The sequence below is a fragment of the Falco cherrug genome, chromosome 2 (genome assembly GCF_023634085.1).
Source record: "Falco cherrug isolate bFalChe1 chromosome 2, bFalChe1.pri, whole genome shotgun sequence".
NCBI classification, from domain to species: Eukaryota; Metazoa; Chordata; class Aves; order Falconiformes; family Falconidae; genus Falco; species Falco cherrug.
Genome location: NC_073698.1, coordinates 41,170,446 through 41,458,803, shown reverse-complemented (window position 1 = coordinate 41,458,803; position 288,358 = coordinate 41,170,446). Strand labels below are relative to the sequence as shown.

The window sequence follows — 288,358 nt, the reverse complement described above, 5'->3', positions numbered from 1 at the left end:
CCTTATGGCTTAATTAAGATACTTCTTAGTCATCTGGATATGCAATTAGTCATCTCTGCAGATTTTCTGTAAAAGAGTTAACCACCCAGAATCTTTGAGTTTCTAGCATATAAAGGCTTGCAAATGTATCCACCTCATTAAAAGCAAAATTTCAGCAATATTTATAGACTTAACAAATTTCCAAGCTGTGCTTTATTTTCCCCTGGGATGAGCAATTGGTTATTGCATTCTCTGTCCCTAGAAGAAGCCTTGAGTAACCTAGGCTTTTCATTTTTTTTGCAGTTCTTAAGTGCTTTCTGCTTGAATGCTGACATAGTTTGGTAAAAAAAAAAAGAAACCTAAAATCCACTAGCATTGTAATTGTACTGTCTAGGTTTGTGAATTTTTTTGTCTTTCTCCAAGTAAAATACAAATTTCAGTTTTATTATATTGCATAAGAAGCAGCTTCTTCCATGATAAAGAAAACTAAGAAAAATATACTAAAGCAGGGAAGAACAAATGCAAAAGTTCTGTTTGTTGACTAAAATTACATTAAGTTCTGCAACATCTCTTGGTATTTTGCTTTACTTTGTTTGCTAAAGCTACTATTAGATACATTGAGTAAAATCATGTTAGAGTTGCTCCAGCATAAAAAGTCCTCATTTCACAGTTAAGGTCATATGAAGAAGTATTAAAGAGTCAATTAATTCCCATAGTCACAAAAATAACCTTTTTAGAAACAGAGATACATAGATATCTATAGTTGATAAAATTTGTGTCATTTCAACATAACTTAGGGTCACTACACCATTTTTCCTACTTTTCTGCCCTTCAAAGAAAGCATTATGCTCAGAAAATACTCTGCATCTATTTCTCATGAGGAAATAAAGACTTCTACAAGAGTTTCTTCCTTAATTTGTTTTGTGTTTGCAAGTGTATCCCAATTGCTATCTGGAGAACTAGGTTGTTTCTTAGATAATGGAAAACCATGTACAATTTAAATGTCCAGATTGTCTCACCAGATAACTCAGGTATGACACTAAAACCTAGATGTTATGTGACATATTTTAATATGATTTATGGACAACCACTTGTGACTTGCTGTAGTCTGAATTGTAATGTACTGATGTGCTGATAGGTGAATAGGAAGAAGAGTAAACAGTCACAGAATGGCATTGGGTATACAGACCATAAATTTCTGTCTTAATGATAGTGACCATTTGCTACCTATCCTTTATTAGGTAAAAACAGACATGGAAACTGTGTAACGTACTCTCCAGAAAACTACAATTCATCATGAAAATATTGATTATAGATATTTTGTTGGATTTCTGAAGGTGAAAGTTCCTTTCTTTCTTTTTTTCTTTTCGCCTCACTTGTGTTTATAGCTATTTACTATTGGGTAAATTAGTGAATTAGTGCTGTTTAGTTATGCAATAGCTTGATCTGGATTGTAATATCTCTTTCTGAAGTAAAATCTGCAAAATCTTTAAAAATATAAATAAATAGGTAAGAATAGTGGAACAATTTGAAGCTGAGTCTGCCAAAATCATATTCAACTCATATACAGAAGATTTTAATTATATTAAGTACCCTCAGAGAAAACAGAATGTAGTCTTTACACCACAACCCTCTCTGTGAATGCTAGAAGAGGAAAGTAGTTTACAATGTGCATTATATAAACAGGCGATCATGGCTGCCACAGTGCTGCACTCATCTTTGGCCAACCAAGGAACTTTGTGACATTGATTGTTACCAACAATGGCTTTTGAGTAGAATCAATTCACATAATTTTTCATTTTCTTCTAGTAAAACTTCTGGGAACATTTAGGGCCTATGTAAAATGTGCTGTGAGGTCATTAGATCATCTTCCAGCTCACATTTTTACTTTCACACCAGGCATAATCACTAGATGATAACTGCTTTGCTATTTTGAATTAACTGAGTCATCTAACTACCTGACAGAAAGATTTTTGACATGAGTGCTGGAAATTAGAGGATTTTCTCTCTCTTTCAACATTTCTTCCTAAAACTAAGGCCCTTTCTAGTTAAGTCTTTAGGGATTGCATATTCTCCCATGAGGCACTCACTTGATTTATGATAGATTTCTTCTGGACAAGGCATTATTAGACAATCTGGCCTAAGGTCAGACTGTAACAAGCATAATTAATTTACTGTAATGATTAACTTACTGTAGCCCTCAACTTACAATAACTACCTGAAAGATTAGACTTCTCATTTAAGCTATTTCAAGTCTCTCAGGAAATAGAAGTAAATAAACATTTAAAGAAAGTGACTTATTTCCTCTTAATATAGGTGCCTAAGTCAGATAACGCATCATCTAGTTGGCCTATCTTCCCCTGTTAACCAATTACAGCAGAAACCAAGAGAAATAGCTTAGTGTAAACACTGTGTAGCTTGCTGTAGAGTGCTATTTATATACTTCAGCATTGTGTCCCAACAAGATTCTTGTAACTGTGAACCTAAAAGAAAAGATGAAACTGGTCTTGATCTGAAACTCTTTATGCTTGGATAGAAATACTGCTTTAATTTAATTATGAAGTAACCTGCTATTTGTTTTCTGTAGTTCAGACAGTGGTTTTTGAATGACGTGGTTCTTCAGTGCAACAAACTTAACCCAGTAACACATATGTAATCAACACTTCCTAACCTGACAGATGACAAATTCTGGACACTCAACCCATGTAAACCAGTACTTTCTGGTTCCCTGGAAGATGCAGTGGCAATACAGTGAGGATTCTAAGATTCTTCTTATTCTTTAGCACAGATTTTTTTCTCCCTTATGTTTTCATAGAGACCAAAAATTACATTAATAATACAGATGCTAGATTTGGCATTTCAAGTATTTTGTCCCTGGCTTTTGTTAGCTGTTGGACTCATGTTGTTTTAAATAAGATCAGATGACGGAGAGAGTAAAATAAAAAGAACTTGAAATAATTTTACTAGCCCTCCGGACTTAAATTACAAATGACACTAAAGAGAGAGAAAATACCTATGTGAAAGGAGTATCTTAATTGTGACCTACTTGTTTATATTAGAGTTAATTAGGTCAGTGCAGCTGACCTAATTTTTTAATTAATAAATTGATTCCAAAGGAATACATGAAAATATTGTCAGACTTTCATAAAACAGACAGGATAATTACATTTTAGAGATTACAAAAACAGTTTGTAACCACAAATTTTTCATTTGAATAGCTAGGTTCCTACACACCAGTTTTAAGCTATACTGTAGTGTAGGTGGCACTTCTTATGGAGTATATATAAATATAAAACAGCAAGTATGCATTTTTTTCTCTCCCAAATTCTCAACTGTGTATTATTTGGGAAAAGTTTATGAGAATATACTTTTTTAAGACCTTTCCTATATATTTCCAAATAGAAAATACAGGTACTTTTTGCAATCAGAGGATATTATCAAAACTGTGGGTAAATTTCACAGAAGTTTTTTTCTGATAATGTCTTACAATTAGTATAGTTATTCCTTATACTCAGTTTCTCTGCTGTTATTTTAATTATTTTCCTTTCTATATTGCCTTAGAGAAGATTAAGTATTCCTAATAATTAAAAGACACTTTAATTGGTTTTGAATGTTATAAATAAATCAGCAAGGTTCTTCCCTGAAAAAAAAAAAATTATAGACCTGATGAACTGTTTTATATTCCCAAATGAATTATGAACTTATTTAGGTTATGTTACCATTAAGATTAAACATATTTTATTATACATCTTACAATTTGAAAATTACTTGTAAAGAAACTAACATAGGGGAAAAAAGTTTGGTAACGTGACTAAGAATGCTCATATTATACCATCACATCAGATCAATTTCTTTAGAGGAAATTTTGAAAAATAAGAATGGATAAGTAATTGGAAATAACCTTTTAATAGCATTAGATCTGAAGCCTGGCTTCACCGGGTCTGTCTGTGCTCAGTCTAGTAAGGCCAATTGTAACTTCTTACAAAATATGTAAAAGATGACACATTATTGTGTGGTCTTCTGCACAGGAGAAACCATGTAATTCTGATCCTGCAATGCCTCATACAGGCTGATCATCTGGGAACTCCAAGTTTACATGTTTTTCAGCCTGATCACTCAAATCCCATCACACACAACTTCTGTTGAAGTCCAGGAATTTTAAGTACAGAACCTAATAGTTAGATACGTATCAACTATTACATCCAGTTTAATGCTACTTAGAAATATCTCATTTCTGTACTTCCTAAGGTTTGTCCTGCACCTTGCCTCTGGAGAAAGAACTATCTTCAGAAAGCTGTAAGAGATGTAGCCTGCAATATTTCTGTAAGACAAACACAGTACAGAAATCAAAACTCTAAATTCACAGATGAATTAACACATCTTATTTTGGTACACTAACTGTGCTAATAACTGAGATATGTAATAAGGTAGGTATTTATTTGGTTAAAAAATATTTTTAAGAGTAAAGAGCAATGAATTCTAAGTATCATGGAGCATGTATAGTGCACAAAGCACTGGGTTGTGAGTCACAAGAGAAATGCTATGTCACAGGCTGGCTGTTATCATACAGAAAATGTCAAGGTCACTTCACCATTCTGTCCTTTGATTCCTTGATTATAAACTGGAACCTGTCTGTATAAATCAGACCCATATTTCTTTATTAATTTACTATACTACTTCTAAACTATTAGTGGTGGTGTTATTATTATTATCATTATTATCATCATCATTAATAATAATAATTCCTGGATATAAGATCATGAAATATTAAAATTAACTACACTACTATGATCAAAATAAATCTATTCTCAAAAGAAAATAACAGCAAGTGAACGAAATAAAGATTTATTTCCTTTATAAAAATAAGAAATTATCATATGGGTTTAATTATATACCTGTTGATATAAAAGCATCCACTGATACTGTAAACTGTTGTTTCTTGACCAGGATCCCAAATTAATGTGCAACTATTTCCCCACCTCAGGAAGTATTAATGGAGATTTAAAATTATTAACATACCAAAAGATCTTAGGTCTAGCCTGTGTCCATCAGTGCCTTCCCAGTTCTTCAGGATATCCTCCTGACACTCAAAAATGTCACTGTATAGTTAAAAGTTATAATGCATAGTAATGTGGCAACAGCCATATGGATTTTTAGACATATCCTATGAATGAAACCTAGTCAAAAGAACTGCTGAGATAAAATGAATAGTTTTCATGGGCAGTTCTATCTGAAAGAACTAGCCTTCTTTTTCGGCCCTGCTCTACTGGCTTAGATTTGCACAGGTGTGGTGGGTTGACCCTGGCTGGATGCCAGGTGCCCACCGAAGTGGCACTACCACTCCCCTCCTCAGCTGGGCAGGGGAGAGAAAATGTAATGAAAGGCTCGTGGGTGGAGAAAAAGGCAGGGAGAGATCACTCAGCGGTTACCGTCATGGGCAGGGCAGGCTCGACTCGGGGAAGAATTTATTTTAATTTATTACTATTCAAATCAGAGTAGGATAATGAGAAATAAAAAATAAATCTTAAAAACACCTTCCCCCTGCCCCTCCCTTCTTCCTGGGATTAACTTTACTTCTGATTTCTCTACCTTCTTCCCACACTGAGCTGCATAGGGGGACAGGGAGTGGGGCTGCGGTCAGTTCACCACATGTGCCTCTTCTGCTCCTTCCTCCTCAGGGGGAAGTTCCTCATGCTCTGCCCCTGCTCCAGCGTGGGTCCCCCACGGAGTCATAGGTCCTGCCAGCAAACCTGCTCAAGCACGGAACTCTCCAAGGGTCCACAGGCCCTGCCAGGAGCCTGCTCCAGTGTGAGCTTCCTACAGAGTCACAGCCTCCTTTAGGTGCATCCACCTCCTCCAGCATGGGGTCCTCCATGGGCTGCAGGTGGGGATCTGCTCCACCATGGGCCTCCCCGGGCTGAGGGGCACAGCCTGCTCAGCGTGGGCTTCACCATGGGCTGCAAAGGAATCTCTGCTCCGGGCCTGGAACCCGCCTACCCCTCCTGTACTGGTCTGGGTACCTGCAGGGCTGTGCCTCTCATATATTCTCACTCCTTGCTCTGGCTACAACGTGTTGTGCATTATTGGCGTTTTTTCCCCCTGTTAAATACATTATCCCAAAGGCATTTGCACTGTAGCTGATGGGCTCAGCCTTGCCCAGCAGCAGGTCCATCCTGGAGCCGGCTGGCACTGGCTCTGTCAGACACGGGGGAAGCTTCCAGCAGCTTCCCACAGAAGCCTCCCCTGTAGCCCTCTGCTACCAAAATCTTGCCACGCAAAACAAATACAAAAGGCGAACAAGCATGATATAGGCTTTTCTTTAGAATCCTACCAATTATTTTCAATCAGGTTTCTTCAAGTTAAGTATGTTCTTGGGGGAAGAAAAAACATGTGATGAGATGCTTGCTTTCATACATTTCACTATGCTTACTATTACCATTTTTCACTCTCCTCACCCTGACTTCTGACTACATTACTCCCCAGCTGCCCTTTTCATGAACTCTAAATTTTATTTATAATGCCTTAGTAACAGAAAACATCCCTAATCAATAACTAAATATGAAGTGGAGAGAGAATGAAATGTGAAAGGGTAAAACATAGAAGTAATGCTTAAAAAATCTCACTGAATATGTTGTCCTTCTAGCAATATGTTATCCTTCACTAGCTATCCATCCTGATGCTGTAACATTCTTAACTGTAGTATTTAACAATATTTTTTATTCTTTCTCGTCCCTTCCTTGCTAATTATCATAGCTTTTTCCTAAAAAAAATAATTTTAAAATTATTTTTATGCAATGTGCTCTCTTACACTTTGGAGACAATAAAGTTCCAAGTCTCCTTCTGCATGGTATATCAGCTCACACTATATGAAAACTCATGAAAATGTTTTCATTAATCCTGATAAAAACAAGAACTTCACTCTATCTGCCTGCATATACTGAATTAATCAAATTTTACTATTTGAAAAAAACTTAATAGGATGTAAATATGATGTGATAAGGTGCTATAACAAAGAATACTAACAAGAAAAGGGAGCGAGGGTTATTATGGGCATAATAATGAGTACTTTTTGATGGGGAAAAGTCTCGCAAAGTAGCCAAAGATGGTCTTCTAACCGTGAACCAAACCTCCAGAGGCTTGAAGCAGCTGACCCAATAAGGTGGTCAGTAAGTTGTAGCACATGTTGGGAAAAAGATGTACAGAGCACAGAGAAAGCAATCCTATTTCTAGATAGTTGTGAGATTCATTGGTATGGGGAAAGATTAGTAATTATTCAAAAAGTAACTAAATTGCAGCTAGTATTCACAGATGTTAAGCTTTTTTTTTATTATTATTTTTCCTTTCTTTTATATCCCATGAATCTTGGGTGAACCAGTATATTAGATTTTGTTTTGCAACACAGTGGTTTTGCCATTCAGTCAGCTACTAACATCAGTGTGAAAGAGTTCACAGGTGCCAATTCTGCTACATCTCTCATGTTAGTATTATCGGGAAATACAGGGCTCAGTGCAGAGAGCCAACCTACCAGCTCTGGAATGCTATAGTGTTATTCAAAGAGGAATGGATGCACATAAAACCCTTCCCAAAGCACTGTACTTTAAAGTTGCATTGTATAGGAACAGGGATATGCTAATGATAATGTCCTTGTTAGTACTACCTCAAATAGTACACTTGTCCCTGCCTTGCTGAACAGTAACTGCCAAAATCAATGCCCCTTTTCAGTCACTGACAAAAAAACTCTGCCTTGAGCCAGTCTGCAGAACAGTAGACCAAGGAGGTCAGCAGCAATAAGAAGCTTAAAAACAACAGTGAGGAATTGAGTTTCTCCTTGCGCTGTTCTGCAACTCTTTTCCTATGTCTCTGACACGATGAGCACATTTTAAAAATACATAGCTAATTTAGAAATCATGCCAAGACTCCAACTGACTCGTGTACCCCAAGTACCCCCTCTCACTAGTAAGAACATGAGTATCCTGATTCATGGAACAATATGTTATTGTCCTCTAACCAAAATCTTTACTATCCCCAATGAAAAGAATATGTAAAACACATGTAAGTCTATGTAAGAGTTCTAATTGCTGTATTCAGAAAAAATGTCAAAACAACAAGAAAAAAACACCAAACCAAAATCACCACTGTTTTTAAAGCGAAACTGCAGATTTATTACGGTATGCTTTACTTATTCTAGCATTCTTTTTGTACTTTACAGAGTAAAAATTATTAAGGATTACCTTATTCATGGAACAATATATACTACAAATGAAACATCAAAAGAACAGCTCTCTGTAGCAGATCATATTGTAATGCTTGCAAATACATTGCTACAGCCTAGGATTTTTGTACCTATATCTTCATTTTACAGGCAGGGTTGATAATGACTGTGCATATAATATATTTTATTTGGTTTTGTAGCAAGCCTTTGATCAAGTTTTACATGACAGGCCTCAGCTTAAAACTACAAGCTTCAGAGATCCAGATTAAGACAGAGAAAAGGATAAAGAACTAGTTAAAAAATAGACTAGTGATTATGTGGTGGGGAAAAAAACCTTCCTGCAGTTTTATATGGGTCAATGTTTGTATCTGAAAGTGTTAACATCTGCAGAATGTGTGAGGCAAGTAACAACACCTAACTAACTGCACATAAATGCAAGGATGACACAGAGTAAATGGAGAGTGGCAGATTTCCATGGGGGTGGTAGTGTGAGGGGAGCTGGGGCACATCTCCCTCAAGAAGCACAGCTGCCTTTTCACAGGGGTAATTTGGGTGGCACAGGCCCACTGCTGCACTCAGTGGTGCTAGCATGTGCATTGGGCATCCCCAGTTTATGACTATGAAAAGCTGTTACCTCCATATGAGCTTAAACCACTTGCTTTTGTGCTCACTTTCTCATGACCGGTATTAATGTGGCCACTAGTGCTGTCCCATATGCTTTGCTGTGGGGTGGGGAGGGAGATAAGGATATACTGTCACTAAATTGCCTCACCTGGGTAAATATCTTTCAGTGAGCTAGATAAAATCTCATAGTTTATGGCACAGAAGGAAAAAAAACCAACCCAACAATAAAATTATTCGAAGTCTAGAAAGCTTTCAAAATGCTTTTATTTGTCCTACAGAAATAAAACAGTTCTGAGTTTCTCATGTTTGTTGACGTGCACTGCTTCAGTGCAAATTGAGTTCATAAATCCAAATGTAGAAATGTAAATAAAAGAACAATTTTAAAAAGGTTTAGCTCTTTCACCTTTTATTGATTTCATTTGTGGGTACCTAGCTCTTAGGAAAACAAAAAATATTTTTAGGTACTTAAGCACTAATCAGAAAGCTTAACATAGCAACTTGAGCTTAAAAATTTGCACTATATCTCACATGTATACTGTAGTAAAACACCTAAGTTTGAACATTTCAGAAATGAAATACTTTTATGTTATCATTCTAGGGGAAAAAATGTAATTTAAAGATGTTTGGGTATGCAACTAGGCCTCAAGGCCTTACAGGAAAGCACATCCAAAGCTTAGGCAGAAGCTGTTTTCTTCCTGGATAATGGAATCAAAATTACCCAGTGGTAGCACCACAGTAGTGATTAGACAGAACAGTTGGGAAAGTGACTTGTATTTTTTAGTGGTTTTGGCTGAGATAGATATCTATGTAACTCTGCCTTCGCACCTCCTTTAGGACTACACTGTGTATTGACTATCATTCTGCCCTTTGAGTTTTACCCATTTGAAAGATTTGGGGAGTAGTGAGAAGGGAGAATTAGAGTTTTGATGTTCCTGATTTCAGGTAGAAAGAAATTTTTAAAATATTTGAAGTTTTGCAATGTTTGTTGTCTCACATCACTCTTGAAAACTTTTTCCTTCTCATAATTGGACTCTCCTCCATTACTCTCCTGGAATTAACAAAATCAAATTGAATAGAATTGAATCACTCAGGTTGTAAAAGACTTATAAGATCATCAAGTCCAACCATTAACCTAGCACTGCTAAGCCCACCACTAAACCATGTCCTGAACTGCCACATCTACATGTCTTTTAAATACCTCAAGGGATGGGGAATCAACCGCTTCTCTGGGCAGCCTGTTCCAGTGCTTGACAACTCTTTCCATGAAGACATTTTTCCTAATATCCAATCTAAACTTCCTCTAGTGCCACTTGAGGCTCTTTCCCCTTGTCCTACCACTTCTTACTTGGAAAAAGAGACTGACACCAACTTGGTACAACCTCCTTTCAGGCAGTTGTAGAGAGCAATAACGTCTCCCAGCAGCCTCCTTTTCTCCAGGCTAAACAACCCCAGTTCCCTCAGCTGCTCCTCATAAGACTGGTTCTCCAGACCCTTCGCTAGTTTGTTTGCCCTTCTTTGGACATGCTCCAGCACCTCAATGTCCTTCCTGTAGTGAGAGGTCCAAAACTGAACACAAGATTCGAGGCGTGGTCTCACCAGTGTCAAGTACAGGCAGACAATCACAATCACTTCCCTAGTACTGCTGGCCACACTATTTCTGATACAAGCCAGGATATCGTTGGCCTTCTTGGCCACCTGGACACACTGCTGGCTCATATTCAGCCATCTGTCAATCAACACCCTAGATCCTTTTCTCACTGGGTAGGTTTTCAACCACTCTTCCCCAAGCCTGTAACCCTGCCATGGGTTACATGCACTTACCCAAGTGCAGGACCTGGCACTTACCCTTATTGAACCTCAGTTGGCCTCAGCCTGTACAGATTCCTCTGCAGAGCCTTCCTACACTCAAGCATATCAAGACTCTTGCCCAGCTTGGTTTGCAACCTTACTGAGAGTGCGTTGGATCACCTTGTCCATATCATCGACAAAAATATTAATCAGGACTGGCCCCAATACTGAGCCCTGGGGAACACCATTTGTGATCGATTACCAGCCGGATGTAACTCCACTCACCCCCACTCTATGGGCCCAGCCACCCAGCCAGATTTTTACCCAGTGAAGAGTACACCCATCCAAGCCATGAGCAGGCAGTTTCTACAGGAGAATGCTGTGGGAAATGGTTGCCAATATATTTACAGAAACATTTTTTATTGTCTTTTACATCAGTAGCTAGATTAAGTCCTGTTTGGGCTTTGGCCCTGCTAATTTTCCCTTGCATAACCTCACAACATCCTTGTAGTCCTCCTTAGTTGCCTACCCCTTCTTCCACACGTCATAAGCTCTCCTTTTTTTCCTGAGCTCCAAGCAAAGCTCTCTGTTCAGCCAGGCCGGTCTTCTTCCCTGTCAGCTCATCTTTCGACACCTAGGGACAGCCTGCTCCTGCACCTTGAAGATTTCCTTCTTGAAGAACGTCCAGCCTTCCCGGACTCCTTTGCCCTTCAGGACTGCCTCCCAAGAGACTGTGTCAACCAGGCTCCCAAACAGGCCAAAGTCTGCCCTCCAGAAGTCCAAGGTGGCAATTCTGCTGACCTCCCTCCTTACTTCTCCAGGAATTGACAACCCTGCCATGCCACACCCTTGCTGATGCACCATGCCCTGTTTGCCCACCCTGTTGTGGAGCTCCTGGTCAGTAGCACTCCCAAAGGGCTGCTTCTGTATGTGTGAGCAGGGTTTGGCTGCATACTCCTGGCCCTGCTCAGGTTCTGTCAGCCGCTGTTGACTGAGCTGTATGCTCCTGGCCACTCTCTTGGGTCCCCCTGAGGTTCCAGCAGCTCAGGAAACTCCGCAGCACACCATCCTAGAGGACCCCACTGCCAAGCATAATGGCACCAGAGCTTGCTTGCCTCAAGGTTAGTACCTTCAGAGCTTTACATATATATATATATATATACATCTACTATTTAAAAAAAAAAAAAAAAGGCATGTTAACTTTATTTAAATTTTCCAACCCAACTAAATAATAAAGACAGGAATAAAGATTGACCACAAATCTTTGTAGGTGTCTACCAGTTTGTCATACAAAAATATGTCCATGCATGCTATGTAGCTCGTGCACAGTGTCTCACCAAGCCAAGATGGTGTGCAATCTGCTGCCAACAGATACGCTGTTCATGCACAGCAAACCTTATGTGCCCTGAAAATCATTACCTGTTGTGGTGGGTAGAGCTTGGCTGGCTGCCAGACACCCACCCAGGTGCTCTCTCACTACCCCCTCCTTAACAGAATAGGGGGAGAAAGTAAGATAAGGAAACTTGTGGGTCAAATTAAAGATGGGGAGATCACTTGCATCAGTTAGCATCATGGGCAAAATAGACCTGACTTGGGGAAAATTAATTTAATGTATTGCCAACTAAAACAGAGTCAAGTGGTGAGAAGCAAAGATAAAAAAAAGTAAAACAACACTCGTCACCCAGTCCCCCTTCTTCCCAGACTCAACTTCTTACTTCTCAGTTCCTCTACACCTACCTGGAAGAACACTGGGGGGATGGGAAATGGGGTTTGCAGTTCATAACACTTTGTTGTCTCTGCCACTCCATATTTGCAAAGCTCTACCTTTATTGTGTGCACAGACCATTTGTCTAATGAGCATGTGTGAAGTAAAACTGAATTGCTCCCAAGTGATAGATATGGCTGACACTGCTGAATGTTTAAAATTCTCAGATACTTCATGGACCAAGATTTGGAGTAGAAAAGAGAGACAAAACTGTGAAAGAATCAATCTTTCTGTTCAAAGTTCTGAGCAGCAGAGATCTTATTTCTGTATGAATAGTTCAAATCTGTCACACCTAAGTATTCCCTTTCTCTTCTGAGGTTTTTTTTGTCAGAGCACATTCAGTTCCTCTTCTTGGACACCACAAATGGTTCTTATCTCCAGATGCTTACTATTTTGTTCATTCAGCAAAGTGTGAATATTTTACACATTTTATTTTTTAATCCTATTATGCATGATTATTCATATAGTCCTTGTCTTAATCCAAACAACATCGTTTCATAGTGAGTTTTATTCACTAATTAATATTTCCTCTGTACACAATGAAAATTATTCTTTTCATTGCCTTTTAGTTGATATTCAATATTGCTGGTTGCTCATCAGTTCTAGCCTGTGAAAACAGATCATACTTAAAAACTTAGTTTACTTTTTCTTTATTGTTATCATATGTGTTCCTTATAACTAATTATCATCCAAAACTGCACTGTCCCACTGCATTTCTCAAATGCCTCTATGTAAATTTCTCTCTGCCTTACAATACTGGCACTTCATGAAGGGATGTATTACAATTTCTCTTGGATAAGTATCCCCAGTTCTACTGAGGTTAATTATTTTATGTAGGTTTTCTGAGGAATCGTTTCAGAGTATATTCTTTTGGATTTCTTTTAATCATAGAGCAGATGATTTCACCTCAGAGTTTCCATGTGATCAATGTCCTCAATGCTCTTAAAACTAAAGAAACAGCAATATACATAAAATGAAAATTATCTCACTTAGGCCCCAAGTCTACACTTATGTTATCGCACAAAAGCCTGAGGCATTTTAATCATTCATATCATGGCTGACATTGCCCATTCTGTTTTACAAAAAAGAGATTAAACTGCTGAATTCTTAATAGCACAGGCCACAGAGTAGTCTTATATTTTTAAACATACAGTAATTGGAGAAGGATCTTCTTCAAAAAATAAAATACTGGGAGAACATTGTTGAAGGTTTGATTAAACCTCTCCAAATCAGGAGAATAAATTGCATCTTTTATAAAAAATAGCAGAAATTATTAAACTTATTAGGGAAGCCTCCAAACTGAAACAAGATAATTGTAGTCACTTAGCCACTTGAGCTTTCTGGACAGAAGACCTCTGGGATATAATGTTAAAATTGCAGTGGTCAGAAATAATTGAGAAGCATAAAAAAGAAAACAGACAAAAATGGAGGGAGGAGAAGGAAAGAAGCAATCTAATCATCAGATTAAATGTAATTCTGAGAAAGGACTACAGAAATTGTAGGGAATAATCAGTGAAGGAAACATGTTTCAGTAAGCCAGGAAATTGTCTCTTGTAATTTTAATTTCACTTCTCATACTATTCAGCAAGTCAACATTTTGTATGGGTTTTTGGAAATACAGATATTACCCAAAGAAGGCATTGGATCCTCTCAACACATTCTCCTCCTAACTGTAATAACCTGTAATATCTCAAACCTTTTAGTGTCTCATGTAAAAAAGGATAATTTCACAATCAAAAATTTTAAATTATCAGGTGATGCATTATAATTGCTTTTGATCCTGTGCAGCTTTTATATGATAAAACTGTTTTGCAGTCTTCATTTGTTTTTTCATTGGAATTCCCTCCCCCCCCCCTTCAATATCTTCTGAAGTTAATCCAATGAACACTAACAAGTTAAGATTTACATTTGTTTAGGGACAGCAAAAAAGAGTTCTGAAGTACAGACACATATAAATAGCAGAAAGCATTTTCATTCCAACAAAATCAGTAATGAGGGACAACTAAAACTTCAAACCAAAGCACAAGAATTTTTTAGAAATTTGTCCAGTGATCTAAGCCTCTGCACCATGGCACTTCTCCTTCAGTCTTGCTTTCAGCCTAGAAGCCATTCAGGAGCTCTCAGAGTTACAGCAAGCTCTGTATTGTCTCCCCTGGATCCCTAGGAGAAGTCTTTCCCTCATTTTGAAGCGCAGTTATGCATCTGTTCCCTGTCTGAGATACCTATTATCTAGGAGAACTGCAGATTCTAACTTCAGGAGCTGTTACTTGGTGTCCTTTTTGGCCTCTGTCCCCCTGTCCTGAGCTGCGGGTGCCTCACCCTGGTGGGCAAATGCTTAGGTGGAGAAGGAGCAGGCAGAAAGCACCATGCTCTCCAGGTGCCTCCATCTGACCACAGTGCAAGACTGTTGAAGAAGCAGTATGTGAACACACCAGATATGCCTTGTTACAACCACATACTTCTATAGTTTCATGAATATATTGCTTGAACTCATGTTTGAAATTGAAGTTATGTGGAAAGCTTCAAAGAAACAGTTTCATCCATTGGCTTCAGGAGATGCAGTTATGCCACTGTGATCACGGCGTAAGAAAGCTATTTTGTGCTGACAAACCAGAGGTCAGATAGCTAATAAACAGTACATTACATTGAATCTTCCTTTTTTATGTTGTTGCAATTTCACTTTACCTAAATTATAAAGTCTTGAGGCCGAGGATGGATAGCACAGGACAATCGGTATTCACTGAAGTCTGTTTCAGTAAAAGGTCTCCTACATGCTAACACACAGAGAGTTGGGTTAGTGGGGGGAAATGTAGAGGCAGTTATTTTGTTTATCATACCCAGCCTAATTACAGATACATAATGAGGTGGCAGACTCACCAAGTGCCGAGTGTACCTGCAGAGAACAGAGCCCATTTTCAAAATTTGTCTCAGTTTAGTGATGCTGCAAGCAAGATGACAGAAATAGTAGCTTTGAGAAGAGAAGCACAAGACTGGAATGCTTTTCCTTTTAAAAAATAATTATGATAGCAAATATTTGAAAAAGAGAATATCCAAGCCTGAATGTTTTTTTAAGTATGTATTTGATAAGCATAAACAAGAACAAAAGACTTAATTCTGGTTACATGCATCTCTTACTAATTTTTTGCATTCAGGTTACAGAATACTTGAATTCCCACCAGTTAAAAACAAAATCTTGTTATGGACAAAAGGAACACATCATATATGCACAGCTGAGAATTTATTGTTATTCTCATTAAAGTCTTAACAGTGTAATAAAAAAACTATTACTCCAGTTACATTGATTTTAACACTTCTAGGTCATATCATATGCAGGTAGAATGACGTATACACAAACTCTGTAGTATCTACCTCTTTCTCTGGCATTATGCTCAGCCTTCTACTGCTCTTGTGTATCCTGTGGTCAATGGTTTTGGGTCCTGAGGGTTTAGGGTGGCAAGTCATTAGTATATCAAGTCCTTTGATGGAAGAAGTATGTTGCTAATATTAATAGTTTCTTCCGCCTCACTCTAGTATCCACTTGGGGGTCATTTTTATACATATATTACATTCTACAACATTCTCTCACCTGCGAGTCTACCACATATCTCAAATTACTGCGTATGGTGTGATTTACATACAATGGATACTTGCTCACTCTTTATTTTGTCACCCTTGTATTAGTTTTTTCCCAGCTGCCAAGGCTACATTCTTTTGAAGACCAGTAGCTGAACACTGGTGAATGGTTTAAAGACATTGGAGTCTGCTTTCACATTGTGCCTGTATTTTCCAGGCCTCTGCGATCACCTTGTGTCTCTATTCCTCCTTCTATTCTAGGTTTGCAGTCTGTCACAGACAACAGCAATACTATATTTACCAGGTTACGATGCTACAGATTTGCAATACATGAACGTCTTATCCAATTTCATATTGAGTAAAAATGTACTTGTCCACAAAAATAGTACAGTCCTCCTTTGTCTAAAAGAGAAACACTACACAGTTTTGACAGTGATTAAGTAATATATTGACATTTCCAATTTCAACATTTTTTTTCACCAGCTGACTCCGTTAGCTCAGTATTTTTTAAATGGAAATTTTAACATTGTTAATAGAGAATTAAAAGAACTTTTGTCAATGATGTCCCATATAATTGTCAAATAAGCCTCCCAAAACTGAATGCTATATTCTATTTCCTAATAAAAATCTTACTTTTAGTGATTTCATTTAGTTCCTCACAAGTGTAAATATCCTATGAAAAATGTTTTTACTTAAAGTCTGTAAGATCTATTACCCTTGTTATGCTTCCTCATTCTTAGATTTAATGTCACTTATTGTCAATATTTAAATAGGTATTAATTTTAAAATACACATTGTATTTCAAAAACCTCAGATTCAGTAGATGAACAACAAATATGGTATGTTTTCTTCAATACTTTTGTTTTATACTAATGTCCTTTTATCCATCATGACTGCTCTTCAAGAGACCCAAGCAGTGATGGGCTAACTATGATATTTTTTACTGAATGAATGAAGCCGCTCATACTACCTGCTGTTGTTAGACAATGACATTGAGCACCAGAGGGGCACTGTAAATTAACTGTTGTGTAAAAAGAAGTTAATTTAAGAAGTTTCAAGATAAAACAAAATAATCCTTCATATTTTCCAAATCACAAGCAATACTATTTCAGCTTTCAAAAATGGATGCAGTTTCAGAGAAATTTTTTAATCACTTTGTCATGGTGATAACAAAAATCTTCCAAGATTAAATTCCTTGATTCTGAATATTACAAAGCTTCTGAAATAAGAAAGTCAATGCTTATTAGACAAAGAGCTGACAGAAAAAAGAGGAAAAGCAAGAAACTAAAGATGAGGGAAACAACAGGAGGTTGCTTGTTGAGCCTAGCGACCTTATTTGCTGCTCTTAATATGCTAAAAATTGTGCTAGTCACAGAAAAAAAAGAGAAAAAAAGTCCTTTTAAATTCAATTTTTCAGCACAGCAGTTGGATGTTATTGGGGTTTTGTCTCCTGCATCTGTTTCCAACGTTTTTATTTTTTTCCCTTTAGGGTAATAATTTAAAATGCAACTTGTTGTAAGATAAAAAGGAAAAAAGAACCCCTTATTATACATCTAAGTTATTATTACTGACATGTATGCAAACTGCTAACTAGTGCTGTGTGCCCTTCATTCAGCTTGCATTATTTCCTTGACAAGCAGCACCAAAATTACTTAGGAAGACTGAAATACAGCCTTGAACTAGTCTCAGAGCTTATTAAATATTTAATAAGTAATAAGAATCCATCAAAGGATGGACTTTACCTTACCTGTGACAGCTGGAGGCAAGAATTGTTTTACAATTTGGCCTGAAAAGTGATTCTCTATGAAAATGACATGAGCATAAGAGGCAGGAAAGACAAAAAACTACTCTATTGCTAGCATTTAAATATAGAGTAATCTACAAATAGCTGACTTATTGGCTTTTACATTTATTATTATGGGGCCCCAGGAGCTAGGAGCTGTGACTGCAGACACAGTTATGTGCACTTATCTGTGTGTACGAGTTGAGTAACATGGAAGGCTTTGATCCACTTTCAGCTGAAATTTCATCTTTCCTGCTTCTGCTACCAACTGTTTAGACACCATAATATCTGAACAGTTTAAGTGCTGTTACTTGCTGAATCTACCGTCTTTTTGGTTAAAACCATTACCCCTTGTCCTATTGCAACAGGCCCTACTAAAAAGTCTGTCCCCAAAGGAGCCTGTGTTTCAGCAGATACGCTAAACTTGGAGTTTCTTTCCCATAATTCCCTATCTTGTATAAATCTCAATTATCGGTTCTGAGAGTTTATCACTTTTGTAGCATTGGAAACTGTTCCTTTAAATATTTTTGTCTGGAGGAGGTAAAAATTGAAGAAGAGATGAAAGTTCCCAATAAATTACCAACTCCAAAGTAGCCTAAAGTAAAGGAGTGAGTGGCTAAATACTGTATCTGTGCTGAAAAAATCCTGAAAATGCAGAAGATACCCAGGTGACTCAGTGCTTCACCCAGGGTCTCTGAGCAACAAGCACCGGTGCGGAACACAAGGAAAGCAACTTATGTCATATGATCACAGGTCCCATAGCATTTTTGTCCCATTCAATCAGACAAGGGCTACTATAATAAGCAAGAAATTTTAGAACTCTGGCATTCTGCATATAATTAAGCATGCCGATGACAGAGTTTCAAATAATAAATTAAAATAAAAGTAGTATTAAAATTTTTTTGAATGTTATAACTCTTAAGAGATGGTAGAAGCCATTTATCTCTGATAAGTGATAAAAGAATTCACCAAGTGCTACAAAAGGGTCTGAGAGATTCCTGAATTAAACTTACCCTTAACAAAGTAGGTAGGAATTCATCAAGCAAATTAAATTATAATCAATGATTAAATGTATAGAAAGTACACAAATACTCTGACAAGACTGAAAATTCTAATTTAATCCAAGAAAAGGCACTCAATATCAACTAAATGCACAGTTCAAAGCTCATGAACACCAACAGCACACCAATTTTATGAAAATAAGTACAGGTTAAGACAACGTACATTTTAAAAAATAGAGAGGAAAAAAACAAGAAAACTGTCAACTGGACCCGTTTTCAGACAGCTCCAGTGAGCACTATGAAGATAAAAGTACAACTGAAGCACCTCTAGCACAGATTAATTGTTTGAAGAAGCAGTGGAAAATTGAATATAGGTAAAAATATCACATTAAAGCAACCATAACATTTACTTATTTAAAATGAGACAAAGGTGCACACACCACTGTTATAGCAGAAGCAGAATTAACACTAAAATACAAGTAACAAAAGGGGAAATGTAAAATGCCAGACCTCTAATAATGTGCTTGTTACCACTAAATGTAGATATGAGAAACATGTACGAGCAGATAAAAATAAGAAAAGCTTTTATCAGCTAGGAGTAAAAACATGTTGTTGGACTAAAAATGCATCTAGCCAGATAAAACAAATATTTGATTTACATATTAAGTACTGTAAAGCTTATATTTTAAACACACATATTCCAGAATCGTGTTCCTTGCAGAAGGGACACGTCTCCAAAGAAGTACTAGTTAGAAAGGCAATCCAAATGCTGTGTTTCATAAGTCTGGTGGAGCCAGAGAATAACTAAATAACAGAGTGTATATCTGATGATACAAACCTCCCCAGTTGTTGGACACCCCACTTCAGATTAGACTAGAAATTCCAGCCTGCTTCTGCTTTGAATCCAGAACCTGGGACAGACCACTGTTCAGAACTAACACAGAACTCAGAAGACAAAATGCAGAAACCAATCATAGCCACTGATTTGAGCATTCAATGGAGTTTGGCCCCTGTGCCTAGTAACTTTTTATTAATTTTCTTAACTAGCCTATTTTTTTTTCCCTGAAGTGTATTAGAGAGAAACCAAAAAAATAGTTAACTGGAAGAGCTGAGGAGGGTGACAGTAACTTCAAACAAGGACTACAGTGGCCCTTTTTTTGCCACTACAGTTACAGCTAGAAAGGATTGTAAACCTTTGGCTTGCGGAAGGACTGAGCACAGCCTAGCCAGTAATGCATGCAGCAAAATCTTTGTTAAGAACCCTGAGAGCTCCAAAAATATCAATTACTACATATGGCTCCCACTGGACTTGAAGGCACTCTGCGCCTTTCACAATGTGTGATATTCATTGAGTTGACTACACACACACAAAAGTATAGGAGCAGTATGTTGTAGTTTTAGTGTCTAGGAATACAGATAACTTCCTAATGAAATAAGGAATATTTCACATCTTTGAAAGAGGTTTCCAGAAGTCTCTGTGGTATTTATAATGAAGGCAGAAAGATCCAATGTTCTCATGAACTCTCGCACCTTTTAAGTTGGAGAAGTGAATTTAGATATCTCCAAGGGTGCAAAAGGCTTAAGCAGCTCCTGGCACTGATGAAGAGAGTGCATACCAGGGATAAATTCAACTTGTCTTACAAGACCTAGATTGTTCTCAGACAGACATTTCCATAATTGATACCATTCCAATTGATAACTGGTTTAATATGGTCCTAAGAGGCCCAAAGAAATAAGAATTCCTCAACAATGCTTAGACTTCTATCTTTAAAAGTTTAACTGTTAATCTTTACAAGATGACGAAAAACTAATTTCTTGTGCTTCATCATGGATTATGCCTCATAGGATTTTTCCTTCTGCTAAACATGCATAATTGTTAGTGCTGTGTTAAAAAGCATTGCACATTTTCTGTGAAGTGTCATAATTAATATATTCCTTGGTAAAGCAGTGAATTTTTTACCTACCCAACAGTGAACAATGAGTTAAATAGAAACTATTGGCAAGTGCAAAGTACTTAGCAATGCCTCTGTGGGGTAAAAAATGTTCTCTCAGCCATTCTACCTCAGATGAGCATAAGCAATACCTAAGCTATGGAGACTGAGACCTAGACCACTGCTAAGATCTAGGCACATGATTTCTATTGATTTTAATGGGAGTTATGTACCTGAGTGTTTCTTGGCATTTGGCCTGCTCGGCACACCCACAATTACATAAAAAAGGTAGTGGAACATGGATGTTTCACATCCAAAACTTGTGTCCTAATAATTAAGACTGACCTAAAAAATAATTTTATGTCATTGCAAACTAAATCAACCATTTATATTTATACCTGTTTCTGCTGGAGAAACCAATATGTGAGACAGTTTGCAACAGAACTATCTACTGCGGTCTTCCTTCCATCACAGGAGAGCTACATACACATGACTATCTCATTGCAAGAAAACAAAAGCGACCATGATGAAGGTTGAACAGGCATTGTTTAAATCCGTTGCTTCTTCACTGTGCTCCCCTGGTGAAGGTGTTAGCAAAGGCAGCTGATAACATAAAGCTGTATCCACATAATTTTGGCAGTAAGATTTAAGCAGGGGGGGAGTCAGTATTTAGCTTCTATTCCATATACTGAATTTGGCAACAGTATGTCTGGGCTGAGCCCATCAGCAACAGTGCAAGTGCCTCTGGGATAAACATATTTAATAAGGGGGAAAAAAATCATGTACAACAGATTTCAACCAGAGTGAGGAGTAAGAACACATGAGAGGCACAGCCCTGCAGACACGAAGGTCAGTGCAGAAGGGGGGGATGAGGTGCTCCAGGTGCCAGAGCAGAGATTCCCCTGCAGCCTGTGGTGAAGACTATGGTGAAGCAGGCTGTGCCCTGCAGACTGTGAAGGTTAACGGTGGAGCAGGTATCCCCTTCCAGCCCGTGGAGGGGTGGATGCCTGAAGGTGGTGGCAATCCCATGAGATGCCCACACTGGAGCAGACTCCCGGCAGGACCTGTGGACTCGTGAAAAGAAGAGCCCAGGCTTGAGCAGATTTGTAACCCCAGGGGATTACAAATCCCCTTGCAACAGGATTTGTAACCCCACAGGAGATCCATGCTGGAGCAGTTCATGAAGAACTGTACCATGGGAAGGACCCATGTTGGAGACGTTTGTGGAGAACTCTATCCCATGGGAGGGACCCCACGCTGGAGCAGAGGAAGAGTGTGAGGAGCCTCCCCCTGAGGAGGAAGGAGCGGCAGAGACTGACCGCAGCCCCCATTCTCTGTCCCCCTGTGCCGCTCAGAGGAGGAGGTGGAGAAAATCGGGAGTAAAGTTAAGCCTGGGAAGAAGGGGGGGGGGGGGGGGGGGGGGGGGTAGGGGGAAGGCGGTTTTTAGTTTTGCTTTTATTTCTCGTTATCCTACTCTGATTTTGAAGGTAATAAATTAAAGTAATTTCACAGAGTCAAGTTTGTTTCGCCCATAATGGTAATTGCTGAGTGATCTCCCTGACCCACGAGATTTTTGTTCTGCTCTCTCTCCCCTGCCCAGCTGAGAAGGGGACGCGTAAGAGCAGCTTTGGTGGCTCCCGGTTTAACCCCAGCTGGCCGTTAAGCGCCAAGAAGCCGCTCGCTAGCGCCCCCCTCAGCCAGAGGGGTGGGGAAGAGAATCAGAAAGGAACGTAAAACTCGAGAGTTAGATAAGAACAATTTAACAATTGAAATTAAATAAAAATTAAAGAACAACAGTAGTGATAACAATAACAATTTTAATGAAAAGGAGGGGGAAGGGGAGAGGAATGAAATCCAAAGGGGAGACAAGATGACAAGTGATGCACAGTACAACTGCTCACCCCCTGCCGACGGATGCCCAGGCAGTCCCTGAGCCAGCCCCGTCCGCCGTCGACCCCCTCCTCCCCCACCAGTTTCCTGGGCTCCTCCAGCCCACTCCCTGAGAAACTGAAAAGTCCCCGACCACTGTTCCCAGCCAAATCCAAAGCACAGCACCACAGCAGGGCACTAGCCACCAAGAAGAAAATTAAGTCTATCCCAGCTGAAACCAGGGCAGGTGGGTACCTGGAGCCCAGCCAAAGGCAACCCACCACAAAGATGCATGTATGCATGTTGATATTCAGATTGCACATTGTTTGAGGAAGAAATATTTGATTTTAACAGAAGAATCAAGAAAATTTCCCTTCAAAGAGGCAAATTGCTCAGAGTTCATCTACACAAACTGCAATTAGCACAGATACATCAGTTTTAATTTATTGTGTTATTTTATGGTGATTCAAGTGCAGGGAACCATCTTTTTTCTTAATAACATAATATGATAAAATATTTTGCTCATGAAGGCATAAGGGTCTTATCCTGAACTGAACCACTGCTCAGAAGCAACAGAACTACAGTGAATGTTCAGGGGTTTTTCTTCCCTTTGAGCATATGTGAAAATCCAGGGACAGTCTAACTCGTAATTCTTGTCTAAGTAATTACCTCCTAAATAAGTTAATCAGCTTTCTTGCCTACTAAAAAGATGCATGAGTAAAAGGTAATTTTTGACAGTAACACCTTGACATGAGGAATAATGTAAAGCAACTGATGGAACAACGTATATAGCAATAAACCACTAAGAAGATTCACTTTCCAGTTCTTGCACGTGATTTTAGATCATCTGCAGTTTCATTTCTTCAGCTACACTTTTTTGGTACTACAAAAACTTCTAAAGTACAATTCCTACATCTGTGACAGCTAGTGATGTTATATGCTGCCTTTTGCTGCTAATTATCCAGCATCATTTTCCTGGTAATTTAAGACTATTTACCACTTCCTATTGAATCCCTGTTTCCAGCTACTTTTTTGTTGAGTTTGGGTGCTGCATAGCAGTAAAAACATTCAAAATGTTTACATGCAGTAAACTTTATGGGTGATTAGCTGAAAGACTGTGTTCCTATCACAAAAGAACTGATTGCCACTGTGCTGTACCTTGACTCTGACTCTGAGGGCCACCACTAAGCTGCAGCTGGCACGGCTGGCAGCAGCACACCCGCTAGGCAGAGCAAGCTAATGAGAATACCTCACACCAGCATGCTTTTCTTTATGGTAGATAACACAGCTCTTCAGCAGAGGAAAAGTCCTTGTCCCTATACACAAAGTCCAAACTCTGTATGGGTCTGCTACAAGCCTGTTCACTGTCTGCCCTAAAATGACAGCTGCAGTTAGCATGCAGCATTACATAGTGAAACTATTTATTTGCCTTCTAAACACTGTTTCTCAATCCTTTGGTTTTGTTTTTTTTTTTATAGAAGTCTACAATACAGGCATACAAATCAAAGCAAAAACTATACATCTCTCACTACTTACCTACATATGTACAAAATGTTATGAATATTCCCCTCCACTAGCAAGTATACAACTGATCACCACAGATTATGACAATGGTCAGTCAATATCTGCTCACCTTCTTGTGAGAAACGTAGAATGGTTAAAAATTAAGATGACCCTAGAAGCCTTACCCATGTCAGTTGTTCAGCTCTGAAGAGCCATACACTGGCAAAGTCATATCATGTAAAGTGCCACTGCCTTTGGAAAAAGTGTGTTTTTATAAAGAACCTGTATATTATGTATGGATATATTTTACAACACAAACACTTTATTAAATATGTATGAAATAACGTGTACAGATTTTTTAATTTTCTAACAACTGCTGCTTAGTATCTTATTCTCATAAGAAAACAGATATGGATCTCTAAGATCTCAGTTAACAAATGCTTGGGGTGGGATCATGTGATAAAAAAAAATTTTCCAATTTTTTATTCACATTAGGAAATCCTAGGTATTATCTACTTACATAAGTTTTGTGTATGTTCCTTATTGTATATAATGATTTCTTACCATTAGACCTGCATCTAGACTGTTATTAACTAACAAACCCTCCTCATACTGTCACTGAGAATTAACTAGCAGAATAATTTATAATCTTTATGGAAAATGAGACATTAGTACTTATATGTAGAAACTTCAAATTATAGCTCTAGTAACAGGGTAAATACAATGATTGTGTAAATAGAACTATCCAACATTTCTTTTTACATGATTCACCCTAATTAAGCCAGCATTCAGTATTCATTGCCTGGTATTTCACTTGCAGATTGATTAGAGCACTGTTTTCATGAACACTCTGGAATTTTGCCTGTATCAGCTTCAGATTTTTGTCTTTCTTTTATACTCTTTCAGCATTAGAAAGCTCCGAACAAACAGAAATGGCAACCTTATTGACAGAAGTCAAAGTTTCATAACCTCCAGGCTGCTTTACACACACCCTGCCCAAAATGTAAAGAGGTAGGGGGAAAGTACAGCTTTTAAAGATTCTTCTTAACATAGCTTAGCTGGCAATTATTGAATTCACAATGTCATTCTCTAAAGTGATACTCTAGCATAACTTTGATGCCCTTCAACTTCGTTGTTTAAATTCTGTACAAGTACTACAAAGCTGATTATTACTTAGTCAATAAATTAGATATTTATTTGAAAATAATATTTTATTTCCATGTATCTTTGAACTAACAGAACTTATTTGAAATTTAAAATCGTACATATTTGTAAGGCTTTTACCCCACAAAATAATTTCAGTTTTAATATTAAAGAAGAAGCTAGAAACTGGATAACTTGCAAATAGTTGCTACAAACCTCTATTGAAAGAAAAGATTTATTTTGTGTACCTTGGAGTTCACAGAGCTCTCTGTTGCCTTAGACGTTCTTCTCCCTAACCTTTTAGAATATTGACATACTAATAGTTTTGTACCACGTTTCAGGGTATTTCTTGTAAAGGTAACAACCTGGATTGAAGAAAACATAGTTCTTGTATGTTTAAGTGTTCTAAAGTTTTTTTGAATCATTGGGAAAATACCACTGTAGCTGGAATGTAACTGTTATTACACTTGCTTGTACTTAGCAAATTTTAGGACCTGCCATCACCAACATACAGACTGTACCTCACTGCACTTGACTAAACAGAAAAACTATCACAGTATTTCATGTCTCCTTGAAAAACTATGGAAGAAAACAGCAATGCAGCATTGATGATATAAAATTTGATAACCAGACAATGCTTACATCAAAGATTCAGGTTGGATGCAGATTTTGGAAGTTACTGAGTTAGACCAGTTATTTCAGTTACTTAATCATTTCAGTTCAACTACACAAGTAGCTAGTCAGAAAAATAATATTTAAATTATGTTTCAACCAAAGATTCTACACATTCATTAATATATCACACAGAGCTGTCATTCCCTGCCAAAGTTCTCTACCAGCATATTTTTATTAGTTTACTGAAACAGCGTCAATGGCTGTCTTAAGTGAGGGACTTGGGAAAGCTCCTCTGAGCCAATGCTACCTTATCCAGAGGAGGTCAACATTTTACAAATTCCTCTGTTCTTCATTCTCCTCTTTCTAACTCTGTAGATTACAGCAGAGGAGGCTTGGGCACACATAGGGAACAAAGTACCCTTGATCAAGTCCAGCTAGACAGGGAAGAATTTGTAGGGTATTCCTCACATAGCACCAGTACCTCCACATGAATTCAGCCAGTATAATACAGTGAAAAACAAAACAGACAAAGAGTCATAACACAGTGATTCCTATATCATAAAAAAGATGAAGTTAGGAACAGAAGCCTGCCAGCATTTTGAGAATACCTGAAGACCTCCACTAAAGTTAAACATTTGTAGAGATGCTTTCCAAACTAGAAATAAACTTTGATCCTGAAGGCTTTGGTGAAATACATGAAGTTTTATTGATCACTCAAGTTTTCCAACTCTTAGTAAGACAGTCCAAAAGGTTTGTTCATACCTGAAATGGAATTTTTAGAAGGTGTTTATGCTACGGTTAATTGACACTAAAAAAAAGGTATCTATTTATTTTGTAAACAGGGGTTGGCCTTGCCCTGGGTGAACCAAACTTTATTGAAAATGAAAATGAGTCATCTCTCTTATGCATTATAGAAAACCTTTTATTTCCCAAAGAGGAGAACGTAAGTTGCTTTAAACAAAACCAAGCATAGCTGGAGTAACTGGAATTGGAGGCTATGCACAATTGAAGCTGGAGCTAGTTCTGCTTGCATTAATTCTCAAAGTATGTGATGTAAGCTAAGAAAACAAAAGATGATTTCAAGTACTCCACACAGGGTTGCAAGGGTATAATAACAAAGCCATAAGTCAGGCTGTTTAAGATACTGCTTTATAGAACATGATACAAAACCCATACATGAACAGAGAAACTTAGTGTTTCAAAAGCTGAGGCTGGTACAAGGTATGCAGCTTTCAGCGGCTGTTTCACAGAGGCACTGTTTCATTGAGAACATGCCAATAACTTGCGATTCCTCCTGTTCATGAGCTTGAAAGTACACAGAAAGCACTGTTGAATAGCAGTTGTCAGTGAGAGAAAATGAAAATCTAAAACATTATTTTGCTGCATTTTAGTCCATCCAGTGGGTGCCCATAAAAAGTCTATGTCTGGGCCTTGTTCTGCTTTAATACTTCAGGCTGCTTCCCACTCACCTATGTTCTCTTCAGTGACAAGACTGCAGCTTTGCTTCCTCTATATTGATGACAGAACATATGGCCCCTGCTATGTAAGAGCCTATTAGCAAATGGTGTCAGGAAAAATCTGGGCTGTATGGAAATCAATAGCAAAGCTTTTCATTTATTATAATGAAGCTGGATTTCAAGTTGCAAACCAGAATTCTTACACTTTAGCTTATTACACTACTTTTCATCAGCGTTCAGGAGCTGAAAGGATTGATCTCATGACACCTTTTATTTATAATTTACTTATGATGGAAAATTCTTTAATTAAAAGCCCTTGTTTGGCAAAGACAGAATTGTGGGAACTTATTTATGAAATGAAATCTCTGTGTTTACTGTTCATATACACCCTGACTTACTGGAAAAGCAGTTAGGACTTCTCTGAGTATATTACTACATGTTTAAGAAATTCAAAATCAGGCCGAGGATATGCAGCTACAAATACTCTCTTGGTCCTGCTTGCTGTGAGCATGTGGAAGGGATATATAATAAACTGACAAGATTACAACCACCACTGCCATATACCTCTTCCCTTTATTTAGTATCCTAAAGTGTTTAATGCTCAGCGTCCCAAACGCTATTTCATTCTTTAGAATAAAAGTCACAAATTTTCACAGTTACTGTTTAATTGATGGTGTTAATTTCAACAGGGAAAAAAAATTCTGTGTATTTAAATGCACTTTAAATAATCTGATCTGTGTGATATAGGAACAGTAGAATACTACTGGAAAGCTAGTATTTAGGACTGTTTAGAAGCTGATTTGTTTGTTTCTTTCTTATCATATTCTAATATTTCACTGAAAATAAAAAAGAGGTAATTCTGAATTTAAATAGAAATATAAACTTTTGAAATTAACAGTCGAGAGTCCAAATACATTCAGTCCAGACCACCAAAACTGTCTTTCAAGTAATTTCATTTTTTACAATGCTATTATTTCATGCATTTATTAATGTATATATTAATAAATACTTTTGCTTAAAGTATAAAAATGTATATTAAAATACAAGCTACTCAGAATTCACTGGGTTTACTCCTTTATTGCTAGTGATAAATCATTATGAAACATTTTATATTCATAAATACATTTAAACCTAAGAATGTTCAATTAAAAATATTTGAACCAAATCTTTTTGAGAATTATTAGACAGAATAATGAAAGGAGCCAGTCTCGATGCTGGGCCTGATCCCGGACCAGGATATTTCCACTGATTTAGTGACAGATGCCAACACACACCCTGGGATGTCTTCTCAACTGATTCTGTCACCTACAACTTAGGTATCTGGTTTGAGTTGGCTACTCCAGACTCCCTCCATAGTCAACAGAAAAAAACCCAAAACTTTTAGGCTGTGATTCATGTGACCACAGGTGATGTAATTTCTGCCTAAGGACTCAAACTGTAAATTCCTTTGCCTATAGTCCACTGATTTCAGAGGAAGATATGCAAATTTTAAAGACAAACTTTGTTGGATCAGAGGAACCCTAGCCTCAGTACACCTTCCTTTATTCAAGCTATCAAAATGAATGTTGTTCAAGTGCCACAGGCCTTCACTGCCTCATTAAAAATAGCAATAGCCTGATTAAGGATAGCACTGAAGGGATGCAGCATGGCAGCAAATACCTTGCAGTAAATACTGCTCAAGACAGAGAGATTCCTATTTTCTAAAATACTGAAGTTAGGATAGACTCCCAGGTTCTCAGAGCATTAGCCACAGACACATCATGCAGTGCTGTATAACTGCTGCAGAAAGTATGTCTTTTACACAGTGCTTCCCTCTGCTTCAAGGTACACCAGGACAGGAAAGCCTGGCTGTTAGAGCACCTTGGAATAAATACAGATCCTCAAAGGAGGACACTCACATTTGAGAACAGCTTGGCTCATGTTTAAGGTAATTTCTGCCTCACTACTAGAAAGTCAGTGAAGAGCTAGAGAGGCATTATTTAGATTTTGCTCACTTTTTTTTTTTTTTGGGGGGGGGGGGGGAGGGGAGGGCAAGGAGGGGGGGAAGCAGGGCACCCATAACATTTAGATCTTGTTGAAAATGAGATTGATTTCAACGTACTAATAATAAACTAGGAAAACTGGGGAACTAAAATTTCAGTGTGACACACATTTCCAGCCAAATAGGTGCAAAGATCTTAAATACATCTTCTAATCTAACTGAAGATTTTATTTTAGCTTTCCACATTTACAGTAACAGGCACCTTTCACTCAAAGCCTAAGTAATCTTAGGCCTTAATAGCTTTTCACTGCAACATGAATCATACTTTCCTTTACTCATCCCCAGCAATGGAAACGTGAATTTGAATTATTGGAATAAGAAAATTATAGGTAATTTATGTCTGTAGTCTTGTTTCTATGATTTTGAAAGAAGATGGCCATAATTTGTAGCCCTGGTAACAGGGACTGCACATCCATTTCTTAAGGCTGACCAAACAAACCGCTTGTCCCTCTGGATTTTAGTTGGAGAGGCAAAAAAAAAAAAAAAAAAAAAAAAAGGAAAATGAGATTAACTCATCATTTGGGAATTTTCTTGTTATTGTTTAATTATTCAAGTAGCATTAGAGAATGAGATACTATAAAACGATTTCATTAATAACTGCTTCTGCTGGAGCTATTTTTAATTGTCTGAATTGTAAAGAAAAAAAATTCTTTAAATGTTTCTGGAATATTCAGATGCTAACACCAAAAATCACCATCTGTTTAAGAACACACCTGATTTCATCACATGCCTAACATCACTTATTCAAATTGTTACCCAAGAGCTGGTTAAACATTTATTTATACTTGTGGCAAATCCAGACAAAACATTGAGAGTAACTGCGTATGGCCTGGAAAAAATCCGATGAAGACCCCAATTTTTTTGTGAAACATGGATCACGACTTTCTGTTCCTAATGTAGTAAACAGAAATAAGAGTTGTTTAAAGATTACAGGAGGTGCTTAGTAACTTCTAGCATCTTGTCCTTGATTAGCATCAGTTTACAGCTGAAACATTGGTCTGTTAATTTAAATTGATTTGATGTGATGGAGCAGACTGTGTTCTAAATGCTTTTTCCTAAATCACACTCAATTAAATAAAAAGCTTGTGATGTGTTGATGTGATATTAGTGCCCACAAGCTGTTGGGCTTGTCTGTATTATATAAGTGCTTCTTTTTAAAAACAAAACGTCAATCTCTGTACTTATTTATGATATATCCTTTGAATACCACTGTTGAAAACGTATCTATCTGCTGAAACATTCCCATCCTAATGACCACATTCCATTATCCAACCTTTTTCCTCAAGCATGTTGTTCTCTGTGAATCTAGTGTACCTATTACCCATTACCTCCCTGCATACATCCAATTTCACAGCCATTTTGCACAAAGTAGTGAATTTCATCCTCAAAGTCCATTTACCACATATTTCTTCAGCTCATAAATAAAACATTCAGTTACCTAAGCAACTGTCACACCACTGAAATTTGCTACACAGAAGAAAACGCATGCACCTATGCACAACCCCCGATACTTTTTTCTTTCCTTTTTTTCCCCCAGGTAAACAAACAAACCCAAAACCTCTCCACTGATACACAGATTTGTCGAGACTATTTACTTGCATTTTATGCCAGGTCTGGGTTGAATCACTGAATCCCATACATTACTGCACCTCCTAATCCTAGTTAATGGCTGATCATAAATTCCAGAAAACTTAACTTTCTTTTACAAAATTCTTTAGCACAAAATCAATTTAGATCCTGTTTATGTAATGCAGGGGTCCCCAAACTTTTTAACCAGGGGGCCGGCGCGCGGATGAAGCGGCAGGCAGTCATCTGCGGCTGCTTGGCTTCCCCCCCCAACCCCCCGCGGGGGCGGGGGGGTTGGGGGGGGTCTGTAAATACCGGGCGCTGGATTAAGGAACCTGGGGGGCCGTAGTTTGAGGACCCCTGATGTAATGGAACACCGTACGGTGCTGCTGCTAACGCTGTAAAACCTGTATATCAGCCTCCTTGAAGCACAGCTGTCTAGAAAACTTTGACTTCTAAATTTTGACAAAAATTTCTGTGCTGCTCTGTAGTCCGATTTCACGATGGCAACATTCAGGTAGAATGCACAAGAAAAGGAAGAACCACTGGCTCAGCTACGCGATTTCATAAATAAGCATATACACTTTCGTATTTAAAAAATGAAGCACAAATCATCTAAACCTGAACATCCCAGGAAGTATTTACCTATCATGTTCCTTTAGCAACAATGTGTTCAGGACTTCGGCTGTGTCTTTTGAGACAAACAACTCTCCGACCTTGTAGAACTGCTCACGTGGCTGGTGGAGAAGGAACCTCCCTGTCTGCACAGAGAACTTTCCCCTTTTAAAACACCCAGCGACCTCTTTCAGCCCCCTGTGCTTATGCTGCAAATTTTCCAGCTCTGACATGAACGTGCATCCTTTCAGCTTCTGGGCAGACAGTTGTTCAAAGTCAATGGCCCAGCTGCTAGCAAGCCCATTGATTCACTGGTGTAGAGCCATTAAGTGTTAATGGCCCTTGATTGCTGTATCAAAGCTTCCCAGCTACAGTCTCCTCACCATGTGTCAACCTCCTGCTTTAAAATGAATGCTTTAAGCTGCACTTAATGTTACCTTCAAAATGAAGAGTAAAACACAACAGGGTATTAGAAAACACACATGGGAATTATGCATCGGCAGCGACATAACCCCAAACCCTCACCACTTTTCTTGCGAATTAAAAGAATGTCAATTAACTTTTTTCGTCAGTTAAAAGACCTTAAAAATCTAACAAAGAAAAAGTGAAGGGCAGAGTTTGAAAGACTACCGCAAATGTGAGACTGGAACAGAGAAGTGCATCTCTGAAAAAATGCATGGGTAATAGTGCTCTGGCTTCATAGCAAAACGGACAGTCTCTTACTAAGGCTGCGCTAAATGAAGGGCTGTAAGACTTCAGTATAGTCAATCATGTGATCGCACTATTCTAAGGAGTCGAGTTTTATATAAGATTTTTTAATGAGCTCATCTCGAGTCACTCTTTGGCACAGTGCATATGATTACTGATGATTTGCACACTAAATCGATGAGTAGATTCTCATAATAAATTACTGATTTATTTAATTCCAGTCAGGCATATAATTACTCACAATTCTGCAAAAACCCAGACTTGTTAAAATCCAGCTATGTATGTAATCACCAGTGCTTCTCAGATTAGTTTTAATCTGTTAACTAATAACATGCAGATTGATATTCCAACTCAAACAACCCTCTCTTCATTGAAAGTACAGACATATATCGAAACAGCAAACGGATTTTGTATTTCATCCTCTGGAGGCCAGATACTCTGCGGCTGTCACCAGGTGTAGCTCTATTAAAGGCAATGTCAATTTATACCAGCTGGTCCATGTGACTACATGTCTAGGTGAAAGTTAAGTTTTGTTATTTGTATACAGAGTTCTTTGTTCCACTTACTCGATTCTTCTTTAATGATAGAAAATTAGAGTCAGCTGCATAAGTTGTTCTAGTTTAAAAATAAAGCATACAGCCTAACGTTGTGTTGCCTTATCAAAAGAGCTACACTTCCCAACAATACCCAGAAAGGGACAGTCATTCCCCCATAAGAAGGAGTAGTTTTCAAGTGAGTTAAAAAGGCAAGTGAAAAGGAAAAAAAACTTTGCAGGGGAGAGCACAGGAAACTCTAGAAAGACAAAAACTCAAAAGGGGAAAAAATTAATGCAAAAAAAAGTTTCAGTAATGAGCAATTGCAGTTACAATGAGCTGCAATCTCAGATGTTTCCACACATGATTTTTTTTTCCTCTGTGTTTTCAAGAATGACATGAACATATACAATAGACCATCTATCCCAGTCCTATATATGAGTTCTGGTAGGTAGCTTCTTATTACTGCTTTGCAGTTGTTGTTTTCAAGCTGCTTTCATGTCTCGTTTTGATATGCAAATAACAGAGCCTCAAATGTTAAATCAGCTACCAAATAACATGACAATCTTATTTCATTCTACCTTTTTTCTGGTTTTACTTTTTTAAAGGCAAAAAAGCTCTTCCATTCAGATGAGAAACAGGGTTCCAAACTAGGCTATGTAAACTAATAGGATGATTCTGAGATTAAACCACACTACCCCCAACCCTCAAATTTTGATAAACAGCAAGGTTTTCACAAAGGCCTAAACAGAAAAGAAAAAAAAAATATATATATACAACCCAGTGATCTAAACTTGCTCTGAGACAAAGCCTTCCTCAGACCCTAGAAGAGCTAAGTCTTTTCAGTAGAATTTTTCTTCCCATTGCTTTTAAGGTATTATTTACATATACATGCAGAGATTTATGATAATGCATTTGCAAGTGTTGTGGCCAGCCAGGAAAAGTAAAGTAAATGCATCTGTTACCTATTCATATAAAGAAATGCCATAGGAGTGAATAACTGATAAGCAGAGAATCCCTATACCACAGTGTGAGAAACTACCCCTGATACAAAGACTGAGTGAGTGCAAGCTAAAAAGCTTTCACAGCACAGTATCAGCTGAAGTTGTGCTGCTGGGAGAATCTCTTGAAAAACACTCTCAGTATCACTCTCAATTAATAGTTCCACCAATGGAGGTAACAGAAATGACCAAGATCTGCTGGCACAGTCACAGGCCGATGTACCTGTGACTATATATATTCTATATGTGTATTCCCATGACTACATATATATATATATATATATATATATATACACCACCCAGGAAATTCCACAACAGTATGTGCAGAAAAATCATGTTCTCAGAGCTTGTTTATATTGCCCTTTCTCTTTTAAATGAGCACCAGAGAACACATTCTGTCCAAAAGAACTTCTATTTGAGTAACTAGGCAACAGAAGCAGACTAGTTATCAATTATGTCACAATTTGCCAGTAATCAGTGCCCATGACATCAAGGTTTCCTTCTTGTCCTTGAATAATTCACATACCACAGCATGTTAACAACTAGCAAACACTACAGGATTTCCTCTATAAACAGGTGAATATCTGCAGCGGCTCAGACAAAGTCAGAGGCAAAATTAAACAGGAAATAATTAGCCATGGTAGAACAATACTTACATAAACAAATCAAAACAAGCAAGGTCCAGCCACCTCTGAAAAGGATCCTGGGACATACTTGGCAGCACTCAGCAAACCAGCTGTCTGGACAGAAAAGGAAGACTAATACTTTATTCAGTTAAAATTAGCATATGAACTTCACGGGGCAGAAAGCAATTACTTGATTTGGAATTTGGCTCAGCAACGCCCCCATTATGTGACAGTATAGCTCTCCTGTGGCCACAAACAGGCAAACTTAGTCTTACAATTCACAGAGCTGTCCTGCGATTACGGTATCTGCTTATAATTTTTGTGGGTACTTTATAAACTATTCCAATGCTGAAACTGCAAAGCAACTTGAAGATCAGTACATTAAAATTTTATGAAAGTGTATCAAAAAGATTATTTTAAAAGTTCTTCTGGGAAATGTTTATTTGTACGTTCAACATTACAACATAAATTACTGTAAATGAGTTAAAGATTCTAAACAAAGAGCATACCAAATACTAAAAAATAATTCATTTTCCTGTATCATCACCTGTTCAAGAGGCATCTCTCCCATGAGTTTAAGTGTAGCTGACAACTAGTAAAATATTGTTTAACACAGGCCCACTTGTGCTCTTCTGCCAAAAATAAGCACTGACCTCAACTGAGCTTGCCAAATTTAGATTAGCAGTGTCCACAGTAGATACTGGACCTTACATATCATAACATTTATTAGAATTATTATAAAAATTAATATTTTTTATCAATTGCAGCTCAGAATATTTGCAGACTTCCCAGTGGAGGATCTAAAAAAGAAAAATCTGCTGCTGGACCACAACTCTGACAAGTACATACAAAGTGTTTTTCTGTTACTGTGCCGTATTGTCTACCATGCATAGGACAATATAATGTAGCCCATTGTGCCTGTAGCTTTCCTCAGCTTGCAGTTTATAATGTTCTTTGTGGTATTTATTATACAGCCTGCAGCCACTAACAGTTGCTGAACATGTTTTTGGAGTTCAGTATTTGAGCCTTTCTTGCTCTCTGACAGACATTGAAAATTACGTCTTCAGAGTAAGCTTATTTATTGAGAAGATGTAGATATACCTAGTGGTACATATGTAGCTTTTCTTGAGGTTTTCTTAGAAGCAGCATATCTATTTAAGAAACTATATGCACTTCTCAGCTGGAGGGACAATGTTGGTAGAGGAGGGGCAGTGAGATTCGTTGTACAGAGTTTGGCTTATAAAGTTTAACTCAGTGAGGTATCTAACCCAACACTGTAAAATTTTGAAATGGGCACAGGAAAATGATTCTGTGATTCTGTGAAATGTAATTAGATCTCTCTGATGTGAAAACTGGAAGAGTTATCATTTTATGTAAGCATATAATTAGTGCATGTATATTTCAAATAGAAAGTCTAAGGAGTACATACACTATCTGCAATATGCATTAATGACTGTAATATTCTAAATGGGTGTCCAGATATTACCAAGGGAGTAAATAAAACTGTAACAGGGATTTGTCATTTTTCACAGCATTCTAGTTAGGGAGTACAAATGTGGTTTGGTGACTGAGGAGCTGTCACTCATGGGAGTGGTTTTTAAATTTTATACTGTACTAGGACACATTTATTTTCTACTGCTTCACTGAACTGAGGTGAAGAATGATATATAGCTTTAAGGGATTGAGGCTATTTCTGAGTGTACAAACGTTAAGGAAATCAGAATAAAAATAAAACATTTAACGATGTAGTTGTGTGAGAGCAGTTAGGCCTGCACAGCAATATTTTTGCTAGCATTAATAGGTCAACACTAATGATACGTCCTCTGCTCCAGAATTAAGCACTCTGCTGTGGAAATATATGCTCCTCCCTGATAATCTTTTTTTCTTTCTTGAGTGTAGATTGTGTTCTTTGTTCAATGCACAGTAAATGGCTTTTGTCACTATAAATATGATATGATAATGATATTATAAACAAATATATATTTCTAAAGAGGTATGTAATAAAAATTATGATCACTCATCATGTGTCCAGAAGCAGAAATCAAGATAAGGGTAATTCAGTTTTCAGGTCCCATTTATTCATAAAAATACTGTTTCTTTCTTAAGCTCTTTTATACATTTCAGAAAACTTGGAATAGGTTTATTGGTAGAACTGTGGCTTTTAAATTATGAACAGCAACATTAATTCTGAAGAGTCCACATTTGTATGATTTATTCTATATGCATCCTCTTGGTGTAACTGCATGGGATTAAGTTTTCAGCTATACATTCTATTTATATAGAAACATTTGTAAATATATTGAGAGAGAAATTCTGGATCTCTAAAAGCAGACAGATGAGAAAATGACCTACAACTACCATCCACTGAGTTGGTAATCAAATCTATAGCATCATGTCTTGAAAGAGAATCACGGGATAGCATATTAAATACTTGACATTATTTTATTTTCTCCCAGAGAGAATATGACTTTCCTGTGCAAAACATTCAGACTGTAGTTTGTGTCCTGTGCTCTCAGCCCTTCAAATTGTTTAAGACTTTAAAATTTAATCAAGGGATTTCTTAATGGAGGCAAAGGAAGAGTAACATCAGAAATACATTTGACAAAAGGGTAACAAATTTCTACTTAATTATTTACAATGGCCCTATACTGCTACTTAGAGACACAAAGTAGTCAGACTCCTGAGCATCAGATCCAACAGTCTAGAAGGACAAGGGCATCAATTCGTCCTCACATCATGCAAACAGTTTTCAAGATTGCATCTTGTTGATCTTGATGAAATTATGAGTCTAGGATCTGATGCAGCATGCCAGTAATTTATGATCACAGGTCACTCCAAGCTGAATGTTTTCAGGGCACATCAAGCCTACTTGTCATTTGCATTCAACTCATTTTATCACCTAAGAGATGTTTTTCATTAGGCCACTGGGCAGACATTTCCAGATCTGGAAGGCCTGCATTTTAAAAAAAATGACCTCTTTCATCCATCACAACATTAAAACAAACATCAATGCTAAATGTAGTATTAAAGCAATTAACCTATTATCTTCAGGTCAGGTGCTTGCTATTTTGCCATTTGCAAAATGACAAACTCTCCCACTTGGCTGTTGATGTTTGGACTGGGCCAGCTGTCTGTTCTTTCTAAATGCTGTTTTAGTTGATTATGTGACCAAGAAGTACCCTTCTTTCTGCCATTTGGGATTACTCCTAGTTAATTCTATAGCTGAGCAATTTTCCCTATATTGCCTGTTCAAGGGGGGGCAGGGGGAGGCAGATTCTGCAGCTATTAGGCTGTGGTTTTCTCACTCTGCAGCCTTTTGGACAGGTTTTCTTTTCCAGAGGAATCTGTCTCACTCCTAATGTACTAGGTGGGAAAATAAATAAGTTATTTGATACTGTTATTTCTAATGTCATACCACTCACCAGGATCACAGGGTTCCTAAAAGAGTAGTAATGATTTAGAAGAGGAAGGCAACATTTCTTAAGATATTTCAAAATTAAAGGCTAAATGATGTAAGCATGCCGAAGTTTGTATAGATTTCATGAAGGAAGTTTAAATATTTGAGTAATTCTGATTATGAGGATGTGGAGAGGAGGTTGCAACAGGAATAGAATTTATTTGCACTAGCTTAGGCATCTTCAGTCTGTGTCATCCTAGGTTCCTCTGCAAACAGCTCCAAAAGGGAATTCATCCCACCCAATGATAGGCATCCAAGATAAATCAGAAAAAAAGCCTCCTGCGGGTTCCCACTTCTGTCTAACGATGATGGGGGAGACAGGATGATTCATTCAGATTTAGAGATAGAATTGATGTTTCTCTGACATTGCACGGGCCAAATCCTGTATCAGGCATATTTCTACTCTAGGTGCAGACTGCCAAGTGGGTCAAATCTTTGCTGTGGTGTACTTAGTGCACAGGTTCTGTGTATCACAATGCACTATCTGCCATGCTGCAGATGTCTTGCTTCTATTCTAGAGAATAACGATGGAAATGTTTACATGGTTGTATAAAAGCATTCTAACATGAGTAGAAAAAGGATTATCCCTATACTGCCCTGACAATGGTTTAAAACAGACTAGGTTCAAAGCAATTGACTGGAAACTATCTCTACTAATGATACCCAACACAGACTAACTTGCAGACTACCCTGCTTCCTTGCTCCATCTAGAGATTACAAGGTACCAGCCCAGTAAGATTTTGCTCTTAGTAGTCAATCTGGACATCAAGCATAAGACAGGTACATCAACAGCAAATTGATTTGAATCACTGTTTTGATTTCAGTAGGTGTATTTAGAGTCTCTGATCTCACTCTGCCCCAGACACTGAAACAGGGTAGTCCAAAAATGCACATGAAAACATGTTTACTGAACAACCTAAGTTGCAACTTGACCCTGTCTGGCCCCATATATGTACACTTTCATGAAGTTTTTGGGGGTAACTGGATGTGGTACATAGCTTGGACTTTGAAGTGGTATGGATGTAGCATTTCAAAAACAGCTCTTTTTCCTTTTTTTGTTGGTATACCATGTAGTACTTTGCGCAGCCTGTTGCTCTTATGCTTTGTCTGTTTTACCTCCTCGGTTTTCATGTTTCAGCTGCTATAATTAGACAAATATCTCTCTTTCTACTTTTTGCTACTCCATGTAATAAGGCAAACAGCTCCACCAAACTTTCTGTCATGTCATCCTGTCATCAAACACAACAGAGGAAAAAAGTATCACCTCTCCTTCTCTACTGCTACCAAAACTGTCATACAGACTTATAACCCAGGTCATATAATTTCCTCCAGAACATTTTCTGCAACATTCATAGGAGATGAAGGTGCAAAGAGCATCCCAGGGTGTACTGTCACCTACAGGAGGAATCCAAATTAAGTCTTTGAAAAGTGTAAGGTTTGTTCCTAGGTCATACCTTTTCTGAGTGAAAGACCAAGTATGCTTGGACAAAGAAGTTACTTCTAACCTCAAGCAAATGCAAATGCAAATAGCTATTACAAGAAAAAAAAAAAAACAAACCACATTTTCTCTGTGTTCTGTTTTCCTAAAATATATGCCTATCAAGTACAAATTAAACTAAGCATAAAAGCTTGACATTTAATGTTGAAACAGATAATAAGAGAACACAAGTGAAACCTTTCATGGGAGTGAGGAATCTGGTGAGTCATAGCACCTAGAAACATCCGTTGATTCTGTATGAGACTTAAAGGACAAATCACATGCAGATTATAAAAAGATAATTTTATAACAGATACAGCAACTTGGGTGCTGCAGTGCCATACATCTGTTTTATAGACTGCTGAATAATTTAGTAACGAATTTTAAAATTAGAATATGTTACAAAGGTCCATTAATATTGCATGAGCATCGTTGAATTACATGGTATCAAAATTACATCTGTTATATGGTATTTCTTCCAGTAATGGTCAACTATGTTTATACATATTCACTGCTTTTCTTAATTGTAAGTATTTCGGTGGTGTTCTGGAAAGGGAAATCAACAGATGTTATATAGTATATAACTCTGCCAGATGGTGAACACTCCTGTTTTAATAGCCTAAATCACCTTTTTTTTTTTTCTTTTGATCATCAATATTGAACCATCACTAGAAAACTCTGTTTTTTTCTTGCAACTATTAAGTTGGAAAAAACTTGTCCTAAGTTTTTCGGTGTGTTCTCAGAAAGATGACAAATACTGGAGCTTTAATCCTATAAATTTCCACTTGCTTATGGTACACATCTAATTTTCTGTGAAATTCCCCAGGGAAAGGTTCGGAAAGTGTAAAAACTATTGCTGCTGAAGAGAAATAGGTCCTATTTCTTTCTGTATCTGACTAAGTGACATCAGACAAAGACACAAGGCTTTCTGAAACAGTGAGTGGAGAATAAAACTTCCTCTTTGTTATTAGAATACAGGTGGTCTTATACAGTAAATTAGTTTCTACTAATATGATACACAGTGTTATTCTATAAGGATTATATTGGTCAGTCTTTATTGCTACTACTTAAACTGATTAAAAATATTTTCTTATATTCTTTTAGTGAATGTCATCTTCATAATATGACATAATTACTGGAACAGTATTTCAAGATGCTGGTAGACTCTTTAACTTGCATTTCAAAAGTAATAAAGTTTTTGCATTTGACCTTTTTGGTTCAGAAAGGTACGACTCTTGGAACAGTACTGTTGCAAACACCTGCCACTAACTACTTTCCTTACTGAAGCCTAATTACAGAGATTTAAATATCTGTTTTCCCAAATACAAACATATCCATTTTGATGCAATATTACTGTCAATCTCAGAACAGCTGTGAAATACTACAACACAGGTTGCTGTACTACTAATGAAGCAAAGAGCTTTATGTTTAAAATAAACAGTAAAAGTTACATTCAAGCCCAGATTTTTTGGTTGATACTAAGGTAGCTTCTATGTTTAGTCACCAGGTAACGACTTGGACCACCTCCTGCTTCTCCAAAGCTCACTGAATCAAGTTGACTTTGCAGGTTTCCAGCTAGGTACTTGGCACAGATGCACACAGGTTTTTTCTCCCATTCCTGCCTCAAAACACAAGGTCATATCTCCAGTCTTCCGTCCCTTGATGGGTACTCTCCAGCCGAAATCTGCTATGTAGCCATCTGTTTATTAACTGCCAGCATTCTGAAACATGCATCTGTAAAAAGAATCTAGATTTTTTTAGAGATACCTACTAGCACTTTAGAAAAAATATTTCCATTTTCTGCACCCCACTTCTTGACCACTCGTATCTTCTGCCTATTTTGACCTCCCATATTGAGCAAACATTGATCTTCTCCATTGCAATTCTTGAGTCAATAGTGAATGTTCCTCTGTTTCTTGTATTTTGCCTGTGCTCCAAAGTCCTTGCTGATATAATTATTGTGGTAATTTATCCAAGAGTTTGTAAAAACTGTTCTCTTTATCCTGTCTGTGACTTTAAGCATACTGAATATAAATCATCAAAGAATTGCAGTGCTAACAGAGGTGCAAATTTTGGAAACTGAACTGTCATCTTTAGGATATTGCAAAGATTTTTCACTGATATGAAGGGTAGAAGGAAAAACTGAACTACTTTACTTTCTTTGTGATATTAAAATCTCAGAGATTGAATTTGTCCCCATTATTAAACTTACAAGAGCTCCTTAGTCCATTTGTTCTTGATCTGATATATGTATGTGTATGTAAAAATATATACTCACACAGAGAACAGGTGACTGCAGGCAGCAAACACAGAGTATTTGTTCAGAGTTCAAATTCCTGGGCAGGTTCCTTCAGGTGTTACTGCCTGTTATCTGCAGTTTGCAGTATGTTGATTCACAGGTGCCACTCAGTTACCATCTTTGTCTGGAAGTAGATGTACACTATACATTTTGGCAGTGTCAAAAGCTGGAGGAAGAAAGATAGTGGTCTTTTAGAGGAAGGGAGTGGAAACTTCCTAGGCATGATTCTGGTGCAGACAGAAGCTTCAGCAGTAACTTGCAAGACTGTATAAAAAAAAAAATAATGAAGAAAAGTATGATCACAGCTCATTTGCTATCAAGTATATTGTGTCTTTTTAAAAAACATATAATTGGGAATCACGGCATACTGCTACTACCTGAAAGTCTCAAATTTTAAGCTAACAAGAGGGGAACTAACTTAAAAAATACATTATTAATATTATAAACAGATGTCTGGTTGATAGCAAGAAATAGGCAGCTGTTATAAGACAGGTATTTAAGATCAGCAACATTGCTAACTTGAGGGGTCAGACCATAAAAATAGCTGACTGGAAGAGTTAGACAATAAGCTACAGTGAATACACTATAAGCCATATTTATAGCTAATACAGCAAAATAAATATGATGACAGGTAAATTACTGACAATCCTATGTCTTACATAAGTGTGTTAGTGCATAGGTAAATTACCTGAGTAGGCTATTGAGCTTTGAGTCGTTGTAGTTAAATTTTGTTGAAGGGGAGAGAAGGTGGACGGTGCATGCCACACATACTGATAAAATCCATTCTTACATCCTTTCTTATTCAGGGCACTTGTAGATAATCCACAATTCAGTGGTAACCTGAGTGTGAACACTGCCTATACTACTGCTTAAATTATCATGTAGTCAAGTAAACAGATCATACAGCTATGTATCATATATATTATACAGTAATTAATATATAGCATTAAAAGCACCACAAATATGATACAAAAATTATCAAGAAATCAACACTTTTGCAACTCATACCAGTATTCAGTGGGTCTAAATTGTAAACATCAGGAACAAAACAAGAATTTCACACAGATTATTCACATAGCCAAGGCCTGCCATTCTCAAAAGCACCACTTGTGGACAGGGGTCTATGTAGTATAGAATATAACTAAAATAAAACATATGAGAGCACCAGGGAGAAATAAAAACGTCTTAAAACGTCTCTAAGCACAGATATTTTTTATATGCAAAAAGCACAGTAAATCTCTATTGAGCACTGCATAGAATGGCCTTATTTTTAACTCTTCTATGTTAAATTCTAAATGGAAAAGACATCAGTAATGTGTGTACTGTTGTTTATTTAGTACAGGTCCATGGCCTTCGTTACATTTAAAAGCATTATTTGCTGCTTTCTAGATTTGAATTAGTCTCTCAATCTTCCTCCAACAGAAATCTACCAGCTGTGACTATCAGTAATTCCTCTTTTTTGTCATAACAAAACATGTAGTGCCATATCCAGAGATAAATTAGTCCGGTGGGTTGAGAGATGGGAGTCAGCAAAATTAAAGAAGAAATGAATTACCTAAGAGCAGAACAACAAGGCTGAGAACAGACCCACGCTGAGAGTGCTGTCGCATGAATAGATGTACAATGTAATCATCATAACAAAAATGAACGCTGTACTTCCAGCTCAAGAGATTCCAAAATTTTCATCTAAACAATATAAATTAAAACTGCTGCTTCATAAAATTCTGGACTTTCTCTATTTTATGATAAGTTAAAGTAGCACTTTTTATTAAAATTATCTCAAATTTTAGCAGGCAGTTCATTCTTTTTGTTTCCATTAACTGAAATAGATATGTGCTTTGTATCCCTACAAGAAGAGGTATCCAGTTACAAAAAATAAATGTGCTGTATTTAGGGGAAACTGTATTTTACACGTGTCTTTGTTACCACCCCAGATCCGATGCAGCTTCAGAGGTTATGTCTTTACAGGTAGAACTCACCTCAGGAATTATTTCCATGACATAAAGATCTATACTGACTTACACTAACTGGTAATCTACTGTATTTTTTAATGGAAGGATCTCTGTTGGCATTGAAGAGAGCAGAAGGATCTGCAATTTTGTCAACAGAAAGGTAGTATGTTGATGTCATTGAGAGGGAGAAAGTAACAACAAAAAACCTCATGCATCGAGATAAAGATGGGGTGATACCTTACTAATTACCACCACTGGCAAAATAGACTTGGGGAAAATTAGATTTAATTGCCAACTAAAATAGAGCTGGGTGGTGAGAAACAGAGACACACACAAAAAAAATAAAAAATTAAAGCAACACCTTTCCCTTGCTAACCCTTTTTTTCCTGGCTCAGCTTCACGCCTTAGTTGCTGATGTGTGGATGAACCTGCTCTGGTGTGGTCTGCCGCAGGGCCCGCAGGGGTCTCTGCTCTGGTGCCTGGGGCACCCCTTCCCTTCCTTCTTTCTCTCACTGCGGTGTCTGCGGGGCTGCTTCCCTCATATTTTTTTCTTGCTTCTTACTGCCACACAGCATTTTTTGCCCATTCTGAAATACACTTTCCCGGCAGCAGCAGCGCGCTGGGCGTGAGCCTGGCCATGCCCTGCGGTGGGTGGGCCGCAGCCAGCTGTGACCGGCCCGGGGGGCAGCCCTGACCGCCTCATAGGGGCCCCTCAGCCCCCCCCCATGCACTGGTACACAGACATGGGCTGCAAGGAGGAAAAAAGGATTTTCATGTCTGAACTCTAGTAAATGTGTATCACTGACACTGTTGTTATCCACGCACAAAAAAAATGTTGTCCTGCAAAAGCAGACAAAGTTAATCGGGTCAGTTCATAACCTGGAGTCAGCAAATGAGCACTCGCTGCCTCAGCACAGTTAGGGCCATGTAAAACCCAACCTTTCAGAATGGCGCCTGCCTGAGCTCCTGTCAACAGCTGCGTTCGGCCTCTGTCCAACATGGATGCCACAATGCGCTGTACACATTACACCTACAAAGAAACAGAAGGGAGAGAAAAATGTCTCACAGGACTTTTGAACCAAAAGCTGTTGCTCAGTGTGGATGTGATCCCGCCTCAACCAGTCTTATAGCTCTACAGTATAGATATCTACACCTCAGCTGAACACATTTCTCACCCTTTACAATCAATGAGAGAAATGGGCACTCTTCAGGGAACACTTCATCTTACTGTTGAATAGACCCACTGGTTGGTTATTGCCATAAAAAACATTCTCTATTTACCTATAGCTGATTTGGATTCAGCCTATAAAAAATAAAAAGTACCGAAATATAAACCAGAAAATTAATGAAATCCAAGAAGCACAACGTCTTTGTGCTGCTCTGTTATAGGAAAAGTGCAATGTCTCAGTAAAACTGACTAACTAGCTAATTGAAAGTCTCATTTTGTTCAGCTGTTCACAAGCTACAAGCAGTAAATTAAACCCACTAGAAATGTTCAGTGACGACAATGACCATCACAGCCACCAGTCTGTAGATACTTAAACAGCAAAACACATGACCTCCATCATATGCACCCCAGAAGTTCCTAAACTTCCATAGGTTGCATCTTTCCTCAGTTCCACCTGCCTTAAAAATACACAAGAGAAAACAAAATAAAACAAAACAAAAAACAAAACAAACAAACAAACAAAAAAAACCCCAAACAAAACAAAAAAAGCACACCAAACATTTAAAGATTCAATTTAAAACAGGGAAAGGAGCAGCGTGCCCATCCATCCGTCAGTAACTCTTGAAAGACACTGTGAGAAAGAGATGCTCTGAGATACATACCTATGCTTCTCAGCTTGTTCAATGGCATAGTAAATGTCTCTTGGTCTAATCCAGCAGTAAGCAGCAATTCCCTTTGTGAGGCAGAGCTGTCTTGGGCACTGCATTGAGGAGTGGGGTCAACACAGCTTTCTTCCTAATCATGCCTCACCTGACTTGGGAGGACTAGGCACACCATGTATCATTTATCCCAGCTAGTTTCAGGTACCTAACTAAGCACTGATCCCATCAGCTCCTCACACAGTCAGTGGAGAACTGGCAGCTCTGGTCATAATTTAGCCATTTAAGTTAGGTGTCTAAATTTAGGTGAAGTTAATGCAAGCCTGATTACCTCCATAAAAATGATCTCCCAAGGCCAATCTTAAGGCATAAAGGTGTAGGAGGGAAGCTATTTAGTTCCATGGGCAAAGTTTTTGTCCAAGACGTTCAGATGTGTTACAAATGTGTGTGCACATGTATAAATATGGAGCTGGCACAGCTAAGAGAAGTGGTGGTGCCTTAGCCCAAAGCTGAAAAATAACTTTTAATAGGTGAATTAAGGACAGATTCTTATATTTTGTCATGTGTTACTTAATTGGAAACACAGGATAATTCAGCTGGCTTTAGTAAACTCAGTCCCCAAAGTACTTGGCTTTCATAGACTTTCAACACAAATGTGGGCAATGTTTGGGTACTCAACAAAATAGTGGCTTTTTCCTTGACATACAGTAAGTGACAATATCAGCATAGTGATAAACAGAGACCTGTCTTGGCTAGTATTTTTGCCCCTCATTTCTGAATAGTCTGTCAGGCAGTCTGTCTAAAGCTTTCTGATTTTCTGAAATAGATGGTATTATGGAACTGTGGTCGTCATTCCATGGCTAAGGTCATAAGTATCTTCCATTATAAGCTCAATTAGGGCCTTCCATCTAATTTTAACAGCAGACTGTTCTATTAGAAATTTCTCATGTGATATTCTGAAAGAAGATAATTTTTTTCCCCCAGAAAGTTTGAGGGTAATTGGACAAGGCATTTGTGAGATTTGAGAAGCTGTAAAATCAGTGGTAATTTGCATTTGTTACATTATCCTAATGTATTTCAGAGCAGTATATCCCCAAAACAGCATGTTGTAGAAACGGCAAATGTGGTTTATTCTCCTGTCTTCACCGAGGACTGAGGAGTTTATGAGCTTTACAGGACTAGACAGAACTGCCAGGGCTAGGGAAGAAGCAGAACTTAAAGGGTTCCCAGGAACTGGACTGCTGTTGGAGCTTTTGTTTGGCAGGTACTTAGCAAAAGCAGGCCTTTGGAGCATCTTCCTGCCTGAGAATACTTTAAAAGACAGAATTAGGAATAAATAGAAAATCAGATTAAGTTTTCTCATGCTAGAAATAATCAAATTCCCTTAAAAATCATTGCCACTGATTTTCAGATATGTCTTTCCGTTAGTCTAGAAATAAACCTGTATGAGAACATTATGCAAGAAATAAGAAATTTAAAAGTCAGGAAACTAATATTCTAAAGGAAAATTAATAAAACCTAAAAATCAGCAACTTCAGCATTCTTATGTAAAGTACCAACAGCTCACATTTCTTTCTCCTGCTCTTGACCACCATCATGCAGGTTTCAGGTATAGTTCAATACCATCTATTAACCTAGACTATTAGATCATGATCACCTACTAAGTAATAAAACACCACTGGAAAAACATAATGTTAAAATACAGCTACCATAAAGTACTGAGAAAATACTACAAATTTAAGCAAAAAGAAATCTGTTCATGCTATTCTAGCCCCCTTTCCCTGGCTTATGAAGTATTCTCTGTAAATTTCTTAGAATGTGTATGTGTGTGTATATATATATCCACACACACACATAAAATTACATAGGCTTATTGTTATTATCACAGGTAACTGATATACTTTCTAATGTAAATCTCATGCTTTCATTTCTCACATTTTACTTTGAGGAGGCTAAGAAACATAGATTTAGAGCAAGTGCCATATTGTGAGCCTGTAAAGTGGGCAACAAAACATAGCTATTACAAGTTGAAGACCAAATCACCCTCCAACTTGCATACAGATCAAAGGTTATAATATTATACGCACTATTCTTCATACTAATATTTTATATACCTTACTGCAAGATTTAATGTACTATATTTCACATACTTTTCAGTATTATTCATAGAACATATAATTGTGTCACAAAGCAGAGACTGATTATTAATCCAGCTAGTATGGAAGGCATAGAAAAGAAATTATTTCACCTAATTTCAGTCACCTAGAATTTAATGACCACATCCAAAGTAGTTGTCCCAAACTATCCCATGAAAACAGACAACACATCCAGAAGGTAATTAATGCCCTTTGAATAGTCAAAGATGAAATTCAATTGCCTCAAAATAGGGATTCTCTATTTCAAGAGTTGTAGGGTGCCTGAGACATCAAGATGGCGTTGGCAGACGTGACAAAAGAGACCCCTTTGGAGACCCCTTTGGAGCTGTTGCTGCAAGTGACACAAGGCATACCAAGATATTTAAAATGTCACTAGAGTAAATGTTTTGGGAACTCAATTCCACCCAGCTGTAACCCAGTTTAAACTAACTCATAGAATCATAAAGTAGTTTGGATTGGAAGGGACCTTAAAGATCATGTAGTTCCAACCCTCCTGCCATCAGCAGGGACATCTTCCACAGCTGTCTTGGTGACTTAAACTAGATAAGAGTATTGCCACCCACAGTCATAGATTTATAACATATATATATGTATATATAACATATATATAACATAAGCTTAATGGATGGATTTTCTTCTTCTTCTTCTTCTTCTTTTTTTTTAACTTTTTTTAATTATGTTACCTGGAGAACAGTTAGTACAAGTCTGCCAACCTACACTGCAGCTGCAATACAGTTATACTGTCACAGAGATATAATGAAGGTATAGTAAGTGACTTTTACACCAAGGAGAGCAAGCATAGACAGTTCTCTGAGTTCCTAAGTTGTGAAAATATCACTATTCAGCAAAATAATTAACCATGTTTTAGAAACACATTTTTTTTGTCTCATTGACTTTAAGCATACGCTTAAACTTGGCAATTACCAAGCTTTTTCTGAATGAGAGCTTAAAAGATGAAGGATAAACAGAAGAGAGATAAAAAGAGATCACTGGAAAAAAGTTGAAGATAAGAAAGCTAAAAATATTTTCTTCTCTCTAGAGTAATACATTTTCTTGGAAATACATAATGACCTAACTACAGTGATGCTCCTCTTGCAATGAAAATTTATTCTTAAATGATTTAGCAATGGCAGTGTATGATGAATAAATTATACATGGAGATTAAGTAAGGCAGCATTAGAGTGTCAATTGCAGCTTTTTTTTTTAAACAAAATTAAGTCAAGGATAGTTTAATGAGGGTTCTAATGTTTGAAAAAGCTGTGAACAATCTAATAGCTCCAATGCCTGAATCCAGTTTTACACAGATAATTTTACAGTTCTCCCCCATATTTAAAGTTGTCTTCTAAGCGATATTATTTTGTGCATCATATGGAGGGAGTCCTTAAAAGAATTTAAGCTGTTGTTTTTAAGATACAAATATGGAGGTCTAGTGTGCCTCCTGTAGTTGCAGGTTTTTGGAAAGTCTGTGGTACTTTGGAAAAACTTTACCAACCTACTCTTCCTCTTCATGTGCAAATGATGCCTTATCAATATTTGAATATAGTTATAGGTGCCTACACTGAATGGACTACAACAATCAGAACTAACCAGCTGATTTGGTCTACAAGTTTCTCGTGCCATGAGAGAACTTTGTGCAGAGATGTGAAGTCCTATTTACAATTACCATTCTAATTCAATAAACCACTTGACTCTTGTAGTTTAGTCATTTAAACACCAAATGGGTGATATACAAGCTTCCTTGGTAATCAGCTGATGGCAATCATGTTTTTCGTTAAGAGGATGCTCTGCATGCAAGTGTGAAAAACAGGAAAAAAATTTGCTTCTGTGTTCTTTAATGTTTTCCTAAATCAATATGGCATATTTTGTTCCATAGTATCACTCATCTTTCTTCAAACAATTCTAATTGCTATCTCCTATCAAAAGACTAACAAAAAGAACCCATCTTTAGATCAATTTTTAATGACAGATCCTTTTAATGATTGCTATTCACAGTACACAGATTTTATTTGCTAAGCTGACAGATGAGCTCTACTTTACCTTTAAAATCCTCTCCTGCAAACAAATCAAATGACACTGAATATCAGATAGAATAGTAAAGATAGCTTGAGAAACTGGGATTCTTTAAAATATTGTATATTTGATAGACATTAAAAAGATTATTAAAACACTTTCTTTTTGCTAATCAGCATGAGCAGCCTAATACATTTCATTTTAGTCTACACAGGTTTTTTGTCTGTACATTAAATGAAACTGAAGAAATGCAGGGCAGACAACTCTTTATTCAAAGAACTAATAAGCTTACTAAGCCATAAGCCCTGCCTCAAATGAGCTATTGTTTTTTACTTTTCTTACACATCTGGAAGGCACTAAGCAGTTTTTCCTATGAAGGGGACTTCTTTCCCTATGCAAAGTAAGAACTTGTATAGCATCTAAATAACAAGCCACTTTAAGTATAAGCTGAGGAGCTTGTGTAATAGAAGGGCTACAGGCAGGTTATATGTGGGTAAGAGCCCATGGTGACAATTCTGCCTCTCAAATTTCCTCTGACCGTAGGAATCCTGGACATGCATAGAGATTCCACTTTCTTTTTAAAGTAGCGTATCGTTGATAGTTTTGATCCTTTACTGTAAATCTTCACTTTGCAACAAGATGCTAGAAAGTGTTACGTGGTCTGTGATATACAAGGTCATATAAAGTAGATGTTCTGTAGATCCTGTGTGGGTCACTTGCCTACAATTCATAGGGTTTGAACTTTATTATTTCTAGGTCTTTCCACATCCTATGACCCCACTATTTAACCTCCAGATGATAGCAGATAAGATCAGTTCTAAAGGTTATATATTTCATTTCTAATTCCCAGAAAGTAGCTTTGTTCGAGTTCTCAGTCCTGTCATTGCACCTGCACCATGCTTTGGAAGAAAACCATAAATTCAAAGGTTTGAAGTTGCGATGAAGTGCTTGAACTAGAGCTGAATCTGAAGGAGAGAATCTGGCACTGATAATTAGGATGTGACATTCCATGACTGAAGAAGGATGAGAGGATAGCTGGCTATTGGTGCTGATTAAAAAGCATTTTTACAATCAGACACAGAACGATGCTGTTCTACATTTCATTGCTGAAGTCTGAACATGCCCTTGGTTAAATAAAAACCAACATTCCCATTTATTCCAGAGATTGTCAGACTAAGTTCCTGAGACGGCACTTGTCATACTCTTTAGATACAGGGCAAACCTTCTCAGCAGCACACATTTCCACTTAGTTTTCAGAAGACATTATATCTTACAGAAATTACAAATGAAAGTTGTTTCTGGTTTGCCTTCTGATACAGTTTAGTCTTAGAAACGATAATTGAGCCATAAATAGTAGAGAGCAGGTGAAAAGGAAGTGTCACAGCGCAAATACAAAGGCTACCTGGTACATGGTACCTTTCTATCTGCTAAGACACTTCTTGTGAAATACTGACTGCTGCCTCAAGGAAATTAGTATGAATTATAGTCATGGGGAGCAGAGGGAAAGAAAGATGTTAAACTTGTCTTTCTTGCTTTAAAGGTTATTTCTAATTTTTCATTTAATCTCCTTAATGAGATGCCTGTTGTTGCCCTAGACATACTTGCCTACTTCAACAGGTGACAAATTGAACCCCAGACTTCAAATATTAGAGGATAATAGCTAGTTACAGACTTTTTTGTAAGAATCATAAAGAAAAAACCCATCTACGAGCATTCAGAGAATCTATAACATTCAGAAAGGAGTGACACATACTTGAGTTTTAAATATTATTTTTTACATCTGATTTTCAGAATAAAAGCATATATGCTCCAACATAAACCATTACATGCATATGAAATAGATTTACCAGAGAATATATGAGGAAGTTAAGAAGTCAGTCTATTTACAGTTTGTGGGCTATGTTTTATAATCAGTGCTAGTACACAGTGCCAGTACTAAGTGTCAAGTAGCAAACATCTCTTTGAACCTGGGCTTTGCATGTCTTCTGCTGACTTTCAGCTCAGCATTGAGCTAAATCCCATGGGTGGTGTTATGAGAAATTCTTGCTTTTATCACAGAGCAGACAACAAGAGTCATTAAACTTTGATGACTTAAATGGGATAATGTTCAACAAAGAGATGCATGCAACCCAGAATATTTTTCTTTTAAGTCTGAGTGTGAAAGATAGCATGACTTGGTAACAGATTACCCTGTAAAAGCTTTGGTAACTTGTCTGAGAATTGCCTGAAAAAGTCAGATGACAATTAGAAAGGTTTGCTGAGGCTCTTCTTTCTAGCATGGGTGCACTCTGTAGTAAACCTCATAGTCCTTGTTCACCAGTTATCCATAGAAGGGGACCCAAAGAACAGCACAGGAGCTTTCTCTAGCCACGAACTTCCATTAACAACATCAAGGGAATGCACCCAGGTCTCTTTCCATTATGCATATGGAAACTCTTTTGGATTAGTCAGTTCACGTATGCTCTTGTATGACTGGAGTGAGACAGACTGGAAGGAGAAAGTCAGCTGCAGAAATACAAGGATATTTTATGGCCCACAGGAAATACTGTATGCCAGAAGAAACGCAAAGGAGAGTCTTGGGCTCTTTTACAAGCCTTTTCCCAAAACATAAGAATGCTCAGCAGTCATGAAAAAACGGAAAAAGTTTGCGTGTGCAGGTATTTATCATTTTGTGTGATCCGGTCTTTCATTATGAGAGCATGACACGTTTATATGTGCCTCTGAAGACTGACTGTAAACCCAGAATGTACTGTTAGTTTTTGTGGGAGAAGGTGTTTAAATGACAGTAGAGGCTGAGCAGAGGCAATGACACCAACCAATATTGCATCCTGCTTATTAGAAGCAGTAACAGAGAGAGACCTGTGCTCTGAAAGGATACCAGGGGTTGTATCTACACAGCTAAATGCACCCACCCCAGGGAGTAGTCCCTGCCTACAGACCAAGAGGTAGAGAATAGTGCTTCACACACACACACACACACACACACACACACACACCTCTCTCTCTTTCTCCCCAGGACAAAGGGCTCTGCTGCAGCTCATGAAAGTGATCTTTTTACATCATGAAAGTGAGGCCATGTATTGCATGCCCAGGGGCATGAAATTAGGGCATGTATGAGGTTGGGCTGGTACTGAAGGGAGGAAAAAAACCTACTTCACTCTTGTCTACCACACCTTTAAAAAAAAATAAAAATCTGGATATGTTTGGAGGTTAGGTGCTTGATGCATTATGAGCTTTGGCGTGAATTACCATTCGTGCAATCCTGAGCGGCAGGGGACCTGCTCACTGGAGGGAACTTGGAACTGAAACTGATTAACACCAGAGATGTATTCACAGCGGGCAATGAGGAAACATATTCAAGCTAAGAGAAGTTTAGGAGTACATATTCCCCTGTGTATCTGTGGAAAATGTACCTAGGATAGGTAATAGCTAATTATCCTTTCAATATGTACCCTTTTCTTTTGAATTCAGTCTTACTTAATACTAAATTTCTTTTCCATGATGATATAAGGCAAAGTTTAATCCCACCAGAGCAGGTACCAAGGTTTAGAGGGGAATAGGAATGCATGGAAATAGTGATTATTATAATTTATAATATTTTATGACAATGTACAAGAGCTTTCTGGATTTTTTATTCCTTCTTCCCCCCCCCCGCCCTTGTAAAGTTTCATGACATAGTAAATGTATTTCCTTTCTTTGCCTTGCTGCCTTATATCCAAAATTTCTCACTCCATGCATCCATTAAGCGTTTAGGTAGAAGATGACCTTCACAATTAAAAAATCTTTTGCTCTTTTTTTTAATGAATTACAGTCTCTACATATTAGTGATAAATAGAGATAGCCTCTTCTTAATGACAGTGCCCTGAGCAATACAAATTTCCTGTTTATGAGTAGACATCCTTGTTACTTCAATGCTTATCACTAAAATGAGATAATAAAAAAAAACTTTCTTTTTTAAGGATGACACACTCTTCTGGCACTGTACCCTCTGTTGGCACCATATGATCAGATCAAAATAAGAGTGACTTGGGGAAGTGTGGAAGAGCAAATGATTCGCAGTGAATAATTTAATAACATTTAGCCTCTTTTCCTTGTGTCAAGTGCCCACAAGTAGCTTAATACTTTCTTAACTGTATTCATAACCTGCGACTATTCACCACATATTTTCTCCCAATAACATGGATTGTAAATTGTTCTTTTGAACTATTTATTCAAATGGAATATTATTTTTCTTGGTATACAATTTTTTTCAGTGAACGGATAGATGCAAATGAATTCAGGTATCTCATGGAAATAGATTAAAAATTCATAATTTACTCTCTCAAATATTTGCTATGTGAGCAGTAAACTTATTTCTAGTAGCAAGTTTTCACTGGAATGCCTGAAAATATTGTCAGTAAAACTAGAAGGCATTTAATAGCTATATTCTGTTTGTTATGGTAGTCTCCTAGAATAGGAAACAAAATCAGCAAAAACTATTAACCCAATTCTCCCCCCACCCTCAAAAATCACCCCAAAGTAAAATCATGCCAATATTAAAAGAAACAGGTCTGATATTAATTTATCTCTTAAATCAGTTTCTTCTGGGTAGTCTTTAAAGTTTTGGGGTAAGTTCTGATGTCTCTATTTTCCCTCTCTTTCTCTAAAGCTCTCAGATATATACACTGAGCAACCTTATCTGTGAGAAGCTGTCTATAGCAGCATAGAGGTCAGGCTCACCCCTTGCCCAGGAGTCCTTGGAACAGTAGTTTTAGAAGTGTAATCTGGCCTTTTTTTTTTTACTGGCAAATGTGGCAGCCATTTGGCAGAGCTCTCATAAGCTCTCCTCCCTCTAATTTCAAAGTGCTTTACTACATGTTCCATGTTCTTTCTCTAAAAGCTAATTCAGCAGGAACGATCAAAACATATATTAAAGCCATTTACCTGTTCTGTGCTCCCTGCAATATTTCATGATGGTAACAAGGCTTTTCATAGAAGACTATTGAGGTGCTACAGTGTTTACTAGTATCTACTACTTATAAATTCTATTACACTTTTGCAGCATGCTGAACCCATTGATCACTCATTTGTATTGCACATGGACTCATTCAAGCATACACAAGGCTGAATTCCTCCAGCTGTTACTACTGTGCTTGACCATAAAGGAGAAATAGCTCATGCATGACCCCCCTTTTTGTAACTGATGTCTGTGGCATTATTTTCCTTTAGGATCACCTGTTAAGAGGACCCAAAGTTTATTTTACCCAAAATGCTAAATTCACTGTAAAGTTAGATATGGATATCTTGAACTGATGGACACAATGTTGGTAAAAAAGTGGGGGTTGAGACAGGTCATTCATTGAAATCTATTGTACAGAAGGCAGCTACTGCTGCTGCCACCTGATAAGCTGACAAAGGCTCTATTGCTCAGTTCCCTTTTTGTAGCTATATTCAGAACTTTTAAGTTGTTGGGACTTGGTTCTCCTTCCTTTCATGCCTTTTATTTTATCCTTATTGCTTCAATATCCTTTCTTGGAGATTTGCAGGCAGGTTATCAGTGCAGCAGAATTCTCGACATCTTTTTGTTCTTCTCTTACCCATATTCTCCCAAATTGGAAATGCCTGGTTTTAGGCCATCAGAACAAGTCTGGTGGTGCTAACCAGGATCATCCGAGAGTCCAGATCACCTGACGAGTCTGTAGGGATGGGGTACATCCAAGGTCAAGCTGGGAAGTCGTCAGCAAGCCAGGGTCAGGATCTGGTCTGGAGATAGAAAGAAGCATCAGACATAGCCCAGCAATTTCTGGGCAGGTCTACAGTAATGATGCAGGCCTGAGATCAGGCCAGAAAGTCAAGTCTGCAGCATGCTGTATTTACCCTTGTTTCACTAAACATTTTGTTCATTTGAGATTTACTGAAATTATAATCATCAGCACCTACACTAATCCAGTGAGAAATCCAAACAAATCTTACCATGTATCTAGCTATATCCTGTGGTAGCTACAATGAGAAAGAAATGTATGAATTTTCTCAAGAACTTGTATTTTTCATAACATACTCTTATTCACAAAGCAAATTCTGCAGGTCTGTTTCCCTGTTAGCAGCACAGTATTGCATTTGTTTTAAGTCTGTGTTTTGCCTGCTTCATAGCCATATTCTGTACTCTTTTCCCTAAGTATCTTTACTATTATCCTGCTGAACACCTATTTTGAAGGAAGGTCCCATCTTCCAGTATCTCTGTAGTGAGGGCATATTATTCTGCTTCTTGTGCTGTCCCCAAAGTCATTCCTTGTTGCAGTTACTGTGGTTTATAAACAACAGATGCTCCGTGCCCCTTGTCCATCTTAAACAATTGCTGTCGAGATGTAGCATCAGAATAGGCCACCTTGGCAACAAACAAACATAAAATCCCCCATTCCAAAGTCTGGACATGCTTTTCAGTGTTAACCGCTCTGGCTGGAGATGTGAACGTGTTTCCAGCTCTTCTGCCTTTTCTCTGGGTTTAAAGAAACAGAGTTCCCAGGACACTTGTAATTCTGGCAAAAGAATTAATTTAATGAATTATAGTCCAACTAAACACAATCATACATGTAGTTAGTGTGTAAGATCCATGCCCATACCAATACAAAAGAACAGTGGAAAGCAAAATATACCCTTTTACTATGGAGCTAACTTTCCTCTTTTTGTTCATCCCAGAATTGTTTTGTCCATGAACTGAAAAGAAAAAGTCCTCCAGTGTAAGAATAGCTGTTTTCCATCTTTCACCAGAGAAATTCAAGAGTCTGTATTTGGTAATTATAGGTCAAGCTTTAAAAAAACATGTGAAGGTAAATCAAATTCTCTTATCTAAGGTTACTGACTTGTCCTTACATTCTGCTGATACTGTGGAAATCAGTACTGTTTTAATCATTAATTTTTCCCAGGCTTTATGCTTGATGCTTTCTTTTCTCAGTGGAAATTTAGATATATGATTGCATATTTTTCTCTTAAAATCTATGTTCCAGTTATGTACTTTTCAGCATACAGTTTACAGACCCTTGCAAATTCAGGAAAGGTAGCTAAGGAAGAAAGCTGTATTGTCAGAGAGTTTAATTCTGGACTTTGTATTTTCATTGTGAAAGTATTCAGGGACTGGAAATCATTAAAAAATACTGACACTTTATTCCTTCAGTTACATCTATTAGTTCAAAGAATTCATTCAAAGGGTCCCATGACCTGTGTTAAGTCTGGCAAGATGATTAAGATGATCTTTTCTGGCCTTAGAAAGTATGAACCTATGAAATGACTTATATGTGATATACTGGAAAGTTATGCCAGTTTAAGCCTTGTGCAAAAAAACCCTGAGATTATTTTACATATGAACATTTTTATTTATTTATTTATTTATTTATTTCCCACACATGTGAATTTCCTTTAAAGCAGACAGGAGAAAGCTACTTTTCATGAGTTTGCACACCAAGGACCCTGAAGACAATACAGGATAAACAGGCTCCCAAATTACTTTTACTTACACTTTCTTCTTGCCTTCTGGCATAATGATTGCACCAATTTACAGTCCTTTATACATCACCAGAATGAAGGCAAGTAAAAAAGATTCCAAGTGAATTTAGTGGGAAGGGCTCTAATTTAGACAACGTTATGAATAATTTTTGGACTTTCCCCATAGAAATTAATGGTATAATGGAATGTCTATTAATTCACCTGTTCCATCCTCTACAGTACAATATATCTATGCTGGCCTTACATGGTCTTTCTTAGATGAGAAAGTAATGAGAAGCTGTCTTAGAAAGCACCTACTTGGACAATGATTTGGGAAAAAATTCTGACCACATAGGAAGGGAAATATATGACAGATTAATTTAGACATATTACTCAGAAGTAATTTGCCATTCAGGAATAAAATATACATAGCAATAGAAACCATTCTAATGTGTCTAAATTTGCTATACCATTCATAACAGAGATTGAACACAAAATTCAGCAATTTCCACCCATTTCTCATTTTCTAACAACCAGGTGCCACAGTGATTTCACTTACAGAATATTACTAAGACCTTTTAGCTTTTACAATATTTTAGAACATGTTATTTTATAAAGCAAGACGTGGTCACTGTGATCATCTATCCTCTGAAATGTGGACACTAGGACAAGACTGCACTTTACTAGCTACTCCAGTACTGATGAAGGTAGAGTGCAGTCCCAACACCAGCTCAGTATTGCCCTGCTTGTAAATGCAATATTCACACCAGTTCTTTTGGTTCAGGTGTCTTAATGGGAGCTTACATACAGCTGATGAACCCTCTGATAACTGAATTGGGTTTTGCCCAGACACATAGCCCTGGTGTATAATTTCTTATTTTCCATTTTATTCAGTGTGTGACTACATGTTTGTTCATACCAAAACACAAGTTTGTTTGCTTGTTTCTAGCTTAGAAGCATCCATATAACTTCCTAGCAATATATCATTCTTTTCATTTTTTAATATTTCCCAGTCTTTATCAGTATGTTTATTCCATATTGTAATAGCAATATGAAATAGATGAGTGCAAAAATCCAAGACCATATCTACACATAAGGTGACCAGGGGCAGATCTCTGTTCCCCAAAGCCAAGTTTAATGCTGACACTGCTTAAGTCTAGCCTCTTGTACAGCAGACAGGCTACATTCACCATCTGTGGTATCCCTCTGACCCCAAGGCATAACCACTATAACTACTTCAAGAAAAAATTCAGGTCAAGTATTTGAAGTAATGTGAGAACTCTTTTGCACAGCTGCTTGAGAAGGGAAATAGCCTTGTCAATAGCCACACCTGGTAGTGTCTTCTGGCCTTCCAAACATGCTAGTAAGTATTGGGCACTGTACTTTATTAATATATTGTAAAAACAAAAGCAATATCTACATCAGCCATGGTACATTATCCAAGAAAAAAACCTCTGTTTGCTAAGTAGTCTGGCATCTTCTCTTCAAAGAATATCTATTAAGATCAAGATTATCATTATATATATTTTTAATTGCAGCACAGTCAGCAACTATATCTATATGCTACTTCTAATTCCAGCCTACAGCTACTGCTTATTAGCAAGGAGATTTAAAAAACATTGACAATGTCTTTCAATGCTCAAAATATATCAGAAGTTTTAAAAACTCTCCTTTTTTTGCAGCAAATGAAGTGCACTGCTTAGAGAAAAGTAAACAAAGCTAAACATGTACTTGATATTGATTCAGTCTACACAACAGTTAGCAATATGGATGCAAATAAAGTGCTTGTCCTTTTATTATTATTAGTTAAAATTTACATCACTGGAATGCCCAAAGGCCTCAGTCAGAAGCAGAGGCCCATTACGCTAGACACTACACAGATACGCACCAGAACATTTTGTTCTAGTATCATCTTTCTCCTGCTGCACACTAAACTCATTGATGACTCATTGCTATTGCCCAGAGAGTCATTCAAGCATACAGAGGGTTGATTTCCTCCAGCTGCTCTGAAAAGTTTATAACCTAAGCAGCAAAGGAAGGAAGGGAAGAAAGCAAGCTTCTGGAATGGAAAATTTCATTTTGGAGGTTTTGCCTTGTGTTTCTTACAGCACAGATGTGTTGCAACACCCCTTCACTTTCTTGCTTCTCAGGTTCCCTTAGTTTCCCACTGCTCCACCATTCCACTCATTTTCTTAATCCTGTCTCCTTCCATTTGCTGCATTCTCCTTGCTTCTTCTCTATCACTTTCATGGTATATGCTTTTACCAGAACATCACCCTGTATCCTCCAAGCCTGGTAAGACACTAGGATCTATATAGGAGTTTCAATACATATTGTATTCACTGGCCAACAAAGACCTCTGTAATTATTAATTAAAGTAGTGCGTTCAATTTTTAAATTCAAAATGTTCCACTGTTTCCTTCCACAGAGTGATTTATTCTAATTATGAAAATTAATGTGTTGCTGTATTATATATGTTCAGTTCTACTTCAGTTCAACTGATTAGTATATATAATCAGCTCTCCACAGAAAAGCCTCTTTGCCAGTAAGTATTTCTGCTGGGTAACAGGAGCAAGCCCCTCCCAAATTCATCCTTGCCCTCAGCAGGTGCATCGTTCTGTCTCTCACAATTAAGCCTTAGTAGAGTTTGAAACTAGATTCAATCAACTGCTCTCTGATCCTGTGGATGGGTCTTAACTACACTGATAGACAAATGTTTTTCTCTTTTTGCCTGTTTTCTCACCTCTTAGAAGGAAAAATTGAAAGAAGTCAACTAAGTGTGTTGATGTTTAGGATTGAAATAGGAGCCGACTATTTAGCTAATTTCAAATCCAATTACCTCAAAAGAATAATTTGTATTATTTTAAAATTGAAAAGATGGAAAAATCAGGCTTTATATGGAAATCTTGTAGCAAAGTAAACTGCAAACTACTGTAGTATTAGCCTTACCATAAAAAAAGGCAAAAAACCTTAAATGCAAAAGTATTCCTTTGCATTTAAAATTTCATTTCTATTAAATATTATCAATAAATATTATCAATATAATTTTTATGTCTTATACATTATATAAATGCAGAAAAAATTAAGATAATTATTTCTTAGACTTAGTATTAAACTTCTGTACTTCCCAAAGTAATGAAGTGTTCCTGATAAAATTTAAAGGAACCAAAATCCAATATGTTTGCAGTCAGTCATTGTTAGGATTCAGAGTTAATAACCGTACCGCTACTTTATACCTCTTCAAAATTATCACAGTGATTTGTGCATACAGTGTCACAAAGCATTTATTTGCTGAAATGTTAATTAGTTTTATTGCTAGTAGTGTCTTTCTTTAGTAACTCTTGGGGCTAAAAGAAATGTATCTACATGGATTGCTGACCAGTACAGCTTAGACTAAACTTAGACTCCAAGATTCACTAAAAACAGTTAATAAGTATATTCATACTAAGTTTCTTTGGGAACTCTTGGCTAACATCAGGGAGCACTGAGGTCTACTGACAGTCATTACCGAGGTGATCTTTTGATTCATATTTTTGTAAAGAAGAAAAAACCATGTTAGTAATATCAAAACCAAGGATGATTGATTATGTACAATCTTCATGCAGCTGCTCCTATGGAAGACTGGTAATACTGTCCCAGTTACTATTACTGTGCTGCACTACTACAAGAAGTGAGAAGCATTGCAATATTCCCCCAAAGAAAACAATACGCTATTCCATACAAATACTACCCTTTTACAGATACTGCCTTTTGTCTGGGGCTCTTGCTTGAAAAATAGTTCTGGTAGGAGTCTTTAATTAGCTGTAGTTATTGAAAATCAAATAGAAACACTAGGTTAAGCTCTCACCTGGAAAATTGGGAGAAAATTATATTAACTGCCTGTGTTTGGGAAGTAATAATTCCTGATTCTTTATTAATAATTCTGGCTTTAAAAAGAACAGGAAATAGTGAATGCAAAAATTAACCTAGAAGTTAAGATAATGGGAGGGGAAGGTTTATCTGTAATGGACTGGTAAATAATAGAATAATGTTATTTGTGAAAGTTCCCACCTCAGGATGTTTTGACAACAGATATTGTCTCCTGATCATGAAGAGCTGTTGCTATTCAACCATTATCCATCAGCTATCCTTCCTTTTATCTCCAACAGCTTATTGTCTGGTATCGATAACCTGCATTTTGGACAAGACTACCTCTTGTCCTTCCAACACATGCAGTTCCAGCCAATCAAGCAAAATTATTATTGTTCTCTGTTTGGCAAGGTTTCCCATGGAAAGTTTTCTGGCTTCAAATGAAGCACTCCCAACTTATCTGAATATTGCCTTATAGTACTGCCATCTAACTCAGGTCTAAAGCCATTATAATATCAAGTGGGAGACTGTAAATAGACTCAAATGATCCATACATGCTCCAAACCAATGAGATAAACATTTCTCATTCCTTCTGGAATAAAGCTTTGGATCAAATCCCATCAAGTAGCTCTAGTGGTATCCATTACACAACTATATTCTATTGCCCAGTTCTTGATTTATCTTCAGTTTTGATGCAAGCAACAATTCTGGAATTCATTTCCCAGCCTTGATTTTTGTAATTAAATGTGAATGTGGTGGCCTGAGTGAGCACCAAAAGTGCCACAGAACATGTGCTGTGAACTGCACACACTCTCCATAAGTTCCTAACACTAAGTCATTTAGGTAGCACAACATGAGTGTTACGGCCATTCCAACTCTACAGTCAGGAACCTGTTATCTATTTCAGAGCAGTAATCTGAACTCTGTTCAGCTGGCACTTTTGGCAGTGGCACACATTTAATCAGAAGTTCTTGCTCCCTAGCTCTTGCCAACTATGGTAATACCATAACCCCTCACTGACAGTCTTGATGACCTTCCTTTATTGCCAGTCCAATTACACAAGGTAAAAACCAGGAATGACAAGAACATTGTGTAAGGTCACAAATTCAGATACTAGCAGTAAATCATAACTTCAAATGCCAGTAAAGCTAGATATAATGAATGCCACTGATAGCAGCTCTCAACATGAAAAAGTTATTTTAAGTGTTTTTTAAAACTGCCCAAGTATGGCTTTAGAAAGGCCCATGGGCTTATTCTGGTGATGCAAATAGTAGCAGCCTTTACAGCAAAGCGGTCAGATTCTATTCTGGTTTATGTCAAAGACTCAAAACAGTATTCCATGTTGACGCTGGGGACAAGGAAGGAAGAATCTGACCCTCAAACACTTGTGTTGAATGCAGGACAATGAGTTTCTTGTCAAAAACACTTGGTTTCAATTTGTGTGTAGTTTAGCCTATATTCTTATCATAGTTCCAGATGGTGGACATGAAAATATCACTTCTGAACTCCACTATGACTTACATCAGCTTTATTACAAAAGACGTGTAATTAATGTGGGTCTTTTTCATTATCAAAAAAGAGGCCCAGACAGAATTTCAATGTATCAATTCTGTATTTGGCTTGATCTTTATCACTGCTCTGTACTTTTATTGACACAATTCAACCGTACACTTATGAGTCAGTCTTACTTTGGCCTAGCATATATAAAAGAAGAAAGGTTCAAAGAGCATGAAGAAGCAAATGTAAGGCAGACTTATGCTGCTAGTATGGGTTAGACAAATTTTCTTAACTATTTTGGTATTCTTTTTGCCAAAAAAAGTTTTAATATGTTTTGCTGCTGAAAAGAGGAAAACAAGCTATAGATTGTTTTCTGTCACACTACTTTATGAGCCACAGAATTTGCCATGTGTCACATTTGTCAAATAATGCTTATTAATAAAGTTAATCTTCAGCTATTGGCTAATTCATCTGAAAATTCCTTACCACCCACACATGATACAGCCTTTTCATAAATGTGAGTCATCAAATTAAGGAAGTGTTTATGGCAATGTAAAATATTAATTAGTTATCAGTCTAAGAAGATTCCAGGAATGGATGTTGAAAATCCTTGTATTTTAACAAATGACAAAGAGATTAAGTCAAATAATTAACCTCCATATGACAAAAAATGTGATAGAGGAGAACAAGTCTTCAGTGTATCTGTTAAACACAGAGAAAGAGCATGCAAAAGCAAGCAAAAATCTAATGAGCAAAAAGAGACACAATTATTTCTATACAGAAATATATTTTACATTGCATGTCACTCGGGGTACTTCTAGCCTTCAGACTATGATTCACATTGCCTGGGCAGCATGTGCAAGTGCCACAGAAAATCCATTCCTTAGATTATAGTCTGAAATAAAATAAATCTTAAATTATGGTCATAGTTTACTAACCCATATTAAATAATATGACGTAGTGAATCTGCATTGCCTTCCATTTTGGGGACTTGCTTGTCCTTGGTTAAATAATGCCCTTGTAAAATTGCAAGGCAAAAATAAACTGTCTTCCTCTTAACTAAACAGAGATAGCCCTGTGATGTGAAATTACTGAAAAGATGTGATTTGGGGAAATTACAGTTCCTTGTTAGTATGTATTGTGCATGCCCTACAGCCTTCCCTAACCAGTAGCTCCCAATTTCATTTAAATTGTAATGATTTCCTTTAAGGACAATTATGTTGCATAAGAGCAATGCATGCATAATAATGCTGCTTTGGCATGGTTCAGTATAGAATGAGAGTAATAACTGTTTATTAATATGATAATTAACTGTTAATGCTTAGCAACCTAATTATATCTGTTAACTTACATTTTTGAGCCTAATTCTAGCAAAAAGAATTCTATTAAAAATAATAAAAAGCTATGAGCATGATACTAAGGGCACAGTTACAGTTTAAAGTGCTGGATTTTGACTTCACTTACATGAAACAGATTCTGAATTTCTGCACACTGTGAATAAAAGTGGCTCTAAGGGCTTCCTTGTTTTAATAGGAAATGGTTCTATGTTAGAATTCGAGGCTTATTTCAGGGAATGCATGAATGAACTACACATATCATAAAATATGAAAAAAGTAATAAAACTATGTGTGAGTACTCTATAGGGTTATTAGAGTTTAGAAAGGGAAAAACTCTTTAGCAATTTTCACCAAAGGTGATATCAGTGGACTGTATTACTACTTTTCCTTTGTTTGGTCTAGCAACAAGAACAGCCTTGATTTTGAACAAATACGTGGACAAGTATAGCCCTAGCAAGGTCTTGGCTAGGAGCAATGAAATTTCAATGGCATACCTCAAAAACATGGACTAATTGGTGATAGTCTGAAAGAGAAAAATAAGAATGATCAAATACCTAAATTGTAGAACCTATGACTGCATTTGTTTATGAATGCATTCATTATGTCTATGAATGCATTTGTTTAGCCTACAGAAGAAAAAAATGAGGAGGAACATGACATTCTGCAAGTCAGAAGTTAAGCAGAATTGAGCAAGAATTGAATTGAGTCGGTGAACTGAACATGAAGAATCATCTTTAACAAGAAAGAAATGTTGAGTCATTAGAATGTGTTTCTAATGATTAACATAGCAAACCCATGCAATATTTTTTTCTGAGAAGACTGTAAAGTCTCCATCATTGGAGGCCCTGAAGCTAGTTAAGCCATTGTCAGGAATTAAACAGACTGAGCTGACTCTCAAGCAAGAGGATGGCTCAGTCAGCTCCTGTAGACTCTTGAGCCCTGGGACTCTTTGGTAGTACTTTTTCTCCAGAGCAGCATAATGGGACTGACTATTACTTCAAATATACACAATTTAAGTATTGGCCTATGAACAGATTGTTTGCATTAATTTGTCCAATTGTTCTCTGAAGTACTATCACTGCACTTAAGATATCTATGCCATTTGATTGCCACTCTTACTATTAACTAGTCTTGCAACCTGTAAACCGAAAGCTGCCTTTTCACCTCTGTGGCTGCTAACATTTTGTTGTGTTCTCATTTCTTGAAACATTGTGATTGCAATTTCCTGTTCTACAGACTTTAGAACAAATGCTCAGGAAATAATTCACCTCAGAATATCTAGAAACACAAATAAGAATGAATCTAAGTGTCCCAAAGACAATGCCACATCATAGGCTTCTGTTCTTCAGATAGCTCATCCTGAAAACATTTGTTTAAGATGGAAGTGGAAATTTTCCACCTTACTTTCTTTCCTGCAGCATCTTCTTTTGCCCCATACTTTTGAGGACTTATTTTTCATGTTTGGTCTCACACTAAGCCTCAGCCCAGAATGTTTTTTTATTATAGTAAACAGTCTTTCTGAAAGCCTAACAATAAAACCCAGTAAGAATCTTCCCCCAGCCCTTTCCTCTGTTCATCACTTTCAAGTTAAAAAAGAATATAATGTAGAATAATTTTACTTGATCCTTTTGGTTTCCTTTGGCTAGGACTCTCATAGCTCTGAAACGGTTTGTATAACGTACCTCCTATCAGCTTCATTATAGTAATTGGTAATTTTGCTCTTCAGGATAAAGAATACAACTGGATTCAGTATTTCAGATAAGTCCTCCGTGCAGCATCCAAACATAAGTCATTGAAGGTTTTAATAATCAACAACAAGCATTTGAGTTTAATTTTGTTCCAGAATGAAGACTAACTGTCATTTGCAGAATGCAATGTCATACTAGCCAATGTCACTTACTTGGCAGATAGACACTTACTGAACCAGTGCGCTTTTTCCCTAGGAATGCACTGGCATGCCAAGGTCAACATGCTAGGGGTATGTTGCAGAAGATTAAGGATGGTAGGTAATACAGGGATTGATTCAGAATCCGCAGTTATGATCCAGAAGTTTTATATTAACTCACTAGACACTAAATTGGACTTTACAATATAGACGTTACAAATGCCAACAATTAAAATATATCTTAATAATGGTCATTTGAATCACAAAGATAATGGTAGGAGAACTGACTGACACAAAGTGTACTCTGAGATGTCCTATTAGTCCTATTCTACAGAGTTTCATTTGTAAGAAATGAAGGAAGCAAAAAAAGGAACACTGAAATTCGTGACCTTTCATTACAACTGGAATAAATCAACTCTAAAATAAAAGGGCATAACACTAGCACTCTGCATTCTCCATGTTGGGAAACCTCATCTATCTCTTACAAGAGAAATGGATTCTTGGCAAGCTGAGCTGGATGACAGTGTTCTGAATTGTTTGAGCCAGCTATTTCAGGCTGATTCATTAAGATCTATTAACACAAAATTTAAGATCCTTGACTTTACACTTTTTATTTCAGAATTAGAAATTCTGCTGCAGACAGATCAATTAAACCCTGTATTACTACCAAGCTGGTAAACTAAAAAGGACTTCTCTTTTCCTTTAACTCAATTATGGATGATGCAAGCAGATTAAACTGAGTACTAGAACTGTACTGCAATCAGAATTGGGAGATTCAATGATCAATGGACTTCTGTGCATCACCTTGCAAAACATACATATATAAACATGAAATAATTATGATTAGCATGATTCACAGTATGATCTGAGTGTTTATCCCCTTCAGGGGAATTGTACTTGTATCCCTTCAGTTCTCTGTAATGCAAAGAGATAAAGAAGATTACAGTTGCTTAGAGGAATCTAAAGCACTTACCAATGCAGTGCTGGTTACTGCTATACAACATGATGACCTGACCCTACTGGTCTCACCTCATCCCAGATACAGACACCTGGTGCTAACAGCATGGCTCACAGATCCTGATTTAAGCACCTTCACGATTGTTTTGCAAAGGGTAGATATGGCCTGCAAAAGACAATCTACAAAACGATTTTGCATTTGTTAAGGAGCCGTGTAAAATCAGTCAATAGAAAACACTTTATACCTATTTCTGGATGCAGACCTTTCTGCTCAGAGACAAGAAGCCTCTGTCAATCTAGGATCAGAGGCTAGGCCCATTTCTTAAAGTTTGGAGGCTTAACTGAGCAGGCTTATATTCATTAAAAAGTAGATGTCAGTGGTGCTGTCTGACTGTATACACTACCCTAGTGGCTAAGTACACTTGCCTAAATACTGAGGGACCTGTGCTGAGTTTCCAACTCACCCTGAGGAAATTCACATCTGCATTTCAGTTTGGGTGAGTTCCAGGTTTGGCTTGCATTCGTAGCTGGATGACTATATGAAAAGGAATGCAAGACTTATGGTGACAGGTGGAGAACAGGAGAGAAAGATGACTCAGCAGTCAGGTTTTGAGTGTCTGCTGCTTGGATGTAAAAGAAATTGGGTTCTGGTTGTTGTCAGTTTGCTCAGGAACAATGCTTTCCAATGAAAAGAAAGTTAGGCAAAAACACCACGAGACCTGCATAGATGAACAAGGAGCTCCTGGACAAACTCAAACACAAAAGGAAGTCCACAAGAGGTGGAAGCAAGGACAAGAGGACAGGTATCCTGGGAGGAATACAAATAAATTGCCCAAGCACCCAGGGACCAGATTAGGAAAGTTAAAGACCTGATAGAATTAAATCTGGCCAGGGACATGAAGGGCAACAAGAAAAGCTTCTATAGGTATGTTGGTAATAAAAGGAAGACTAGAGAAAACCTGGGCCCTTTCCAGAAGGAAACAGGAGACATGGTTATCCAGGACATGGAGAAGGCTGAGGTATTCAATGGCTTTTTTGCCTTGATCTTCACCAGCAAGTGCTCCAGCCACGCTGCGCAAGATGCAGAAGGCAAAGGCAGGGACTGGGAGAATGAACCGCCCGCTGTAGGAGAAGATCAGGTTTGCAACTAAGGAACCTGAAGGTGCACAAGTCCATGGGACCTGATGAGATGTATCCACAGGTCCTGAGGGAACTGGCAGATGAAGTGGCTAAGCCACCATTCATCATATTTGAGAAGTTGTGGCAGCGTGGTGAGGTTCTCACTGACTGGAAAAGGGGAAACACAACCCTCATTTTTAAAAGGGGAAATAAGGTAGTCCCAGGGAACTACAGGCCCTCTGTGCCTGGCAAGATCATGGAGCAGATCCTCCTGGAAACCATGCTAAGGCATATGGAAAATAAGGAGGTGATTGGTGACAGCCAGCATGGCTTCACTAGGGCCAAATAATGCCTGACAAATTTGGTGTCCTTCTATGACGGGTTTATAACATTGGTGGATGAGGGAAGGACAGAGTTGTAAAAAGCATTTGACGTTGTCCCATATGACATCCTTGTCTCTAAATCGGAAAGACATAGATTTGACAGCTGGACCACTCAGTAGGTAAGGAATCGGCTGGATGGTCATACTTAAAGAGTTCCAGTCAATGGCTTAATGTCTAAGGGTAGACCAGTGACAAGTGGCATTCCTCAGGATGAACCAGCGCTGTTTAACATCTTTGTTGGTGACAGGGACAGTGGGGCTGAATGCACCCTCAGCAAGTTTGCCAACAACACCAAGCTGCGTGGTACACTCAACAAGCTGGAGGGAAGGGATGCCATCCAGAGGGACCTTGACAGACTTGAGAGGTGGGCCCATGTGAACCTCATGAAGTTCAACAAGGCCAAGTGCAAGATCCTGCACCTGGGTCACGGCAACCCCAAGCATAAGTACAGGCTAGGTAGAGAATGGATTGAGAGCAGCCCTGAGGAGAAAGACTTGTGGTGTTGTGGATGAGAGGCTCAACATGACCCAGCAATGTGTGCTTACAGCCGAGAAAGCCAACAGTATCCTGGGCTGCATGAAAAGAAATATGACCAGCAGTCTGAGGGAAGTGATTCTCGCCCACTATGCTCTCACAAGACCCCATCTGGAATACTGCATTCAGCTCTGAGGTCCCAATGTAAGAAGGACATGGATCTGCTGAATCAAGTCCAGAGGAGGGCCACAAAGATGGTCAGACGGCTGGAACACCTCTCCTATGAAGACAGGCTGAGGGAGTTGGGATTGTTCAGCCTGGAGAAGAGAAGGCTCCAGGGAGACCTTATAGCAGCCTTCCAGCACCTCAAGGGGGCCTACAAGAAAGCTGGAGAGGGACTTTTTACAAGGCCATGTAGTGACAGGACAAGGAGGAATGGCTTTAAACCGAAAGAGGGTAGGTCCAGATATTAGATATTAGAAGAATTTCTTTACTGCAACGGTGGTGAGGCACTGGAACAGATTGCCAGAAAAGTTGTGGATGTCCTAGGTTGTGGATGTTCAAGGTCAGGTAGGATGGGGCTTTGAGCAACCTGATCTCACTGAAAGTGCCCCTGCCCACAGCAGGGGGTTTGGAACTAAGAGATCTTTATGGTCCCTTCCAACCCAAACCATTCTATGATTCTGATTTTCTAGTCCAGTTACCACGCAATGTTAAAATGCGTAAACAGTTCACGGCACAAGGATTCAAATGCAAGTCTGTTTTCAGCCATGTGTGCCATCCACTCATCTACAAAGCCCAGTTTCTAAATTATCTCCATCTGGTCCCAGGAATCTCACATCTTTTTGTACATTGGTGCAGGTGCAACAGTGGGAAACATCTCTGACAAGGCAAGCTGTTGTGGCTCTTACCTCACCTAAAAATTGGAGAAGTCTTTCAGGAGGAAGGCACGGGTTTAAATACTAAGCAGAGAACAAAACTGGCACCAGGTTTGTCCCTTCCTCCCTAAACTGCAAGCTGTTTGAATTTGGAGCTACCTGGCTGAGTAGTGCCATAAGGGACACCTTTCCTCTTTCCCTGTATTCCAGTGAAAGTATCCACAGCTAATACTCTCCAGGGAAGGTCTATACACAGGGTGTACTTCAGGAATGCTGTGAGCATGGCTGTGGGGCTGGGCTTTCCCAAGGTGCCCATCTACCACCAGCCCAGGTCATGATGGAGCACAGGTGTGTGCTGGTCACCTCACTCTCCAAGGGCCACCTCTCCTGTGCACGTGTGGGAGTCTATGAAACTTTACAGCTCAAAATTAAGGCATCAAACTACAGTGAACAAGTGATGTACTGTGTGCTTTGGGGATATATTTCCATATATGGTGGGGTTTTTTTGGTGCTTACTCTTCCTGGTTTGTACCACATCAGTAGTTTCTCAATCTCCAGACACACACACAAAAAAATAGATCCAAATGGATAAAAAATGGCTCTCCCATCCTTCAGTCTCATTCTACCAGTGGCCTAATGCTCTTCCTAGCAAAAATAAAAAAAAGATTTGATTATATTATCCACAGATCACTGGTCATGTAATATTTTGTAACATGTCTGCAAAGCCCCAGTGGAGCGATATAAATAACAAGGAGAAAGTAAAAATGAAAATCACTCAGCAGTTGATATAATCCTCTCCACGTTGTTTTGTATCATCGAAAATCTTTTCTTGTCTCTTGCCATTTTTTTCCTAAAAATTAGTAAAGTGGAGAAAGGTTGTGCTGTCATATGTCAGCCTCTCTAACAGACTCTTGCTCACTTTCAATTAGTGAATGACATTGGACCTCAAAAGTGATCCCAGACCATATTCTCTTTTAGTGTCACTTTATTGTTACTTATTGTGTTGCTAGAACCTGTATGCAGCAATTTGTAGAGTATGAAAGGCAAGGCTATATGGCATTCCTCAGATTAGCAAAACAAATACAATATCATATTCATAAATTAATACACAAATACAAAAAAAAAAGATATATAAGTCCCAGTGTAAAAGGGAGAAATAAAATCAACGTTACTTATTATTTATTTTTCTCATAAAGTTTTTCTGTCTTGGCAGTTTTCTTAGCGCACATATAAATACAGACATGATAAAACTTTTTTATGACTTAAAAAATGTAGGAATAAAGGCATTATGAAGAAGACTATAAGGTGATGACCTGAAGAGACTGGGCAATTTTTTGTGGGAAAGGTATACAGAAGTAAAAGGAAAGGTATTTGGAAAGGAAAGTAAAATTACTTAAAGACTCACAAAGCAATATCCTTGCAAGAGATTTAAGAAACCTGATTTTTTTCATAAATATGTTTATATATCTACATGAACTCCATGTAAACACCAAAAGTTAATACTATACCAATTTAATCATCCATTTCAGGCTGGTGAAGGATTTTAGAACAATAAAAGTAATATGTTCCTCAATTTTAGGAAGAACTATAACATAACAAGCCAGACAGAATAAGGAGAAGCATACAGCACTGAAAAAAAAGCTTTCATAGAAAAAGTATTTCCAGTCTGCAAAATAGCAGAGCAGACTGTAAAAAATGTTAATATCCATTTATAAATAAAAGTATTGAAGACTATGTGTGGCTATATTCAAAACCTTGAGATGTTAAAATATTCTCAGCATTTCATTGTCAATTTTCTACCATCGTTGTAAATTAGTTCTAAGTTATTTTTAAAAACACTGATATTATAGGTAACAGTGTGTGGAATAATTGTCTCCACAGCTGAAACTGACTTCATCATCATTCAATGTCACATCTGAGCCATAAATATTTGTACCATGTCACAGCTATTAAATGATGTCACAGCAACACATTAGCATTATACAACACTAAAGAGCTGAGGGTCATCAGTTTTGAGACTTTACATTTACAGCACAATTTTTTGGCCACTTGGAGCCATTTGATACTATATTCTCCTCCTGATCCATCCACAAATAACAGAGAAATACATTTGGTATTCGCACCTGAGTTAATCACATTCACTAGTCTTGCTATAAAATCAGTGGAGAAAACCAGAAACTTTTGGACCACCATTCATCTCTTTTTAAAGCATCTAAAATAGGCCAGAAGTATTGCACCTTGAAAGGTCTTATTTCCGTCCCTTGGTTAGAAAAGGAGCCCACAAAAGCTACATCATGTATAGATGTCTCCACTATAGATTTCTGAAGAGATTTAATTCCACTAATACATTTTAAATCTTTATTTTTCTGTATAAAATCCTGGTTACATGTGTCCAGAAGTACAGGTAATATTCTTGTGAGCACAAGTGATCACTCTGCTTGCTTCATCAGATTTCCCAAGATTCTGTCAAAGCAGCATGTAATATTTCAAATATATGTACACTGAATTGTCTGTAACATTTTGGGTCTCAGTCAAAACACTGTTGTCTTCAAGGTAATATTTTTTGAAGAGAATTAATTATTCATATACTTAGAAAATGTTACGATAAGGAAGAAGACCTTATGCCACTTAACTTCCGACATATAAAAGTTTTAAGACTGAGCCAGTCACCCTAACTTCTCTTGATAGTCACTGGAAAGAAAATGGCATCTCCAAAGGGCAACCCATCTGACCTATCCTAGATACCAATCTTAGGATGAGATGAATCATTCCCTTGAGATGCCTGTTTCTCTTCGTTGACTGTAAAGAGAGAATAGGGTGAGTTAGACAGATTTAATTTTTTTTAATGCCTAAACTAGGGCAAATTAATCTTACCTGAAGAGGAAAAAGGTTAGGCTGCTTTGTATAGAAAGCTCCTAAGAATCCAACAGGGGCCAAATTGAGCTCTGTTTAAAAAAGGGCAACAGCACAGGATTTGGTGAATTTCTTAATGTGTACTAGGCTGAATATATATACAGTATAATTGGACATGCAAGAAAACTCAGGAAAACAGTAAACAAAAAGGTTTCAAACAATGAAATAAAATATCTGTTCCAAAGCAGCCACATACTTCATATTTAATGATAAGAATCTTCTTAGGAGTTCAGACATTAAAAAAAATTGATAGGCTAAATTTACCTGCACTTATAGAGTGTCAAATTAACCCTTCTGATACTGGTGTCGTACCCATAGGAAAGATTAAAGTCAACACCATTCCTATATGTAGGGAACTTTCAATACAGAGGCACAGGCTTAAAGCCAAATGCAAAACTTGACCTACAGTGAATGCGTGTTTGGAAGCTAGTCAGGGTTGAGTGGAGAGAAATGTAAGTTTGAAAGAAACTGACTGGAATATAAGAGGAATAATAATTTATTGTTCAATAGATTAATAAGAACTATCCTATACCAATTACATGTATATTTAAAACTTGTAGTTGAAGTGGTTCCTAAAATATGGAAATTGCTTGTAAAGTAGGGAAATTTCTTTTGTCCTATCTTAAATTCCCATTGCTCTAACTTGCCAAATTCTGCATGAAATTATTTAAAGCTTTTTGTCAGGGTTTTGTGGTTGGTTTTGGTTTTTTTTTTGGGGGGGGGGGGGTAATACTAGCTTAAATTAGAAACATCACGCATTCATTCAAAGTGCAATGAAACAAAAGCATTCTAAAACTTTTTTTAACCATAAAAACAAAACAAAAAAACTCCTTACATGAAAATATTTTTAAATCTATTAGAAAGGATAATGCACAGAGGAAAAAGAAGGAAGATTTCTTACATTCTTCAGCTAGATATTGGATAAAGTCAGGTTGGATGGGGCTCTGAGCAACCTGATCTAGCGGAAGATGTGCCTGTTCATTGAAGGAGAGGTTAAACTAGATGACCTTTAAAGGTCCCTTCCAACCCAAACTATTCTATAATTCTATAAGTTAATATTTTTATAAATGTGCATGACTTTCTATGGAGAAAACCTATAGAATAGCTGCCCCGAAGTCAGTAGGAACATTTCCAAGAACTGTAAGGGTCAGACTTTCAAATGGTTCTGGGTGTATTGAGACTGTTTTCTACCTAGGCTATTGCACTATAGGTACTCTTTTTCCCTCACTTATTCTGTTCATTATGCTGACTTATTTGCACGATGCAAATAGTGTATCTGATGTTTTTCTGAAAAGCGACAGGACTTGCTTTGGTCAGGCATGGGGCATGGGGCAGGAAAGAAGGGACACGTGCATGAGCACTAGGGAGTGGGAGAGCATCAGGATAAATGACAGACCAGGCTGTGCAAACAGCAATTGAAATACAGGACCAGTGTCATGAATAGCCTGACATCTCAAAAACTTCAATAACATTTGATTTTAAAGTACATCTGACTACATTTAGAATCATGATATCAATGCACTATCAACAACCTACGCTGAGAATTTTTTTTTTAGCCTGTTTGATTTTACAACCACATTTCTCTGATGGAGTTCTTGGAAATCTCATTAAATATATTTTTTTAAACTGTATTAGATAGGAAAAACATTTACGCATTTTTTTCCCCCAGCAAAGTCAAGTTATCTAAGAATTTGTTTTTAAACCCTAGTGAACATACTTATGCTTACAAAATGTTACCCAGAGTATATGGCCTGATGCATTGACAAAGGATAGAAGGAAAAGACTTTATCAAAACCTTGAAGATATAGACTAAAAGAAAGACAGCATTACACTATGAGTCTGAGTTCATGAACACCCCAGGGACACTGGAACTATGCACAATGTGAAAGACATGATGCAAGATTCTGTTTTTTTACTCTGGAGTTTATCAAAAGTTATATCAATGAGACTAAGTGAGACTAGAAATAAAATTTTCCATAGCAACAGTCTTGTTTCGTAATGGTTCTTTTTAAGTGTCCACAGGGGACACTAGGAGGACACCAGGTCAGATAATCCACAAGTCTGATACAGTATAGTTAATTTAATGGTGGAATAAGGAAGGCAGATATATGATCCAAAAGGTAGGAACTGAGCATAGAATTCCCTCAGTCCAGTACTGCAGGAGCTGAACTGAATAAAATGGAGAAACATGAAAGGAAAGAAGGATAAAGGGTATGTTTAGAAAACATGTCAGTGTTAGATAGCTTAGCATTTAACTTTCAGCACAGCACAGATGGAGGCAAGTCCAGTCAGGAATACTTGCCTAAATGAAAACATGCACTTGCATGTAAAATGTGCTTTTTTTTTTTTTTTTTTTTTACACCAGATTTAATAAAAGAATTCAACAACAACATAACATTTCCATTTTGTAGATATCATGGACTTCATGAACCTTTCTTTCACTCTTTACCTACATACTGTATTAAACAGAATGAGCCACAGTCTTTCATAGTAGATAAGCACACAAAGGTCATAGACTTAGGCTCCATACCTGGCTGAACTACTCAGCAGAAAAGCAGCTGGACTGTGGAAACTGATCCTGTTAAATTCGACAGGTGTCCCCCAAAGTAAGTAGCTGGGAACTCCTTATTTCACTCAGACCAGTTTCTTTAATTTCATGCTTCCTGTGCACCACTGATTCCAACAGGCCTCAAAAACAACTTCCTATAATGGAGAAGGCTTAATGAGAAAATGAAGCCAATGTTCTGGATTAATGCCTTCCAAAGTCACAGGCTGTTAAGCAGGTGCCCAGAACAATTTTCAGACACGTTCTATAATCATCAAAAGGTCCTTAGTACCTCAGCAATGACCTCAAGCACAATTTTATTAATGTTTGTCATTAACTTATTGCTACTGCATTCAGGTTTTGAATTTTGAAAGTTGCTGCCAATCAGCCTTAGAATAAGCTTAAAAATCTTCCTACTTGTATGAATGTCAGTTAAACTGCTTATAATATTTGATGGCAGTTTTTGACTATGAAATTAGAACAACATTGGATGATGATGTACTAGTAAGCACAGGACAGAATTATGACAGTATTTGTTAATATAAAAGCCAGAGTATACTATCGAACAGAAAAATTGAGAGCAGGAGCTTAAGAAGAAAAGATTTAAAGTATATTCTTAATAAATGTACTTTCTTAAACGTAACACACATTTCTTATGATCACTATACAGGAAGTTATTCTCTAAAGAAATTTGAATATCTAAGAGCTGCTGGTTAAAGACTTGATGACACTGGAGAAAATCTGAGGATCAGGTGGAAAAAGAGTAAGGAGAGTAGTGCAAGAAGGGAAGGAATTGTGTATGAAGGTTAGAGCAGAAAATCAGGGGCAATTAGTCTGGAACACTGCAAAGAGGCCATTGTTCCTGGCTAGGATGTTTGCTGAGACTGCAAATCACATATTTATTTATTTCTGCTGAACTAGCCTTCTAAGTAATAAAGTGCTACAAGGGCACAGACCAAGAACAGTAACATAATTCATCTGAAATTAAGTCACAGCAACAGCTTATAGATAAATGGGTAAAGAGGTACATATTCTCCTGGCATAAATTGGATGTAACGTCACTGGAGTCAATGAAATTGTGTCATTTTACATCAAGAGAGAATTTGTTCTACAACAGAAGCAATAGTTTTGGCAGTTATGTCCCATCTTCAGTAACACCAAAGCTACAAAAAAAAATCCCATTTGCAGCTTCTTGTTCATCTGTCTAATAGTTCTGTCTAACATCTGGAAGGGTCCCCCAAGAATTACAAAAGAAATCAGTTTCCCTCCTAGTGACATCCAAAGACAAAGATATGCAATGAAATTCTGACTCTATTTACACCTGGAAGTCTCACTGAGCTCAACAGCACCATTTTATGACACACAGATTTGATACATTGTTTCTATTGTTCTTTGCCATTTAAATGTCTGAATATTTGTGTAGTAATAAATACAATATCTGCATAAACACAGATTCTTTGACACTTCAGCACTGCCATTTCTTCCATACGCAGTTTGATTAATAAAGGAATTATTAATCTGGGACAAATTGTCCAGACTGAACATTTAAACAATTTTATTCCTTAATGAAATTTCCATATTGTTTTTTTCTTCAGGCTTTTAGAAATTAAGTTGCAACTTAGACCAATGATAATTTTTTATTTCACAAATTGCAGAATTTTATAGGGACCCCCAAACACTTCAAAAATTAATTTATATACTTGTCTCTGCAGAGGTACTGCAATTCTTTCTTGCTCATATTTTGTTATGTATTTGTTTCTTTCATGTTATCATTTTTTGCTGCTGCTCATTCTGGTATTTTTCAGGTGAAGAAAGAAACTAAATCTCTTCAGGAAGACAGATGGATCTAAGAGCAGCATAAGCGTTACTAAGAATAGGCCTTTTATTCCAAAATATTTCTATATTTTTAATTCCTGTTTCTGACAGTTCATGGAATCCAACAGGAAAACAGAAATGCCTTTTACCAAAAGCGAAAGCTTTCTTCCAGAAGGTATTAGTCATTTCCTAAATATTGCTACATATTTCTTCGGAATCATTCAACAACCTACATGGACTTCCAAGAGTCTCGTACACTCTTTAACCCATCTTCAGTCTGCTTAAATGCAGATAAAGTAGGAAGAGAATAAGACATTGTTATTGCCAATGCTGCTTGGATCACAGTCAGCTACTTACGGTTATGACAAGCACCTTTTCATCTTTTTAGTAAACAAGAAGTCTAAAACTGAGGATGTGACAATGACAGGACACCACCTTACACTAGAAGCTTGTGGAATTTGGAAACTTTAAGAAAAAATGTAGCCTGCAGTGCTGAAGAATTCACAACAAATTTAGACTGTATGCTAGTGATCTGCCATAAACATGTTCTGGTGCTGGAAGCACTGTGTCTGTGTTACCGTCATACTAGGCTACACTGACAAAGGGACTTGTGCACTGAGCACTGACATCATGGCTTTACTGTGTTGCTCAGAAGCCTTGCTGGATTGCCACCTACATCTATAGGCAACTGAAGACTCTTTATTTGCTGTCCAATTATCTCCATAATAGAGGTCCTGATGCTACCACACTGCTTTGTGCCTATCTCCTGGTAAGGCTGGCAAATGGCTCATCTCACCAGGAACTTCCAGTATGTCAGCTCTCTTATGTGTTTTAACAGCGTCACATAAAACACTTTTGTCCAGTATCTTAGTAGTCTCCTAGGACAGAGACACTGAGAACTGAATCCTCACCTCTGACCTTGGCCTCCTTTGAGATGAATACTCTGTCACTATATTGAGAGTGGCTGGGACTTTTCTGTAGGCTTTCTTATTGTTCTGTTTTTATTTGTCAGGTTTAGGGTAGCAGTGTGTAAAAGAGGTGTCTCAGGTTCTTAAATAAGAGAATTCTTGTGTCAGCAAATGTCTTCTTGAGGGAGGGGTTGAGAACCCACCCTTCTCTATCCTCAGTATTTTCAAAGAGCTTGACTATTTCATGTGAATCCCTGTTCAGCTTGCAAGTTTCTATGACACCTCACTTTCCCCATGCACTGAAAAAGTAGAAAATATAGTTTGTCTGCAGAGCTCTCAGAAGCTGGTATTGCAATATTTAAATTTTTCTCTGGATCCTTATCAATCTCCCTGATGACCTGGGGAAGAAGGAAATCATGCTGCATTTATACCCAGCACAGCCTCTGAATTTCAGCACACTATACTATAATTACAGTTAGGTAAACAGATATGCAGCTTCAAGGTATACATTTCTGATGGCCTTACATCCACATGGAGAGGTAAGTGAAATGTCATAGCTGTGCAGGATATGCTTCCTCTTTATCAGTGACCATTACACAGTATTTGTAAATATTAAGACATTTTATTTCCAGTCCTTCTCTAGCTAATGGTTTTCAAAGTATTAGATTGAATTCACTGGCTTGAAATGCGATAAAACCAGTGGAGTTTCACTAGGAATGTGTTTGATTTAGTAAGAACAACTTTCATCTATGTTTCATTCATATCAAAGAATCCAAACTCCTTTATAAACAAAAGAATGAGTTCAGATACTAATGAAATGCAATCACCCATAGATGAAATGTAGCAGATTTCCTCTTTAGAGGAGTGGGGGGAAATGTATGTAACAGTTCAGCACCAGTAGTGGAAAAGAATCTCTAGATGAGAGAAAGGGGATTTTTTTACTACTCTGAACTAAGCAACACACATTGTGAAGTTTCAGGGTGAACTGCAGCCACAGTTATAGAAGAAAGGAAGGCTAAATTAGGCCCTTAACACATAAACAAATGCCTGAGAAAAATAACTTACAAAACCACTGATCACTGTCTTGGCTAGGTTGAGAGCTTTTTGATGAGCCACTTATTTGGGCAGGGACATGTGACTGTTATTAAAAGAGGTATATGCAAGGAAAGAAAAGGCATTCTCACAATGAAAGGGTTTAAGATGTCAATAAAGCACATGTTTATGGCAGTAACATTAAGCAGTTAACTGTGATTCACGGTTTTAAAAGCAGAAGTCATTTAGCTTGCTAATTACAATAACAGCTGCAAAATTGAAGAATTCTTCAACTATTTATGAGGTACAAAGACAAAGCCTGAAGATAAAGCATTAGAACATTTGAGATCTGACTGTTAAGGGTTTCCTATTACAACAGTCTCATCTGAGCCCAGCAGCCCCACCAAAGGCACTTTAGAAGCATCCTCAGTCTTTGCTGCTCAGTCCCTGTCTTGCTTTGCTGTTTTGGACACTGCTGGTTCTTCAGTTGATTGGTTTTGCACATTGGCCGGGTGTTCGGCATGTGAAAGGTCTTGACTGGATATTGTGAATTGAATCCTTATATGCCTGCAGAAAGTCTGATTCAATGAAATAGTAAGTCCTTTCACAGGATGACCAGGCCACAAACCACAGATGTCTAAACCACTTCATCTGAGTTGTAGCTTCTGACCCCTTCTTTTCTGCACGTACCACAACCATGAGATGTGGGCTGTAGCCTATGCAACAATTCCTGGTGTTCCATACTCAGGTCTTTTTCCTCCTGCTTTCTTTTCTGAAATTCACTCTTACTCTTCCATTTCCTCTACAGATGTGAATGTTTTCAATCAGAATGTATTATACTATATAACCTATTAGATAAACAGCTGGTTCTGTGGTGGGATATAAACGTCTAGTCACAACCCTACAAATACACCAGGGATGATATGCACACAGTTTATGCTTAACAGGACTTTGGACAATTCCCTGTATCTTTTAGCAGCAAAGGGGTTAGGTTTCTTTCTGAGAAAAGTATAAAAGGGTCATTAAACTGTGTTTTGAGGTACATCCAGATGGAAAAATCTAAGAAAACAGCTACATACACTGTGAAGGAACTTGAGGATGCTTTTACATAAAGCTGATCAGAGTTGATCTCAAAGGATTACAAGTTTTGAAAAGCAGTGCAGGCAAATTAAAGCCAAGGCACAATATCCATCAAAGTACTGTAACAAAGTATATAAACTGCCCTTTGGTAACTATCAAGCATTGGATGCCACTGCAATGGCACTGGCACTAAATACAATAAAATCCTGTAGTGGTCATCCACTGTCATGTGTTGGGCAGTCTCATGCTAAGTGGTACTGTGTGTGTGCTGTGGTATCCTTAGGAGAATGCAATTAACTCCCTGGAGCCTTCTTATTATTTCCCTTACGAAAAAGATTTCCAGGGGAGCATGTGATAGAAGCTGCTTTTACAACTGCCTGGACAATACCTGAGATTTTTCTCTTCTATGGAATAAGTAAGGGAAAGAGGCAGCTGGTGGACACTCCCTCTGTGCATGGGCAAGAGTACCTGGAAATCAGGTTTCACTCAATACATCACTTGTTGTATATCTGCCATCTTAGCGTGTTTTTCTTGACAGTCATTAACTCTTGCACCTCAAGACTAAAAACTAAAATTAAATCCACCATAGGAAACAGTCCTTGTCCTTTCATTTTGCATCCTCATTAGTTAAATATTTTGGGTAGGAAAGGCCCTTCTGATGGACTTCCTTTTCTGTCCTCCTCTTTGTTGCCCACCTACCAGCCTATCTATATGAATAAAATCCACATTAAATATGCAATGGTTAGCAGAGATGTACTGGAGAACTTGCCACTGAATAATGTCATTTAGCTAATTAAGTTAGACTGCTAATAAAGCTAATGAGAGAAACAATAGTTTTGGCAACAAGAGCTGGGAACTGCAGAGGAGAATGTGATTGCTGCTTGGATCATATGCACCTTCTAAGGTGCCATTTTAACGTACATAAAGCAAGCACTACTTGGTGGGAAAAGAGAGTGCTTTCCTTCAGAGCTGCATACATCAGTAGTAACTACAGAATTGGTATAAAAAAGACTGTTTAAGATTCTGGGTGTCTCTCACACCAAACTCTGTGTTCTCCAGAGAGTTCAGAAGCTCACAGTGTCTTCTGGAAATGTGTCACCTTCAGTTGCTATTGATCAGTAGCTACCTACTGTTGTGCTGGAGATTCAGCTCACCAGCAACAAAGTGTTGTCAGCACCAAGGGTGTTGCACAACAGTGCACAGAGCTTTTTGATGACTAAAGTAAAGAAAGAGATAACTTTGAATAAGGTCAGAAATTACTCAGTGATAGCATGTTTTCATGTTATCTGTGAAAGCATCACCATGGTTCACTTGACAAAGGTGAGAGACTTCTCCAAAACACTGAGAAACAATCATATAGGCTATCTTGGTTTTTAATACTGAAGAAAAGAGCTTCCTGCTCTTGTTTTTATCTTCATTTTTATCAAACTGAACTTGCATTATTTTACTTCAGTTTTATGTAATAATACATAGTGAAAAGTGGTTTATTTTTAATCTATCAGCAAAATATTTCCAAAAGGTGGTCTTTCTAAAGTATAAAAAATCAAAGTGTATAATAATTTCTATTAAAAAATGAAAATCATCTGAGAGAACTACACATTTAAGAAGTTAAACCTGTGCAAAAAAGAAATACAGTTATGACATATGGGATGCACAGAAGTCACCAAAATACATACATGCACATTGATTCAGTTTACAGTCTAGTCAACCTATGGACTTCCTGCCTAACTCTTTTCCTGGAAACCTGTGGGCTGTAAGAATTTGAAATATTTTCCCGCTTGAATTCAAGGTCCAAAGCTTGCTACAAGAAACTATTATTTTTTGGTGTACTCAGTTGAGAGAAAAACCTGTGCTGGCTGCATGTACCTGTTCTCTCTGCAGCCCCTGAGATCACGGCAAGGGTCTATTCAGTCCTCTGGCAGGCAGTAAGAAAGTCCTTTTGAGACCACCACTTACCATACTCAAGCAAAAGAAATCCTTCATGTTTGAATAATCATCTGATTTGGTTCCTTGAGGAATCCCTTACAAAGCTACACATTTCCACAGAAAGAGCAGTAAAGAAGGGGTATAGAAAAAAAAATTGAAGTCACGAGAGAAGACATCATTACTAGATATGCACAGTAAGATGATGCATAGATATTTTATCTCAGGCCAGAACTACAATGGAATAGATTATCTTATCCATCTGTGGTGGACTTTTCAGAAGGACGTATCACCATGGACCTGATTCTGTTTTGTCGTAAGTTTCTGCAGTTATTTCCCATATTTCCCATATTTCCCATAACATTCAACAACAAAATATTGTTCACACAGTCATTATCTAACTGGCTATACTTAACTTTGGGAGGGCCAAAGTTACTGAAAGGCAGTATTTTTCTTTCTTATCAGCCTCATTTTTGTGACCAATGACTGACTGACTTCCTTTTGCTTTTACATGGGTATTTGCACTTTTATTCACATTTCTAATTTTTCAATAGCAATTAGGAACAGTTGGATAAAATACGTTAATGTCACACTGTTAGTATATAATTAGTAAACGTGTTTGTGCTTGAGAGCATACATCTGTGGGAAACCAGGGAATGGGGGGTAAGGTTCTTAAAATCTAAGGCCCAGTCTTAAACATATGCTGTACGTTTACTGTAATGGGGGAAACACTGAGTTATTTTCAAAATCTGGAAAATTCTGCAGCCTATCACAGGACGCAATGTTTGGCAGGCTTAATAAAAAAGATGTGCCCTTCAGACTGCTCTCAGTTTGTCCTATCATGTCTTTTTCTATCTTCTGCCTTATAACATTTTCGATGCCTTGTAAACTGATAGGAATTCATTCCTCAATGGTCATACACAGAGGTTAATAAGCTCCCAGCAACAGCTGACTTGGCACTAGAGAAGAAATACTCTCCCCTACATCCAGTTCAGAAATGTTACCTTCATATCCCCTTCCCTGTTTTGGGAAACTGAACTGACACTAAGTCTTTTTCCACCTCAGTTCTTCTGGATGTAGACTGGCAATGCAGGAAGTTTTTCCTCTTGTCATGTAGTTTAGATGCTGTTCATTGTGCAAATTGCTGGTCAGTGTGATGTGACACTGAGTCAGCCAGAGCCATGAGGCAGGTGTACCACCATTATTCCTTATGTCAAACCACAAAATAGGGCTCTGAGTGTTAAAAATAATTGTTCATTAGGTCACAGGGTAGGACAAGGTAACTACTACAATAGAGAAAAAGAAGATTTTGCAGGGGAAACAGCTTAAACTGAAAAAAATATCTCCCCTGTACGCTGTGTCTGTCCTTCTTTCTGACCTTGTTCTCCAGCCAGCAGTTTTCACCGTGGATTGCAGCAGACTCCCTCTGACTGCCTCAGAAAGTTTCCTTTCCATCACCTCTGTGTCTGTGCTCTTTGCTTTCTTGCTGGCTCGCACGCCAGCTGCAGGCTCCCTGCCTGCTCCATCCTGCACTTGCCAAAGGTTTTCCAGCAAAGCCTCTGAACTCGCTCTCAGAGATAACACCATCTCCCTCTCCCTTCAGAGGGTGCAAAATCCAGGACAAAACAAATCAGCAGCTTTTGACCTTGCTGTCCGGCGCAGCCTTTCAACAAAACACACTGGCACGGAAACTGTGAATAAACAAATAACTCAGGCTGTTTAACTGTCAGATTGACAGGGTGGTGAACGGTAGGAAAGGCTAAAAGAATTTAAGAGATTATTGGAGGACAAGCAACTAATCCTATGTGTATTTCTCCCACATTTCTTACATCGTAAAATGTCATTTCACTCATGTAGCCAGGAAGCAGAGAACTTGCTTGTTTAAGAACAGATCAGTAAGGTACTGAGGATTTTTATTACTCACAAGGATTCCTTCTAAGGTGATAAAAGAACATAGTTATCTATACTGGCACAAACAGCAAGGTGTCTCTGCCTTGTAATATTAGAGCCAAAATATGACACTTTCTATGCCTTAAATTCCTCTTTCTTTTTATCCTCAGAAGACGTGTACAAATTCCACCATAAAATAAATAGACCTTTGCATCAAGTGTTGATAATGTTAGAGGTTAAAAATATCCTCTACCTCCTGCCTCATCCGTGCCCTGCCAACTCTATATATTTTCATGCACATGCAAGTTTATTCTATAACATGTTCCTAGCAAGAGTCTGCTGTTAAAACTGCTATGGATTATACCTGATAAAATGCTGAGATAAAATGGAATTACAAAAAGCTCTGAAATACACCTTGGACAGTTCATGATGCTGTGCTAGGAAATGTACCTCACAGGACACTAAGAAACCTGTAATCTAAAGCATGGCACCAATTAATCTATGAGGAAAACTAATATGCATGATGCCTGGGTTTTGTGTACTCAATGAGCATGTTCACATGGTGAGGCTTTTTATTATTTGAATGTGCTGCACCAGAAGGGAAAGGATAAAAAATACACTGTCACCAATTTGGAATGAGGTCTGTAGCAGTCAGCTGGAAAGGAAGAGGACTGACTATAAATGGGAGAAAAGGAGATGTCCAAATAGGCAAAGCTTTCTACAAAAAACCACCCGGAAGAATGAAGACAATTGCTATAGATTTTAATTTTTTGTTTTCCTACAGGTTTTTTCAATTATAATCCTCCAAAGATTTGGAGACAGTAATTACTATAAATGTTGAAATGTCCTTAATTTATCTTTTTTTTTACTTTCTTGCTCCTGGCAATTTAATCCAACATGAGCAACACTGAAGGATTTTTTACCCCTTTTCCATTCTTCCAGACCCTCAGTTCCTTAAACAGTCACGAAAGCACCAGAAGAATTATTAAGCCCTGTAATTTTTCTAGTCTGCCACTCTTCCAACACTAGGTTTTTAAAGCTAAAGTATTCCTTCTTTCACCATTCTGAAGCTTTCATAAGTGCAAAGTTACAAATATAAAAATAAACCCTAACATATCACTCAGTGCGTTGAACCAAACTGCAAAAATAGGGCAGGAAGAGAAAGTCTAAGAAAGGGAAATAAATAATAATAATAATAAACAAAAATTAAAATACTTTTTCCAAATCAACTGCTTTTAAAAATGAATGTATAGTTGTATTTTTTGCTTGTGTCCCTTCTTCTAGTTAGATCTTTACAGCACTGGAATAAACTGCAATATACCGTTTATTTATGTTTTTGGCTTTGCACAAATGTTTCTCTGCTTTTCAATAAATTCTGCTCATAACATGTAAATATCTGTGGCAAAGACCATCCCCCTGGAGTGATCCAGCATGCATTGCTAAGCAATATTTTTTGAGTTTACTTTGGTTTTGTACTTTTATTCTTTCTCGGAGTTCTTTCTGTCATTTGCTTTCTTACCGTATGAATGCAGAGGGAAGTTCCATGAGGGCCTCTTTCTGCAAATAATATGCACGCAGCTATGTAAAGACTTCAGATTTCAGATAGCCCATGCAGAAGATCATGGCATTTACTAACTATCTTTGAATCTTATGTTCAGAAGCAGAATCCCAGTGGAATGTGGGAATACAAATTGGGAGTATTTCCACTCTAGATTACCGTTACTCTCTAAGTGGATGGGTCTGCTGCAGGCTCAACTCCACAGCAGAAAATTATTAAACTTTCCACTTTTTTTCCTTCCTCTGCACTTTGTAGTTTTTTTGTAAAAGATATTGGAGTACAGACTACATGAAAGCTACAGAGCACTCCAGCGAGGTCCCTTAACTAGGTTATCAGCAGCGAGTTCTTGAAGACATGCTGGAGTACGTAGTTTTTGGCCAACTGCTGACACAGCCTCAGCTTGTCCGAGTCTCACTTAACTAAAGGTAGAACACACATACAACAGAGTTTCTCACATCATTGAAACACAAGTGTAAGCCTGAAGGTGTAAATGTGTATCTCAGTACTTAACATGTTCGAAAATTATTAATGGACATACATGCTCTAAACCTGCCAACCCAAACAGCTAAAATGCAAGCACTCTGATGTTCATAGGTCTGTGTTTGTGCAAAGTGTTCCTAATATAGAATACTCTGCCAAGAGCTAAAAATACAAAATCAAGGTTTTTTGCCTTTTCCCTAAAGAGGGGGGTGGGGGGTAGGGGACTGGCGAGGTACAAGCTACTTCTGAAACCACCATTTGAGAATGTGAAGCTGTTCAGCTCCTCAAACCATAACATGCCTTCCTGCCTTGCTCTTTTATTGAGATGCCAGTGGTTTTTGTTGTGCCTGCTTTTTTGTTGATGCCAGTGTTAGGTATGACACGGCAGCAGTTTCAAATGGGTTTACAACTGACCAGAAGCAGTCAGAAATGGTACATTTCCAGGTGTTTGTGAGAAAACACATCTCTACAGACAAGGAAATTTTATACTGGTATGATACCAGCAGCTCCAAGGCAACCTTGACATAAATTTTCAGCATATTCCTGCCATTGCTAGCTTTGCTATCCTATCAATTCAGTGTGATTATCTGCTCCAATACCAGGAATCCACATTTAATAGAGGGTTCCAGCAGCAATCCTTTGACACCATCAGCTAAAGCTTGTTCTCACTATCTTTTTTACCCTCATCTTTATTACTGTCTGCAAGAGAGCTTCCCAGTTCCATGAATTGGTATGTAAGGGCAGGTATTTGCTTCATAAACTCCTGCTGTTTCTCAACCGTTTGTCAGTGCAATGGAAGATTTTCAATACAGCATGTAATTATTACTGAGCAAGTAAAAACAGGAGCGAAAAGTGTTTGCTGTTGAAGTGTAGCAGAGAAAAATGTGATTTGTCAGGGTTGTTCCTTCCTGGAGTTTTTAAATTGCACCATGTCTTTCCCAAAAATGAATTCCTAAAAGACTATGGTATTTCTACCAGTGATCTCTTCTTGTGGGAATGGAAATGCCTGGCTGCCCTCCAGAAAAATAAACTCTCTATGAACAGAAACACCCCCCTGACATTGCATGTAACAGGCTAGCAGCACAGATGGTTATAGGACACTTAGCCATGGCAATAATTCATGGGCATCCCTACCCTTTTAAATAAAACTATTCATTTTTAATGAACTAATAAAACTAATTTTGGGCAAAAGTTACATCAAGAATTTTACTTTGAGTTTTCACACTCAGGGTAACCGTAGCTGTGTGATCTTCTCCACTGAGCACAGAAAACATTTTTGCAAGTGCTGAAGCTATTTGGTGGGGACAGTCTGAGACACTCTGACACCGCCTTTAGGACTGAACTATACCATCCTCTAAGGACACGGGAGGTCAAGGCATTAGGCCACTGACAACATGACAACTGTACACCTTCTGTGATACTCTCAAATATCAGCATGTATTAAATGTAAATATTCATATCAAACTAGCAGTTAAGTTTGAAAGTATGGCTGTATAACCACTAATCAAAATGCTTGTTTTAATTATATCAAACTTACATAGATGCTGCTATTTTTGTCTTTTTATTTCTTATTTTATATCCTCTCTCTTGAGGTTGCCTTTGTTTCTGTTTCATTCTTGGCCTTCCCGACTACAGCCCTTTCTTGTCAGAATACTTCCACATCTTTTGCTACCTAGTGCTGCCTATACGTCGATCATCTCTACAGCTAAATTGCATAAAGCAGTACTTCGCTACCAAAAAAAAAAAAATCTACTGCGAGGGATTGCATTTTCCTATTTGATGCTCCTATGGACCATTTCCATTTCCCCAGCTATCTCAGGATAGGAAGCCCAGCTGTTTGCTTTTTCCACTTCTTTCATTAGAGTTCACACTTCACCTCCAAATACACTGCTAGAGCAACTGTCTTTCTACACCAAAACCCTCTGGAGATGTATAAGCATTAGTAATCATGTTAGAGGTACTAACATGCAGAAACTTACCCTGTACTGTGTATGCTGCCTCTCGAGTTCTGCACAGGGAGCAGTCTCACAGTGCTCCTCTGTCTGAAAAATAAGAGTGGATGAAATAAGAAAGGTTCTGTGCAACTGCATGAACATGTTTGTTTTCTCCTTACAAATGCATTTACCAGGCAAACATCCAAATCCAGGGGCGTTCTGCCTGATGAAGCACCTGTCCCTGCAGGGCTGTGGTTGCTGTCTCTTCAGGAAGAAGCTCTGGATGCCGGTGCACTTCCCCCATCCCCTCCAGCTTTGTGCTTTGTAACAGGGTGTGCTATCAGCTCTGTGGTCTCTTCCTTATCTGAGAAAGCAAGGTCTTTTGATTGTGCAAATTGGTTTGAAATAGCATTTTTAATTATTTTAATTACTGTTACTACTGTTACTTGATCACAAAGAAGATTATAGTCCTATCATCCTTGTCACCAAACTTTATGAGAGTCAGTAGAATGGGAAAAGCATCACCTGATGGGCATCCCTTTTCCTTTAGCTTCATTCCTGCAAGTGTTTGCAACTTTTCTTGTCAGGCAATGATGCGCTGGATGCAGTAGTGTTTTTAATTACCTGAGTCACCATTCTAATATTATCATTACTCCCATAATATATACCCATATAAATGTAAGCTTATTGTTGAATGCAAGTGATGTCAACCTTCAAAATGCATGGTCATTTTAATTGTAACAGAATTATAAAAGGAAAATTGCTTTTTAGACAGTATTATCCTGTCAAAGATTTTAACTGTAACTAGTTAATTTGACAGCTTTACTGAAACTTTGTTATAATTAAATTCCTGTATCATGTAACTGTCTTGTTTGATTTTATTTCATATTAGAGTTTTTAATTCATTTAATTAACATTATAGCCTCATTAAGCAATGGTATGGTTTTAATGTAACTCATTTGTAAAACAGATATTAAGTTACTTCCTAATGGACCCATTGCACTCAAGTTCTATACAGATTGCACTCTTGCCTGACCCATGACTGAAATTAGACACAGCCTTAGATATTTAAATTCTTGCAGAATAGTATGAAACCGTGACAAGCAGAAGTGGGATAGCACATGGAATTTGTAAGTCCTTTGGCAAAACAGGGGTAGCAGAGAGTTGCAGGATGTGAAGATGTTTGTGGTCTGGACAAAATAAAATGCAACATCAGTTAAGGCAAACAATAACACCTTTCCTCACAACTTGTTATTTACATACAGTGTGTGTGGGGGGGGTTGGTTGTTTTATTAGGTTTGTGGGCTGTTTTGTTTTGTTTTGTTTTGTTTTTTTAAATAAGAAAGGTTTCATAAAGAGTTTAGCCCAGAAATTGAAAGAACCGAATTATAATAAAAGGGAGGGGAAGACTTGTGTAACTTATCATCTGCTGATGGGATGAGGTTTTGTTAATTATTGCTGCATCTAAGGTTGGAAAGAGTAATGTCAAGTAGCTGATGTAAGATGACATTCAAAACGTGCCTCTCCTTTCAAAGAGATAATTTCCTACCATAGGTCCCACACTATTGTTTGATGAATTAACAATTAGTATTCGCTATTATTAGTTAGGTTTTAAAATATTTTTTAAAATTTTTTTGTGCAATTTGAATTACATCATATTAAGTACAAATAACTAAAGGCAATTATTTAAATATGCGCTGGTCAAAACTATGTGATATTACAGATTATTTCCTTATTTGCTATTATCGCAATTTTACATAAAAGTTTGTGACCTTAACTGAATTAAATCAAAAACTCACAGTAATAGTGGATATTAGCTTAATTTTTTTAAATGTCTGCCATTAAACGAACAGCCTTAAGGCATCCAAATAATTTGTTGCGCCAGCATATTAGGCTTTCTGGTTTCCCAAAAGCAGAGTGCATTGTATTCAATAATACTTTTTTTTTTTTTTAAGAAGAAAAAGGAAAAGATAATTACTATGGCAACTCTCTAGCTTCATGCTTTCACTTTGCTTGTCAAAATCTTTGTAGAAGAGGTGTTTGTCGATGACATGCAGTACTTAAAAATATCCTCTAGATGGCACTGTTTACTACACTTAGAAGATGTGCTGGCGTTTCTAAGAAATAGCTGTACTTTGAACGAAATACATCAGACGAGTATTGTTCGAGCCTAAACCTGCTCTCTTGACGTCAGTGGCCAAGATTTCAACAGTTTCAGTGAAAACAAGAATAGCTTCTATATTTGTCTATAAAACTAAACAAAAAATCTTGCACTTTTCTTTCAACACAAATGACCACTCTTTAAAATACAGTTAAAACAGTTTTCATTGCATCCTAAGCTATAAAACATACTATACAAATGCTTCCTAATTACTGAAACTCCTTCTTAAATACACACACATACTTAATTACTCTGGATGTCTTTGTTTAAAAATGACACTGTATAAATATTAATTTTTTTCCCAACTATTCTTTGTTCCATGATCTACATTCATTGTAGCACAGCAAATTTGAGTTCATTAGATCAGTTACTGCTATTTAGATGTAAATGTCTTCAAGGAAGAGTAATTACTCTCTAATCCTGATTTTTCTTAAAGTCAGGATAATGAAGACATGCTCTGACATTTCCCTGATAAAAAAAACCAAAAACTAAAAAAAAAAACCCCCCCAAAAAAAACCAACAAAAAAACCCTGCAGAAACTCCCCTTGTGCCTCTGTATAACACAGTTTACAGTAGATACAATTTTGGAAATAATCTAGGTAATTTTTGTGGGACTTGAGCTAGTAAATTAGGTTAGGTTGAGCTCCAGGAAGTCATTTAGTGGCTGAAATGCCCATGCTCAAATTATCCGTCCCCCACAGGGGCACCTTGGTCACCTCTAGAACACACATGAAGAGTGAAAAATTCTAGAGTGCTCTGCTTCGAAAATGAACAAAGGGCCACTCCTTCCTTTAAACCAGTCAGAGAAGAAGGAACTGCAACTACCATGGTGATTCACCCACAAGCACATGTAGAGCATGTAGCTGTGGATGTTGTAGCAATATTTTGAACAACTTTTCGATTTGCACCTCCCTATAGATTCTCTTAAAGAACAAGACAGCCCTGTTTAGGAAACTGAAAGTAACTCTTAGTAGGAATGTTTTTTAATTACTTGTTACAGATCTCAGAAGTGATAAAGGAACCACCAAGAGCACTTGAATCACAGCCTGGAAATTCCTGACAGTTCTCCACAGAAGCAGGAGAGCCAAGAGGTTTATCTTAACCTGCAACTTGTTAGTAAGTCTGACCCAAGGGTCAGGCTTACTGACACTATGCAGGATTTTCTTCTGTGCCTGTTTGATGCAAGGGATATCAGCAGTTCATCAAGTAAGGAATGTAAGCCAAGGCTCTCTCCAGTCTTATCCACTATGCTTTGGAGTTGGTGCACATGCAGCCTGTCCCAGGATGACTTTAACCATATTATCAAAGTAAACAGCATCATCAGGAGACACAGTTAAGATGTTCTTTCAGAAATCAGGAATTGTGATTTTGAGTCTACAGAGGCAAAAACCGAGAAAGTTCCTTCTGGACTAAGAGAATATTAAAACCATTTAAACACAGATTTCATGGTTGTGCTTAAAAATAAGGTAGAACAAAATGTACTACGTTTTATACAAGGTTTGATTTTGTTGGCATGAACTATTTTATCCAGCCAGAAGAGTAAAAGCATCTTATTTATAGATCCTGATAGGGCTTGAGATACACATTGCTCAGACAGGCCAAGACCAAGAGGGTTTTGAACAGCCACAAAACTACAAGTTCAGCCTCTCAGAAATTTTAACTATGTAAATTGAAGCAAGCTGGGGAGAAACTTCCTCCAATTTGATGGCATTTAAGTTCAGATTTTCAGGATCACATCATGAGGCAGATGCCTATATTCTGTCCATAACTTACTTTAGGCAGCTAAGAATTTTTTAGATCTGTTTTTTGAGGCTTTGGGTTTTTTTAACCGCATATCTTCTTAGTGGTCTTACAGTATTATGAAAGATCTACTTCACATCAGAACAAGCAGTATCAGCGTTAATGAGAACAGAATTTGTGACAGTATACTTTAAATCAGAGCTGCCATAGGCTATATGGGAACACTGACATAATGATTTGTAATGCTAACGTAAAGAAAAAAAGTAATTAAAGAAAGAATTATGAAAATAAGCTTCATGTCTGTATGTTGTGGGGAGGAGCTGGGTTTTCAACATTTCCTCTTAATACTATCAAGATGTGCAGGTCCTGAACTTGAAATGAGTTCCAAGTACCTTAAAGCCCATGTTTAGGCACAGCAAATTGCTGACACAAGACCATTTCACTTCCCCTCGCGCCCCCCCCCCCCCCCCCCCCCCCCCCCCCCGCCATGTTTAAGGAAGTTGAAACATATAGCTTCTGAAAGAGAACCAGTTAGGTTCAACTTCATAGAAAATTAAAAGCTCACAACTCCACTGGTTCTCTCACAGTAGCATAGGTATGTGTACAGAGAAGGATTCCTGCTATACCATCTCTAAAAAATATGTATCTCTAGGGCTAGCAGAGACAGTGTCTTCATTCACTTAAATGTAATCATGTTAATAAGAATTTCATAGTTTCCAGATTAAAAAAAATCTTATTTCTGTCACTAATGAGCAGCATATTATCATGCTGAATATAACTGGCTACTCCCATTGTATATCCTCAAGACCTCTGGCACTCACGCTATAAGAAAAAAATCCTCTTCAATAAGACTCCCTACATTTCTCAGTGAAGAATCAGCTGAACAGTAACGTAAACCAAGCAAGAGCTGAAGTTCTTCTTTGAAATGACGGGTGTTCAGTACATGAAGTTTACTAAATTGAGCAGGAGTTTTGGGGGACTGACAGCAGCGCAGCAGTGGGGAAAAAAAGGCTTTGTAATTACTACTCCTCACTGGTATGATAATAGCATGGGCAGGGTGGATCTGGTTTTACAGTGACTGATGTACTTTGTAATGCCTGAAAGTAAAAGACCTCCCAATTACAGAAATGAGATAAACTTACTGGGTTTGTATTATGCCTTCATGTGTCTTCTCCTAGCATCACATGCATTTCATCTGAGAAAATCTGTAGGTTTCTTTTTTTATTGCATAAATTTACTGTCCTCAGTGACAAATAGTTACATAGGTATATACCATACAGAAAAGGAATGTCTAAATAGGACTCTGAATAAACTTGAGTTATGTTATCAAAAATATGCTATCTTGGAAACAATATCCTCTCCTCATCACAGGCCTGAGGTCTGCAAGCATGGATATAAGCTAATCAGCCAGAAGGCCTTCAGTCTATATAAGCTTTAAAAAGATAAAGGGGAAAGACAGAGATATGAAAGGGAATCTAAGCATTGATCCCTGTAAATCCATCTGAAAATAACAACTTTCTGGCCTATGTCAGAACAAACTTTGCCAGGGAAAAACTATCGCACTTCCAAGTGATTCCTAATATTGCATTTTTCTGACTCTAAGGTGTCCTTTCTGGGAGGGAGGATTTTCCTTGCTCACACAGCCTGAGTCTGCTCAAGCCCGATTACTGGGCAGAGGGAGGTGGGTGCCTTGTTAGGCTTTGCTGTGGACCACTGCGGCACCCTCTTGCCTCTGTTAGGACTAAAAGCAATCTAATCTACCTGTCTAGACAAGGCTTTGCTCTGGTCTGATCCCTCTCTTTGGTGTTGCTTGTGACATCCAGAAATTTGACAAGGAAAGCAATTATTGATCAGTCTGAGGTGTGTTTTGCTGTGATAATTGTCTAAGCATGACTGAGTGATGCCCCTGTAGATAGGTGCTTGCTTATTTCCTGAGGCAGGTTGTCCTCAGAGCGACAGAAACATTGATAAGAGGACAAAATGACTAACTTTGATGGAGTTTGTTTTGAAACATCTGCTGCTTGTCGACATGTGAGGCAGAAGCAGTGATTTATTAGTAATAAAAAGGAAAACCAATGAAACCTTCTGTCTTATTCTTGTCCTAAACTATTTTCTGACTATGAATGACTAGTATTTGCCCATGAAGAACTGCCCCATTATCTGTGTATTTTTAGTTTGCTTATGTTATGATTTACCACATACATCATAACAGATTATTAACTTTAAGACTTTGAGTAACTTCTGTCTATTAAAGAACCTGGCCAATAAAGTCACTGAATGGAATGGTGAACTGCTAAGAAGTGATATTGTAGTCATTTAGATTTTTTTTTCTCTTGTCTAGAGTCTAAATATTTTTAGGATATTGAACAGAATGTAAATGAATGTGAAGGTCTTTGGTGACATTTCCTATTCCCTGAATGCATACCAAACACAGACCTGTAATTTTCGCCCAGCGTTTTAATGAGAGTAATTTCATTTGGATCAATCCTTTCTTTCAGGCTCAGCTCTACATGGGCACTCTGCAGAATTCTGACTTCCATGTCAAGAGGAGCTCTGACAGGAATTGACCTCCAGAAAGTCAAAATTACATCAAAGTATTTTCCCAGAACATGGTGGCATGTACAAAGTCGGGGTACTGCTGCCCATAAGAGGAAGACACAGCTTCCCTTTTACAGCTGTCAAGCCCTGAAGGACAAAGGTTCTTTGAGAATCACAGCCGTGCCACTGGTGCATGGGAAAGCGATGTGGTTCAGGAATCTGTGTTCTTCCCTTCACTGCATATGCATGGTAAATAGATGTGCATAATCTGTTCAATGAAAGGGTATAGCTCCTGCAATATTTCTACCATCAGAATGCAAAACATACCACCCCCAAAAGATAAAACCTCAAAACCATACATCCTTCGTTTAACTGGAACATTAAGAACAGCAAAAGTGTTAGAAATAAGAAGACACGATCATAACAGCACAATGCTTTTAAACAGAATTTTGGCATCTGTCTGCGTGCCTATCTGTAATTTAAAGAATGAAGCTGTGTCTATGACAAATGAGTATCTTTTTCCCCAGAGGACACAGAGTTTAATCAAGCTTCACTACCTTAGTAACCTTTTGTAAATGGTGAGGCATAACTGACATGAGAGTAGAACTGAAAAACATAAGGTATTTAGGTTCAAATCTGGATGTAAAGATGTCAGTCTCACTAACGCAAGTTCGTGTGACTATATATTGATTTAAATTGAGCATTTTCTATTTTCTGTGCAAGCAAGGAGCAGGTCAGAAGTTGAAAGCAGAAAAATAAAGTGAATGCCTGAAGGAGGTCTCATTCCACGCTTTGAGTCTCATTCTGATCCTGTCAACACTGCATCAGCATAACTCCATCAATCAGATTTACATTACCATTTTGATGAAAATGAAAATGCTTTAGTAAAGCTTTCTTCAGACATTGTTTTGTCTGAAAACCTTTAGACTTCCTTTCTTTTCCTGTCTTTTTCTTTCTTCTGTTTTTTAAACAATAAAGCATCAATAAGACATCAGGTTATCTGCAGGTCTTGGAATATTTTCACCTTACACAAAAGCACGTTGGTTGGAATCTGCTTCTGTATTCTGATTCATCAGCTACTTCCATTGTAACAAATAACATGAGGGTAGCAAAGAATAAAACATTTTTTTTCTTTTTGTGCCACATGCAATTACATCTCTTTTAAGTGATTCAGTAATTGCATTTTAAACGGCACTTGTTTATTATTCTCATTTTGCCATATTGAAATTGATTTTTATTGTTTTACTAAATAATTACCAAAGCCCTGTGAGGGAGGAAAAAAAAACCCCACACTTTCTAGGAAACAATTCTAGTCTGTACATTAATCTGTACCTTTAAATAAACAGCAATAATTAATGGGAGTTCAGCACCTTGCTGTATTGTACAGTGACAGGGATTAAACACTGGCACTGCAAAATGCCAGTTTTTGGCTTGTGCGTTTGTAGACCCTTCAGAGCCATGAACTGACATTTGCAATCTTTGCCAGTCAAAAAAAAAAAAAAAGGCAAATTCAGTTAAATTTAGTTCTGCCATTCAAATGGAATGAAGTTCATCACCTGTCCCTTTTGTGATTTGATTATCCAGGGACTGAGTTTATTTTCCTGAAGACAGACACATTAAAAGGGCCCGATTCTGCAACTATTGCCCCATCTCAGCGGCTCGATTGACTTAAATTATTCATCACTACCTGACTTAGCTATTGCTGTGTATTTAATAGTACAAATTAACAGTTCTGGACTCTTTGCTTAAGTGTTTTTCCTTTCCTAGAGCTCCCACAACCACTCTGACAAACAATTAAACACATTTTGAAATTATCAAAATTAGTATATTAAATAAATTATGATCTATAATTCAACTACCTGCCTTTTTTAAAACCTGTAGTTATGTATGGTTTACATTACCCAAAATACTGTTATTGACTTTGTTTGAACTACTCATGTAAATAGATTCCAGGTTCAATCCCTATACCCAAGAAGAGAAGGAAATTCTGAAGCAAGGTCCTAAAATCCAAACCATTAGGTGTATAAACTCTGGACAAAAGCAGCATGCTTGTAAGGAGAAATGTGCTTGTAAGAATATGCAGGAAACACGGGCTCCACAATCCTCTCCGCATGCTGCTCCCACCTTTGTGGCATTTTCACCTCTTGTCTTCACAGACTTCCCAAAGTTTTGGGGGTTAGGAGCACAGCAGATGATAAGCACCACTTTTTTGGCCCAGTAGTTCTTGTAGGAAGTGGATTTGGATTTCCTGTGTTTACCGTGAGACCGAACTGTAGCAGAAGCCCGAGTCAAGGACAAAGCAACACCAGGGCTAGTCTGGGCAAAGCAAATGCATGCCTTGTGAAGGTGGACTACTCCACAGACTAAATACTGCCCATAACAGGGCAAGTCCTCACTCACCCGCCACACTGAACTCCAACCTCTTCTCTTTCTGAAACACCCTGAAAGAGATCGGTGGAACTGGCAATTTGGCCTTGAATTTCCGATTGGAGATGGGACCAAGGATGTATTTGCTAATGATTTAAGCAACATTTAAGAAACCAGGCCCCCGGGGATAATTATGAGGTTTGTTAAATAGCTAGCACATAACCTGCTATTTGGACACCCAAGTGAATATTTATAATGCGTTTTTTCACTGTGCTGGACTGAAGAGGACATGCTACAGGTGCACCATAGGTTAGGAGGTTCCAGTGTTGCAGTGCAATGGCATGAAGTAAAAGAGCTCGTTCATTAGCATATGAATCAGCTCTCCGTAGAAAGTGGTAGAACTGCAGGAGAGGAAAAGCCATTTTGCTTTAATAATAACAGTCTGTAAGAGGCAATCCCAGGTACAAAATGATCAAGTGACCAGAGCCAGTTCAGTGAAGAATGATAGCATTTTATGCTCAACACTTCGAGATTAAAGTCTTTAGTTAGCTAAGCATAATGTGAATCAGTTTCATGTATAATGCATTGTGTGAGCCTGTAGCCAGTATGATACAATGTAAGCAATTCCATTTAGTGCAATTTGACTATAGCTAGTACAGAATAATTGGAGTCAGTTTCTAGCAAGCTAGAATTTGAGTCAAATATGATATGGAAAAGAATTTGATACATAATAATATGGAGGCGAAGATAACACGCAATGATGTGGATGAATAGTTAATACACTGTAATACAGAAGTCATTTTAATAGGTTATGATGTGATTAGAAGTCCAGTGTTCTTATACGCAGACAAAAGCCTAATACATCACGGTAAAGAAAAGAGACTATTAAAGAACAGTACAAATAATGGTACATAGCTGCATTTGAGGGGAGTGTTAACATAAAATACTGCAGTTTTCTCAAATATAAGAGTGAACGAATAAACATTTACTGGAGGATAAAACATGGCTACTCAAGTGAACATCTCAGAGCAGTTCCTCACATCTCAGGGGCAGCATAACACTGCGTTGGGCGATTCCAGCTCCTGCTTGGGAAATCAGCACTTTCTATTCATTTTCTCCCATTATTAGAAGCAGTTGTGACGGGTCTAGCCCCTTTGGTACTCTGGGCCTCAATTTTACAATCTGTTGTGCAAATACTACAGTCTGAAGACCTGTCTCTGCTGTGAGTTTAATAACGTATACTTAGTTAAAGAACTACAGTGTTTTAAAGCAAGCATGGAGACATTAGCATGATAAACCTGCATGTAAAGAACTTTGGCTTTCTAAAATAACTCCAGAAAACAGAGAAAATATGCTGTTACTGTGTTGGGTTTAAATCCAACAGCCACTAGTTCATTGAAATTTTACTTTTGGGGTTTTTTTTCTCTTCCTAACTTTTCATGAGGCTAACCCTGTGTACATGAGAAGAGCTCATTTATGAGCATGTGCTAATCAGTTCTGACTACAAGTTAAAGTCATCCCTGAGCAAACAGAAAACTATGCAGCTTAGCAATAAAGTTAAATAATTATTAGCAGGCTATGTGATGTGACTACAATGTGACATTGAAATGACTATGGTGTGATTAGAATAAGAATGTTATATGTCTGTGATGTTACTAGAATGAGGCTATAAAACGTCTGTGATGCCATACTGCTGTGATACGACTAGTGTCAGAAAAAACGTGTGCATTATTAACGCATATATAAACATGCCGTATTTCAGAAGCAGACTGCGTTACACAGGATGCTAGTAGTTCTAATTATCTGCTTTATTAATGGCTGTTCTGCTTTGTATTTTAAAAGACAAAAGAATTGCATACTTAACTCATTCACAGAATTCATTTTTTAAGTGGTTTGGCAGCAAGGTTGCTCTTTCATGTCACTTGCTTGACTTTCAATGCTGGGGCTCTAGCCATCCTTCCTGTATTACATAATGAACATTTTTCTTAAACTATTATTAGATTCAGTTCCGTTTGCTACCATTACTTGATGTCATCAAAACCAGGATCAATTTTTTTTTTTTCTGTGTGTATCTGTTAACAGCGGTCTTTCGGACACAAATACAAAGCACAGCAAAACTAAAGAGTGTTTAATCTTTACACATCACGGGATTATAGGATGCGCAATGTCCGCGTACAGTGCCTGCATCCATATGACTAGCAAGGATATGTACATTTATCAGTATGTACCACACAACACTAAGCCATGCAAATTACTGACCTCTGACAGATCCAAGCAGCTTCCACCATTAGTTAACAGTGTGTCGTATGTGCAGGTGCATATGGAAGTCTAAAGGTAGGAGCCTGCATCTGAAAACGTAAAATCTTCCAGGTAGAAACTCACATCTTTAGCTGGCCAGTGCTATGAACTGAAAATGTGTAAATTATCTAGATGTAGTACCGCATATACAAAAAGTCAAATGCTGATGTCATCTTTGCTTTCTGTGTGCATACATATTTGAAAGGCTTAACCAAAACCAGCAGCCAGTGTGGCCACATACCTGGGCATACTAAATCGGATCGGTACTGTGTCATATGGCTTGCAAGTTCAAGCTGAGAAAAGCTAGCAATAAAGGCACAGTCAAATGAAGGCTCATTCATGCTCCAGAAAACGTTGAAAAAGGCACTACATATAATGCACTATATATAATGCACTATAATCATCTTCTTGTCACACTTTTGAGGTCACTCATATCGCCATACACTGGCACTTTATTACACCATCTTCCAGGCATGTGATGCTGCTTTGTGGCTAGCTGGATAATCTACCCGTGTCATTTACGGGGAAGGTGCAACGATCACTTTTATTATTTATCAAACCACAGAGAGGAATGTTTTCCAGTTCAATGTTTAAGCAGACAAACCCCAAACCAGCAGATCAGCTCTCCCCCTCCTTCGGCAACTATCTCGGCTGACCCTTCGGGAAGGGGAAGGAGAAAGGTGTGCAGGCATAAATGGGAGCCGAGACAGGGCTGGAGTCTGAGCAGCGTGAATTATAGATGAAAAGGCATGTATTAAATATAAAGCCGAACCGCGCTGAGGGCCGGGGCAGGGTGTTTCCTCCGGCACCGCGCGGCGCCGGGCAGCAGCCCGTGCCAGGCCGCGCACGCTGCGCACCCTGCGCGGCCACCAGCGCTGCGCGCCGGGGCTCCCCGCACCCCCGCGCCAGGGGCGCGCTCGCAGGCACCCCCCGCGCACACAAACAAAAGAAACCCCCGACCCCCCCCCCCCCCCCCCAACGCGAGCCCACAGCACATGCTCATTTCTCCAGGGCACCCCGAGGCCACTCGCAAGCCCGATGCCCCTCTCTGCCCGCCTCCGCGCCCCCCGCCGCGCCCCCCCGCTGGGCTGCCCCCCCCCCGCTCCGGGGCGCTGCGCCCCCGACCGCGGAGCCCCCGCCGCGCCGCCCGCTGCGCCAGCCCCCGCGCCCCCCGCCCCCCTTCGCCTCGCCGCGGCCCCGCGCGTCCCCCCCCCCACCCCCCCGCGCGGCGCGGAGCCGCTGCGCCGCCCGCCGCCCCCGCCCCCCGGCCGGCCCGCGGAGCGACGTGCCCGGCGGCCAATGCCAGCGCCGCGCTCCGCCATCCACCGCCCCCGCCGGCGCGGGCCAATGCGGTGCGGCGGGAGGGGGGGCCTAGCGCCGCGCACACCCTCCCTCTGGGCTTATTGAGAGTTATATCAAGAATTTCAGTTCAGAGAGAGAGAGAAGGAGGGAGCGTGTGTGAGGGAGAGAGGCTGGGAGGGAGGAGGGAAAGCGCCGTCGCTTCCTCCCGTCACTAAAGCAATAACCCATTAGGATTTTTTTTTTTTTTTTTTTTATTTTTTTTTTTACGGGCAACTATCAACCCAGAGCTAAAGAAGGAGAGAGAAGCATCGCCAGACCAACTCTTGTCATTTCCAGTAAGAAGTTGCAGACTTCATGTAGCTGCCTCTGCTCTGCTGAGAGAGGGATGGAAATTGTGTGCAGTGCAGAGTGGAAAATACCCCCGGTCTAAAGAAGTGCACCGGCTTTTTTCTTGCTGTTTGTTTGGGTTGTTGCGTGCACATTAAACACCCAAAGGATCGCCGCTTAATAGAAATGAAACGTGGAGAGGATGACTAACGACAGAACTGTGAATTTGTTCACTGGAGTTGCTAATTTGCCACCCTGAAGCAACACATATCTCAAGGAGGAAGCATTTAGCTGCTGCTGATTTCTCCAAAACTGGTGGTTTACCAGATGCATTGTGCTGTATCTGCTGGAACAGATCATTGCTTAGCTGCAGCAGATCGTCAAAGGTAGACAACCAACGTAAGTGCAAAGTTACCCATACACTGTGATGCATTTCATTTAAAGGGGGAGAAAGAAGGAAAGAAAGAAAAAAGCCAACACACAGTATGTTTGTCTAGGCAAAGAATAAGAATTGGTGTTTTGGATTCAGTTGGTGTTGGTAGCAAAGGCTCACCTACTCACTGTCTCTGCATCCCTACCTGCATCACTCTGCTGGAAGTAATCACGGGCATCAGCTACCGTGCAGCTTAATGCAGATAAGATTAGTGCTTGGGGGCTGCCCGGTTCTGCCAAACTGTAGGTGCTGCTGGCAGCCTTGCACCAGGGTAATTCGTGGTTAGCAGAGCATGCAAACAGAAGTGTCTGTCGGGTTTTCTTTTTTTTTTTTTTTTTTTTTTTTTTTTTTTTTTTTTACACCTGCATTATTAGTCTGCAGTATTTATGTGTGGCAGCTGCTAATAACATCCTGAAGGGAGATCAGTATCAATGGGGAAAGGCTGCACCTTTTTTCCTCCCCTCGTCATCAGAAAATTTATTCCCCCCGCCCCCCTCCCCAATCTGTAAACATGCTGGCTGCTCCTAAGTTGCATTTGGAATTTCCAGCCTCCTGATTTAGGCAGTGTTTAAAAACAAACAAAGTTTAAGGTTATTACACAGAAGAAGAAGTATCCAACATCTGGAGAGGAAACATTGAGCTGAGAGTCTAGGAAACTGTAAGTCCTGTTATTGTCTCATCAGTTAACAGGGATGTGAAGTAGCCAGTGACGACTGCTGCAGCAGCAGCATGTCTGGGTGGTTATTTCCCAGTACGATAGCTATAGAGAGGGATGCAAGGCACAAGGAGCAGAGAAAAATCTGGTTAGTAACAGCTAAAAAACATGTACGGAAGCAAACAACAAATTACATTTGGCAGCTGACATAGCAGTTAGAATCCAGAAGTAGTGCGGGAAGATTTTTCACTTGCACCAAATGACTGGGTGGAGGAGGGTAGAGGGGGAATGCATGTTATGGATTACACAGTGTACCAAGAAATTTTTCAGAAAGTACGTGTTGAAACGGTAGCTACCCTTAATCCTGCAAATACTTATTTCCATTCTCACTCTGTGCAAATGCAGCTGAAAAGATATTGGTGCATTTGTCCGGAGGGATTGCTTGTAAAGGGGAGCAGTAGGAATTTGTACTGCTGCATGTGTGCATTGCAAAACCAAGTAGTAGTTGGAGATCGTGGATTTGTCATGCCTAAAAAAAACCAATAATGCTGTTCTGTATCATTGTGTTGACAGTGCTGTCTCCAAATAAGAAATGAGATGTAATGCATCCTGCAGTCCATGCATGCCTCCTCTTGCAAATTGCGCATCATTCCTCTCTGGAAACCTTTAAATCCTAAAATCCAGGAAAAGAGCCTAAAAACATTATCATGAACCTAAGGGATTTTTACCTGTTGGCCGCTTTGATTGCCTGTTTAAGGCTGGATTCTGCTATAGCTCAAGAACTTATTTACACTATTAGAGAGGAGCTGCCTGAAAACATACCCATAGGGAACATACCAAAGGACCTGAACATTTCTCATATCAATGCTGCCACGGGGACCAGTGCCAGCCTTGTCTACAGACTGGTGTCTAAAGCAGGGGATGCCCCTCTGGTCAAAGTCTCCAGTAACACCGGGGAAATCTTTACGACATCTAACAGAATAGACAGAGAAAAACTCTGTGCTGGAGCTTCCTATGCAGAAGAAAACGAGTGTTTCTTTGAACTTGAAGTGGTGATTCTCCCCAATGACTTTTTTAGGCTGATCAAAATAAAAATCATTGTAAAGGATACTAATGACAATGCACCTATGTTTCCATCCCCTGTCATCAATATCTCCATCCCAGAAAACACTCTGATCAACAGTCGCTTTCCAATCCCATCAGCAACAGATCCTGACACAGGTTTCAACGGCGTTCAGCACTACGAGTTGCTAAACGGGCAGAGTGTCTTTGGACTGGATATTGTAGAAACTCCAGAAGGAGAGAAATGGCCTCAGCTGATAGTGCAGCAGAACTTGGACAGAGAGCAAAAGGACACCTACGTGATGAAAATTAAAGTGGAGGATGGAGGTACCCCCCAGAAATCCAGCACAGCCATCCTGCAAGTCACAGTAAGTGATGTCAATGATAACAGGCCAGTATTTAAAGAGAGTCAAGTAGAGGTTCATATACCAGAGAATGCCCCCGTAGGCACTTCTGTAATTCAGCTTCATGCTACGGATGCAGATATAGGAAGCAATGCAGAAATCAGATATATTTTTGGTGCCCAGGTCGCCCCTGCAACCAAAAGATTTTTTGCTTTAAACAACACCACAGGGCTGATTACAGTTCAGAGGTCCTTAGATCGAGAAGAGACTGCTATTCACAAAGTGACAGTGCTGGCTAGTGATGGTAGCTCTACACCAGCCCGGGCAACTGTTACCATCAATGTCACTGATGTAAACGATAACCCTCCTAACATAGACCTCAGGTACATAATAAGTCCCATCAATGGCACAGTGTACTTATCTGAGAAAGATCCCATCAATACAAAGATTGCCCTAATTACAGTTTCAGATAAGGACACTGATGTGAACGGCAAAGTGATCTGTTTCATTGAGAGAGAGGTCCCCTTCCACTTGAAGGCGGTTTACGACAACCAGTATTTGTTAGAGACCTCTTCCTTGTTGGACTATGAGGGCACCAAAGAATTCAGCTTTAAAATTGTTGCTTCTGATTCTGGCAAGCCCAGTTTGAACCAGACTGCCCTGGTAAGAGTTAAACTGGAGGATGAAAATGACAACCCTCCGATTTTCAGCCAGCCTGTAATTGAGCTGTCAGTTTCTGAAAACAACCGACATGGTCTATACTTAACAACTATTAGTGCCACAGATGAAGACAGTGGGAAAAATGCAGACATTGTTTATCAGCTTGGCCCTAATGCCTCCTTTTTCGATCTGGATCGAAAGACAGGAGTTTTGACAGCCTCCAGAGTTTTTGACAGAGAAGAGCAGGAACGTTTCATTTTCACTGTTACAGCCCGAGACAATGGCACCCCTCCTTTGCAGAGTCAAGCAGCTGTAATTGTTACTGTGTTGGATGAAAATGACAACAGTCCCAAATTTACTCATAATCACTTCCAGTTTTTCGTATCTGAGAACTTACCAAAGTATAGCACGGTGGGGGTGATCACAGTGACCGATGCGGATGCTGGGGAAAATAAAGCAGTGACCCTTTCCATCCTGAATGACAATGAAAACTTTGTGCTGGATCCGTACTCTGGAGTTATAAAGTCCAATGTTTCTTTTGATCGAGAACAGCAGAGCTCCTACACCTTTGATGTTAAGGCAGTGGATGGAGGGCAACCTCCTCGCTCTTCAACAGCGAAAGTAACCATAAACGTCATGGATGTTAATGATAACAGCCCTGTTGTCATCTACCCACCTTCTAATACTTCTTTTAAGCTAGTGCCACTCTCAGCAATTCCAGGATCGGTGGTAGCCGAAGTCTTTGCTGTCGATATAGACACTGGCATGAATGCCGAGCTGAAGTACACGATTGTAAGCGGAAATAACAAGGGTTTGTTTCGGATTGATCCGGTGACAGGTAATATTACTCTGGAAGAAAAACCAACTCCTAATGATGTGGGGCTGCATCGCTTAGTTGTCAACATAAGTGATTTGGGTTATCCTAAATCCCTGCATACTCTTGTGCTTGTATTTTTGTATGTAAACGATACTGCTGGAAATGCCTCTTATATTTATGACTTGATACGCAGGACTATGGAAACACCTTTGGACCGGAACATAGGGGACAGTAGCCAACCCTACCAAAATGAGGACTATCTCACGATCATGATCGCTATTGTGGCAGGTGCCATGGTTGTCATAGTGGTGATATTTGTCACGGTTCTCGTTCGCTGTCGACATGCGTCCAGATTCAAAGCCGCCCAGAGGAGCAAGCAAGGTGCTGAGTGGATGTCTCCCAATCAGGAGAACAAGCAAAACAAGAAAAAGAAAAGGAAGAAAAGGAAATCTCCGAAGAGCTCTCTTTTGAACTTTGTGACCATTGAGGAGTCCAAACCTGATGATGCAGTTCATGAACCTATCAACGGGACAATAAGCCTTCCAGCGGAGCTGGAGGAGCAAAGTATAGGAAGATTTGACTGGGGCACAGCACCACCAACAACCTTTAAGCCTAACAGTCCTGATCTTGCCAAGCATTACAAATCTGCCTCTCCGCAGTCTGCTTTTCATCTCAAACCTGACACTCCAGTTTCAGTGAAAAAGCACCATGTGATTCAGGAACTCCCGTTGGACAACACCTTTGTTGGTGGTTGTGACACCCTTTCCAAACGCTCTTCCACTAGTTCAGATCACTTCAGTGCCTCAGAGTGCAGTTCCCAAGGAGGCTTCAAGACAAAGGGCCCCTTACACACCAGACAGGTAAACGAGCACTTTTACTGGTCTATAAGTACTGCATACAAGTGCCCGATCAACCAGTATTAAAAGTGCCACTATATTGTGGGGTTTTTTGTTTCAGTCTGATTTAGTTACATTACGGGGGGAACAAAAAAAAAAAAAGCCAAAACCTAAAACAAAAAGAAATAAAAAAAACCACTTGGCCCCTTTATCATTTACCTGGGGCTTAATCATGCATTTGTGAAATGCCACCGATACTTTGAGTTTTGAATAATACTGATTGTTAAAGGACTGTTACACGTCTGTGCAAGTGCATATACATGTGCATAAAGAAAACTGAAAAAAAGAAAAACTTTTTTTTTTCTCCCCAGTATTTCTTCAAATACAAAAGTTATTGAAGAACAAAACCTCTTTCCTTATATGCTAAATTTCAGTCAGAAAATCTGACTGTTTCAAGATTGAAGGGATATGTACATTCAGTTTGAAATTTCAAAGTGAGTTGGCTTGAATTTCTTTTACGGTTCAAGCTGATTTGGAACATTGCTAAGTTAGTGTTACTAAAGGGGTTAATTTTATTCCCTAACAAAGACAGCCAAATTTCCAAGCTACTCCATCTGTGAAGCACGTGGTTTGTTGATAGGATATAAATAAGCCATACGGAAGTCTTCCTCTGTTTTGAGTTTAAAATTACGTTATTGTAATAGATGAAAGTTGGTATTGCATAGAAAGTTTGTTGCATACTTTAAAAAATGGCCAAAGCATACTTTTGAAAGGAATGCGTTCTCTGAATACATCTGAATTATGCAGAAAAAAAAAAAAAGTCATCCCATTGTAAATATTTTCTCATCTTAGTACTGCATAAGTGATCTGTCATAACTCATTTTAAACTGTGAAATACGCCATATGAAGAGGGATTAGGAGGCTGAGAATCTCATATTTCAACCAAATCCAGCATTAGTTTTTCTTAGGTCTAATAATTCCTTGCTAATAAAGATTTAAATGCGGCGCTGTCTAATTTATTTTATTGGTGCTTTTCTTCTGCCGCCGCCGCGGCGTGGCACCCGGCGCCGGCGCAGCCTGTAGGTGGCACTACGGTACCGTGGCGCCTGCGCTGGCCCGCCGCCAGCCCTGCAGCAGCTCGGGGAAGCGGGGGGGAGGGAAGGCTCGAGCTGATCCTACAGCCAAAGAACCTTTTATTTAAGGATAGTTGCACTGGAGTGGTCAGTAGTTAAGTTTTGTGTGTTTGCAAGGCAGCTTCCTTGGCGCTTCGCTTTCGCTGCACCGACTCGGTAGGTGTTAGGAGTCGCGTTTGTATTCCCGCTGGCGCTGTGCTCTCTGAGTGATGGTTATTTGTCTGAATTTATTAGGGATATGAATCCCAGAGAATCAAGTGAGACACATTTAGGCTTGTCTTTGCAAAAAGATTTTGACAGTAGCCAAGTTTAGGATAAAGTCGTCCTCCTGCTCTTGCATTAGCCTTATCTGAGAGGAATGTGATGTTCCCAGAACTGTGTCTTGACTTTGGGTGTCTGTAAGGTGTCACACTAACAAGATGCTAAGAATAAAACAAGCGCTTTTGAGGCAGTTCTGCTAAAGTAACTGCTTTAAAACAACTCATACCTACAACCGGACACTGAAAACGTCTCAGAAGACTCACACAAAACTTTAACCTTTCTAAAGACTTTAAAGAAAGGTATACTCCCAGAGCTGTCTTCAGGCTGTTACGCAGCACCATACAGATACTGTCAGCAGAAGTTAAAAAAAGAAGCAATGTGGAAAAAACCCCAACAAATTTTTAGAATGAGTTCTGCATGATCTGTGGTTACTCGGCAGAAGTTTTCTCCCCAGTTTTAGTTACAAAACGTAACACCCCCAACCCACACATTCCTTTTCTGTTCTGAGATTTTGTTAATCTAATTTAAATTAGCTTTCCAAACTCAATTAGGAAACTCAGACTTAATCCCCCACAGTATCTAGAGGCAGTTAAGACCCCCCAAAATTATTTACCCAACAGAATGTGCAAGCTCTGCACAGTGACATTGAACACAGGAAAAAGAAACCGCCCCCCCACCCCCCCAACCCAAACAAAACCTACTGGTAGTATTAGTATTTTCAGTTACCTGTGTTCATGACATTGAATACACTGGTTTTGGTTTATTGATAATATCAGTCATTATACCTGTATATGGATCTGATTCAAATCCCACTGAAGTCTTATTTTACCCTTTTTGAAGTCAGGAGGTGCTTGTATCGTATGATTTGGATTTCTCCCTGCAAAAGCTGTAATATTATATGTAATTTAATATATAACTCTTTCTTACGTAGGCAGTTGTCTGTACTGAGTTTGTGTATTTTTATTCTGTGATGAAGGAGACAGTGTCTTTCTTTTTTTTCCCCAATAAGGTTACAGGACATACATAACCTTTTTATGTCCCCTTGTCACTTTTGGCTGGAGGAGTCATCATTAGCAGCATTCCTATTATTCTATCTGTAAGTCCTGAGATGAGGATGCGTTTTAGCTCGTATTCATTGGCACAGGGGTTAAATAACTTTCATAGGTCTTTTTTTAGATTTGTGATAGAGTATGGCTTTTAAGCAAAGCATTCAGACTTAAAAATCTTATTGAATAGTAGTGTGTGCTAATGCTACAGTATCTGAAAAACATTCTTTTAAATTCCTTTAGGAAGAAATACTTAGTTCTGTGCCACAATACCGTTTTCTTGAGGTTTAGCGTAATTAATTTTTCGGTTTCTAATGTTAGAAGTTGTATTAAGTCGCCTACATATTCGACAATTTTTTTTATGTGGTTTGCAAAGGTTGCGGGAATTGTGGAGGATGTTACATTAGGAAAAGAAGACATGTAGGATGAATATAGATCTAAGAAATACTAGCATCCTCCATTTTTACTTACAGTTTCTTTCAGTCCAAGGTAAATACACATGCAAATTATCGTGTGGATACATTAATATTAATAGAGCGCTGAGACCTGGAGTCCACACTTGGACTTCATTCGAGCAAAATCCCGTTGCTTTTAATGGGAGCTTGGCCCTAGAAATCTGTTAGAACTGGGTCCTAACTCAGAAGGCTTTTAGAATTCAAAAATAGATTGTTCAATACAATTTTCTTAATATTTCTTTGCTGGGCCATTTCTGTGCAATCGTCAATAAATTTAGTGGAAATTCTGTGGTTAAGTCTTCTCATGTCCCTTTGAATTGCACAAGCTGATGTTTCAGAAGGACCCAGTATGAAAACCAAAGCCTCCTTCAAGTGCCTATCTTGCAGTAAACCTGGTGGATGCTCTGAAAAGAGCATTTTTGAATACTTGAACTTGGGATTGTTCTAAATGCTAATTCACATAATTAGGAGTATGGAAATGATGTTGCACACCACCAGCTTATATAGCTAAGCTTCCAAAATCAGTGTTCTGACTCATAAAGAATACTGAAATCTATGCAGGCTTCTCAATCAGTGTTCTTTTCAGTATTTGATTGAACTTTAAAATGCACTTCAAATTAGTAAGTCATTACACCAAACAGCTACATAGAAATACAGTAGAAGACGACGTGTTGTATTATTCTATGTGAAAGGCCTCTTATAAAAACCAAACAAACAGAAAAAACTCCTACTCAATGTCATTAAATTAACAATAGATTAAATAATAAAAGAAATTAGGGCCAATTTACCGTGGTTATCCCAGTTTTAAATTATAACAACTTCATTTAATCAGATTTGAAGTACAGCAGTGACAAATTACACAGGTTTAAAATATGTATCAGTATGGGTTATGAGCAAAACCTTCAGCCTTCATTCCTAATCAAGTAGCATTTAGGCACATGCTTAACTTTCATTTAAAGTGGTGAGACTGAAGCAGATCCTTAAAGTCCAAATGATTTCAAATGTTGTCTTCAAGAAAGACAGCCGTAAGCACACTCTAAGCACTTTTCTGAATCAAGATGATAATTGAAAAATTTTGGAAATGTTCACAGTTCTACCAGATTCAGAAAAACTCAATATTTGTTAACACTGTCCTTTTGTTTCTGTGCTCTCGTGGCAGAAATTAAGGATCTGGGGCTTGACTGACACATTAAATGCATTCCGTACTACGGTATATTTTTAATCATACAGTCAATAACATAAGCTCTGTGGAGCTTGCTTTACTCCTTTTTCAGTCAATGGACTTCTTGCCTGATCAAGGAATGAGTAGCCAGGCTCCCACTGATCAATACACATCACTTAAGCTTTCTGTGGGAAATGTAATTGATGTTATCTTACTCTAGAGTGTTTAAAATTGTAACTTTGGGTTTTATGTAAGAGAAAAGAAAAGCTGAAAACATTAATGACTCTTAATTTGATATGCTGAGAGTGGCAATTTCAAGGTGCATAAGTTGATGGAAATCTGCATTGGAACAGCAGTGCAGAGTCTACGTCACCTGCGCATATTAAAATTCTGTAACCATAGCATTCCATAATTCTGTCTGTGGTATTATTTTCAGTGGCCTTATTTTACTGCTTAGTATAAAAAAGTACACTTCCATTTTTATTTTTTTTTTATGCTTAATTTGTTTTATGTCTTTGCATGGGTATTCTTCTTGGATGAGGACTAGTCATCTGGAAAAATGTCTGCATGTAAAATTCAGTTGTTTTCTAGTTATGTGTATTTATATATCTATACTGAAAATATTAGAAATGGTAAAAATGTACAGTGTATTTTTTCTATCCTGGTGTAACTGGAAAATAGGTTAACAGATTTTGCTTAACTGTCTAAAGAAATTCATCTTTGAGCTGAGACCAAGCATGGAAAATTTCAGCTGAAAAGAAGAATTTTTCAGAAAGTTAAGAGCATGTGAAAACGTGGGGTTATAATGGAAATCTGAACATAACCCTAAGCTATAATACCATTTTGTATAGTGACAGTAGAAATGCTAAACTAGCGAAGGGAACATTTTGTGTATACAGATACAGACAGTAAAAGCTTAGCAAGCTTCCTTTCTCTTTAAATGTTTCCCATGCAAAAGATTTTTCTCAGGATCACTAGAGTCTCATCTGTCCTAAATGTGCAAAGCCAAAATTTCACAAATGCTAATAAATTTGTGCCACATATGGGAGTGAGAACTGGATCTTGAGAATTTAATGCTATTGAAATTTTGTGATAATGTTCTTTTGTATATATGAACAAGGGAGGATTTTTTTAGTTTCCATTTCAGATTTTCACTTCCAAAGAGACTCGCACAGCAAAACCATATCAGCCACACTTTATTGACAGCAATTTTATTGTAGCTAGAGGCTTACAGTAAGCTGTTTATTGCTGTTCCCTAACTCGGTTGACAGCAATTGGGGAATTAATTTTCTTGCCCCTGATGTGTTTTCTTGGGTATAAACAACAGATGTTAAAGATATGAAAACTGTGACCCATTTATATTCAGCAAGTCTTTACGGGCATAGTCTACCTGTCTGAAGTGCAGGTTTCAAGTCTTAAGTAAGATTGCTTCATCAGTGCTAGGGTTCATACTTACACAATAGAACTGCTCATCTATACATATTCTTTACGAGGGCAGATACATAATACCTGAGGGACCAATCCTCATCTAGGTAAATTCAGTTCAAGAATAGCTGAGTTCAAGTTTCATTTATTTCAGGAGATGCTGTATTTTCTTACTCTACCATTTAATTGCACTGAATATACAGAATATAACTGACAAAATGGACATAGCGTGTTGTGAAAGATCTAACAGGAGTTACAGGTGATACCTCAATTTTTGATGTTACTTCTCCCACAAAATATCATGGTGGTCTGTAAAATCTACACTCGGAAGTTTCCTCAGTTGCTACTCAAGTACAGCTGTCTCACATATATTCTGTAATGTCCATGTCTTCACTGAAGGAAAACCACACAAAATCATTTATTACTTTCCTCTTCTTTTATTACTGCTTTGACTTACCATCCTGTGGTGGAACATATGTAAAATTATTTATCCCAATAGACCAATGTGGGCATTTAATCAGTTCATTTCTCATTTACATGAGATAAAATTCCATTGACTGGAAATATATTTCCCAGGCTGTAGATAAGAAATGAATGGATGCTATCATATTTTACTGAAGTATGGGGGGAGGGCAGCATCTTTTGTTTGTTTCCATTGGCGTCTTTCAGTAAGACATTTGCAGCATGAGGGACTTCAGCATCTTTCCTAACTGAGATTTTAAGTGCTTGTCTAGACGCAAAATGCATATCATCTTGACTGTTCCTTTAAAATTAAAATACAATAAAAAAAGTTCCTTCTAATACAGTTGCAATTGTTTAGTTGTAATGGATTGTGTTCCAGTGAGCTATAAGCTTTCTCTGGAAACAAAAATAGCCATTACTGACAGAAGACACCTTAAATTGCCATTACTGCACTATTACATTGGTCATGCAATTATGAAAAGTTCAAATAATAAATAAAATTGTTTGATAAAGCAACATTGTTGTAGCCATACAAAACCATGTGTAGATTATTCCTAGGACCTACGGATGCAGGGAAGCATTGGGGCCACTGTAATTTTGATATTAAGTTTGTATTGATCTTACTGGGGGAAAAAAAAGGACTTTAAAATCTTGGGAAGATTTGGCCTGCATTCTCAATTTAGTTTTCAGGTTTTGTATGTACCATCAATTATGTGTGAAAGTACAGGGAAGGTGGTTAAAAATCTGATTTGTAGTCATATTAAGGTGTCTAAATTGTACCAGTCTCAAAAGTTACCCATTATTTGTTTGTTCTTGTTTCTTTTGCAGCTAGTGAGTTGTGAGGGAGATTTGGTTTAAATTTGTTTAATTTTTTTTTCTTATTTGTCTTAAAGTCTTGGCATGGGTTGTCCTGCATCTTCTGTTGTATAGAGGGAAAAGTGAGTAATTCAGAATTTCTCAGGATTTGCTGGTGTGTAGTGTCTGTAGTTTCTTATGAGCTGATATAAGTTTGCCATTTCTTTTGTAAAATGCCACACTAAATTTTTTGAGCACAAATATTGGTATTATTACTTGAATGTTGTTTTGGAATATGCACACTTCTTGCTACAAGAGGAATATATGGAGCCCTTTCTTAGAGTAACAATTCAAAATTTGAAGCTGAATCCAAACTGGGGAAAATCTGCTGATTTACAACATCTGCAGCTCTTCTTGGTGTTAACTGCACAGATTTCTTGATGAAAAAGTTCTTGATGTTAACTTCTTTACAAAAGCAATGGGATGATATTGAGATTATATTTCCAAAATCTAAAAAATATGTAAAATTATTGGGAGTCAAGTGAGTAAAAAACATTTTAGTTTGAGCTGAATTTGATAAAATGTGGAGGATCATCTGTCACATTTTTCTTCCTTCCTTTGTTTCCTCCCCCCAGGTTCACAGAAACAAGTTCTAGGGAGCATTTTAAAATAGCAGCCTCTCACAACTCCAGAAAATTAAATTGGATATTCTCACTGGCTGATAACTGAAAGAGGCTAGCTATTGATATTGATTTGTAAAACAGTTATTAGCCTCAAATTGATATTTGTCCATTCTCCTTCATTCCTTTCAGGCAAATAAAGTGTTAATACAACTTCTTTTATTTGTAATTTTGCAGGATATTCTTAGTACCTCCTAGACTTCCATGTGTTGCTAGTAAGAAAATTCTGTGATTTGTTTTTTAATTGTATAAAATTGTTAAATATCTGCCTGTACAATATTTTTGATCAAATAAGCTACTGTAGCTTATGCCTTATATGGTCATATAGCCTTTAAAACACCAGAAAAAGTAAGAGGAAGACCATCTTTCCTTTGTGAGTATTTTTAGCCATTGTTACAGCCTCTTGTTGATTGATAGCTAGCATTTACATCTCTTCAATGGCTAAACCTGATAGGTGCGGAATTCTGTCTCATAATCTGTGCTCCTTCAAAACACTTAAGGTTATGGAGGCAATTGTGTTTCTGATGTAAAGACATCTGTAGGATACATATGTTTCTATATATGACATATATATACGGTTATTATAGGGAGTGTTCACTTGGATTCCTTAAGGGAAATAAAGGACTTGCTACTGAACTTCATGGTGGAATACTTCTGCCACTGAGGTTCACGTGAGTCTCTATCTTCTCCCATCAGTACATTTTGGAAGAAAGTTTTAAAAGAAGTTTGGTTTTACAGGAAGAGGTCCAGGACCTCAGAAAAGGGTGCAGACTCGTGAATTTTGGTTTAAGACAATACTCTTTTCTATGTAGAGTAAGAGGCAGAGCCTGAAGGGGAGTGATGTTTAACCCCTGGTTTTAGTAGCTTTCCATTCAGAGGGGCAGTTTTTGGGAATACTGTTGTTATGCCAGTTCCTCTCCTTTCAACATATAGCGAATATATCTGAACATTATAGCCGCTTCAGATGCCCAACTTCTGACTGTGGATCTAGCCTGATTTCTGTAAATGACATTATCAAAAAAGCATAATTTGTATAATTTTCAACAGTATACTTAACCGGTAGCACCTATGCACACAGTACCTGATTTTGCTTCTGTTGACGTTGTGGTAAGATTCACTTTGTCTACCTTCTAATTGTATGTCAAATCTAATCTGCTTTACTGGGTTCATGACTTACACTACACTAAAGAAAGAATTCTCTGATTAAACTGGTTGCCAAAGCTGATGGATACTGTTGGGTGAGATGCATCCCACACCAGTGAAGAGTATGATCCAGTGGAGTGTGATGCAATCTGATCCATACTCTTCACTTTACCAGTGAAAAGCGTGATCCAGTCCAGTTTTCTCACTGAAATGGAAAGAAGGGTTTTAAGGGTATGTATTTCTTTAAATAAAGGTATTATTTGAATAGTGTATATGTGCACAAAAAATGTATAATGTACACAACTGACTTTGGGAAAGTATTCTTTAAATTATGTCTCACATTCAAAGGCTTCCAAACCAACTTACTGACCTTTTATTAAATTGTTATCTGGCCATTCATACAGCTGTCTATTTTAGTAAGATGGTGCAATGAAGCACCAGTTATTTTGTTTTGGTGCTGTTCTGGGTATTTCTGTTTTTCCTCAGTGCTGCATATTCTCTGATACCTCGTTCTGTGAATGTGAGTAGAGAAAAAGGAAGTTATAAACTTTTGATCTCTACCCTACCCTTGGTCATATCTAGCCATTTGCATTATAGTGTAAAAATGCTTCTTTTACCACTCTGCTTTAGGTATGTGTCTATAGCGGTATGAATTTTCAGCTACTTGTCAGATTGTTTCACTTTCGCCATTTCAAAAATATAGGTCAAAATACCAGTGAAGTGCTAGTGTTACCAGTAAAAGAATTTGGAATTGCCTTCAGTTTGTGACAGCAGTACCCTGAAACATGGATCACATTGAAGTCTGCAGCATCCACAGCAGCAGGAGGTAGACTGTGCACCAATAGCAAAGCCCTAGTCATCTCCCGTATTTTTAACAACTGCCAGATAAATAAAAAAAAGAAATGAAATCTGCATCTGTCTAAGGACAGTAAACCTTGCCTGTTGAAATTTAATCTCTCCCCTGTACAGGAGATGGACTTTCCTATTTGAGATTTCATCAGTTTCGTTTCACAAAGCTGTTACACCTGTCAAACATTTCAGTTTGAAATGAATGCCTGATATTTTTTGCCTTTATATGCTACAAGAGCACCAGGTTGTCAATCAGCAGAAATACAAAATGAGATGAGATAGGTGATCCACTACTATGATTGGCATTTTCTTTTTATTTTACAACCTCTTTTTTCCCTCAAACGGCAGTGACTTAAAGATGGCAATACTTGTCTATACTGTGGAGACAGATGAGAAACATGGATATAGCGAAGGGAAGCTGCCCTTGGTTTGCCCCAGTCCTGTTTGTCTTGACTTCTGATGGCCATCCTTCTGAAAGTACTGGTACAGTCCAGGTGGCCAATGAAGCTGTAGGTGACTATTGCTATGAATTGTGTGAATATCAATCTCGTGTGAATGAGATGAAAATACACTTGCTTTGGTCTTTCTTAATTTTTGCTATAGAATTAATTCATTGCAACAAATCTCTTGCAGTCCGTAATGTTTAACTAGTAAAGCAGGACCACTTCTGGGTGGGATGTATAGGTTTTCAAAGTGCCTCCAGGCCAAGGGGTGGTCCAGAACCATAGCAAGTGTTTTGAATCTTGTAATATTTTTGGTTTTTTAATCTGCTTCCATGATGATGAATCAGAACGTTTGTTTCTTAATGTGGTTTTTCAAATTCTGGACTAAGAAATTGTCAAAACGGTAGGTGCTTTTCAATAATTTAAGAAACTGATGCACTTCTGTGGTTCTGTGATGTGTCTATTAATAGCATCCCTGCTGATCATCCCCAGATTTCAGTATTACTCAGCTTTGCTCAAATTTAGGCTTTGGTCTTCTTCTGTGCTTTTAACTGTTGATTAAGAAATCTTCTAATCCATCACAGAGTACCAAGAAACTAATGGCTTGTGGAGTATTTTAGTCTTCAAGCTTCCACTATAAATGATACCAAAATAGTGTTGATTGGCTATGCTTGAATACATCTCTTTCTTTTATGAGATACTGTCACTGTCCTTTCTTGTTTCTCCTTTTAATCTTCTCCTCTGTTCTCTGAGCTCACTTCTTTTCGTACAACATATGTATGCACATATTAGAAACATGAGATTTATTGTCAAATGAATACTATCACAGGAAAGAAGTGGCACATGTTGTTGCGATCTGTTGTAGCACACCTAACTCGTAACCACTCATTGCTCTAGGTAAGGATTTCTAATGAACCAACTAGCTTCATTAAGTTTCAAAGATTTGAAGCATTTGGAAGCATATCTGGATAGAACCATAATATGGGAAGTAAAACACTTTCTAAACTAGATAGATAGTTGCTTTGACTTGTTCCAGTAGATTTAATAGAATCTAATCAGAATGATTTATAGTTATTAATACAAATCAGAGGAGAAAATCCATTCCTGCATTATGTATCACACATTTTTCCTCTGTAGCTTGGTGGCTTACTAGATTTGGATTGCAAAACTGAGCTGAAGGTTTGGCAGAGGAGAAACTAGGGCCTAACTTCGTAACTGTGGATTTGCAAAGGTGTTAGCTAGGACAGCTCTGTCTGGTTATAATTGGAACGGAGGGAGTAAGTTGCATGCCCTAAATTGCATGTCAAAATCTGAAGTATGTTTAATTTAGTGGACTTGTGAGTACTAGAAGCAGGTATAGGATGAACACATGCGGCTGGTTTTGTAGTATAATGCACCTGTATTTTAATATGGACCAAATCCTTGTAATTTCCTTGTAATTGATATTACATAGGCATCCTAGATGTGCATTAGGGAGGAGTGAAACTAGTTTCGTACGGTATAATGGCTGGCATGAATCATTTCCCTTCAGAACAGTCAACATCTGTATTATAGACACACATAACAAACCCCACTGTATTATCTTCACCTACAGCTGCTGGAGTACCGGACAATATTGTGGTATGAGCTAGCCTGCTGGATTTCACCAGCTATTTTTGTAGCCGTCCTGTATCTGTCGTAGTTAAAACAAGAAGACAAAATAATTCTTTAATATATGTTTTGCTTGCTTGCTTTTTTTTATGACTGTTCATACTTTTCTCACAGATGGCATAATGCATTCACAATGTGTAATAGGTGTGGTATCTTGCTGAGACTTATGATAGAAAATTGATTCTGAAAACAATAGTAAAAAAATGTAAATCACAAAGCAGAACAGTGGAGATTGCAACTCAATAACTGGATAGTGCTTCTTGAATGCAGCAATTTGAAAGGGAGATTGGGATGAGAGATGAAAACGTTAATGTATCTTTACATTTCAAAATGGTTAAAAGCTTAGTGTGGATGTCTGGACTTGTAGGAAAACTTACTCTTTTAATAAGAAAGCTGGCAGTGCTGCTGTGATATACAGAATGTCAGTGATCCTTGAGTCTGCTTGTTTAAAGCAGCATGCTGAGCACTTTTCAGCAGAGTGGTTTCATGCAATGCCTACTAAGACGCTTTATAGATGGTGCAGATCAGCTCCAGACAAAGTACTTCTTGTTGCCATTTATGATTTTCATCTGTCATAAAATATGCCACAGAAGTAACTCCCGATTTCAGAGCATTCATTCTTTGGATCAGTGGTGACCACATGAAAAAACATTCTGCATTCACTCTCTTGCATTTGGTATTTTTTAACATTTTCATGTCCTAGTGCTAAATACAAGCCTAGTTTGTATTCAGTATTGTTGAAGTTCATTTCGGGAAGCCTCTAGCTATTGAAAGTGTTATATCTTACTTCCTGCTGTCCTCGGTAAAGATAGTTGGGGGTCAGGAGAGCCCTCTGCACTGTGTGCTGCTGCTTGCTCATGACATTTGAAGGCTGATAGGGATGCTGTGATAGCACCTTCAATTAAAGACACAGGCAACAAGCATAAAAAAGAGAATCCTCAAGACTGCCTAACATTATGCCATTGCCTCGATTAGAATAAAACCAGCATGAGAATAAATTGGCTATGTTAGCTTAATTGTGATCTTCACCTAAGTGCTGCCTATGAGACCTTAGACGTAGCAGAAAACCCTGGCTGAAATATCAAGGGGCTTTTTTTGATATTGCTTCGATTTTTCATATTTATGTTAGAAAACAGTAAGTCAAATCTATTCCAGTTTTAAAGCCTTAAGCTTTTGCTGCCTGTTTGGGGTTTTCATTACTTTTACATGTATACAGTTACACAGATAATGAGAAACCTGCAAAACCTGCATATCACTGCATGTAACCGCTCTGCAACTATTTACCACCTCATTAGTTTTTTCAACAGCAAAGATAAGTTAGCATTCTGTCATGAAATTTGAACTGCCACCGCATCCAGCTGAAGCTTATAAGCCATGGCATAGTAACTTCGCAAAGTGCATTAACACTTGCACCAGAAGATGCAATCTTGTAAATACAAAAATTTCACATGACTTTTTATATATGTGAAGCCAGTTTATTTGACATTTTCTCCTGTAAATTTTGCTGCTCTTAGAAATCTTTTAAAATACAAAGGGAGAAATTTAGGTTTTTTTGTTATTCTGCACAACTCAATTGACTGAGGTAGACTTGATCTCATGTATGTTTGGACTGTGTTGTACACTCACTACTCTTTAAACATGGTGTGCCTTTTTCTCATTTTTGTTAAGGCTCATCTTCTCTGGAAAAAAAGGTGCATTTTACATCAAGATTGCTGTTGTGAGGTATCTGTCTAAATGTGAAATCCTTGTGGAGACAAGAAGCAGGTATTTCATACCTTGATGTAGCTGGTTGAGGTCAGCCTCGAACAATACACCTGGGGTTGATCACAACTGGCTATGTACAGGTGAAACTACAATACCTTTTCATTAGCAGGATTTTACACTGTATTACCTACTTCAGTGTAAAATCATGTTACACTATCTTGCAATGTCAGGATGCCTCTGAGGATATGGATTACATGCATACTTATTCTAGGTCCTTCTATGTTTCAAAAGTGATGCAAAATGAATCTCTGCCCTACTGTCTGGCAAAACTTTACAGTCTGGTTCTGTGGCTGAATTAATGTCCTTGTTGGACTTTCACATATATCCTTGGTAATTCTAGCAGTGATGTCCCTAAAAGTTCCTGCCAGGATTTCATTACTGTCTGGTATAATTCCAATGCATTTTCATACCTTCTTCAATATTGGTGCTACCGTTTTGCATTACGCACAATTGCATCAATGCCTGCAGCTGCACACGATGGTTATAACTCAGTCATCCCCCCCAAAAAGGAGTAATATGAAGCATCAAAATCAAAACATTAATTCAACATAGGCCATTAAGTCATGACGGTACAGATGTGCCTGTATTCGATTTTTACTTAAGTAAACCACAGTATTTTATAGGAAGCATGGTCAGAATAAAGCATTTCATCCACAGGTTACTCCATGTTGGCAATAAGTGAGTAGAATAGGAACAAATGCCAGCTCATTTGCAAGTGAGGTGAGCAGGCCTGAGCATGAGTTGCCTTCTCCAGTTTTTTTGTGTTGTAATTTAAGTCTGCCTGCTCCTAAAAATGCACTTCTCAGCGTATGTCTCCACCTTTGTTAAAGTGTCTCCTGAAAATGTCCATAGGTTTGGGTTGCTGTCAGCCGAAGGGTTACCATCCCTTTAAAACCAGATTTAAGATTTGCTGTTTATTTTAGGTAAGGAACCTGGATAAACAGTTGGCTTATACCTCTTAAAATGCTCCTTTACTGTTGTCTCATCTCCTTCATTTTTGATCTAAACTGAATTACTTTTGTGCTTTCTACTTCTGAACTTTCTAGGTAAGTTGTTTGCCTCATATCCTGCACAGATGCTCCACCCATCTAACGTTCCTCTCATTTTCAATATACTTTTTTTTCCCCCTACATATTTTCGCCCACAAACCTACCTGCAAGACCACATATTTGGTTCACAGTCAGTAGTTACTCAGTGGGAGGCATTTCCCATTCACATGTGATACATGCTGGCTGCTGCTTCCAATTATGCCATATGCTGGAGAGCTGAGCTGTTGAAGTATTGGAGTCAATGTTATAATCAAACCAGTTAAGAAAGTAGCAGTGTTGTCTTGTAAAGGGTTCTGGACAATGTCTGATTTCTGCCATAAGCAAAATGCTGACAAGTCCTGCTTTGTTTCGCTGCTTTTTCAGGTGGCAAAGAACTAGACATACATTCATTATATTGTAAAATCACAACCTTCGAGATCTTGCTGAATCTGCCCTACAGCTATTTATCACATGATTGCAGGGAATGAAAATAACATTTTTCCTTCTACTAGGAATATGTTGCTAACCTTGAGGCAAGACAGTGCATAATTTTATGTGTGCCTAGTCTTGCTGTTATATATAGACTGTTTTGAGATGAATCAGTGTTATCATTTCCCAGAATTTAGCACTAGTGTTTTACCAGAGCCAAGGAGATTTCATGTACTAGGCTCTTGGCTGCAAAAGTGACCAAGGATCCCAAGTCTGAGTCACATTTACACTAATGACATTTTATAGTCATGGAAAGAGGCCAAGAAGATGCTAGTATTATTTACTCCCAAGTTAATTTTTTTGTGTTGAGGTTAGAGCTGCACATAGTAATCTCTGTGTAAAGGCTATCTGAGCTCAGTCCTGATTTCACATCCATTAATTTTATATTTGTGAAATTACAGCTATTTCAGTGATGGTTTTGCTTGTAATCAAGAGTTGAATCTGTCTCCTCATGTCTATGCGGTAATCCCTCTTCCTCCCACAAGCAACAGTCTGCAGGAGACTCAGAGATCTCTAAGACTTTTTTCTTTCCTGTGATACCCATCCTTCTCTTGAAGCTTCTTGAATAATTTCTGTTTTTTAAAATTAAACATTAATTCACTTTAAATAGCAAGAATTAGGGAGGCTAGAGCTCAGTGCCTCTCCACAATTACTGGTTTAACCATTAAATTGCCCGTCTGATGCTCTATGTAGCTGCCTTACTATAGCTGTGTACCTAATATGTAGCTCTGACTCCTTGGTTTCCTTTGTTCATAGGGTGACCTGCAGCAAGTGGTTTTAAGCACATTGAAATTATTTCTGATATTGCATGGACACTTTCTGTCATGGCCCACTTTTGAGCTACTTATGCGCATGGACAGCATTTTTTAGGTATTGTCTAAAAGTAAACATTTCCAGAATGCGATTTCCAAGCTATGTAAACTCAGTTTCAGTTTTTAATACTGTGATACTGTAACATATTAAGAACAGCAGGACAGCATGAAATTTATAGAAATAAATTGAGGCATATACTGATGAAAACAGCTGAATACACAAATCAGGCTACATCCACTGTTTTAAGTAATAACATACTTCTGAGTGTAGTTGTTAGCACTGTGTGTGCCTGTAACAGGCATTTGTACAGTTATAAAATAGATGTCATTATTTTGCAAGTACAGAGACAAAAGAATCATGTTTCTTGTCCACGGTTCTGTGCTATTTTGAGGTAGTTTAATGCAATGGTGAGATGCATTATACCTAATCCAAACCCAACAGAGCTTCGCACTATGCTGCTCCAACTTGCTGTGTGAATTTTTTTTAGGGGATTCCCAGTTGATTAAAGCTTAATAAAAACAAACATCAGAAAGGGAGAAGTTTGGTTTTACTCTCTTCCAGATTAGGGTAGCTGTCTTAAAATACAGGTATGAAAGCAGCTGTCTTTTTTTGAAGACTTAGCTGAGGCAAAAATATTGTGAAAAATTCTGCAGAACATACTTGGGCAAAATGCCCATTTGTTTTATTGAGAATTTTGCCTGATTAAGACCTGTTTTCCCCTTATCTCAGAGTTTCTTGAACAAATGGTGTTGACTCTGATCCAGTAAAGTAGAGCAAGCTTCTTAACTGGCACATTAAATAAAAGCTCAGCTGGGAAAGGAATGCAGTATTTTGTCTTTGCATTTCAATTGAGTTGAAACTTCTTATTTTAAGCTTAGGCTGTGAGAATCACCTCCAAGCAATGTAACATCATTTACAAAGTCAGGTGATAGATGCTTGGACTGAATACAAGTTTATGATGGGATACATCTTTCCTGTTAATAAAACCAAACCCAAATAAATGCAGTGTTCAGACTTCCTCATTCATTTCTTTCAAGCAACTCCATTCTGACTTCAGTACTCCTGCTGTTGTGAGTTGAGGATTTTTTTTTATTTTTTTATTTTTTTTAGCACCAACAGTGTATTATGCTAATCTGCATGCCGGGCAAAAGCCCAGTTGAGAGTCTAAAGGAAGTTTCACTTTTGACCACATCCCTGTTTTGAGCCAAGATTGCTAATGTAGAAAGGCTTGCTACCTCTAGAGGTGTGCAGAGGGTCTTGTACCTCTTCCTTAAAACTCTGGTGTACTCTTTACCTCTCCTTTTTCTTCCTTTTCTCTGGGGAAATGACTCATATTTTTACCAGCGTAATAACAAAGAGATCCACACTTTTTATTTCTAAAACAAACAAGTATTTTTTTTTTCCCACTTGTACTGAGGCTTCAGTCTCAGCCAAATATTTGAAAAGATATCACCAACTGGTCTGCAACTCTTTAAGCAATTACCATTGAATACAAACACTATGGTTCAAAATGAAATAAATACAAAAAATTTCAGCAAGGAAAATCTAGCACAAATCATAAGTAACTGATGCAAGTACTAACATACTTTTTTAATGTTAATACATAAAAATTGCAAAAGTACATTGTCAGTAATCCTGTGAGTGATTTAGTGCATTGTCTTATCACATGGTGAATGAAGGGAGGCTGCATGTAACACTGAATGCTTGTAACCTGTTTCACTATTCCAAGGAATACTGAAAATATTCAGTTTAATATACAGAAGTATTCGTTAAGAAGCTTACCAAAACAATATGGTGGGCTTAGACTAGGATCATACCAGAAGGTCCATCTCTCAGTTCTCTGAATCATAGGAAGAAACAGATTGTGTGACATGGAAAGTGAGAAATAATGTAATCTAACCAATCTGCACTTTAACAGAGTCATTGTGGGCTCGCTGAGGTTTCTCAGTTGATGTAGATATTTGACACAATACTGAAGAACTGACCATTTTAATTGTGACTATGTTTTCCTGGAAAGCAAGTGTCTGGGTAGGTTCAACGGAGTCTTTATCTGTGGGCTAGTTACATAGTGCTCTTCAGGGTGAACCAGCTGGTTGCATCAGTACTTACAGCAGCCCTCGTTTGGGGAACTGCAGTATTTAAGAAAGCCCAGGGGGAAAAAAGGTACTTGCTTCCTGCACTGTTTTTATTGCTTCCCCTGAAGCCTTCTGTTCATGATTCCTGTTGATCTTTGAAGTTTTTTTTCTGAGGCTTGGGAACTGTCGCTTTTTAGAAACCTATTGATGAAAGTTTTGTGACTCCTGCTTTTTTTGCTGAGTCTGCGGACTTAGTTTTTCCATTTCTTTAAGGTGCTTTGGCTTCCCTTCCTATTGTCTAACCAAAGTTACAAGGGTATTCATAACTTTTTCTTCTCTCTTGCCCTTACTGCAGGCTTACTGGTTTTCACCTTTAATTTATTTCACAGGAGAATGTGCAAACGCTCCAGCAGAGTAACCATAATTTTTTATGGAGTCATAGGTCTGTTGCATGTTACTAGCTTGTGCTGTCTTAATAAAAGTTTGTATTAACTATGTAGGCTTAATTAGCATATTTGGGTTTGGAATCTTAAACTATAAAGCTTTCCTGTTTCCCAAAACAATCCATTTAATTCTGTATCAATGAGAAATATTTAAAACAGAATGGGCAAACATACTTATATGGGATATAATGTTGCATAGCTCCTTACAATAAAATATTTTTAAAATATTTTTTATATAGTTTATATAAATTTTAAGTGAGTTTAGAATAAATATCGTTATTGCTATTTCACTAGAGGGCAAACTGAGGTATAGAGAAAAAACATCTTAAAGTTAACACTCATTTTCAAAGCCAAGAGTAGAATGTGGATTAAAGACTATGTACATTAGATGCAGTGGCCCTTATGCAGAATACTTGTTGAATTAGATATAAGATTTTAATGTTTTCATGGAGGATAATGTAACAGATTTAGAAAGCTGAGAATGCCAATAAAACATCAGCAGTTATTTGCACAGTATTGTCAGGGACAGCTATTCTGGAGACAATTCAGTGATTCAGAGCTATTTGATTAATCAAATGAAGTCTCTGTTGTAGCAATGCAAAGAGGTTATGTCTGCTGGCAATCTGATTTGAAATCAAATGTTTATGGATTAATGAACACAAGACAATTGCTTCTAAGCCTCTTTTCAAGCAAAATCTTAGGTCTTTAGAAATGTGGATAAGTAGGGAATTATTAGCCAGGTCTGACAGCACAAGTGAAAATTTATCCCCTCAAACATGCACTCTTTACAATTAAAGGAAATCCAAGCAATTAAAAGCAGCCAAAATAAAGCAAAGACCAGAGCTTACAAATTGTGTTTGTTATTTTACTAACATATGGTAATGTAAGCAAATTGTAATCATAGTTACATTACATTCTAATTGAATGATAAACTTAACAGAGCTGTGTCGTTTCATATCAACTGAGGATCTATCCCACAATCTGCTTTTTAAAAAGCAGTCCTGGCCTCATCTTCACATGGCCCTTGTGCTTTAATGTATTGAAAAAAAATAATCATTCTTTCTGTCTTAGCAGTTGTTGTTCATTACATTGTCTTTGAAAACTGTGAACAATGTGCATATTACAAAAAGAAATGTATAATCCATTTGAGCATAAAGGAAAGTTCTGCTTTTATAGGAAATGACTCAGAAATAGTTCAGGTACAATTTTGCGTTCCCTTTGGTCTCTTTCTTTTCTGAGAAGGCTCTCTGCTTTGGTTTGATACTAAATTAGTTATAACTAAATGCCACCTTCGTTTCTGCCCCCACTGAGCTTAACAGTTAATTTTCCAAGATAGAATAAAGAAATCCTTGCTTTCATATTTTATCCCATCCCCATGGTGCAGCAGACCAATAAGAAGCATATAGTTCTTACCGAGTTAAAGAGAATGGGAACACTTCTCTGAAGAAAATTGGCTGGCTTTCATGCACTACATAAAAAATCATCAATTAAAAATGGAAACAGCTGGAAATGAACATCTTCCTTTTATTGAAGTTGAACATTAAACTGCTCCCTGATTTGACTTTCCCTCTATTTCTTTTAAGATGATCATCATTATTTTGATTTGCTAAGGTAACAGCAATAGCATTACCTGCTTGGGCTTGTTTATTGGAAAACCTGACTGTATGTAACAGCTGATCTACATACAAGTAGCTGCACTAGCTTCTGTGCACAAGGTAACTGAATCCTAAGTTTACAGGGGGATGAAATTTTTATCAGAACAGTTTAGGGTTAGCAAAAGACTTCCATTAAAATCTGTGGAAATTTTACCATTGATACCAAGTGCTTTTGAAAAGCCCACCCTTTTGCCTCATGTTAAACTCATGAGGATCACAGAACTAGATCCTAACGGTGCTGTCATCTACTTCACCTGAAAGGTGATCTAATTTGGAGGTTAGAATATGTTAAATGGAAATATTAGTGATAACAATAGTTAATCTGGAAAAAAAAAAATAGCAGGACATCAGTCACACTGTCTTAAAACTGTAACAGATGCTGTTTTGTGGAAGGAGAAACTCCATGAACTGGCCACTTTGTTCAAGTTTCATACTATATCATCATCTCAAATTACGATTCTTTTAGTGTGTAATAGTGACTCATTTTTTAGCTGCTTGCTTTAGTTCTGTTTTATTTGTTTCTTTGTTTATTTTAGTTACATTAGTTTAGTTGGGCCAAAAGTAATTCAAGCAAGGAGAATATGATGTCACTCATCATGTCATTTCTTACTATGCATGTGCATGTGTAGATATGTGTACAGATATATACATGTGCTTGTATGTACAGGATCGTGTATACTTACAGAAATATACTGAGGATTCTACCTTAAAGCAAAGACGCAACACTGGCCAAAGGTACATTGCTCTTGTTGCCTCAAGAATATGCGCTGCTGTATAGTTAATAGCTAAAGAGTCATAGGAAGGAAGTTCAAAGTCCATTTCAACACTTCCAGAAAGATCAACATTACTTCTTTTATGACTAACCTAAAACTGCTTTACATTTTCAAGTTGAGAAGTCAACCAAGTCCTCAGATAGTGCTGGACAATCTCATTGTTTATGAAAACAGCTGAGGATCTAATTTAATGACATTTGAAGGTTCATTTTACAGGATAAAAACTGTAAGAGTATCCCACTGTTTTGAACAGTGTTGCAAGGACACATGGCTGGTATTACCGGTAGATCACTTCTGATTGTATTTAGAATTAAAAATGTTGAGAATTGACAGTGAAATCTCAACTATTTTTAGAACTAGTCATAGAAAATAATTCCAGTTTGCCTTTCAGTACAGAATGTGTTAAATTTGGGTTAGGCTTCAGTAGTCCCATCAAGCTTAGATATGATTCTTCTGCACAGAATTTTCCATATGTTATGCTCTGTGTACATCAAAACAAAACTAGCTCAATGATCTGGAGGCAGTGTACACTGCACCCATGGGTGAGTAAGACTGATTCATGCAGCAGTATGCTAAGAAGCATAAGTGGTGTGTGGTGGGCATGTAGATAATGTAATCGCACTCGTGGCTGCCGTTCTAGTGGAAAGGATAACATCTTGCTGGATTTCTGAAGGATGAGATAGTAGTGAAAGTACAGTACTTCCAAAAGGCACGTCAGATCTGGGGAATAAAATGTTACAACTTTAAACATCTGAGATAACTAAGAAGAAGTTTGTTTTTATATTTCCTCTATTTTGTGGCTGAAACAGCTTTGGCTGTTTCATATTTTTTTGTGATTTATTTGCTTGTTTATTTATCTATTTATTCTATTTCAGAATTAAAATATCTAAATATTTAGTCAGTTTTTTCTTAATTAAAGATTTTCATTAGACATGTCACTGAATACAAACCTTTGTACAACTAGTAACCAAACAAGCTTTTCTGTAAAGGCTTCACTAAATAATCAATCACAAATCCTGGCTCTGGGAGCTTGTAGCTGTTGCTTTTTCATGTCAGTAGAATTAAACCAAGGTTTACAGGTTTAAATTAATCAAGCTGATGAAAGGCCGGGTTTTGTTTGTTTGTTTGTTTTCCTAAAAAAAGAGATTAATTTGACTTCTGTCTATATGAGAAAAAAGATAGATATACACATACCTGCTGTCGGGTGGATACCCTGTGGCTTTGTGTGTGCATTAGTGTGTGTGCCTGTGTGCCTGTGCGTATGTATGAGAGAGAGAAAATTCAGAGAAACAGATTACTTTGCAGTGTAAAAATGTTGAATTAAAATGAGAAACACTGGTGTTTATAGAGAATCTCGTATTTAACGAGAACAGCCCTGGAAAGGAATGCTTTCAGTAATCTCTCTTTAACCGACTGAAGTGGAAGAAAGCCAAGTTGTTCAGTTGCACAATAGGTTGCAATCATGTGGGAGAGTTCCCAGTTGGGAGCTGAAAACTGAAAACCTGACATGCATAAGTGAATGAAGCTACCCTATATGATGTGTTGATTTAAGATTTTTTTTCCCCCTCCTTAAAAATACAGCTGGGTTTCTGCCTTTGTCTGAGTACTGAAGAGGCAACACTGTGAGACACAAGATTAGTTTAAAATTGACATTTTGGATGTCAGTGATAATTTGTCCTGATGTTATGGCTACTGGTTGCGACTGTGACAAGCACGCTTGAACCAAGCAGGCGCTGTAATAGCCAAATTTAATAGACGACCATTGTAATTTTCTGTCTTGTGGACAGCCGAGACTTTCCAATGTTCCTTCATCACAACAATCAAGGATTACTAAATAACAAGTCCACAGGATTGGGGGAGGATTGAAAGGATTAATGGAGTATGACAAAATTGCACCTGAGGGGGAAAATCTGTAGCAGTTTTTGTATGGTGATGTGGTACATCAGGCAAACTGGCAATTGCTACTGATCTTTACACATGCATGTCTTCAAATAAAGTGTGTGAAAGTCAAGCAGACGCAACTATGTGGCTAAGACTGTCATAAACATTTATGTCATCAGCCACATAAATCACTTAATGCTATCATTTTAAGTATTTTGATGATCAACTATATTAAGCATCAGTGAATTGTAGGCACTGTACTAAATCATTTTTTTCTCTGCTATAACCTCTTATCCTGCTAAACTAAATCCTAAAAAAGATTAAAAATGTAGGGTTAGTCCAACCCTTCTCTTCAAAGATAATTAAGGAATACAGTTCCTGTTTAGGAAGAATGTTTCCAGTTTTGGAACTTTAAAAAAATAAACAAACTGGTTTGCCATCTGCATTCATGTGCTAACCTGATGTTAAACCCCCTCCATCCCTTTGATAAACATCCATTTCAAAACAATAACGTTAGCCCCAAGTTCTTACGGGATATTACTGGGTTTTTTAAATGAACTGTTTAGCACTATGAAACATCAACAGTTTGTTAACAGATACTGGGTTGCTTTTCACACTGGTTTAAACCAAGAATCCAACCACTGATGGCAGTGGATTTACATGAAATAGAAACAAGGAGAAGCAAGAGGAGAGCTATCCAGCTTTATTTTTGAAACTCTTCTTTGGAAAGGAACTTATCTATTAAACATTTTTTATTTCTCTCTCAGAAAAATCTGGACTTGGGAGTATTTTTTTGACTTAAGTGGAAGTTTTAGATTTATGTTGTGTTCATGGTAGCTGAACTTAGCCTTTGCAGCAAGATACTTTCTTACCAGTTTGATATAAACACTTAATCATTAGGGAAAATAGCAACTGGTGCAAATGTTTAAACTTTTGTCTATGTAGATCTACACGAGAGAAAAAATGAAAGAAAATTCGCAAACACATTTAAAAGTTGCTGTCTAAGGTCATCTGTCATGTATTGTGAATTGTTTAAGGAAATACTTCTTTGCGAGCATTGACTGAAGGTCATGTTGTTATTTAGACTTTTGACGAGTGGAACAGTAAACGATTCATTAATTCCATTAGCCATCCTTTCTGCACACTGGGAAAAGCAAATGTAATTGTCAAGTATTCCTACTATATACTTAAGCTGTCAAGGATCCTGGAAGGCTTCAGCTGTCCTCTTCGAAGATATCAAAGGAAGGGGTGGGCAATTTTGTGTCTTTAAAACAGAAATAGGGAAAAAATGTGCCACATAATTTAAGCTAAAATAGTTATTTTTAACCTAAAGTGACATTTTAATACAGAAACACTGGACAGGTTTCTGACTGGGAAAGCTTCTGATTATTATTTTTTTTAAAAAAAGAAGTTTTAAAGTACAGCCTGTCAGCATACCATTGGTGTTGTCTCTGAACCTGTCTTGTCTCCAGGAGCCATGCCAGCGACTGCTCATTTCCCTTTCCTTTGGGTTCCCGAGGCGATCCATAGGTCTCACTCTGTGTGCTGCTGCAATGTGGTGGGCAGGCAAGTGTAGTATGACTGAGGTCGGTGAGCATGCTGCACTCTTTTTGCATGAATATTAGGCAAAATCAGGGCACATATTTTTATAGCTTTTCACCATGAAGTTTCCAGTGGGTTAGTGGACAGCAAAAGTGAAAAACGTCAGGTAGATCTGCAAAGTTCTTAGCATTTCTTCCTGTTGTTAACAGGGGTGACCACTGAAAGCCTAGTCTACCACATTTAGCAAGAAAAAGCAAGGAAAGGTTCCAGGATTAGTAGTCCAGCCAAAAGTGGATTACATTTGAATTAGAGTGTCTGCCCCCTGAGTGGTCACTGCTATTAGGTAGCGTTTTACAGAGAGAGAGCAAACTTTTTCTCCATAGAAGAGAAGTTGTATTGAAAAGACAGGGAGGCTCTTTGGTGCAAGAGGCTTCATTTCAACTATGGTGAAGAAGTCCAGGAAAAGTAGGTAAGCAAATTCATGTAGGGTGTGTTTATGTCCACCCTACCCATGTGCTTAAAAGAAATAGCATGCTCTCTTCTACAGATCTTAATGTCCCAGACATACTTGGTGGTAGTGAAAAACCCACAGCTGGTTATTACACGTTTCAGCAGATTCCTTTTATTTTGGCAATAATGAATGCAAAGCTGTCTTGTCCTTTGCAACACTTTGAGCTGATTGGATAACACATTGCAGAGTGGTTGGACACAAATCATGTAACCCTGCTGTGCTCTGTTTGAAAGGAAAGCACAAGTTTTAATTCATTATTGGCTAACATTTTCTGGTATGCTTTTCCCACAGTTTTGAGTGACAGTCCCACACCCACAATACATGGTTTGTTTAATTGTGGTGCTGAAAACTTGACTTTCTCTTTAAAGAGGTAATTCTACATCTTGATTGTAAAATAATAAATAGTTTGCTGCTCAGTTTTCCATCCTGAAAAAGGAAACACATTTTGCATACTTCTGAAGACATAACTTTGTCACTGTGTGATTGTTTTTCTCTAAAACGTGAAAAACTGTGGAAAAGGAGGTCCACCTGTTGGGAAAAGTTTTGCTATGTGTGTGATATAATGTAATGAGTAATCATAAATGTAAAACACTTAATGTGATGATTTCCTATATAATGATTATGCAGTAGTTAGTAGCCACAGTATACTATATTACTCCTGTTATGTATTTTGGAGGTGGATGCTATGGATTCATAATATGTTTTAACTTGTATAAGTAGTACCAGTCCATCTGAGGGATAGTCTTCCCCCAGGTTGAAAATTATGAATTTACAGTGTTGATTTTTTGAATCTTATGAGCCACTACAGAGTGGAAAATATTTAAGGATAGCAGTGTATGTACTTCTGTATGTTACTGAGTGTTAAAATAAGCAATCAGTTGATTGTTAAATTAATATATATATAATGCATTATATTTATGCAAAAATAGCTGCAAAAATCAGGTGAAGTGTTTCACTTTGACTGTAGTAATAGGCACCATTGCTATGTATTTATCTATGCATAGTTTAGGAGAGAAGAAGAAGCTGTGAATGATTCTGTAATATTTTCTTCATTGTAGTGGCCATTGAGTTGAATAAGATTTCACTGCTATGTATAGTAATGAATCTTAAAAACTATCATTTCTAATCAGCGTTGGACAGTGCAAACAAACAGGTGTCCTTTAAAAAATGGACCTTTGTACGCTTTGAGTAAAGAACTACCTAAAAAGGATATAAAGTAGTTGTACATTCAAAATGTATTAAATTCCATTTTTCCTTTGCTATATTTTGTAAAACATTTTCATTGTAAACAGTATGCCTCTCATACATGTCAAATCAAAACTATTTTAAAAATATATACCTAATGTAATTGGAAGCTTATTGCACTCTCATGCAATGTATATATTGTGACTTCAAAAAGTCTGTACGGAACTTTGCTTAAACTACTAGTATGTGGATTTCTTTCAAATTTATTTTTAATTAATGATATTAAGGATAAGATCCTTTCTAAATGTACTTTAAAATTCACAATAAAGATTCAGAAGTTGTTTTGTACAATGTTGAGGCTTTGTGTTGAATTTTCTTGTTGAAATCTTTTCAAACTGGTACCTTGACTAGGTTCCACATTCCTCAAGTATGTGTTTAACATCATCATGATTTAAATCAGGTGTGTGCCATATCACAAAATACGGTATCTCCATTTACTTAAGAGCTGTCTTCATTAAATTAGGGATTGCTGCTCTGCTGAACACAGCATTTCCTGGCACTTCTGTAATTTCTACTGGAGATTCAATCTGGGTTCAATAAACTCTCTGTATTAGACTTGAAGGGTGAGATAAGCAGGTGAATGGTCTAGAGAACAGTTCTTATGGGAGCAGCTGAGGGAACTGGGGCTCTTTAGCCTGGAGAAAAGGATGCTGAGGGGAGACCTTACCGCTCTCTACAATTAACTGACAGAAGTTCATAGGCAGGTGGGTGGTGGTCTCTTCTCCTAAGTAACAAGCAATAGGACAAGAGAAAAAGGCCTCAAGTTGCACCAGGGGAGGTTTAGGTTGGATATTGGGAAAAATTTCTTCATAGAAGGGGTTGCCAAATGTTGTAACAGGAGTCCCCATCCCTGGAGGTATTTAAAAGACATGTAGCTGTGGCACTTTGGGACATGGTTTAGTGGTGGACTTGGCAGTGCTAGGTTAATGATTGGACGATGATCTTAAAGGCCTTTTCTAACCTAAACACTTCTATGATTCTATAAAATGTATACTGTATTTTGTGTATCAGTTCAATCCAGGAGGCAATATAGAATGAGTTGGATCAAATAGTGGGGTAAACATAGAGAAAACCATGTGCTTATCTTAGAATATCTAAAAAACTGGTTTGTAACTCCCAATGGAAACAAAAAATAAATATGACATTATTGGGGAAAGATGCAGTGGTACAGTATACAGTCAAATCTATTGCAAGCTTTCATTTTTATTTTCTATGTCTTTTGTTTTTAATGTTATTTTTTATTAGATGATTCAGTAGTTATTAAGGTAAAAATGTTGGTGGCCTCAGTGGGGAACCTGCCTGAATAAAGACTTAATTAAGCTCTGTAGAGCTTGTAATAATGACTTTTTTATATCTGTCCTTCCTCATCTGGAAAAAAACTGACAATTATTTTGCTCAGAAATAGATGTTTCTGTTTAGCTTTGTGTAGCAGTGACTGAAAAGGTTAAGCAAGAGAACGGTATAATTTTTCTTTTGAGGATAAAATAGTCTATTTCCCGTGAAATTTACTACTTCTTAGCGGTTTACTTAACCAGAAGAGGATTAGGCTTTTAATTTTATGGATGAAATTTTAAAAAACATTTAACGTTGTCCCACTGATGTCACTATGAAATTGCTAGTGGCACAATTTTAGGTCATTGGTGTACATGTTTGACAATCCTATATGGCATACCTGTTTTAACATGGGATTGTAATTTTTCAAGATGCTTTCACTGGTGCTGTAGATCTGCATATCTGAAAGCATATATAGATTGATAGTTCCCATTCAGAAATCCCAATATAGGTCCTTAACTATGGCTAGCTAGAGTTTTGCACATTCAAAATGTAATTCTGATGTCAAGTAAATCTGATTTGAGAATTAGCTAGAAATCTATATGTCTTTCAAAATCCCCTATTTAACTTGTCTGTTTAAATAAGTAAGACTTTTCCCAAAATTATTTCCCACTGCAAAGCTTCAACTAAGGTCCAAGGTAAAATTAGAGCAAATTATCTTAATGGCAGATAATACTCAGCTGAATACTCAAGAAATGCCTTAAATTTAATGGTGCTATTCCTACAGAAAATCACATCTTTCTTTTCAAATGACTCCTTCGTAAAAGACTAAAGAATAGTTCTGGATTGTCTTCAGAAAAGAATCTGAAATTCAGGCTCTACAGAGAGCCCTCAGATCTCTAAAGACATAGTTTCACCATACACAGCTATTTTTTTTCAGTCTTTAGTAACATTTATCTCATTAAAGTTCTGCTATAGGGCTAACTCAACACTCAATTATGGTCAAGCACTGGTACTCCAAACGAGAGAACCATTTTCACTTTTAATTCTGGAAATGGGAATGGATGTTCAAGTACTCTTATGTGAGGAAACACTGATGACCAAACAGAGGTAGGCTCATGTACTTTCCTTGCAAATATAGCCAGAGACCAGAAATAGTACAACATGATTGCACGACAGAATAAACAAAACACTCACTGTCATCAGGAATGAAAGTCGATGCGTTGTCTGTTGGCTGGTTTGATGCTAGTCATCGCCTGCTCAGCTGTCTGGTATCTGAGACCCATAATTGTCTCTTGATTTTGTGTCTTTTTGCTAAGGTTCACATCTTTGTCTTCTCCATTATGAATTATGAATCTTTCTATTGCAATACTACTGCCAAAGTTAAGTGATTAGCCTAATTTAGAATCAGATTGTGTAACCCAGGCTCACATTAACTTGCAGCTAAATCTGCAAAGGGCCCCGTTAGATGCAATGTCGCAGTGTGCTTGTAAGTGCTCACTGGCATGCCAGGGGTTGTGCCATCCAGTGCGGAATAGGATTCCCCTGTGCAGAACCTGACTTTAGCCAAGGTTGAAGGCCCCTGTGTTCATTTTTAAATAATCTTATCTGAGTGACAGAGAAATGATCCCAGGTGTCCATAAGCAGAAGTCCCATCCTGAGTTTCATTTTATAAAATTTTATAATGCTGCAATACGTTGGTAAAATGGTGGTAATAACAAAGGTGTCATCAAACTAGGTTATGGTAACTCTCCTGAAGTAGGACAGACTTCTTATATCAGGGGTTTTTTTAAGAGCTACATGTGAGACTGATGAGCAATGCCATTTATTCATATGGAATACCATGCACCAACATAAACCTTGTCTAGGTTAATAACAGCCAGATTCTGGGGAGAAAAAAAAAAAAGGATAGGTGGGAGCCAGCTGGAGAAGGTTTGGTGGGGAGCAGGATGAACTAAAGTCACTGATATCCATCACTGGTACTCAATGATAAATATCACTGATAGCCATCATCAAAGGAAAAAAGAAAACACAGTTTATTATGAACCCAGGGGAACAATTTACTTTAGTTTTTGAACACAGAAAAACTCAAAACCAATACCCTACAGTAAGAGTAAGTAAAATTAAATCTTATTTTGATCTTATGAACATCACATTTTTTTTATTTGTTGCAGTTTTTTATATTCCATGAAGTTAGAAGTTAGCAGTTAACAGTTATTTAACAGTCAGACTCAGTTATTTCTGTATGCATTTCTGTATTTATTTAAATTTTATTTTCTTAATGGAAGAAATTATTTTGCTGATGAGTTTCAGGAAACGCTCAAGTATTTTTACTTTGCAGCTTTCTTGAAGAAAGAGGGTATCTTCCAACAGCCAGTGTCTAAATATCTGATAAGAGTCTGCTTTGTAAGAAATGCAGTAAAATGTTTTTGTCTTTGAAAAAAGCTTTCCCTAGATTTTTGATGGGGAGTAGATTTGCTGGAGCAACTTGTTCAATTTCATTCTTGCATATTCACTTTGCCTTTAATACAAAATGTTTTCTTGCTTGCAACATGAACCAGGATCTTGTCACAGCATTGCAAAAGGAAAATACATAGTGGGCTTGGCATTCCCTGACAATATGCTTTCATTAAAACTTCAAAATTTAAATGTATGGGGAAACGCATGTCATATCTCATCACAGAGCTTCACAGCTATTGCATTCATTGCCACTAGTATGTGGCAGAGTTCTTTTTATAGCTTGTTTCCCTTGTAAATTTAACTATAGTCAGGGAGTTATATTTGGGAGTGAATGTTTTGCCAACCTTAGCTAATCAATAGGAGTCTTACCTCCATCTCCATTAGCAGTTTAAATTAGTAACCAATGGTTAACATATTTTTAACATTGCAATTTTTCTCCCCCCAAGTTCCTTCTCAAACTTCTTCGCAGCACTATTTTCAGGTCACTACTCAATATCTTATCAGAAGGAGCGGATGGATAAGAATTCAGATACATGAGAAACGTTAAATGGCAATTGCTCAGTACTGCTTTGATTATTGCCAGAAATATGTTAATTAAGAACAGTGGAGAACGTAATCCTTTTCTGAACCCAAATGGCTATGACTGTTTCTAGAGCTGGGAGGCATGGGGCATGCTTTAACCAGTTACAAAGCTATTTAGATGGACCAGGAAATATAATGCAGAACGATTATACCAGTGAATCCGGTTCCAGGAGTGTCACATCATCCTTCCTTTTGCTGTTAGTTTCTTATTTTAGTGTCAAATATTTGAAACACAATCTATCATTTGGAACATATGTTAATTACAAAATAACATAAGAGCTCATTTTGCTGTCAGAAACATTACTTTTTCAGTCTGATAGTACAGAGCTATATGCCTGACAATAGCATTGTTAGTGGTTTGGAAAGTTTATTTTCTCCAGCCTCTTCAAAGTAGCCTTTCCAAAAGCATGTTCACAGATCACAGAGACAAGTCTCGTTTCATGCCAGAAAGTCCTAGGATATTTTTTCTTTACAAACAGGAATGTCACTGCTCTGTCCTTCGTGGGAGATAGTGGTAGAAAGGGCTGGAGCTGTGTGTGCATCAGTGACAGGACTAAGAGACTTCATTTTACAACCAATACACTTGGTATTTATCTCCATGTGTACTTTTACACCATGGTTGTAGAACAATTATTTTTACGATTGATATTTTCTTTTTATAGAAGTCTCTGATAGGAGACTTGCAGCTCTGTGGTGGCATACCTGCATCCACAGGGGTACAGTCAGAAAGCTTCAACAGTGTTAAGTCTCCGTGCTTCTTTGTGGTTTTATGCTTTATTTTTAAAAGTATTTTGACATGGCTTTTTTGTGAGTTGGATTTGTTGTGGGGTTTTTTTTCTTCTTTTTCTCTTCTCTTACGGCAGCCCATTCTTTCCAGACTTGTAAAATTATTGATTTTTTTTCCTAATTAATATTTTTTCTTAGTCTCTTTTTCTCATATAGCTGTTTTTCAGGATGACACAGTATTAGAGGCAAATCTTGACATCACCTAGTTATACCTTTACAAATGGAAATAGTATATTATTGTTCCAATCCAAATCACTATACAAATACCATTGTAAACATCTTTGCTCTAAACCATGACAAGAAATTAGGTAGTCTGTCTTTGTAGGTGTGACAAGAATGTCAAGCTACAGTAAAAATACATGGGAAACCAGCATTATTTAAGAGAAAAAATAATTGTCTCATATCCAAAAATAGTTGGTCACCAAAAGCAAATATTTCACCTTAGGTAAAGGCTTCAAGCCTTCTTTAAAAAGAGCTATTTTATGGATTCTAAGAAAAAAGTGACATAATAACCATTAACAATTTTTAATTATCAAAATAATACAAACTTCACTAAGAAATATTTTTTAAATCCACTTAATTTTTTTTTTCTCTAAGGAACTGGTGACACAAAATGCTATGTAAGAGGAATAATTTCTGAGTAATAAATGCTGTACTCCTGTATTATCAGCTGCCTGCTTCTGCAATTATCTTGGATTAAATTCATCTGACTGGCTGATCTAATCACCTAGACACCCTTTATAGTTAGTGGAGAGAAACAAACAATTTGGTACTTTGATTGATCTCATTTCATTCTGAAGTAGGTGCCCAAAATCAGTCCTGTGAATTTAACTCAAAGTATTAAGTAGCTCACATGTAGACATGAACCTTGTAGAGATCTGAAGCTAAACAAGGGCAGTTTTTTCAGACCCCCTATTTAAGTGTTCTGTCTAAATATTTCCAGCCTCAATATTTCTGTGCTCAAGGCTGAGACATCAATGTATAGAATAAGTCATTTCTTGCAATGTGCTTCATTTAGAAATGTGTAAAGAACAGAATTAAGTGGAGCTGAGTGTTTTCAGTGATGGCAGGCTGAAGCCTTGGTAGGCATTGTGATAGCAGTACCTTAACAAAAAGCATAAATTATGAGCATTTTGGTTATTCTTTAACAGTAATGTAAAGTAATATATGTGGTTTTATACCAGTTGACCAATTAATGACAAGCGATTTATATATTGGTCATTATCTCCTTTGAAGCAGGTAAAGGAGTTAATTCTTAGGACATTTCTGAGAGCAAGCCCTCTAACCACCAACTGCTTTGACCTATTTTTAGGTGGGTGTGGGTGTGGAAAAACATTAAAATTAAATTTTATGCTGAAAAGTGCCTCTTTTACCTTTGTCACCTGCAATCATTTTCTTGCAGCTACCTCTATCTGACTTGTGTCTAGCTTACTCTATAAATTGGTGTTTTTCGAACAGCTAGCCCAGAAAACTCAAATCTGGATAGGCTAGAATTCTTCCTTTCTTATGCATCATCACCAATTATATATGAGTCAGACTAAATTGCTCTATCAGGTTAATGTGTTATTCTCTGAGGAATTTGTGTCTGTAAGGTTTTCCTCTCAGATTTGTTTTTGTTTACTTTTTTCTGAATGGGCAGGATTTGCTTCATTATTAAACCCTAGATATTATGACTGGGATGGAAGAAGCTTTATTGAAATATTTCTGGAATTTTCTTCCAAATTTCACCGTACTGGAACGTCAAACCAGATGGAATGGATTCTTAGCTGTGAACTTCACTGGCAATGCAGTCAGTCCTGTCCAAGCTCCATCTCCACAACACCTTAAGACACTTAACACCTTAGGTCTAGCTGGGTTTCTTTAGGTGTCAAGGATGCTAGGGACAAGGCTACCTTGGTTGCTGTGTTCTCAGTGTTACAGCTTTGAGTCCACTTCTTCCATTCTTTTTGTGTCCAGAGTGAAGAGGAGGATTTTAGCTTTCAAAGAGAGCAATGATAACCATAACGATAAAAAAAATGAAAAAAGGAAGAGGAAAAAAATTCAAGCATAAATCCTGAAAGAGAGATCAACAAGCCTATGGATATGTAATTTCAAAGACCTATAGATTTTCAATAAATGTACTAGGAAAATATTTATTTCACAGCAGGATATGATCAACAAGCTGGAATTCATAAAAGACTGAGCTCTCAATCCATTCTTTTTTTCCAGCTGTTCTGCCTTTGGGAGCAGTGGAGCAGTCTGGAAAAGACTGCAGCAGATGAATGCAGAGACTCCTTTAGGAACATAGCAATGAGCACAGTATATCCGCATTTCTCTACTGACGATATGCAGTAGGTGATCTTTTTCAAAACTCTGTTACTCACACAGTATTAAAAAGAAATACAAAAGCTTAGCATACTCATGGGGCTTGCGAGTCAGATTATTTCTCCCAGTGAGTTGGCATCCACAAGTTAAGAACTGTATTCTGGATGTTAGCTTTGTTGGTATAATAAAGAGAAATATATAAAACTAGATCCATTACCATGGAAATAGTGAAAGGTCATTTCCATGGCAACCATGGGAAGCTCTCATACTATAATTTTGAGGAAGCCTGTCTTTGAAGCTACAAAGCATTTATATGACAAACCTTATTTTAAATTAAATTAAATCTATATATGTAAAGTGGTAGACATTTTGAAAATTCTAACATACTACAGCCATTTGCTGGAAAGGGAATAAATATCAAAGCCAGACATGTTACTCATTTTGGCTATGGGGAAGCTGTTTGGTATCTTTTTGATATCTCATATTGTAAATAGCTAATCTTTTTTACTGAGAACAGTAATCTTTTAGGATTCAGGACTGAGGTTTCTTTTTTCCATGGCTTCCTTTCCTGTCTAAGCCCAATGCCAGAACTTCAGCCTCAGAAGAATGCTTTCTAGTGTATATATATGTATATCTTTAACTTGAGAGCTTATTCAGGCACAGTGATTAGACAATTTGCAAGGGTCTACCTTTATGAAGAAGTTCTATAAAATTAATACAAAAAGCAGGGTTCTGTAAAAATATCTGTGAGATCCTGTGCAGGCATCTTTACCCCATTTTTTTGTTCCTTAACATCTATCACACAATCATCTTAGATTTTTCTTTAAACAGTCCCGTAGGTAGTCCTTTTTAGAAGTCTTGATTAATATTTCATAACAACTAAATAGACAATCAGCCTATAGATGCCGAAAAACAATCTTATCTGAAAAAATAATCTGCCAGTGTGGTTTTTTCTCAATAAGAGAGAATTTACTGTTTTTATAGTGCAAATATGGAGAGGTAGATGGAAAAAGAACACTAAGGTATTTAAAGGTGTTTTTGATGATACTGGAACACACATACACCGGCCTTCAGTGTGGATTTCCAAGCAAATATGAAGTTTGCCTGCAAAATCTTTGGAAGTTTGCTAAACTAGCTCTAAAAAGTAATTTAACTTTAGGGTCATCAAAGCACTGGAGGGGAAGAATACTGACTTATGATAATTTACATAAAATCATAATGAAGATTGGAGCCAGACTACTTTCTTTTTCTCTTATCTCATCAAAATCACTGAAGCAAAAGTCAGGGCATCTACTTTTACATACCTGCTTTAGATTTGAAACAGCAGTAAGCTTTCAGACATCCTACTCCCCAGGGTTGCCTATGAAGTCAATGGGAAGTTAGTGATATCTGAGGTTAGGCAGACTCTGAACTACAGGTCCTGCCCACAGAAGTATTTAGGAGTCTGTGCCCCATTAAAATCATTGGAGTGCAGTCACTTAAATGTCTTCTGCAGTCTGACTGTGCAGTTGCTTCATTACAGAGGCAGCAGCCTGTTGCAGCCTGGGAGGGCTGTCTGATTCACCCTTCAGAAATAACAGTGCTAAGGCTGGGGCTGCACTTCTCTAGAAGAGGCTCTGGATACTGTCCATACTGTCTTTCCTGTCAGGATTTCAAAATGCTTTTGAAACATTAAAACTTTTATCTTTCTTAGTTTGAGGGAACTAGAGATCAAAAATGTTAAGGCCAGCATTTCTAAGTTTCCACTAACTTGATGCAAGTTTTATCAGTACTCTTTCTGAAAAAACTTGGGCCTGGCTTCAGTCTGAGAGTCTAGGAGTCTAGGACAGGGAGTTCTTGCTGAAAATAGTATCCACTAGCATCTGCATTAACTGCAAATCAATTTAAGTTGTTTACCAGAAAGTTTTTTAGATTCACATGTAGGAAGGAAGGAGTGATGTACTGATCTGATGCACAGGTCACTATGAACAAGATTTTCCTGATTTGACATCCTGACCTTCGAGATGCAGCTAAACCAAAAGAGATAAATGAAAACATTGTGAGTTTTCTACATTATTCGTCACGTCAAGGGGACAGCCTTGGCTGGAGTCACTATACAGTTTGTCACAAACTATAGTGCAGCCATGCACTTCAGACTTCGAAATTGGAGATTATTCAGTCAAAACATTTGCATATTTTTAAGGTAGTATTCAGTGAGGCAACTGTAATGCAAGGTCTTGCCAAGACCCATCTGGTGTCATTAAATACTCTAAATGCATAGAACACTGTTTGTAGGGTTTTTGGTTTTTTTGGGTTTTTTGGGGGTTTTTTTTGTCATTGTATGCACGTATGTAATGCTCTCCATCTGGGAAAGCAAATGCTTGAACTCACTGAAGGCATGTATTTAATTTATATTATTTAAGTTCAGTTATACTTTTTTTTTTTTTTTTTGATATCTCATTTTTTTGGCCAGTCCCAGCTTGGCTGATGAAGAGGTGTGGACCCTGTTATGTAGAAAGTCCACTTTGCTCCTAGATCGACTGAAGGAGTTCGCTAAACATTGGAACGATGGTTTTTTTTTATTCTTCCTCACTAGTGCTAATCTCCTCTGATGAACAAAGATCAGATCTTGATAGCAGATGATGACCACTACAATCTCTCTGTTGAGTGATGTTTAAGTTGGGATCTTTCAAAAAGTTCTACTCACATCCCATATTTATTCACTTGTCTTAGTTTCATGTATGATATAGAAGTCTCCTTGATTTTTTTAGCTATTTGAGGTGTCACTACAGTCCTGTGGCATTTATCAGAAAGTGTCCTGCTCTACAGATTTTCTGGAAATCAAACCAAAATATTTTAAGAATTAAGTCAACAGCAAGTAAAAATTAGTCGTATCTTTTCTATCCCATATCTTTTGTCTTAAGTCTCACTTCTCCAGTCTTCCCGACTGGGAAGTTTTGTTCAAAGTTATAATTTTTTTGGCAGGAACGTTCTACACAACATTCAACAGAAAGTACATCTATACTTCTTAATTAATTTGTTTTATTTAACTTTTTGCTGTGGCCAAGGAACTCTAGTTATCTAGTATGTTTTCTTCACATTTGGCCAGATCCAGATCAAAGTCAAAGGAAGACTCAGAGAAGTTTCAATGGGCTTTAGAAGAAACTGGTTTCATTTGTATACAGCTAGAAATATCAAAAAATCGTATTTGTAAGCGTTTCCAATGACATGAATCAGTCCTAAGGCAAGTATTGCAGTTACAGAATTTCAGTTCATATGTGCTGCATATAAAAAATAACTTTGAAGTCAGTTGGGATGGAGGAGGTGGGAAGAGACACACCAAGGAGTGTTCATATAGGATCCCCTTTGTGTCATCCCATAAGCTAGCTTTTAAATATGCAGATGACTTTGTTATTTGGCTACTTTCAACGATCCCCACTCCGCACACACTCCCCCCTGGTTTTTTTCCCCCGGCTAGGTTTTCAGAAGACTAAATTTAGTAGAGTGAGTCACTAGCCAGAAATGGTCAGTTGGCCCGAGCCTTCCCTGACTTTTACTATTTTCATTGGTGTAAAGAAATTGCTTTAAATAGCATTCTTCCATATTTTCCAACCATTAAAATAAGGAATGAAACAGGCCCAGACACATTTGGTCTTACTTTATGGGCCCAGTCCAAACCTTCTGCAGATTTTCTCAGTGACAATACTAATACCATGATGTACTTTTCACCTTTGATATTTGGAAGTACTAGATCAGTTCCTTTGCCTATTAATTTTTAAAGGATATGATTAATAAATGCATAAAAATGGGTCTGTATTTCTAAACTAATCTTTTTCATCAAAGGAAGTAGGATATGTCATTTGATACTATTATAACTGACAGTATTTAATTGACATTTTTGAGATTAAAAGAAAAGAAAAATAGTTTTAAATTATTAAAATGGGTCAAATGGTAATTTGGTGTTTTGAGCTCAAGAACAAGAACCAGAACAGTATTTCTTTGTATATTTCCTGCTCTTGATGATTTGAAAGTGGGAAATTGGAAAATATAAGTTTGATTTCTTTGGAGGATATTTATCTGCTGAAAGGTCAAACAAAAGGTTATCCTTGGATGACATTTTTGAGTATTATAAGAAAAGAGGGATGATAAAGATTGTAGAAAGAGATGTAAGGAGTGAAGAAGCTTTATAAAAAGCATCAAAAGAGAAATTCATAATTTCAAATTTTCAGGAGAATATATGCTAAAATGTCAGAAGAATGTTCATTTTAATTATCAATTGATCAGTAAAAGAGATTAAATACACCATCACCCATTATAGTTACTGATTTAATGTTTTGATTAGAGATGCTGTTTATATAGACAATAACTTCAACAGCATACTATCACAGCCAGATCCCATGTGCCTTGCACTCGCCATTTGCAGAACATCTTAAAGCACTGGCACCAATTCTACCGGCAATCACTTTTAGCAAATTAAAGAAACTTGTGCCATATATGTGTTTCAAGATCAAGCCCCAAGCTGAGAAGTAACTCTAGGAAACCAGAGACAGAATTTTGGGTATGTCAGGTGGGAAACAAAACTGTAGGAAGATGCAGCTGGCAGAGAATTTTTAACTAAAAGGTGTCCTCAGTCTGTATGTATCATATGAATGTCAAAAGTGCTGTAATTGAAGTAGACATCAGAGAAGACTGGACTTGAAACACAGACGTTTGTCAATATTTTTCAGTGGAAGGCATAATGAAAACAAAGCAAAAAACCCTGGTGGTCATACCAATAGAAATTAAATCTAGCCTCATCCACTCTAATTTAATATGTATCAATCATTCATATTTTTTCTGTAAGCAATAATAAATACACATAAGGTGCATCTGAAATGTAATGGGTGTGATAACTGATATACTCTTCACAAACACCCAAAGAATCTTAAGCAATTCCCTTCAGCTCAAAATGTGACACTGGTCTACTTAGGGGTACGCTGGGTGCAGAAGGGCAGAAGTGGGAGTGACCAACAGTAGAGGCATCCATTCATCCTGGGCTCATGAAAAGCCCTCTGTCAGTGGCAGAAAATCAAGCTGCCTGGTAAGCACTGGCTGAGGTCAAGAAGAAGGGTACTTGTTTCTCGTCAGCTCTCGTATCCTCCCAGGGCACAGGGAAGGACTGAAGCCAGTGATTATTAGTGCATGCAGTTACTGAAAGTAGGCAGACAAACATTTACCTTTACACAATTCTCCTCCGACATATAGCACTGCCCAAAGGTCTGACTCAAGTACAAACACATATGCAAATGAAAAATCTACCAGATTTCAAAGTTATCTGTTAGTGGACAGTCATAGCATTGTCTGTGAAGATACAGTTCTTGCTTGTCTACATTAATGACACTGCTAGTGCTAAAGGAAGTGATATTAAGTGTAAGACCATAATATAATCAATAATGATGCAAGATCTAAGGCCCACTTCTTCCATCACTGAAAAATCTGCTGAAGTTAATAAACCAGAACCAAAGTAACGGGGGTTGTTACAAGATCCTAAGAATAAAAGTCTGCCAAAGACACTTTCAGGTCTTTTATAAGTCACAAGCATTTGCTATGCATGAACTATATAGCACAGGACTTCTTTAATGTTTGTTATACCTTAATCCTTCCTTTAATATTTAATAAACCAAATAAGTTTTGCAGAGTATCCCCTAATCTTAGTCTTCATTTCCACTTTGAGAGTTTTTTTGGAAATACTTTTTATTTTTTAAATTCCTGTAATAATCTATTCGTTTACGAGGTTTTACAGTCATGGCATTACTGGCAAAGTGATTAAACAAGTAGGAAATTTAGTAATCCCAATCTTATTTTTATATTATATATCGTTATGTAATATATATTTATAGTGAATATACTATTATGTGAAATATATGTTACATACATATAAGAATATATATAATATATAACATGTAATATATATTATACATATAATAATGTATATCATATATGTAACATATATAATAACCTTGTATAGAACACCTTTTTAAAATCTGTGTGGGAGTGTGTGCATGTATCCTGTAATTTAAGTAAGATGATATATTTGGTGTGGCTTACAATTTCCCTATAAGGGTAAGTAATTTACCTACCTTTTTGTTACAGAAATGTTTTACATAGTTTTATACGACTTACTATCATAAGGTTCAAGCTCATCTCAATGCCATTAGAGTTTTTGTTGTGCAGGAATTATCTCTGTCTTATAAATACTGAAAACTTAAAAAAACCCCCTTTTTTGCTGTTTTTATTTTCAAAATGATAATAGAAATTTTGTGAGTGATTGCTGTGGGAGCTGGCATACTGGTGTAACAGCACATCTATCTAGATCATCCAAGTGGCATTCAGAATCACAGACTGGTCAGGATTGGAAGAGACCTCTGGAAATCATCTAGTCCAACCCACTGCTAAAGCACGTTTGCCTGAAGCAGGTTGCATAGAATCTGGGCAGATTTTGAATGTCTCCAGACAAGGATACTCCATAACCTCTCTGGGCAGCCTGTTCCAGAGCTCTGTCATTCTCAAAGTAAAGAAGTTTTTCATCATACTCAGCTGGAACTGCCTGTGCTGCAGCTTGTGCCCATTGCCCCTTGTCCTGTTGCTGGGCACTACTGAAAAGAGCCTTGGCCCCATCTTCTTGACACTCACCCTTAAGACATTTGTAGACACTGGTAAGTTCCCTTCTTAGTCTTCTCTCCAAGCTAAACAGGTCCAGCTCTCTCAGCCTTTCCTGATAAGGAAGATGCTCCTATCCCCTCATCATCTTTGTGGCCCTCTGTGGGGCCCACTCCAGTAGTTCCCTGTCTCTCTGGAACTGGGGAGCCCAGAATTGGGCCCAGCACACCAGACGCAGGCTCACCAGGGCAGAGTAGGGGGGGGAGGATCACCTCCCTTGGTCTGCTGGTCATGCTTCTCCTAATGCACCCCAGGATCCCATTGGCCTTCTTGTCCACTCCTCCCAGTTCTGCATCATCAGCAAACTTACTGAGGGTACACTCTGTCCCTTCAACCAAGTAATTTATGAATGAGTCAAAAAAGGGCTGGACCCAGTGCTGACCTTTGTGGAACACCGCTGGCTACAGGCCTCTAACTAGACTCTGCACAGTTGATCACAACTCTCTGAGCTCTGCCATTTAGCCAGTTCTCAATCCACCTCACGGTCCACTCACCTAACCCACACTGCCTGAGCTTACCTGTGAGTGTGTAATGGGAGACAGTGTCAAAAGCCTTGCTGAAGTCAATGTAGAGAACACCCACCACTCTCCCCTCATCCACCAACCAGTAATTCCATCATAGAAGGCTATCAGGTTGGTCAGGCATGATTTCCCCTTGGTGAATCCATGCTGACTACTCCTGATAACCTTATTTTTTTCCACATGCTTCAAGGTGACCTCCAGGATGAGCTGTTCCGTCATCTTTCCAAGGATGGAGGTGAGGCTGACCGGCCTGCAGTTTCCTGGGTCCTCCTTGCCCTTTTTGAAGACTGGAGGGACAGTTTTCAAGATGTTGCAGATCTCAGGCACCTCTCCTGTCCTCTATAACCTTTCAAAGATGATGGAGAGTGGTTAAGTAATAACAACTGCAAGCTCCCTCAGCCCTCAGGGTACATCCCAATGGGGCCCATGGATTTCTGTGTGTCAAGTTTGCTTAAGGGATCTCTAACCCTATCCTCCTTGACCAGGGGAAAGTCTTCCTTTCTCCAGACTTCTCTTGCCTCTAGCATCTGGGCAACTGCATGGCTGGCCTTGGCAGTAAAGATGGAAGTAAAGAAGGCATTCAGTAACTCCGCCTTCTCTGTGTCCTTTGTCACCAGGGCACCCACCTCATTCAGCAGCGGGCCCACATTTTCCCTAGTCATCCTTTTCCTAGTGATGTACTTGAAGAAGCCCGTCTTGTTGCCCTTGACTTCCCTCACCAGATTTAATTCCAAACAGATCTTAGCCTTCCTTGTCACATCTCTGCATGTTCTGACAACATCCCTATATTCTTCCCAAGTGGCCTGTCCCTTTTTCCACATTCTGTAAACTTCCTTCTTCTGCTTGAGTATTGCCAGAAGCTCGTTGCTCACCCTTGCAGGTCTTTTGCCCTCCTTTGCTTGATTTCTACACATGGGTATGCACCTATCTTGAGCTTGGAGGAAGTGATGCTTGAATATTGGCCAGTTCTCTTGGACCCCCCTACCTTCTAGGGACCTAAGCCATGGGATTCCTCAAAGCAGACTCTTGAAGAGGCCAAAGTTAGCTCTCTGGAAGTCCAGGGATGCAATCCTACTTGTTGCATTGCTTCCTCCATGCAGGATCCTGAACTCAGTCCCTGAAGCCAAGGCTGCCCCCAGTCTTCACATCTGCAACCAGTCCTTTGCCTGTGAGTACAACGTCTAGCAACGCACTTTGCCTTGTTGGCTTCTCCACCACCTGCATCAAAAAGTTATCATTAATGGTCTGCAGGAACCTCCTGGAGGTCTGTGTGTGCCTAGCTGTGTTGGCTTTCCAGCAGATATGAGGGTGGCTGAAGTCCCCCATGAGAACCAGGGCCTGTGATCATGAGGCTACCTCCAGTTGTCAGTAGAAGGCCTCATTGACTTCCTCTTCCTGATCAGGTGGCTCATAGTAAACACCCACAGCAGTGTCCCCCATGTTGGCCTGCCCCTTAATCTTTACCCATAAGCTCTCAACTCATTCTGCATCCACCCCTGGGAAAAACTCAACACATTCCAGTTGCTCCCTCACATAAAGAGCAACTCTACCACCCTGCCTTGCTGGCCTGTCTTTCCTAAAAAGTACATAGCCATCCCTGACAGTGTTCCAGTCATGCAAGCTATCCCACCATGTCTCTGTAACTGCAATGAGATCAAGGCCCTGTGACCACACACAGATCTCTAATTCTTCCTGTCTATTCCCCACGCTGCGTACGTTGGTGTACAGGCATTTGGGAGAGGTAATCAAGCACGCAGGTTTCCCAGGAGGGGTGCAAGAAGATCCACTGTAGTCATACACACCCTTGAGGTGTCTGGCCTTCTGGTACGCGTCTTGGGATGCAGCTAAAGAGCATTTGTCACAGCTCAGGCTGGCCTTTCTTATTCCCCACTTGGATGCAATGGCATAAGTATTGCCACTTTGGACCTCTCCCAGAGTTTGTTGGATCTGTGTCCAATCCAAACTACACAGTGCAATCAGATAGTTATAACTAACTACACTGGAATCACTAACTTTGTGGAGCATTGAGCTGGTAAGTGTACCAAAAGCTAACATATCTTTGTAAATAAGCATTAGAATTACTGTGTTTGGGATATTTTATATCCTTCTTGATACTGGTTTTCATTTCCATCACTCCAAGTCGCACGCAAATATTTTAGAGAGATAAGATTGCTGGTAATATGATCAGAAAAATTACTCTGAAAAGCTTGTAAAGTCCTGTACTTCCTCTCAATGACTTTCCTGTCAGTGCAGATAGGAAGTCAAAGATGGATTTTCTAATTGCCAGATGTGTGAGTACAGTATCTGAAAATCCATGTTTCTGACTTTCACATTTAGCTTACTAATAAAAATTCTGCAGTTCAGATTTAGATAAATCATTTTGCTGATGCATAAGGTAGAACAGGAATTCAGTTCATTTTTAAATGAGGTGTAATTCTGATAGTAGTAAAAACTTGGTATTTAGTGTTAAAGGAGATTTGCATGAGTTTTAGAATAGCTGGGCAGATAGATCCTTATGAGGGCGAAGGACAAGAATTGATCAGTGATTTTCCTGAGTTTACTTTTAAATACTGAATGTGAAAGACCTGACCATAAGCCTGCTGAATAGAAGATCCTCTGTAATTTCAGCAGGCTTTGAATGTTGGGCTGATTACAGAATATAAAGCACTTCTATCTCAGTTCTTGTAAATACATCTATGAGAGTTTCTGAGGTTCTGCATGTACAGTATGTATCATGATAATACCCGGGTGAGGCCAGACCCTTTGAACCTGTCCTCCATCGTGCTTATTCTGATTATGCAGGTGTGAGGTCCAGTTGCCACCTAGTCTTGCCTTTTTCAACTTTAGAAACATCTTCATCACATTTTCAACTTAATATATTCCAATTTCATTATTCTGTGAGAAAATACTTTTTGAAATCTAAATTTGCTAAATAACGCACAAGTTTTGGTTTTTTTTTTTCATGCCCTTAAGGAAAGGAACTTTGAATTGAGTGTACAAGGAAGGTATGAAAGGCAAAATGTCCTTATAAATCAACCTTTATGCTTCAAAACCCGTTTGATGGAATCAAACACTTCTTTGAAATAAAGCTCAAATATGCATTTGATACAATGATTTTTAACGGCTAGAGTCCATGGGTGTCATGAGACATCCCATTTCCCATTTCTTGGCCATTTGTAACAGCCGATGCCGTGTAAGTCAAATCCATCAGAGGACATCTTTCAGCAGATTTCCACGCACCACCATTGCGGAGCTCCCTAAGGGCTCTGGAGAGACACGAGAAGAGATGTTTATTATGGGCTTCGTTTATTGAAGAAAACAGCTCTCGCATTTAGTGGGAGGATCACAGAGGCGCAGTGAAGCTCAGAGAAGTCCCTCAGCTCTAGATTTTAAATCTCCCAAGCTTGCTTGTTCTTTTATTTCTCTGTCATTGTGCACAGAACAGCATGACCACTGTTTGCCTCCTGAGACACAGCTGCCGGCGGGGGATAAGCGAGAGGCCCAGCGCAGCAGAGGGGAGGGGATGGTGTTTATACAGACTCAGCCTGCTGGAAGTTTATGCAGGAGGAATTGCTATTAAAGACATAAAAAAATGTTGAAAGGGAGGATTGCTTGGCATCTAATGGGGAGCTTTCTTAACCTCCACCTCACTGTCTTTCTGCCTCACAGAGTCTTTCTGCCTCCACCTCCCTCCAGCTCCACTGAAATATTTTTAGCTGAAGCTTTGCTGATCAGGTGGCCAGTGCTGGGGAATCTGGTGAAGTGTTAAAATAGGCCAGGGCCATGCCCCAGTGGGCAGCTGATAATCTTTCTTCTCAGCACAAGCAGTGGGGGCTCATCACTGCTCTGTGGCCATCACTACCCCCTTCAGTAGTGTCACCTCAGAGCTGTTTCTCCACCGGTGCCCAGGCTCCTCTGAAAACACAAAAAATAAGCCCCCAAGCCCTTCCTTCATCCCTGATGTTTGCTACGGGTTTTGCAGCAATTGCTAATGTGCAGCTGACCGACCACACACTTCAGTTTCTTGGGAGCAGCACAGCTTTGAATACACATCCCAGGAGGCTGGGTGGCACACACCAAGTCAGCCTTCGGAAGGGTATAATTCACTTCTCCTTAGTTACTCAGCAACTTCAATGGACTCTTATTATCCCTCCTGGACAACTGGCAGTGTAAATAAACAGCAATCCTCCTTGCATCCCTGCGACACCCTGATTGCTGCTGTGGGTGTACAAAGAAGGGAGACAACCTGTCATGTGATCTCACGGATGCTTCAGCTGCAGCTTGGCCTTTTGCTTCTTTGGATTAACAAATATTACGTGTATAATATGTTTGTAGTTTTTCTTTAATATGCTGTTTTATGTAAGCATGTGAAATTTTACTCAGAGATTATATCACCTGAAAGACAAGGTGGGGTGGTGTTCCAGGTGGGGTTCATCTCACTGAACCCTAATGTTCTACAACTTAGATATTACATCTGAGCTTCATATATAGCTCTAAGGAAACAGAGAATAGGGTGTTGCAAGCCATTTGCCATTTTTAACAGCACTAAGATGACCTAAAATTCCTCATTTGCTCCACTCACCAAAGCATGCTAATGCTGTGGCATACTAATATTTCTTGCAGGATCAGATTATTTGGATTTAATATGTCTGATCAGAGAAGGAGCTGATTCAGTGTAACACATGTATGTCATAACGTATTCTCCCAGGGAATGTTAATTGCTTGTATTAAAAAAAATTGTAAAGTTTGTTGTTTTTTTTTTTAAAAAAGGTGTTTGTAATTTAGAGCAGCTATGTTATATGAATGCATTTTCCTTTATGGCATGCATGATTTTTAAAACTATGCTACTACAGTGTTTTTATAATCAGGCACAAGCTTTGCCTCAAATTGAATCATGTTTTTGTCTCTCTGTATTTATTTCTTTTCAAGCGTATTTGTCTCTTACATACCTGAGTGTGTATTTTATTTGCCTATGGTTTCTTTCTGTTTTATCTGCCAGTCTAATCTGCCTAACCTATTTTAGGCTTTTATAGTGGGCTTATCACTACAGTATCTAGGCATTAAATGCTTCAATGCATTTCTGAAGGCTTTCATTTTACTTCAATGCCTTTGAACACACTTAGGAAGTGTTATTAATTAGAACCAGCAGCACAGTACAACTTCAGGTACTAATTAGACATTGCCCTTCCATAGATGCTTTATAAGTTCCACCCCCAACCCCCCACCCCACCCTGGAGATTTTAGCTAACAGTAATTTTGAGATGGAGAAAACCATTGTATATGCTTTTGTCAATCTTTACTGTGTACACATTAGATATGACATGGTTAGATTATGCTTTTTTTGTAGAAAGCAAACATAACTCTTAAAGTTCTACGCCAATTATATATATTTAGGTAAATTCTGCCTTTGGACCCCTTCACGGGAAATTTAATGAAGACAATGAACTTTAAAAGGAGTCACCCAGTGGCAGTTTAATTCTAACATTCTGTTTCCTCTCATGTCTGGTAGGGTTTAAATGTTTTATTTGTTTGGTTGGTTGGTTTTTTTATCTCTTTTATGTCATAGAAACAACTTGCCCGGAATATTTTAAACAACAATTCCTTCTTCATAACAGTATAACTGTATTTCCTTTTATGTGAGTGTGACAAATTGTTTCATGCATCTGGTATTGTATTAGTGTTCCTAGCATGAGCAAGAGTTTAAATTTCTTTTAAACTTAAAAGAGTTTAAGTTTCTTGTGAGCAAGAATTTAAATACATTAAATAGCTCAGAAAATATCTTACTGTTTATTGGGAGCTAGGCTATCACTAGGAACTAACAGAAGCTGTCCTTACTTCACTGGAAAGCAAAACTTTCTTTGCAGTGCTACAACAGTTGGGGCTACAGAGCTTGGGATGCACCTTTTGCCACCCAGGGGCTGTATGAGTTATGGGCAGTGTAATGCGTTAGGCAAGGCTGCCTTGCCCTCGATCTCACCACTTGAGCTACATCTGCATGCGCATCCTTGCCCAAGTTCAGTGTCAAGGCTGTTACTAGTGATCCACCCGCTGTAATAGTGCTTCACTGACCTTCACACAAGGCAAGGAATGGATAATGCTTTCTGCTGGTAGTTGTTTGGATACAAAAAAGAAGTCAAATATGAGAGACTTAAGTTACGTACATAAATGCCTTCCTTGGCATTTTTTTAATGTAGTGGAAGTACTTGCAGGACACTTCAACAGATCATCTGCACTTAAGAAAATAAATTGACTTAATGTTATAAACTCAGTGGGGAAAAATACAATACATGCTAAATGTGAGCTGCTTCAAGTCTTGATTCTGTGCTAATGGGTTTGAAGAGTAACTCCTCTGTCTTTTGTGCTGTAAATTTTGAACTGCACCTTTTAACTTTGAAATTGTTACAATGGGCATGAAAATTGGATGTTAGATAGAATAAATGTGAGGCTATTTATGATGTGAGGCTAAGATAGATTTGCTTGACTTAAACAATAATGTTTTATTTGCACCGCATTAATCTTTATACCAGAACTCTATTTCTGCCTTGCGTATTTCTTTTCTAGTATTAGCACTCAATATTGTTTCCTCCAAATGATTCTGGAAAAACCTGAGCCAGCTTGCTACATTTGGACAACATTCAGTTGCTTATGACCCATTTTTATGACCTTTTTCTTTCAAATAGGCCCTATACTTCATGTACCTCATAAAGTCAAACAAATGTGAGTATATTCTGTGATTAAAATTGCAGCTAGTATAGTTTAGCCTCTTGACACAAGTTTAAAATGAACAAGTCTTTCAAATTATTTTACTTTCCATTACTTAAGGTGCTGAAAAGGAACAAGTAGATGGGCTCAGTTTATTCTTTTGCATGAATCAACACTACAGTGAGGGATATCGCCAGTGTTTAAACTGAAGCAAAAAAATCCTTCCTAACAATAGCATTTGTTGGTCTTAAAAATCACAGGAGATTCTTCCCACTATGTTTACTACAAAGAGATAAGGAAGGAGCTCCCAAGACTTAGATTTTGGCTAGAAATTCAGCACCAGCATTTGTCAGAAATGGACCCACAGTGTTTGCAGAGGTGTGACCAAATGGTACTCATTGTTAAAACTATGTTTAAAATTGCATCTGTATAATACCTGAAATTAATTTATGAATCTCTAAGGAAAGTGATAGTGCACTTGATGAACACAGTGCTGGAGCAACATGCCAGTTCTAAAGACTGCTGTCTCCAGAAAGGTTTATCTCAGCAGACTGACTTCCCTACCTGAAAATAAAAGCATCATAGAAAGGCAGTGCAGTGATTTATGAAATATAACAGGAACCGAATCCCACATCTCAGGAATCTCCACATAACCTCTGCATGTCTACAGCTATCCCTGAAGTCATGATGCTGAATCCTAAAGAGCTAGGAAAGAAAGCAAGCTTTTGTCAGAAGTAGAGCCTTTGCAGTTCTTCAGGAATGAAGCTTTTGTTCAGCTCAGTGCAATGAGTTGCAGCTCAGCAGAACTTTTTGTACTTTTTTTTTGGCTGACATTGGACTGCAGCTGTGGTACAGATACCTTTTCAATGGATCTTTGCTGAACAAAATGAACAGTTGAGACAGGGCAAATATTTTTATGAGGTCCTTGGGGAAGTAAGATCCTTGGAGTAAAAAGAGTGATGATCATGAATTCACATAGTAATTTGACATTCACAGGTCACCTGAAATCTGAACTTTAAACTAAAGGACATATAGGTCACATTTAGTACATGGAATGCCATGACCACAGCATCTCTCTTCCTTACTTCCAGTACAGCGTACCATGTACACAGCAATCTAAGTGAATCATAGCTCCTTAGAGAGTCAGATTCCTGTGAAATAGCAACGCTTCTCTTAAATCGTATTACAGTGAGTTCTGCCAGCAGACCATCCACTCTACACTGCCATTCATACACAGAGACTTATATGAAGAAGTGATTTGAAAGTGTGAACTGGCTATGTATCAGCCACAGTACAATGCACTGTGTGGGCTTCCAGTTGTGCCATTTGACACTGGAGCATCTGATACTTCTGATCCTCAGAATACATGCTAACACACAAAGAAATGCTATTTGCGTCAATGTGTACATTTAATGCATTTTTGTGCGTATACACACTTTTCTGATAAAAATCAACTTGTAGTTATGGTTAAAGAATGGATAGAAATTAGCTATGTAAAATGAATAAATCATCACATTATATAAACCATTAACACAGAAATACCTGACACATTGTCAGAAGAATACAGCTGTATGTATATTTTAAACATGCAGAAACTTCTCTCACTTCACTGAAAAGTGGTATTGGCTGACGACAGGCATGCAATATAGTCTGGGGCAAATTAATTCTCTGGGGGTGAAAATTATCTTTCTAACTGGAAAGAAAGTTTTCTTTCTTAAAACTGATTGTTTTATTTATTCAGTTTAGTAGAGCAAGTCTTTATTGTGCAAATTGCATGCAAGTTGTTTGTTCTGCCCTTTTTTATTCCACAAAGATTTTTCTCATTTTTATACCAGAAAAGACTTTTATAAAGAAAAAAAAACAATAAGAAAACTAATTGTCTATTTAATCTGCTCCACCACAGTAGAATAGCCTTTCTTGAGTTGAACTTTTAGTTTATGTAGAAAGTAAAAAAAAATAAATTTTAAGAAAACCATCTCAATTTTTAAAATGTATAATGTAAAAAATAGTTTTAAAGCTCAATCCACATCCATCTAATCATTGCAGGGTTGCCTTCCTTCAAGTGTGGATGAAATTCCTTATATATTAATGCCAATAGGTTAGAAATACATAGGTTCAATGCCCTGTGCTTTGTCCAGAGCAAGTGACTTACACGAATCCTTTTTCCACGTATTTCTAGGGCTTCCTCAGTGAGGATGACAGGGCTAAGCATCCTATCTGAAACATGAGTTGTTAGCCTCTCCATTCTGACTACTTTGCTCCTGTGCATGGTAGTCCTTTTAAACAGATATTTGCAAACTTTGAGATGAACACAACTGAAGAAGATTCCCTTTCTTCCCTGTGTATTAAATACAGGAAATTCCTAGTAACATAATGTTTTCTCTCTCTGTAAGCCTAGCTGACCACTGGTGTAATAGGTTCTTGATTACTTATAAAAAAGGAAACTTTCATTGTCTTTGGGTTTTTTTCTTTAAAAATTGTTTAAAAGACTTTTTTGGGGTTGTGATGACAGGAAGAATATACGATATTTTTCAAAGGAGTCTCACTGGAACTCTAAAACTTTCTGGTGTCAATTGATTTAAAAAAACCCTAGCCCGTTCTCTGTTTATCTTGTACAATGTATAGAAGAAACAGCTTAAGCATCATTCCTACTGTCATACCTGCTTCCAGCCCACCATCCACATAACTCCTTAGCATGAGAATTTAATGGCCAGAACTCTTGAATGAAAAGCAGTAGCTATTTGACTTCTGCTGTCTCTCTCAGACATTCTCCAGATAATGTAGTATTGCTTGGTTGACATCATCCTAAAAATGCACCTTGGACGGATTTTTTCTATAAAATGATAGTTTCCTGTGCAGTCTGCTCCATCCTGGATCCAGTTCAGTACGGAGGAAGGTAATGTATCATTCTATAGACTGATTTCATAAGATGTCACAGGTTGGCTCCTGCAAAGTCAGAATTAGTGCAGTGTCTGCAAATACTAGCACCTGGGAGCGATGGCCTTGCAGTGATCTCATGTCTAGTGAATTAGGTTTTTCCCCATTCTGGAGCTCTCCAAAGCCCACTCATCTTCCAGTCCTCTCTCCAAAACCCCAAGCCTCCAAAGACAGTATCCTGTCGAAGCTGTGTTACCAAAATGGACCCAGTGGCATCATGCCATTACGTCTTGATGAATATGAGGTCTCATCTACTGCTCCAGACCATCACTGTGAGGTCTCTGCTTCCTAAGAGGGAAATACTGTCCTACAAAATGCCCAGGTTCTCTCTGTCCTCTGATCAGCCTAGATAGGAGGGAGCATGACAGCAACAAACCTGACTCTCTTCATGTCTGATAAGGTGTGTCATCCTCACTTGTGGGTAAAGGGAAGAGAGGACACACTGTTATGTGACTGACAGTGATTATGAAAGATCTGTAAGATCCTTCTCTACAGATTTTCCTGCTGTCCAGTGGGAATTAGAAATGGTTGCTCACAGCGCCTTTCCTTATGCAGCGACAGAGCCATCAAACATTTTGTTTCCCAACAATTTTGGCTTGTATCAAATGCGAAGCTGGCTCAGAAACAGTTTGTGAAAGAGAGAAAAGTAAGACTCTTAGCTCCAGTAAGTGCCTGAACACTCTTTCTCATTAACTTGGCATGGGTATGATGGTATTTCAACTTGACATTGACATGAACATTTCAATGGCTGGACAGTAAGCTCTCAGATAAAGCCGTTGTCTGACTAGGAAACAAGGCTCTTTTACAGGGCAGTCTCTTTATAGCAATTATAGTAAAAATTAACCTTTCAGAAGTTAAGTTTCTGTTGGAGGAGCCAAAACAAGGATTGAAAGCAAAGATTAATTTCCCAGCAACGATCTGAGCTGTTTCCTTTTCATATGAAAATAAAACTCAGACAGGTTTTTATGAGAGGTATTTAGATGCACATGAAAATACCAGTCTTTTAATTTTCCTAATTAGGCTCTGCTTCCAGATATGAACACTACCGGTCTTACACGTGAAAACAACCCTTTCCCAAACTTTGGAAAATTTGAAGCAAAATAAAGAAGAAAACCACACAGAAAATAATGTGGTTCTTTTTTATTTTTTTTTTTTATTTTTTTTTTTTTTTAATATGGCAAGCTTCTATATTTAGGAATAAACTTTGACAAGAGTTGCCTCATATGCTTGGTATTTTTTGGCATGCACTTTGAATATAGTACTTTTTCCGAGTACATTGCAGAAAAACATAGCTTTGATATGCTTTAGGATGTCTGTTCTGTGGTTCTGTGTATATTTATTAGTTTTACATTAGTTGCTAGTGTGTGTTTTTTCAAAATGTAAATGAAAATCTTTTAATCTGTCTCTACTTCTTCCTGTTCTTTGTTTTCTTCCCTTTGGTTATAAGCATTTTGTATCAGCCTTCTGAATCTATGTTACTATTACTAGAGCAGTGCCATAACGTGGTATCTGGAAGTTCAGTAGAGGCATTATGTATTAATATGATTCTTAAATCCCATGTTCTACTTTAAGAAAAGTCTGGGTGAATAAAGGCTCTGTAATGGCTTGTAACTAATGTGTGAAAGACTTGCCCAGTACTGTCAGACAGTGATATCCACAGTGAGAGTCCATATTTAGTTTATCAGTTTGCAAACTTTTGTTCTGCTTTTTTCATTTGAAGGTTTATTTTCAATAGCTGTACATTCATCCACTTATTTAGGTTTCAGTCGTCTTCTCTCTGAATGTATAATCTTAAACCATTTATTAATCTGAAGATTAATCTGCTTGTAAAGAGTACCTTTCCCCCAATTAGCATCAAGAAAGCCTTATTTTTTGCTGCTTTAGATGAATGCAAATTGTTTTGGTTTGTACGTGATGGCAAAGTAGGACTTCTGCCAGTTCCCTTGATTGTTTTAGAGAAATTCCAGACAGCTAGAAAGTAGTAGCTCCTTAATGCATGTAAGTCTCCTCTTGATGGTGCATTAATAGCTGTCATCAGAAGCATCATATAAAAATGTTGGTGTCAGCAGTGCTATGCCTAATGGCAGTCTCCTTGTGAACAGACTACGGAGAAAGTGAAAAAAGACAGAGGATTGTTTTAGACCCTGGTCCTTTATTTAGAGGAAAAGAGGGGTGAGACTGTCACTTTAAATAATAGTTTCTACTTCAGGAGATAGTTTGCTGGTTATTGTCTCTTCATGTTATGCCAAAGTTGATTTTTGTGTACTGGAGACAATAAATGTAATGTGGGAGCCTGATACATATTCATAATTTCGCTCTAAGGCTAAAGTGCTTTCCTTGTAAATTCATCTAGCTACAGATATTGTGAGCACCAAAAGCAATTACTTCACCCCATCAATTTGGTCTAAAAAAGAATACCATTAAAATCCTTGTTCTATATTTATTGTTCTAACAGGGAACAAGAACATTCTGCTGAGATACCAGTGCAAGAACCAAAATTAGGATGCTTTTTATTCAATTATATTTGACAAAGCTGGACACCTTTTTTGCAATTTGTAATGTAATAAATTTATGTACCTATCAAAAACAATTCATAGAGCTCTCCAGTGTTACAAAAATTTAGAAAAAGAACAGTATGCTTTCCATTTGCCAAGGAAAGCATGAAACTCAGGATAGAATGCTAATTTTTCAAGTTAGTGGTTCTGTTATCTGTTTTTCCACTACAAAACACCTAGAAACAAGAATCCATTGACTGGGTTCTGTACAGAGATCAAAAAGATGTGTCCTTCCCCCAACACTTCCATATAACACAGAATTAAAACTGTATAAAATCAAAGGGACAGTGGAAAACAGAAACATGAGGAGTTATTTTATGGTAAAGGACAACTGCAAGAGAAAATTTTAAAAAGAAGGATGAGCTAGCTTTCTAAGTGGGTAGCGAGGAGGCATTTCACCAAACTTGATATACACATAGAGGGAGATTTTTCTGAAAGTGGGTAAAAGACAGAAGGGCTCATGGGTTAATCAGAGACAGAGGTCAAACTCTCTGTATGGAAGAAAAATTGACAGAAAGGTGGAAGGTCATCCGTGAAAGTTCTTGAACATTAAAAAAAAAGTTATAATTTCTATGGCAAAGTAAATGATACAGATGAGACAACCTTTAAAAGGAGCAAAAAGCATGGAATGTGATGAAAGCATCAGACCAAGTCAATTATCTTTTGCATAAGAATTTTGAATGACTTCTAGTGTGTCAAGATTGCAGTTGTTGATGCAAGGGGGGACTGTGAAGATGTGAGATGGGGAGAGGCTATAAGCTAATTTTTCCTGTGTGCTTTGGGAAATACGATATACAGACGCCGGCCTGGAACTGTCCTAATTCATGGAGCTGCCTACACTAACAACATAGTGATCACTGATTCACTATGCAGTCAATGGACAGAGGCACCTCCAAAGCATCATCCATCCTAAACCAGGCAGGCAAAACAAATCAGGTCAATCATCTTTCAGGGTTTCCTGTTTCTTTTGCTATACAAGGCAGTTTAGTGACTACCCCGACTTATAACATAAACATCTTGTCATAACATTATGTAAGATGAATCTTACCAGTAGTTGGATCATTAATGTAGATTTTTACTGTAGTACTGCCAAAAGGCTACAGACTACATTAAACTCTTGTTGTGCAGGTGCTGTAAAATAACGTCCTTTATACAAAGAGTCATATTTTTCTGTTTGTGCATCATGCATCTTACTTGGAGATTTCTAAAGCAGGAGTCTTGTGGACCAGAGGCAGAAGCTTTATAAGGTGAACTACAAAGAGCTTTTGAAATATTTCTAAGTGGGCCCAATTGTGTCCAGAGATGTTCAGAGGTCTTGTTTCTTCTCCATTTAATGGTATGAATTTCAGGAACATTTTCTGTTTGGGAATGTCAATAATATGAACTGCTGCAAATCAAACTACATTAACTATATTTTTATAACCTATCAGATGAAATACACAACTAAAATTATGTATTTACTATGAAAAAAATGCTAGTGAAAAAGAAAATTATTTTTAAAACTAATTTAACTGGGTTTTTTTAACAAGTACTGTCAGTTTAGAACTGGTGCATACAGACTTAATATCTACAGTTGTCTTTTGTAAAAATGTGCTCTAAACAGTCTGAGTGTCCATGAGTGAGTACTTGTAGCTATAGAATAATTTAATACATGTGGGAAGAACATATTTCAAAGCATATAGAAGGACTGACTCCTATTTTTGCACAGATTTCCAGATTTTATTCTTTCCTGCCTCAAAGCAAAAAGGTTTGCTCAGGGAAATTAGAACTTTCATATTTATTTGTTTTATTTTTAAAAAATTAACCTCAGGACAAAGTACTTCCCTATGCAGCACTGGACTTATGGGCTCACTTACTACTGTGTAGGAAAAAGACTTTATCACCTAGATCTGCATCTCAAGAAAGGACTCTCCAGAAGCTGAGTTACTGCATGATGGTGAGAAATGGATGTACCATCTTGGTCGCATCAGAAATGTGGTTAGAAGTTGTTGTTGCACTTGTCGCTGCACTATCTCAGGGTGACAGTTTGAATTTAGCTGTCGTGGCTGTCTTCTGTGAGACAGGAACTTGTCCTTCCCTCTGGGCTGGCAAACATGCTCATTTGGCCAAGGTGACATAAGAAATTTGTTGCTATAGTAGAAAATGAATACATGCCTCCTTGAGCCTATTCAGTTACTTATCAAATAAGATCATTAAAGCCCACATCCCCATCCCCACCCCCATTTTATTTGTTTTTCATTAGGACAGGTGTCTCAGTAGTGTGCATACAGAAAATCTTTGGACTCTGCTGAAGCTGGGATTGTATGTCACAAAATTCCTAGAACCCAGTAGAGAAGATATAATTTAATGAGATTGGTTAATTGAAGGAGGAATGTTTTAACTTGGTATGATACCTATGTAAAGGAAGTTTTGCCTAACTACCAAGGAACTGGAAAGAGGAACAGGACCTCCACATGGGAAACCCTTATAGTTAATCCAGGGAGCAGACATCTTCAACTTTTTGTTATGTTTTTGGTTTGGTTTTGGTTTGTTCTTTTTCTATTTGAAGTTCTCAGCTTGTTTTGTATGTGAGTTTTAAAAACATAATTTCAAATCCTGGTTGGCTTCTCTGTTCCTAACAAAGCTTCACACACATTACCATCTCAATATGCTCTGTCTGGACACCTATTACAAGGTCTCCTTCACATGGTAGGATGCATTGTCCACTACACAAGGGCTTTTTTTCTTCAAACGCTTTTGTTTGGTTGGTTTTTTTTAAGTAAATTTTTGTCGGTGTGAACGGGATCTGCCTATGTCAAGGTGGGAATGAAAACTAAATTTTATTCTGGATGTCCATCTGAAGCAGGTAATTTGAAGTTTGGATTCTGTTAATCAGCAGTAATGGACATCCACTAGTATTCAGGAAATATTTTGGATGTTAAATTCTGTTGCTTTAGTTACATCTGTACTAACAAAAACTCCTATAGAAGTTTCACAAGAAAAACTACTAATGGTAAATTTAAGATGGGGAGGCTTTCAGTTCAGTGTTTCTAATAAATTCAATAATATAGGAACTTAAAAGAAATTAGGTCTTTTCTGTGAAGACGCTGTAGTGCAAATAGGATAGTTACAAAGAGCTACAGCAGCCATTGCCAAAAGCCCTTTAAAATAAGATTACATTATCTCATTGTTGTGCCATTTTCAGTTGGTGAATTGTGATTTTGTTTTATAAGGCCCATTTAATATACAAATTTCAATGGAACTTGAAGGAGTGAGGTAATAGCTGTGATGATCTAAGATTACAAGTGTTTGGATAAACACAGATGATAGTTGTAATAGATCTGAGTTGTCACCTGAGATTATATAACCTGATTTATCATTTCACTGAAGAATTGCAGGTAACAGTTTACAATATATTTTCATACATGGTCTTGTCATTGTTTCCTTTAGTAAATTATGCTCCTCTATATAATAGAAAAAAGAGTTTTGGTTTGTCCTAAGGACATGTAAGATTTATGGAAAAGTTATTTTCTAGGTAGAAGAACTGATATTATTTGCTCATTCGCTTTAATACAGGGAGGGGCAGTTACCATCTTCATGTACTTATTTATATTGAATGCATATTTTTTTTCTCCTTCATGTTCTGGAGTTGCTAGAGTAACTGCATTTGTGAAAACTTGCAGGTAATTTAATTTCCATTTGCCAAAGTTAATAAAACCACTCTAAGAAAATTGCTTCTTTGTCAACATATTCTAATGATTACAGTGACTAGACAGGTCATGTCTCTTAGCTTCTGGAATCAGAGGGAGACAAGAAAGGATTCTGGTAAAAAAATATAGTTTGTGCATAAGTGGTTTTGAGTAAGTATTTTTACATGGATTTCTCAGCGAACTTGTCCAAACTTTACTATTAGAATTTAATGGCTAGTTTAGGAAAGATTTTCCATTTCAGTGGTCATGAGTCAGATATATAGCTGTTTTCTCTGCTCGAAGCAGCAACTTGTTTGACGTAGATCTTTTTTTCTGAATGCGTGATCACAGAGCGCTGCCGGCAAATGAACACGCAGTCACTTCCCATCCTCCTGTTGTGCATAGAGCAGTGCAAAGGTTGCACCTTGTTTTCCTCCTTCACTCAGGCCTGTAGCCTTTTTGTCAAGGGCACTGAAGTACGTCCAATTTTTATTTTCTAATGCAGTCTCCTGCTGACTGAAATCTAGGTCAAAACCTTGTGACCTTACTCCACGTGCATTCTTTCTGCTCCTCGGCAGCAGTGCTGTTTGATGGCTGCACCGCGAGCTTGTAGATCAGCTGCTGAGAGGCATGTGGCACCAAACAGTTTTGGCTGCGTGTGAAACTGTTGTTATAAACGTTTCTTATGTAAGAGCTGAAGAGTCATTGTACTACCTGTTTAGAAACATCATATTCCTCCACGAGTGCTGAGGCATTTCAGTAGTGATCCAGCAGTGTCTACTAGAAGAAGAAAATAGCTTTCTGGGGTCACAGCAAAGGTCCTGCTTCTGGAAGTGAGTGTCAAAGGAATGGTGTGATGGCAGGGAGATCACAGAGGTGACCTTCTGAGGTGGGAGGTTATTTATTTCTTGCTGCTCCATTCAGAGCAGTTAGCAGTTAGTACAGGTAGGAATCAGACTTGCTTCATTTCATAGCAGGGGCAGAGGGAGTTAACGTGAAGTAATGGGAAGCAGAACATGAATCAAGGGGAGAAATATAGCTTGAGTATCAGAGAAACTACTTAGTGGTAAGCTGTATTACAGAATCAGGCAGCTTCCCAAGGAGAGGTGATGGATTTGTATTGCTTGTGGCATTTAAAAGTAAGCAGCGCTCAGCACATGAAATACGTTAAGGGAGATCGCACCATCTCTAGCAGAATGACAGATTAGATGAACATCTCTAGATACAAATGTGTCACTACTGAGAAAAAGAGTGAAATGATTTCCAGAAAAGCTTAAATAAACACAACAGAAACAGAAAAAAAAAAAGAAACATTAACTTCTCTTTGAGATTGTTAAAAAAAGTTTCAGCTTCTTTTTCCTGTTTGTCTTGCAGAAATTAACCTTCTTTCTGTGAACCATAGTTCTGCATGTATGGCTTAACTTTTGTAATGCTTGTTCAGAGTTATAAAGGTCATACAATAATAGGTATCCAAGTCCATGCCACAAGACACGTACTTAATATATATATGCATTTTTAGAGCACTAGGTGACTGAAAATATCTTGCATAATTTTATTTTACAAAACTGAATTAGTATGTACTGTATTCTAGCTAATGCCAAACAGTGTCTTACACCAACTCTAGCTCCATGGCAGCAGCATACTGTTCAATCTAAATAAGCATTTTGTAATCTGGGCTTTCATTGTAACCAGTTGAATGCATCTGCCTTGTGTCTTTTAATGAATACTATGTCCAGAATGTCATAAACCCTCTAGTGGAATTAAAATCTCCGTAGTCTGAAGCATTTACTTTCAAAAATATTTAACATGCAGCTGCCTGCTAACATAGATAGCAAATCTCCATGTGAAGCTATCAAATAGAAATAAAGCACTTAAAAACTTGAGACATCATACAGTTTTGCCATTGAAGACCATTTAAAGCTTTAGGCACTGAGGTAACAATTTTTGTAAGAGGGAAGAAAGATATTTAGGTATTCAGAAGAAGATGAAGTCAGAGAGTGCTGTGCCAGGTGTTTCAGCTGTAGGAAAGCTTAAAGCATGGAAGGAGCAATGTAGCAGCAAAGCAGACCTGCTGAATAATTCATCACTGTCTTACACATTCCTGCTGCTGTACCATTATTTAGGAAAGAATATTATATTGTTATTGATTACAGCACTTGCTGACACGTTTCATTTGCTGGGAGGTGTGTGTGCATGCTTTTGTATTTCCGACACTTACACCATCACCAGAGAAACTTATATATGAGCTTGATTAAAATTTAAGAGTCTGGATGTTATACACACACACGCACGCACACGCATACTCAGCATTTATCCCTAACACTCCCAGTTTGGGGAGGGAGAGCTTGCTTCATGTGTCAGGGGAACAATCTTCCCACAGACGATGTTTCTGAAGTGAAGAAAAACATTTCTTAACGGAGTGCAAGTGGCTTTGCCTTTACCATAACACTGCTGGGAAAGCGACTCCTTTGTTATACTGACATGCCACCCTGCAAGTGCCATGGGAGCACGTGGGAAAGGACCCAGCAGCATCCTCTGCCACGAGAGCCAGCTCCACTGTGCTGTGATCACGGACAGCCCCATTTATACAAGCCAAACCCCAACAGTGCCCTTTCCCTAGCCTGCTGCAGTGGCTGATACAAGTAAAATTTCACCTGTAGTTGACTAAAGGCCAGAGGAACTTGATGGCTGTTGCAGCTAGTACATGTTATTTGAACAATGAAATGAAATCCTTTTCCTTACATGTTTGAAAACAAATCTAGATCTATCTATGCATGCATATCTGTATGTAGAAAATTTAATATCTACATAGAATATAGATAGGAGTGTATACAAATATATGCCAGTATTTAAGCTTTCAGATTTATACTGGAGCATTGCAAGATGTTTCATTTTTAGACTTCTGAAACACTACAGGATATTTTCCTGATTTAAGGAAAGGGGAAGGGAAGAAACAAACCAGATATATTTTGCCAATTTTTTTTTTTTTTAAAGGGAAATCTAGTATAGATGAAAAAGGCATTGTGACAAAATCTAGATGTCTAGTATGGAGAAGATCCCATGTGGCTGTGGTGAGCTTTCTCTCAAATTTTGAGCTGGTAGGGGATGCTGTGCCAAATTCTGAACAGCACTGAAGGTTGACAGAGAATAAATGGCTTGTATGCTAGAGGAAACCCTTTCCTTACCTCTCTTTGAGTATCCAAATCCATAAATAGCAAAAAACCCACTACAAGCAGAACATAGGGTACCCAGAATGCTTTACTAAAAGTATAACCAGTTTTTTTCCCATTTTGAGAATCAACTTGGTGGAAATGAAATTAATTTTATACCAGGATTAATCCACAATAAGATACTGATCTGTTGAAGCAAATGGCTGCCCTTTCAATAATTTCAAAAGACTTAGGGCTCACTCCTAATGGCCAGTTTTGTTAGATGGCAAACAGTGATTAGATTCATAAATATTTGCTACATAAGTATTTGCTTCTTCTCAGATTTTAGAAGAGCCTGTTCACATTTAGGAGGTCCAGAGGCTTAGTAGATTACATGATTCCCTAACCCATCAGTCATATGTACACAGCGTATCCCTGTTTGATGTATGTAAACTGATTTTGCATAGCTTGGATGTTTCTAACTCTCTAAATACTAAATAAGGATTGCTCAGTAGAATATTCAGTAATATAACCTGCAAGTGTTAGTTGCAGTTTTGTTGTTGGTTTTGTTTTCCTCTCTCTCTCTTTCCTTCTTTGCCAGGAGAATTACGATGGACAGTTAATATTTTGTTTTGTAAATTTTTTATTTTACTCCTTAAAACTTAGATGGCAAGACTGAAGGGAAGCAGTGTGTTTAGAGGAGAAGATTTTAAATGAATTTCTCATGGTTTGTGTTTGCAGTGACTCTGGATATTGGATCAATATCTGAATAGAAATTTGTGAACATAATTTTACAACACCATTCTTCAAAATGCTTGGCCTTTACTAAGGTGAAAAAGGATGAATGCTGCAGATTTAGAAATAGGTGCTTCAAGGCTTGGATGATTTTGCATCAAAGACATCTCTTACTTTCACTGTTTAGTTATTGTGATTTACCTAGAAGAAATCCATACATAGATTTAGTCAGTGTTTTGTTTCTTGGTAGCTAGTTAAAATGAAAAGCAATAAATCTCTGAAACTTACCAAGAATGTTAAAAGGTACAACTTAATCATTATTTATTGTCTAAAGCTTTTGATATGTTTTATTTACTTTCAAGATGTGCCAAAAAAAAAAGAGAGAGAAAGAAATGCAATGTATCTTTTACAAAATGTTCAGTAAAACTCACAATAATATAGTAGTGATTAGTGCAGAGCAATGCTTACAGCAATCATATAGTGCCAGCAATTATACTTCGGATCTACTACAAAAACAAGCTGTTCCTGATGTGCTCCTCAAAAGTAGGACAAAATGTTCTCCATTAGTCTGTTACTACTTAACATCTTTCTCTGCGTCACGTCTCAATTTTTTCTCTCATGCCATCTGCAGAAAAACATGTCTCTCAGCCTTCTAGATCCTGAGATGGCAATATTCAGAGCTGTAAGGGGAAATAGGACATGTGAGAAAAGAACCTTGCCATGGTGGTATTGTCGCAGCTTTTAAAAATATATAGATAAAGAACAAAGTTGCCAGCACTGATTTTTTATCTTCAGTAAAAGCAGTTGTATCATTATTCACATAAAAAGTTAAACATAAATTCATATATAAAATAAAAATATAATTCATATTCTGTGATTTTAATCTGTCTTTGCTGCCAAATTATATGAATGTTTAAACCTTTAATCTTGACCTTGGTTGGTAAGTTTTAGGGAAATGTGAGAACGGAATGCATTTTGGGCCAGCTGAAAGGATCTTTTCTTTCTCTAGAAATTAAAATATTCTATAAATAATTACATGTAAGAATGCACTCATTGTGAAACACATTCTTGTACATGTATGTGTCGTGTATTCCACAGAGAGGTGTCCCACTAGGTAGGGAGGTTTGCAGACCAATCTCATAACCTGAGTACGTGCCCGTGCCAGCACATCCTTTGCAGCAGAATGCTGATGAGATGAGCCTGGACCCAGGTGTCCTGCCGGACTGATGCTGTGCTGCTGAGCATCCCACCAGCCCTGGCTGCCTCCAGGGGCTGCCTTGTATGTTTTCAGCTGCTTTTATGGCAGGTAAAGAAAGAGCAGGAGCGTGCTTCTGCTGCAGGGCAGCACTGGGACCTCTCGGGGCTGGTTGGTGGTGAACATGTGGTGGGAGCAGTGCAGGAAGGGCTTGAGCAATACACCTAAATTCATTGGGCTTTTCAGAAAGAGGAGCACTTGTGACCTAGTGATGCAGTGAATGGTGGCATTTTTCTATAACATACATTGCTTCCTGACACGCTAATGCCGTCTTATGCCCTCAAATGTAATGCTGCTCAGTTACACTGAACAATTTGGCTCAAGAAGCTAAATGTATTATTCTACCTATGAGAAACAGGGCTGGTTTGAAGAAGATTAGAGGCCAGTGGAGCTCAAAACTGTACTCTAATACACTGACAAACTTGAAGCTTCACAGTGAATCCAAACTGTTGTGACTGTAAGGAAGCACCTATGGACAAAGAGGAAAGGCAGCTAGAAAACTTTGAATGTCTTTGCTGAGGTGATAGAGGGCAAAAAATAATGGGAGATGCAACTAAGGAGCTTATGACAGGCTGAAATATGGTATGATGTGAAGTTAAGTCAGGGAAAACTGGTGGAGCTGAGCATTAAAGGGACATCCACTCACCACATGTGCATGTCATGTGGCAAATCCCTGAGACTTTTAGCATGTACAGTGTTCTTCTCCCTTGGCACTTTTTCTACTTCAAACATGCTCCCTTTCTTGCTCCCATGTGCCCTCAGTTTTCTTTTTACGGTGAGTTTCTTCTTTTTCTTAACAGTGAATATTTGATTAACAGCTGCTCAAGTACTATCCACATTCTTCTCCAGGTAGCAACAAGTTTTTTTGTCTTTTTTGTGTATCTTTCACACTGGCTTTTTATCCTGGGAGTTTTTATCAATGTTGCATTTTTGCAGCTCTCACTGGCATCACCATTTTCTTTTTTACTCTTTCATTTTCTTTCCATTCTATATTTCATTCAGTACTGAGAAGGGAGATTGACAGGTATTTTATGCTCAGAATTAAAGGGTTGGAAACAAAGGGTTTTGCGGAAGTAGATAGAATTATTTATCCTTGTAAAAAATCTCAGTGATCTTTTAAAATTAATTGAAATATCTTCAGTGCTGGAAGCCCAAATATCACAAGGTTGTGAAAGAGCTTAGCCTAAAGCAGACTGATGCCAATAGAAGGATCACAAGTGACTTACAGTCGATTGGTATTAGAGCTGATTGGAATCAGTGACACTTCTGTGAAAAAGATGTCCCTCTCCCTGGGATTAACTAGCCTTAATTTATCTTTATAGTGTGAACATAGCTGATGTTGCCATAGGATATGATTGCCTATCATATTCTGAAATGTACTGTGTCATGTACTATGCTATATTATGTATCATGGTTTTAAAGATTTTTCTGTTTTCCGTTTTACAGTTAAGAACTGAGGCATGCATTGCTTCTATGGCTTGCTGAGGGTAACATGTGGAAGTCTGTTTCAGAGCAAGGATTTGAATTTCAATCTTGTGAGTCAGTGCTTTAGCACTCAAGCAATTGCTACTCTCTGACACCTCTCTGGTAATCAAAGACCAAAAAGTGAAGAAGGCTGAAATGCCTATGGTATATCAATCTTTATGTTGAACAAGAAAGAGAGGGAAAGAATTATCATAAAAAAAAAAACAAACAAAAACAAACAAACAAACAAAAAAAACCCAAACAAAAAACCCCAAAAAAACAAACCCCAAAAAACCTTCTAAAATGTTCTTATTCTATTGAAACTGGGCCACTTGTGCACTCAGGGATTCAAGATTCATGGATTTAGGACAGCAAACACGAAGGTGCTTGGTTGTATATCCTAGTGGCTGAACAACTCCCTAGAGATACAAGAGTCTTACAGGTCTGCTCATTGCACTGCTCAGACATTTTATATTAGAAAGTTGTTAGCTTAAGAAAAAGAAAGGAAGAATAATGGAAATTAATTTCCCTCCCCTCCCCCTGAAATGCAAGGTTTATTTTGCTTTATTCCTGTGGAAAGTAGATCTCTAAGACTGCTTAAATGAGAGGTTCCAGGCATTCTCAGAACAAATACCTAGAACATGGTGTGGTATGTAGTTACAGCACACATAAGCCTGACCAATTCAGACATTTTTCATCCTTTATGCAAACATTTTATTTTACATTTTTTTTAAAAAATGTTATTTGTGCTTGCTGGGTATAAAGAGGTACAATTAATGTGTATTTGAACGACAGCTGTCTGCAATTTACCGTGTTACTGTGCCTCTGAACATGATGGATAATGGGTGCAGAGAGAAAATATGGTCAACAATAATATTGTCTCTTTAATTAATTTCACATCCATACAAGTACAAATGGACATGTGTCCTCATGGACATGATTCCCACATAAGAACTGTGGAGCTAGAGAGGAAAAATGTTGCAGCTCTAAATTCCACTATCTTATAATAAAGCAGACATGAAAATTTGGAGCCCTAACAAATGTGTACACCAGCCTTACTTAAGAGCTTAGTGTTACAGAAAAAAGAGTTTAAAGCTATTGGTATCTTTAGGAAAGCTTTTTTGACAGCAACTATCTGGAAAGGTATGTGTCAGGAAGCTGAGACACCATCATATACAAACTTTACTGAGAAGACAGTTGATTTTCTGATTAAAACATGTGGTAGTAGTTGGGGGGTGGGGGTGGGGGGGTGGGGTGTCTTCTCCTTTCCGCTGTGAATTGCAGTGTTGGAATACTTCTAGAATAAAATAGAATCAGTTGTTTGCCCCTTCCCTTCCCACCCCACCCCACCCCACCCCGCCCTGCCCTCCCTTTCCCTTCCCTTCCCTTCCCTTCCCTTCCCTTCCCTTCCCTTCCCTTCCCTTCCCTTCCCTTCCCTTCCCTTCCCTTCCCTTCCCTTCCCTTCCCTTCCCTTCCCTTCCCTTCCCTTCCCTTCCCTTCCCTTCCCTTCCCTTCCCTTCCCTTCCCTTCCCTTCCCTTCCCCTGTTATCTTCGTGTCCATGTATATCTGTAAGGTATTTTGCTGTGGTTGCTCCTTTAACAAATTCCAGCAAATATTCCTTCACCAGTAATCTTGACAAGTTTTATTGCTACACTTCAATTTCTTCCTCCACTAAGGGGTAGAATAATGACAGTCATCTTGCTCTCAAAAATAAATAAGGTAAATGCCATTTCTTTCCTCATTCTTCCTTTGACAATATGCAGTTCTCTGTTTTCACTGTGAAAAAATGCTGCTTTTTGGAGAATGGCCCTGTTTTGGAACATTTCATAAACAATGTAGTATCATGGATTTTATAGATTTGGACAAGGACAGCATCATCTTGACTGACACAGTGAGGATTTAAGCAATTAGTTGAGTAGATGTGCCTACATTTACATGCATCTGTAATTGTAAAGAGCCACACCAGATGCAAAACATTGATTAATGTTAAATGTCTATTTCAAGACTCGTAAATAGAATCATAGAACCACAGAATCATTTGGAAAAGAACTTTAAGATCATTGAGTCTAACCATTAACCTAGCACTGCCAAGTCCATCACCAAACCATGTCCCAAAGGGCCACATCTACATGTCTTTTAAATACCTCCACGGATAGGAACTCCACCACTGGCCTGTTCCAATGCTTGGTAACCCTTTCAATGAAGAAATTTTTCCTAATATCCAAACTAAACCTCACCTGGCACAACTTGAGGCCATTTCCTCTCATCCTATCATCTCATCTTATTGTTACTTGGGAAAAGACACAAACACCCACCTTGCTGCAACCTCCTTTCAGGTAGTTGTAGAGAGTGATAAAAACAAATAAAAGAGCTAAAGCCTCTTTAGCTCTGAGGACAAGCAGTATGTCATAGCTCACATCCATGCAGCTAGACTGTCTTTCCCAAAATCAAGATGACCACTGTCTGGCTTTTAGGGAACTGTCCCCGTTCCAAGGTAATCCCTGAACCCTGGAACACCACAGTGTTGTCTATGACAGCAATAGTTGCCTTAAAACTGACAAGGACAGTGCTGCTAAACATACTGAAGGTGCCTGCCTAGTTTATGAAGCTGGATGAATGCTTCATTTTGTTTGGTTCAAGGACAGCATGAGAAGGCACACTGCACACTGAGAAATTAGCTGCACACGTTATTGTAGTTTTCTGCCTGCTACACTGAATCTCAGCAGTATCGTATTTCCATAGTAGTTGATTTTTTGGGATTATAAACCCAGAGGATGATAAACCCCAGGGATTATAAATCCCAGGGGATGATGAACCCCTGAGATATTAATCATGGACATCCAGAAGTCAAAGTCTGTGGATGCTAACCCAACGGGGGACCAAGCCCAAAAGGGACACTTGGTTATGGGGTAGAAACAAGCATGACTGACTCTAGGATACCATGTGTGTTCAAAAAGTTGTTTTGAGAAAACATGGTCATATGCAGAGGAATTAAAGCCAATATGCTTAATATGCACTGTCTGATCATTCTGCTTGTATTCACAGGTCTAGTTACAGTAGTCACTGTTAAAAAACAGAACTTTTTTTCTTTAGCCAAGCATGTGCATGCAACCTGCATTCATTGACTTGGTAGAAGGCTTCACTGAGTGAAAAACAGTGAATAGCAATAGGTAGCTATCTATCTATGTTCTGTATACAATTCTTTAGTTTTGAAAGGGGAAAGTATTATTCAGTTTCAGAAATTGAGATGTTTTGAGTCATCTAATTGTATTATTTTGCAGAGTGCTATTTCTTTTTCAGGGGTGACCCCTATTTCTTAGTTTTACCATCTTATGTTATAAACGACACCAGTATTAGCAAGAATGCCCCTGACTCTTAATTTTTTCCCGCACTGAGGAAAAATTGCTGATATTCCTGAATATTTTTTATATTCCTGAAAGATATTGCTGAATATTCCTATGTACTCAATGGCTGCTTCTAAAATATCAGTGTCTACTAAAATCCTTATTTATTTTTTGTGCATAAGCACATATGCATGTTGATATAGAACCACACCATATACTTCCCTCCTTCCTTCCTGCCTGCCTTTCTTGCTTTCTTCCTTCAGACATAACTGTTTGCAGATTGCTCTCCTGTTTTGCCATACAGCAGGGACATCGATCATTTTGAAGCTCAAGATATTTTTCATGAAAATGCTCAGGCCTTTTCATATTGAAAGAAGCCTGATTAAGTCAGAGATTTGAAAACTTCTTTTACCTGTCCGTGGAGTCTATGAATTTGACTGCCCTTATGTTGTCACTGTAAAATAAAAACAAAAATACATATGTTTGTGAAAAAGACATTCTTTCAGTTTTGCTCTTTTATCAATAAAGCAGCTTGAATGGCACATTATCATGGCCTCAGATACTGAGGATACACAGCCGTGAGAACTATATCATTAATTTCATCATCTCAGAGAAAACCAGGCCTGGAATTAATTTTTCCATTTCGGTATTGAAGCAGAGAATTCGGTTGGGGCTGGCCTTAGCATCTGCTTGGAGCCCCCCCAAAACCACTCAGGACTTCATCTTTGAAGCTAGCTGAGGAATGACACTCCCAGTCTAAAGAAAGCAGTGTTTATTCCTTTTGTGTATTTGGTGTGCTCACTTTTCTTTGAAATGTGACAAAGTCTGATGAGGCAGGCTCAGGAGCTTTATAAGCTTTACAGCGCGGTATGGCTATTAAGTTTATCTAAGATCATATTTACATAAGCAGGCTTGTTTTTATCCAGAAAACATTTTACATTCATATGCTGGTTGAAAAGACACCTGTAAAGGTGGCATGATACTCTGGCCATACTGTAAGTCACCTAACTCAATCCTCATGTGTAGTTCCTAGAAATACTTCCATTATTGATCTCTACATGTCTGTCTTCTTTTCTGACTGAACTCCTCCTAAAGTGAGATGCTTTTCCAAAGTAGCATAAAGTCCCTCAGAAAAATAGTTATGGAACCTTTAAAATGAAGTCAAAACAGGAACCTGTTTTCCCCATTGCTATTGTACATTATAACCCCCCTCTTCTGTCTTTGTTGTGTTTCCAGACTAGAAGCTCCTGGGGTGAAAAAGCTGCTTTTGTTGTTGCTGTTGCAGTCTGTGAAAAAAAAAAAATAAGAAAAAAAAAAAAAGCGCAAGCTTACAGTGAGCAATTATAAGTAATAATATCCACTGGTTTGGGAAAAAAACCACCACTGTGATTCCAGATTTGGGCAGATTAGTATTATGCTAGATTGAAATCCTTCCAATCATTTAATTTGTGGGGTGACACAAGATTTAATAAAAAGTCTTATCCTTATAGCACTGAAGCCAGTTCACACCCTCAATGACTGCTGTGTGAACAGGATCAGATTTTACACATGCAATAAGGTACAACTCCTGTGGTGCTTTTTTAAAAAAGAAAAAAGTTTACCTATCTGATAAAACCAAAATTGAATTAATTCTGGTTTTCTCTGAGACAGTAGGGTGATAAATCACAACTGTTACTGAAAGTCCATTTAAATGCCAATGACTACCAGTGCTTTAATATTTCAGTTATCACAGAATTTCAAGGTTCGTAAAGAAGCAAAGGCTACATGCTGCTGTCCTTGAGTCAATGAGAACTTTTCATTGATTTTGAGGGAAGCAAGACAAAGGCCCAAGTGCGATATCTTGGATTGTACATTCTGGTTATCAATGATAAATATTGACTTCTTTCATGGCAGGTACTAAAGATTGGTTTTCCCCATTTTACAAGTGACAAAAATCAAAGCTGAGAGGTTAAATGCCTTGTGTTGAGCCACAGGTAAAGAACTAAGAGGCTCAGGGAGCTCTTGACAGTCAACTCTGAACTGAATCTTCTAGAAATTTGGCAGATACAGCAGGCAGCAGACAAGAAAGGAGGCATGTACTGACCGAAGGGCCAGGGAAATGCACAGAGATTCTTAATTGTATCAAGAGAAGCATGGGCAAAAAACAAAGCCCAAGAAAAATTTCCATGAGTTGAAACTGCAGAATGTGCTGTTCCTAATGGAGGAGTGGTGGAGCCCATTCACAGTCAGGACTTGAGGGGTGTGGGACCCTGGGGATCCTGATCTTCACATTTGCTACTTGATGAGGTTTGACAAGGTCGTGCATTGCTTTGCTGGCACAGCGGGAAGTAAAATTGCAATGTGCAGATACAGAAGCACCAGGTGAGCTTGCCTGTCTGGTATACTGTGTTGAGGGAAGCTGGGATTGATTTAGCCATGTTTCTCTGGATGACAAAGTAGAAGAAGGAGCTGAGTGGCAGGCTAGTGGCCCTTTTAACCTCAGAACATGAAACCTTTTGCACTGATCAGCTTTTCCAGAAGGAGTCCCGATGAAAATGTCTTTAGTATTAAATGATGTAACTAGCAGAACGCACAGCACAAGGAAGAGGATTTTGTTAGCCTTTTCCCTGGAAGAGTTTTGCTGTCTGGAGTTTCTGCAGAAGGGAAAAGAGGAGGAAAATAGCAGCTATAGGAGATGCAATTTGCACAATCCAAATTGATCTGTTACATTTCAGATGTCTGCTTTTTTTTTATAGGGTTCTAGTTTACAGTAAAAATTATCTATCATGTTAAGATAGGGGGTTAAGGATTACTTATACAGAGCTAGAAAGAAAATAATGTGTTTGCCTTGTATTCTCCATGACATATAGCATCCCTGTTACCTAGGAGAGGAAGGTATATATGATAGGTACAGAAATTATAAGAAGATGAAGCAAATGTCTATAATTGGTCCCTAACTGTGAAAACAGGTGCTTCAAACAAGAAAAATGATCTTGTTGGGCAGTGTTTTTGCATCTTCATTAATAGAGAAAAGAAAAAAAAACAACACCCCAAACCAGAAATTATATATTTGCAAATAAAAAAAATTAAAATTTGCAATAAAATAGTCTGAATGTACAGTCATCAGCCATAAAGAGGTGTGATAGGTATTTCATATATATGTGTATATGTATATATCTCTATCCATGTATAACTATTTATAAATTCTTAGTATCACTGAGAGCTACTGGGCTGCTGAGGACTTACGTTAAAAAGATAGACTTGCATTTAAATGCTGATCTCAACTTTCCACTAGGGACCACTAAAAAGTCTTTCAGTAGAAAAGGCTGGGATCAGCAAAACACAAAATCATTATAGCTGCAGACTTTCTAGACCTGCTTTGTATTAAGCTTTTGAAAGGGACATTTGTTTAAGGATAAGATAGTTTTATCTTGCCTCGAATGCTTAATCTTCTTCTATAGCAGAACCCCGGTGTTCTCACAGCAAGGTCACTGAACAAGGACTGAGGGACATACCTGTCCACCCCCTCCCAAACTGGCACCCAACACGTCCTGCTGCAGTCTGTCTCTTAAAGGATGCCTACACTAGGAAATCTGGAAGTCTTTGTCTTGATTCCATCATTGCTTACATCATCATTTATCAAAGCAGACCTGTCTTTAAGGTGTAACATGGATTTAACACAGGTGAGGGGTCAGCCAGGTGAAAATTTACCTGGGTGAGGGCTTTAGGGGATATGCCAGCTTTTTCCTTCTTCCCTTCCCTTACTACAAGCAATGTGAAGGTAATACTTCCACTGTCATGGAGTGAGGATGACTTTTTCAGCTTGTCAGGGTCTTTTTGAATTCTATCATAAATTTGGTCATGCTGTCACTTTCCTGTGGTAGCTGATTGAGGGGCTAGCATGAAGTGACCTGCAGCACCAGGGTGACCTGCTATTAAATATCCGAGTAGATAGATCCTGAGAAGAAGGAATATCTCCCCACTCTAGATTCAGTTATGGGACAAAATAAAGTACCCACTTATATGGTAGATATTAGATATTTTTTTATTTGCACAATCTGAAGCATCATTGAGGAATTACATGGGAGCACAAAAGGGATCCCATACCAATGTAATCCTCTGAAAATCTGGATGAAGAACTGTAGATCATCTGGGCTTCACCTGTGAGTTGATTTATCCTCCAGCCCCACATCGGTCATTGGGATGATTTGCAGACCTAGGCAGTCCCTATAGTCTGCAATTTAGGGAGGAAAATGCTATGAAGAGACCGTCGGTAGGATGAATTGCATTAGGGTTTTCAGAAAAAAAAAAACATTCAGAAAAGCTATACTATGAAAGTGAATACTGTTTCAAGTAACCTTTTTTTCCCCCTTGCATGTATTTTTGGAATTAAAGAAACCCTTTATCCTGACTTCTTGCTGCACATCTCTTTCACCCGGCAACAGATGACTTCTTATTCTTTTCTCACTTGTTCATGATTCTTGAAGAGGCAGCATATTCCAGGGCACTTTTTTAAACACCCCTTCAGTATCTTTTTATGCTACTACTTGCCTTAGGTATTAAGTTCTTTAAAACAAGGATTTTCTCTGGGTCACTTACCAAATTCACCCATCCAATACTCAAAAAAATTTAGGTAAAAACCATAGCAATCACTGTGACTTCGTAAGCAAGCTGATTCTTGCTCCATTCTTCTGAAGTAAGAACAAATGGACTTGCTTGTAGTAAAAACTGTGGATAAGAATGGCAAATATAATAAAGGGGCTGCTAAAAAACTGGTTGCGTGTACAGGGTAAATGCAGACCTCAAAAACAGAATCAGTTATCTCATAATAGACTTAAACAAAGTCTTTGATTTGATCATATACAAAACAAGACCAGGAATTCAACATGTTGAGAGGGACAGATCTGAACTTAAGTTCAGTTGCCTGTTTAATATCTGCATGTAGTAAAACCAGAAGCACAGATGTTGATTGTTTAAGCTATTCAGTGGTACGTGCCATGTATCTGAGTCTATAATTTGGCATCTGGGATATAGAAACTGTTCTCACTAGAAGATTTGCTTATAATCCAATGATAAATGGCATAAGAAGTATCTTTTCCTAGAAAGGAAGGGTGCTCAAGGAAACAGGCTTTGAAATCTTTATTCTCTTCCCCTTTTTTACAGTAACTATGAGTCCACTGAAGTATTCATATCCCTGATGAATGCTGAACAGGAACACTGTGACAGAAAGTGCACTGCTTGGTAGTCCAAATGCGTAGAGTTAGATCACATCTCATGAGCTGCTGAATTTTAGCTATGTGTAGGTGGAATGTAACAAAACAATGTCCGCATAGTTTGTGCACTAGTGTATAATTAGTGAAGTACTTAAGCTTTCCTTTTCATTTTTGATCTTTTACGTGTGATAGGTAATGTGCTGTGCATAAAAATGACACAAGGTTCTCTCTACAATTCTTTCAGAATATTTCCATTTATAGAGACGTCAGAGAGCTTTTTTTTTGTTATAATTCTGAGGAACATGAATGTCTGAGAATCTGAACTGATTAACATCTCATACATGCAAATCTAACACAAAAGAATCTATTTACAGCTTGATTTCACAGCAGATTGCTACCATATTAGCAAACACCTTTAAGTAGTTTGAAAAAGTGATGATTTGTTATTTCCTTTGGGCTGTGTATTTCGCACATTTATATGACTGCTTTTTTCTTTCTCTTAATGATCTCCCCATCATCACAACCATCACCACCACCACCAAAAGAAAAAAAAAAAAAGCCTCTAACAGTTGCTCCCCATGTTGATGGATGATATACACAAAAATCATTCAAGGTCTGGCATAGAAACCAACTACTTCAGTCTATCTGTGGTTGTCTTTAAGTTTTTAAAGATAGCAGGAAGACAACCCATAGAATCTTAATTCAAATTAGAATTTCAATGTGAAAATGACTGAATATGACTAGACTGTAACCCAATATATCAGAATGAATTGGTAAAGAAAACTGTTTTGAAAAGATTTTTTAAACAAATTTCTGTTTAGCTGTCTTTGCTATTGCTATACATATATTATCAATTTAATATTGGATCAATTCAATTTCTGCTGTATAGATAAAAATTCATGAGCATTAATTAGCTTACAAACAACAATGAAAGGAAAGCTGAATAAGCATTGAGACTATTTTACATTTCATGCCTAGGAGTGGTTATTTTAGGTCAAAGATATTGTGAAGGAGAGAGCAAGCAAGGACAAACAAGAAAGCTTGGTCATTGCTCCTATGTTGTGCCTGTTCTAAATTTGGCTGTTTTCAGGGAATTCAATCCTAACACATTCAAAAGCAGTGCTGAATGAACAAAAGCATATCTGGGAAAAGGGGACCAGATTCTTAGTTGATATGAGTTATCATGGCTGCACTGACATCAGTTAAGCTACTGGCTGCAATATACAGTGCTCTACAAAAACCAAACACACACACATATATACATATATCTTTGTGCTAAGAGATTTATATTAATGGAGAACAGGAGGAGGGAATCAGATAAATGTTTGCATTTGTAATGGGCACAGAGAAGAAACCTACTCAAAAGTTACACAAAAATATTTTTATAGTTAAATATAGCCTTAGAAATGGGAAAATAAAGACTGCTAAATGTTTCATAATAAAGTTGCAACTTAGTAGATATTTCACAGTGAAGTAGGAGGAAGATTAGCTACAGAACTCCACTCGTAATTTCTGTGAGCTGCTTCTGAGCTGTCCAAAACATATTGTTTTGGACAGCACACAATATGGTGTAAGTATACCCTAGCTAAAACCAATGCCTCTCACTGAAGAGTGTGCTTACACTTACTGATACAAAAATGGCACTACAAAGAAAAAGCAAAAAAAAAAAGGAAGAAAAATATGTATAATGAAAAACAAGTCATCATCATCCTTCAGATGATTGGCATGATCTGTATTTCCTTGTGTATCACCTCTATGCCATTGACACAGTTGTGGTTTGATGGTTGATACTGAGGATGCTCAAATGACCAAACAACATGGTTGCAATACTGTAGTGTTAGGTGCTGTGAGTATAACATGATGCACGACTGAAATGCATACAACAGAAGTGCTGTGATTTTGAAGTTCTAGCACTGGTTCCTATCCTAAGTAAATGCAATGCATTGGCATTGCAGTGGCTGGATACTTGCTGTTTTATTGGTCTGCCATACCATTTAGGAACCTTAGTCTTGGAGATGGATTCTGTTGCATTAGATGTTACCCAAGTGCTGTTAACACCTGAAGTACTGTATGTATGTTCTGGGCTCCCCAGCACAAGAGAGGCATGGAGTTGTCTGTGTGAAAGGCCACAAAGATGATGAGGGGATTGGCATATCTGTCCTGTGAGGAAAGGCTGAGAAAGCTGGAACTGCTCAGCTTGGAGAAAAGAAGGCTCAGTGGGGGTCATACTAATGTGTAGAGGGTGCAAAGAAGAGGGATACAGGCTCTTTTCAGTGGTGCCATGACAGAAGAGGCAGTGAGCACGAACTGAAACACAGGAAGTTCCTCCTGAACATGAGGAAACACTTTTTCACTGTGAGGATGGCCAAGCACTGGCACAGGTTGCCTTGGGAGGTTGGGAGTCTCCCTCCTTGGAGATGCTCAAGCACTGTCTGGATATGGTCCTGGGGAACCAGCTCTAGGTGTCCCTGCTTCAGCAGGGGGGGTTGGACTAAATGACCTCCAGATGTCCCTTCCAACCTCAACCATTCTGTGATTCTGTGACACAGGGCTTCTAACTGCTGAATGGTTCAGAGCATGCTTTATGGTGCTGTACTTTTGCCATACTATGAAACGTGAGGGCTATTTTAGGCATCCATCTAAATTTATCTATTAGAAGACTTCTTAAAACTCAAGGAAAATAAGTGATTATCCTATGTTAATGCCAACATTAGTCTTACAACACTTTATGTGCAGTGGAAATTATACTTGTGCAAATAGAATTGTGAAGGATATAGCCATGCTAATTAACATGCTAATTCCTCTTATGGTAGAATAAACAATCCAGGTAAAAATTAAAGCTAAATTAGAGACTTCACATGAATGAAAAACATTGCAAAACGGGGAGGAGCCAGTGTTTCTAAGGGTGTGAAACAGAACGGAAACTGAAGCTAGCCTGTGCTTGGATTTGAACCTTATAATTCCTCTTTAAGAGGTCTATTTCCAAATGTAATAAGAAAATACAAAAACATTGTGTGCTGGGAAATATTGGTTGTATGTAGTATGTGTGGGATTTTATCCTCACTCCCCCCACCCCACCCCCTATACGTCTACCCATGAAGTACCTTAAATTACAGAGTATTAAGAGTAGGATGGAAAGAGCAATCAGAAGGAGAAAAGCTTTTGTAAGAGGCTGACATCACAGCTTTTTCAGGTATCTCTTTAAGAGATTGAATATGGAAGGGAAGACCAGGTGTTCATCTGAAATAAGGTCACCAACGAATAGAATACCAGACACAGTTTTACTAAAATTGGGTCTGACTCATTTTGTAACAGTATGAAACATTTTTTCTCAAAAGGACCAGTTCTCAAAAGGATTTTTCTCTGAAGAGCTGGTTGGTCAGTCTGCTTTTAGAACATCATATGAAGGGACGAGGATTTGAGAAGCGCTGTCATTAAGCCATTCAAGTTTTCATTATAAAACCTTTGCTCTTCCTGTCTTCATGAGAGTAGTGAAGGTTTGCTAGCATGATAAAATGATGCTCAAGTATTTTTTCATTTCAGTTCTATTATATTCTGTTCTGCCACCCTTCAATCCATTGTATGCCTACAGAGCATTATAAATGTATCAGAATATAGTTTGCGGTTTATCATTGTTAAAATGCAATGCAGCTGTGATTAGTACAATAAATATTGAAAGCACCAAAACCCAGTAAATAACACCAAATCTTTAACAAAATTCCAAATGAAAGCTTTCTACTTGTTTACAAAATGCAACCCTGTGTTTATCGTCATACACAAGCACAATGCTAAACAATTTTTAACATGAACAGACCTTAATGATCAGAGCTTTAACAAAGAAGGATATATTAAGCTGCCTTTTAAAAGATAATTTCTTCTCTGTGCCTTTCTGAAAAGTATGGCTATTAATCAGTCAGACATTGTGAGTAACCCAACATTGAATTAAGTCAGAGAACAGAGAAAATACACCAGAGTACAGGAGGTAAAGGAGTTTGGACACCTTGCAGTACACAGAAAATTGATTAGGAGGGTTCGGGGTTTCCAACTAAGTAAACAGTTTCCTGTGTGGTCCTCTCTCTGAATTCTTATCACTTTTATCTGCTGATGCCCTTTGCCAGCCTATCATTCTTAATCCTTGTTCTCAATAAAGTACTTCAAGATGTTTAGATTAATTTTCTTAATTTATTCTAGCCCAGTTATGCCCAAATATCTGTTTCTCCTGTTGACTTGGCCCATTATTTATCTTTTATGCTCTATTTGAATTTTTTACATTGCTCTTTTCTTTCAGAAGAATTGACTGATGTTTATTTAGCAGAGCAAAAGCTATTAGAACATTTCAAAGCAAGGTAGTTAGCCTTTTTTTTGGTCTATTTTGGCAATATCAGATGATGTGTTAAACAGCTTTTGAAAAATCTTGGTGATATGCCTGGTATCACCTTTACTGACATTATTTCTATCGCGTCTTGTTTTATTACTTGTTTCAAAATGGAAAAAAGACCTCCTTTAAAGAACTTCAAAACTGGAACAGTAGAGATGGAAGGGGACCCATAACTCTGCATTACTATTCTGCAAATCCTAATGTTAAAAAAAGCGGCCTAGTCTAGTGGAAGGTGTCCCTGCCCATGGCAGGGTGGTGGGAACTAGATGATCTTTAAGGTCCCTTCCAGCCCAAACCATTCTATGATTCTGTGAAAATACTAACTCCTTTGACATCTTGAATTTTTTTGTGTTTCAGTTTTACATTGATTTACATTTCATCCTGAATTTTTACTTTTATTTAAAGTGTGTAAATTAGCAACTCATATGTTTACATCCATTAATATTCTCAGTTCTGTTGCTGCAAGTTCAGTTACTGACAAATTATAGAGGAGATCATCCCAAGTATGAGGTCTTTTACTTCTGATTAGAAAATGCAGCTGTATGGTTCACACTCATCTCATTTGAGATTAATATCTGTTTACTGTGCTAGGACATTTTCTTGCTCACATGTTGAAGAAATCTGTTGAGTTTATGCTAAAGTCATGGTGATGAGATTTCTGATGATACCCATATACAAGATTAATTTACCTTAAAAAATAGTAGGGACTGTTCTTATTAAGGATGACAGTCAATTTCTAGCTATTGAAATACCTAAAATGTTCAATCTTAATTAAAATTTTTAAACTATTACTACCTCAACTGATAATTAGTAAAATTCTTTATCAATTCTGTTATCTATGTGAACCAACAAATGGCAAACCAACAATTCATTACTTGTCTTTTAAAATACAAAAATGGGAAAATGGGATGATATCACATTTGACTCTATTTGCATTTGCCTTTGAGAAGGTTGACTCACAGAATGAAACTAGATTTGTCAAAAATCTTTTTGTCTGTTACGGATTTCACTTAGGATATAAAAATAATTCCACTTGAAACAAGAGTAAAATCCTAATCAATTGCAGTAATTTTAAGGTTGCTTTGGCTTTAGAAGTGACCAGTAATTTATCCTGGTTGCCTACAGAAAAAAAATCCTAGAACCATGAATGTAAATGCTCCTAATTCATTTACATTGTGATGACAACTTAATCAGAAGTAATCTTGTAGTTCATATTATTTACTTCACATACCTGTTTTGTACTTTGACATTTCCCTTAAATCTCTTTGGTTTTAGGAGTGGATCCTTGTGGCCTAGACATTTTCCTAACAATCTCAAGGAGTTTTATTATGAACTTGCTATAAAATTTCAAGCATGCGTTAACTTCTTTAATTCTTCTATTTATCTTTGCCTGTTTATTTTTGTCAGTCATGTCTTCAGCCTGGATTCTCTGTCAAGTCCATGGACTTTGGAACCTGTCAGAAGATAGGGTCTGTTCAATCAGAAAAAGCACTCAGCTGTATGCCAAAAGCTGCGGTTATTATTTAGAATTAACAATGTTGCAAATGCAGAGCTTTTTTTTTTTCAGTACTTATTTTGGTTCTGTTTGAGGGCGTTAGGCCAAAAACAGGAACAATACAAAAAGCTGTAATTCTGTTGATGTCAGTGTATTCAGTCCTCTAACTCTGAGGCTAGATTGGCCCGTTGCCCATGTATTGTAACTTTCGGAGGATCTGATCCCAGACCAATGGACATAGAAAGCATCTGCCTGTCAGTCTTTTTCAATTACTTGAGAGTCAGTATGGTATATTCCTCTATAGCTGTAATTATAGTTCTCAAGGGATAGTCAAGATACAGAGCTTTCCTTTCAGACAATGCTCACTGCCTCAGGGGGGAACAATAAACATGCAGATATTCTTAGACAGCCACTGCCACTCACAATAGCTGTTCCTAGATGTATAGGATCATAATACTGAGGAATTATATGGTTTGTTGTAAGGATTTTTTAATGTAGTTGCCAGCAGCCTCAAACAGCAAACTAGTTCAAAGACTGTATTAATTTATTAAGCTTAATCTAGGCTAGTATCAACAGCCCACTGAAATGGTAGAGAGTTGCATAATAATTTCACAAATATGCATACATTGCACAATTAATTTCAAAGTTAGCCTTATCTGCCTGTCATTTCTCTTTAAATAAAGGATTTAGATTGGTAGCTCTAGACTGAAAAAATTTAGATTGGTAGGTCTACACTGAAGGTGAGAGATGGAGTCTGCTGGGGCTTCCCTTCTCCTGGGTCAGAACTTACACGTATAATAGGAGGAGCATAGGCAAAGCCACTGAAATGCTGATGTTGTCCAGTGCCTTCCTACATTCTCCCTTAGCATCTGCCAAATTTGCTCATAATTTACTAGAAGCAAATGCTGGAATATCTTAGCACAAAGAATCATGGGCTCTGGCCACATCAAATACAGCTGAGTGCAGAAACAAAAGACTCGGGTATTAATGGAATGCCTTTGCTATAGAATGTTCTCATGTGGGCAAGGTGGGCCTGGATGCACAGTCTTGGGTGCCAGTCTGTCAGTTCACTGGCTACTGCAGATAAGACCTTGGTACCCGAATGAGCTGCCCTCTCCCTCTCCCTCTGCATGTGACAGTATGACCTGGCTACAGGAATCAGAGATAGAATGGAAATGGTCTGTCACTCTTTGTCATAGGCAACTGCTGTTCAGAATGGAGAAAAAAGGTTTTTAAAGTGGAGGCAAAAGTGCATGCCTATTATAAATGTCATTTATTTAAATACCAGGATCACTGAAAGGGTATTTTATTCATTTTCTTGCTTCTGAAAAATTAAAGGAATATGTCTGAGAGTTTCACCTCAATGATTGCAGTACAGAAAGTGAGGAAACGGAGGTCAGCTTTCAGTTGTCATTTTTCCCATTACATTATGCATCAGCAAATGAAGCTTTCTGTGATTTACCATTTGTGTTGTTTATTGCTTTCATCCTGTTTTGGAAAATCCATTTTTTTCAAAATTAGATTTAAAACCCCGGAATCCTTAATTCTGTCAGAATGTAGGGAAACTAGCAGAATTCATAATGAAATCATGATTCCTGGTTCTGAAGGTACCTTGAGTACCATTGCTAAGCCATTCTTTCAGGTGGTATAAAGGTTATTGGTGCAACAGATTATCCAGTACATTTTGTTTAAGGTCTTTTTTCTTTTAATAAGGATAAGAGTCTGAGGGGCTGATTACTTGCATTGTCTTAGATGGAAATTACTAAATGGATGACAACATTTTTCAGTTGTGTTTCAATAGGTTTGGACTACTTTCACTCACAGGAGCCTACACCTTTTCCATTCACAGAATTCCCACGGAAGCAGTGATCCTAGTAACTTTAACTCCTTAAAAATAGTTGAATGACTGTTTTCAGGTTTGTCACCAGATTTTACTGTGATCGGCCAAACTTCTGTGTGACCAGAGTGAAGGAAAAGTGAAAAATTGCTTGCACCTCATCTTCGGAGCAGTACATCTTCCTCCTCGTGTGACTTTATGTGTATGTCTCTGTGTTCAGGGCAGAAACGGTTTGAGGATGAATGCATGCTGGCAAAGGAAAGAGAAGATTGTCTGGAGTCCCCATGGGGCCTACATTTATAAAAATGATGACAAAAATGAGGAGACATGTGAAAAAAAATTCAGGTATTTTTAGGGATATGTAATTACTCACTCCTCATGTAGGTATCTATGAATGAAAAGGTGGAAGATTAGGTTTTGAATATTCAGTAACTGCAATTCTTCCCCTGTAAACTCTCATCTGTGGCTTGTCCACTGTTCTTCTGCTGGGGCAAAAGAAGAAAGGGAAGGAGAGTAAGTTAGAGGTCTGCTGTGAAAAAAGTAATGAGCATAATATAATTCTCCAGATCTAGGTATGCAGTGCTGCGTTAAACAACCTTGTTTGAAAGATGAGCTTTGGAACAAGTGAGGTTATCGCAGTCCACAGCTGAACACCAAGGGGCTCTTGAAAGATATATAAATACCTACCATCAAAATTCATCTGCCTTCTCTAAACACAGAAGATAAAATTAACTGAGTCCTACCTATCAGAAACATAGTGGATGGATTTAAGGTTAATTATTCTTAATTTGTGACACATTTTTAACTGCTGAGGACAGGTTTTTAGTTAATAAGAGCATAATAACTTTGTTTCCTGATATCTCATCGCCACATCAGGTAATTCACTAGAGGATACATGTATGTGCTGTGGAAAAGAAACTAGGCTTATTATACTAATTGTTTATGAATTGGTCAGAGTAACCAGATGAACATCTCATGAGACTGAGAGTTGCTTTACTTATTATTTGACTGTATGTGCTGGCAAGGTTCAGGAGCCTTATTGATTGTACATAGTTTAAGTCTCATTTCAGGGCTAAAACCTTAAATTCACTTGACTTCTATCAGGGAGAGATGAATGCTGTCTGACAGTAAAACTGAGGGACAAAGAGAAATTTCTCTGAATAACTTTCCAAAGTATTTATGAACTCCCATGGAACTAAAATACATAGAACTTGCACTAAATGCATCCTTTATTTTTGAATGCCAATTTAAAATATATAGTAAGAAAAATGAAAAAATAATCTTTTCAGATCAACAGAATTCTTAAACTTTGGTAGATGTTAGTTTTAATTATGAGCTTCTTAAAATGTTTTTAATAACTTCAAATGTTAAAATTAAATATCAAAATTTTATCATGAAGCCATGTCATTTAGGTAACACCAGAACTAAAAGTAGTTGTCTAGTCCCTTGACTTTATAGGGAAGTTTGAGTTTGCATGTCTTCTTCATGGATTACTGAATATTTCAGTGTTGGAAAGCTGTATTTTTCCCCACCTCTCTCCTCTCTGAACTGTCCTTTTGGGCCAGATTTAGTAAGTGTGCCTGATTAACTTCCCTCACTTTGGTACAAATAAAATAAACTGCTGGAGCCTTTCTTTCCCCAAGTTGATAGCTGTGTAACTGCATGCCTTCTCCTCATATTTATCTGATCAGAAAATACCCTCTTCATATGCTTATCTTCTCTAATGTATTTTTGTTTTGTCTTATGTCTTAAGCCATATATCTGCTTTCTTTCTCAGAAACCATCTCACAGAGAGAACTAGTTTCTTTAAAGGTTGCTCCTTTCAAGGTGACCCACTGCAGACAAACTCAGTGACTTTAATTTGTCTGTACCTTCCTCGGGCAAAGCAGAGATCACAATTCAGTAGTCTGCTGGCAAGAAAAACACACAGTGACAACCTCAAGCACTCCAGACTTCTCAGAGAGCACTCAGTGTATAAAAATAACCAAGTTCATATTTATTTTGTTTGCCTTTTGATTTTAGAACATTTTCAGTCCACCTAAGTGGTATTTTCAAACTCCTCCCTGCAACTAGGCAGTTGCATGTATTTTTTATTTACAAGCCACATGTCCTGGTTCCTTCCAAATGTTCATGTGTTCTTAAGACCAAGAGCCAAAAAGCACAGAAGAGGCTACAAAATTTGTGATAAATCCTGAAAGCTGATCCAAACCAGATTTGAAATATGCAGCTTCCCTTGGCCTGACTATTCCTTCCCTTTATTGAGGAGGGAGAAAAAAAGAGGGGGGCATATGTGCAGTTCTTTACTCAGTCATTTTATTCTCACTTCTGCTCCAGCAAAGGTGAGACAAAGGATAGTTTACCACAACAAATAATCTGTTGCTACAACAAGAAGCTTCACTTAGTTCAATCAGGCTCATATACAAAACAGAAATTGAAGTTTCCCTGTGCAGTTATTGTTTATCCTCATTGTATGAGTCTTTTTCTCCCCTTTATGTGACTCTGGAATTGAGCCTGCAATAAATAAAGTCAGCGTGAGTGAGGACAGTGTTATAGAGGACCACAATATCCTTATTTTAAATGGAAGAAAATTCTAGAAAAAAAGACTTTTTACTGTCCCATTGCAGGTACAACTGAAGCTGAGAGAATTGCACTAATGCTACCTCTGCCATTGCAGAATGGGTGATGGGTGTGGGGGACCAACACTACAGAAGATGCTCTTTAGGTAGTGGAGGCTATGAAAGCCAGCTTGCATAACAGGATGGAACTGTGGACATTTCAAGGTGTGCAGCCCTGTAGTGTTTTAAGATCAAATACTGTGAACAGTAGGACCCAAAAGCTTTTCTCCGTATAAAGGAGCTTTCTGCTGTGCCAAACAACTTTTACATTTTCATTATTACCTGAAGTGTAGCAATGAACGGACCCGATCCAAGTAAATTACTCATGCATCAGCTGCTTGCATGTATGTTACTTACATGGAACAAGTTAGAGGTTCCAGCAGCTTCATAATCAATGCAGCAGCTCACTGAAGAAGACATACTCTGTGCAGACAGATTTTGTAATTTAATCTGTCAGTTCCATAGCTGCCAGATATGGTATATCACATAATATCTCTTTATATTATGGTGCTTTGCTATAATCCTGAATTTCATTGAATTTCATTGAAAGCAATAGAACCGTGCTCTTTTACTTTCAATATGAATTTGACCCATTGATCTAATTTGGTCCACTCTATTTCATCAGCCACTTCATGTACCAACTTCCTGAGGCAAAACATTTCCATAGAGGTGCCTGCACACTAATTATGGAAACTTAATAAAAAAAAACCCCAACAACCTCACCACCACCACCACAAACCCCACACAATATAGAATTTTACCTACGTAAAAAACCACAAGATGAAATCATTAGAGCAGTTAAGGAGGCTGATATGACACATTTTCTCTTTCGCCTCTGTGTGGAAAGGATACATTTTCAGGGCAGAGTCTGTGGCCTTGAACGCAGTATTTAAAACATTGAAGTATACAGTTAGGGTATTACATGCTTTAAATAAACCTGAACTGAAAAAATTTAAAAAGGATATTTATAGGTATCAAATTAAAAAATTGTAATTTAATCCAAATTTAAAAGTAAAGAAAAATAATTGTGAATACCTAAACATGCACACACAGAGATAATAATTTCCTGTGTTTAAAAAAAAAATCGTTGGAAGCTTGGGCTTTGCAGAACAACTTAGAGTTTCTAAGTTTGAAACTTTTTTTACTTATAGTAGCAAAGTGGTGCATCCATAGCTACTGTGTTGGTCTCATATGGCACAGTAATTGGGGATATATAGAAAACAGATGGAAGAGATTTGATAAACTAATATACTAAGACTGCTTTGTTTCCAAGATTTCTTTGTAAATCTGTGGTTGAAAAATATTTTATACATCATATTACTTTGAGTGAAAAAGAGATGCTAAAGATGCCAGGAAGAGAAAAATAATGCAGCTTTGTTTCTTTTTAAAAAAATGTTGTATAACAAACCAGAACCCTCTTAGGTTCCCAAGTGTGTCTCTGTGTGTTGACTCTATGTTGGGGGTGTTTTATCTGTGATGTTGGTAAGTTAATGGCAAACATCATAAAAACTGTATAAAATAAAAAAATAATAATAAAAAAAAATTGTTGGCAGAGGATATGCAGTCACCCAGAGCAACAGACAGCATTGTTCCAGGAGAAGTGACAAAGTTTCTCCTGGTATATACTGATTTGTCACTTCCCTTGGGAAATAAATACGTCAATGCATTTTCTGCCTTATGTGTAATAAAATACCCTTCCAGTCACAGAAATAAATAAATGCTCCTCTCCTCCTTCCCTCTCTAGATAATAAGCAAAACTTAAAGTCAAACTCACTTTTTGTCTCCCAATAATCTGTCAAATAAGAAGCAGTGTCCTATAATTCAATTCAGTTAAAAATTACTCTCCATTCTTTTATTCAGGAATGTCAAATCTAAGTTTATGGAAGAAGGAATCTGAGTGAGGGTGGTTTTTATGTGGGTACACTTTATTTTGGTTTTAATGCAAAGTAATGAAAAGTCAGGCACAGCAAATCTGAAGTCAGTGCAGTGTGACCTGTACATGTGGATTGGCACCACTGCACAGTGCGCACAGTATGCAAGGTCCATGCAACAGGGTGCAGTCACACATTAGCAAATGGTGTATTCATTGAGTACTCACTGCACAGAGTGCTCCTCAAGTGTCCAGCAAAGCTACAAATTCCGTTTTATGTTCCGACATTATCCTCTGTAGTGGAAACTGCTGTAGAGCTGGACTGACAGTGCCCTTTGCTTGGTCTAGGCCATCTGTCTCTTGGACTTTATTATTCCTGGCATGGAGGAAATTAAGCAAAGATGGTTTGTGACTCTCGGTATTGCCACATTGAGTTTCCATCTGTTTTATTCCTGTACAAGAACACATATTAGTGCTACCCCAATGAATATACGTAGCTGTGAGTTCAGCCTGATTCTTCAGGTGTGCTTTATGGGAAGTGTCCTGCTGGGCTTGAATGCTTTAGGTGACCTCAGCTAGATCATTTCCATATTGCTCTGTTTAAGGACACTTTTGGTGGAATTTGATGCATGCAAGTTGAGTAAAACACAGAAATTTTTTTTATTATTTTTCATTTCTGGGGTGTTTTGCAGTCATTGGCAGTGCTAAAAAAAGTATGTAATAAAAATTGGTCTCAAAAATTGTATTCTTTATAAAACATTTATTATGAAGGATCAATCTGAACTTCCAAAGCCTGAAAACCATTTTTTAAAAGATGATCCTGTATTCTGTTATCAGAAAAGTGTAACTAGCAGCCATTTTAGTTTATGCTTAATTTTAAAAAAAATAATTAAAAAAAAAAGGCTTGAAGGGGAAAGAACTGTTCTGTTTAGTGCCAAACGTTTATTCTTATCTTTCTTTTTGAGTTATTCTTTTTTGTGTGAGTTACTTTGGCTCCTTTTTTGGAAATTTAATTCGGTTAATTTGTGCAAGTAAAATAGGGAAAAATAATTATATCTATTTTATTCAGGTAAATTTTGCCTTCCCAATTATGACTTGTTATTTGACAGTGTCTTAGTTCAGGGCGTCACATCTTGAAAGTTCTACAGTCATTTTAGACCTTTGAAATTTCTTCATGAATACTTAATTCTGCATTTGTAGAAGAGTCTGTGCTGGAGAGATCTGTAGTACTGTTCAATCTGTTGCCACTAGCTCTTAGTGCAGATTGTGCAAGGCTGCGGAATAAATCAGTATTATTTTGTCCACTGGAATGTTACCCCTTCAGACCCTTGCACAGAGCATACAAAATAGCACCAGATGCAGACAGTGATATATGTTCCAGGGTGGTTCTCCCAATTATCATCATGAACCTCTCTTGCCTGCATTGATGTTTTGTGAGAAGAACAGGGAACAGCACTGGTTCCTGAATGTGTGTGATGGATGGCATTTATTTTCATTTCTTTGTTCCTCTAAAAAGGGAGTGACTGGGTAGGAGGGAGGTAGCTTTATTTCCTTGTGTAAGGGAGATCCCAGAGCACAGGGGAGAGAGTGTGTGGCAGCTGAGCAGGAGCCTGTAACAGGGAGCTGGTGAGAAGTGCAGGGAGCAGATGTGCTGCGCAAGTGCAGAGGTGGTGGAAAGAAAATTTTTGAGGGACCTAGAGGGTACTGCACAGTGTGCTGCAACCCAGATTGAGTCATTTGGTCTGAAACCAAGCCTGGAGAGAAGGAATTGCTTTCAAATATGTGATTTGGGATACATTGAAGGGAATGTTGTTTACAATCCTGTTTACAGTTTCTGTTGTTTTACATAGCCGATTGTGAGTTTACTCCATTGAAAAATATCTGATCTACTGTTAGTTCAAATACAAACTTTTGATTAAGAACATGTTGGAGTTTTCTAGGTATTCCTTATACTGAAAGGAAGTACCATTTCAATATGAGTAAAGGGAGTACTTTGAAGTTCTGGCTGCCTTTGGCTCTTGTCACAACAGATTGAATTTTTCAGATCAGAAATGCATATTTATTTTTTTAAACAACATCTCTGAATTACTTGCTCTAAAAATGGATTCTGTAATCATTGAGCTATCAGGGTTGGGCAGATGTACATCAAGAATGGCAGAGTCACTGCCCTAGATTTCTTTTTTCCTTTTCTCCCCTCCGCCTTTTGCTTTTAACTATTTAGACTTTTCCCAAAAGAGAAAAGACCCCACCAAAACAGAAACCTAGTTAGCATGCAAGGTGTTACTTTTAATGCCTGTTACAAGTACTGTCTTGAAGACCCTAATCTGCTTCTTGAAACTGTAAAAATAAGCAGTAAGAATCAAAAATAAAGTATTAATTTTTTTTCCCATAATTTCCAACAGAATTAACTTGTTTGAGCTACCCAGGTATAGCATCCTTAACGTACTGAATGCTATGCTGTTTAGACAAACCAGAACCTGTAATAAAAACAATTCAAATAGACAGGACACTTAACTACTTTACTCTTAAGTGTAAATTGATATGTGAACTGAACTCAGTGGTGTTTTCCCACTGAGCTCAGTTGTGCTGGAATAGATAAAATGTTACTGGTTTGTGCACACATCTTAAAAGTGAGAGTGTTTGACACATGCTACAGCAATTCTGGCAAACATTCCTTCTCATCCTTTTCTTTACATTTAAATTTCCTGAGGGTCCCAACTAATAAAGTTTGTCAGAAAAGCAGTCTATCGGCATCCCTAAAGGACTTTCATTAGAAGGGAGGCCAACTTCTTCCCTGTTTCTGATTCTCAGTTTATTTGCCACAATATCTGGATTGGATTTTAAACATTTATTTTCTTTCAGGATTTCTGTAATAATAAATTCCTTGCCAGTCAACTCCATTTTCTAAATTTCATACTGAGGTAGCCTCTCTACAATGATGTCCTTTTTTTCAGGGGAAAAGTTAGAGAACTTTGCAGTCACAAATCTTCTCCTGCCTTGCAACCAAACATCTAACTTCTTTGCCAGAACACCTGAAAGACACAGCAATCAATATATTTACACAAAATACTGGGTGTACATACCTATAAATTAGCAGTTAATCAGCAGAGCTCAAGCATAACCTTGGGGTTGGCTCTGTAACAATGTCTTGCTTAAAACCTCTCAGTGATTAAAAAATAATAAATACTTAGTTCTTACTTTGATATTTGTCTGAGTAGATTTAAAAGCTTTTTAGAAGAGGTAACCTCGACTAACCATGTTTTACAGATGGGAAGAGAAGGACGCAGTCCCCCTAACTTCACTGAACAAACCAACAACAAAGTTACAATTAGAAATTCAGGCCTCCAGACTGCCTGTCAGGGCTGTCAATGCTACGTCACACTTACAGGCAATAATATAAAATGAAATTTGTCCCCGTGCCTATTCTGGATGGACTATTATTATTAGCATTGTGTATTTACATGCTTGTGTCCTTTGACATTTACACATCGGTATCACTGTTCGTAGTAGGTGCATAATGTAACATCAGCAACACTAAACCAAATGCGAAGTGGCTAGAAATTAATGGGGTCTATGCCAAAGACATTTGGGTGGCAGACTTTGGCTCTTGTTCTTGCTTCGTTAACCATTGAAAGAGGGGGAAAAAACCAGTGTGGAAGAAGGCAGAAAATTGGCAGTAATTGATGAGGAAAAAGAGCAATTGCCAGAAATTCTGGAGGAGCGTGAGTAGACCTCTGGGAGTAAGAGAGGAGAAGTCAAAAGTTTAAGTGGTCACAGGGAGAGGGGAGGTACACTGACACTGCAGCATTCTTTGAGTACAAGAGGGAGGACGTCAGAATGGAACAGTGGCATGGACACTGGTTTAAATCAAACTAACTAAAAGCTAAATGCAGCAGCTAGTATTTTCCTAATAAGGCTATGTGATTTTCCTTACTAATTTTAATGCGAACCAGAGTAGGTCCCATGGTAAAGGTTTTCCATGCAAATTTTAAATAAATCAATGTTAAATTTAAGTTCAGTTATGATAATTTTTCTGTACAGAGCAAGAAGAGTGCACATCAGGGCATTTCCGCCCCAAAACCAGGTGGTGAGGAAGTGGCCGGTAGCAGATGGGACAAGGCAGTGGATTTTAATCTTGTAGTAGACTGGAGTTTCAATGTGACTTGAACAAGTCAGATTCAGATTATCAGGCGCAACACAGCATGCAGCCGATTGTGGGCAGCCTGCTGGGCTGCATCTCTCGAGAAGAAAATGAAGCACTCTGCAGTGGATGGGAAAGATGATTTACTATGGGAGGCTTACTGTATTTAGTTTAGGTTCTGTTTAACCTCCAGGACCTTTGTGAAGAGAAGAGACAGAAAGTAAGGAGTAAAAAAAAAATGATGGGAAAGGAAGAATAACTGAATCAAAAGTGGATACAGGAGAAAATGACTAGGACATGAGACAGGATGAAGTGGAGGAAGGATGGCACAAGGGAGAGAGGGGACCATCTTGCGTTAGGGGAGAGACATGGAAGAAGTTTCCTTTTAGAAGTTTTCCATCTAGCAGTATCTAAAGCCCACAATAAAGATTTTGTTGTTCATACTACTTTTAGTAGTATGTACTAAAACATACATATTTTTAGCATCTGGGCTTGAGCCTGCCCTGCTGGACGGTGCCCATCTGGTGAGTAGCAGGGTGAAGATGGGTGCCCCCCAGCACCTTGTCTCTCCTCTGTGCAGGGTGGTTTGCTCAGGGCTGCAGGCACAGCACTGGGGGGAGGCAGCCATGGGCAGCACAGGGCTGTGAACCCCGCGGGGGCTGGGGCCCAGGCTGAGCTCTATGCTGGAGTGACAGCAGGTCAGGGCTCTTGAAGCAATGGGATACAAGGGCAGTTCCCAGAGGTACCACTCAGAAGTGGAAAGGAAGCAGAAATGGCTGCTAGGTGAGTGGCTCTGCTCTGTCCTTTCTCCCAGCTCAGTTGTCATATTTTTAACTATCTTCATTATTTTGTTCCTTTCCTCTGCATTAAGCTTTTTTTCCTTTTTTTTTTTTCTTTTTTTCTTTTTTTCCTTCTTAAATTCTGCTTTTTGAGACAAGGAAAAAACATAGACTATTTAAGGTCACTGTATTTACAAGCTTGATTTTCATTACTGTTCTCTCTTTTAGTCCCCTGCATTCTTCAGGCCTTAATAATGTTGTTGGGCTTTTTGACTACTGTTATACATGGAACAAATGGTTTTATTGAACTGTCCAAAATACTTTCCACATCTTTTTGTCTGAATAGGTGCACTTAATTTAGAACTCATTTGTACATAGGAGCAATTCACATTATTTCATCCAGTGTGTATTGCCTCTTGCCTACACTGAATTTTATCTGTTGAGTTTCTTAAATGCACAACTTTGTTTAGCTTTTCTGAAGTTCTCTCCAGCCTTCTCTAATCTTGACTAACCCACGTCACTTTGACTGTGAGTTTTAAAGGTTCCGTTAATACTTTAAATGGTTTTTAATTTTTTGTTTTGTTTTGGGATTGGCAAGGTAGTATCAGAGGTACACTGAGAATACCTTTGTTCAGCAGAGTTACAGTAATTGCTTCTGTCTCTTGCAGTTTGAAGAAAGTGAAATAAAGTGAAAATACCCATTCATAACAGGAAAATGTAAAGTCAAATAGGCACAAAGTTTTTAATATTTAATTTTCCACATTATAAAGCAGACTCTTCTTCTCCGCCTTCCCATAAATGCAGAAATGGATAGGATTAATTAAACATTAAACCATTATTCTTCTTAAAAGAAAAGTCCTTGCTGGTCATGTTTGATATAATATATTCCCAAGGTGATCTTTCCCCCATACGAAGCTTCCTCATCATTGGTTTAAAAAATAATTAATAAAAAAATAAATATTTTGTTATCATATTGCTCTTATCTTTTTACTGTAGGAGAAAAGGGCATTATTTGCTAAATCTTCCTTTAATTAAATAATTGACTGGAGGACTGATTCCATAATGGGAATGTTATGTGACATTCAGTGCAGGCAGTGATTTAGAAATGAGACATAGAGTCTGTGGAAGGAAAAAGGTTTCTAGGTCCTTGGGCTCTAAGGAAGAAGCATATTTACTTTCTAGACTGTTTGCCTTCTAGAAAAGGAGGAGGAGCAGAGAGTGAAACCAACAGAATAGGGCCACTAGCATTTTTAGCTAATGAGATGCAGTGTCAAGAGGGTGCTATTTCTATCTGTGAGATATGGCTATAGGCTGACAGAATAAGAAAACAAGAAACATATGAAGTAAACTCAAAAAAGCAAAAATATGCCATCCAGGAAGAAAATAAACCGGAGAATTCCTCTTTTTTTTGGTATAAAAGTAACTCATGCTTGCTTAAATTACTTCAGGATTGCGTTTTGTGATCATGAGCATACAAACATAACTATTGCATTGGTTGTGTACTGTATTCTTTAATTTTTCTCTATTACTAGCTTTGTTACTTTGCAGAGTGTGCTTAAGCTAAATGGGTAGTTCTGGTCTGCATTTTAACCATAATAGCACTGAATAAAAATGATGGTTACTGACATATTGACACAGATGAATAGAGAAAAGTCTTTATAGACCTACAAAATTAGGGGGTAGGTGGGTGGTGAGAGAAGATATGTCCATGTAATACATTTCCTGATGCAATACTTGTAAATAATGAATTGTCAGGAAGTCTCCAGACTTAAGGAGAAACAAAACTTTAAGAAACAGTCTAAGAATTTCCCTACTCTCTTGATTGCTCCATGGAAGCTCAGACGACTTCTACTGGTCCTTTAACTCAGATTTTACCTACTCTCTTTGAGCAATAACTCTGCAATTTATAGCACTTCATTTTAATCTCCCAATGGTATATTTACTATCTTAGATCATATGTTAAAAGCACAGCGAGCCACAGAGGAGGAAAAGGGAGACCTATTGCTGCTCAGATGTGTAGTACCTTCTTTCAGGCCTCATCCACTACTACCTTTTAAAATGAAACCAAAAGAAGAGTGGACAAATGATACAAACTTGGGGTGCACATGTCAGTGGGAGAGGAAATGAAAAGGAGAGAGTGGTCCAATCACTGCTGTGACTACAAGAATTCAGTGTAAGGTAGGGTCTTTCTAGCTCCCGACTGCCGTAACTTTGATTAACCTTGCAGTGTTTCAGCACAGGGTCATGCTATCCCGTTGACACTTTTCCTTTGAGATGTCAGTCACATTTCAATAACTTTCCAGTGTGGGCTTGTAAGTCCTGTCTCTTCATTGACTTTGAATGAGGCAGGTTGCTTATGAATGCAGCTTGAAGTGTCACTCAGATATTCTTGCATTGTGTTATCTTTGATTGACTTGTCTGGAGTGGTGGAAAATTCAGGGTATCTAACTGTCCCTGTTTTGACAGTGAGAACCCTCCATTTTTTAATTTTTATTTTTAATTCCTGAGGCTCTTTCGCCCTTCTGATGATAATGGGATTTGGTACTGCCTTTTTCTTTAAAGTTTTAACAAGCCCAGGAGAGTCCTATGCTGCAGATGTAGCATCTTAGCATTTCTGACTGGAGTTTAGGTTCTCACAGCATGAAAAGCATAAACTCCACTAATGGAAGATAATGTGTTAATGATAGCAGGGAAAGAACTGGTAGGAAAGGGCATAAAAGTAATTCCTATTGGTTTAGTCTTCAAGATAGCTTTTAGTTTATGTCTGGATTGTGTAATTCCTAATGGTTAGGCCCAAGGCCATTTAAAAAGGGCCAGCAAGAAGGAAAGAAAAGCATTTCTAGTTTTTCAGTGTTTATTGTTAGCAACATACACTGTAGCTGTTTTTGTGGAAGTTTCACTATATAGTAGAAGGCTGTGTCCCAGAGCAGTGATTGTTCCAAGGCTGTGTTATTCAATAAACTGATTTATAACATATGACTGCAGTTATAATCCAAGAGTTTCTTCATTTATTTTAAACAAAATAAATATTTCTGTGCTGTAACCACTTGAGGTTTATAATCTCATTTTCAGGAGTGCCCTGGCTCACATAAACAGACTTACCCCCTTCCAGTGCTAACAGAAAATGCAGAGTCTGTGGTGGAGGAGGGTAAAAGTCTGTAATATAAAATAGTTCGTATCTGTTTCATAGTGCTTCATAAATCTGGTTCCCAGGCAGTAGAGGGAAATGAATAAGAAGCGTTTTTGTTTTTTTCAAGCTACTGCTACAGCTTGTTTGCTCAGCTGAACAGAAAGAAGTGTATAAAATCAGCTAGTACTAGAAACTAGATGTAAAACAATAGCAAACAAAAAACTTTAACAACCATAATCTGTTGTCAGTGAAAGGCAAAGATACTAAATTCACAATGGTGCTTATTTTTCTAATGTAAGTGGTAGTGGAAGCTGTCATGCTGAGGTGTGAAAAAGGAAGCAAGGACTGTATCCTGAGCATTGCCATGTCAAACTCTTGCACGCATGTCCATATCCAAGGCTGAACTTTGGCTAGATCTGTAGCCACCCCTGTAGTGCACAGGGAGAGTGCTGTGTCTGAGGTGGTATCCACAGACTTTACTATGATGAGGAGAGAGCTATTTAAGCAAGCCAATAGCAGGGAGAAGGTGGTGTCTTTCAGCAGCAGGAATGAAAAATACCCATCTAAGCTCATAGTCCGATGGCTACGGCACTTTACTTGGCAATAGGAGTTGGAATACTCTTGAAAGACAATTGACCTGTTATACTCTCATATGTTACATCAGTGCTTGCACTACTGTGTAATTGGGACCAATGATTCTTGGTGCAGCCAGGTTTTATTTTTTAAGTAGTACTTACAGTGGCACTCTGTATAGACCTCAATCTGCTACACGTGCTTGAGGGTGCCTGTAAGATGAACATCTCAGAAACAGGAGGCCGAAAAACGTCTAGTTTCTTATTCATCCTGATGGGGCTTAAGTCTGCTCTGGCTGTGAAATTGTTAAGTTCTGTTGAAACTGAGACTCTTCCCAGTGTCTTCAGAAGCAGGACCTTAAATGTGTGAAAATCTTCGGTATATGAAGTGTAGTGGGGTGATCTTGGCCAGATGCCCACCCAGGGGCTCTCACTCCCCCTCCTCGGCAGGACAGAGGGAAAATCAGACACAAAAGCCCACAGGTCAAAGTAAAGACAGGGAGATCACTTACCAGTTACCATCATGGGCAAAACAGACTTGACTGGGAGAAAATGTATTTGATTTATTGCCAATTTACATAGAGTTGGATGGTGAAAATCAAAGACAAATCAAAACACCTTCCCCCCACCACTGAGTGGTGCAGGAGGATGGGAAATGGCAGGTAGGGGTCAGTCCGTAACAGCTCTGCTCTGCCGCTCCTTCCTCCTCGCATATTTCCCCTGCTCCAGCAGCGGTCGATTGCATGGCCTGCAGTCCCTCAGGATACACTTGCTGTGGCATGGGACCCTCCGCATGTATCTGCTCAGACGTGGTCTCCTCCACGGGCTGTCGGGAGCGCCTGGGGCGCCTCCTCGCCCTCCTTGCTCTCTCACTTCAGTGTCTTCAGGGCTGGCTTACCCTTTATTCCTGCCACTGCCTGTGCAGCATTTTGACCTTTCTGAAACCTCTTTCCCCGGGGCGGCACCGCGCTGGCCGGGGGCCTGGCAGTGCTCTGTGGTGGGTGGGCTAGAACCAGCTGGAACCGGCTGTGGCCGGCCCGGGGCAGCCCCGCCGTCTCACGGAAGCCCTGCAGCTGCCGGTGTGGAAGCCCTGTGGCGTACAGCAGTGCACCCAGGTAAGCCGCCTGAGAAAGGCAGGTGGGTTCTCACATACTGTAGAAACTGTTTTTCAAGATTGTTTTGTCTTAACGACCTATGAAAGATTTTCCAAGTTCTGTTTTGACCTCAGGAGAATCCCAGACCGGATTCGTAAGAAATAAGGAGACGCTATTTTAATTAACTTGCCTTTAACTTAGTAGGTGGTGTCAGACTAACCATTTAACAATTTTACCCAGAAGTTCTTCTTCCCTTTCTTTATATATTTTCTCTAATAATTAACACCAAAACTCTATGTCTTAATGTTTGCAGAAGCTTTGAGAACATGGGCAGGAAAGAGTAAGTTCAGATTTGTCCAATATATGGTGCTTTGATTGGAAATGTCACCTTCTCCTAATACGTATCACAAGCAGATGTTATGTTTTATTATGTGTCACTTAACGGTACCAAGATTAACCTTAATTTGCTTTCCCTATGGCTTACACACAGAGAAAAGGCAAACCGATCTATGAAAATGTAACAGGTATATATATATATATAGGCATTAGGCCATCAACAGGCTTGGAATCATGATTTTTAAATGAAAAGCAAATAGATGGATTCACAAATACCTAGATGCCCTCACTAGCGTATTCTTTATGATTTCATTTCTGTGAGTAGTTACATGTTTTTCTTAATACGCTGATACCTCTTTAAATGTTTTGGGAAATAATGTTAGCATGTTTTCCGTGCAAGTAGTTTCTTTTGATTTCTATGTGTTTATTTTTGTATAACATATTGCATATCACATAAATGCAAAAAAATGTGTACATATGTGTATGTGTATATTTGATGTGTGTATAATGTGTGTTAATATAATTTTCAGTAGCAACATTATGGCCACTCCCATGATAGAAGCTAATATGCTCAAGAAGAGACATTTCTGAATCATACTGATCCTCCATGTGATACAGACTTAATTCTTCATTCACCTGTCTTGAAATGTAGCAGAGCAATAGAAAAAAAAGAAAAAAAAATATTCCCCAGTGGACAGCCATGAGCAAGAAGACAGAAAGCAGTGACATGACTTGAGATACTGCACTGGGGCCTTTGTCTAACTGCTGAGGCCCATGTATTATCACAACGAATGCCTGTGGAAAGTCTTTTTGTTATCTTTTTGAAAGAGGTGTTAGCAATTTTCTAATATTTCTGTCTCATTCGTGCTTTATTATTCGATGCCTACTGAACTGTTTCTCCTGACCTAAGTGCCTGTATTTTTATGCAGTTACTGAACAGATTTAAGATGTGTAAGCAGGCAGGATCTCTCTGTACACCTGTGAAGGTGCATAACTTCTCTTCATTGCCAAGTTAAGTTGCTCATAAAAGCAATTTAACATACTTCAAGAAGGTGGATTTGCCAGATACTCATAATGTAGGTGTAAATAAGGTGTTAAGTTAGGCTGAGTGCTAAGGATCCCATTTAAGTAGTGTAGTCAAATATGTAGTGAGTACTAAGTGTACTAAGTAGAGGAAAAAATGAGGGGAGGAACCATATATTTATATTGATCATTGAGTGTGAGCATAAATTTGCATTTTTATTAATTAGTTGGAATTTTATAAAACTCCACCTTTTTAGAATTTCACCAGGAGATGCAGCTTATTTCAGGATGAATAGAAGAAAGATGTTAGAAGGTGTCTGTGTCTGTTGCCAGCACTTTTTGCTCTTTGCAGCTCTGTACTTTCTAGCAGTCTGACTGAATCTATGTCCTACGTGCTAGGTGTCTGTGTTTAAGCCATTCTTGCCTGGAGATCATCTTCAAGTCTGGCAGACTTGGTATCATCAAGAAGTCTGATATTTTGCCAGCAGGGCTCTATTGAGGCTTGCAGGGTAGCGCTGTAGCTGCAGACTGCAGGGTTGTATCACACACAAGCAGTGGAAGGGTGATAGGCATTTCTGGGATAATGACAACAAATACTTCCTAATCACTTTGGAATATTTTTTTATTTATTTTTGGTGTAGTGATTCTACCTGACTGTATGCGAGTGCTCTTTGGCCACTGGATGTCATCTCTGAGTTGATGAATCTGGAGCATTAGCCTACTTTTCCACCACTTCTCATTTGTTCCTTCTGAATGCAGCAATGATGTACTAGAGAAATCCTACTATTAGGTTAAGTTTTTCGTAGTTTAATTCCACTTTGTTGTATAGGTCATATAACTTGTGCGTTAATGTCTCCCTGGGTGAGTGGGAAACACGCACTGTTTTAATTCCCATCAAGAAAAATAGCTTCAGCCAGTTCAGAATATGTGTCCTAACCTGCTAACAGCAGCACCTATTTGTGCATGGTGCCAGATTTGTTAGGTGTGATCCAGGAATGCTTACTACTGAAACTGGTCTAGCAAGCCTCCTTCATGGATTTGGGCGAACTGGAGAAGGAGGAACTCAGTCCTGAGAAGGCAAGGGAATGGATTTCATGCCTAGATCAGACATATGACTGAAGCCTCATGGTCATTGCACATCCTCCGAGCCTCGATAGCAGACTGTGTGAGTACTCTTGGCTAATGTTAATTGAAGTGTAGTTAGACATGATCAGTTGATGTAGCTCAGCTCATGTGTGGTATGTCTGTATACTGAGGTCACTTGAGAGTATGAGTAACCGAACTTATATAAGCAAAAAATACTGATGTAAAATAGAAGGAAGAGGGGTTTTTTTTAGGTTAGATGTATAGAAAAGCTTTTCAGTGACAAAGATGGTTAAGCAGCAGAACCATTTTGTGATATTGCTATCACTGCAGATCTGAAAGACATGAAAATGTTAAACATAGTAAGAATTGTTTTCTTATGGGCAGAAGTGCCTTTGAGCACTAGGACTGAAAGGCCCACAAAAGAATTTGCCTGCTCTAAGCCATTTAGCAAAAGTGATCTGATAATCCCATGGTGGAAGAGAGAACCTAATTGTGGTTTCCCAAGCCCTGCCTTTCATTTAACAGAATCTTTGGTCTGCAGCTTTCCTTTACAGTCTTTTAGATCTTTTTTCAATCTGTCTGATAGTATTGGTATTTCAATCCCATATACACATACTTTTTTCTGACTTTTATTTGTTACTTAGATGTTTTCCATCCAAATTCTGAGCTGGGATGGTTTTGCTAAAATTGTAGTTGTTGGAAGAACTGCGGGGACAAGATATAAGTTTTGATACAATATTTTGATTGAGTTTCTTCCTCTAATCTTAAGAGGAAATAACATTATTTGCCTTCGATGTTTAAAAATTGTTCACGACTTTAAGCAGCTGCTATCATTCTTGCCTCTGTATGCACGTGTGCCTCTGGAGAGAATAGCTGTGAGGAGTACCTTTTTCTGGAACGTCCCGAGGATGATTCTGGCTGGAGTTTCAGTGTCATAGTTGTGCCTGGCTTCATTCTCACCATGCATTTACCCTGGGGCAAATACAGTTTTAATTTCAATAGCATTTGCTTTTTATTAATTTTACTTCATTTTATATTTTCACTTTTAATTTCATTTGGGCTTTCTTTTCCTCCTGAAAAAGTTGTGTAGAAACTGGAAAATAAATTAAAAAGAATCACTGACACACTAGGAGACACACAGCTCAATAACTTATTAAGGTTTAGGGATGCTTATTACATATATTCTCAATTTTCATTCACAACATGTGAAGTGCAAACTCCATCTCTCTTTTGACTGTGCACTGTTGGTACAATGGATTACATTTTTTCCTTGCGCAGGATATATTGTCTATTGAGATCCATGAAAATAAACACAATAAAAATTCCAATGAAATGTTATTGTATTGAATAAGTGGTTGCTTTTAAAGTCTCGCTATTTCAGCTGCATTAATTGTACAAGCTACAGAGTTTAATATTTTCTGAGGAAAAAAATTAGGAGCTTGTTTGAATTATTCATGTTTTGAAAATGGCCTGTTAAGACAGCTATTTTCATAACTCATTTTTACTGCAAGTTTAGCACATACCAAAACTTCCACTGAATTGAGAAATTAGGATAGTTATGATTTTACCTATGTATTTTCATGCTTTCATTTAAAGAAATAGCTTCCTTAATGTTAATATGCTGCACATTGCCATGGATGGGGTACTACAGACCTATGAAATCATATAATGATTTTCTTAGTTCATCAGGCTGTAAGATTTTGTCCTTCTTAACATTAACAGGATAGCTTTCCAACTAAAAGATTTTTAACCTGCCTTTCTCTCCAGTGCAGGGAAAACCTATGCCCCCACATAAATGATAGTTTCATAATACATGATGAGGAAACTAGTAGCAAAACCAATGGTATTAAGCCTGAGATACTTTTTCTGGTTTTGGTCTGTAGAAGGGGAGAGTCAGAAACTGAAAGCTGTCTCAATATCCCTCCTTGGACCACATGGAAATAATTTGATAAAGGTTCTCAAGCAACTTGGGAGCCAAGAGGGAGTATTAACTGAGGGGCAGCATTTTTCTGTTTGGGGACCCAAGTTGCCTGATGCATGCAGATTAGCCTGGATCTTCATTCATGCTTCTTACAGTCTGAATCCAAACACTTAGCAAGTGTTAGCAGCTGGAACCCTAATAGCTTCCTTGGAAGAATGACACTAGATCCATATTTATTCAACACCTTTTCAGGAAACTCATTTATGTAATCAAAAAGGATAGTTTACTTCCAGCTTGCTGCTGCTCTATTGCAGCAGCAATGTTTTTGTTCCTGGGTACAGCCAAATCAATAATTTCTTGATATATGCCAGGTTATATTGCTCTTTCCTGACCAAATAAACTGATTTAAATATGTTGCTTGTACTACACTTGGATACTGACCCTAGTAAATTGTGGTGACATCCAGAAAATTACTCATTAGGAAGAGGTATTTAGAATAAATGAGCTGTAGATTGAAATAGCAAATGTGCTATAAATCTCATTTTTTAATGTGTTTGATTTAATTTACAGTCCTGGTTCTAGTCCATCTTTATCTGGATATTGCTTTCTTCTTAAAAGGATTTTCAATAAAATACACATCCACCTAGCAGGATATTCTGAGTATGTGCTTACCTTTGACAGATCATTGGGCTTTAAATGAAAGTTAAAAGAGCATGTTTGCCCTAATAAAGGTGGTTTTTAAAACAAAAGAAAAGAAAACCACAAATTTCTAATGAAAAACTGCTAAACATTAACAATAAAAAAAAAAAAGAAAAAAGAAAAAAAGAAAATCATGTGCCATATGGCAATTATGCCAAAAGATTGAATTTATTACCAAATAAAACTGTTGGCTTGTGCATTTCACAGTTTCCTCCATTCCCAACCAGTGTGTTTTTAGAGGCTTTCTGTAGGGTTAGTTGCCCAGACTTCTGCAAAAACAACAGTTTGTCCTTATTGCAGGAGGTGTTAGGAAATCAAATCCAACTGGAGCACCGAATGAAATTACAGACTGGTTTTGTCCCAGCTGCATGACACATGCAAAGAGCTGATTTTTCAGTTCAGACATTTAAAGAAATGAATACAGAATTCTATTTGTTCTCCTACTGAATGAGTTATCCTTATTGTGTTTTTCATACTTCTATGTGCTGTCTAATATTGCAGCAAAGTCACTGTTTGTTTTTACCTCAGTGAAGATGTTTTTACATGTCATGTTTTCTTATTAGTAATCTTTTAAGGAGGGAAAAAAAAAAAAGTAACAACCTGTGTAAAACTTGAGTTTAGTTTACTGAATGATATTTGTGTGTGACAGACTTACTGTACCAGTGATAGCCATAATGATTTATAACAGCTTCACATGTGACATGTTCCATTGTTGCTGTTGTTTTATTGAATGACATTTTTTCTACAAAAATCCTGTGGGATTTCAGAGCAATTCAGTCACTGGCATTACAGAAAATTCCTGTGAAATTTCTTCTAATGTTGCCTGGTCTCACAGAGCCTGCCAATGAATACTTGCATCTCAACAGGATTTTGAATCTTTAAAAATATGTGTTTAATATCTGAACTTTTGTGCCATCAATTTCCTTTATAATCTACAGTTTTAATCAGGTCACGTTATGGAAAGTATTTCCCTTCTTTCTCCCCCTCCGACCTACTGCAGCTGTTCATCTATTAAAGTGGATGTTTGCATTATCACCTCAGATAAGATTTGGAGTTGTGAGGGTGAGATGCAGTTAGCATTCATTTAGCATGCATATTCAGATGACATGCATGTAGTTTGCATGCAAATTTTATTTTTTTGTTGTGCAGGGACCTACTGAATGAACTTCCTTGGTGTGTTCAGCAGTGCTTAGTGCATTCAAAAATCTGTTGACAAAAAGAGGGTGAAGGGATAAATTTGAAGACGTGAGATCCCCTCACTTCCCCTTGGGCACGCAGTGTGACTTTCACAACTAAGTTGGCAGAGATCCTTGAGACATGAAAGGGAATTCTTCAGCAAGGACAATGGTGTTTTTATTTGGCAGTAGGAAAAGATGCAAGGGAACACAATTAAGCTCCGTACTCTTGTGCTGAATGGCTTAATTCAGCTATGTTCATTCACCGATATTTCATTCCTGTTCCTGTGATTGGCGTGGGGAGGAGTATGGAGGGGGGTGGGGGGGTGGGAACCAGGCCACAGAAGCTCTCTTCACAAGGACAACTTACTTATCTATAACCTGTCAAATTTGCCAACAGCTAATGTCAGTGTAGTAAACCCTTTCTGAACGTACTTGCGCAGTTTGTTCTTCAGATTGGTTTGTGAACAGATTCATCCTTGAATCTCTCCCCTCTCTCAGGCCTCTCCTAATTTGCCATCTTTGGCATTTAATGTCAAGGAAATAGTATAATGTGAATTTGTGAAAAAGATTTTCAGCAAGTTCATGCTGATACAGAATTTCCCTGAGAGGCAACATTAATAATGGGTTGGCACAACATATTTGCTGGAGTGGGTTTGATGCCTTGATTGAGTTTCCGTGGTGCGTTTGTTGTTGCTTTGGGGAACGCGCGGATATTGGGTTCAACAGACCATAGAATTTTGAATTAACCTCTCTTTTTCTCTTCATGAATATAATGGCTTCAGAATCTGTTTTTGCTTTGGCCTTTTATTTAAGAGAAGAGAAGCTCCAGTTGTAAAAAAAATCTGCCATTTTTAAAAGCATTGTGAGAAAAAAATAAATATATATAAGGAAACATAGATTCATAAGAATCTCTTAGGCAACTTTCCCTCAAGAGTTTCTTACACTGATTCTCTATAAAACAGTCATTTTAACCGTAAAGTGCGAAAGATAAAAAACCATTAGCACTAAGTTCACATACAGCAGATTCAGTTACACTGTTGTTTGGGAGAAGCCGATGATGATTTTCAAGAGTCCTGTTAAACCCTGTCAGGGGTCTCATCTTAGTTAATTTCTCTTTTCCTGGGAGCTGTAATTGAATAATGTAATTTTACAAGATGAAGACTGAAAAAAATACAGATTTTTTTTTTTTAAATTCTCTGTTGCTGTGCTCAGAGTATGTTCTGCTTGCTTTTTCAGTCAAGGAATTTGCTTTGAGGGTCTCAAAACACCAGAGTAACCATCTGATCTTTGCGTTATTTCTAAAGCCTAAGAAGTTTCTTTTGTGTGTGTGTGTGTGTTTGAGAGATCTACACAGTTGGATGGGGGAGAAGGTAGCTGCTAATAGAAGGCAGTAGTTAGAGGCTATATCTGCATTGCGGGGTGAAAAAATACGCTTAGATTTAACATAAGGGAAAGTTGGTATAATATCTAATAATAAGGCAATTTGTAATCTGAAGTACAGGGCGAGTATGCAATTTGTGTTATTTAAAAATTACATTACTGTCAAAGTACATAACCTTTTTTTGCATACTATTTTTACTCCTTAGATTGTTATATTACAAAGAGGTTAAACATTAAATTTATTCTTTAACTTCGGTATTTCACCATGTTTACTCTCTAAGCCCTGTTTGCTTATCAGGACACGTGTTCAAGTTCTTTTAATTTATTAGCTGTTTACTTTAGCTCAGTCTCACAGTATTTTGGTGGTTCCTCTCACAAGCAAATGTTTATATCCAAGCCTTTAATTCAAAAGAAAAAAAGTTGCCTGTGATAATATTATTATTTACGTTTTTGGTTTTATCTTAAAGAAAATATGATATGAACAGTTTTTCAAGTTTACAAGTTTAACCCTACCTTTAACAGCAAGGCAGTGGCATATTCCTGAAATGTTCTTTCTACCAAAGTACTGGCTGTGGCTACAAAGAATGAATAAAAGGTGTTTCATACTTTAGTGATTTGTTTCCTTGAGATCCTCATTCAAAGTTGTGGGGGGGGGGTTTAGAAAGTGTGTTAAGAGTTAGCTGAAATTATGCTGACCATAGCTTAGCTCTTAGGAAAATGGTGTTTAAGACTTTTAACATGTCTTCCCCCCAGCCCCGAGAGAAACACCCAAAAGTGGCAGTTTCCTCTCTTTGTTTATAAAATGCTACAGCAAGTATTAAAAGTATATTTTCGTTGGTTATTGTATGCACCAGGATTTTTTCCAAATGTTCTTGTTCTCACTATTTTAGCTCCACTTCTGGTTAACAGCAAGCAAAGCAAGAAACAGAGAAAGAGATCTTTGCAGCAAGACAAGCTTGTAATGTAGCAAGTAGTGTAACCATAGGGTGAAGCTGGGGGAGTAGGGTGTGCTGTTCTGTTACCAACTGGCTTAACATTCCTGCTCTTTTTGCTCTTGCCTTTGCCCCTAAAAGCTCCACAGGCAAATCAGAACTGATTGCTGAATGGACCTGATTTTCCGAATGGTCAGCACCTGTTAACTCTGGGTAGGAGAGAAAGATCCGAGTATCCCAGCAATCCTGTAAAAAGATAAGAAACATTTACTTAATACTGTCTTTTCCATTATTTTTATCTCTACTGGTCTCAACTTTAATAGTGACAAAGGAAAATTCTAGGAAAAATTGTCATGATGTTGCCAAGCCCACACAACTGCACTTGATTTGGTAATCCCATTTCTTGCATGACAGAAAATGTGGGCAGTTTTGGTATCTGAAGATAACACTGCTTTTTTACATGCAAATAGAAGACACTTAGCTTGTCACCATATGGAACAAAAGTAATTGCTAAGGATGAAAGGCAAAGCAAGACAGTTAGCATGCTTGTTGTTTTGTCAAGAAGCAACCTTCTTATATCTGAGAATGCTGTAATTCAGGTTTCATGATGAGGGTTTTTGGGAATGCACCAGAAGTAGTGATTTGAAAGATTTATTGATTTATTGCAGTGATAAATGCAATGGAAACCTGTTTGGAGGCTTGCTGTATACTCAGTTGCTTTTTGTAACTGATTCATTATCAGTTATTTGACGAGGAGGAGTTCAGTATAACATTATATTGATGTGGATCACTGCAGAACAAAATATGTTGAATTTCATAGGCTTGCCTATACAGCAGAGCTGATCATCACTGTATCTTAAATATCAGGTATTTTCTTTGATAGGTTTGCCACCTGTTGAACAAGTAGTAGTCTTTTGGCATGGTAAAGTTATAATGATAAGTAACTTGCAGATATGTTGAAACAAAGTGATTGCTCCTGGTTTCCCATCCTCACTCATGGGATTTAATCAAGGATACAAGAGGGGCTATCCTCATTTTTGTAAGACTATTAAAAAGTGAATGTCTTTTAGAGCATATTTTCACATGTTCTCTGATTTAGATTCAGCAAGACCCAGTATTCCTTCACTTGTTTTCTTCAGGGAAGCTTCAGCTCTTAAAGTCCTAAGGAAAATGGTCTCAACAAAAGCTATAGCAGAAGAATTTGTAACTATCCACAAAGAACAGTTTGGCAGTCTGCTGTCCTCACATGGTTCATAATGGGTGCTTTGATGCAACTCTGAGAATTAGCGCCACTGTTAAATGCTTTGCTACCACAGGTTCTTCGATCCTGAAAAAAAAAATCCTAATATGACCTGAAACTCTCTTTTTTTCTGGGTTGAAGTCTATTCATTTTCCCCTACTCAGGAAATAGCCTGGCATTTTCTCCACCCTCTGTGGTCATTGTTTCCTCTTCATGACTCAGTGTATTGGATAGGAAATCCGGACTCCAGTGTGTGTCCTTACCTATTTCAAAAGTCCCTGTGTCACATTCATAGGATTTTAGTTAGGCTTTCTGAATTAACCTTTCAAATTTTGGGGTAATCAGAATTTAAGCTATGAGTTTAGGCATAACTATGCTTTTTGACTCTGTTTCCCTTTCCTTCCCACAAAATTTTTCTTAAATGTAAGGTTTGCATAATATTCCCTTGTGAATGTTTCATGTATGTAAAAACAAAATTAAAAATTGCAAGACAGAAAATTATTTTTTTTGAGCCTTTCTTATCAAGAGACTATTTTACTAAATTTTATGGAGCATATTCAAAAAACATTGTCTGCTAATTATGAAATGACTGAAATATTTTAAAATTAGTTACTGTATATTTAAACTAAAAATTCAGTATGTGTTTATAATCTTTAATAAAAAATACAAAACTTGATTGGAACCCCCCCCCAACCCAGAAATTTTCTTGTATGCAGTTAATATTCTGAAATGGCATGCTGTACCATCAAGTATCAGTCTACTTCAACCCACCTGTATGCCTATATATGTATTACTTCTGCAGTTATTATAATACTGGAGTTATGATGAGAAATCAAAGCTAGAGAGATTAGGTTACTCACACAAAAAAGGGTTATTTTGTAGTTGACCTAGGTGATGTGACTTACTAGTTGCCAACAGAGCTACAGTATGTTTTTTGATTGACTTGCATGAGAGCATCAGCAACTTGTCCAAGGGTTTTTTGTTTCCCTTTTGTATTTCAAAGACAGCAGCCTTACTTGCCTTACTTAAGATTTGTGTGATGACTTCAGCTGAATTTTTCTGCATTTAGTCAAAGCCTTTAAATTTCTTAATGGTGTGGTTTATAGTATGCTAATTTAGTTAATTTTGCTGCACAAGATAATACACTGATTTAGAAATGCATGCAGTAGTCCAGTTTTGAGTTGAAGGAGACTCTTTCTTGGTTTGTTTCTGTAGGCACGTATTGTCTGCTCTGACCTGTAATTCATGTAATAAATCATTTTTAACGCTGGCACAGGTGTCCTTTTGAGTTTAAGTATGCTTTCCGATCATATTGTCTGCTGTAATTTTTTTCTGATGTATGGCTCATTATCACATCATTCTGTGTGTGCAGGTATTTTTATACCAGCAGCTTTTGTAGCCATTTCTAGTTTCATAGCTGAATTTCCTATGCTCATTTTTGAGTGTCGTATTCAAACTGTATGCATGAGCTTTAAAGTACCATATTTGAATCACTCTTGCAATTTTTCAGTGAAATTTGAATCTGTCTGAACCTGATTTATTCTGCAGTGCGAAAAAAATGGTTTGATCAAGTAATGGTTGAGAAAGTAGCAAAAAATTCCAGAGTTCTCTATAATTTCATATATAGATAGCTACCTATGGCATTGCAGTGGTGAGGGTTTGACTCTGCAGAAATGATTTATGGTAGTTCTTAAACATACAGGCAGTATTTCTGGCATGCTGTGTGTGTAAAGGACTATAGGACTTTCTGTAAAAAAAGTAAATGCTTTTTTCTCCAATTCAAACTGAAAAAAACCCAGGAAAAGTAATAGGTTGATGATCCAGTCCCTTCCAAAGCAAAAGTCAACTATACCTAGGTTATTCCTCACAGATATTTGTTTATTAAAGACACTGAACTGTGAGAAATCCAAAGCTCACTTAGCAATCTGAGTGTTTCAGTAATCTTTCATACTGTTCGAAAGGTTTTCAGCATCTTCCTACAATTTAATTTCACTAATTCTTTATCATGGACAAGACATTGCTCTTTAGAGCTACCTTTTATACATTAAATGATTGCTGTCATCTTTATTTTCAGCCTCCTCTTCTTCACCTTTAACAGTCTCCGGTTGTTAAATCTCAGATCTTTCCTTTTTAGTCAGACTCATGATAATTCTCCTTTGGATTTTTTTCCTGTTGGTTTATATCTCTTTGAGCTGCCCAAAACAGGTCAGAAACAATCCATCTTCGTTTTTTCCAAAACTGGAGCAAAGCAGAAGATTGATCTTCTATATTCTGCAGGCAGTTTTCAGTTTTACATATCCAAGGATGTGTGACTTGGAACAGAAGGACACTTCTGATTTATTTCCATATTTGATCTCCAGATCCTTCCCTGAAAAACCTCTACCATCCAGTCGTTCTGTGTCTTGTATTTGTACAGATTTGTTCCTGCCTTTTAAAATTTTACCTTCTAACTGACCTTCCAATACACTGGCAGGCCTGGTTATGTGTGTTCTTTAAATGCAGTAAGCACTCTCTTTATCATTCACATCATTATTAAACTTTAAACGGGCCTGCTAAAGAAAAAAAAGGTAAAAGAAATCAATTTTTGTAATAGCTTAGCCATGATTACACTATATGTACAGTTACCTAATGAGTTTTGCACTCACACTATATTAGTACCACTTAGACAAGCTTTCACCTTTTTTCTTTTTTTATATGTTTGAAAATTTTCTGAGCCAAGAGCTACATAAGTGACCTTATTTGCATCTCACCTCTCCCCATGGTCTGTTACCATTTTGTGGAGACATTTAATTCTGTTGACATTTGTTCTTAAAGGATTGACTATTTCTTAATTAATTGCTTTTGCCTGTTCCTTACCTCCTTTTCATATTTCCAGTTACATAAAAATAGTGGTGTTCATTTGTTCCACAACTTTTCTGAGTCTCAATAGCTGACAGAGAGATTTGTTATTCCTAAGCTTATGCTTCCTTTTTGTTGAGTATTGCGTTTTCATTTTTTCCATTTTCTTGATATGTCACATGCCCTTCACAGACTGCTTTTCTGATGGCAACATGGTCTGAGATAGCTTTACCTGTTCTCTCTATGACCTGGGAGGAAGTTCATCAGGCACATCTGTTCTGAAAACTAATTTACTTAAGTACTCGCTAACCTTTCCTGTCTGTATTTTTAATTGAAATCATTCCTTTGTTGTTTGTATTAATTATGCTAGTCACCTCCTCATTGTTGACCTTTTTCATTAAAACTAATGCAAAAAAGACATTAAACGCTTTTGCCTTCACAGTGTCATCTGTCAGTAACTTTTTTGCTCTATTGGATAGCAGAACAATATTTTCCTTTGTCCTCCTTTTAGTCAGTTTGAATAGATTCAGTTTGATTAGTGCAGGATGTGGATATTTTAATTATGTTTTATCCTCCCAGCAAGTCAGTTTAAATTGCCATGGAAGGGATTTACTTTTTTCATTGGCCTTCTGGTGTTCGTGTTCATGCCAAAAGTCAAGTTCTGGTATTCCTGGAAAGTTTTATACAAGTAAATACACATTATTAAAAAAAAAAAAAAAAAAAAGCATTCAAACCAAGACGAGGAAAAGTTGAACTCCAGAGACGTGACAGTTTTGTTTGCTGTGTGACACATTCAGCCTATCATTATTCATACACAATGAAACTGAACACTATAGCCATCAGAAATCACTTTGCAATGACCAGTCAGAGGATTTGATGATGTGAACATTCCTGATTCTCCAGTCTTCTATACAGGATCTTTTATATGCTGGAATGTGTTTTAACATATCTACGTAAAGAACTTTGGAATGGTTCAAAGCTGTGCTGGGGGATGTTTGGACTGGACGTTAGGAAGCACTTCTTCACTGAGAGGGTTGTCAGACACTGGAAGAGGTTTCCTAGAGAGGTGGTATATTCCCCAAGCCTGTCAGTGTTTAAGAGGCGTTTGGACAGTGCCCTTATTCATATGTTTTAACGTTGGTCAGTCCCAAAATGGTCAGGCAGTTGGACTAGGTGATCGTTGTAGGCCCCTTCCAGCTGAACAATTCTATCCTATTCTACCCTACCCTATTCTGTTCTGTCCTCTCAGCATGTATACTGGCCACAGTGAAGGTCTTCTACAATTGAATTATATTCTTAATAAGCAGTACATTACTGCAAATAAGTTTCTCGGTTTGTCACTTGAGCAGCATGATCTCAGAATTATTTTTACATGAAAATCTCACTAGTAATATTAAAAATAATAATAAAAAATGGGTGATATCTGTGACAACACTTTCTGTAACACTTCAGCAGCATCTGTTTGACCTTCAAGAAACACCTGTTCCTTATGGCACCATAACATTACTACAAGATTGCAGGAGCGGTCTGGAAATTAAGACCATGCGTGGCAATCAGTTAGCTGAGGGGAATGTGCTCGAGCTTGTAAGTCACGAACCCTGGGAGGACAAGGAGTGTGAATAGACACAACAATTAACAGAGCATAGGGGAGTGGTGGACGGATGGCGCCAAGGATGGCGCCAAGGAGAGGTAACACCTTGCTGTTGATTGATGGTAGTTAACCACCAATCAGGGATTGCCTAGTATGCAATGCTTAGCTCAAAAGAACCAATCTGTTCAAAATGCACGATTTCTGAAAGTATATAAACTCGTGCTTCTGTACAATAAATGGACATTTGCTTGCATCAAGCTGTGTCCCATCTCTTCATTTGCTGCACAAGATGGCTAAAGATGTCTTAAAGCAATTAAGTAGGCACAATTTGTGAATTTCACAAAGTGAGTCCTTAAAAGATATCTCTACCACCTGAAGCAGAATGAGATTTTACCATTGTATGTGCAATTTGCAGGCTGCGTAGGAGCCGAAGAATGGAAAAGTTGACAAGAGAATACACTCGTGGATCCTTTTGTCTTCAGATGGGACAAGAGTGTTGAACATGATAATATGGACTCTGTAACCATTCATACTTACTATTAGTCACTGAAAGAGGAGCTTCCTGGCTAGAGGAGACTGAGATTTACAGTGCTGAAAATGCATTAGATCAGCCCTGGGGAACTTAAAGGAAAAGACTCCACAGCTAGAGGAGAGATTTGTCTTTTGGTGTGTGTGTGTATAGGAGGGAAATGACTGTGGAAGAACATACTTAAGAGTTAAGCTGAATCTTTCAATTTACAGTATATGTTCTTCAGAATTAATATATCAAGAGGCTTTTATTGGATATGTAAGTTAAAGAGCACAGAGCATCAGGTACCCATGTAAAATCCTCTGCTGTAGGAGATTTCAGGATGCTTTGTTGCAAGTAGACAACTTGGAAGGAAAACTTGCCCTTTGTTATAATACAGATTGTCAATGATGCCAGGGCTGCTAAGGTACCATAAGCACTTACAGGCAGTTTACTAAAGCTGTGATAACTAAAATTCATGTCAAAGAGACCTAAATTATTTGTCAGATATTAACAGCCTAAAATGTAGCTACAATATTTTCTAACAAATAGAAAGTAAGATTATATTTTACAGTGACACTACATTTAGTCTGGGGCGGGGGGATTAATTCAGCAATATCTTAATAGCATAATGTTATTGCCACCAGGGTAGTGCTTTCTTTATAATTTTATTTTGTTGGGTGAATCCCTTGCTTGCTGTTGTTTGGTTAGGTATGTCAGGTGCTAATTTCCTGTAGGCAGCACAGCAAGTGAAACGAGTGAAATGTTGTTATACCCTTGGGCACCTAAACTCCATGCTGTTTGGTAGCATCATCAGACAGGTAATTCCAAGGGTAGATGATACTAAGTTATCACAGCCCCAGGTATCACAAGGATGAAATAAGCCTCCCCAAGCTAATCCTGAAAGAGTTGTTATGCTAGAGTATTTATGTTGTAGCCTTCATCATTCTTTTCATCAAATAACTGTTTTGAAAAGTTCACAATTACAGGCAAACAAAACAACACCCAACCAACTAATAACAAAATAAACTCCAGTTTATTTCATTTTATGACTGTGCACTTTAGAAAACATACTGGTAATCCCTTCCATTGTTGTCATATTTACAACATTCTTTCACCATCTTCCAGAAAATTTATAACCTTTCCACTAAATCTAAGAGTTGAGTGGAGGCATCAGTCTCATCAGCCTCATGATAACTGGAAAGAATCTACCCTACCTAAGCAAGGTCTTGGATTTAATTGTTTATTTTGGGGGCAGTGTAGCATGAGAAGTCTTTCTGCAAATCCTCCATTCTTCTTAAACTTCGCTTGTGTCTTTATTAGGTTGTGTTTCATTACCAATAAAACTCTTTTGCATTTACTTGTTGATTAAATTGCAGGTTTGTGCAAATGCTAAGTAAAGTTTAGCTAATGCTGAAACGTGCTGCAGACAGTGTGCATTTGGGTCAGTGTAATTCCTGCTATAGAACTTGATGCTAAAATTATTTGTCAATCAAAATGTAAGGTTTTCAAGGCGTAAGTAACTATCCAGTATATATCGGAGCACAAGTATAGACATTATTCTCTGACTATAATACACACTAATTTTAATAACCAGTTTTCCTCCATAATAATATTTTTTCCTATTTTATTGTATCTATTCAGTTTATCAACCTTAAGCTCTAGGTAATAATAATAATAATAATGACAATAACAACTACAATAATAATAATTTTGTATGCACAAATGTATTGAGTGACCTCAAAACCACATAAAATTTAAATTTTTCACTTTTTAAAAGGGAATAATTGAAGATAAGAGTAAAAAAAAAATGAAACTTCTGTTTGGATTTACACAGTAATTTGTTCTTGATAATGCAGCGTCAAGGACAATTGTTAGGGCCAAATTATTACAAAGATGAAATAAATCCTACCATTTCTTTGGTCCTTTTTGGTCAGGTTAAGTAAGAGGTAGCTTAGTGGTTTAGCAGGACTCTGGAAATTGGGAGGAATCAGTCTCCATAGTATCAGGTCCACAACATTTGTTCAGTAATTTTGAAAAGGACTGAAATGATTGCATCCTTGTCCACCTACACTCCTAGGTTCTGTTCACCTAACACCCATCCCCACAGCAGTTGTGTCACAGTAGAATTTTTAAAACTTAGCACAGTTTGTTCCCTTTGCTTCTGGAGACTTTTGCATTTCTTTAGTCTTGGTTCGGTACTGTCACTTTCCAAGGTAATTCTGAGTAAGAAATAAAATACACCAAACTGTATGTAAAGTTACAGTAGATAGATATTGAACATGCGGTGTGTGTAATTACCAGTGCATAGGTCATCGTCTTAAGAAGATTTTAGTCATGGGCTATGATTTTGTCAAATAAACTTCAACACTTTGGTGAAGCATTAAGACCAGCTACTTGCATTGAGAAATCTTTCCTTTTATTGATTTTATTTTTCTTGGAGAAAAGCAGCAATAAAAATGGATTCTAGAATAAATTTAATTTGTGGGTTTTTTTTACTCTACTGCTTAAAAGCATTAATTTTTAACTGTTACAAAGCTGGTCTTCTTACCCGTATTACTGGAACAGAGCACTGTGCTGTTAAATTGCAGTTAAATCTCTGGTATAACTATTTTTACGGAGGTAAAAAGACAGCTGAATTGGAAACTAGAGAATATTTTTCTTTCTGTGTTGATACAGAGGACTCGTTAAATCTCATATCAGGCTTGCAAGCACTGTGGAAGGACAGACATTTCAGAGAACTTCAACCTCTTTTAGGAACTTTGGAAGTTAATGAGCCATCCCATAGTTATTATTTTGTGTTTTATCAGGGGTTTGCTCTGGGCTTTTATTTGATTTTCAGATTGTAGTGTGATCTCTGGATGACATCAGCTCTAGAAATGCTGTGTTTTCCAGTAATGGTTGGGTATACCAAAATCTTTTAATGTGATTTGAGTCTTTTAAGATCTTCCAAGTGTCCCAACAGCATTAGACATTTCAGACAAGAATCAATAGAGCTTCATGGAGTTCTTCAGAGACTCAAGGACACTTTGGCCATGGTGAATTCTGTAGCACTAGGATCTGCCAGGTGTACTGGGACCTCGAAATATCCTGGTATGTAGCGGTAGCATCAATAATGCTTCATCTCCTTCAGAGCTCCCAGGCTACCTTTGGTCCCATGCTTGTCTCAGAAGTACCCTGTTTGAGGTGTTTTGATGTCAGGATGACATGCAACCAGTTAGTGTGAGGAGGAGGAGGACATAGCTGCCTCCACTTCTTCCCCCTTGACTCTGGCAGCAGGGAGGGTCCAGTGGGGGAGCACTGCCTCAAATCTAGAGAAGCAAATGGAGAACAGGAAGAAAGGGAAGAAAATGGCAAAAAAAACCCTGTTAGGACATTACTGAAGGATCAGAATTTTTGTGTTGTTTTAGGTCACTCACTGATGCTACTTTCCTGTTTTGTTCTCCCTATGAGACAGTCAGAAATGCTTAAACAAACACACACCACCACCCCACACCACCCCCCCAAAAAACCCCAAACCAACCCAAAAAACCACCAAAACAAAACAAACTAGCTTCTTTTCTACTTAATATTATAAGGCTATGAGAATATTGGTCTAACAAAAGCTTCTCTTAAAGAAGTGTATCAGAAGACATTCAAGCATCTGGCAAACATGAACCCACTCTCTCTAAGGCTAACCAAAAACACTTCAGTGTGGCTTGTTTTATCCAGCCTGTTCATGTAGACCCATAAAGTACAGCAGTAGCATCACTATTGGAAATGATGATTTGCCTGACCCGTGTTACATGTTTGAACTAGCAGGTCTATGTCAGAGAAGTTCATTCATGGGTTAAACCAAGTCTTCTAGACATAACACTTAGAAGTCAGTAGCAATCTCTCCATCTTCTTTGAGCTTTTGATCAGAAACTCGGGGTCGATTTTCTTCGGCTAGAAGCATCCTTTTGGAGAATTTCAAACAAAACTGAAAACTATTGCTCTTAACACATTCTCTCTCCTACCTTGCAAAGGCCTGGCCTTTATTCAGAGACTTGTATTCAAGTTTCCCATTTTACCTTTTTTGATTACTTAAATAAAACCAGAAAAACTAAACAACCATGGTTTTTTCTAAAAATATATTTATCCTTTGAGGTAAAATGAGTACTGGAGTTCATTATCCTTTCGACCTAAGTAAGAAGTTAAAGAGTGAGAGTCAGTAGAGTGAACGCTTTTTTTTTTTGTATGGAGAAGGGTGTTAAGGAGGTGAGGAACTAAAAAGACATTTGTTTTATAGCAGTCAGTCCTTCTTGTGCTGACATGCAGTGTTTTTCCACTCCAGATGACATGGTTAGACATCTTCTGACACCCCGGGGGATGTAAATCAGAGACTGAGGATTTTGGACTTTTGACTCTCTGGAGAAATGTACCCAGTATTTTAATTTAATTTAATTTAGCTTTCTCAACTGTATGTTGGCTTATATATAGATGCATGCAGATTTCAATATACACATATATATCCCCTTTCAAATTTTCAGAAGAAAAAATCTTTAGCTTGTTATCATTTTCCTATACATTTTCCAGAGGTGTACTAGGAACAGCCTGCTGTACAGCTGTTCATCTCCAGCTGAACAGGTTCATAGGGAATGAAGAGCTTAGAGCAATTTGTAGGCAACGAAGCAAAAAGAAAAATCCACAAAGAAGCAGCTGATGTGAGCAGCTTTTAAAAAGATTGAAAGAAAAGGGAAAGAATAGGGAGTCGAATGTAGAACAGAGAGAGAACATCATTTTGGAAGAAATCCGAATTACGGTTTTTCAAAACCAAGGAGAAGCTACAGTGCTTACTTTATAAGCCATACTTCCATCATTTCATACTTTTTACTGCTTGCTGAACAATATCTATGCTTAGAATATGCAGACGTTAAGCCAGCTCTTTACCTTTGTTGCACAAATAGCTAGGAGCTTGAGACTGGCAGCCAAAGTTTTGTGTTACGGCTTTGTCCCTGACATACACCTAGGCCTCAGTCAGGAAAGTGTTTAGGATATGTTAAATTTTAAGCACACAGCTGAATCCCACTACTTGCAGTAATACCTTTCTGGAACAAAACCTGCATGTCAGACTCTGCAAACTAATCTTGCAGTGCCTGTTTTCCTATTTGTAAGATGAGAACAACAGTACCTAGTTTCTATGTGTGTTTTGTAGCTTAATTCAGGGCATTTATATACTACTCCAAGCAAGACTCTTAAGATGGCAGAATTGTGGTTTATTGCTATATTTCATTAGCATTAACAGGAATTATTATGTGTGTGTAGTTCAGAGATACAAATATCTACATTTTCATGGCATTACACAGTATTGAAAATTTTAAAGGGAAGACTGTCAGTATTAATTGTCATGAAGTCAATATGACAGTCACGTTCAGCTCCTTAGCTCACATCAAATCACATAGGGATTACTTCAAGAGATCCTTCAGTGCTTTTTTTTTTTTTTTCTTCCTTTAGTTATTTATTCTTTTACAAAGTGAGTGTGAAATACTGACAGTCAAAACCTATGTGTCAGTATACACAGTTTACTTTCCAGAGGGCCCTATCAACTAAGGAAAGAAGGGATGAGGTGAGAAAACCTATGAAAAAGGTGTAAGAGCAACTGTTAGAGTATAGATATTTTTATTTAGGTATTTTTATTTAGGTATTTTTATTTAGGTATTTTTATTTAGGTATTTTTATTTAGGTATTTTTATTTAGGTATTTTTATTTAGGTATTTTTATTTAGGTATTTTTATTTAGGTATTTTTATTTAGGTATTTTTATTTAGGTATTTTTATTTAGGTATTTTTATTTAGGTATTTTTATTTAGGTATTTTTATTTAGGTATTTTTATTTAGGTATTTTTATTTAGGTATTTTTATTTAGGTATTTTTATTTAGGTATTTTTATTTAGGTATTTTTATTTAGGTATTTTTATTTAGGTATTTTTATTTAGGTATTTTTATTTAGGTATTTTTATTTAGGTATTTTTATTTAGGTATTTTTATTTAGGTATTTTTATTTAGGTATTTTTATTTAGGTATTTTTATTTAGGTATTTTTATTTAGGTATTTTTATTTAGGTATTTTTATTTAGGTATTTTTATTTAGGTATTTTTATTTAGGTATTTTTATTTAGGTATTTTTATTTAGGTATTTTTATTTAGACATTTTCACATGGACTTTTTTCAGAAGGAAAATAAATACTTAATGATGTACAGATAATCTGTTGATAAATCATTAAAGAACAAAAAACCCCAAAAAAAACTGTATGAGAAAGGATGAAGAAAAACACTTTAAAATGTGGTGGCTGCTGTATTTTTTAAAACATGTTAGTGATTTTGAATTCCCCATAAGAGTGTGTTTGATATTCCTGAGATCTGTAATAGATGTGATGCAGTGTCATGGCACAGAGGGACCCATTATTATATTTCAGTGGTTCATTTATTACCTGAGGGTGAGCACAGACAGTAAAACAAGGTATCAAGCATACTTTTAACCTGTAGTCTTAGAAGAAGCTAAATGAAGGGTTTAAGTGTATTTTAAGTTATTATCCTTAGAACCATCTCTATCCCTCTCTGCAACTGGTGAACATGAGTGTTGCCCAGTTTGCAGTGTCAGCCCCTTATATTGCTTTTCACTTAGACCTGTTGTTTTCACCACAGGTCTCTTCATGCTTTTTCCTCTGTTTTGTGTGGCAAGCTACAGGTTGTGTCAGATAACTTCAACATGATTCCTGCTTAGGGGAAAAAATGTTTAAAAAAAGAGAAATATTTCACTTTTGAGTGACAGTAAAAATGCACAAGACTGGCATATTTTTTTGAAACATACACAGGTCATAGATCAGACAGAAGAGTGTGGCACTCATGCTTAGAAAGAGGAATAGACTGTTCTTAAATACTGGAGGATAAAAAGCTAGAGAAAATGGCAGAATATTCCTCTATTGCAGAAATATTATGGGTGTATGTTCATACTTGCAGTGCTGCTAAAGCTTGTTCCTAACTGAGCTTCAGATATAAACTGTTTGTGGAGGTCAGACAGAGGGTAAACCAGGCTAAATAGTGTCTCTGCTTTAGAGAAGGCATGCAGACTCTGGGCCAGGAAAGCAGGGGAATTAATTTTACTATAAATTTGGGATGGAATCAGAACTTTGTATTTTCTCCCACTTCCCCGTCTGCATCCCCAGCCACACATAGTCTCCAGTCATCAAATAATGAGAAAAGCAATGATAGAAGCTGGGGGAGCAGGGACCAACCACAGTGCTGGTAGCCTTCCCTCTCTTCCTTGAGAAATCTGTGTTTCACAGTAAGATATTAATGTGAGGCTGTTAGTATTTCTTTATATATATATATATGTATATATATAAAGAGACAATAATGTGGAGAAAAATAATACAGAAGACATTTTTTTAGCAGCTTTAAGGTTTAAGGAAGCAGCTCCAGAAGTCCAAGGACGTCTCTTCTGTGTTGGGCAAAGAAATATATGAGATCCTTAATGACATTGATGTTAGAAAGGACTGAAGGTGCTCATAGCACTAAGCAAAGTAATAATAAATGTTTTACTACTGTTAACTGCTTAATTCAAATTCATATTAATATTCTAGTATTCAGAATCATTATTGTGTTTTCCTTGTCTGACAGTTGTTTCAGGGTGGTGAAGGATGGAAAGCACTGAACTCTGTCCTCACCGAAGCTAATGTCATTAAATGTCCTAGCCTTTACCCCATACATATAATTCTGCCTGTAGTTTTGTTTGAGTAAAGCCAGCTCAGCAGCAAAGACAATTATTTTGAGATAATTTTTATGTTACACCTCTTTATTTTACTACTGAGGGTTATCTGTGTTTAGTGATTCCATCTTGGGAGTCCACCTCATTTCTTAGTTGCAATGAACTTTGTGTTTATAATTTTTCATCAGTTTCCAAGCAGTCAAGTCTGTAGTATCGATGTATTTATCATCAATTTACGTGACCCGAACATAAGTCTTTACTGTACTGCACCCCCCGACTCTCCCTTTTAAGCTCTGCTGTAATGTATTTTGTTGAAATCCAGGGGAAGTATTAGGTTCATTGCTCTTCAGACAGATACGAGGTTTTACGATTTTAGGCTTCTATTGTAAGTATACCAGTTTGCACTCTATATCATTGTATACTGTTTTTTCCCGTTAGTAGTTTGAATACATCTAATATCTGTTGATTATATCCTTGTGTCAGCGTTTCATCCTTAATACTAAAATAGTAATACAGTATATTTAGTTTTTCTTAATGTTTTTCAACCGTAGATCTGAGACTACTTCACAAAGGAGTTAAATATTGTTCACCACAGTTTACATATTGTGAAAGTGAGTTATAGGTCCCTACCCTAATGATTTGCCCCAAATTAAACTAAGAAAGGTAAGATAGAACTGGAGATAGAGGCCAGATTTCCTAATACTCATTACCCTCTTCTGCTTCCAAAACATTAAGGTTGTGATGTTCTCATGCAGATAAAGCAGAAACACTCCTTAAATGTATGAGAAGCTATTTAAACCACATCCTATTCCTTAATTTTGTCCCTCAGTAGGATACAGTATCCTTCCTTATTTCTAAGGAAATTAACTGCGGGTTTTTTTTTTTTAAAAAAAAAGGAAAAAAAAAAAAGATTATATTTGGATTTGTCCAAAGATTAACACGATCAGTTTAAATTAAATTAATTCAAATAAATCTTTATATTCAAAATACCTCTACTGGAGAATAACCAGTGTTTTATTTTTCTTTTGAGTCTGCCTTTTGCTGCTTTAATGGAGTAAAGATGAACTGGAATAAAAACTTTGCTATGCAGGACTATCTGAGAATGTTCCTTGTGTGTTGTCTAATTAGCATTTTACAACACAGAAAAAAAAAAGGCATTTTAAAATCAGCTGCAAAAACATACACACCTCTTTTTGGTGTGGCAGTGCTTCTTAAAACAGTTTTAAATGATTAGTCCTTTAAAAACAAGACCATTTCATTTAAAAAAAAAAAGCGCCAGTCAGTTTACCAGTGACATTTAAATGGATTAGTGCCATGTTCTCTCTGTGATACATTCTGGTAGTCAAAGTTTAACAAGAAAATACATACCAATCCGTGTTTGAAACAAAATGAGTTTTTGGTAATAATTTACTGAAACTACATTTAGTTCACTAAAAGCTTATTTATATGGAGACTTTCAGGAAAATTAATCTGTAAGAAAAGAATTTAAAGTGGATTAGTTAAACCTAATTAAGTCTCTGTATAGATGTTCATTCAGAATAAAAATTGCCTTGATTTGGTTTAACTTAACTCCTTTCCAAATGAATTACGACAACCAGAGATTTAATGTAGTTTAAATAATCTACTTTAAAAATTAAATGCAGAATAATTCTGCTGCATGTCTCTGTGTAGACAGGGTCTCTGGGAGGAATCTGTCTGTCTGACCCTTTCTCAGATGTTAACATAGGTGTAGACATTAACTGAATTTAAAAGGTAGTCCAAAGTCTTGCAAAAGGTATTAAGTCACTCTGATTTCGGAAATGATCTCTTACGAAACAACAGGATACAGACAAATAAGCTGTTTAACAGGTATGAACTTGTGATAGGAGGGAAGGAATATTTTCTGATGGTACCTGTTCCTAGTAACTGTGAGAAAGGCTAGACTTCAGCTTTCAGGTTAACTTTTGGTGAGGTGAACATGACCCCCTCCCCTGAGAAGGAACCAACTGGATAGGGTCATCCTCTGTCGGGTGATAGGAAGTTGGTACTTGCCTGATTAACTGTCATCTGTTCAAAACATGATGGTTTCTTTATTCTGAGATTCCTGTTTGGATACATCCTGTTAATAATCGTGAATTACCAATAAGGTATTTATATGGTTCTTTGACTGTGTGTTTTTTAAAAAGCTGGCATTTCTTTCAAAATTTTAGAGTATCACCACATACCACAGTTACTGAGTGACAAATGACTTAGGCAGACATAAGGCTGGACAGATTCCTAAAGAAAAATAACACCCATCTCTGACATAGCTATGCTGTGCTTGAATGAACATGAAAGCTTGGAGGAACATAGAGGCATGGTCAAAATGAATTTTGGAAAGAGCTCTCCCATGAATAAAGGTCTTGGTGTTTAAAAATGAAGTGTCTTACAGGTAGGAGAGACTGACTCTTGGAGCACTGTATGTAACTAATTATTTTTTCTCTGCCAGTTGTGCAAGGTGTTGCATGATTCCAGTACTTTCAGTTATAATGGATTGAATTTTTTCACAAGGGACTTGGGAACCAGCTTTATTTGAGGCTAAAGTATTTTGATAAGTGGTAGATTATCTCCCCATACTGAAAGCAACAGAAAGGATGATGATTCTGTAAGACCTCAACTTGATAAATTTTCCAGTACATTGAGGATATTGTCGGAACCACTGTGAACTGAAAAAAATGGGGGGGAAGTTATTGAAACTTAAGACTGACAGTTCTGTGTGTACAGTAAGTAAACAATGAGTCCAGATACAGGTGATTTCATTTTCAAAACATCAGCAGTACTATTGTTCTCTTGAATTGATTTTTACATGGCACAGTTTAAAAGCTGGGTTTGTTTCTCTTTGCTTGCTTAGTAACAAACATCAGTGGAGAGCAAACTTACAATCACTGTAACAAGAGCTGTCACAGAAATGCTCAACACTACTATACACACTGATTGTACTATTGGATTTTGAAAAAAAAGAGGAAGGAAAAACAAAATATGGAATAGTAATAGAAGGAAACAACAGAACGATTTTGAGAACTGAGAACTACCTGGTAATATCCTTCACCTTTATGTGAAATAAGCCACAGAACTGTAATGAAAGCCATTACTGGTGCATAAATGTACTTTTTCACACATATGAATCAAGTCTGGAGAAACAGAAAAAAACTGTAAGTGAGAAAAAGGAAGTTAAACTGTGCAGCTGCAGAACTACAGATTCACAGTTGACCCTTTCAGAAAAGGATCCGCCCTGCTGAGGGTCCCTGGCAGGATGAAACAGCAAAATCTGCCCTGCAGAGATACCTCCTCTCTCACCCAGGTGCAAGTCCCTACCTTCTGCTCTGTCTGACTTCTGTGAACTGTTGCTGCTTGCCATATCCACAGAAAACAAACCATACGGAAACAAAGTAATTTTCTTCTGGCTGAGCAAGCTAAATGTGCTCTTTGGGGGATCAGCTGAACACTGGTACCTGCAGGTGATGAGGAGTAGGACAATGTGCCCTGAGTGAAGGGGGGTAAAAGGCAGTTTAAACTTCTTTCAAGTACACCTGAACGTTGAGTTCAGGTACAAATATGGAAATGTTTGTTTTCTGTACAGGTACATATTTTTATTGTTCTTACACAATCATGCAATACATCTGAAGTGATATATCTGCTTACTTCACGTGCATAACTTTGGAGTTGAAAATCTTGGTTTTTGTGGTATTGTTTTTCCTTTTTTTAGTTCAGTATCTATGGTAGATACTGCTTTGCTAAATATTTTCAGAAGCCTCTGAATTATTAAGGCATAAATTAGATGATTTAAGAGCAGAATGTTGTTTATAAAAGTGCACTTGTCAGTGTTGGGGAGGTAAAAAGAAATAATCCTACCATGACAGTAGTCCCTCGGAAAGACCTTACCTTCCTGATACCATCCGTGTTTCTTGTGGTTCAGAACACTTGTTAAGCTGAAGAGAGGGAAGAGAAGTGCGTGACATTTAGACTTGATGTAACATGAACCATTTCTTATCTCTCCCCTCAGTCCCTCTCCTCTGCCTCCCTTCTGTCTCCATTTACAACTTCACTATCCCTTCTGCCTCCTGGGACCATAACCTTAGTGTAATCTTTGTTCTTTTTGCTTCCTTCTGCATGTCTAAGACAAACTGTTTCTTTTCTGTTTCTTTTTTTGTTTGTTTGTTTTTGTTTTAGTTAAAAAAAAAATCCACGTTGCTTTCAATGTTTTTTCTGCCAGAAGCCCTTTTCCTTCTATTTTTTCAGGCTACATCTTCTCCTGTCTCATCTCTCTGCCTCACAATTCCCAGATCAGCCAGCCCACAGGGTTAAAATCCCAGGTGACACTACCAATTTTGCCTGCTATTTGGAGGGGGAGCATGTCATAAAGTGGGCATGGTCCTATTGGCTTGTAGAACTGAACCCCTTTCTTTCTTTTCTTTTTCTCAAAAGATAGCCTGAGAGATAATGATGCCAGAATGCACCATTCTTCCAACCTGAACTGGATTTCAGTAAGCCTGGAAAACATCTCTGTATCATTATGAACTTCTCAAATATTCACTAGCCATTTTAATCACACTTGTGAGATTATTTCATGATTTTCATGTTAATTAGACATTTGGCAGTGCAGGTTTTCATTTTTCAAATTATGAGTGAGCCAAAAGTTCTTTGTTAGGATTTTCCTAGAAGCATTGCTGTCGTGGAAGAGCAGTCCAACTTGCACTTTACCCTGTTTAGATTTACAAAGTAAGTATGTTTGTGCCTAAATCCCATGGAGATCTGGTCTGGATAGGTGTTCTGCAAGGAAGCTTAACACACAGACAACACTGAGTTTAGCCACAAGTAGTCATGACCATGGCCGCTTTCATTCACAACACATTTAGAATGTAAAGTGGTGCTTTTCTTTTCGAGCATTTGCCCAGGAAGTAACAGACTTAGGAGGATCTGAATGATGCTGACTTGTTTATGGGTTTCACCCTAAATTCTGTTGCTTCACTTCTTCAGAAGAATAGGAACAACAGTATTTGCATATTTTGCAGAGTGTTTCGAGATCTCCCATTGAACTGTTTAAAAATACGTATGGATTTTAAAAGAAGCTTTGAAGTGTCCATGATTTTGCATTAATAGTTCTGTATTAATAATTTTGAGGTCCAAATTAATGCTGTTATAAATGGCACCACTTAGATATGCCTTGTATGTTCCTAACTGTGCAATCACCAAGCAAATGCAGTAGTTAGACGTCTTACGGCAATTCTATGTGGGAGAACAACTAAGAGTATGAAGTTAATGCAGCTAAATTAAGGACCATTAAGACCCTATATGGAAACTCTTAATAAGAAGTGGAGTGCTTAAGGGAGGATTAAACTACAAAAAATAAAGGCATTTTAATTCAGAATGAGAGCATCTACATATAGTTTAATGTGTTTTAATTTCTCTGCATTAACTTCATAGTTTTAGTTGATTCGTTTTAACCTTCCCAGCTGTAGGCAGTCCCAAGTGATACTTTTTCACAGAGTGTATCTTCGGAAACTGCCTTCTTAAAATTATGTATCCTTCTATCCCACTCCTTGCAAGTAACCCAAGAAGATTCTTGTTTAAAAAATAAATAAAAATAATAGTAATATGCATTCTGTCATCAACTGATTATGGCAACAGGCATGGCCATCAGAGTAAGAAACTACTTTACCATATTGAAAGAATATATAAGCTAAAAATAAATTCATGTTTTACAATTAGAGGTTAAAATCTTAAGGGGAATTCAAAAGTTCATGAATGAAGGACACAATGGAAAATTGCAGAGAACAGCAGAAGAAATACCAAGACAGTAAAAGTCATCATGTCCTGGCCACTGAAACTGAATGGCTGAGTTCAAACCTGATGATTAGGACTGAAGTGAGAAATACAGATGTTTCTGTGTTTGGCTCAGCCCATGGTAAAGAAGTACATGATGCTGTGCTATGCCAAACGTGGGATTCGTCCTGTTAATCCATGGAATTTGTTTGCAAAATAGTATCTTCTTTATTACTGTAGTGTCTCCTCTAGCTTTGCTGTTGTTGGAGAGATTCAGTTTGGCTGCTTGGTTATTATTTTATTGTCCCTTACCAAAAATATCAACTCTAAGTAAAGAAATATATAAAACTGCCAGATAAACCATCCCACATCTTATACTCTATAATTAACATAGGAATTCTGCAACATTTTCAGCATTGAGAAGGCTGCATCATGGACATGAACATCAATACTTTTGTCTACTGGAATCAACAGTTTGGGTTAGAAATTAGATTTTTGGTCCTATTTATGGCACACTACTTCAATGGCTTCCAAATATTTAGATTTCCAATTTTTGCCCCATGGCGTTATTTATAGAAGTTCATGGAAGTGAACAGAACTGTGGCCATGTCCACTGGCAGAGTAGCTGGTTCCGGTTACATTCTTCACTGATGTTCATGCTATGCTGATTGTAACACTTAAGCAAATGGAAAGACAGCTATAAGGATGATAGAATACAGTGAGGAACAGGGGCATCAATATGTCACATAGGAAGGAAGCAGAATATTTTATAGTTCTAAAAGTTACCACATCTGTGAAGGACAGAAGTCCTGCTGGTTGTTATTGCTGGTTTGAGATTTTAAAGGACCTTGCTAACGTCACTTAATGTATTAGAATATTATTGATTTTTTAAAATAATAGCCTATACAATTAAGAAGATTAGAAAATTCAAATCTGTAGTTACTGGAGAGGTTTCTTACCATGCAGTATTGATATAGTTGATGCTAAGTAGATTTATTTTTGTAACTCGGTCATTATTATTTTCTTACATTTAATTAGGTATTAACAGTAAAGAGTAGGGAGCAGTATTTGAAAACAGCATTTCAGTTTAGAGTCACATAACTAAACTTCAGTGCATATCTTCAGGAAGGTGTCCTGCTACAGGGAGAGAACAACAGTCTTCATAGATATGATGCCAAATCCTGTGCTTTATCATGAGTTAGTGGACTGCCAGTCCTGGGGCTAGTGCTTTTTCTTGTTCACCCGTGCATTTTGTTGTTAAGAGTGTGTAGACTTGCATTCTCCATTTAAAGAAATCAGTGCTTCCTTACACCCACACAACCCCCCCCCCCTTTTTTTTTCCCACTGTCAACCATTTTTCTTGTCAGTTTGTTTTCCCCATTGCTGGGTGAAGAGATTATGAGAAATAAACCAGTGAGGCACATCAAACCTTCTAAGAAGGCCAGGGCAGTAATTCAGTGGCTGAGTTTTCCCAGTCTATTCTCTTTCAAGTGGCTTGTTTAAAAACAAGCAACAGAAATGAAACCTTACAGTGTCCCTTGTTGATATTTAACAGAACTATAGAAAGACCTTTTGCCTTAATAATGCCAGTGACATGCATTTTGTTTCTCTTTCTAATTATTTATTTATAGTTGACATGAAAATGCTTCCCACTTGACATCGCTAACTGCACAAAACCTAGTTGCGTATTGCTTTTGTGAGACTTTCATTATTATAGCATGATTAAAGTAGTACATTAATTATGCATCCTGCTATAAAACTGGATACAGCAGAGAAATAAATACATATTAATAATACATTAGTTATTCATCTGTATACTTGTCATTTGAATGAGATGTAAACTACTACATCTTCAGTTCATGACGACCACCACTCATCTGCTTTTTAAATCCACTTACATCTCACTACTGTGGAAGGACAAGCTTTTGTTAAAGGTCATCTTGTGCTACAAATGACTAGTCCGAAGATCAAGTGGGCCAAACATCTGTATTACAAAGCTGAAAGTTTACCTGACTGTGAGATATGGTGGCAGCATAATAAAGCAGATTGGCCACTAGGCTGGGCTGTGTACAGTCAAATCTTAATCATTAAAAGTTGTAAAGTGTGTGGTCATTACAAGTGAGATGCCTTCCTGAAGCAACAAGAGTGATTCTCACTTTTTATTCATGGGTTTCCTTGTATGGCTGGAAAGGAAACTTTTATACTAAAGGGAAGCCGGCAACAGTTTGCTGAATTGATGAAAAATATTGTAGACGTGGGTATTGAAGAAACAGTATGTCTTGTGAAGTACATCATGTGATTGGATTGCCTTAACAGAAGATTGTAAGGTTATGTGTGGATAGCTCAAATGTGAGGATGGTACAGCTATTTAAGTAGTAGCAGAAGGGGTTCCTAAATCTCTCACATGAAGCAGTAATTTATCTAAAGGACAGAGCCAACAGATCAATTAAAATTGCACTGAAGTAACTGCAGAGAACTTTTACTCAAAGAAAACGTTTGCTTTCTTTTTGGCTCAAGATAAAATAAAAATTAGTTTATTTAATGTAAAAGCTGCGTGGCAAGATTTGCATTAGGAAATTAAATGTGCCTGGTACTGTTGATGCCGGTGAGGTCAACTGTCATGGAGTGACCCATGTTCATATTATTAAAATTTGCTAGTCTACAAATGAAGGTCAGTGCAGACAAATTGCCTGTGGAGAATACTGTTAACTCCTAAAGCTTGCCTGAAATACAATTTGGAAGAGGCCTAGCTGACCAGGAATAAAACTATGCCAGGGAGTATTAGTGTAATTTAACAGGTGGTTGAATTTCAGTCCCTTGGTACATTTGCTATCACTGATTATTTTCCTGGTAGTGGTAGTGTCATTGAGTGAATTCCCAGAAGATGGAGTTGTCCAAAGATATATTTTAATTAAAAATTTTAGTTCCATCATTAAATGGCATATGTATGACTTCTCTATTGCTTAGAGTTTTTAGATATAGTTTCATTATTAGGCCAGTACATGTGAAGGGGAAGTTAGATATTTCTGCTGAGGCTAAGTCAAAAACAGGCATAAAATCCTTAAACTATCAGCTACATTATTGTTGTGTTTTCACATTGTCTTTAGTATTGAACAACAACAAATAGAAAGCGTGGGTGTGCAGTTTTAGAACCTGTTTGATTATCTTCATGTAAGTCAAGACAGGTTCATGTTAGTAATACAATAAAACAACAACATAATAATATGTAGCTCTGACTTGGGATTTGCACCAAGAGATTTAGAAGCATATGAACAAGAAAGTAAATATTATTTTATGGACTGTTAAAGTGAGACCCAGTCAAGTAGAGTGTCATGACCAGAATCACATTTTAGGTCATGGGCAGCATCGGGAATAGGATGTAGATCTCTTGAATGCCATGCTAAAGTTCTGTTCATTGTTGCAGCACCAATGGTTCGGCACATAGATTTAATTTTTTCCCCAGATAAATTCTGTAGAAGGTTCTGAGTCATGTAACATGAACAAGTCACCTTTAAAGGGTAGTGATTCAGAGCAATATGTGAAAGTCTATCAAGCTGAAATGGCTTTCTCTCTTCCTGTCTCTCCTTTCTTGTATTTTCATATCTTCCTAGTTTTCTCTAGGAAGATCTAGAAGATCACCCAGGCAAGAAACCTGTCTGCCAAAGACAGATTTACCTGTACATAAACCCTTCCTGATAAATATTTTATATGCCTTTTTTAAAAAACTTCCAGTGGTGGAAAATAACAGTGTTTTTATACGTAATCTTTTCAGTCTACCTGTCAGTCCTTTGTTATCCTTTACTCTTGGAAAGTTGTTTTTTTTCATAGTATTTAACCTATATTTCCTTTACTTTGAGTCCATAGTGTCCTCACTGGCTCTGTTTTCCAAATCCATTGCCTTCCCTTTTGTCACACCTGTTGATATATTTGAAAATTACGGATCTTAAGTATGCAAAAACTTGACTATTGAGTATACCAAAGAGTGGATCTATTTCTTCTTTCACCACTATTTGCAAACCTTTCTAAAAACACTCTCTTGGTTACCATCTAGACCCATCTAGTATGAGAGATGAAAACACATGAATACTAGTGAACACCAGCTTGCAAGTAAGGAAGAAGCAAACCAAAAAAAACCAACACCTTGATGTTGTAACCATTCAGCTGGTGTACTGTTTAATTTCCTTAATTTTAAAACAATTTTGCACAATTATATATTCACTCTTTGCTTTGTTTTGTAAAAACCCTGGAGTGATCTCTGTGAGAGGAAATTAAATGATCTAGCTGGCTGCTGAATGCTTTGGCTGCTTTAGGGCACTTTGATAGAAGTGGTTTTGCATTAGCTGGTGTCATGTCGTCCAGTCTCCTGTCCCCCCCATCCCTCCCGTGCCCCCCCCCCCCCCATGTCCCCCTCCTTCATTATTCTCTCTCTCTCTCTCTCTCTCTCTCTCTCTCTCCCCCTCTCTCTTTTTTAAGGGCAAGTCATAAATAATTCTACTCCAAAAACATGACACTGTAACATTCTATAAGAATCATGTCCTGCTGTTTGCTAACCTTGTATAGCAACAGTGCATTCATTAAATTAGTTTAGAGGGATGTTTTGGCAGTGCTGTATATTCATAAATGCATGCAAGTAATTCTGTTTAAAGCACTAGGTTTTCTTAACTTCTCCAAATATGCTAATGGTGTTGTAGCTGACAGAGCACAAAAAATCAGTATCAGAAGAGTTATCCCTTAATTCCCTCACTGCTACATATATGCTTTCCTTTTGTATTTGTACAAAAAAACCCCAAAGTTTGTATTTGCAATTAGAGCCCCTCCCAGTTTTTCTGTAAGTTGTTGATGATACTGCAGTCATCTGTCAAGGTTGGTGAGCTGTAGACAAAAAAAAAAAACCTCTGACACTCCTGGGGAGTGGGGGAGAGTAAGCTGGAGCCATTTCCGTGGGGCTTTGTAACACTCTTTTAGTTCCAGGAATCTGTAAATTTCCCTCAATTAGACCGTTTCTCTGGAGCTATCACCAAGAATTGCTCTTTATATGTACAGACATTTTAAGGTATGGGGAAATGAGCAGTAGAAAACAGTATGTGTCTCAAGCAAACTTGAAATCTTTGTAATTCCAAATAGAAACTGTTCCAGTTGTATCTGAAGATAGTGCAACTTCAATAAGTCTTTTCAAAATCCACTTTGAAGGGAAGTTCTGTGGCATCTCTGCCATTTTCTCAGATGACTGTGCTAAAAGGAACAGTCTGCAAAGTAATTTGTAGGATCTGGATAGGCTAATTAGAAATTCTTTGTGAAGCTAGAGAAAGGTGAACTGGAGTTTCACTGGCTTTCCTACCTTACGCATTTTTCTGAATTTATACGATACATGTTTTGTGATACAGAGCAGCAACATGAGCTTCAGGAGTTAAAGGTTAGGTTGTGGTCATATATGGGATACGAACTTAAGGAGCATGGTTTCCTGAGGATTTGAGTGGTTCTTGCTCTCCCTCCCTGCCTTGGCAGCCTGTTAGCTTGCTTTCTCAATAACATCTGTGGTTTCTAGGTTTTATGTGGCTGGTAGGGCCACTGATTTTTTTGGCTGGACATCATCATTAGATGTACACACATACTTGCAGACACACATGCACTGTCTGTCTCTGGCTAGCAACCATAGAAGAGATGTCCAGTTGGTCTAATAATAAAATAAAAATGCTATAAAAGTGATGCTGCTGCTTTGTGGTTTCTTCATACTAATGCTTTGACAGTACGCCAAGGCACTGCAATGTGGGCTCAAGATACAAACGAAGTCTGGAGTGAAAAATGAAGGGCCGGGGGGGTGGAAATTATTTCAGTAACACTGAAGTGAACTGAATATTATTCTGAGATGTGCTAGCAGCTGAGAAAGGAAACAAGTGTAATATTCCCCTTCCGTTTTCCGTTCTTGCTTGTTATCTTTCGTGTTTGCTTGGAACGCCTTTTTATGAGCGAGATATGCTCTGATAAAGAAAGCAGTGATACATGAAGTAGCACTGTGACAAAGTACAAAGCAATCATTGCCCTCACTTAGCCTCACTACACTTTCACACCATTAACCGTGTAATAAGACTTACACTTAGGATCTCACCTTCATGCTTTCTGCGGTAGTGCCATGCTTGAAGAGTGACAGACCCTGCTAAAGCACAACAAGATATTAGGTGATTCTCATAATATCACTCTAAACAAATACATCTTATTATTTCCGATTGTGTAGGAAGGTTAAATGACTTGTTTCAGCTCAAAACAGGAAGTCAGTGATTAAGATTGGGAATTCATATAGAGTTATTTGGTACATGTTTATTTGAAATACCATAACATTAACAACCATGAAAAATATCTGTGCATATTTGGCGATTGAGGCAAATTACCGGACTGTTAACTAATTTTAGAATTATTTACATAAGCAATTCACTTATCTGTATAAAAATGTCAGTTCTCTTTCTGCTAATATTGAGATTTCTTTTTCTGGTTCCTTCTTTTCATTCCTTTTGGTCTGTTTTTTAATCCTCAAAGTTCTTTCATCCCTTTAGCCAGGATCTGCTCCTAAGTACTTTGCTTTCAACAAGAGACTGTCTTTTTGTAGCAGACAGCCAGTTCCAGTTGGTGGGATTGTAAACAGAAAGTACCCATGACAACTGATTCATCCCCCACAGAGAACACACATAATACCTAGGAAATGTCTGCACTTAGAAAGAGTGGATCCTGTCCTCAGCTCAGGTTTGCAACACAAAGTGCCAGAAACAGCTGCCAAGAGAATTAATTTTGGCTTAAACTTTATGAATAAACTAATGTATGGTGAGGCATGTAGTCTCCATTGATGTTGCTGCCTGTGTTCTTCCTATCTAAAGAACAGAGAAGCAAGCTTCAGTCTGCAATGTGTAATCATTTTCCGTAATACCTGATTTAATAGGAGTAATTTCTACCTACACCGTGTCTTCCTTTTGAGACGCTCACACTACAACCATAAATTAATTAAGCTTTGTACTCCCTCTGTGCAGCATAGGTAGACTCAGGAATAGAGTGGTTTAAGGTTATACTACTGTGCCAGTTGGGAGATACCAGAAATCTAGTTTTCTTACTTTCTATGTGCTCTGGGGCAGACTCAATGGGTGCTATAAATGCAAGGACTGAAAAAGACCACGAGGAACGAGGTATTGATAGTACCACTAGGCTTACAGCTTGAGACAAGGAGCCCCGCCTGGAAGAGCTGGAGTGCATGTGGCAGTGAAGCGAGGGCTGATTCCTTATGAAAAGATGTATGCTAGAACCTTCTGAGGTACACAGCCTTTCCAGTGGTCCTTGAAGAGGCTGTCACAGTGGCCTGTACAGTTCTGCCTTGTTGCCCTAATTCAAAGTAAATTAGTGATGCATCTTCCTTACAGTGATTTTCTTAAGATCAAGGTGGTGGCTCTGTGCAGATGTGGATTTCCCGCTGGGGCTGACAGGGTAAGATCATTTCCATTTGGCATCACCTGCTATGGCTTATACTCCTGAGGTATGTGACAGCCATAAATGCTTAGGTTGGTCAGACTTAGTACTGTGTATACCTGCTGGTATGGGACACAGAACAGCCAGCTGAGCTTAGGAATCCTGTCTCCCAGTTTTGTTACTATTAAAAGTTGTCTGATAAATACACCCCCCCTTGAAGCCCTATATTTTTATGTGCAGTAACTTTTCGTTTTGTTTTCCAGAGTAGCAACTCTGCACTGTATAAATTATTACCTCAGGCACTAGGACACTGTTGGTAAGAAAGGGAAAAGAAAGACTATAAATGGGTGTGAGAAAGAAAGGGTTTCTGCATTTTAAGAGTAATGGCTAGAAGACAATTAAGGCCTAGCTTTTAAATCATAGGTCTGGGCCAATGTATATTGGGACTGCAAATTGGAAATGTTGCATTATTTTTAAGTGGCTGAATAGCTGCTGCAGCATCTATAACAATTGTGACTTCTCTAAAGCGGCATAACTTACTGCAGTGAAAAAAAGGAATGAAATTTAGTCTACCTAAAGAGAATATATCTTGACATTTACCCACCATTAAGTATACATTCTAATCCCATGCTATCCATACGCTTTGGTTTACAAACAAATGACTCAATTAATGTCTCTTAAAGCCTTCTGGGAGGGAGAGTGGAGGACATGCACTGCTTGAGCAATGGTTGCTGAAGGCACTTTGATTACTTAAGCTTGGAATAGGCATAATATCCCAGCGTGGGGGATCCTTATGCCTGGCAGCACTTTCTCTTCTCCTTCTGGAAAGTGTTGCATGCCTCTGCAGTAACTCAGGCTGTTTACTAATCCCCAGGGGAAGGCTGTGGTGGTGCTGCTGCCCAAGGAGATACATGCTCCTCCAGTCACCCACTACCTAGGGAAACATGAGGTGGTCTCCTTCCTTTTGTGCTTACCTGGTAACCCACTACAAATATCTCTTTCCTCTAGAGTGTAAGGGGGCAGCAGATTTATTTTTTTTTAATAAAAACTTGATAAAATAATTTGATGGTTTTAGTCGTTAAAAGTCATCAGGGGTTTAATTCCTGAGAATTGCATTGATCCACAGCCAGTGTTTCAGAGCTGGAAGATACCGATTTGTGAGCCATCGAAATGGGTTCCAATCCTACATTCTCCCACTTCTCCCAGTGATCTTCTGTTTTTGTGAGGCTTTTTTATTTTTCTAAGTTTGACAGGCAGCAGAAAGCTGTTTGTCATTGTTTTCAAAAGTGTCTTCTCTACTCGTGGCAGGTTTGATGTTCCAGTTGGTCAGTTATATGTTGCTGGGCTCTGTCTGTCCTCTTACTACCTCCAGATAGCAGAAGGAACATCCAAAGATGGGAAAACCTCTCTTAAAAGCTCTGATGTGCATCTAGCACAGAGTTATCCAGGATTAGCAGAGTCCCATTAATCAGTATGGGTCAGGTGAGGTCTAAATTCTGTTTGCAATTCAGTCTAGCCAGAACTTCATAGCAGACATAAGGAGAGAAAAAATGGAGTCATTCTACCATCAGAGTCAGTTTGCCCATCCAACATTACCATAAAAGCGATTGGACTTGCCAGTTTGCTGTGTCGGGGTTCTGCTAGTGCTGTGTACCATCTTGTCCTAAATGGGGACCGCTGGTCTAAGTCAGGGTGTGTAAGGTTTTAATATTAACTATTACTTCTGTCACAGGATGGATCCTCCTAGGGAAGTAGAACTCAGAATGGACAGAAATACCTTTTAAGTCCTCTATCTCTGCATGTGATCACTGGTGAATTCCTTGAACAACACAACAGGAATCTTTCCAGAGCCTTTTGTGAATTCTAGTTGTGGTTTTACTAAAACTGTTTTGTCACATTTCCAGAGCTTCTTGAGCAAGGGATTCCTTGTAATAGCCACTAGATTGCTTTTTAATTTATGCAAATTCACTGACATAGATTGTTGGTAGCTGAAAAACACACAAAAATGGAATGTCTTTGAGTTTTATTCTTCAAGTTACTTCTAAGTTGCTACAGTCTGGGTATCTCTGCTCAGTTTAGTTTCCTGTTTTGGTAAGTGATAGCGTTAGGAGGAGTTGCTTGCATTTCTCAGAAAGAAAGGTTAGTTTTGTAGTTGTGCAGAGATGGACTGAAGTGGTACAAAATGAAAGGGAGAAACCAGAGAAACAAGAGGTTATGATATCAGAAGCAGAAATATGCTTTGCTTTATAATCATGATTCAGTTCCACCACCCCAGTCCCCACCCCAAAGAAGACCATATTCATTCTGTTGAAATATGGAAAGCTGAAAATTCATTTTGATATTGTAAGAGGAAATAAAAAGGACTCAAAGATTAATAACAGAATGTCAATGTATACATGTAATACAGGCTTGAACCTGAGGGCAATCCTTTCAAGGAGTTGAATGACATCTGTGTGTAATTTAATAAATGACTGTTGTAACAAAAGTGGAGAAGCTCTCAAACACATTGTTTTTGTGTTGATTGCTCAGTTCAATTACTGTAAACAAATAATGTAACATTATGATAGTCATTGAAATAAATCTAGTCTAAAAGGGTTGAAAAAAGGTTGGAAATATCAAAGCCACGTTTATCCATAATTCAATGATTTGATGCTAGACTCACCTAAAAATAAAAGGCCATCCTTCTATGAGAATATCAGTAGCAAGGCTGCCAATTTCAAGAGCTTAATGACAACTTTTAGCTGATGGTTAAAACAGATTTTTTTTTTCCCCCCAACGTAAATGTTCACAAGTTACCGTACACACAGAAAACAACAACAGGTAGAGGTTAGATATATTAATTGATGGGTGTTTATTTCTATTTACAGGCACTCCTCTGACGAGCTGGATTTACAAAGAAAAAATAGATAACTAAACTGTAATCTAAAATTAAGCGTATTTTTTGTGCCATTTGAAATAACCAGGTGATTCATTAGGTAATAGGCTAAGTTCCTCTGGAAAGTCCAAATTCAAGACACTCCAAAATAATTTTTTCCTGTTCTGCTTTTCCTACAGACTACAGCTGCTTTCTTGTGTTAAAAAGGTTTTGTTTGCTCAGTAGATCTCCATGTGCCTGAATTTTCTTGCCCTTTCACCTCAGATTTTTCCTAAACCTCTTGTGTAATTTGGTTACTTCGTATCCCCAGCTTTTTCAGCAGGAGCAGGCTTCCCTCCTTCCCACAAGCTAGCCCTACCCAGAGCAATGCATTTAAGACTGAGAGGATAGGATGCAGCTGCCTTTAAAAGCCTGTCAATGATGCTTCATTTTAAGCCACTGAGAACTATTAGCACAGCTGCACAGTGAGGTGGATTTACACTTTATACATTCCCCCCCCCCCCCCCCCCCCCCCCGAGGAATTTCTCAAAAGCTGTATAGAATAATGAGTTAACTGCTGATGCATGAAGGCAAATGAAGACACTGCCTTATGCTTAATAACATCCTATGGACAGCCCTGCATTTTAGAGCCAGTTTTTCTGGGTAGACATTGTCTAGGTCACATGCTGGGGTTATTCTTTACAGGGAATTTGAGGAGATTCTTAACTTCAGATGTGGCAGTCCTAGAGTAGGAATTTAACTTATCATTATATCTACAGCTTGTATCTTACTTCCTTTGAGCACGTAATTTTTCAGTCTTGACAGCTCACACAGTAACAGTAGACTGCAGCAAAGCTGTTAATTTGGGACTTATAATTTATGAGTTATGGTGCATTTTATCATCAATGAAGATTTTTTTTATACTGAGCAGTAGCTGGTTGCCTTAGTGTCCAGCGTGCCCCCTTTTCCCAGCACTCCTCTTTTCCCTGTAGGCTCCATAAATTACTAGCTTTATCCAGTCTGAGAAAAAGAAAAGGCAAGGGAGCAAGCCAGGCAAGGCTGCAAGCTGAGGTTTCTCTGCCTGCTTGCTTCCACTTTCCCTTTTTCTGTTTATTAAAGATGTAGCTGTCATCCACATGGCAGCTCTGCCTGGTTGCAGGAGGGCAGTGAGGGCAGAGGAAGACCCAGGCAGGAACAGCAATGAGAGTGGATGCCGCTGGGTATTTGTTGCTGTGGTTAAAAATACCAAGTTTAAAACATATCTTAACATTGCAAATGAAAACAAGTCATTGTGGCCTTTCTATAATTTCTAGCTAGGCTGGTTACAAAAAAATCAAACATACATTTCATGCAAAAGATAATCTCTGTCCATATGACATTCAAGAAGATAGAGTGTATAGTTTGGTAATGACTGACCTAATGACTCGGACACTACCTGACATAGAGGTATGGGAAGAGGCTTGAGTTGCCTCTGCCCACATTCCTTCAAAACTGTAGTCAGATCTTCAAAACTGAATTTTAATCTTCAAAAAACAAGAAATCACAGGCCTGTGAGTTTTGCAAGGAATTGCATGCAATGGATTGTATTAAATTCTCTTAATTCCTCAACATTATTACTATAAGGAAATATATTTGGATTTCTGTTTACAAATTTATGTTTAATACATTTGTATTTTTCCATATGCATCATCTAAAATTTTTTGTGATTTGTGTTCTTGTGCTACTGCTTGTGACAGAGGAAGCCATCACCTTTAAATGGGATAACAATTTCATTAAAACATCTCCTTTTGCAGAGATCAAACCTTTTGCCTTCTAAACAGGCTGGAGAAAACATTCTCTAAATGATTAAAAGGTCTTTGAAAATGTAATTCTAACAATCAGAACCAAATTAACTACCAGTTAACATGATTATGTGCATTAAAAAGTGAAAGTCTGAAACCAGCAGCTTCATGTGACGTAAGTTCTTAAAAAGGAGACATCAAAGAAACCCACAACTATAAAATGTTAACAAAATATTTGGAAAATTAACTTAAGGTTGTACTGCAGGTGATTAGAATTCATTTGAAAATTCTTTAAAAGGGATGTTCCAATTCGATTTTAATGAAAACACTTGCTTTGGTGGCTTTAATAAATTGGGATTAGTTGGTAAAAAACCATGAAATGTCAGATGCTCCGACATGATAGAAAATATCACCTTTCAAACACCCAGTGGAATTTCTGCATAGCTACTGATCTGTTACTTTGCCAGTGCTGGGAAGTGATTGCTGGATTTCCAAATGTCATCAGAGTAGTTTGAGTCATGCCATACAGAAGTAAATTTCTGGATGTTCTTATGAGCTTTCCCAAACAACTGATTTCCTCTGGCTTTGGCAGTTCTCTGAACTGTAGTTTAATACCCCACAAACTCACTGAACATTTTGGGCTAAAGGACTTTAATCACTTAAATCAAGGATTATGTGGGTATGTTCAGCATTTAGATGGGAATGATATCCTGAAGACTCTTGAGAGCTACCATTGTGTTGAAGGTCTTGTGTGCTGAAGTACCTGCTGATAAAACTGCCAACACTGCTGCATTAATACATGCATACAGCTGTTCGTGTACTGAAGCTTCTGGCTTGCTAAAAGCCCTGCCTTTTGCATGTGGTATTTTCAAAGCAAGTATTAGTCCTCCTGGGCCCCCTTCCTGTTGGCTTTCTGAGGATAAGCAGACTAAGCCTCAACTCAGCTGTACAGAGAGCCTGTCACTAGACCCCTGCCCATAACACGGTATGCATGCTTGCATGGAGAGGGACAAGTAGCAAGGGCAGATGACATTTCCCATTCCTTAGTTTTGCTTGGGTATTAAAGACATGACATGACTCCTACTCCTTTTGAGGCACTTGAGTCCAGAAGGGGGAAGGAGTGTACTAGGAGGCACTACAACCTGAAGTTGTATCTGAGAGGTGGATTTATGCATCCCCTTCTCTTTCCTTCTGATTACTTTCTGCATGCCCTTGTTCAGGCTGCTGGCTTTTGCAAAGCTATTATCAAGCACTTAAAGTGCAAGGAGAACCTGACAATGAAACACAGATCTACCCAATCCTTCAACTGGGTGCCAGGTATGTCACCACTGAGTATTGCAAAGGCTTAGTCCTTCTTTCTTTTATCCTGAGCTAATTAGCACTATGATTAGAAGAGTGTCTGCAGGCCATGACTCACACTGCTGTTAGCAGTGGTGGAGTTAGACCAATATAACAAGAGAAAGTATACTCTTCACCATTAAGCCTCCTGTGAAAAAGGCAGCTTTTACTGGCATGTGATAAAAAAAGCAGTGTCCTTTCTCAAGGAACAGCATTGCATGTTGTTCTGGCAGCGTTAGATCAGACAGTGAACCTGCTGAGAAAGCACTGAATGGGATTTGTTGGGGCAGCTGCCTTATACAGCTAACCCAGGTATAGGGTAATGGTTAAACCTTTCAAGTTTGGTACACAGGATTCCTAGAAGCAGACAGCACTAGGAGAAAGGCTCAAGTTTCATATACAGCAATATTAATTTTGGATTGCTCTTTTGATTAATAAATTAGGTGCTCAATGGGGTGAAGGTTTTTTTTCTTTCAAGGAGTTGGTGTGTACTTTGTTTGGAACAGATTAGAAATGTGATTTCACAGAGGAAATGTAATCTCATTTTGAACATTTACTGAATGCTAATTTCATGCTTATATGTTGGCAGAAAAACAGAATAGCATTAATTAGTTTGAATTATTTTCTAACCTGTTGTCTCCCTTTTTCTAGGACTAGATTAGTAGAGAAAACATCCAGGCCCATTCTTTGGCTCTCAGATAATGCAACAGAGTTTGCATTCGTATGGCTAAATTCTCCCCTGTTTTTTAACCCTCCTCCAAAAAAGGCTGGCCTGCTTTGTGCTGCCAAGTGGAAATTGCTACTGGTTCCTCCTATTTCACATGCAATATTTAGGTACTGCATGGGAAATGATACTTGGCGTGACTAAAGGATGGAATATTGATACTTGTGTGCCAGTGCTTGACCGAACCCGTGTGTTTTATATTACAGAGAGAGCCTGTGTCAGATGCCATACGACCACTACACAGGGCTAGCTAACACTGAAGGAACAGCTAAGTACTTGTGCTGAGCACAGAACTTAATTCACTGGTTGCCTACAGAGTTGTTAGACAAAATACAGCATTATACTGTACTTTTAACTAAAAAGACTCTCCAAGCATTGAGATGGGCTATGCAGGAGGCTGTGAAATGCCCGTTTTCTGCAAGTTGTTAAGTATAGGTTAGGCAGGTATCTACTAGGCGTACTTAATCCTGCCTCACATTAGGGAGATGCACGAGCTGATGTCCTGAGGTTCTGTCAGCCATAGTTTTCTATAGTGCTGCGGTGTTACAATGCTTCTTTGCTGGCAGTTATGACATGTGTGGAAAAAAAATCATAAGTGTCTCTTGTACTGAGTAAACAGTTCCTAGGGTTTTTGTGCTGAATGGCATTGACTTCCAAAATAGTGAATTTTTGATTATTATTTTTTTTAATCTCAAAAATACTGATGTTACAAGAGATTCCTTCAGGTATTTTGATACTGTGAATTGCTCTATGTTTAGAAACTGATCTATAGCCATGGATACAGATTAATTTTTAAATAGGAAGAAAATTAGAAATACATACACACGTTTTTCTTTGATGACTTAGGACTGCTCAAAGTAATATTTTCCGTTCACATAAAATCCTTTAAAAAATAAAATGGTTGATGGATCCTTTACAAGAAAAAGCCATATAAACATTTGAGTTCATACGTATTCAATATAACTGTTTCTGATCCATAAATTTAAATCTCTTGATGTTGATCTCATATCTCCTCTTCCTGCTTCCCCTAGACTTTTATATAGGATTGTCTCAGGATAAAAAATGCTAAACTAAAACAAGAATTAAAACACTGTTGCTCTCCCCTGTAAAATTATCAATGTTTTGGGATATGACTAATATGAAATGTTACACTTTGTGGTTAACAGTCATGGGTTATATTTTACAGAAAGATTGCTTGGAAACTTAGTTGTAGATGCAGTGAAAAAAATGGGTCCTTGGAATCCTAGGCACCAACATCTTATCCAAAATTAGCATTGAAAATTAACTTTCATTTTTGTGTTAGTTAAACATCTGACACATTCTATTGCAGTTTTTCTTTTGTGATCATAAAAAGTTAGAAGCTTTTCAAATGGTGTTTGGTGTTTACAATGCATTTGTCTGGGCAGATGTGTTTGTAAAACTACCAAACCATTCCAATTTATAAACATAGTTCAAATAAATATTGTTTCATCTGTGTGAAGGAGAGTGATTCCTTCATCTCCAGACTTCCTAGAACACAAATATTATTACTGCAATGTAATAGCTGCTGCTGTTGTATGTGGTTTGTGACTGCTGGTTCTCCCTGCTTTTTTTTGTTCCTTGGTATGTTTATTTATAGGGGAGTTATGAGACTGTGATTGAAGTTGGAAAAGACGGTCCCCTTGGGCTTAAAAAGTGACTGACCCCAATCAGCAGCGCTTGTTGTAAGTGATACTGGAGTCTCTTCATGAGTGAGTCGAAAGTAGTTTCCTGTCAGGTTTAGTTAGGATTGGGTTTTTTCTTTTCATTTATTTTGCACCAGCATAGACAATTTTTGGTTTTATGTACAGTGCAGTTCCTGTGCTGCCTTAAAGATACAAAGAAGAAAGCCTGTGTTTGAAATAGAGAGACTATTACAGTTAAATTTTGGTTCAATGGAGTTGTCACCTAAGAGCTTTCTATGCATTGAGGGATAGATTTCTCCAGCGAGTCCTGTCAGGGACCCTTAAAAAGTAGAGACTTAGGATTGAGTTTCCCATCACGGTCTGTTCTCCTTTATCTTCTGCATCTGCAGTTTGAAACTAACCTGGATTGTGTCTTTGCACAATATGTTGTACAAATGATATGTGAAGCTACACAGGCAGAGAATAGTGATGTATCTGATGATGCTGTGGTTGGATGAAGAAATAAAGAACAACCTACCTTTAAAAAAGGGTATTTTCTTCATTCTCCAGGGAAGCAGTTGATAGGGAAAAAAACAAAACCCAAAACAAATCCCCCAAAATACCTTCAGTTTTCCACACTGGACAATTAACAAATGTGAGTTTAGGGTTGTGGTTTGCTGCTTTTTTTTTAAATTTATTGAATAAGTTTACCAAAAAATGTACTTTAGTTGAGGGGATTACATCCATGTTTGACAAGACATCATTACCCCTTTCTGAGAGTGACTTCTAATTTTGTTTTGACATTCCTTCTGTAAAAAGTCAATTTTCCTTTGCAATATTTTTCTCAGTATGATAGTCTGGCATTGACGCTTTAAATTTGACAGAAGGAAGCAGATACAATCCTCAAGTAGCCATTTTATTTCTGGATGTTGCTGGCTGTTGTTCCTTTTATTGTTCCATTGCTGAATGACTTTAACTCCTGTCATTTCCCCCCTCTAACTTCTGTTTTAGGAGAATAAAAAAAAACCACACAAAAAAAAAAAAAAGAAGAAAAGAGAGGAGGAAATTATTGAAGGAGAATGACATGTTTTACACTTTCTTTTGATGGTCAGAGAATTTATTGAAGTGCTGTTTTTGACAGGATGGTTTCAACTGCAATCCAGGGCCAGCCTCAGATCTGAGACAGAGCCTGGATCTGACTAGGACAGAGGGGCTTCTGCCTAAAACTGTCTTGCAGTTCCAACTACATCAGCTGCAACTGCAGTTTCCTGTTTCTGTGAGATCGTTGTCAGACCTGGTTATTAGATTGAAGTGCTCCAAGACAAATGGTGCCCTGTCACAGAAGTGCCAAGTGTTATTAAGTATTAGTAAAAGTATTTAGCTACCACCTTGCTGGTAGTGATCATCTGCAAATCTAAGGGGAAAGCTCTGAGATGGTTGGTGTGTAAGTGATTTGAAGCTGCTTTTGGCCCACCATCACCAAGAATTGTGCTGCCTTATGAAAAAGCCAGAATGCTGCAGACTAACATACTGAGGATAGCTTTTGTTTCCTGCACATCTTGAAGCAACTGCTTCCCTCTCCCTTTGTTTGCTACCTTTTGACATGCTCACAGCGAGGAATGATTGAATATCTGATTAACATCACGTAAGAAGTGTTTTTGCCCAGTTTTCTGACGAGATGCCCAACCAGTCCAAATCCCTTGAGCTTTATGCAGGAGGTAATCCCACGATCCAATGTCAGCATAATCCCCCCAAGACAGCTTAAATATTTGTAGTTCTTTCTTAAATCAAGAAATCCCTTGAGGTTTATACCAATCCCAATTTAAAAAAATTACTTGACCTGAAAACCCTGGAGGAATGTTTTGCCTCTGGCTTCTTGGCCAGCTTGCTCTAATAAGATATCAATAAGGTATACAAGGTCATAATTTATAATATGATATGAAAATTATGCATCCAGTGAAAGGCTAGGGGGAAAAATAAGGGATTGCAATGGTGGTAGAGACAGCATTTATTGTGATTACTAGAAGGGGGCCTTAGTGGGCTGGGATTATTGTACTTTAAGTGAAATTGATTTTGTTCATGATTTGATTTTAATCTAGTTTAGATGAATCAAATTCTACAAGGAGCAGATATTTAATTTACAACATTAGGATGAAAAGGACATCAGTTCAGAGAAGTTTAATGCATATGATGTGATAAAAGCAGTATCTGATTATGAGAGGGTTTTTTACAATAATTCCTTGTTATTTCATTACTTCTTGGATAATTTTTTTCTCTCCACATAATATTTTTATTAAATCCAGCCAAGATTCTAGTCTCCTTAATAATATTTAGGCTGATTGCCTGAGTGAAAATAATAATAGTAATACTCAAAATTGGAGGAGGACAGGGAGGAAGACAGAATTCCAGATTTACCACACTGATTTTTGCTAGAGATCTACTCTTGGAACACACAGAGGGTCCTCACTTGCCGCCAGGGTACTTGTAGGCAAGCTTCTTTGCAAAATGAGTCCTAGCTATCTTGTTGCAGACTGCAGTTGTAAACAATCTGTAGAAACCAATCTCCTGCAGTTTTCCAGTCTACTGTTTTCTAATCTAGGGGAGTTGGAACGCTTTGCAATTTGGAAGAAGTTGGTTGCTGTTGAAGAGAGGTCTCCTATGCTTTGGCAGTCAGAACCAGAGAGATCTGTTTTCTTAGGTTAACACCAGAGCTGGGAAAGCCATCCATGCTAAGAATGCAGACAAAGTTCAGCTGATGCGTGTGTGTGTGTATACATACACACACACATATATAGACGTTTCTTTTCATTATAGAATAATTTATGTGAAAATATTCCTATTTCTTTCTTTCCTTCCTGATATCTGATTACTAGCGGCCTCTTGTCGGAAGAAGGAAATACTGTTGATTCACTGGCTTCCTTGCATCTTTTTAGCACTGTTTGCTGGATTGTTGTAGATAAATCAGAAAACTACTTTCCTCACAGAGGAATGTTTTCTGTTTGGATGTTTAATGAACAAACTTTTTATATGCTTAAGGAAAACATTTGCTGTGTTGGAAAGGACTTTCTATTACTATCTACACTCACAAAGATTGGCACGGATCATGGTGATCAGCATGGGAAAATAATAAAAAGAAATAATGAAGGAGAATAATTACATCATAGATGCAGGGCAGGAGTTGGCAGAAAAGCATTTTAATACATCAGTCTGGGAATGCTTGATTTTATGTCACCTTGCTGTGCTTGCTTGTATTAAAATAAATTACAAATGCTTTTGCCCTCTGTGTAAAAAATATAAATAATAGTTCTCATTTGTGAAATGCTTTTCAGCAAAAGGCAAAAAAAGAAGGAGGAGGGGAGTTTTTTTAGAAAAGGTGGCTGTACGGGTCTGACAGCCTGTGTCCAGAGGATGGGACCTTCCCTTTCAATGCTTAAATCTAATCATATGTCTCCAGCAAAACTGCATCCCTATTCAGCTCCCTCTTCCGTATAACAAGTTGTTCCAATTTAAAACCAATTTAGTTAAACTGGGACACTGGTGGATAATTGTCAGATTCCTCCTGTTTGGAAGCAGAATTCACTCTAGAGAAATCTCTGGAGACGGGTTTACATCGACATAAATGAAATTAAGATTTTTAGGAGTGCACACTATCTGTAGAGAATGCATTGGGTTTCCCCCTTATTATACTGTTTTTAAGCTAGTACCCTCATCCAAGAACTGTGGTCTTTGTGGTTCCCCATCAGAGGCTGAGAGCCACTATAGGAGCCATTTGAAGGACACATTGAGAACGTGGTCTGGCATGCAGAGAGACACTGTTTCCCTTTCTGATTTGGAGACTTGGCTCCTTTTTGACATATCCAGCAAATAACACTCGCTGAGATCCTCATCAATCAGTGAAGTACATGTTTTATGTTTTAGTATCTTACACAGATGCTGTGCCAACGAGTAGATGTATTGTTTCATTCTGTCCTTAAATACTCAGGTGTTGTAGGCAACAGCTGCAATTTTAGTTTGCAGTTTTAAAGTATAATGGCCTTATCCATCTGTATTGTTTTATTTTCTGTCATTAACTAATTGGCATTGGCAAATAAGGCTGTATTGTTTTGGATCACAGAAAGTTCACCTGGCGTTTGTGTGAAGTGGTGTTAGACATGGTAAGAGATAGAGCATTGACTGTGGTCTATGTGAGTAACAATAATGGATTCCTACCACCTGCAACAACTATGGTTTCACTCCCTGTCTTGCTTTTTCCTTGAGATGCTGGGAATAGTACGAATTTTGTTGTCATTGCTGACTGTAAGTCCTGTACTGAGATTGCATCAGTTCATTTAGCAGGAGCTTTTCAGGAGTCTACTGGCAGGAATTGATTTCCTTATTTTGGTCCTTACATTTTGGGATTCAACCCAAAAAGCAGTTTTCAGTGAAAGAGGTTCTACTCTTATATATATTAAAAAAATTACCAAAATGTATTATGGTAGGTAATCCAATTTTGTTTGTATGTAAGTATGTTTAAAAATTCCTGAATGCCTTAAAATATTTTTTTTTTCACATTGCGATGCTAACAAGTATGTCTTTAGGAAGAGAGGGTAGAAGGGGGCAACATAAATATGCAAATCTGGACATTACGTTGATGAGATAAACTACTCTTGTGCAATTAAAATCTTGAGTATATTCTTATTTTTATAATATCATACTTCCTAGCCCTTACCAGGCTTTAAACTGCCCCAGACTGTGAAAGGCTGTATTCAGTGTCACAGATGTGTGCTGGAGAATGCAGACAGTTTGACATGTACTTGTCAGTGTCAGCTGAGAAAAGAGCTGGCATGGATTGTTTGGTGGAACAATGAAGGAGGTGGTGTCTCCGGGACAATAGCACTAGCTGGCGGAGCAGATGGACTGCTAGCTTGGGAGGTCTAACTAATCCTCTCTCAGAACAATGAACAAGAGTTTAGGCTTTACTTGGCTAAATGCCACTAAAGTGAAACAGAAATGTGGATGGATCAGGAGTCCTCAGTTAGGGACTTAAAGTGCAATAATTTTGCCTGTAAATGCTGTTTGAAATGTTCCAGAATGAGTGTGTGTATCAGCACAGGGATTCATTACTGTCAAGGAAATCCAGAAAGTCTACCCATATGAGCAAATTCGTGTAGGTGAAGTGGTAACATCATTTCTTGAATAAAGAACCTTTCACTAGAAGACTATCTGCAGTTCCTTATAGCTTTGCCAAAATTAATTTATCTAACATATTCCCTTGCCAAGATCTGCCAAGGCTGAGATTTTTGAAAATATCTAGAAGCAAAACATAGTATTAAATAAAATAAATAAATGAATAAACAAAACCAACAAACAACCCTCTTGTAACTGTTTGCTAGGGAAATTTCAGCCCCTTTGTGCTTTGGAAAATGAACCTGGAATTGGTAAGAATATATCTTTTGCACTTTCTTTAGGAAAACCACCTACATTTAATTCACTCGAACACATTTAAAACTATCTCAGTCTGCCCTGGCTCAGTAGCAACATTAGCATTTGGCAGCTAATGTCTGTGATTTGTGCCTGAATTGAGCTTGCTTTATCTCTTAGAAATCACTGGTGTGACCTGAGTGCCCACGAACCATCCCTAAATAGCTGTACCCATGTATAGCAGGGTGAACAGCTCATTTCTTCCAATATGGGCTCTTGGTCTCCACAGGGAGATTCCCTTCTGTGCTTTCAGTATTAATCCACTTAATGTTCAAACAGAAGTGAGAATTGCAGTCTGGCTTGGTTGTAATGAGGTAAGGAGCAGGCATGGACTAGGAAATGGGGGAGCGGGAGGGAAGAGATACCTCTGTCAGCAGGAGGAAGAGATGGCAGGAGCTGCCTGAGAGGCACAGGGTGGCCCATGGGTGTTGCTGACCACAGATGCAGCTAGGCAGGAATGTGAAAGCTGGAGCAAAGGTGACGAACTGTATTGGCAGGGTAAACAGGGCGTATGAATGTGGGAGAGCCGTAGTGGAGACTAGACTGGAACGGTGACTGAGGAAAATGCGGGTAACCAGGTGAATGAGTAGCTCAAAGCTGGAAAAGAACGACAAACTAGAAGCTCAGTTAGAAAACATTCATGAGGGCTGATTGGAAAGCTAGAAACTTGCTTCTGTAGGATCACTCTGATATTGACGGTGAGAAAGCCAGATCAGTTGCCTGTGCCAGGTATGCGAAGTCACTCTCTTCATTGGCTGGAAAGGATATTTAGGAAAGAGAACTTTTTTATGCCTGAAGTTAGCCTGGCAGCGTGTGACTTAAATGAAGCTTTCATCCCAGTGAGGGCTTGCTCGCTGTGTGTTTCTTACTGTCTGTGTAACAGCCTGCAATTCACCGACTGACATGCAGAAAGCCTTGCGCTTGCCCTGGCAGCTGAGGTTGAGGGATATCTGTTCAGAGCCTGTGGGATGTTGTGCAGTGCCAACTGCTGGAAAAAGCAAGACCCTGGAGCTCTGAAATTTATTTCACACCTCTCTATTTTTGATTCCAGCAGATGCACATCAGCTTTCCTTTGTGAAATATGCCCAGCAATGCTACCACAAGCTGCACAGTGATGTGTGGATAAATCTGTTAATATTTAGAAAGAACTAAAAAGCTATAGTGGGAGAATCAAGAACCCTTGAGGAAGTTACTAGTATTTTGGTATCAAGTCATGATTTGGACAGCATGCTGGAAAGGGTGTACGGTGTATTTGCTGAATAGTGAGGATAAAGTAAGCACAAGAATAGCTGCTCTTTAAGAAGCAGTGCCTGATCTGTGCACTCAGTAAGAAGAAAAAGCACATGTAATTAACAGTGTGTACGGAGAGGGGAAAAGAAAATGAAGCGATTGTTATTCTGGCATTCCCTAATTTCTGGATACCTGATTTTGTGGTGTTAACAGTCTGCTGTATTATTTCAGCAGTGCAGTTTTCACTAATGTTCAGGCTAAGCCTACCTACTCATCTTCCTTACTTCAGAAAGCTCCCTTAAAAAAAGCAACCAAAAAAACTACCACACAAATCCCTGCTTGCTGGGAAGGGGTTAAATAACACAAGCCGTTTTTCTGTCTACTTTGCTAATCTGGACACCATGTTAGATTCACAATTGCCTATGAGGTTATCTACCGTGTTGAAGCTCAGAAGAGTTTTCAATGGCACTCATTTGTAGTAATACCTGTTGGGGGGAAGAAAGAGCTTGTGCAATTACACTTCTCATATAGCCATTGCTTATCTGAGTCTGCCCCTGAGTCAGGAAGCCTTTTCTGGCTTGAGCAGTGCAGTGAAGAATGACTCCCTGCAAACAGAATGGAAACTCAAAACGAGATTGAGTTTAAATCCACAGCTGGGACTTGAACATTTGGCACCAGGGATCATAAGGTCATTGCAATAAGACAGGGAATGTTCGTGCATAGTGTGTAAGAAACACATCAGCTTGCCAGCTCTCACTGCAGATTTTCACTATCTGGTAAATGTGTGCTGTACAATAGATGTCCATCATTTTAACTTGCAAAACCCCCAAGTCTGTATGAATTCATTCTTTTTTGTGGTCAAAAATATTTACCTGCAGTAAATATTTACTTCAATTAGAGTTCTCACTTCCAACTCTGTGGAAAATGCATTTTTATATTCTTTTTGACAAATAAAAGATACAAAATGTCCTATGAAATATGATTACATTGCTCAGGATACCAAAATACATAACCAAACATAACTGAAAGCAGTTAGGCAACTGTTCTTTCTTAGCTTTTGGTTGTGTGGTTTTTTTAAAAAAACACCAGTGCTTGAAATTTGTGTATATCTTTTAATGCCTTGCACATTCAATATTACATGGCCACTAAAGTTATTAATAATATTAAATTAGGGAAAAAACCAAACAACATTGTTTGCAAAGATAGTCTTCCAGATTTTCTTTTCACTGTTTATTCCAGATTAGGTGTATTATCTTGCATAATTCTTGGTAAATTCAAATAACCAAAAAAGAAAGTGCGTCTTTTTAAAGAGGCAGTGTGACTTCTGAATCTAAAGATGCATATTAATCTTACAGCAAATAATCCTGCCTGAAAAATACATAAAATGCATTTTAATAGAATTGGAGGTAATAATTTCTTGCTGTGAAGGAAAGGTGAAAGTTTCACTGAGACAGAAAGGAGAAACCAGTCTAGCTTCAAGGACTTTAAGTAAAACTTGGTTCTGTACAGGGAAACAGGCACAGGAGCAGATTTGGGAATCTGCACAGGACTGAGTTTGCATGAAAAAAGTTGTTTGGTAAGAATTTATTAATGAGAAAAATAATTTAGTTGATGTTATTTATAAGTTCTCTGTAACTTTTGTAATAACTAATGCACTAATCTCTGAGACATTGAATGTGTTTTGTTGTCTTCTGATAAAGATGACAGTTTTTTCAGATTAGATCTGTGTACTTTATATAGTGTATAAACTATACTTTTAGGCATCCAAGTCCACACAAGACAGAGCTGTTGAACCCCCTAAGCTTTGAAAAACAGAGCTCACATGGGATAATTGAAATGTCAGACATAAAGCCATATTAAACTGGGCTTCATCAGTTAAGCCTCTCACAGAGCTGCATGTGCTGTATAAAAGCTAGCAAACCAAACAACTGGTGTTATAACTTTCACTTCCAAATGACATGATTGATTGCTTTTTTTTTAATGGTAAATGGGGAATAACTAGGAGCTAATAATGCAGATAATGCACCCTAAGGATGGACTAAATGTATGAACAAAACCGTTAAGAACTACAAAAGGTAGAGCTGAAACCTCTGTCATTTGATTTAAATAGCGTGTTACACTGGAGACTATTAAAGAAAGGAATCCAGATTAGGGAATCTTATGGTTTGAGAAAATGTTCAGTCTGAACTGGATGAAAAACAAGCCCTTTTGCAATTTGCTGAATCAAAAATTAAAAAAGTTTCAAGTGTGCTGGCACATAGTGTTTTGAATTTAAATAGGCACCCTGCAGTTGCTCAGTGAAGCTGGCATTCTTGACAGACCAGCAACTTCAGTTTAGTGATCAGCTACTTTGGGGTTTAGGATCTGCGGCTCTGATAGGAACTGGGATACTTGAGGCTGTCCCCATTGCAGAATGGGAGATAAATACAGGGAGAACTGGACCTCTCAGCACTTTCAGTCTCCAGGCTCCTTCACACAGCACGCCTGGCATGACTAATTGCCCTGATGGGAGCCCTTAAAACTGTTCATCTACTGCAGCAAGCATGGGCCCAAATATTTTTTTGGGCTCAATGAATACACAGTCAGAGGAACTCTGTAGGGAAGCTGAATAGAAATTGTAGTAATAAGGAAAATGTCACTTTTCAGGGACTTCTCTGTCATTTTTTTTGTTTTACAGTAATGTCTTCTTAACTTCCCTTGACAAAGTTTCCCATCTAGTCCAAGACTTTAATTTACACAGAAACCTTTCTGACTGCCAAATCCAGAATTTATTCAGCAAAACAAAATGTTTCTGGCCATGATGTGTTGTCTCTTATGCATCCCATCACTTCCTCCCCTCCCCCCCCCCCCCCCCCCCCCCCCCCCCCCCCCCGGGAAAAAACAGCTCTTCTGGCTGCTACTTTTCATGCTTCTCAAAAAGGTGGTTAAAGACTCACAAGTCAGATACTGATTTACAGCTGAAAGGTAATACTCCCCTCCTTCAGTTAAGTGGTTTGTCCATTCTTTATCACAAGATGTGGTCATTTGTAACAGTTTCCCACCCTGTGTCTACTTAGATCTGTGTCGTATCATTTACTCTTAACCAGGAACCCTCCAAATAACTCAGTTTAACCTTCACTTTACACAATGTTCTTACAAAACGTGTTTTGTTATTTTAAGGATTGTTCTGCTGAATGACTAACACCCAACATCTTCATAAGTAAGCATTAAGGCTAGAAATATGGACCTGTGTTTACTTGACACTACATTTACCTTGGCAAGATAAAGATCAGGTTCTTAAAATATGATGGGGCAATAACCATTAAGCTTCTGCCTCTTAACCTTTCATTCTGGCTTTCCATCTTTATGTATTAACCGCAGTGCTTTCCTTCATTCTGATGTATTTTTATTGTACTTTCCCAGCAGGCTTGCAGTAATGCTACTTTCTGTGGCTCTGTATGCAAAACACACACTCTTTGAATAATAGAAATTTTGTTTATTCCATTTCAGGGGCAAGCAAATTTGAAGAGAAGTACCATGATGGCTAATTCTCTTTCAGTTTCTCTTACAGCAGGTTGCAAATTATCTTTGACTACTATTGTAGGCAGAAGTAAACTACAACAAAAGAGTGTTGCTATATGAAGGAATCCATTAAATGTGGCTTTGATTTTTCTCCTCTATGGTGTGCATGTTTCAATACATTCTGCCCAACCAAACCTGTAGCTCGTACACACTACAAAGCAGTTTCAGATGGTTTCGCTCATACAGAATACTTTTGTCTGCTAAAACTATTGTGGAATTACGCTGTTGACATTTCAGCCATTGAAGTGGCCTTTCTTTGCTCTAATTAGCCAGCTGAGACTGTCAGCCTTTTCTATAGAGACAAATTTTTATGAGATTTATGGTGGCTACTTGTTCAAGAGGAATTAGCTGTGAAAGACACATCTGAGTGAAAAAACTTGCCACTGTGCAAACTGTTGTTGTATTTGAGAGTGTGAGGATTGCTGTCAAAGGCACACTGGTGCAGGATGAATGGTTGGTGTTGCTCTGCCCAGCCAGTAAAGGCAGGGTAGTTTCACAAGATTGTCTTCAAAAATTAATTGTATACATCTCAGTCTTGTCCTTTGAGTACAACAGTCAGGGCTACCTTTGATGCCTCTGTAGAGACTTTAATGACTATTAACAGGATATGCTCTGGGGACTATATTTAGTCGTTGTATGGAATAAGCTTATTTTTGGTGCTTTTCTGAGGTTTGAGGGAAAAAGGCTCTTCACAGCCCCTTTCTTCTCTGAAGCAATGCATCTGTACACCACATAGTGGGTGGGATTTTCTAGCTCTTAGGTTCCTGAGTACTGTGAAGATGCTGGACTGTATGAGAAAGGAAGGAAAGTGTTACACTGCTGAATTCTGCCAAATACCTCATCTACTGTTTGCTTCACTTTGAGTGAAGTTTTTACAACTCTTGAAAGAATAAAGCCTGGTAAAGTTTTCAAGTAAGATAGACAGCAGGATTGTATACTAGCAGGAGTGATTATTTTGTTACTGAGGAAAAAAATGCAAAAGTGATGTATGTGTACAGGGTATGTAGCGCTGCAAGACCTACAATACAAGCTATGTCTTCACTTGTCAGTGAGGCTGGATTTTTAGGAGCAGATGATTTGATATTTAAAACAAGACAACTTGCCAAAGTCGTTACTTTAGTATCTTCCAGTAGGTACATTCCCTGTTCAAATCAATAAAATACCCATCTCTGCTTTCATTAAGCATGAGCCCAGTGTCACCATCTCCTAGAAGTGTGCTGCAAGATTACAATATGTAGCTGCCTTCTGCTTAAACACGAGTAAGCTTGTGATAACTGCACTTTAAACTGGATTTTCTTCCTCTTCCGTGCTTCCTCGCCCTCCTTTCTTTTTATCCCCTTGGTCGTAAGGGTTTAATTTTCACTAGCTTGCCAAAAGCATAATTATACTTGCTGCCTATAAATACCCAGTGGAGATCAAAAGAGAAGACAGAGGAAGTAATTTTTAGAATTCTAAAAAAGAATTGCGAATGTAAACTGAAAGTGCCGACAGGATTGGAAGTGTGTGGGCTGGATCACTAATTTCCACTAGGGCAGGCTTCATTCAAGGGGAAAATATGGTTAAATTAGACACACTTAGGTAATGAATTATTTGCATATCTCTAATGAGCACTTCAGATTACCTGCTATTAGAATTCTTCACACCCAACGTAAATTTGGACGGGATACTGCCTACACAACTCTCAGTTTCAGGAAAAGGAATTACATTTACTTTTTAGTATACAGGCATCTTATCTGACTGTAAGATGTTGTGTGCCTAATGTAAAATGCTGTCAGTTATGTAGGACTTTACATATACACAGAAAATACAGGCTGGATTGTTTAGAGTCTTTGTTCTTTGTGTTAAATTGTAATTCACTGAATTGTGGTAGAGGCAACCTTAGCAGATTGAAATAGCAACATCCTGAGTAACTTTCAGCAAGCTCTGCTTGCTGATCTGTGTTTGGAAAATAATAGAGCAGCTCTGTATGTTAGTACATACTGATTTTTAAAGTTGTCAGAGAATTAATTTATCACTTTGTGTAACCTTTGATTGAAGGTACGGACTGTAGGTTGGACAATGAATTCACAGATGCACAGTTTACATTATTTAGAGGTATGATGATTTTGACACAGGCTGTATTCCTGTTAGCATGGCTTAGAGAAAAAGCCTTTGGATCATCAAGGTGAAATTCATATGGTCTGTTCAGAAATCCCCTGTAGTCAGTGAAAAGACTGCTGTTAATACAAGCAGACTTTATATTAGACGGAAAACCTTCTCCTTCAAAGCTCTTTCCAGCTCTGCACTTGCTTATTTTTATAGATTCTTTTTTATATAATTTTCTTTACTACAGTGCCTTTTACTGATCACTTGTTCACTGTTTTGCCCTAATACCATTCCCTTTCTGGGCTTTCATTCTGGATCTTACTATTAATTTTTGTACACTTCTATTAATGAGTTAAATCACTGTCTTGTATATTCATTCAAATAACTCTTCAAAACTCATCCCTTTTATGGAGCCTTTAGGCAGAACCCATTGACTTAAAGAAATCTGAAATGCAAATAATATACTTGGCAAATACATAATACAGTTAATCACTTTCACTGGAAAACTGTGGTTTTCCAGCATACTCTGGAATATTCTTTTTTCCCATGTGTTTTTTCCATATCCCATAGTTTTTTTTGCATTCCCCACCAGTTTTTTTTTTTCATTGTTACTAAATAACTTCTGCATTTGTTTTATTACCACTAACTTTTTCTTGACCCTATTTCCCTGTAATGCGTGTGATTCACACATGGGGATAATATAACAATCTAAGTGTATATATAAAACCATTAGCTCTTATGCTTAAAAATACTCTACTGCTGATACACTGTCTTACTTTGCTTTTATCAAGCAATCATATTTTAAAAACATGTATACAGAGTTACCTGAATGTTTGAAAAAAAGGTCAGAAGTAAAATACATATTAACATTGCAAAGGATAATAAATTGTTCCATAATCATTTCTTGATTTTTGAACATTTTTTAATGTTGCTCCATGTAAGTATAATGAACCTCTTCTGTTACTGTCTACGGATATTGCTGAAGGATTCATTAGAAGAACACCGAGAGGTGGATAGGAATGCATTTTAAACCTCTCTGAATATACAAAAGATGAATAAATAAGTTGAAGGTAAAATATTTCTCTAGCCTTTCTGTGTGCTTTAAAATATATGTCAACCTTTCCCTGTCTGTGTCAAGCCATGAGTGACATTTGAACAGCAATTTTTGTTCACATGTGGCATATCTAGGCTGTCTCTGGATTTCTCCTTAAAAACAGCCTCTTCCCCCCCGCCCAAACCCACAAACCCAGAACAATTCTCTTATGATGCCATTTCCAAAGCCCTTTGTGTTGTCACTAGAAGCAAATATACCAGTCATTCTTTTGTTATATAGAATCAATACCGTATCTTATTTGCAAGAATTTTGCATGTGTATAAAGATTACTTTGTTGGAAACAAAGGCAACCATCATCCTTTTAATGGTAAAATGCCTCAAATATAATTCTTCTGTTATCAGCAGTATAATATCATCAAACAAATTAGTTTTTAACAAATCCAGTTAGATGCTAGATGTTGGTTTATACCTCATGATACCATCACAAGAAAGGAAAACACTACTAATATGCACAAACATCCCTTTGTGAGTATAATGCTTAAATAGTAAATAACTTCTTTCTATGGATATTTTGCAACGAATGTAGAAGTAATAAATACAGAAAACAAATTAAATCTAGAAACATTTGACATGACAGGCTCAGATTTTCCTCAGCTGAGTGAGACCTCAGAGTTAAATACAAAGGGGTTATTATGAATCTGCTTACTAATAACTGTGATTATCACAAATGAAAAGAATAATTGCTATATTTACTTTGCATATGGGTCCTCACAAAACAGCATGTTATCTCAGGACCCATGTGCAAAGCAAATATAATAATTTGTTATTGTAGTTATTCTGCTAAGGCTTACTGAACACCTTCTCCAGCAACTTTTTTATCAAATGTGTGAAACCAAACACTGATCTATGAAGAAAATATAATGAGAAGAAAAAGTAGGGCTGCTTGGCATAAGATAATATTAAATGCAAGACACTTGCATGATGTTCTCTTCGAGATCAGAAACTTGTTGGTTATCATTGGGTACGCTTCAACAGGAGGTCTGTTTTTTATTTTTGTCTTGAGAGATGTTTCTCTTTACAGCTGACATCAAGCTTTCACATCAAACCTTCACATGTATAAACAAGATCAAAAGTTTTGAAAAACTTTAAATTCCTCAGTCAGCATCTCTTTTTATGAGCTCAGTCATAATGTTACTTTACACAGTGTGGTATGGCTGTTTTCCCTGATTGCTTTTAGTTATTTTTTATAACGGTGTGAAAGAATTAATGGTGTTACAACCTGAGAAATGGAACAGCATCAGACAGTGGGGTAAAAGAATGGTCTGGATCAAAAGGTCTGGATGTAAAACTACGGCTTTCATGGATTCATAAGAAATAGACAAAATGATTGGGATTGTCGCAGTCTGTTGCTTTTCAGTTCTCAAGCTGCTGTATTTTTTAAGTTAGAGAGCAGTGGATCTTCATGCATAAACCTGCATCTTGAATAATCTCTGCAAAATCAAAGCTAGAGGTAGGGGGATCAGTAGCAGGGGTGCAAGGGAGGCAAAGGAAGTGGGCTGTAAGGGATTGACAGGAAGGATACTAAGGGGAGTCTCTGTGTTAAATTCTTGCTCAATCACACATAGGTACTTTGCAGAGTCCCTTGTTTCATTTTGGTTTACTTTTTTAATAGATAACCACAGGATCAGGAAATGTAAAATCAATAAACCCTTACAAATGATATGATGTTTTCTGAATACCATACAGTGTCTTTTGTCATTGGAGTGCCGGATTTTTTGCTGGTGTGAGCCAGTATGGTTCTGTCAACCTTATGGAGTAACTGGTAGCATCAGCAACAGTGGGATTCCAGGGATTTACATTAATTAAAACTGGATTTCAGACTGAATTCCCTGGTTTTATTTTTTTTGGTCTTGCCTTAACCTGTACAGAGGTTGTTGTAAGTACCATTGCCTATTTCTTCCTTATGGCTGTCACATTTGTCTGACGTTAAATAGTTAAAAGTTGAAACCCAAATGGGATTTTCATAGTGCGAAGGCATTGTGATATGCATTTAGGTGTTGTCTGTTTCCGTTTTACCAACTTGCTGTATAGTTCATCTAACTTCTCTGAGTTGAGCTGGAAGCCTTGTATTGGGAGCTGTAGCTATCAGTGGAAGTAAATGAGTTGCCACTAGTTACAACACTTTTTTTTTGCCCCTTAAGCAGCAGAGTCAGGAAGCCTGGGACAAGATAAAAAAAATCAAAATAATTGGATGTAAGAAATCTGAAGGTACAGCAGAGACGTCACATTTTTTTTTACAGGTAACTGTAGAATTTGAATAATTTAACCTTTAAAATGTTGTTTATTCTGTTGTGATCAAGAGGAAAAAATGTCAGTCCTTTCTTTTGCTGATGCCATTTACAGGGTATGATTACAGATGCATGGTGTAGGTGCTTGTGTACAAGGAGCCTTCATCTCAGTGAGGAGCTTTGCTGTGTGAAACAAATCAACCAGAACAATTAAAAAAGAAAAAAAAAACATGCTTAGATTTACCTAGCAGCACTCTGTGCATTTACAAAGTGAAGAGTTTGGCTTGTGAATCTACGTAGGAAAAATGTGGCGTAAACTAAGAGCTTTTGGGTTTATTGCCAAAATCATGACCATTTCTTTGCTTTGTTCCTAAGGTATTTGTGGTCATCCCATCTCTTGTACTCCGGAATTGTTTGCTGTCTGGGCACTATGCAGGACAGTGTCTCCCTGTGGTCTCGCACTGGCAGCTGGGGGTGTCCCCATGGGGGTGGCGGGGCAGGGCCTCACTACCCCGGCCAGAAGCAGGGCAGCTGGGAGGCAGTGGAGGCAGCGCCAGCTCTGGGCATTGGGCAACCCCCTGGGGACTGGCTGAGGCCAGGCTGGGAGTCAGGCCAAGGTCTGGACCAGCGGGAGGAGAGCTGGGCACAGGCAGGGCTGTTGATGCAAATGCTGATGATGAGTGGTAGCACCTGCTCTTTCCTGCATGTGCAGTGGTGCATGCCATTGAAATTGTAGGTGACTGATTCAGAAGACTTCAGGATGGCTAGTTCCATGTGCTGTAAAATGGTCTGGTTTACATTTGCAACCTTCTGAAGTTGGAAAGTCTCTATTCTCTTGGCTTTGCTTGAGGAGATGCAGTTCAGACTATCACCGTGTGTCACACTGCATATTTGCAGTGCTATGTGCTGCTTGGTACTAGTCATTGTGGAGCTCCGAAGGTCTTTACTACAAAGACTTTGATTCATGGAGTCATACCATATGTGCTTTGCCAGCAATACTTCACCGCTGGTGGGAGAATGGTGATGTGCTGGTTGTCTTTAATATTCCTATTCTGGGAAAGCCAACAGAAATGTGTTCATGGAAAAGTGAGAATCGATCAAGGAACAGATCTCTTACCCAGAACTTTGTTGTAGAACTTTGTGTGCTTTAAAACGTGACTGACAGGCTCTGAAAAATGGCCTCACAATGTTTTATCCTTGCTCCTTCCAGAAAAAAAATGTATTTTGTGGAACGTATTGCTTCACAGGGTCTAGAATATATTCTGTTATATACTATGCCACTGCAGATCGTCCACTGAAAAATACTTTGCTTGCGTTATGATGCATGGCCTGTAGCATGCCTTAGGGCATGGCACTTGGGCTCAAGTGATGCTGAGTTACTGTATATGCACTGTATAGTTGCTTAAACTTTCTTCAACATAAAACAGCACATTTACACATTAGACAAGCACAAAGTGGTCCATGTGGAACTACTTTCACTTGAGGCAAAGTGTCCTTGTAGAGGTTTGAAGTGTGAAGTGAATTTTATCATTTTAAATTGTACAAATAAGCAGAAAAGAAAGTTAATTTGTATTCTTTTTCCTGTTTCAGGATAGTAGAGGAGAAAGTTTTCTCTTTTTCTCTGCTTTTTTTTTTTCTTTCAGTTTTTTGGGAAGGGTAGGAGGGCTAAGACAAATTAGCTGTTTCTTAAGGATGCAAGCCAATTTCCGAAGGACTATAAAATATAACAAAGAATGTGAGAGAGTGAGCCTCTCAGAGCTGAATGAGAAGTCTGATGAGTAAATTTATTTTGTGTTTTATTATGTGGAGCTTTTTATTTAGAAGGGTGGAAGGTGAAAAGGAAGTAATTGTGTTGCATTTATGGTCTGTCAGAAAATGCTATGCGTTTCTCTTTTCCTGGAAAAAGCCTTAGCCATTGGACATACCAGTTGCATATTTGCATATATTTCAAGATAAATCTTAAGAGATTGTATCGGTTGCATCCTACTTGAAACACTAGCATATGCAGAGGTGTAATGCAGCATGGAATTTATGCCTTTACCTTACAGGGTTTTGGGCAGACTTACTGTTCCTGAGGGTTTTAAAAAACTTTTTCACGTCTTACGATCTAGCTGTTTTCATTCAAAATTATATTTTTCCCTGAGGAGCTTTCCAAAAAGTGCTCATCAAAACATTTGTAATTATTTGAATTAGAATGTAAAAATTTGAATTAGTTGAATTTACAGATTCAGGTAGAAGTATCACCCGTGTGCAGTGTCAGATGTGAGAAGACTGTGATTCATGAACAGCAGCAGTAATTCAGAGACCAAAATCTGGTCCTTTGAGCTTGCAATGCACTATGATTTGCAGAGGAGTAAAACTGAAGTCTCTCCGTTGAAGGTATTGGAACTACATCTGAGAGCGAAGCCACTACATCCCAGTCACCATGCTGCAGTAGTATGCTGCAAGTAAAATGCCTGCTGAAACAGCTGAGGATTCCTTTTTTCACCGTGACTATGAAAGCTTTGGCAGTTGCCTTTTCAAACATAGAATGTCTGAGTTTCATGGAGAGTTCAGGATTGCTTAACGAGAGGTGGTCCCTACAGCTGCCTGGACCTGAATAGACAGGGCAATCTGGAAATCAGCCTCCCTAGCATGTAGTTCACTATGTGTTAAGCCCCCATTTTAATTTATAGTCCATAATACAGTTTCTTTGGCAGAGATTCCTCAATCTCCATTTCATCGATATGACTTCTGTATAACGGAGCTTTCTCTGGTGCTCCCTCTATCTCCATGAAGCCTGCCTCTTAGGACACACAGAATTCAGCAGCAGGATTATCACCTGGTGCCAGCCCTTGCAGACGCCTAGCATTATTGAAAATGTGCTGGTACCTCACATTGCTATGCAGGTCCAGGATCATTAAAATTTTATCATATAAAGCCTGCTGTCTGCACTGAAGAGGAATTGAGAGCTGTAGAAGAGGATGATCATGTATTTTACCAAATCTTCTGAAAGGGAAAAACCAGCAGGTTCAGAGCAGGAAGGAACCAGAATAACATCTCCTTTAATTTAAATATAATATAATGTCAAAATCCTTGAAATTGACATTTATCTACTGTAGTTCATTTTAACTTTTTCCCCAGAGTGGCTTAGTGTCCCGTGGTTGCACAACAGTTCAAACCAGTTGCACACAATGTAATTTTCACATGTTTCTCCTGCAAGGCAGATATTCATCAAAGAATGCAACAGACAGCTAAAGCAAAAGGCGGCAAGCTATAGATTATAACATTGATTTATCAGGGGTCAGACTGTCAGATTACTAGGTTTAGAGACTAGGCCTTTTGTGCTTCCTAGCACCAATGCAGGTAGAAACTGGCAGACAGATAATTAACCAGAGTATGCTGCAGGTAAGACAATTAAGAAGTTTCAATTTAAAAAAAAAAATTAAAATCACCTAAGCTGTTTGCTGGCCAAACTCTTTTGGTTTGTTATCAAAGGATCAAATGAAAGGAGTTTGGCTTACTTGTGTTTTTACCAGGATTGCTTTTTATTCTTAATAGTTTGCTTGAGTATGTGCAGTTTCCTTTTCAGTTACAATTAAAATTAGTTAAATTTTAAATTAAGAATTAAAGTAAAACACAATTTAAAAGAAATTAGAGTAGGAACATTTAAAAAGTATATACTTTTTAAATATACAGGAAATTTTTAGGAAATGCTTATTCTGAATGAACTAGGAAAATATGGAAAAGATGAGTTTGAATTAAGTTTTCCAAAATGATAACCTTTTCTTTTTTCCCCTACTATCTGAATAAGTATCTTAAGATAACTGATGTACAGAAATTACACCTAGCTCCCACTGAAGACAAATTCTTTCTGAGTTTTCTGTTAGGATATAGTTCCCACAGATGGTGTATTCAAAATACAGTATTTTGAATCCACAGCCTGTTGGCAAACCTCAGATTCAAAGGTTTGCCCCTAAATAGAAGTAAGATCCATAAGAAAAAGTTCTCTGTCCCATAACCTGTATTTAGATAAATAAAACATACATGTTTCTTAAATGAATAAAGATAAAGACAAAATCAGATCTACTGCAGGTGAAAAGTATTTCCGTCCTTGTATTTCATGCATACACAAACTATTTCAGTGTTAGGTGGACTTCAGTGATTAATGAATTCAGGAAAGGCAAACCCTAATTTTCTTAGAAGACTAACACCTAACTGTTCTTGCTTTAAAAGCTATAAAGAGACCTTTTTCTGTAAAGCAGTAGGACTAGTGGCAAAGACTTCACAGGTACTTAAAAGAAGCACAGGTGTTTTCATTGTTTAATGAAATTAAGGGGCAAACCCCCTGTATTTTCTTACTGAGAAGTAATGTTTATCCCTAGAATTAACAGCACTGTGTGTTGCATGAATGTTTCTTCTGTATGCTTCTTACTCTTTAATGTAACATTGGCTTTAGAACAGTTTGTCAGTGTACGGTGATGTTATTTCACTTACGAGGTAAAAATGCTTGTTTTTTTCAGTTCTTGGCTTCTCTTTTTTTTTTTTACAGATGACTGCACCTTCATTTATTTGTATGTCAGACTAGCTTTGTCTAAATAGAATAGATTGTTATGTTGGCTTGCCCCAAGTTTTTTATAACTTAAGCAACAATTTATGTCAGGAAGGCTCTGGTATTACAGTGAGAAAATGTTGGGAAACTACAGACAAGCAAAGATAATGCTGATGTTCAAAAAGTTGCCTGGCCTCTCAGAACAACTTTATATTATGAGCTGTGGGGTTTTTTTACTTTCCCGTTTTTTTGTAAATGAGCAGTTCTGCATATGTGTGTTACTCATACTTTAACGATTCTCTTGAGGTGCTCAAGAGAGGATGTGAGTGGCAAAGAGACTGTGGAACCACCATCTGTGAAAGGAGAAACTGCTTCTTCCAGTGTGAAAATCTCCACAGCTTCATCCTTGTCCACCCTTGCCTTCTACAATACAGACCCTCTGAGAAAGGAGGGTGGCAGGTAGACAATGGGGTTTGAAAAGCTTTTGGAGAACTGGTAGGCTTCCACAAGGGCCTGCTTCTGGTATTATTCTTGCAGACCACTGAGCTTATTCCTGTGGGTTCAGATGCATTAGAAATAAATGAACAAGGGATTTTGCAAGATAAATTTCTATTTAATTTTCATCTTTTACTGTACTTTGGATGATCTAGCTTTTTATAGGGATAGTAGTCGTCCAGGTGGGTATTATGAGTCACCTACTGAAAAATAACAGGTTGCTGTTATCTGGCAAAGAAATGCCTGCTATCCTTTCTGAATGTGAAGAAACTATAAGAAATTTTACCATATGACAACTTTCTATAAAAATCAGCTAGATAATGGTATTTCTGATCTCTGATTAGTATTTGTTGACAGGGTTGCTATCAAGTGTTTTAAAACTAAAATTTGAAAATATTTTGGCACTGTCAAGGTTGCAGCTATTTAGAACATTATTTTTCTTGCTTGTACTTGTAGAAAATTTTCATATAGCTGTAGTCTGCTTCCTTACCAAAAAATATATGCCCTATTTTTTGAATGCATGTAACCTTTTGAAACTTGTAACTTGATGAAACCTATTTGGACTTGTTTTCATGGATCTAGCAAAAGAGAGCTCTGTGATCTCGATCCTCTTTCTTCACTTAGCATCAGGTTGTAGCTCAAAGACTTCATAAAGCTCTTCAAAGAAAGTACTAGAAGAATTCTCATTATGAGTGTTAGCTACATTACTTGGTTCTAATTTGTTTCATTTTCAAAACCAATAAAAAACATTTCACTGAAATAATTCGGTAAAATCTAGTCATCATGAAACAGCAATAAATAAAAACTGTGAGCCAACCTTATTCAGATGACAGGCATAATTTTGGTTTCCTACAGTAAAAGTTACACTGAAGTGTAAGTAAATGAGCACAGCTTTCCCTGTGTTCTAGAAAACTTGTCAGCCTTCACTAGGGGCATTTCTACCAGCTGTAATCATCATTATTATTTCTTGCATTCCCTTAGCTGTGGGAAACATGATGAGTAACAGCAGTCTCATAATGTATATTGATCACCCAAGAATTAATATACTCAAAAAATATTTACCACTCTGTTAGCACTTTTCATTTCTTTAAACGTGAAAGCACTTTTGAAAGACTTGAGTGAGTCTGTATTTTTTCATTTTACTTATGGAGAAAACAAAGCAGAGGCTGGCGAAGTGACTTTGCCGAGTCACAACCTCAGAAGGGCAAATGAAGTGAATTGGGCCCCCATGCTCCCAGGGCTGGAAGGGGAGAAAAACTTGGCCAATTTCTCCAACCATGGTTGTACTTGCTATTTCTGTAAAAGCATGTTTTTGTGTAAATGCCTGTCTAGATATTTATTTTCTGAAAGTAACAGCTTCTTCCATGCTTGCTCTGTCTCACAGCATTTTCATTTCTGCTCAACTTTGTGCCATTTCTACGTTCGAAAAATGCATGCACACAAATCAGCCGTTGAAGTTTTCTAGAGCTGAATACGAGGTTTTCTTGTTCAACCTCTTGATCATGGCATACAGTCAATCGTAGGAAAAGGTGCTTGTAGGGAAGTCTAGTTCAGCACTTCAGTTTTACCAGACGTAGTACTTCATTTTTATCTCTTTCTGCCAGTACTCCAGCAGGAGTTTTCCGGGGGGCTGCGACAATGTTTTGTGAGAGATAAGATAATGTAGTGCACACACGCTGATTCCTAAAAAGTGTGTTTTCTAGCATACCGCATTGATAGGAAGGCAAGTAAACAGTAACTGCCTCTCTGGCATACAGCTATCACTAGGGGACACTGCCATCCAAAACCTTTTCTTCCATGCAGTGCTGCACAGCTGGGCATGGGCACTACAATTTATAGTCCAGTGACTACAGTTCCAGCTAGTCTCCTTTGAACCAATTTTGCTTTTAAAATGACCAGTCTCTGCTTTGTTCTTTGTTTAAAAAAAATCAAATCAACTGAGTTTTACACCAGATTTGTAAAGTTCCAAATCCTTTTGTTTCAGTGACAAATACTTCTTCCATTGAGCCTTTTTACATGTCAGGGTGGAACCATCCCCAGGCTGATTTAAAGGCAAAAGACAGAAATGGGCCACTCCAGGCTTCCTGTAAACAGTTTAGATGAGAACAATGTGCTAACAGTTCTACACAGTTTTCAGAGGGGGCTGAATTTGCTGGATTGCTGAGTCACTGACAAGCTGTCGTGTGAACAAGACAGTAATTTCTTTCAATTAGAAACTCATACAGGCAGGAATATCCTTCAAATATAACGGAGGTAAAAGGAAAATTTGGCTCCATTTCGGTGACAGATTCCTCTGCTGCTGTAGAGCAAGCGGCAGATGATGGAATTGTGCATATACTTAAAGACATCAAACTTCTTTTCTTTTCTTTTCTTTTTCTTTTTTCCTTTCAGTATTTCCTATCTTCTCTAAATTCATTTTACTGTTGGCTGACTGTCACTGGTTACCATAGCAACCACCTCTGGTAGCAGCAAGTCTGGGATGCCCGATGTGAGCATCTTCACATTTGAGCCTTGCCAAGGCTAGCTATTAATCCAGGGTTATATATTGGCTCAACACTGTAAGATTGCTCTATTTTTCCCCCGCTTTAGCTGGCTGCTGAGTTGGTTACTTCTTTTTCTTCACTTATCTATTGGGCAATCTGGGGTTAATTTTCATTCTTTGATCTTTTCGTGTTAGTTATTTTGGAGGACTGGTTGGATTAAGTATCTTTCAACAAAATAACATACATGATTACATTAAAGAACCTCTTCTTCAGTACAGTCCTTAATGAAAAAGAAGGATTGGAGGTAATCTTATTCTTTGGACAAATTTTCACAGTCTATTAGGACACATTTCACTTGCAAGCTGTTTAAATGCTTTGCATGGCGTAACTGGTCAGTTTTTTACTGGGGTAAGGGGGAGAGAAATACATTTAATGGTAGCGTGTTTGGAGACAGGCAACTAGTATGGAACAGATGTGAAAGATGCCGCACTTAATGGGAATAGTGGAAAGGTATAAGTGTCTTCCCAGTTTTCTTGACCCCCATACCCTCACCATAAAACAACCCCTAACAGCAGTAGAAAACTTGCTGCAAAGCAGAAGTAGCAAAGTGGTTAAAAGTACTTCGTTGGGAAATGAGAACTGCAGTGCAGTGATTGGTTTGATTTGCTGAATAAATTGCTGTGTTCAGATTCAATGTGTATCATTAAGCAAAACACTGTACCCCTGCACAGCCTGTCACAACTGATATCCAAATTGACACAGCTAGTCTTAAATGTTTTTACTCTTGTCAATAATTAAAGGCAAAAACACCCAAATCACCCCACCAAAAAAACCAACCACTAAACATAAAGTATTTGCATTTTTATTCCATATACACAAAAGAGAGAGTAATGTTTCTTTGTGGTATTTCCTTAAAGAAACATAATACTCTTTAAAAATATATTGAGTATTGCAGTATTCTCTATGGATTATTTTAAAAGTAGCCAAGGGGTACTGTTCATTCAGTAGGAGTTCTCTTTATTAAACATGACTGAAAGCTAGATGCATAATATGCTGTCTTCTTAATACAGTGGAAACTGCACTCTGATAATTTGTAGCTATGATGTAAAATGGCTGTTCATTCAAAATCTGAACTCTGCTTTTTTTTTCTTTCTTTCTTCTTTTTTCTTTTCTTTTCCTTGAGTTTGGAAAAATCCCTGCAGATCTGTTTGGAAGTTTGAGTTCAAACTGCTGTGATGGGAGTTTTCAGGAGAAACTGGACAGAACTCATATAAATAATTGATGTAGAATAATGTTTCTGGAGAAAGGGGAAGGATGAGTCTTGAGAGAGGAGATATAATGACTCTAAGGTACAGAAGCTTATTTAGACCAAACTTAGGTTTTAGGGCAATTCCTCAGGTATTTAGAAAGCTGCAGACCCTACTGAGAGGCCTATCAGCATATCAGTGTACTATTTTCTATTAGGGAAATCCATTTATTTATTGGAGAAAGAGTGTAAATTAATCATTTATTTGAGAGAGTAAGTAGGGTGAATCGATGCCGAATACCTTTTTTCCTGACTCTTACAGCTGCTATACTCATACCTGATTTTAGTCAGAATCCTGCAGATTCTGTTTCTCATGGTAAACAAGCATCTTTTTGCACAGCCCAGCACTAAGTACAAACTTTGGAATGTTGCTTATTAATTGCAGTTGACATTTGTGAGCTTGGGGTCAGGCTGCTTTTTGAAAAAATGTCTACATGACAAATTTCAAAAAGTATTTTTGGCAGTTGCAATCCTAAAGACCTATGGACAGTTCTATAAACTCGTTTTCAGCCTTCCTTAATATTAGTTTAACGCTCCAATGTTTAATCAAATTGTTTGATATTTAAATATTAAACATTGCCATTTTCCTCTGGACACTTAAACCAATATTAAAACAGAGTGAATATGAGCATCTTGTTTAATTATTGTTAATAGTCCAGGCAAATTCCAAGACTGAAATATCACACCTCTAAAGGAAATGCAGTTCTGTTTATTCTTGGTGACAGGTATTTTCACCACATGAACTTAAAATATTTTGAGCTTTTGTAGCCTTCTTCAATAGATAATTCCTTTACACTGGAGGGAAGTTTGGTGTCAGGATGAAAATAATGCTAAGTTTTTGATGACTGACAGAAAGAAAGGCTCCTTCCTAATGTAGATAGGAATGACAGTCTGTGGTCGGACATATAATATTGGTTTGAAATCTGTATCACTGAGCATTCTGGTCTAAATTTTTAAAGACATGTAGTTTTGCCCTGCATGTAATGTTAAGACCTTCATGTTGTAGGTTAATAGTCTCAAAAATACCCAAAAATATTATGGAAAGTTAGTCTTAGAGATGTGTACTTCCATATAAAACAATATATTTTAAAGGCCATATGTAACTACTAGGATTTGCTGGACCCTTCTGCATTTCTGGGGGGAAAAAAGCAAACAAAAAAGCATCCAAAAAGCAAACAAAAAAAGATAAAGCGGGAGGTGGGGCAGGGGGAGCTTGGTTTTCTGTGGTGGATGAAATTCAGAAGGCAGTCCAAATAAAAAAAAGAAGGGGATTAAGGGAATGACCTTTGATAGTGGGTCTGACCAATTTGTTAAACTGGGCTAAATTAAGTTATTTAACCTCAGACTTTGTTCACGGTCCTAGTTAAACTGTGGATAGACTGGTTCACCATACTTCCTTCAGGCTACACAGAAGGATCAGTTAAAACACTCTTATGTAGTTGCTTCTGGAAACAGTGGAAGGTGTGCTACAGAGCGTTTGGATGCATGGCAGAACTTGTACCTACCCACCTGAAGAATAAAAAAAGGTATTTCTGAAATAGAAGTTCAGAGGCTAGTGAATTTATTGACTGCAGCTGTGAAGGTGAGTAGCTAAAAGCAGGAATAGTAGTCATGGCCGTTCAGCTGTGAAGATGGCAAAAAAACCCCACCAGAAACCCAACCCAACCCAACCCCGTTTCTGTGTTCAAGGCACTCTTCCCACCCCCCACCCCCCCACCCCCCAATGTTTATTTCTAAGCATGAAAGCTGTATTCTGTATCCAGGTTTAGACAAAGTCAGGTGTCCTGACATATACTGTAAGTAAACAGGATTGTGTGAAGGACATTTCTGATGACTTCTTTGTTTCTCCTAACAGAAACAGCAAACAAGTTCTCCAGTAATGGCAAAACATTCAAGATAAAATATACACAACGGAATTAATTCTTGCAGTATACTAAAAACTTGATGGATTGTTGTACTTGTGTCATGCTTCAAAAACATGATCTTTTCTTACGTAATTTTTGATACCTCATTTTGTTAGAAATGCCATGGATATTCAGCACTGGCCGTACACAGAGAGGTTGCCTGAGTACCTGTTAAATCTCTGTTCATTTGTAGAAATCTTTAAAGCACTTTAGCCAAAAGAGATTTGGTTTTGTGGTGCCAGTATGCACTGCCAGCTCTTACTGTTTTAGTATACCTATGTTCTTGGTGGATGATGGGCTATTCCCTGTCTTTCTCTACTTTTGGGGAGCTTTGCTCCTTTCAACCATGTTAATGAAGGTGAGGAATCTCTTCCTACACATCTTTATTGACTCTCAAGCTTTTGAGTGGAGGAATAGAGTCTAGAGTTTTGATTTCTTGTTGGTTTTAGAACAAGCAGACAAGAAGCATTGACTTACTGAACAAAAGAGATCAGGCTTGGATGATGATGCAAATGATGATTCAGAAGAGGTTTAAAATGAAATGCCAATAAATATGATCACAGGCCATACCTACTCAGCTATTTCTTGATCAGTTGGCACAGCTCTGTATGTGTTTACTACCCAAAGCGATTAAGTAATTTGTTTGTGATGAAGACAGTTAAACTGTAAAAGCCAAATGCCTGAAATTACTATGCTAGTCATGCAAATGTTCCTTGGTGTACACAGACAGCTTCCTGAGGCTGTGGCTTATTTACAGGTAGGTGAAGACCTACAAGTCAAAAAGAAATTGAGATGATATTCAAGAATCTTTCTGTTTTTCTTGATCATTAGAGAAAGGATAAATAATGAATTAAAAGCAAAACAAGTCCAGCACTAAGAGGCAAGCAGCTTTTTCTGCCACATGATGAACATTTGCTTCATTCATGCATCATAAGTCTGCAGCTTGTTGTCAGTGTTTTCCTTAGTTTTCCAGTACAGAGCCCTGGAGCATACCGACACTACTTGTCCTTACAAGTGTATTGAAATAATGACTTTGATTCGGGTGGAGGTGAATGGAAAAGGGAGGGACTTGTATATTTGTAGTGACTAGATAAGTACTGTTCATGAGCTTGCATTTACTTGCTCTTGCAAAGTTGTTTGTTTTTTTTTCCCAAGGTGTGTTACCCTGTGTGTGCTGCTTTTTACTTTAAACCAGTTAGAGCCATTTACATCACAGGGAATTAATAAGGAAACAGCTCTTGAGGACTTGTGACCGCTTTTCTTTAACACAGAGTAATAAAAAAAACCCCAACAGATCAAAATGGTAGTATTAGCATCACCAAAGTATAAAACAAAATAAAGCACAAAGCAATAATTTATTAGATGTTTGCTCATTAACCATCCTGAACAATAAGAGAGAAGTCTCTTCTTGTAGAGCCTGGGATGTGTGGTACTGGAGGTGTTTTTACCTAAGGAATAATGTTTCAGCATGCCCAGCAGGTGAATTGGTGAGCTTTCTGAGGTGGATGCCTTACACTTGTAGGAGTGATGTTTGCTTTCTACCATTTTTTCTATTTGGGAATGGTTGCAGCTGTTAGCCTTCCTCTAAATTCTGACCCACTCGACAGCTGATATTGCTGCCATGCAAAACTCTAGCTGCACTTTCTTTGTCACAGGTGTTTTGGGCTGGAGTCACCTGGTAGTTCTCATTGACTCTCCCAAGAACTCATTTGCAACACACACAGTCATTTTAGGTACTTGACAGTGATTTGATTGGTTATTATTTTGTTTCAATCAGATCACATATTGCATGTCACAGCAAATTGAAATGATTTCATAAACACCTGGTCCAAATTGTGAATTGTGGTTTTATGAGTTAAATTTAACTCTAAAATATTTTTAACCATGAGTTTTCATTATCTGTCATTGTTTTTCTTCTTGCTGTTTTGTTAACAGGACTTTTTTTTTTTTCTTCCCTTCAGTTTGCTCTGCTGGTTTTTTTTGCAATTCCCATTAAATACATAGAGTTTAAATAGAAATTGAGAAATAAAGATAGCTTGATGTTTATGAATGTTGGGAATCTCAGGTGATAGCCACCTGATTTTTTCATGTGAAATAATTTGTATTTTATTTTACTCTAAAACTTTTAATTGCTAGATTACATGATTTCCAGTGATAAGTGATGAAGGAGGCAGTGGGTCCCACTAGTGGCCATTACCTGCAACTTGTGCCCAGTTTGTGTTCAATCCATTACCAACAAGTGATGTTTTAGGTTCATTTATATTAAAATTATATTTATTATATAAAAATATATATTATTTTATATATATGTACGAAATAAAAATATAAAATTATAATAAAATGTCATTGTATTTCAAAATTTGTAGTCTGGTAAGATATGCTGCTTTAGAGATTGTGAGGATTTACAAAATCTTACGCTTCAAAAATAATGGGAGAAGCTTTCCAGGTTTCTTTTTAAGCAACTCTTTTCAGACAGTAAGCAAACTGCATACATACCAAGAAAGCATGTATAATAGACATCAAGAAAAACCTGGAACATTTCTCTTTTTTCCATCAGATAGTTTGAAAATGTCAAATAAAGGCTATGTTGTTCTTTTCATTTTAACTAGAAAATTCTCAGCAATACCTAGGTAGCAGGAAGAAAATATCCATGGATTGTTATGTTATAGTCACAGTTTCTAGAACCAAACTATAACCAAAATTCACAGCTGCTGTGTCATTTTAAGATTTAGAACTCACTGCGTTTACATTTTAATGATCCATGGCAGCTGTTGATCTGAGTCATTAATGAGATTTTGAAGCATCTGCATTTAAACGTATATTCTGCAAGAGACAAGAGTACGCCTGGAAAATGAGTGTTCTGTCATGGTAATAATAAAAAGTTTTGCATGCTCAAGCTGAGAGGATTCACAAGAGTGAATCTTCTGCTCTACCTTGTAAAAGGTTACACAGTACAAACTTTCTGTTAAATGAGGAGGGGCGGAGGGAGAACTCTTGCTGCGATTTCAAATAGAGCCATTTGGTCTAGAAGCACATGGAAAATGGCCCCTAGGTAAAGGCACCTGCCAGTTCTGTGTGGAGAGTAAAGTAGTAGGAAAGTCTCACCAGTGAAATGTGATTTTGTAGCTCACTCATTCTGACTATTACTTCCTTTGAGGGCTGCAGAGTACCTTCAGAATGACAGATCAAGTACATACAGTGTCACCTAAGCAATGTTTGATGCAATCTCATAGATATTTGGGTATAGTTAAACTCGTATTAAAAACTGCAATTAGTAACCTTCCCAAACAATGTTGAAACTGTAATTCTGTTGCATAAAATTTCCCCTTCTAATTAAGTAGTTTTGTTTTTGGGTTTGGTTTTTTTGTTGTATTGTTTTTTGCTTTTTTGGTTGGTTTTTTAAAATGTTGTACATATTAGTGGGTTTCTGTATCAGTAATAGCTTGCTTACAGGTCAGTAGAGAAAAATACAAATCTTTTTCAAGCGATAGAATGAATTTCTAACAGACTTTGCCATCTTGTACACTGTCTTTCACCTGAAGACTTGTTCTGTCTACTTTACATCCTTGGGAAATTGCTCTGGTTAATTTTTCCTTGCCAATAGGCTAAATTATATTTTCCCAATATAACAAAAAGACAAAACTTTCCAAATCAGAAGTTGGAGAGTATGTGCAAAAGCCCAGAGTGAACCATGATCAAGCTTTCTTGTAGAAGTGCTTTATTGTTGTATTTAGTCCTACTGAACAAGAAATAGGTGCCTCACTGGGTCCCTAGTAAAGCTGTACCTTTTTTAGGTGATTGCTCATTAGTCTAAACAGGCCAATTGCTGTTACAAAGCCCAAAATACTGCCCATTAGGACATGTGAGAAGTAGCTTGGAAGAGGTATAGGAGGATGCTGATGTGTTATTGTTTACAGAATGTTGGGACCAACCTACTGTTTCAAATGTCTTACTTTCATGAAGACTAATGCTGTAAATTGCCCGAGGTGTTAGGTAGGGAACTAGCATACAGCAAAGTAACAAAACAATAAATAGTAGTTTTCTTTCAGACAATATACGCCTGCTACTGATTTCTGGTAAGGCAGAGAGTCACAATCATAACCGCTGCTTCAGAAAAGGTTTGCTAAAACATGTAAAGTCCCAAATAATGGTTGCTTTACAGCTTATTCGTTATTTGGAGTTAATTGTTTTGGAATTTGGCCGGCATGGACAGTTTAGGAACAGATACTACTTCTAATTTGGCCAGAGAAATTAAGGACAATGAGAGATACGGTTGAAAAGAACAACTTTTTTGTATCTTTTTCAAAAATTATCCACTGCTGATTAGTGTTATTTCTTCAGTCCAGTTGTCCTATACAGATCTTTGATTTGACTGAATGCCAACTCTCAGTTATTCAGCATCATTGTCTCGTTTGCAGCGGAGAGCTTATCTTTTGGCTTTTGACATACTATGTTGCAATTGCAGCCTGTGTTAGCTATTAAATCTTGCCACTTGGGCATTGCAGAATTTAATGACTAGTGAAAATGAAGTAATTTTATGCAAGTAACTACAATTGTAGCAGACCCGTTCCTTTGGAGAATTTATGATTATGTGATGGTGCATCTCAGTTCTTTATGAGCTTGGGTAGAGGACAGCATACCTATAGCCTAAATGCACCTTACTTCATCATCCAGATGTTGAAAAACTCAGACTGTAACGTGTTCGAGCCCTTTCCCCATCTCTACTCCTTCATCCCATGTCAGGAGTTCATAGAATCATAGACCCATAGAATTGTTTTAAGTTGGGAAAGACCTTTGAGATCATCAAGTCCTCCAGCCATTAACCTAGCACTGCCGAGTCCACCACTAAACTATGTCCCAAAGTGCCACATCTACCCATCTTTAAATATCTCCAGGGATAGTGACTTCACCACTTCCCTGAGCAGCCTGTTCCAATGCTTGACAACCCTTCCAGTGAAGATTTTTTTCTTACTATCCAATCTAAACCTTCCCTGGTGCAACTTGTGGCTGTCTCCTCTAATCCTATCACTTGTTCCTTGGGAAAAGAGACCAACACCCACCTCGCTACAACCTCCATTCAGGTGGCTGTAGAGAGGAAGAAGATCTTCCCTGAGTCTCCTCTTTTCCAGGCTAAACAACCCCAGTTCCCTCAGCAGCTCCTCATAAGACTTGGTCTTTAGGTACTTCACCAGCTTCACGGCCCTTCTCTGGACACACTCCTGCACCTGAATGTCTTTCTTGTAGTGAGGGGCCCAAAACTGAACACAGGATTCAAAGTCCAGCCTCACCAGTGCCCAGTGTAGAGGGACAGTCACTTTGTCCTGCTGGCCACACTATTTCTGATACAAGCCAGGATGCTATTGGCCTTCTTGGCCAGCTGGGCATACTAATGGCTCGTGTTTAGCCAGCTGTGGACCAGCGCCCCCCAGGTCCTGTTCTGCCAGGCAGCTTTCCAGCCAGTTTTCCCTAAGACTGTAGCGTTGTATGGGGTTGCTGTGTCCCAAGTGCAGGACCTGGCACTTCTCCTTGTTGAACCTCATATAACCGGCCTTAGCCCATTGATCCAGCCTGTCCAGATCCCTCTGCAGAGCCTTCCTGCCCTCCAGAATATCAGTACCCCTGCCCAACTTCACGCCATCTGCAAACTTGATGGGGGTGCACTTGATCCCCTCGTCCAGATCATTAAGATGTTAAAGAGGACTGGTCCCAGTACTGAGCCCTGGGGAACACCACTTGTGACCATCCGCCAACTGGATTTAACACCATTCACTGCCACTCTTTGGGCTCTGCCATCCAGCCAGTTTTTTACTTGGGAAGTCATACACCCATCCAAACCGTGAGCAGCAAATATCCATTTTGTCCAGGAGGATGCTGTGGGAGACAGTGTCAAAGGCTTTATTGAGGTCCAGGTAGACAACATCCACAGCCTTTCCCTCATCCACTAGGTGGGTCACCTTGCCGTAGAAAGAGATCAGGTTAGCCAAGCAGGACCTGCCTTTTGTAAACGCATGCTGGCTGGGCCTGATCACTTGGTTGTCCTGTACGTGCCATGTGATAGCACCAAAGATGGCCTGCTCCATAGTATTCCCTGGCATCGAGATAAGGCTGACAGGCCTGTAGTTCTCTGGATCCTCCTTCCATCTCTTCTTGTAGATGGGCCTCACATTTGCTAACCTCCAGTCAACTAGGACCTCCCCAGGTAGCCAGGACTGTTGATAAATGATGGAAAGTGGCTTGGTGAGATATTCCACAAGCTCCCTCAACACCTGGCGTCATATTGTGAGTATCTAAGTGGTGTAGCAGGTTACTAACCATTTCCCCTTGGATTATGGGGACTTTGTTCTGCCCCCTGTCCCAGTCTTCCAGCTCAGGGGGCTGGGTACCTGAAGAACAACTAGTGTTACTATTAAAGGCTGATGCAAAGAAGGTGTTAAGTGCCACAAGGGTTATGCTGAGAAGCACAGAAACCTCTTGTGATAATGGGGTCCACTTACATCCTCTTCTGGCAAGATAACCAGCTGCTTTCTGCTTTGAGATCTTTTGGAAGAAAAAACTTTAAAACTTAGAATATTTACCTTCCTGGTTAACTAACTACTGACTAAGAACAAAATTACGATTTCAAGCTTCATCCTACAAACACCTTACACATCTAAGTAGCAAGTATCAGGGGATTTATTATATGGATAAGGGTTGCACAACTGGGCCCTTGGACACTTTGGAGTCCTGAGTAGAGGCTGATTTTGAGATGTGAGTAGTTTTGTGGAAGCCATTAAAATTCTGATATTACCTACATTTTAATGTTCATTCCATATCGGACAGTAAATGTAGGCAAAGGAAATAGTAACAGAACATACTCTGTGCAGTAATACCCAGAGTTACATTTATGCCGGGACAGTAGAAACAGAGAATTTGTTATTATCTTTGCTATTGCTGGGACCCTGTGGTTTACTTTAGGATTAAAAAGAGTTAATACATAAACCATATATTTATTGTGAGTATAAGTTACACTTATAAGTATACTTAAGTATTAATTATGTTTTGTTTAGACCTAATATTTATGGTTAAGCTTTTCCAATTGCTTCACCATTGTCATGGAAATGTGGCTTATGTCCTGATGAAAACTACAAAATAAATATGCTGTCCTTTTCCATTGATGTCTTCCAGTCACACCATTCCTGATTGAAATGTCTTACAAAAAGGAGCTTTTAAGCCTTAGGAAAACCAATTCAGAACCATTAAGCATAGTTCAATCTTCTGTACTGAGGAGAAAAAAAAGAAATCACTTCTGGATTGAGCGTAAAGCATGGTGTATGCCAAATCCCAAACAATGTGTAGAGAAAGCTACAAGCAAATGAGAGAGTTCTGCATGTAATTGAATATAATTGCGTATAGTTGCAACAGCAATAGCAATAGCCTTTGTTTCAGTACAGTCAGGAGCATCCCTTTCACCTTTGGTACTGAAGCCTAACTTACAATTGGGTAAGTGACATTTCCAGTTTTGGAAGGTTCAGATTTTAGAAGTGCTGAGTGGGGTCTTGTAACGTTCTGCACATTGACTTTCTTGTCATTGAAAATAGGAATGAATTCGCTTTTCTGTTTTGAAAAGACATTTGCCATAATGGAAACAGAAGTGATAACACTTCTCACTGGTGCTTTTTCCAAAACTCATTCTGAAGTATACAGCGACACCAACCAAAACAGCGTGGCCTTTCTTCAGCTGAGATGCTAAAATTCTATCCCATCTCTATTTCATTCCATGTACATTTCTACCTAATCTAATGGGATCTGAACTTCTAATATGACAAGATTTTTTTAATGGTAAGAGAAGTGTATTTATTTGTCTATACCTGGCACAATGTATATCAAAATAACACATAGCCAATATGAGGTATAGAAAAAAAAGCACAAAATGTTGTTTAGATTTAAAATGCAAAACGAGAAGATAGCATGCATTTGTGTAACATGAATGATGTAATGTTATTGTGGGAAACCTAATTGTGCATAACTGCAACAAAATATTTTATCTTTTATTTTAATAGTTGGCTGACATTTATGCTTCTTTGCTAAGAAAGAGAAAGCAAATTAGTTGGTATAGTTTTCAGTAATTGTGTAGATTTTTCATATGAAAATAATATTTGACTTCAGGCCATGGTTTTTAACTGATGACAAAATTTAGAACAGAGGACTTGAAAAGGTAGGCTAGTGGAGTTAAAAAGATAGCACGATCATCTAGGTGAAATTTTTTCTTGCAAAATAGTGATCATTTAGCTAAATATGCTCTTCCTGATGAGATGTTCTTCTACTTCTTTCACAGTATGAAATACCAAGGAAGAAGCTAACTTGAAACTAAGTAGTTGTTAGTAAAAATAAAATGGCCAAAATGTGGCTGGAAATGCAGTATTTATGCAGCATTAAGGTATATTATTTTCATTTGTGTAGTACTTATTAAGAAAAAATACAATACGCTCTTTACCCAGCAGATGGCTTTCAAATTAAACGTATTTCAGTGTTTCATGATTGTGGAATTGTTATCAATGAGAATTAAGTCTTAATAAAAATTTAAAAGATTGAGAACAATACACATACCATTTATCTTGAGCTCATGTTTGTAAATACTCACAGGCTGGAAACACTTCTCATATTCCTGTAAGACCAACAGTATTCATACTTTTTATTATTTTATGTAACAGATGATCCATTTCTTCCAGGCTTTTCAATTAAATTCCTTGTTGTTGCTAACCAGCTCCTCCTCTTTTGCTATTGAACTTTGTGCTACAACAGCAGATTTATGCCAGAGTGTGGTCAGTGCATGTCCTGTGGTCTGAATTCAGCCTAGAACCAGTCTTGCAGACTAACTGCAAACCCTCAGACATACCTAAACCGTATGGTTTATACCTAAACCGTTGCTAGGTGGATGTCTCAAAAGACAGCACTGATGCAAATTTGTAATCCACATGGTGCTTTGTAACATTGTGGAGGATGTACCAGCTGAAGGTGGGAAAGGTAGAACATAATTTTTTAATGCTAGTTTATTATTTTTTCCTGGAAAAAAGGAATATATAATCATAGGACCATGTCTTGTTAGTGAGGCATGCATCTGAAAGTTGAGAAAAATAAACACTATCAAAGCAGAGGCAGTTTGTAGAACCATAGAACAGCCCAGGTTGGAAGGGACCTCAGAAGATCGTCTGATCCAACCTTTTGTGGAAAAGGAAGCCTTGATGAGATTATGTAGCACCCTACATATGTCCAGTTGCATCTTGAAAACCTACAGTGATGGAAGTTGTGGGGAAGGAGAGGAGACAAAGCAGAACACATTTTTCTTTGTAGCAGATAATCACAGCTTAGCTCAGCTGGGGCTCCCTGTCTTTGCTCAAGTGTTTTCCCCAGGTCAAGTATCTTTGCAGTCTCTCTGCAGTGTCCATTTTGTGAACACCCTCTGGATTCAACTTCTCTTCAAGGTAGTTACAGCCCTCCAGCATTGTGTTCACACAGCTGACCTTCCAAACACAGCTGCTCTATGTGCCCCCACCCCCAATAGCTTCATTTGCTTCCTAGTTACCCTAGTTACCACAGAACTTACCAGGTTTTGTGCTGCATAGGTGTCAGATGAAAGCAATAGTAGCAGTTAATTGAACCTCTATAAAGGTGCTAGTATGGTTTATCTCCCTGCTATGTAGTTTGATAGCTTTTTTTGAATGAGGTCTCTGACAAGTTGGTTGAATCTGAATCTTTGAAAATGGTAGGCGGTTTTAATGCTATATAATTAAGTTGGCTTTTAGTATAATACCAATAATAATAAACAGATTACTACTGTTTTCCTCCAAAACCTCTAACAGATACTTACAATACTTAAAGGTTTTCTCGCCCCGTGCCCCTGCTCCACCCTCCCACCCCCCAGCTTTGTGAATGTAATGAAATAATAACAGTGGGAGGAAGAATTATTTGAGAATACTGTTCAAAATCAATGATCCTGCTTTACCAAGTATCGCTCATACTCTTTTTTTTTTTTGATTCAGTTTTCAGTTAACAGATCTGATTTGAGGAAAAGCTCTTTTATGCTTGTGCCTATCATTATTTACTGAAAGTCTTCATATAGGAAAGAACTAGAGAAAGAAAAGCTAATGAATTTGAAAATAGTGTAAGAACAAAAGGGTAAAGAAGAATACCTTATCTCTGTAAGCAGCAAGACAGGCACAAAGGAGAAAAAAAATGTGTTAAGGGAACTGTTGAGAATATGAAGCATAAGAAGCAAAGTGTCTCTTGTTTGGAGACATTGCATGTGTCTTCCAGCTGCAGGATGTGAAGCAAGATGTCAATAGCATAGCTGGAGGTTAAGGTAGGGCTTGAAGACAATTGGGACACATGGAATCAATTGGTATAGCTGCCACAGCAAAAAATTGGTTCTGCATCTAGAAATTTCACAATTGCTGCAAACACATGCACAGTGCTATATAGCTTACGGTAATGGTTATACTAATTGACAATAGGTGACAAATCCAGTCCGCTAACTGGAATAGAGTGGGGTGGAGTACAGTAGAGCGTAGAACAATTATTCTGCAAAAGGGAAGACCAAAGTCCTAATACACCAGGATTTTGTAGGAAATACTAAGACACTAGGGTGGTACTAGGATAATAGTAAATGGATCAAAATAGTGATTATTACACAGTCTCCCTCCAAACTGCCCAGATGTCTCAAGAGAAAATGCAAACAACACAAGCAAAGCAAAGAACAAAATAATCAAATAGCTAGAGATGGAAGAGTCGACATCCAGGAAACTTTTCTCCAAATTATTTTTAAAAGTACTGTAGTTTAAATCACGAAACATGGCACGTTACCTCTCTTCCAAAACATTGTAACCGTTAGTCTATGTAAGATTCCCAAGAATATCAAGAGCTGTAAGTGCTGAGTCCTTCTTTGAATCTTGGTAAGGTCTTGACATCAGTGACATCCTGTGGCATTGAGTTCCGTAATCTAATTATGCGCTGCATTAAAAAGCATGTCCTTTTATCAGATTTGGAGCTGCTGCTTTTCACTTTCACTTAGTGTCCTTTTGTTCTTGAATTATGGGATGCAGGACTACAGAAGCTCCTGATCTATTTTCCCTTCACCACTTACCATTTTTATACTTTCATCATATCCCTCTTTATTCATCTTTTTTTCTAAGGTTAACAATTCCAATTTTTTTTCAGTCTTTTCATATGAAGGCTTCTCTATATGCCTAATTATTGCAGTCGTTCTTTTCTGAATACCTTCTAATGCAGTAGTATCATTTTTGTGATGGGGTGACCAGTACTCCATACTATTCCAGAGGAAGGAAAATTATTGATTCATATAATGATATTATATTTTCTTTCTTATTCCCCAACTCATTTCTTACGCATCTTAACATTTTACTTGCTTTTTTGACTGCAGCTGCACATCGAGCTGGGCTCTTTATTGAGCTGGCTGTAGTGAGGCCCAGGTGTTTTTCCTAAGTTGCACTCTTAATTGAGATCTGTGGTAAAGCGAATGATTTGTTACATGGCTTGTTTTTTTTCACCAATCTGCATTTAAATAGATGATTTTCACCTCTATTAAGATGGCCCATCCATCTAGCTTGGTCAGTTACCTCTGAAGTTTCCCATCTTCTTCAGACTTGGTTAACAAAATTCTTTGTGTGTTATCTGCAAATTTTGCCATATTGCTGTTCACTCTTTTTTTTCACATTAATTAATACATTTTGAACACCTGGTCCTTGTATGGTGCCTTGAAGCACCCTGCTGTTAACTTTTTTGCTGTAATGAAAATTGACAATATATATGCCTTTTATCATCTTTGAGAAAAGTTTTGCTTCATTTTGCATCCTATCCCAAAATGACTTTAGTCTCTGACTGAGGTGGAAACTGTTAGTCTCTTGAGAGGAACATTGTTCTTGCCACATTTATTCAGTTACTCTAACAAGGTTAAGGGCCTGATACCTTCAAAATAAAGCTAAGTCTTTGAGACACAACTATGCTTTTTGTGACTACAAATATGGAAATTAAGGACAGAAGATGAAACAAGTAGTTAATTCATTCAGCATGTTGGGCAGACACGCACAAAGTTAAGATGGGGGCAAGCTTTTAACATAGCAGATCTTAACACTGCCTTGGTGATAATCTTAAAAACAGCAATATAATCAGTCTAAACAGGCTGTGTGAAAATAAGGGGAAAAAAAGAAACTAGTGGTAAGGTCTAGGCAGCTTTTATTTTTCCAGACTTTCTCTCAAAATCTGATATGAACCAAGATATTTTAAGGTTTGGAATCCCCAAAGTTCTTGTGGAAAAGAGGAAAGGCAAACTTATTTTGAGGCTTTATATGTCCTGACATCCCCTAGGCCTGCTTATTTCCTGGTATCTCTCTCTCTTTCTCTCAAGTGTTCCCAATCCTCTCCCTGAGAGAGTCTATGTCTGCTTCATCAATCCTGACTGCCTACAGTGTGCAACAGACTCCACCACCTTTCTTCACACAGAAGATTGCTTGCACAAAGGAAGGCTCCTCAGACTGCTTGGGATACCTTGCACAGATGCATGCCACTGCCTTGAATTCAGAATGGACACTAAAAGAGATCCTGAACATATTGGTGGAAATGTGATCAGTCACCTGCAACTCAGACTCTACGTGCTTGGTAAAGGAACTGTAAGGACAACTAGAACTTCTTGCGATATTGCCAAAGTTTTATCTGAAGGAAATACAGTATTTTCCATACTGTAGTTCACCCAACCTTAACCAAACTATTTTGGGTGGAAGGGAAGTTGGCAACAGGTATCAAGTCTTTCTTTTCTGAATGAGCCTGTGAAAATGCTAGTAACCTCTCTACAACTCTTGCCAGAGCGTAGTAAGATTTGAAGGCAAAATATGGAATATAATCTATGGCTATCTGTGGACCAATTATACATACATACATAATTAGTTATGCACACATACATATCTGTGTGTATATGAGTATATATACTATATACATCCCTTTTCCTTGAGCAAGCTGTTTTGATATAGTCAAATATAGGATGCTGAATTATAAGACAGTAACAGTAAAACTTGCCACTGTGACCTGTTTTTTCATGTAAAGCAACACAAAAATTATCAGTATAATATAGTATAATCAAAAATGCAAATAGAGTTTCTTATCAGAAGGAAGAATAGGAAGAAGACTTGGTGCTATTCACTGAATTTTGGAAGGTTCTAAAATACCACAGCGCTTGTGCAATGTAAGAAAGTTACAGGGATAGAATATAAATTGCAGTCACACCTGTTAGTGAACATGGTATGTTAATGACACTTTTGCATCAAATATAAGAACAGAAACTGTACTGTGTGCCATTTAGCTAATTTTGAGGGGAGAAAAATGTATACCAAAAATATGAGCTCACTGCAGTAAAAAAATCAAAGCTGAATGCTTTTCACAATATATTTGCAAAATAAGTAGCAACTTAATAAAACGTTAGTCTTTACACTTTGCCAGCTAAAGCTAAGATGACTTGATGTCAAGTGATTGAAGGCTGAGTTTTGCAGAAACAATGCATATGGAAAGCAGTGAAAATACTGTGCCTGCTGCTGGCTTTATACTGAAAATATCCATGCTTTGCATTTGCTGTGGGTTAATATATCTCTTGAAATGTGTGTGTATTTGGATAGTATTAAGAGATAAATACATGCCTTTTTAATGGTGCATTGCCATTTGGGATATCACAGAACACTTTTCAATATCTCTAGGAGACTGTCACTCAATAAATGAAGCCTGTAGCCCACCAATATTCATGTAAACCCACCATGATAAAATGTATCAATAAATAAGCATTAAAACACTGTCTGAAATAAATCCATTTCTGATAATACTCCAATGCAGAATCGGCACCTTTTTTAACAGGATTTTTTTTTTTTGTTCTTTCATTTTTCTCTAGAACCTATATAAAAATTAATGTGAACCAGAAGAAAATTTATCAGTGCTTTTCAGGCAGGCTGCTTGTTTCTCTCCTTTCCTTAAAAGGCTGTGCACCCGCCTGTGTTCCCCAGACTTTAGTAGCATATCAGAATCCATAACAGATGCTGCATTTTTAAAATTAAATGTTTTAATACCTTCCCTCCCTCCATCCTGTTAGTTCCCAGTAATGACTTCTTTTTAGGGGGTAGTATCAATGGTTATTATTTTAATGTACAAGATAATAAGTGAAGCAACACAGAGGGAATAAGCTGTGAAGGGTTATATTGGCTAACATACCTGTTTGTTTGGAAGGTCCTTTTTCATAACCTTAAATCTGTGGAAAAAAAACCTACCAGCTTCAGGTCATGGGAGTTTCTCTAAATATTGGGAGCAGGCTTGGGTGGCATTTTTAGTACCACTGCATTTCAGGTTCATATAAACCCTAAAATCATTATGATTTTTTTTCTTTAGCCTAGGCAAAGTAATAGAATTATGAGGCACAAAAGGTGCTGAATTTTAGCTGCCTTCCCCCTGCTCCCTGCCCCCCAAGTTTCACAGCTACAAAAAAGTTTCTGTGTAAGATCCTTACTCGGCTATCCTGCACTTAATCAAGAACTGGCACAATGTATTTTTGCTGCCCTTACTGAGGATTTACAACATATTTACAATCATAGAGACATAAACATATGCAATTATTCTATTCAGGATTTACAAATTCACTCTAAGGTAAAAAAATGTATCAGTAAAAATCAATAGGAACTTTTTTTTTTTCTTCAGTGGAACTCAGAATTCATCCAAATGTGACAAAGATGTAGTTGAAAGGCTTTTTTCTATGAACATTCTCAAATCACTTGTGATTTCACTTTTTTTTTTTGGATGGCACTCTATTTTTCAAAGACATTGATTTTTTTTTCCTGACACTTTTAATTATATTTGTCTATGTAAGACAAACTGTGATCCTCAAACTACCTAGTCAAAACTCTCAGAGCAGAATTGTATATGGTTCCCAGAAGGAAACAGCTGAAAACACTAAAGCTAGGTAGACAGATACATTAATTATTACATTAACTTCAAGTATTTTTTTTTAATACCGATTCTACTTTTAGAAATGGAGAATCTGTCAAATCAGGAATTTGGCAGGTAATGTACAAAATATCATGCCATTTATCTGTTAGAGAACAAAATACTCTTCTGGCTGAATCTTATTAAAAGAAACTTCTGTGTCTTTGGACTAAAATCCAGAGATTTCACAAGATATGTAGGTCTTGCCTATGCATAAGTTGTGCATATCGTATTCATCCATACTAAGTATTATTTTAAAGTATATTAGTGTATTGTTAGAAACGTGTACATCAGCAGATGTGAATGTTGTCCACTCCTAGACTGGATTGCCTTGTGATAGCATAACTGTCAGAGTGCTTCGTTTTAATTTTCCTAATTGATATGGAACGTAGGGCTGAATCAGTGAAAATATTTAATCTTTCCTATCAAAACTAAATAGCATTTCAATTCTTATGATATATTCCCAAGGTCTTACTGATCATTCATTGTAAAGGCATATCTAACAAGAGCATCATTAAAATTCAAGATATTCTAGTATGAAGATTTAATCTTGTATTTGTCTATGTAGTTTTGTAAAAGGGATGTTGCTCTGTGAATAGTATCTTAAAGGCAAGTCTTCAGTGTGTAACTCCATAGAAGTTAAATGCCTTTTCATTTAATAGCAATGGTAACTGTCATAGCTTCACTCTCTAATTTGTTTTTCATTGTTCATCTCGTTTTTGTTTTATTTCACATATCACTGATTTTGAACAGCGAATCAGATTGGCCTTTAACTTTTAGGTTCCATTTCATATTCCATTGAGCAGATACAACATAGTGCCACTCATGCAATAGTAAGTTAGGGCTACAGGAGGAGGTGGGGAAAAATGGAACCCACAATAGCAAAGTAGTAAAGTTTGTACTGTCATTTTCCTAAAAATGTAAAAATCTATTGGTTCAATTAACTTCTTTTTGATAACTTCAGAAGTATGTGTATATTAAAGGTGCTGGAATTTTTTGTCGCAGGCTTATTTTAGGAGAGTAATTTAAAGATGTAGAGTACAGGCAGAGGTATTGATAATAGTGTCAATGTTACGTCATAGCATGCTATTGGACAATATATATTTTCTTAGGAAAAGGAGAAAAAAAATGCCATAGTACTTAATTTGCAAATGAGATGACTGGTAAAGAAACATTTTAATTATGTGGCTAACTGTAAAAGAAGAATTTTAATGAAGCAGTAGTTAATTTGCATGCAGATGTCTCTGAACTGCCTTGTAAATTTTAGCCAAATGTTTGAAGTTTGTCCATAACATTAACTGAGAAATGTGGTTTAAAACAGGGTGTTATGTAAGTTCTTCCCACGTCCCAGGAACTGGTAAATCCAAGTAGCCCTATCATGACTGTCAGCCTGTATGCCTTTATACAGATTCAATTTAAAATACTTCTTGTACTTAAAACCTGCTTGGACAGATCTTGCATCTTTCCATACCCTTGTGGTTCTCCCTAGATTGTCAGTTCCTACATATCACTGTGGTGGAAAGCATATCTAATTAGGAAGGCAAAACAATGTTGTGTGGAGTAAAAGCAGTACTACTCATTTTAATTAAACTTCGGATACATAGGGATTATTAGTAATTGCTATATGTACATTTTTTTATAAATGTAAAGAACCATGGATAGAAATGCCTTATTTCTTTCAAAATCATTCTTTGTATACCTATGTTAACTAAACGTTTTCCTCTACACCTAAAATAGATTTGTGGTCTCCATATTTATTGTCTGAGAGATCATCAACATATCTCCTATTAATGGAACTCCAAGATAAAGCTTAATGTTATAATATAATCCAGGGGTCCTCAAACTTTTTAACCAGGGGGCCGGCGCGCGGATGAAGTGGCAGGCAGTCATCTGCGGCTGCTTGGCTTCCCCCCCCAACCCCTGCGGGGGGGTGGGGTGGGGGTGGCGGGGGTGTTGAGGACCCTGGGGGGTCGTATCCAGCCCATGGGCCGTAGTTTGAGGACCCCTGATGTAATTCCATATTCTTTTTCCTACCATTAGTACACAGCACACTGCCTTTTTATGCTGTGGACAGTCCACATTCAACTACATATTGTTTTCATCTTACCTCTGTAAGTTTTGTCTAATGAATACAAAATGCATTCATTTTCCAACTGAGACAGAAAAAAAATACTTCCTTTTTTTCTGTCCTTCATTACCTTATCACATTTACCATTCTTTAATTAAATGCATTGATAGTTGATACATGTGTTGATCAAGCCTTTTATTATGGCATGGCTAAGGGGAGGCTTTCAGAAGCTAGTCTTGAATATGATGAAGCTTTCAATATGATGAATTAGGATGCATAATTTATGGCTGACATAATTAGTGTGATACGGGGAAACAAACAGTTCTAATGTTAAATCCTGATATAAAAGGAACTTTGTAAATGCTTAGATCACTTAAGTTGTGTAAGAGAGATGATAAACTAAACAAAACCAACGATGAACCAGGAAATCATTCAGACATTTACAGTATAAGCTTTTCTGTGTCCCAAAAGATCAAAAGAAAAGTATGTCAGTGGTGCACTTACCTGTTTCTCACCTTGAGACTTACCAAAGTAGTTGTCAGTGGAAGATCTGTGTTGAGCCAATCAGGAATCCAGTGTTAAGCAAAATGTATGATCTTTGTCCCCTTGGTAACAGTGTGTCTAGCACAACACAAAATGTGTTGCTCTAATTGTTGCCCTAATTGACACCTTTGTTGACAGTCTTAGAAGAAAGGTCAAGATGTGGTTAGGCATGGGACTCATGTACTGTCTTACAGCTGCAGCCTCCTTGGCTGAATGCTGCAATTTATTGAGCAGCCATGTGCTCTTTAAATTCTACTAATGTTTTAGCAAATTCCATGGGTAAATATCATATTCATTTAATCTTTTCTTTTTTCTTTTATGATTTCCTACGAGTAGTGTGCTTACTGTGTTAAATCAGTGTGAGAGAAAATGAAAGGAGGTACTGAGCTAGTGAAAATACATCTGCAACCCGAACACTTTGTAACTTCTCTTACTGTTGACAGGCAGTGTTTTATACAGCAGAATATTAACACCACCTAGGCCAAGCTACTTTGGGTATTTGAAGAAAGTACATATTAGAACATCTAAGTTTAAATTTTTCTATTCCATATATAGTCATATTCTGTGAGGTAGCCACTCCTAGAGGGTGATTCAGAGCCCTAAATTAGTTGACTAAAGTTAGACAGTGTGAATGCCTCCCACAATAGCAATATGTTGCAGAGGGACAGAAAGGAGACAAGTGAAGGGAGAAAGGGGGAAGAGAGTGATAGGGACTATGAATGATGTAAGTCTATAGTGAACTTTAGAAATGGTTAGAAATGAGTAGAAGTTTTCGGACAAAAGGGAGATCTGTTTGCTTGGTATAGCACATACTACAAACTGAGTAGCTTTTTCATAGGTAACTGTTACAATAGTGCTGATATGACACCTTCAACTGTGACTATCCATATATTTATTTATCTGTACTACAGTTGTTCTTGGAGTCCTTAGTCAATAATGGAGGACTAAAGTACATATATGAATAACTCCTGCTTCAAAGAGCTTACAAGAAAAATAGAATTCATAGGCAAAGAATAGGAAGGCAAAGAGAAGGAAGAAGAATGAAATCACCTGCCCAAAGTCACCAAGGTTAATAATTCTTTTTTTGCTATAAAATGGACTATAATCCATAATCTCCGCAATTTCCATGTGTGAAAGCATTTGTAATACACACAACTTTTTGGAATTTGTTTGAAAAACATTTGCCTTCAGTAAAAAGCAAGTTTCTATACTCAGGAGTAATGGCACCACGGTAAACAGTCTCATTTATGTTCATAAGGGTTGGGCAGAGCTCTTGAAAATGTAGTTCTTTCACAGTATTTATGGCTCTTCTGTTTTTGATTAAAATAATTAATTTGGGTCGTAGGCACCTTTTTAAAGAGAAATCAAGAATTCTGCATTCATCTGTCTGTACATTTATTAGCTCATTAGTCACTGTAGAAGTGGATGGCAAATCTCAATTTTTCATTTTCAGAACCAAAGGTTACTAAAGGACAGACATCCTCCATGTCACAGACTTTTGATTTTTTAATTTGTATTTAAAATCCTTTTAGAAGTCTTTTGACATTTAATAGTATTGCCAAGGAGCTTTCTAGCCATGCATGGACATAATATGCACACACATACTAATGGTTTGTATCTATCCATTTACCTATCTACCTATCCATCTGTATGTTATGTAGGATAAAAACAATTGATATATAATCATCTGTTGAGATCCATGTATCTCTGAGAAATTTTCTGTTACATATTGTCATTATTGTGCACCTTATAAAAAACATATTGTGGTTTGGGGAGAGATGAGAAGCAAATTCCTCTGTTAAAACAGACAGAGCCCTTATTTCACTTGCTGTTCTCTTTGATGGACTTCCACTTTGCTGGCTCACTGCAAATTGGCTCAGTTGATGAAGTTTTGAAATTTCATACCCTTAGTTTTGGTAAAGCTAATATGTGAGTCATAGGTTGTAGTTTCAGGGCTTCCCATTTGTAAGTACTGATAGTACAGATGGCCTGATACCAACCTGTTCTAGTGGCTAATTTACAAAAGTACACTATATTGGAGCAGAGCAATACATTCTTGACAGTGTGTGGATTTCCTAAATTGCATCATATTTTAGATTGTGGTTTAGATTTG

At 37.8% G+C, this 288,358-nt stretch overlaps 1 protein-coding gene across 2 annotated transcripts; it reads left to right on the top strand.

The window, feature by feature from the left end:
- Positions 1-99,994: 99,994 nt before the first annotated feature.
- Positions 99,995-282,486, top strand: PCDH9 (protocadherin 9). Of its 2 annotated transcripts, XM_055702564.1 has the most exons (3): positions 99,995-100,558; positions 101,821-104,990; positions 281,029-282,486. In XM_055702564.1, exons 2-3 carry the CDS (start codon positions 101,955-101,957, stop codon positions 281,047-281,049), a joined length of 3,057 nt encoding a protein of 1,018 aa, XP_055558539.1. In that variant the 5' UTR covers positions 99,995-100,558; positions 101,821-101,954; the 3' UTR covers positions 281,050-282,486. The 2 variants fall into 2 exon arrangements, with proteins under 2 accessions (XP_055558539.1, XP_055558538.1); XM_055702563.1 differs by lacking the exon at positions 281,029-282,486 and having other exon boundaries at positions 101,821-106,925.
- The last annotated feature ends 5,872 nt before the right edge of the window (positions 282,487-288,358 follow it).

Coding starts and splice junctions, on each gene's coding strand:
- PCDH9 (XM_055702563.1), top strand. CDS start 101,955: ATGAACCTAAGGGATTTTTACCTGTTGGCCGCTTTGATTGCCTGTTTA.